General features: G+C 39.7%; 5 protein-coding genes and 1 long non-coding RNA gene across 26 annotated transcripts; 2 read left to right on the top strand and 4 right to left on the bottom strand.

Annotated features, from left to right (window-relative positions):
- Positions 1 to 68489: 68489 nt before the first annotated feature.
- On the top strand, positions 68490 to 85891 carry Prg4 (proteoglycan 4). 6 transcript variants are annotated; one of them, XM_039090463.2, is made up of 13 exons: positions 68490 to 68875; positions 69427 to 69529; positions 72945 to 73067; positions 74476 to 74595; positions 76882 to 77025; positions 77572 to 77691; positions 78850 to 81297; positions 81881 to 81958; positions 83051 to 83187; positions 83449 to 83605; positions 84149 to 84349; positions 84694 to 84819; positions 85504 to 85716. In XM_039090463.2, the coding sequence occupies exons 2-13, from the start codon at positions 69454 to 69456 to the stop codon at positions 85599 to 85601; spliced, it is 3828 nt and encodes a 1275-aa protein (XP_038946391.1). In that variant the 5' UTR covers positions 68490 to 68875; positions 69427 to 69453; the 3' UTR covers positions 85602 to 85716. The 6 variants fall into 6 exon arrangements, with proteins under 6 accessions (XP_038946391.1, XP_038946393.1, XP_038946392.1 ...); NM_001105962.4 differs by lacking the exon at positions 68490 to 68875 and adding an exon at positions 69029 to 69116 and having other exon boundaries at positions 85504 to 85891; XM_039090465.2 differs by lacking the exon at positions 72945 to 73067 and having other exon boundaries at positions 68491 to 68875.
- On the bottom strand, positions 85650 to 148835 carry Tpr (translocated promoter region, nuclear basket protein). 2 transcript variants are annotated; one of them, NM_001107185.1, is made up of 52 exons: positions 148677 to 148835; positions 148047 to 148343; positions 146631 to 146735; positions 143742 to 143815; positions 139690 to 139786; positions 138327 to 138430; positions 137996 to 138160; positions 135494 to 135586; positions 134624 to 134704; positions 134462 to 134549; positions 133141 to 133281; positions 132696 to 132787; positions 131760 to 131957; positions 129116 to 129223; positions 128064 to 128290; positions 127355 to 127518; positions 126609 to 126742; positions 126374 to 126522; positions 125455 to 125617; positions 124216 to 124350; positions 123686 to 123826; positions 121755 to 121920; positions 113623 to 113789; positions 112712 to 112864; positions 112211 to 112327; positions 111668 to 111871; positions 111375 to 111559; positions 110418 to 110565; positions 109409 to 109546; positions 109177 to 109308; positions 107685 to 107815; positions 106349 to 106556; positions 105233 to 105376; positions 104857 to 105055; positions 103435 to 103640; positions 103177 to 103238; positions 102181 to 102389; positions 100022 to 100294; positions 99029 to 99177; positions 98481 to 98564; positions 96795 to 96989; positions 95682 to 95813; positions 95351 to 95441; positions 93615 to 93799; positions 92385 to 92453; positions 92209 to 92303; positions 91238 to 91344; positions 89957 to 90052; positions 89682 to 89838; positions 88587 to 88705; positions 86339 to 86434; positions 85652 to 85846 (listed from the first exon to the last, which is right to left on the bottom strand). In NM_001107185.1, exons 1-52 carry the CDS (start codon positions 148696 to 148698, stop codon positions 85791 to 85793), a joined length of 7251 nt encoding a protein of 2416 aa, NP_001100655.2. In that variant the 5' UTR covers positions 148699 to 148835; the 3' UTR covers positions 85652 to 85790. The 2 variants fall into 2 exon arrangements, with proteins under 2 accessions (XP_017454298.1, NP_001100655.2); XM_017598809.3 differs by lacking the exon at positions 96795 to 96989 and having other exon boundaries at positions 85650 to 85846; positions 148677 to 148810.
- Positions 148836 to 148858: 23 nt separating this feature from the next.
- Odr4 (odr-4 GPCR localization factor homolog) lies at positions 148859 to 197681 on the top strand. Of its 9 annotated transcripts, XR_005492531.2 has the most exons (15): positions 148951 to 149083; positions 151052 to 151172; positions 153283 to 153417; positions 155441 to 155536; positions 157437 to 157543; positions 158759 to 158795; positions 159428 to 159568; positions 160236 to 160331; positions 161245 to 161310; positions 165841 to 165969; positions 166576 to 166666; positions 169016 to 169186; positions 194252 to 194310; positions 195152 to 195217; positions 196651 to 197681. XR_005492531.2 is itself a non-coding variant. In NM_001427702.1 (14 exons), the coding sequence occupies exons 2-14, from the start codon at positions 151074 to 151076 to the stop codon at positions 176561 to 176563; spliced, it is 1344 nt and encodes a 447-aa protein (NP_001414631.1). In that variant the 5' UTR covers positions 148938 to 148997; positions 151052 to 151073; the 3' UTR covers positions 176564 to 178541. The 9 variants fall into 9 exon arrangements, 8 of the variants coding, with proteins under 8 accessions (XP_063128391.1, XP_063128392.1, NP_001414631.1 ...); NM_001427702.1 differs by lacking the exons at positions 194252 to 194310; positions 195152 to 195217; positions 196651 to 197681 and adding exons at positions 175821 to 175928; positions 176496 to 178541 and having other exon boundaries at positions 148938 to 148997; XM_039091346.2 differs by lacking the exons at positions 194252 to 194310; positions 195152 to 195217; positions 196651 to 197681 and adding exons at positions 175821 to 175928; positions 176496 to 178541.
- Positions 180396 to 189737, bottom strand: LOC134481513 (uncharacterized). Of its 2 annotated transcripts, none has more exons than XM_063272691.1 (2): positions 187183 to 189737; positions 180396 to 186350 (listed from the first exon to the last, which is right to left on the bottom strand). In XM_063272691.1, exon 1 carries the CDS (start codon positions 189700 to 189702, stop codon positions 188719 to 188721), a length of 984 nt encoding a protein of 327 aa, XP_063128761.1. In that variant the 5' UTR covers positions 189703 to 189737; the 3' UTR covers positions 180396 to 186350; positions 187183 to 188718. The 2 variants fall into 2 exon arrangements, with proteins under 2 accessions (XP_063128761.1, XP_063128762.1); XM_063272692.1 differs by having other exon boundaries at positions 180396 to 181117.
- LOC134481514 (uncharacterized) lies at positions 180396 to 189864 on the bottom strand. The gene is made up of 2 exons (XR_010057063.1): positions 189731 to 189864; positions 180396 to 187285 (listed from the first exon to the last, which is right to left on the bottom strand). It is a non-coding gene; the product is annotated as an uncharacterized LOC134481514 (long non-coding RNA).
- Positions 197682 to 201388: 3707 nt separating the features above from the next.
- Pdc (phosducin) lies at positions 201389 to 275888 on the bottom strand. 6 transcript variants are annotated; one of them, XM_063272041.1, is made up of 7 exons: positions 275611 to 275888; positions 242692 to 242740; positions 238417 to 238508; positions 232883 to 233902; positions 207818 to 207902; positions 204415 to 204566; positions 201448 to 202366 (listed from the first exon to the last, which is right to left on the bottom strand). In XM_063272041.1, exons 5-7 carry the CDS (start codon positions 207876 to 207878, stop codon positions 201839 to 201841), a joined length of 741 nt encoding a protein of 246 aa, XP_063128111.1. In that variant the 5' UTR covers positions 207879 to 207902; positions 232883 to 233902; positions 238417 to 238508; positions 242692 to 242740; positions 275611 to 275888; the 3' UTR covers positions 201448 to 201838.
- Between the last annotated feature and the right edge of the window lie 12470 nt (positions 275889 to 288358).

Below are 288358 nucleotides of genomic sequence, written 5' to 3'. Positions count from 1 at the left end.
CAATGTCCAATTTTCTGAGGAATGCCAGACTGATTTCCAGAATGGTTGTACTAGTCTAAAATCCCACCAACAATGGAGGAGTGTTCCTCTTTCTCCACATCCTCGCCAGCATTTGCTGTCACCTGAGGTTCTGATCTTAGCCATTCTCACTGGTGTGAGGTGAAATCTCAGGGTTGTTTTGATTTGCATTTCCCTTATGACTAAAGATGTTGAACATTTCTTTAGGTGTTTCTCAGCCATTCGGCATTCCTCAGCTGTGAATTCTTTGTTTAGCTCTGAACCCCATTTTTAATAGGGTTATTTGTCTCCCTGCAGTCTAACTTCATGAGTTCTTTGTACATTTTGGATATAAGGCCTCTATCTGTTCTAGGGTTGGTAAACATCTTTTCCCAATCTGTTGGTTGCTGTTTTGTCCTAACAATAGCGTCCTTTGCCTTACAGAAGCTTTGTAGCTTTATGAGATCCCATTTGTTCATTCTTGATCTTAGAGCATAAGCCACTGGTGTTTTGTAAAGGAAATTTTCTCCAGTGCCCATGTGTTCGATATCCTTCCCCACTTTTTCTTCTATTAGTTTGAGTGTGTCTGGTTTGATGTGGAGGTCTTTGATCCACTTGGACTTAAGCTTTGTACAGGGTGATAAGCATGGATCGATCTGCGTTCTTCTACATGCTGACCTCCAATTGAACCAGCACCATTTACTGAAAAATGCTATCTTTTTTCCGTTGGATGGCTTTGGCTCCTTTGTCAAAAATCAAGTGACCATAGGTGTGTGGGTTCATTTCTGGGTTTTCAATTCCATTCCCCTGGTATATCTGCTCGTCTCTGTACCAATACCATACATTTTTTATCACTATTGCTCTGTAATACTGCTTGAATTCAGGGATGATGATTCCCCTGGAAGTCCTTTTATTGTTGAGGATAGTTTTAGTTATCCTGGGTTTTTTGTTATTCCAGATAAATTTGCAAATTGTTCTGTCTAACTCTATGAAGAATTGGATTGGAATTTTGATGGGGATTGCATTGAATCTGTAGATCGCTTTTGGTAAAATGGCCATTTTTACTATATTAATCCTGCCAATCCATGAGCATGGGAGATCTTTCCATCTTCTGAGGTCTTCTTCAATTTCTTTCTTCAGAGTCTTGAAGTTCTTATCATACAGATCTTTCACACGCTTGGTTAAAGTCACACCGAGGTATTTTATATTATTTGGGACTATTATGAAGGTTGTCATTTCCCTAATTTCTTTCTCAGCTTGTTTCTCTTCTGTGTAGAGGAAGGCTATTAATTTATTTAATTTTATACCCAGTTACTTTGCTGAAGATGTTTATCAACTTTAGTAGTTCTCTGGTGGAACTTTTGGGATCACTTAAATATACTATCATGTCATCTGCAAATAGTGATATTTTGACTTCTTCTTTTCTGATCTGTATCCCCTTGATCTCCTTTTGTTGTCTGATTGCTCTGGCTAGGACTTCGAGAACTATATTGAATAAGTAGGGAGAGAGTGGGCAGCCTTGGCTAGTCCCTGATTTTAGTGGGATTGCTTCAAGTTTCTCTCCATTTAGTTTAATGTTAGCTACTGGTTTGCTGTATATGGTTTTTACTATGTTTAGGTATGGACCTTGAATTCCTGTTCTTTCCAGGACTTTTATGATGAAGGGGTGTTGAATTTTGTGAAATGCCTTCTCAGCATCTAATAAAATGATCATGTGGTTTTTATCTTTTAGTTTGTTTATATAGTGGATTACATTGATGGTTTTCTGTATATTAAAACATCCCTGCATACCTGGGATGAAGCCTACTAGATCATGGTGGATGATTGTTTTGATGTGTTCTTGGATTCCGTTGCAAGAATTTTATTGAGTATTTTTTGTGTCGATATTCATAAGGGAAATTGGTCTGAAGTTCTCTTTCTTTGTTGGGTCTTTGTGTGGTTTAGGTATAAGAGTAATTGTGGCTTCATAGAAGGAATTCGGTAGTGCTGCATCCATTTCAATTTTGTGGAATAGTTTGGATAGTATTGGAATGGAGTCTTCTATGAAGGTCTGATAGAATTCTGCACTGAACCCATCTGGACATGGGCTCCTTTTGGTTGGGAGACTTTTAATGAATGTTTCTATTTGTTGTTTAAACAGTTCCTGATTTAACTACGGTACATGGTATCTGTCTAGGAAATTGTCCATTTCCTCCAGATTTTCAAGTTTTGTTGAACATAGGCTTTTGTAGTAAGATCTGATGATTTTTTTGAATTTCCTCTGATTCTGTAGTTATGTCTATCTTTTCATTTTTGATTTTGCTAATTTGGACATACTCTCTGTGTCCTCTGGTTTGTCTGGCTAAGGGTTTATCTATCTTGTTGATTTTCTCAAAGAACCAACTTTTGGTTCTGTTGATTCTTTGTATAGTCCTTTTTGTTTCTATTTGGTTGATTTCAGCTCTGAGTTTGATTATTTCCTGCCTTCTACTCCTCCTGGGTGTATTTGCTTCTTTTTGTTCTAGAGCTTTTAGGTGTGCTGTCAAGCTGCTGATATGTGCTCTCTCCTGTTTCTTTCTGCAGGCACTCAGCGCTATGAGTTTTCCTCTTAACACAGCTTTCATTGTATCCTGTAAGTTTGGGTATGTTGTACCTTCATTTTCACTAAATTCTAAGAAGTCTTTTATTTCTTTCTTTATTTCTTCCTTGACCAGGTTATCATTGAGTAGAGCATTGTTCAATTTCCACGTATATGTGGGCATTCTTCCCTTATTATTATTGAAGACCAGTTTTAGGCCGTGGTGGTCCGATAGCATGCATGGGATTATTTCTATCTTTCTGTACCTGTTGAGGTCCGTTTTTTGACCAATTATATGGTCAATTTTGGAGAAAGTACCATGAGGAGCTGAGAAGAAGGTATATCCTTTTGCTTTAGGATAGAATGTTCTATAAATATCTGTTAAGTCCATTTGGCTCATGACTTCTCTTAGTCTGTCTACGTCTCTGTTTAATTTCTGTTTCCATGATCTGTCCATTGATGAGAGTGGGGTGTTGAAATCTCCTACTATTATTGTGTGAGGTGCAATGTGTGTTTTGAGCTTTAGTAAGGTTTCTTTTACGTATGTAGGTGCCCTTGTATTTGGGGCATAGATATTTAGGATTGAGAGTTCATCTTGGTGGATTTTTCCTTTGATGAATATGAAGTGTCCTTCCTTATCTTTTTTGATGACTTTTAGTTGAAAATTGATTTTATTTGATATTAGAATGGCTACTCCAGCTTGCTTCTTCTGACCATTTGCTTGGCAAGTTGTTTTCCAGCCTTTCATTCTGAGGTAGTGTCTGTCTTTGTCTCTGAGGTGTGTTTCCTGTAGGCAGCAAAATGATGGGTCCTCATCACGTATCCAGTTTGTTATTCTGTGTCTTTTTATTGGGGAATTGAGTCCATTGATGTTGAGAGATATTAAGGAATAGTGATTGTTGCTTCTTGTTTTCTTCGTAGTTGGAGGTGAGATTACATTTGTGTGCTTGTCTTGTCATTGTTTTGTTGCAAAACAAATAGTTTCTTGCTTTTTCTAGGGTGTAGCTTGCCTCCTTGTGTTGGGCTTTACCATTTATTATCCTTTGTAGGGCTGAATTTGTAGAAAGATATTGTGTAAATTTGGTTTTGTCATTGAATATCTTGGTTTCTCCATCTATGTTAATTGAGAGTTTTGCTGGATATAGTAACCTGGGCTGGCATTTGTGTTCTCTTATGATCTGTATGACATCTGTTCAGGATCTTCTGGCTTTCATAGTCTCTGGTGAGAAGTCTGGTGAAATTCTGATAGGTCTGCCTTTATATGTTACTTGACATTTTTCCCTTAGTGTTTTTATTATTCTTTCTTTGTTTTGTGCATTTGTGGTTTTGACTATTATGTGACAGGAGGAGTTTCTTTTCTGGTCTAATCTATTTGGAGTTCTGTAGGCTTCTTGTATGTTTATGGGCATCTCTTTCTTTAGGTTAGGGAAGTTTTCTTCTATGACTTTGTTGAAGATATTTACTGGTCCTTTGAGTTGGGAGTCTTCACTCTCTTCTGTACCTATTATCCTTAGGTTTGATCTCATTTTGTCCTGGATTTCCTGTATGTTTTGGGCCAGTAGTTTTGTCTGTTTTACATTTTGTTTGACAGTTGTGTCGATGATTTCTATGGAATCTTCTGTACCTGAGATTCTCTCTTCTACCTCTTGTACTCTGATGGTGATGCATGTTGCCTCTTCCTTTGGTTTTCTATATCCAGGGTTGTCTCCCTTTGTGCTTTCTTTATTGTTTTTATTTCCATTTTCAATTCCTTCACCTGTTTGATTGTGTTTTCCTGTAATTCTTTCAGGGATTTTTTGTGTTTCCTCTCTAAGGGCTTCTACTTGTTTACTTGTGTTTTCCTGCATTTCTCTAAGGGAGTTCTTTATGTCTTTCTTAAAGTTCTCTATCATCATGATCAAATGTGATTTTAAATCTAGTTCTTGCTTTTCTGGTGTGTTTGGATATTCAGTGTTTGCTTTGGTTGGAGAATTGGGCTCTGATGATGCCATATAGTCTTGGTTTCTGTTTCTTGGGTTCCTGCACTTGCCTCTTGCCATCAGGTTGTCTCTGGTGTTACTTGTTTTGCTATTTCTGACAGTAGCTTGACCTTCCTATAGGCCTGTGTGTCAAGAGTGCTATAGACCTGTTTTCCTGTTTTGTTTCAGCCACTTATGGGAACAGAGTGTTCTGCTCTCAGATGTGTAGTTGTTCCTGTCCAGTGGCTTTCAGTTGGCCCTGTGGGCGGGAACCAGAAGGGCCTTCCCCTACTACTCCTAGTTCCCTGTGCACAGGGGTCCAAGATGGTGCTAGGTGTTTTCCTCTGTAGTCAGAAATGTGGGCAAAGTGTAGTCTCCTCTGGTTTCCCCTGCATGTCTGCCCCTCTGAATGTCTTACTCTCCCTCCTACAGGATTTGGGTGCAGGGAGCTGTTTGACTGGGTCCTTTCAGATCCGGGTGCAGTCTGGACCGCAGGGCTCCTGCAGCTTGATTACTACAATCTTCCCATGCCCAGAGGCACTATGCAGTTTCCTCTTGGGCCAAGGATGTGGGCAAAAGTGGGCAGAAGTGGCAGTCTTTCCTGCCCTGCAGTCTCAGGATTGCCCACACCTCTTGGGTGATCTGCTCTTTCTTCCACTGGGTTTGGGAGCAGGGAGCTGTGGGCCAGGATCAGCGAGGTCTGAGTGCCAGCTAGAAACTCGAAGTGTCTGGTCCCAGAGGAATTTTGCCTTTGTGTGTCTTGAGTCCACCAGGCAGGTCATTTGGAGCAGAAAAGTTGGTGTTACCTCTGGTCTCAGGCCTAATATCCCATTTCTTATGAGTGGAGTGCCAAGAAGCAGTACTGCTCATGAACATACAAGGCATTGTTCTGATTTAGCCAACAGGATCCTCTGTGCAGAAAGTATGTGTTTGCACGACACACAGATCAACCTTCCAGTCAAAACCATAATTAAAAAATAAAGAAACAACAAAAAAATGTTGCATGAACCATACTGAGATGTGACCAAAATTCATGCCTAAAGATCTAAAAAGTGTTGAAAATTGAGGGATATAGAGAATAATAAAAGTCTTAGACAAATAGGCACATGATCCCAGTAGGAATCCCATGAAAGGTACGTCTGGGGGCTGGGCACCAAGAAGACAAAATGCCAGTGTGCTGAGGTGTTTTATGGATTTATTTTTCCAGTAGGCACCTCAGTCTCCTTTGAGGATTGAAAACAAATTTCTTCATACAGAGTCTGGGCCTCAGCAGAGATTCAATGCTTATCTCGGCTGACAAGCCTCTATACCCACAGTAGTTGCCTTTGACATGCCCGACTCGACACAACCAAGCTTATCTGTGTTTAAATTACAGCTTGTATTCTTGACAGAGGGAAACTCATTCTCAGTAAGCGCCTCGTTGTGTATTTTTCTCACAACAAGATTCTTTCTTTATCTCGACCTCTGTCTTGTAAGAAAACTGAAGCTCAGAGGTGAACTGACTCCGTTAGAGCTGACTAATGGGAAGGGAAGAGCGAGTCTCCTCCAAAGTCCCTGCTGTTTGCAGGACTGCATTTCGATCTTGGCACCTGCACTGGACCGACTTCTGGCCTTGGCTTTCCTCAGGTGCTCACTTGGCCCTTGTATACCGGTTCTTGGTGTGTAGTCCACTGCAGATACCCTGAGGATGTTGGAATCCTCAGAACACTGTCTCCTCTCCCAGACAGAGCCTTTTACTGTATTTTATTTATCCCCGGGGGCACAATCCATTGCCAAGTTCCCTCACGGACACTCCCCTCCCTGTTCTCAGAACTGCCAGAAGGCCTCACAGAATCTTCTCTATGGGACTTTTGGAAAAATAAAAATCAGAAAGTACCGGGAGCCATGGCACAACCCCCAGCCCCTCCGCCCTGTGAAGCAGGGGAAAGCAGAGCGCTGTTCAAGTGGATTAAAGGAAAAGGAAAAATACATGGAGTAAAAGTCTGAGTTACACACACAACACAGCCGGCTTTGTGCAGGGACCTGCTCCAGTTTGCTTTTTAGGATACCTGCTTTAGTTGCTGCATGGAAACTGTGGAGAAAAAAAATACAAACTCAAGGAGGTCAGTGCAGGGATCCAGGCAAGAGCAGACACATGGCAAGTGCCTTCATAGGACAGTGACAGTGGGGATAAAGAAGTAGAAAATATACTCAAAGGGGGAAAACCCAAAGGCAGGATTATGACTAGTGAGTGTCTGTCCCAAGTCATCCCCTTACAGCCATCAGAAAGCACTTTTGTTTTTCCCCCACACAAACACAAATCCAGTTGGCAGGGAGAGAATGTATGTATGCTATGGCGATTGTGACACAAAGGACAGGAGAGCTTGCTGCCACCAAAGGATGGAAATTCTCACAGTAAGGAGACCACTGGGAGGCTAAGCCTTACGAGGTTCTTTAGTAAGGGTTATTTTATAGAAAGAACCAGGTGTGAGAAAGTGGGATGCAGGATGGCCTGGGTAGCTAGAGGGCTAGAAAATGTTTTACTCTAAGGCCAACTTATTCTCAGGAAGGATCGACACTGGACTAAATGACGCAAAATTTATGGACCTTGGAGAGAAAAGAGAGCATAGACCAAAATGTAGGTAACAAAAGTACTTCCATCTCACTGGTCAACAAAGGCCAAAGGGAGGTCAGAGACCAGTTCTGAGCTTCCCATGAGTAAACAAGGCAACTATTTCTGAAGGCTCCCAAAGGCATGGGAAGAAAGATAGTTTTTGAGGTAAGTGTGTACAGAGGGGTTAAGGCTTTCTTAACATTCGCTGTTTCAGAAAATGGAGTGAAATTCAACATTATCAATACATTTGACCATGTTTTATCTGGTCACATCTAAATAGCTAATGGATGAGAACAAGGGCAATCATCCCTACGGAAAGAGTAGGTACCAGTTACACGATACCAGGTGAAACTGCCAAAAACTGACAGTCATTCTCCTCACTGGCTCATGGAAATGTCTCTCCTGACAGCCTCTTTTTAAGTGTGCGTATTCTTGGAAAAGGAGCTGAACTAAAAACCTGTGGGTAGTCTTTCATGGGACCTGAGAACGGAAAGCAGCTAATATTTTTATAAGATTCCCTTTGAGTCTAAGCACATTAGTGCTATTCATTCATTTACTTTCTCATACAAACATATTTAATGGTTCCCCACCATGTGCCAAGTGCCCGCTACACTGCACGAATTTAGCCCTGGACTAAAAGCTATAACCTCTCAGATCCTTTAGCCTACCAGGAGAGTCATCGAAACAAGACGGGAAAACAAAGTTACATAATCACTTTCCAGAACGGAGGCTATAAAGAAAATGAAATCAGGTTCAAAAGACAGCAATTGGTGAATATCCCCTGTTATACAGGAGAGTTCAACAAGCCACCCCAAAAGAGGAAGCCATGCAAAGACAGAAGGAAGTCTGCTCCGGGCTAAGTAAAAGGCTCCCCGATACCAGTAGATGGAGCAGTTTGAAGAATTCAGAGATGAGCAGTGATCACGATAGAAAGATGGCAATCGAAAAAAGAATAGACCAGAGCACCAGCCAATGTTCTTTCCCCTTCCTTCTCCCTTTCTTCTTCCTTTCCCTTCCTTCGACCCTCCCTCTCTCACTCCCCTCCTCCCTCCATCCCTCCCTGCCCCCTTTTTCTTCCTTCCTTCCTTCCTTCCTTCCTTCCTTCCTTCCTTCCTTCCTTCCTTCTTGTGTCTTATTTCTTTTAATCATCACAATGACCCATTTCAGTCAGAGGTTAAAAAAAAAGGGTAAGATCTGGAAGGTTCAGTGACCCTTTTAGGGTCACACAGTTAAGAATGAAACTATAATGTAATTACAAGTCAGTGTAGAAGTAAAACTCATGTTAGAAGGAGCACAAAAGGTGCAGGTAGGGCAAGCAGCAGAGTGACTCTTTTAACTACATCTTTGCCTAAAGCCAGTTGCCCTGGGTCTCTAAACTCTTGGGTCATCAGTATGCATTATGATTTGACTGTAGCTTGGGCTCTGGTTTTCACACCCTAAGAAAACACAAGAAGACTCTGACTTCTAAATGCTCAATGCCTCTGTAGGAATCACCTTGGCCCTGCTGAGCTGTCTGCAGGCGAAGTCCTAACAGTAAGATGAATGCTACTCCCATTTTTTGCTTCAAGATCCATCTGTCTGGGTTTTCAAACTTCTAACATCAAAATCGTGATTCTCTGATCTGTTATGACTAAGATTGTGTGTCTATTAAAATGTTGGTGGGATTGCATGAGATTTAAGAATAGCAAAAGGCATATGGATTTCAAAAGGGAAATCATAAAGGCTAAAACCCTGAAGTTGGCTTACACTACCCAATCTCTACATTGAGCTCCCTTGTGAATTACTGATTACAACCCAATTAACCTCTTCCTAAGAGGAGTGACGTAAAATGTCACCATTGTCTCGATCTTGGTTCACGCTGTTCACTCCCCTCGCATGAGATCTCATTTTGCGCCCATGTCATTCTGTAACCTTGGGTAAGCTGGTTGAAATGTTGGCTCTGGTCTTCTAGGCTTCCTCGAGATAACAGTGAGTTATCTGCAGTGTAGGGAGTGGCACATATAGATAAAAGATGGTGCTGACATCTGGTGGTCGTTTGTGGTTAACACCCACAAAGCGCATTTCCTGGCATTTCTCCAGCAGCTATCAGGCTGGAGTGATATTCATGCTAATGAGGTATTTCATGCTCCACCAATCCCTAGAGGACAAGTATATAGCCATAGCCTGTTTTGTATATAAGGCTGGTGCCTTTGTTGCTCGGGGTCCCCGTATCAACAATGAGGTGTTCCTGTAATAAAGGCTGTTGAGAAGAATCCAACGGTGTTGTGTCTTCCTTGCTGGACGAGGTGGGCGTTGCATGCAGTATCAGTGAGCGAGTGGAATTCTGAAAAGATTGCCACCTGTGAGAGAAAACCGACATACGTTTGAAGAGCCATCAGATCGCAATGCGTGTCAAACCTTGGTACCTAAGGAGAGGATGACAACTATGTTAGGAAGGTCAGCATGGCCATGGTCATCCAGGCTCTCCCAGGATGAGGGCTGCCTTGGCATCCCTACTGTACCCAGAGAGGTCTGGGTACATGCAAATGTAGAGCAGGACAGAGAATAATGCTGACCTCTGCTAGAGCTCTGAATAGCACATTCTTGGGGCTCTTGCACTGAACCTCTCTAACTCTCATATCTTTAAAAGGCAGATAATGAAATATCCTCATAAAACTTCATGTTCATGAAATGCCAAGATTTTAATAGCATGCTAAAGATCATTTTAATATAATTATCTGTCTTAGTTACGGTTTTACAGCTGTGAACAGTCACCATGACCAAGGGAAGTCTTATAAGGACAATATTTAATTGGGGCTGGCTTACAGGTTCAGAGGTTCAGTCCGTTATCACCAGGGCAAGAGCATGGCAGCATCCAGGCAGGCACAGTGCAGGCAGAACTGAGGGGTCTACATCTTTATCTGAAGGCTGGTAGTGGAAGACTCGATTCCAGACAGCTAGGAGTAGGGTCTTAAAGCCCATGCCCACAGTGACACACCTACTCCAACAAGGCCACACCTCCAAATAGTACCACTCCCTGGACCAAGCGTATACAAACCACCACACTATCATTTTTAACATGAATAGTTTTATGAGAATTATCTTTTATACAGATAATGAGGTAATTCTCATAATGGCTGTGGTTATTAGATTAGCACGGTGTATTTTCTTTAGCAACAATTATTATAACTTCTTGACAAAACAAGGATTATAAATTCAGAGTATTATCATAGCTAGAGTACGTGATTCCCACTTGGAGTTTCTTCTAAAACAAATCACCTCAGTTTTCTGATGATAAGATCTAGGATAGGTAGAGATTTGGTAATAATGGTTTTGTGTTTATACCTTTAAATTCTTGGAACTATCTGACTGTAAATAGTCTTCCAGGATTTTTTTTCAATTTTCTATTTTTTTATTTTAGTTTTCTTTTATATTTTTACTATTTAAAATAGAAGTTAAGCTTAGTCAGTGTTCTGTATTCTCAAAGCATTAAATCAGCAGCCCAAATAATTTTACAACTCTTGAGGTCCCCATGGCATAACGTTCTACCATTTGAATTCAAATTAAATGTAATCAAGACTTAAATATATTGTGGGTCCAGAGTAATTTATCTCCAACTTATTACATTAATTAAATAAAGTGAGATATGCAAAGTATTTAGAGCCTGACATGGAATAGGCACTTAATTAACAATGGTTATTACTGAACTCAATTTAGGCAGAGAGTAACCAAGGAAAATGCAGCTGTGTCTTCGAAGTTATGTCTCTTGAAAGCGAGTTTAGCTTTGTAGCTAAACATAATTGAAGCTGCATTTAGGTTCTTTCTGGTGTGGCAGAAACTAAGACAGCAGGGGACCAAGTACCATATACGTATGCTAATCAAGGGTGCATATCTTCACAGCAGTCCAGCATTAACATATTTACATTGTTCTTTTGACACCTGCCCCATGATTTAGGATTTTTGAGAAGCAGCTTCATAAAAATGGAGGACTGTTCCACCACAATAAACTCTTATACGCACACAAAAAATAGCAAACCCAAGGTGGCTGCCCACTTCCTGGATCAACCTGTCTTTTGGTGTTTTCTTCTGCATTCGCTGTTGGAGTCTTTCTTCAGATGACCAAGAGTCTCTGGGACCTCCCAAGACCAGTAAAACCACAATCATATTTATTCTGTTAGCACTCATCATCCATTCACTGACACTGTTTCACTGGAAGATTTCCAGACAGTCTTTGCTCCCTCTCCTGTTGTTCTGAATCTTGCCTAAAGCCAACACAATTGCTGCCCCTCCATGCAGGCATCTTCTCTCTCTCCCTAAGGTTGCTAGGAAACTTTTGCTCACATTTTTCTCTGCTATTTCACAGTTTTACATCTTATATTGAAAGACCCACCCCATGAGTCTTAACTCAGAGTTGCAACAGGCTTGAACGAGCCCAGGCACGCCCAGATACCTAGGGCCGAGTCACTGTGAAAACTAACAGACCATAAAAGGAAAGGAATGCAGAACAGACCAGGAGTACCACTCACAGGCCACCTGGCAGGAAGAGATAAGCCCCCAGCCCCCGACATCCAGGACGCCCCAAACCTGCCAATGTGTGTAGCTATACCTTATTACCTCATCATGTGAAATAGCCAATCATATGTGAACATGTCTATGTGCCTCGTTTGAATCCACCAATCCCCGTAACTATGCATCTGCTTCTGTACGCCCGCTTCTGCTTCCCCAATCCCTATAAAAGCCCCATGCTGGAGCTGCTGGGCGCGCAAGTCCTCCGAAGAGACTGTGTGCCCGCAGGTACCTGTGTTTTCCAATAAACCCTCTTGCTGATTGCATCCGAGTGGACTCGGCTCGGTCATTGGGCGCTTGGGACTCCTCCTGAGGGAAAGGTCCTCTCTGGGGGTCTTTCAATATATTATACTAAATGCGAAGAGTAAACTATTTGAAAGAAGGTATCTTACCTAATTTTTTAATTCCATATCTGGCTGATTAGCACTTTGAAAGAATTTCACCAAATGCCTACTCATTTATTATGATCAAGAGGTCAACATAGCGGATGCCAATGGCAAGCAGGGCCAACAGGAGCAGGGTCAAAGTTCAGTAATAGCTTTGGAGGGAGAAAAAAAATAAAGAAGGTCCTCCTGCAACTTCAGTGAGCTTTCTTCTTCTTTCCCTTTCTCCTTCCTTCCTTCCTTCCTTCCTTCCTTCCTTCCTTCCTTCCTCCCTTCCTTCCTTTTCTCTTTCCCTTGAGAATTGATTAGGCCAATTGTGTCAATGTGTCAAGATGTTTTGTAGAGAAGCAATAACAGTATCTCCCATCTATTGAGCTTCTTTTATGATCCTGGCCATAGTTGTACATAGATATACATAGTTTTATTTAATCTTCATAGCAGCATTTCAAAAAGCCTTACTGAATCATTTACTGGGGAAGCCAAGGATCTGAAAAGTTAGTGAAGAGTTAGGTCATTGGCTACTGGTGATATCACTACCAGACAATGATCAGTCTGGTACTGAAACCTGAGTTTGCCTGAAGTTCCCAGGCACAGTCCTTTTCCTTTCTGTGTTACTCAATGCTTACGTTACAAGCCTACAGTTTCCCTCACCAGCCAATCACACAGTTCCTTATCACAGTAAACTCCAGGCTAAATATGGAAAAGAAACCACTGAATATGCTTCACAGCCCTCTGTGTATTTCTGTAATATGCTTTCCCAGTAAAGGTTGTCTACATTTCCCAATGTGTATTCTCTATCCATCTATCTATCTATCTATCTATCTATCTATCTATCTATCTATCTATCTATCCATCCATCTGTGTATCTATCTCTGGATTATTAAACAGAAACAAATGGCCTCAATACATTTTGACCTTTAAATTTTCTGAAAGTTATGAACTTCACTGTCTTCTGTGGTTTGCATATAGTTGGCCTATAAGAGTGAATCAATGGTTCTCTATGTGCCAGTGTTGACATTGTGGCACCTTTAAGATGGGGCTAGTGGAAGTTAGATAAGTTAAATTCCCACCTTTTCGAATGGATGAACTCTGTCTCCTAGGAGTAGATCAGGACTGGTATGAGTGGATTACATCTTATAAAAAGAATGCTCCTGGTCCATGCTGCCACCAGAGACCGTGTTGATGTGTGTGGTCCATGCTGCCACATGGAGCCAGTTGATGTCCATGCTCTGTGCTATAGCCAGAAACCATGTAAAGTCCATTATCCATGTTGCCACTGACTATAAATGTCAAGAAAACTTTGCTTTGCCGTGGCATCAATGACTGTAGAGTCACATTTGAGAACGAGAACTGGGCTCTGACAATGCCAAGTAGTCTTGGTTTCTGTTGTTTAGGTTCCTGTGCTTGCCTCTAGCCATTGGGTTGTCTCTGGCGTTTGCTTATCTTGCTGTTTCTGAGAGTGACTTGACCCTGCTGTAGGCCTCTGTGTCAGCATCCTGTAGAACTGTTTTCCTGTTTTCTCTCAGCCTCTTCTGAAGACAGGTGCTCTGATTTCAGGTGAGTAGGCACACCTGGAGACTGTCTTCCAGCTCTAGGCCTGGGCAGGAATCAAAGGGTCCTGCCCCTGATTGCTCCAAGGTCCTTGCACCCAGAGGGCACAGTTGCTACTAGGCAATTCCCTCTTGGGTCTGGACTGTGGGCAGAGGGTCGTCTCCTCTGACTTCTCAGGAGTGTCCACACTTCTGATGGTCCAGTTCTCTCCCCCACAAGATTTGGGTGCAGGGAGCTGTTTGACCGGTTCAGTTCTCCTGGGCTCAGACCAGAACTGACGGTACTGGCGACTGACTGTTCCTATATTCCTGTGTCCAGAGGCACTGTGCAGTTTCCCCTTGGACCAGGGATGTGGGCAGAGATGTGCAGAAGTAGCAGTCTGTCCTGTGGTCTCAGGATGTCTGCACTTCTGGGTGGTCAGCTCTCTTCCCCCACAGGATTTGAGTACAGGTAACTGTGGGATGATATCAGTTCACTTTGGGGCAGAACCAGAAACAGGAAGTGCCCTGACCCAGAGGACTTCTGCCTCTGTGTGTCCTGAATCCACCAGGCAGGTCAGTTGGTAGCAGAAAAGTGGGTCTTACCTCTGCTCTCAGGTGTGTAGGCACTTCTGGAAACTGTCTTCCTGCTCTAGGTGCAGGCAGGAGACATAGATGGTTTCTCTGTCACACACCCACAGTCTAGACAGAAATCCATTGGAAAAACCTCTTAAAAATGTGATAGGAATGCTGAAGGATATCTCTTCACAGTTGATGACTCCTGGCAGGGTTGCAGGGTGGGAAGGACTCAATTTTCTTGAAGGGGTTGACTGCTGGGAGTTTGACCAACGAGTGTATGGGCAACACAGACTGGACTTGGTGGGTTTTTTTTTTTCTTTTTCTTCTTTTGGTTTGGAGGAGGTCACAAGGGGGAAGGGTGGGCCTAGGAAGACTGGGAAGTGAATGTGACTGGGATGCATTATGTAAAATTTCCAAATAATCAATAAAAGTATTATGTTTAAAACAATGAGCCTGGCACCCCTGACTCTCTTCCTCACTTTCCCACATAAGTGCTCTATTCACCCACATGAGCCTTTTTGCCTCTTTGCTGACTTTTTGTGATGCGGCCAGCACACCAATCAGAAGTTTTACCCAGTGGAATCATGAGCCACAACCTCAGCATAAACCTCTGCTTACAAAGTACTTAGCCTCTGGCATGTTGTTATAGCAACACACAAACACATAAAGACACTGCAACTCAGAGTCCTAAGTAGAAACTTTGCTCCCAGCTAGAAATACTTCTGGAAACCACTGCTGGCTTTAGTCTGTAATCCCTTCTTATTTAACAAAACTGATGCTTGGGAGCCCAGATGAAATCAAAGTCATGGGGATCTGGGTGTGTTCAGGAAAAAAAAAACATATTTGAAGCAGAGCAGAGATGGTCTTATGGTTTATATCATTGGGTAGGGTCTAACCAAGGGTCAACAACACCTCTCTCTTGCTGGCCAGTGGCTTGGCATTCCAATTCCTGGATGTCTCAGGAAGTGAGACCCTGATAGCAGGGGGGTGGGGTGGAGGAGAATTGAAAAACAGAGCTTTACTATACTATACTAAAAACAAAAGAATACTGAAAAGGGTCAGAGTCCTACAAAGTCAAAAATATTCCTCAACATTCAGAATATATTACCTCAGGATAAATTTCTCATAAAACCAAGCTATATCGGGGAAGGAGAAGATGGGCTACAAAGAGAATAAAAAGCAAGGTGGCTGTACTCCTCTAAAGAGGGACATTGTTATCCTTGTTAGGCAATTGCTGCCTTGCTATTTTCTCATAGCTGAAGGAAATCCATAGGTGACCTACAAGCCTGTCATCTCTGTTCCACTGGAGAACAGAGATCAACCAGTGAATGAAAACATGTCTTGCTGGCACCCCAGCCCTTCTTGTTTAAAGCAAGCTCTTGCTGTGAAACCCAAGACCCTCTTGTCTCTACATCCAATGTTCAGAGATTGTGATGTGCACCACCACATCCAATTTGACTTAACAAATTAGAGCTTTTTAAACATTGTGTAAGAATTGTCTTTGGAACATGAGATAAAGAACCAAAGTATCTTGGGACAGAAAAAAGCCAGAAACTAAATTCTGAATCTGACATTAAGCTGTTGTATCTTGGGTTGGAAAACTCATGTTTTTGCTTTGGAGTTTCTGCAGGTATAGAGTAGTGAGCAAAATGTCTTCTTCCTTCCTTCCTTCCTCCAAGGATGGTAGTAAGAAGTATGGGGATAATGTAGGGGCTGGGGAGACAGCTCCGACGTAAATAAAACGCACCTGGGAGGTATTTCCAGAAGAATTTGATCATCAGGGCTCTGACCTAATAATAAATGAATTAACCTCTTCCTTGATTTGTACTTGATGGATTTAGTGAAAGGAAAGGATAGGTGAGAGAGGATGTTTAGTCAGATAGAGTGGGTGATTGGGGTGTGCCCTTGGCAGCTGCATCTTGCCCCATCCCCTCCTTCATACCTCTTTGCTTGTTGTCAAGCTGCCGTGATATGAGCAGCTCTTTTCTACCACATACCCCATACACACACTACCGTGATGTTCTCCAGCACATGGCGATTAGGGCTCATAAAACAACTAATGTTTTGCGTAGAAAAGGCAAATATCTATAAGTCATGTGGGGCAAAACTGAACATGCACATCTGTTCATGTTCATAGGAAGTGACACATATACACAGGAAGTGGAGTATCACAGTACCCACTGTTCTCCATAGCTTTGGTAGCATCCTATTGGTAGGATCAGGACTTCGATAAATGATGTCCTCCCCACTGACTTCAAATCCCATCCTATCCCTTCATGGCCTACTATGACTCAAGAGCATCTTGTGCCCTAGTATATCTGGGTTTCCTCACACCAACCTGGCTGGCCGTGTGCATCACTACAGTGCCAGTATACCAACACTTTATGGTTTGTCTTCGCACAGCCACACAAAACTGAGGGGGAATCTGAGGAGAAAGAAGGTAATATGAAATATGCAATAGATCAGAGGTCAATCTGGCATAGACTTGATTTCATGAATCTAATATTTTTAGAAAATTCCTGTTGTAGGTGAGTCCGTGCAAAGATTATGTCCTAATTCCTGGACCTGGAAATGTGTGCCTTTATATGGGAAGGGGACCTTCGTGAGTGGATTACGTAACAGATTTTGATAATCCAGAATTATCCCAGTGTATTCACTGAAATCATATGGTCCATACGAGGAAGAGAGAAGAATTAGAAATACTAGGATCTCCCAATGTTGATGACTTTGACGATAAACACATAGGTGTAAAACAACTAATACAAGAGACTTCTAGAAGCTGAAAAGGATGAGGGATTAATTCATCCACAAGGCCCTAAAGAGCTGTGTGGACTGACAGCACCTTTGGTTTTATCTCAGCAAAACCCACTTCCAACTTCAAAACTGTAAGAAAATCAAATTATGTTTCAAGCCACTAGACTTGTGGTGACTTCTTACACCCATGACTGGGAGGTATTACAGCCACTATATTTAATATTTGTAACTTGATTTTCTTTTTGGAGAAATGATGTCTATATGGAGTTGATGGATTTAGGAAGCAGAAATAGGAAGCACACACTTACTTAAATTTTAGGTAAATCATAAATATCCATTACTATTAATACATGCCAACTCATATTTGGGGCATCCTAAGAATGCATTAATCTTTTTTATTAATAACTCATTTAACTGAACAGCCTGTGTTTTATCTTGCAACCTGATGTCTATACATTGATTATTATCTGAGTAAAGTACACTTTCCTCTTGGATGAAGTCCGCAATTTTCAAGCTTTGAAATTTCTGCTTAGAAGCAGCATACAGATATTTAGGAAGTCAAACGTTACCTTAGTTGCCCCTCTAGTCACGTTGGGCTAGATGCTTTCTTTCTACATCTTCATAATGAAGTTCCCTTCATATCCATATGTAAAATTCTTGGTCCTTATTGTCTGATTCCTTAGCCCTGGCTTATTGTGTGAGAAGTACATGGGACAGGGCAACTATATGTGAAACACCCTGTACAAAGACTGGGAAGATACAGCATGTAAATACAGTGTGTTCTGTGTGTCTCTATTACACAGTATGCCTCCTCCTGCATCCCAGACAGGATCAAAATAATGTTCACCATTACCCCTTCCTACCTCTACCATAGTCACATCCTTTTCTTCTAACTTTCACCCATTGATCCACCCACCATCCATACAACATCTGTACATCCATACACATACGAACACACATACATACATATATACATACATACATACATACATACATACATACATACATACATAGTCTTCCCATCCATCTGCCTATTATCCAAAGTGTTCAGAGCCTCCCCTGTCTTGTCTCACTTCTGTCTTTTACCAAAAAGAGAACATATTGCTTTTCTCTGTTTGTATTCTACATATAACATAGAACCAAGTCCAGCTTAAACCTTCCTGCCCATATGGAAAAGAAAACTAGTTGTGAAAAGACACTGATGTTTTGGATTTGCTATTTTAAAAAAAGTTAAAACATCTTGTAAATAATATTTAACCTTCATCCTGATGGAGTGGGAAAAGACCTATTGTTATTGTTTCCTTTGCAAAGATCATGGAAGTCTTATCTGGGGTCTAGAATATTAGAGTGCTCTCTGATTATCAGCACACAGGAATCACTGCTGATAAATTCCCATGAAAGAATTGCTCTCTAAGTTGATGCTCCAATGCCAAATGTGCACCCTACGGTCTACAGGTTGACCAGCTGGACCAGCTGGAGTCTCATTACTCCTCCCCCCAGACACATGCACCACACTACATCCTTCCTGTATTAAGTCACATGCAGTCATGTGCATTAGTATAAGAAATTGATACACAATCATGGATGCTGGGCAGCCCAAGGTCTACAAAGACCACATCTCAGTTTGAATCTGCTGAAGAACCAGGAAAGCTCAATCAATGTTCCAGTTCTAAGGTCACTAATCAGGAAGTGGCAATATTCAATTCAAAGGCTGACGGGCAAGAGAATTCTCTTACTTGAAGAGTCCCCCATCTTGTCTCTTTTGGCCTTTGGCTGATTAAATGAGATCTATCTACATTCTGGACCACCTGCTTTGCTTAGAGCATTTGTTTAAATGTTAACCTCACCCAAAAAAAGCTTCAGAGAAACACTAAGATTAACATTTGACCAACTATCTAAACCCCCAGTGGCCCAGACAAGGTAACCTATAAAATGATCAGCCTATCATGTAACTGAATCCAAGCCAATATAAAAAATATAGTTGGAAAGGAAATGCACCACTTTCAAACTTAGAATCCCCCCTCACATTATCCTGCAGGTGCTTTACCTATCCAGGGAAAACTGGTGCCAATTAGATGTGATATTCAATATGTCTTCATTTTTTTTCTCTCTAAAGACAGTCTTTATTTTTTTTTTTGTAGGCAAGGTAGTAGAATATTTTATTATTTCATTTATAATTGACGTGATAGGGCTCAGGGTAGGATGGGCAGTATCATCCCTGGTCAGATGGTCTTGAATGGTCTAAGAACTCTGCTAGCAAGTTGTAAGGAGCAAGGCAGTGAGTATTCTGTTTCAGAGCCGTGGTGATCTGATAGCACGCATGGGATTATTTCTATCTTTCTGTACCTGTTGAGGCCCGTTTTTTGACCAACTATATGGTCAATTTTGGAGAAAGTACCATGAGGAGCTGAGAAGAAGGTATATCCTTTTGCTTTAGGATAGAATGTTCTATAAATATCTGTTAAGTCCATTTGGCTCATGACTTCTCTTAGTCTGTCTACATCTCTGTTTAATTTCTGTTTCCATGATCTATCCATTGATGAGAGTGGGGTGTTGAAATCTCCCACTATTATTGTGTGAGGTGCAATGTGTGTTTTGAGCTTTAGTAAGGTTTCTTTTACGTATGTAGGTGCCCTTGTATTTGGGGCATAGATATTTAGGATTGAGAGTTCATCTTGGTGGATTTTTCCTTTGATGAATATGAAGTGTCCTTCCTTATCTTTTTTGATGACTTTTAGTTGGAAATTGATTTTATTTGATATTAGAATGGCTACTCCAGCTTGCTTTTTCTGACCATTTGCTTGGAAAGTTGTTTTCCAGCCTTTCACTCTGAGGTAGTGTCTGTCTTTGTCTCTGAGGTGTGTTTCCTGTAGGCAGCAGAATGCAGGGTCCTCATTGCGTATCCAGTTTGTTAATCTATGTCTTTTTATTGGGGAGTTGAGGCCATTGATGTTGAGAGATATTAAGGAATAGTGATTATTGCTTCCTGTTATATTCATATTTGGATGTGAGGTTATGTTTGTGTGCTTTTCTTCTCTTTGTTTTGTTGCCAAGACGATTAGTTTCTTGCTTCTTCCAGAGTATAGCTTGCCTCCTTATGTTGGGCTTTACCATTTATTATCCTTTGTAGTGCTGGATTTGTAGAAAGATATTGTGTAAATTTGGTTTTGTAATGGAATATCTTGGTTTCTCCATCTATGTTAATTGAGAGTTTTGCAGGATACAGTAACCTGGGCTGGCACTTGTGTTCTCTTAGGGTCTGTATGACATCTGTCCAGGATCTTCTGGCCTTCATAGTTTCTGGCGAAAAGTCTGGTGTGATTCTGATAGGTCTGCCTTTATATGTTACTTGACCTTTTTCCCTTACTACTTTTAGTATTCTTTCTTTATTTTGTGCGTTTGGTGTTTTGACTATTATGTGACGGGAGGTGTTTCTTTTCTGGTCCAATCTATTTGGAGTTCTGTAGGCTTCTTGTATGCCTATGGGTATCTCTTTTTTTAGGTTAGGGAAGTTTTCTTCTATGATTTTGTTGAAGATATTTACTGGTCCTTTGAGCTGGGAGTCTTCACTCTCTTCTATACCTATTATCCTTAGGTTTGATCTTCTCATTGAGTCCTGGATTTCCTGTATGTTTTGGACCAGTAGCTTTTTCTGCTTTACATTATCTTTGACAGTTGAGCCAATGATTTTCATTTTTTAAATGCTAAATGCAGATGTTTATTCCACCTTTCTTCCAGAGGTTGCTCTTTGTTATTCCAGGCATTGTTCCAGCTATTCCAAAGTGGCTGTTAATCTGTCCTGTGCCATTCATTATGCATAGGCATAAAAACAAATTCCAGAAAGACCTTGTGAAATGATTCCTCAGGTCACCGTTGCATTCAAGAGCAACCAAGAACATGGTTGGCTGGTGTCAACGAAAGCAACACCCTTATCAATGAACTCCAGTAATCTGCACATGACCTTAGGAAGTTCCCACACAATACAGATAGGGAAAAAAATGGAAAAAGAAATTATTTCAATCATGTTGGTGTGTGTGTGTGTGTGTGTGTGTGTGTGTGTGTGTGTTTGCACACATACACAAGCTGATGTATATATGTGTATTTGGTTGTGTATACAGGTGCACTTGGTCATGGGTGCATGTGTGGATGGAGGCAGGAGGTCTATTTGGTTGTCAACCTCTACAGCTCTCCATACTATTTTTGAGAGACCCTCTCTCCCTGAACATTTTGGCTAGAATGGCTGGCCCGCAAGCCCTCAGCATACATCTGCTCCAGTCTACCCAGTCCTTGGGTTATAGATGCCACTGTATCCCATTTTTAATGTAGGTGCTGGGTATTCAAACCCAATCCTCAGGTTTTTATGTCACACACTAAACATTGAACCATCTCCCTGGGCCCCAGCCTACGACTTTTTTCTTCTCTTTCTTCTTTTTTTTTTAATTTTTAAGATTTATTTTTATTTATCTGTGTGTCTGTGTGCATGTACAGGAGCTCATGCAGACCAGAAGAGGGTATTGGATCCCTTAGAACAAGAGTTACCAGGCATTTGTGAGCTTCCTGACTATGAGTTCTGGCATCCAAACTCTAATACTCTGATGGAGCAGTAATTGTTCTTAACCACCAAGCCAACTCTTTTTTTTTTAAATTTAGAGAATACTTTATTAGTTTTTGTAATCAAACCCACGTAGATAAGACCTTACATATTTAATACAGTGTATTGCCCCTGTACAAATGGAAAAAACTTAAGTTCAACATTTCTAGACTAATATGGCTGTTAATTTCTGTACAGTGCCAACTCAACACAGTAAACGGGGATACTTTTTTCGAAAGTTGACAGCACAGCTAAAGTTTCAAAAAATTCAAATTATATATCTGTATATATATATTTATATTTATATAAAAAGACAAATAATAGCAGTGTGTTATGCATCAACAGCAGCAACAGCTTTTCCAGGTTCTGCAGTCATCTGAACAAAACTGTAGAGACATCCAGCACACTCCATTAAAAAAAAAAAAGTAAAAAAACAAAACCCGAGAAAACAGCACAGTTCTGTTACTCTTGTGGTACCTGGCACCATTTTTTTTTTAAATTAGCTTCTCAATCATCATCTGGAAAGAAAACATTCTGAGCAACATCATTAAAAACAGCTCTGATAAAGCACGGTCACTACTACGTATCATAAAGCAGGTACAAGCTATTTTACATCCACAGAGGTATGATACAGTACTGTCCTACATCTATAATACTAGAGGATACAATTTAAAAGGCATTATTTGAGACTTGATTCTACTTTTCCAGCAGAGGGCCCAAAGGATGGTGTGACACAGCTTTGTAAAGAAACATACTCTAGACAGGATTTCCTTTCACTAGTGGCACACTTCTAAGGATTCATTCTCTCCATGAATGTCAGCTAAAACCGTTATTAAAAAAATGAAATATCCCTAGAACAAAACCGTATAACCACCGGATTCACATGAAGATGACCTAGTGGAGACAAGCTGGACCTCACCTTACCAACAAGCTATCAAATCTGTTATGTTTAAACAGTGAAACCTCCAAGGAAGGAGATGCCAAGTAGTGCTTCAAAGCTTCGGACCACAATCAAACACAGCATCCTTTTCAACAGAAGCAGAAGCTCATCTGAATATGCTCATGGATGCTGACATCAACATTTAATCATCTCCTCACTCATCCAGGAAGAGGGGGAGATCAGTTACTACTGTACTTTATTGTGTTCAACCAAATCACCATGTTACAAAAATAGCAAGCTGCCATAATAAAAAATAAGGCTCCTCTATCCAGCACCAGATAGCATCATTTTACTTTCAAGCCTAGAAATTGCACACTTGTATATAAACCAATCGAAGATGAGGATTGAGAGTTCATCTTGGTGGATTTTTCCTTTGATGAATATGAAGTGTCCTTCCTTATCTTTTTTGATGACTTTTAATTGAAAATTGATTTTATTTGATATTAGAATGGCTACTCCAGCTTGCTTCTTCTGACCATTTGCTTGGAAAGTTGTTTTCCAGCCTTTCACTCTGAGGTAGTGTCTGTCTTTGTCTCTGAGGTGTGTTTCCTGTAGGCAGCAGAATGCAGGGTCCTCATTGCGTATCCAGTTTGTTAATCTATGTCTTTTTATTGGGGAGTTGAGGCCATTGATGTTGAGAGATATTAAGGAATAGTGATTATTGCTTCCTGTTATATTCATATTTGGATGTGAGGTTATGTTTGTGTGCTTTCATTCTCTTTGTTTTGTTGCCAAGACGATTAGTTTCTTGCTTCTTCTAGGGTATAGCTTGCCTCCTTATGTTGGGCTTTACCATTTATTATCCTTTGTAGTGCTGGATTTGTAGAAAGATATTATGTAAATTTGGTTTTGTCATGGAATATCTTGGTTTCTCCATCTATGTTAATTGAGAGTTTTGCAGGATACAGTAATCTGGGCTGGCATTTGTGTTCTCTTAGGGTCTGTATGACATCTGTCCAGGATCTTCTGGCCTTCATAGTTTCTGGCGAAAAGTCTGGTGTGATTCTGATAGGTCTGCCTTTATATGTTACTTGACCTTTTTCCCTTACTGCTTTTAATATTCTTTCTTTATTTTGTGCGTTTGGTGTTTTGACTATTATGTGACGGGAGGTGTTTCTTTTCTGGTCCAATCTATTTGGAGTTCTGTAGGCTTCTTGTATGCCTATGGGTATCTCTTTTTTTAGGTTAGGGAAGTTTTCTTCTATGATTTTGTTGAAGATATTTACTGGTCCTTTGAGCTGGGAGTCTTCACTCTCTTCTATACCTATTATCCTTAGGTTTGATCTTCTCATTGAGTCCTGGATTTCCTGTATGTTTTGGACCAGTAGCTTTTTCCGCTTTACATTATCTTTGACAGTTGAGTCAATGATTTCTATGGAATCTTCTGCTCCCGAGATTCTCTCTTCCATCTCTTGTATTCTGTTGGTGAAGCTTGTATCTACAGCTCCTTGTCTTTTCTTTTGATTTTCTATGTCCAGGGTTGTTTCCATGTGTTCTTTCTTGATTGCTTCTATTTCCATTTTTAATTCCTTCAACTGTTTGATTGTGTTTTCCTGGAACTCTTTCAGGGATTTTTGCGATTCCTCTCTGTAGGCTTCTACTTGTTCTCTAAGGGAGTTCTTTATGTCTTTCTTGAAGTCCTCCAGCATCAAAATCAAATATGATTTTGAAACTAGATCTTGCTTTTCTGGTGTGTTTGGATATTCCGTGTTTGCTTTGGTGGGAGAATTGGGCTCCGATGATGCCATGTAGTCTTGGTTTCTGTTGCTTGGGTTCCTGCGCTTGCCTCTCGCCATCAGATTATCTCTAGTGTTACTTTGTTCTGCTATTTCTGACTGTGGCTAGACTGTCCTATAAGCCTGTGTGTCGGGAGTGCTGTAGACCTGTTTTCCTGTTTTCTTTCAGCCAGTTATGGGGACAGAGTGTTCTGCTTTCGGGCGTGTAGTTTTTCCTCTCTACAGGTCTTCAGCTGTTCCTGTGGGCCTGTGTCTTGAGTTCACCAGGCAGGTTTCTTGCAGGGGAAAAGTTGGTCCTACCTGTGGTTCCAAGGCTCAAGTTTGCTCGTGGGGTACTGCCCAAGTCCTCTCCGCGGCGGCAGCAACTGGGAAGATCTGCGCCGCTCTTTCCGGGAGCCTCCGTGCACCAGGGTTCCAGATGACGTTTGGTGTTTTCCTCTGGCGTCTGGATGTGCACAGAGTGCAGTCTCTTCTGGTTTCCCAGGCGTGTCTGCCTCTCTGAAGGTTTAGCTCTCCCTCCCACGGGATTTGGGTGCAGAGAACTGTTTATCCAGTCTGTTTCCTTCAGGTTCCGGCGGTGTCTCAGGCGCAGGGATCCTGCCGCTCTTGGGCCCTCCCCTACGGGAACCCAGAGGCTTTATACAGTTGCCTCTTGGGCCAGGGATGTGGGCAGGGGTGGGCAGTGTTGGTGGTCTCCTCCGCTCTGCAGCCTCAGGAGTGCCCACCTGATCAGGTGGTGAGGTCTCTCTCCCACGGGGTTTGGGAGCAGAGAGCTGCTGCGGGCCGGGATCCGCGGGTGTGAGACTTCCGGTAAACACAGGAAGTGCCCGGTCCTAGAGGAATTTTGCCTCTGTGTGTCCTGAGTTCTCCAGGCAGGTTTCTTGCAGGGGAAAAGTTGGTCCTACCTGCGGTTCCAAGGCTCAAGTTTGCTCGTGGGGTACTGCCTAAGTCCTCTCCACAGCGTCAGCAACCGGGAAGATCTGCGCCGCTCTTTCCGGGAGCCTCCGTGCACCAGGGTTCCAGATGATGTTTGGTGTTTTCCTCTGGCGTCTGGATGTGCACAGAGTGCAGTCTCTTCTGGTTTCCCAGGCGTGTCTGCCTCTCTGAAGGTTTAGCTCTCCCTCCCACGGGATTTGGGTGCAGAGAACTGTTTATCCGGTCTGTTTCCTTCAGGTTCCGGCGGTGTCTCAGGCGCAGGGGTCCTGCCGCCCCTGGGCCCTCCCCTACGGGAACCCAGAGGCCTTATACAGTTGCCTCTTGGGTCAGGGATGTGGGCAGGGGTGGGCAGTGTTGGTGGTCTCCTCCGCTCTGCAGCCTCAGGAGTGCCCACCTGATCAGGCGGTGAGGTCTCTCTCCCACGGGGTTTGGGAGCAGAGAGAACCAAGCCAACTCTTAGGTCCCTCCATGTTTTTCTTTTGTTGTGGGGGAAGGGGAACAAAGTACTAACTTTTTTATTTGCTTCCGTATCATCTTTTAATTCTCTAATCTTTTTTTCCTCATACTAACAAGTCCATAGCCTCCTGTATTCTCCTTTTAATCCTATTTATTCTTAAATCATATATAAATTCCTATTCTTTAGGTCCATGCCTTTTGTTCCTGAAACTACTGTAACTCTCTATCCTTGATGTCCCCAAGTTAACTCTGGCTAATTAATGCAGCAGTCATTGGGCCAGAGGGCACATGTGTCTCTTCGTGATTCCAAATTCAAGGCCAAGACTGGCAATGCACTATTTCTACAAAGGACCATGTAGGCTTTTATAGCCTTTGTGGTTTTATTGTCTAGATCCTTTCCCATGGCTCTACAGGCCAAGCAGAGAGCCTGTTTCTCGTCCTCCACAGTTTTATGACCATCTCCATTCCTGAAAAATGCATCTGTTTCATTTATTATTGCATGATTAGCTCTGAGTAATGGGGGAAAATATATACATTCCCTAGAAAAAAAACATTGAAAGTAAAGTAGTAAAGAAGTCAGATGAACTTCAGGGCAATCGCAACCATCAGCACTCGTGGGAATGATGGGAATCAACAGACAGAAGAAGGGGACTCCGCCACACTGAGCATAGCTTGAGCATAGAAGACATCAAAGCCCACCCCCACAGTGACACACTTCCTCCAAGAAGGCCACACTTCCTAATAGTACCACTCCCTGTGGGCCAAGCATTCAAAAACTTGAGTCTAGGGGGTCACACCTATTTACCCCACCACAGGAAGTATGCTCATTTAGTAAAGTCGCAGTCTAAGGTTTTCCTCCAAGATCAATAATTGTACTAGATCCAGATAGCAGCATAGCCGGATAGCGGCATAGGTTTCCAAAACCAGGCATGTGTTCCCTCTTGTTGAGTGGGCCTTAAGTCCAACTAGAGAGCTGTTAGCTACTTGCAACCCGTAGGGCTGTCTTGCCATGCAGGGCATATCTCAAACATATCATAGGTGGTTAGAGCTCTCAGTTGCCTCCCTCCTTTCAAGGCTTGTACAGTTCTTTTGATACTGGGAAAGCAAGTTCTCTGAGAAGAATTCATCTCAGGTTCTCTGAGCCCTGTGTCCAGAGTATGTAGATTCTTCAGCAATTAGGACTTGCCTCCCACTAGGGGTGGGTGACCACCTGCAACAGCAGTAGCTTAAAATTTTATAGTATTTGTCCTCTTCAGATCCTTTCCTGGGTTCCTATTTTCACACTTTGCCGCTAAACTCACCCCTAATGCTCATCAACAACTCTATTCTCTGTGTAGTCTGTGCATCAATTGAATGAATGAATGAATGAATGAATGAATGAATGAGTGAACGAACAAATGACTTCCTACCCCAAAGACATTCCATAACACCCTTCAAGTCACACCACATTCTTCTGGTTTCTGTAGAAAGCTTATTGCTTGGGGTGAGGGGACTTTAGAAGGAAAAAAATACACAAGATACAGATCATCTGTAATTTTAAAGCCATCTTCCCCTTCAGTAATAAAGTACAAGATGTTCTTCTGTGGTAAAAACCCTCTAGAGACTGGGGAAGAGATGGGAGAGGGAGCTTGTGTTTTCAGAAACAAATCATTAAAATTCATGTTGCTAAGTCAAGAAATCACAAATGACCGATGACTGTATTCTAAATGTTCGATACAATCCTGAAGTCATCTTCCTTATGATTCACGAGGCTTTTAAATTAAAATTGAAAGAGAAGAGATAGAAGGAAGAGAGAAAATGGGAGTTGAGCAAGCCATTGTGACTAAAGGAATAACCTTTTCCCACTCTTGCCTTCATGAGCGAGTGTCTGCCCATGTTCAGCACTGTCCTTTAAAAATACACATGTACAAATACATAAGTATGCAGTGTTTATAAGATATGTCAATTCTACTTATCTAAAATGTCACACCACCACCCAGCCTCTGAATTACTTAATATCATTAAAGTTTCAATCATCCAGTAAGAGCCAATGAACACACACTTTCCTCTAAAATGCCACTTCTATAATCCCAGGGGAATTTCAAGGCCCCCCAGGAATAAATTTTCTCTCCATTGCAAATATTTTGCCACATGTTATTGTTATGATTGGCAGAGTGAGCTTGTGGTGAGCATGATTTAATTAGGGCAATATTTAATCATCTGAGATGTGCTTCATGTTTTCAAGATCTAGCCATTTGAGAGTGCCCTCCCAACTTTAAAGCAAGAAGGCCATAATTCTCCAGTGACATGACTTCCATTCATGTGAGGAGGGACAATTTCAGTCTTCTCTAGTAGTATATTAGCACAAATCATTTCAAAACTCAGAACATTTATTTTGGAAAATAAAGAAAAATGCCTGTCTTTCTATGATAATATATTTGTGCATTTCCAGCTGACAAGATTGCATCATGGGTATATTTAGCTGTGATTTCTAATTCAGGACATTTGATTAAAACATGTCAAATTAAATTACTCATCATCATTTTCAACGTAATGTGAATTCCCTCTAGAAGTATTTTTATAATCATCTCCATTTGTTTCATTTTGTTCCCCTCAGAATTGTGTTCTTTGCTTTGCACATTCTCTTCGGTTTATAATTCTTCATAAATAAAGAAAGGTCATACCTCCTCATAATGTTTGTGTTGCATGCGGAATAATTAATATCCTCAAAATGGATGCTACCACAAGTATCCTATGCTGTGATTTAATAGAAATCCCAGTGCTTGTGCTGAGACCCACATGGCTGTAAATGCCTTGCATTTACTAACTGAATCCTCACAACAGCCTTGTAGGAGAAGGGACTACAGCGACCCTCACTTTCCAATGAGGAACTTGAGGCGTGGAAAAAGCAATTCACTTTTTCACACATAACACAGTGAGGCATCACTCACAGCGTCTTCCTCTAGATCACAAGTGTAGCTGCTGTTGTCACGATGATGATTTCCAATGCACTGAAGAAGTTACCCGTCATTTTCTTGTGGATCAGGAATCCTAATACCTCCCACTGACCCAAGTATCTACAACTTATACACACTACACATCCTTCACAGAAAGGCATTTATGTTTGTATAAGGGACTGGACTATTTTGTAATCCTGAATTCTGGAAGGGTGAAAGACTATGAACGGGTTTTGTTTGTTTGTTTGTTTGTTTGTTTGTTGCTAACAGAACAGAATTTTTCCACTCGTTTTTCACAAACATCCCCACCCCCTCCTAGATCTGCCCCCGCGTTCTCTACCCATCCATCTCTATGTATTTTTTTCACCCAAAAATCTTTATGTTACCCATATATTCTTGGCTATGTGGTCTTCCACTGGGGTGGGGTATGGTCGACTTACCAGGGACAGCATTCTTTTTTAAAGATTTATTTGATTTTATGTGTATCTGTAACACACACACACACACACACACACACACACACACACACACTAGTGCCATGGAACGAGAGTTACAGACAGTTGTGAGTTTCCATGTAGGTACTGGGAATTGAACCCGGGTCCTCTAGAGGAGCAGTCAGTGCACTTAACCACTAAGCCTTTTCTCCAGTCGCACAATTCTTAAAGAAAACTCATTCTTCTCCTCTCCGCAGCTACAATTACCAATAGTTCCTTGGCGAGGGGTAGGACTTGATATCTGCCTCCCTTCTCCATGATGAGATTGGGTCTGGCTTGAGATTGGACAGGGTGTTGCATGCTGAGTTCATATAAGCAGTTTCCCTTCCATGTCTGAAGGACAACTCTTTCCTTGTATTCATCCACTGCCTCTGGCTCTGACAGTCTTTCTGACCTCTCTTCCATAATGATCCCTGAGCCTTGGGAGGAAGAGATAAGATACAGGCTTCCCACTAGGGAAAAGCATTCTGGAGTCTCTTATTCTCTGGACCTTGGCCAGTGTGGATCTCTGTACTAATTAGCATCTACTGCAAACAGGAGCTCCTCTGAGGAGAACTGAGAGATTCCTTAATCTATATTATAAACTAATAAGTTATTTGGAGTCAGTTTAACACCATTTCTATTTAGAAGGATAAAAGTAACAGGTTCTCCTCTAGTGACTTAACAGCAGCAAAAAATATTCTTTCAGTTTACAGTAGGCTTCCTTAGCTCTGTGTCCTATAAGTTTGTCATAGGACTCATTAACTCTCTGTGTTCCACTGCAAAGTATTCACTCAGGTACTGTCAGCTGAGCTCTCTGGAGAGGTATGCAGTGTGAGCATGTCAGCCAGCTCAGGAATCACTGAGAAGCAAACATATTTCACCCAGCAGTTGAAGGAATTATTTGCTTGGAAGAAAATCATAACTCACAAGATGCAGTACAGGGCTTGCTCTCCCAAACTGGGTAATGGAGACACATACCATTAATCCCAGAATTCAGGAGGCAGAGGCAAGCAGGTATCCAAGTTCCAGGCTAGCCTGGTCTGTTACAGAACATGGCTACACAGAGAAACTCTGTCTCACAATAAAATAGTTAATTAGTTAATTGATTAATAAATATGAATAATAGCAAGAAAGGTTGTTCCAGTGTTTTGGACATTATTCAGTCCTCTCACAAACTGCCAACTTTGGAAAGACTTTCAAAAGTGACATAAATCAAACCAGACCTTATAGATGAAGCAGCTAAAGACTCATAGAGGTGTAGGGGCAAAGCTTAGTTGTACCCAATGGGTTTGAGAAGGACCAAGTTGAGAGAATCTAGAACGTGGTTCTCTGGACAAGGGAACCCTCCAAACCTCCCCACCCTGCGTCTTCACAGAGCTCAGACTTGGTCCAGTCTGTTCCACCTCTCAGAGTTGGGACTTCCTAGCTTCTTGCTGTTTATCTTTGTCTAAGATTTCGTTGTTCTGTCAGCTACAGCTCTGGTCCATCTGAGGAGAAGACTGAAGTGGGCTTCAGGCAGTGCTGTTTGCTTGCTTGCTTTTGGATTTTTTTTTTTTTTTTGGTCTTCTTACATTGTTACAGAAAACCCAGGTACTTCCAACAAGAGAGTAGAGTCGAATGGTTGAGCATCGTCTGATTTCATCCTTGGTATGCTGCCCTGCACCCACCACACCCATGAACATTATCCTCTGGCATCCTGATGATTTCCAGGCAAATTATGTCTGTCGTTTTAGCTCTAAAGATCTCAGTATTTCTAAAAACTTAAAAGAAAAGCGGATGACACTTATTTAAAAAATAAAATCCATCATGAATTGGTATTTACATGTGCACACACTCATGAACGTATACATAAAACACACAGAAACATAAAGTACTTAAGATCTTAAGTAACTCCAATCCCAGGAGATCAGACACCCTCTTTGGGCTTCTGTGAGAACTAAGCATGAAGGTGGTACATATACACACATGTAGACAAAACATTCACACAGTAAGCTAATAAAATAGGCAAAATACTCACATACATAAGACAATGAAGTAAGCAAATCTTAAAAATGTAACCATTTTACCATACAAGTCAAACAGTGAGCTTCTTGGTATTTTGCCCTAAGTAGCTGAAAATAAAAAGTGCCCCAGAAAAGGCTGGATGTGGCTGTTTATTTCTGTTTTATTCCTAACTATGAAAACTCAAAAGCAACCAAAAGGAAGATGCATTTTAAAAAAATCTTGTATTTCCTTCTCAATTTTCCTGTGGCTTGAATACTCCTCAAAGTAGTCTATTAAGATGTTTATATATTTCTTTCTAATGAGAGACAGGAAAGGAGTGGATCCAGATGGGGGAGGGGTGGGAAGAGACTGGAAGGCATAGAGGGAGGGGAAATTGTATTCAAACTACACTTTGTTAGAAAAGAATCTACGTTTAATAATTGGGGGATTTTTATGTATAAGATTATACATGTATTTAAAATGATATTTCTAATATCTTATTAACTTAATAAATACATGGCTAATACCTACTCTGTCTAGACACTAGGACGTGTTTATACACAGAACTGGGCTGGCTTGATCTCTGCTCTCTCAGAGCTTACATTCAAGGATAGCAGACAGAAAATAAACAAGAAAAAAAAATCCCCAAGAGTTTGGATTTGGACAGTGACAGGAAGCAAAGATTCAGCCTGGTCTGGCGGCTGAGAGTATGATGTCATTTATTGAAGAAGAAGAACACATTTCGATTGAGGTGGATAAATTGAGAAGTTATTGTTTTAAGTCAGAAATGTGAAACACACACAGGGCAAGTTCTTCTGGTTCATGGCTGAAACAGACAGTAAAGGAAGATTAGTTCCCCATTTCTCTCCAAGCATTGAAAAAGGGAGAATCTTCATGGGGGAAAAAAAAAGAGCTCAATTGGTTATGTATTATTTACCACTCCCCAAAAAAGGACTGAATATTGAAGGATTCTGAAATTCCATGCTCTCTTTCAGCCTCACCTTTGAGTTTCTTCCCATGCCTAGGATGGTAAGAAGCCATGGTGGCTTCTGAGAAGCTCTTGTAGATCTCTTGGCCAAGTTCTTTTCCCTGTTTCCATATATTCTAATAAGATTCTCTTTGGAGACTTTTAATTTAACAGATAAGCAAATCATCTCCAAACATTTGGATATCACCCTCATACTGCCAGTTTCTCGAGATTGATCTGATATTATTAAATGACAGTTTATTCTGGCTTATCATCACTAAATTAGCCTGCTGTATTTATACACATGCATGCCTGGGAAAATGACGTGTGTGCCTTTCATTCAAACTGTCAACCGTACTTGTGAGGCTTGATCATAATTTGGTCGCTGTCGTCTGTTGATTTCTTGCACAAGAATGCCTTCCCCGTCTGGTTTATTGCTATTTTTCTTCCTATTGACGCTCATATTTCACAGGACATTTCAGGAGCTCCTGTACCTAATAACCCTCACTGATGTCACCATTCCCACTTTAGGTACATCAGCATCTTCCATTTTCTGGTCAAGCCCGCACCATTCACACTCCTCCATCCCTCACTCTTCCTCTAGAATATGCACAGTTGCTTCTGCGCATGTTAGAGCTGAATGTGGCTCTTTCCTATATCCAGTAATTATTTAATAAAATATGCCTTCGACATTTTAACGAATGTCCAACTGTGCTTACTTTTGACAGTGGGGCCAATAGAAAAACGTGCAGGAGGATGCAAAGCCCATGAGAGAAAGATGTGGTGACAGAAGCAGGGGGTGGAGTGATGCAGGAACCAGGCAAGGAATGTAGACCATCTCCAGAAACAAGAAGAGGAAGGAAAGAATTCCCCTGAGGCCTCTAAGATGGATACAGTCAGCTGATACCTTAAGCTGGGCGGACCTACTGCAGATACCCAACCATCAAACTGTGTGCTCTAAGTGTCGCATTAGCCATTTCATTTTAGAACATCTTGTGACAACAATAGTAGGGCCCCCAAAACACCATCTGTGCTATACGAGTAGAGTACTTTCAGTAATTTATGTAACCATCCAAGACGGTGTTAAATTGGTCATCCATGTGGTTTGGGGTGACTGTGAAAGATCACTGACTTGTAGTGAGTACATCCATGACTCAGAGTCAAATGCCTTTTAAGTAAACATGTAATACTAAATGTCAGAGTCCTTACATAAGGCAAAGAAGAATTTTTCATAAATATATAAAAGTGTTAAGAAGCATAAGCATTTTCCTTACTTCTGTTTTGCAAGGCTGATGCAAATTTACTGACATAGACTCACTCCAGAGGTTTAAGGGACTTTTTTGAATATAATGACATTCACAAGGACACTACCACAAATGTCAGTCTTGTAATTCCCCCCACCAGCTTCTTAGGAAAATCCCAAAAGGCTGCCCTTGTCTGCTCCTTGTGTGCTCACCTATAGGGAGGAGAGAACAAAGGACTCCTCTCAGGAAGAGGAGAGAGCAGGGCTAGCAATCTCCAGTGACATGGTCTTTCTGCTGGAACCCACATGTGATTTCTTTTTCTTTCCTTTCTCTCATCAATTAGTACATATAATTTTATGTACTTTTATGATGTCCAGTGTGGTGCACATGTGTATTAAGTATAAAAAGAGAAATTGGCACTTCTTGTGCCTAATTACTTCTTTGAGGATTTAAACCCCCTTCCTCTACTCCTTCATATAATGGAGATCAATGGCTTATCGTGTGCTATAGTTAGTTGCTCTGTTGTGCTAGAGAATGCTAGAACTCAGTCCTCCTACTGAGGAGCATTCTGTTACTTCTTACCTGGCCTTCCACCCACGATCTACTCCATCGCAGCTTCTAGTAGTTACTGTTCACTGTCTTCTACATTGCAATCAACATTTTTCCTTCTGTGCATGAAAGGAGTCCTGTGGGCTTGGTGTGCCTGCGTCTACCTTATTTTTCTTAGTATGCTGTCATACGGTTTTATTCTTTCTGCTGCCGGTACTACTAAAGATTTTGTTCTTTCACAGATAAATAATACTCCATTATGTGTATATGCCAGCCTTTTTCATCCATTCATTTCCTGGAGGGTATCAAGGATAGTCTATGTCTTGGCTATTGAACATAACACAGGAAGAAACACAGTCTTGGGTGTGATTTTCTTCCATAAAGTTTAAACCGACAACAGACACACATTTCAAACTTTCTAACATACAAGTCTATCCACTGCTTCTTTCCTGTTTCTCAATTGCTTCTTAAGTAAACACCCATGCTTAACATCCTTAGCTAATATTATCCAGAGCGTGCCGTCCATCCTCATGCTCAGTCAGTAAGTTGGGCTGCGGGCATTCCAATTAATGGCGTGTCTATCCAACACTCGAAAAGGGTGTTTTCTGTCTAAAGAAACATTGTGCTTAGTTCTAACCTTCTGTGCTTTGTCTTTATCAAGAAACAATAACTGGAAAAAATCACATATTTTCAGGATACCTCCTGATATTGGTCTAGATTCAGAAGTACCCAGTTGGATGAACTTGTGGCGAGAGGAATGATAATTACATTTTTCTGGGAAGTCCTGTTTTGTCATCATGAAATCACTCTATAAAATGCTTTCAGATTGGAAAGATTCCAGCTTTGCTACATCAGTGCTATGGTTCCAAATGACATTTTCCTTCAAACTCTCAACCTTGCTTAGCTTACTCTAAATTTCAATTAAATTCAATGTCCAAATGGTAAAGAAAAGTATTTTCCATCCGAATTTTGGAAGGGTCTGCTGTTGCCCATTTGAGGATTTTGTAATAGGAAAATGACATTGATTCTGTGAACAGCCCTTCTTTTCACAGATGTGCATGGTGGCACGCATGGTTTAGGAAACGGAAACCAATTATGGCCTCACTTCCATTTGTAATGAAGTAATGTCTCCAGAATTACCACTAACACTCTACCTTCCTTGATGACAAGGCTTGGGAAAACAAAGACTAAACGAGTAACTTGGTACTTCAGCTTGGGGTGGTTTATGACTGGCCTTTCTTTCCATGAGGACCCGGATGTCTGATTAATTAAGAAGTGAAGAAGCATATTCTAAATTAAAGAAGACTGACATGGGAGAAACCAGAGCTGGCCAATTGAGTTGTGAAGCCCTGAGTTGGGAGACTATCTGTAAAAGAAATCTGAAGGAGTCTGCTAGAGTTGACGGCTTTGACTTTCCTTCAAGGATCCAGGAGGTGAGACATTGGATGACAACTTGCCCTTATGGATGACAAGCTTGAGGCATACTTAAGTGACTAATGTCATGTGACAACTCTAAAGGTAATAAAATATAGCTAGTTTAAAAAAAATAATGTATGATTTACAACAATGAACTATGTATTTCAGAACAGCTAGTAAAGAGGACTTAATGTTTTCAACACAAAAAAATTACAAGTGGTTTTGTTTGTTTGTTTGTTTCTGAGACAAGATTGCTTTCACTGTATCCCATGGTTTTTAGAATGTTGTTTTCTTTCTTGTTTGTTTGAGACTGTTTTTTTTTTTTCTGGTTGGCCCTTGCCTCGACCTGCAGAGGTGTGGGGAGGTTTAGCAGAGATCTGGGAGGGACAAAAGAATGGGGGACAGGAGGCGCAAAGAAGGAGAGCAAGTCTATTGCCTCAGATCAAGCTCTCAAATTTTATTTCCAGGCAGTGGCTTATAAAAGGCCACAAGGGCCCAAGACCAGTTTCATGACCATCACCACCCTCCCATTGTTCTTTCGGTTCCTGTAACCACTAAACCTCAAATTGCAGGTGTGCTGATAAGAATAGATAACTTGCTAGGTTTCTTAGAGGGTGTAAGTGGGCTTGATATTCCTGAAACCTTCCAGAGACACAGGGAGTGTAAGTGGGTTTGGCTCCCCGCAGGCCCTGGCTGTCTCAGAACTCCATACGTAGAACAGACTGACCTAGAACTCATAGAGATCCACCTGTTTCTGTCTCTCAAGTGCTAAGAATTAAAGGCATACACTACCTTTCCTGGCTCAAAATTCCAAGGGTTGAATATGTCAATTACCTTGTCCTGGTTATGTCATATTGTAGATAAGTATATACGTAAGTACATATGTAGGTACATAATTCCATACCACACTACATACAGTATACATCAATTTAAATTTTTTAAATATTCAAAAAAGTTTATGATACAGATCTGTCCTTTTAGGAATACCAGACCAGGAGTTTCTCTGAAGATAACTGAACTCAAAAACCTCCATAAATTGTAGAAAAATAGAATACCTTGGCCTATTATGATTCAGATGGTGTTTCTATAAAGTGTGGAAAGTCAATTCATGGTCACCAGAATATGAGGAAAATAATGGTTTTCTCCTGTGATTCTTTGTCTCATTAACCCCATAGTTGAGCGAATCTGGCATGGTAACCAGCTGCATCGAGGGGCAGGGGTGCTTTACAGGTAGAAAATATTCCACCAGCCACAAATCTTACAAAAGACTCATGCTTAGAACATACAAAGAATTCTCAAAGCCCTCAAGATAGCCCAGCCAATAAAAGTGCTTATCACCGAGCCCGATAGCATGTGTTTGATTCTGGAAAAACACCTAGAACTTGTCCTCTGGGTTCCATCGTGACATGTGGGTGCCCTCACACAAACACACAATAGATAAACATATAATAAAAAATTTAAAAAAAATCCAGGAAGTGGTGGCACGCCAGCAGCCAACGAGAGGCAGAGGCAGGGGGAATCTCTGAGTTCAAAACCAATCTGGTCTGCAGAGCAAGTTCCAGAACAGCCAGTTCCAGACAGAGGAAAAAAAATTATTAATGATATAATTAAAATAATTCTCAAAATGCAGCGGCAAACATCAATCCATTAGAAAATAACCAAAAGACAAGAAGATACATTTTCTTGAAGAGGATAAGATGCTGAGCAAAAGCTTACTCCCCAACGTGCACTGAAGTCACACTGTGGGTGTCGTTTGTCTTGTTATTGTTTTAAAGGGTGGAATTGCTAAGCAGCCAGCATGGAGGAGGCAGGGGCTCAAATCCACTTTTCTGATCAGTAGATGGGCTCATCGGGAGCATTTATAGAAACGGAGAGGGAATGGAAGCTGCTTGCTGACATAAAGAGGGAGTTTGATGGGTTTCCCCCACATGTCTGATACTCGTTCTCTCTCGTCCTTCTTTTCAGGGACTTACTTTTTTTCTGTACAGAAATTTGAGCTTGTGACTCCAAAAGGTCATCAGTCATACACGCTGGCTGCTACTGAGCATTCTTTTTATTGAAAATCTGACTTCAAATGATTAGCAAATTCTGCAGGAAATTCTGAGAAATGCCGAAGTCCTTAGTTATATCTTAGCTAGCTTTAGATACATAAAACACAAGCAAACACATGGAAAGATTTTCAACATTATTGGGTATTAGAGAAACACAAAGCCTAGCCATGGTGTGCTATTTCTATATGCCTACCATAAGAGGTAAAAAAATAGTGACAAGCTCAAGTGCTGGTGAAGACACAGAAAAACTGGATTGCTTAGAGAATGTTTGCAAAAAATTAAATCATACAATCGACCTGGAAGATAATTTGACAAATTCTTGAAAAAAGAAACAACTTAATGTAATTTATTATATGAACCAATAAAAATACATTCAGGCATTTGCTCCTGGAAAATGGAAACATCAGAAAACAATCACAATATTGTAATGGGGTGTTTGTTTAAATTGGGGGAAAGGGAAATAAACCAGAAATATTTCAATAATTAATTGAAGAAATAGCAGTACAATCACAGCAAGACAACGTCCCTAGCCTAAAAAGCAAGCAAACAGACAAACATAAATCTTTGAACTTACTGAAAACATCTATGAGTCTTCAGGAAAGCATACTATTGACTCAGTCACATGCTACATAATTTTATTTTTTGCGACCTTTTTGCGACAATAAAATTACAAAAAAAATGAAAGACACATGCTATCTGTTCTATCTCATATGGAGATCCTAACTCCAAATGTCTTGTTCTGTGTGTTTAATTGCAGGAGAAGTGGAAGCCATAAAGGAGCTTTGTGCGTGAGGTGATGAGGGGCAGGGGAGACATGTTAATGGGAAGAGAAAGAATAGATTATCAGTAAAACCAACGTAAAATGGTGGAATACTGGGAATGGAAAGGGTCAATAAAGGAAGGGTGCAGCAGTATGAAGGAACTCTGGGGTGAAAGGGATAAAGAAAGTGTATAAAATTCCACATGGAAGTCTGCAGTGGCACTATTAAAAATACAGCTGTACAGATAGCAGAATACATGTAATATGACGGAGAGGGAACATACAGAGGGTTGAAGAATCAAGGAAGGATGTGGTAGGGGAATTGAGAAAAGGAGGTGATAAAGATGGGTTAACCAAAACTAACGAAGTCTGAAAAAGTCTTATCCACACTGACCAGTTAGTAAGCTAATTTCAAAATATGACTTTTAAAAAATGAAGGGACTCAAACAGAATTGCCCTTCTTTATGGAGAAACAGTGTCGACCAAGACTATGAAGATCATAGAAAATATTGGTTAGGAAGGCCACAGAACAACATTGTCTATTGTCATCACCCTTTGTCACTCACCCTAACTACATGGTGAAACCCTGTTGCTGAAGATACCACAGGCTTTGGCTGCAGAGCATACAAAAGTAAGACTCAAATCTGAAAATTTCGTCTTTAGCCTTCATGGCATAGCAGGTACCATGCAGCTTCTGGTGCCAAAAAGACTTAGTGATCTTAACTAGCTCGGGAATCTGCATGCTACCTTACTGACCTTACAGACAATATCTGCCTACCAGTGAAAAGCATCATGGCTGCTAATGGGGTAACTAACTGCTTCCTGAGTGGATTTGAGGCCTGCTACACAGAAGTGTACTGTGTACCCCGTACTGGAATGCTGGTCAAAAGCCCATGACTAGAGAAGCCATAGACCCCAAAGTAGAACCTATTGTTGCTATTTTGTTCAGTAGTCATGTTTTCAAACTCCCTTATAAGTGTTTGCATTTATACCCATAGACCAGACCTGAGCTGCTCTCAAGCTTGGTCAAAGTAACTACTTTTTGAGGTGGACAGATATCAGTGCAGAAATGGATAGTTGATCAAATGCTTAGAAGACAATAGGAGACTGAATGCTCTGCGGTAGATGGAGTATCTTTATCAAAATGGCCATTCTGGTCTATTATCTCTGCACATTGGCCAGTTGGGAGGTCTGGTGTTAACTGTCATCTTCAGCAGGAAAAAGTTCTCTAACGAGGGCTGAAAGATACCCTGGTCTAAAGTACGGCAAGACGTCCTTAGGAGTCATCCTATTGTGATATCCATTTAGCAAACTAATAGTAGTAGCTTCTCCCCTGGAGCCTTGAGCAATCTGGCCAGAGGTTCTTAGCCCCTTTCATAGTGACAGGTATGGGTCCATCTCAGAGAGCCGTTCTTTGATCAAATAAGAGTGTGGGTGGTTACTCCCATAACAGTTGTACACTCTGGCCTTGTTGGGCATATCTTGTCGGGACAATAACTACTGTAGGTCAAAGGGTGTCGCAGCTGAGCCAGGTGGGTGATTCCATTTATCTTTCACTACCTTCATAGCACCTTCCAACACTATGAAAGCTAGCCAATAGGGATTAAGCTTCCACATGAGTAACAGCTTGATTTCTTCATGTTTCCCTCATGACTTTGCTTTCTTCATGATTTCTTCAAGCATGCTGTGTCTTTAGCAATAGGGTCTTACTGTCAAATGCTAGAGGGCTCTGAGATCCCACTGGCCAACAATTTAAAAAGCAGTAACCCATTCCTGGTACCAGGGTTTTTATTTGCTAGAATATGATGTCCAGTTGTGATATTGTCTCTTATTATAGGGTAACTCCACTTAAACTCTTCAACATACATACATACATATATATATACATATATATATTTTGCATATGTGTCTATATTTTTTAAAGAAGTTTCTATAGTAATATATTTTCCACATGACTGTTCAAAAGGTTCTTAGTGTTAGTTATTCCTCCCCATGATATTATCTTAAATTGTCCTTTAAGTCTATAATTTCAAAAGTTGCTCACTGTCATTTGACAATCATTAAATGTGAAGGAGTTTCGCTTAGTCATACTCCAGGGATTTGGCATAACCCTCTGGGACAGCTAGTTGAAATTTAAGTGAATTGCCACTAGATGACACCATTGATTGCACAACCAGCCATAAGAACATTCCCCCTAAGACATGGGACTTATTTAGGCCTCTATTGTTTAAAAGTGGGGGGGGGGGACGAATTTTAGAAATATAATCTATGAAACTTATAGCCAGACAAAAATTTTACTTTGATGATCTTAGAAACATGTGCAACTGCTATAAGCCTTATTTTAATTATATCTTTAAAGTTACAGATTTAAAAAGAAAATTTGCCCTCTATCTCTATTCCTGTCCCCCATTTTTTAGACAAAAAAGTAATTTTAAAGAATTCTCTAGAATTGCTGGAGTTTCTTTACACTATGCTAAAATGTATAGGATGAGAGAAACATCATTAAAGAATTCTGACAATTGACATTGAATATTAAACTAACCTTGTTACAAACCAACTCAAAACTAAAAGTAACTGATTGACTTGCTTGCATTGGTCATGGTTTCTTATATATGTTTTTTCATGGTTTTTACATCTTAAAATCTTGATGGATTGAGAGACAGCTCCTCCCAGGGTTAGTCAACTCATAGGAATAGTAAAATTATCTCGATAGAATCAGGTACCAGGAGCATAGAGAAGACCTATTCATAGCCCAGCGCCAGCAGGAGTCAATGACACCTGCCCAATCCTGAGCTTACTCTGCCTCATCTTACATTTCCCGGGAAAACCTAAAGAAAACAGGAGCCTAGACAGCCTCCCTCAGCCCAGTAACATCCTTCTGCAAACCAAATTTACATCAATAAAGAACATTTGCTATTGTTTGTGAATGAAAGGTTCCCTACAGGCTCTTTGGAAGCTGGATGTACATGTGGCTGGGATGTTTCACGGGTTGGTAGAAGCTTGAGGAAGTGGAGCCTCTCCTGAAGGAAGTCCGGTTTGCTTCTGGCTCCCAGCTGCTCTGAGGTGCAATTCTCTGCTCCACTACTCCTATTCCGCCATGATGCTTTGCCTTAGACCTAAGCAATGGAACCAGATAACTTGTGAACTGATATCTCTGAGGCAATGATGCAGAAGGAATCCTTCCTCCTTTAACTCGTGTCTCTCCAGTGTTTGTCAAGTTGATGAAAAGCCTGATTGACGCGCAGTGAACGTTGGTAAAAGGTTGTTTTGGTTTTGTTTGAGGAGTCTGACCTGACATTTAGAGATTGAGTATTGGGAGGATAAAGGAACGGGTTTACACAGAAGTGTGAGGAAAGGTGACTGTGGTTAAGGAAAGCTAAGGGTGCTCTTCAAATTCAGATATTTTGTGGCTCTTAACAGGACAAGTACTAAAAAAAAAAAAAAAGGAAACATCAGTAGCATTTGCTAAAAGCTGTGACTTTACTTGGCCCAACAGAATAAGAGCTTTGCATTTCTGCCTTAAAATTGCATCTGTCTCCCTTATTACCTTAAACTTCAGGCCACATTCCTCACCATAATGAATGGTATGTTAATCATTTAAGGACTATAAAACTGGGAATAGATTGTTGATGATCCTAAATGTTACATTTTATAATGCAGAATAACGCGATCACAAGGGTGGGAAGTGGGAGTAGGGATACTTTGGCGGGCCCATGCTAAGGTGTCCCCGTCCATCACAGCCATGCTGAGGTATCCTCCTCAATCAGGCCATGCAACAAGCCTTGTATAAAGGGAGTTTGTAGGAGAAAGGGATGAGAACCTGGAAAGGGGTGAAGACAGAGAAAGGGGACAGAAAGAAAGAGAGAAGAAGACAAGAAGAAAGAGAGGAAGAGAGGCCGACTAGGAACACATGGGGACAAAGAAAGAGAGAGTAAAGAAGGGGGAGAGAGTCTATGGTAACCAGTAGTCTTCATATATGCCGGCTGCACCTGGCCACAGGTGGTGATGTAAGCTATGTAAGCTATCAGTAAGTTGCTGTTGCTAGGTTCCTGGCAGGAGTCTAGTGGAATTGTCTGTAAGCCAATACTAAATGTTCTAATCTTCCTCCTCCCACTTCAGGCTAAAGACATTAATGAAAGAGTGTACTGGCTAGTTTTGTGTGTCAGCTTGGCACAAGCTGGAGTTATCACAGAAAAGGAGACTCAGTTGTGGAAATGCCCTCACGAGTCCCAGGTGTAAGGCGTTTTCTCAACTAGTGGTCAAGGTGGGAGGGCCCAACCCATTGTGGGTGGTGCCGTCCCTGGGCTGGTAGTCTTGGGTTCTATAAGAGAGCAAGCTGAGCAAGCCAGGGGAAGCAAGCCAGTAAGTAACATCCCTCCATGGCCTCTGCATCAGCTCCTGCTTCCTGACCTGCTTGAGTTCCAGTCCTGACTTCCTTTGGTGATGAACAGCAATGTGGAAGTGTAAGCTGAATAAACCCTTTCCTCCCCAACTTGCTTCTTGGTCATGATGTTTATGCAGGAATAGAAACCCTAACTAAGACAAAGAGTAGGATGTTTTTTAAGACTTACAGAAACATTATAAGCACCAGCTTTGAGTCTGTCCTGTTACAGATCAGTGCCGACACCTAGAAGTCCCAGTCACTTGTCATTTCCCTAAGTGAGAGGGAGGACACAGTCATTGTCTGACTCACTCCATTTGCTCTCCCATCCTCCAACTCTGGATCATTTCTCCTCCCCAGCATTTCTCAGATTCTAGGAGTCTGAGCTCTGAATACAGTCATCTCTTGATTGGAACAAAGCTGCCTGTGGATTAACTTCGAGCAATCACCTCACAAGGGGAACCAAATTTCCCTGTCAATCAATGGTTTCCATGGCACCAGCAGAACTCTGTAGAACAAGACAAGATATTGACTAACACACCCTCAGACTGGCCAATACTGTTTCATTCCACATATTCTTGCTTCCTTACTTTAGTGCCGCCATGCTACAGGCCTGTGATTAGGGCTACTACATACACCTCAGAGGCAACTTTTTTTTTTCTCCATCTTTATTAACTTGAGTATTTCTTATTTACATTTCGATTGTTATTCCCCTTCCCGGTTTCCAGGCCAACATCTCCCTAACCCCTCCCCTTCTATATGGGTGTTCCCCTCCACATTCTCCCCCCATTACCACCCTCCCCCCAACAATCACGTTCACTGGGGATTCAGTCTTGACAGGACCCAGGGCTTCCCCTTCCACTGGTGATCTTACTAGGATATTCAATGCTACCTATGAGGTCTGAGTCCAGGGTCAGTCCATGTATAGTCTTTGGGTAGTGGCTTAGTCCCTGGAAGCTCTGGTTGGTTGGCATTGTTGTACATATGGGGTCTCGAACCCCTTCAAGCTCTTCCAGTCCTTTCTAAGATTCCTTCAACGGGGTTCCCATTCTCAGTTCAGTGGATTGCTGCTGGCATCTGCCTACTTATTTGCTGTATTCTGGCTGTGTCTCTCAGAAGAGATCTATATCCGGTTCCTGTCGGCCTGCACTTCTTTGCTTCATCCATCTTGTCTAATTGGGTGGCTGTATATGTATGGGCCACATGTGGGGCAGGCTCTGAATGGGTGTTCCTTCAGTCTCTGTTCTAAACTTCAGAGGCAACTTTTTAAAGGCAGTCACTAGTTCCACCCCAGCTGTGTGTGGCCAGAGTGCATATTCGATCCTTTTTGATTCATTGCATCTTTTTTCTGATTAGACTAGCAAACTGACAGGCAGCAAATCTTACATGTTGAGAACCCCCACCCCAAGTCAGACTTCTCATCTATGACCCTCTAAAACATTATGGTGGTGATTTGGTCCTCTGACTTGAAAGAGTTGTCTGTTCTGGTCAAGAGAAGCAGTTGGAGGCTTCAACCAGTTTGAGCTAGAGAAAGCTGTCTCCAAATTTCTAAGAAAAACAGCTGATCACTGAGCAGATCAAGTCCTGGAGGTGTTTATTGTAAAACAAGCAAGGGCCCATTACTTCACTGTTTAGTTAAGTAACTTCTAAGAGCAGAGGCGAAGGAAGCTAACTAAAAGCAAGTGAAGCTCGGCATTTCCACTTGCTTTCCTCCGAGTTTCCGTAGAAAGAATAGTCTCTTTGATTTTTACACTTTAAGGGGAGTGGCCCAGATCTCTTAGAAGAGAAAATTATTAATTGTATTATAGAGACTTAGTTACATGAACATATACATAATTTAACTTTTTAAAAATCAATCTGTCTTAGGTTCATTTTATTTATAGCCCAGATGCCTCCCCCATTCACCCAAACCCCCAAGAAGCAAAACAAACATCATTATTAAAGACCTGGAAGGACAGAGGGAAGTAATTTTTCCCCAACTTTATCAACAAGCTTGCCTCTAGTATCTTTCCAATCACCTAAATCTATATAAGCAAACCATGACTGCATAAGGCCAATGGCTTACTGATGACTTCTCAACAGATTTTTCTTAAATTTAAGCCAATTGGGTCAGCTTTTAAAATCACATACATCTAAAGGTCAGAAAATACCCAAACAGAGTAATTAATTATAGTGGAACTTATAAATTTAAAGGAGAATTATAACCTTTATTAAAATTTTATATTGCTTTCACTCTGCCAAAAGAAATCCAAGACATTTAGATTTTGGCTTGTTCTTATAAAAGGCAGAAAGTCTCTTACTGTAAAATAAATACATATTAGTGCTGATGTTTTCCTTTCCATGAAGGTAGCATTATAATAAACAGATTTCCTAGTATCAATGCAAAAACATGGGACTTCTGTTTAACTATTTCTCCCTGGTCAATAGCTCCACTGTATGTTGAAGAAGTTATATTTTCACTGGATGATTTTTGTCATCATCTTTATTCAAATCCTGTGTTCACTGAAAAGTAAGTTAGCTAAAGACTATGGTGCCAAGCTGGGCAGTGGTGACTCACACCTTTTATCCCAGCACTCAGGAGGCAGAGGCGGGTGGATCTCAGTTTGAGGCCAACCTGGGCTACAGAGCAAGTTTCAGCATAGTCAAGGTTACACAGAGAAACCCTGTCTTGAAAAGTAAGCACAAAATAAACAAAAAACCAAAAATTCAAGTAATCCCATGAGTGTCTTTCAAAACAAAGCCACAATTCCACAGCTCAAAAAGCCCTTGAAAAAGGACAGCTTCTAAGCTTCTATAATCTATAAAGTCTGCCCTGGAAAGTGTTTCTGTAACAGCAGAGGCTCAAAAAACCAGATCCTCTATAAAAGTTGTTAAAATACCGGCCAAAACTGTAAAAGTAGTCTTTTCCAGAACTCTGTAAGTTAACTAGAAGGACATTTATGAAAAATGAATCCGAACAAGAGTAATAAAGGCAGATAACTCAATTTCAAAAATGTATAAAACATTGTCCTATTAATGTCTCCTTTCAAGAAGATCACAGAAAAGGAGAGGAAAAATGTCAACAAATCATCCTATTCAGGGAAAGAAAAATTGATACCACAACAAAACCGCACCCAGGTCAGTTTAGTAAGATGAACGCCTACCAACAAGTTGTACCAATGGTGGGAGACCACAGTAGCATACACACTGACACACTGCTGGCACACATGTCAAAAAGGCATAAAGATGCAGCCTTTAGGAAAACATGTTCCAATATCTGAAAACATAAAATAGTACAGGGTGCAACTCTGAGGCAGAGCGCTTGTCCGCCACATTCGAGGCCCTGGGTTCAACTGTTTACACAAAAATTTGTCTTTGATGGTTGGAAAGATGGCTCAGAATAACAAAAGCAAAATCAGCACACTTGATGATAAAAGACCACGAAACCATCGTCCACATCATACTGAATGGAAGAAGTGAGAGCTTTTTATCCAAAATCACAAATAACACCAAGAGATCTACTCTTGTTGCTCTTATCCAATACATCAGTTGACATTTTAATTGAAGTAATAAAGCAAAGGAAAAAAATGAAAGGGATATAAATAGGAAAGGATAGAGTTCGACAACTCCTATTTGCGAATGATATGATCCTATAACTAGAAGATTCTAGGGAACCTACCAAAAGATCCTTAAACCTGGTAAACAAATCCATCAAAGTAGAAGGAAACCAAACCAACACACAAAGGTTAATGATGAACTCTACAAGAAAGAGATTGGGAAAGCAATCTCATGCACAATAGCTCAAAGAGAATAAATGCCTAGGAATAAACCCAGCCCAGAAGGAGAAAGTCCTCTACTGTGAAAACCACTGAACACGGAAGACAGAAGCTGAAGGTCAGGGGAGTGGATAGTCTTACAACAGTCACATGACTGGAAGTGATCCTTCAGTGAAATGCCATCGAAATACCCTTGGCATTTATCATAGAAGTGTAAAACGTCATGAAACCGAACCAGAAAAGAGCTTCATAGCCAAAGCAATCCAAACAGAGTGAGCACCATTGTCCCAAAACCTTATTTCAGATTAAACTAGAGAGTCATGGTAACAGAATAGCATGGGATTGGCAAAAAACCAGATATAGACCAATAGAATACAATAAAGGTCCCAGAAATAAACTCACACAATTACAACCATGTGATTCCTGTCAAGGGTTGCAAGGAAAACAGTTTCTTCAACAAATGCATAGAATTGAGTATTGTTCTTAGGCAAAATAATACAGACTCCGAAAAGCAGAATTGTGTTTCTCTCATGTATGAAATTTTGAAGGGGGGAAAGGGGTTTAGAAGTGAGAAAAGGATGTGACAAAAGATTCCTCACTAACAACACCCATGTATTGGTTCGCCTTGTATTGTGTAGTTGGACTGCATTTGTTGGGACTCCTTAGACAGAAACACACTAAGAAACTTCTGGTGGTGTGCTGCAATTTCTTGCCACTTCTGCAGACTCCGGCTGATTGGAATCACAGGCTAGGGCAAGACCCATGCTGAGGGAAGACCTGTGCTGAAGCGAGGCACATGGTGGACACATGATGATCAGAGGGTATAACTAGGACTCCACAGAGTGACGAAGACAGAGCTTGACTTGCTGGTACAGCCAGCTGTGCAATGCTTGTGGGTCTCAAGTCTTCACTGATCTTCACTTCCCTAAGAGAGGCACAGATGAGAACTTCCCCTGGCGTTCTTGCTGGTCCCTCCTGCTGACTCAAGCCGAGGCTGAGGCCTGGCTGTCTCTACGAAGCCAACTCTAGCAAACTGGACTGCTGATTTCCAGATGAGAGTTGCTCAAAGAACCTTTCTAAACACGTCCACTTCCTCCATATCCTTTCTTCTCCATTACCTCTGGTGTGTAGTGGGTTATAAGGGAGGTTAAAGTGTTTAAGAGCCATTAATAAAACTAAGGTTTGAAAAATTAAAGTTACATAAAAGTGCCAGAGGAGACGCTCTCAGTGAGTGTAATTATATGCTAATATATAATAAAATAAAAAGTACACAGGCATCATGGTGCATGCCTTTAATCTCAGCACTCGGGAGCAGAAGGCAGGTAGATTTATGTGAGTTCAAGGGTAGCCTGGCGTATACAGGACAGTCAGATGTACATAGTGAGACCTTGTCTCCAATAAATAAATAAATAAGCTAAAAAATATAAAGTAAAAATATCAGATGTCCAAGCCCACAGCACATGCAGGAAGAAAACTAAGGCAAAAATCATCAGTGGGACACAATTTGAAGCAATAAAATACTGTAAGTTCACATTTCTCTGTAGTTGGAGATGGGCATCCCATGTCCTTCACATGATTTCTAGAATAAACAACCGCGAGACTAGTCGCTCTTAGTCTATACGTTTGAAAGTGCTAATCGGGGTTAAACAGCAGGGGCAACAATGGACTCAATCATGAAACTTAGAGTGGGACAGCAGTTTGGGCTAAGCCTTCAGGTGACCTGGATGCATGCTAATGTTCGGAAGTGCTTCTGTACCATTCTGCTTTTAGAAAGTCATGCTATCCATGAAGCGGATAGAAAATGCCCGCGTGGCTGCTGTAGAGGGTGACAAGGACGAAGGAATTCAGAGCATCAGCGGGCATCATAACACACCCAAGGCTGCTCATTGCATTCCAGGACATGCAACACCCTTGCTGTGCAGAGGCCCAGTCTGGTTTTTCTTTAAGCAGAGCATTTAACCTTCTAAGGATCATCTGTGATCTCCTTTCGCTTTATAGGATCCTATTGGCCTTGATGTAGGGCACATCTCCCTGCACTACCTTTTGCTATGGTAAAATGCTCTGGTCTTTGGAAAAGCCCAGCTAGCTTGGCAGTCTTTCCCTGTGGAAGGGCTTGATACTAGGCTGTTTGTCATAACGGAAAACCGGAAATGTGAGTGCAACCAGAAAGCAGTTGTACAGGCTGAGAAGTTGGCACAGACATGGGTCATTAGCAGTATTCTAAAAGGGCTGAGGGAAACCAAGAGTGGAAACTTCTATTTCTCTAGTGCCATACTTTCTTTATTACTTATCATTCAACATTTCCACTCCAAATGCATGCACAAAATTAAGAAATCCATTTAGGAGCAAGATTCTGATAATTACAGGGAACTTGCAAAGAAAGAAATAAAGGAAGAAAGAGAGAAAGAAAGAAAGAAAGAAAGAGAGAGAGAGAGAGAGAGAGAGAGAGAGAGAGAAAGAAACTTGCTCCTTCAGCCCCAAACTTGAAACTCATCAGAAGCTGATCCTGAAATGAGCAAACCAATTCCATTACTGCACCATAATCATCTTCTATAAACAATTCTCCTTTCTGTCCTCAGCAAAAGTGTAGGTCATAAGTTATACCCTTTGACCACCGACATCATTTCTATGACGTTGTCTACCTTTTGGGGGTTTGTACCACATTCTGCTTTCAATTTATATTATGGTTTTAATTTTTTTAGAACAATCTGGAAAGAAAAGCTGACTCCTATTCTCTACTTCATTCATGTATTCAGATAGCCATGGTCCATTCATTGCTAGGCTGCTATTGGCCTTTACGTAGGGCACATCTATCTGTGTTACTTTACTAGGATATGGGAAAGTGTTCTGGTATCTGAAGAAGCTAGATGACTTGGCAACCTTTCCCTGTGGAAGAGCTTGCTTTTTTCCCACCACGTTTGGCATATTTCACAGTATAGCAAATTTTTTTTGAGCTTCTGATATGCTGACCCTCTGGCTATCACTTTGAATGTACAAAATTAAGATACTGATTTTAGCCTCAAGTCAATGGCAATGAGCTTAAAGAGTAATTGATTTTAACATGTCTAATGAACTGTGTCCATAATAAGTAGATACGTGGATAATAGATGGACTACCTCTAGCTGTCCCCTGCCCTCCATCTGCTCATGGCTGCATGTTTATGCATGTCAACACACTCAAGCATGCAAAACATAAATTAGTTGATTATAATTAAGCATGTATCTATATTTTATTGTGCAAGTTAATTTTGAAGAAATGTTTTAGATGACTAAAACAACAACACTAAAAAAACCCAAAAGTCATAAAAAATGTAATACTCAGGCTAGAGCAGACTAGGAGAGGGGTGGTGGTTTCAGTATTATTTTGTTGACTGTGGTAGACATACTCCTTCAGCTACTTGGCAAATTCCTGAGCACTAAGACTTGACAGGTTGTAAGGAGGAAGGTTATAAGGATTGAGCTCAGTTGTCAGGAATCTCTGAGTATAGAGTGTGTGTGTGTGTGTGTGTGTGTGTGTGTGTGTGTGTGTGTGTGTATGTGTGTGTGTGTATTGTGTGAGTGTGTGTGTGAGTGTGTGTGTATGTGTGTGTGAGTGTGTGTGTGTTAGTATGTATATTAGTGGGTGTGTTAGTATGTGACTTTTTTAGTGTATATTTTAGTGTAAATGTTAGTGTGTTAGTATTCCTGTTTTTTAGTGTGTGTATTAATGTGTGTTAGTGTGTGAGAGTATATGTGTATGTGTGTGTGTGTGTGTGAGAGAGAGAGAAAGAGAGAGAGAGAGAGAGAGAGAGAGAGAGAATGTGTGACTGTGTGTGCTTTTAGTGGGGTATTAGTGTGTGTGTATGTGTTAGTGTGTCTGTGTGTGTTAGTGTGTGTTAGTGTGTCAGTGTGTGTGTGTGTGTGTGTGTGTGTTAGTGTGTAGTGTGCTGTGACAGGAACTGGAGCTGGACTTGAGGAGTAAAGTGTAGTAACTGGAAGGTGTTGGCATGGGGCCCTGGCAGCGCATGGGTGAACCAACTCAGCAGATGGCTTCCAGGTGGGCCCGACATCTAAGCAGAGGCTGCAAAGGTCACATTACTTGAATCCTTTCAAAGCACCATTTCCTTCATCAATCAGCTGCCTCATGGAACCTTTACTCAACTAACAAGTCATGAGCAAACAGGAAAAATCCAGCTGTGAGAAGGGAACAACTACAAAGAGAGGTGCCACTGAGAAAGGGTGTGGAGAACTGGAGAAATCAGAGATTCTCAGCACAGAGGGTATGAAAAGGAGAGAGGACACACAAGAGATGAGCCAGAACGTAGAGGGCCTGGTATTCTCCACAAGGCATTTGAAAGGCCTTTGGAGGACAAAGGGGGCATGCGGGACTCTTTATAGAGAGCCTTTTGTTTTAGAATTTTAAGGAGTTGACAGTTTTATCTTAGGACTCTGTATGGGAACTATTTCTTTCTCAGCACACAACAGTGACCATCCTGTAGGAGGTAGTAGGGGAAACCATCTGCTGCTGAAGCAACCTGAGGAGATCCCTTCCCTTCCCCCACTCTTCCTAATCCTCAGTTTTCTGGCACAGAAGAATTTCTGGACAAGCTGACTGAAGCAAAAAAATAGTGAGGTTATTAAGAGAAAGGCAAATTCATTTTTAGATGTGAATGTTTACAGAGTGTGAGTAGTTAGGGAGAGAAATGTCCCTAGGTAGCTGTCATTAGTGCAAACTCCCAAGGAAATAGTTTATTTTGAGCACAGATTTAGGGTACCCCAAATGCCACATCTCAATGTATTAACAGATCAGTGTTTCATAGAAATGGAGCAAAGTTGTAAAGCGACACCATGTCAAACGTGTTGGTCAGTTCACCACATAGCTAGATTGCCACACACTGGGAAATCTCTGCTGCAGGCCTCAGATCTTTCTGAAGACATTCTTAGCCATTAGGTTATGGACACTAAGGATCTGTTTACGCATTATAAATAGACTTGCCTACTAGTCACAAGCATGGTAGATAACACACAGTAAGTGGTTAATTTAAGAACTAAGATAGGCCAAGATAATTTGACTCTTAACGTGTAATGTACCAGCCACAATCACTTCATCAATAATCCAGGCCTTGTAGAATGTTTAACACAGGAATTTGTCTTGTCTGGGCTCTTCAGTTCACACATGATATAGTCATAATTTTGTGGCATTTTAAGTCACATTGTACAAAATGTGTGATTTTTAACAAGTTTAGTTAAAAGTTGATAAAGTTTAAAAGATGAGTAGAAAAAAATTCACAAACTGGTTCATTTCTCTTGAGTAGTTTTCTCTTGTAAATTAAATTGTTAGGTAACTTCATGAGGGGGAGAAGGGGTGCCATAAATGGCACATTATTTCCCTCATCTCTGTTTGGAATGCCTTCAGAGAGCCCAGCACTGTCTTTATAGACAATTTCAACTTCCTGCAGTTATGTCAAAGCTATGGACCAGTGGTTTCAACTTTCCTAACGCTGCAATCTTTTAGCACAGTTCCTCATGTTGTGGTGACCCCCCAACCATAACATTATTTCCTTGTTACTTTATAACTGTACTTTTGCTACTGTTATAAGTCATAATGGGAATATCTGCTATGCAAGCCACAGGTTGAGAACCAGTGCTGTAGATTCTTAGTTGGGGGAAAGGGCTTATTTCCCTTACAATGCCCCTTAATTTTCCCTATCTTCCTATCTCCTCCCCTGTCCCAAGTTGCTGAACCATGAGAGAAGCTGACACCTTTTCACATATTCAAGGTGGAGACCAACTGCCTGAAAGACTCTTCCCATAGAACACTAGTGCAAAGAATCTGTCCAATCACTTCTTTCCTCTGTGTTAGAAAGTGGCTTCTGACGCTGAGCCCACAGACATGATAAGCACAGATTTGACTTGATTGATATGACTTGATTGCACCACTCCTCAATAGAAAGGGATTATTGGTCCTAGGAAACAGCGATGTCCATGGCATGCCAACAGTGCGATCTCTCATAGGATCACTGAGATTTCCCAAATGTGGAAGTCTTCGATCAGTTTTGGATGGTGAGGCTGGAGACAGCACTACCCAAACTGATTCAAGAAAAAAGATTTTTCCATTCTTCCTCTATTTTTCCAGTTGCCACAAGCACTTCATAAAATTACTCATCGGAGACGGGAATCCTTTTCAATTTTATCTCAAGGGTGTACTCCACTTCACCAGAAAAGAAACCGTTCACATTCAACTGTTTCGGGATTTTTGGTGGTGGTGGTAGTGTTTTTGTTTTGTTTTGTTTTGTTTTTCTTTTTCTTTTCTGTACTGATCAGACTATGGTAATTGCTCTCAGAAGTAATTGTTGTAGATTTCTGCAATATAATTCAAGTTCGTGTGTATTCATGACATGGCTAACACAGGGACTAATTCTGCATCCTTGTCCTTGTGTTGTCAGTGTTATAGACATAATCCAGTGCACGTGAGGCTAGTGGGGTACCTAGCAGGCCCATTCCAAGGTATCCCCTGAGAACCACACCATGGCATAGGAGAGGTTTGTTTGGGAGAGGGAAGGGAACGAGAACCTGGAGAAGGGGTAGAGGCAGACAGATGGGAGCAGAGCCATGGGGCTAGAGAAGGGAGACAGAGGAGGACAGAAAGGAGAATAGAAAGAGAGGCTGGCAGAGAGAGAGAAAGAGACAGAGAGAGAGAGAGAGAGAGAGAGAGAGATCCTTTTTATATGCCACCATGTGCCAACCACACCTAGTGGGAAATGGCATGGCATCAGGTGATAGTCCACCATTTACATTATGGATTCTTCTCTCCCTCTTAGTGCACATACGTAGCCAAACAGTCCTTTAAGCCTATGTGGGGAAACAAATAAACAAACAAGCAAAAACACTCACTTTATCTATACTACTTTATTTTTGTATTATTTTGCAAATATGGCAAAATCTTAGACATTGCAGAATACTCATAATTAAGTGACTTATGTGTCTGGGTTTGCCTATAAGCATCATACTACCGTGACTTTACTTTGTGACGTAAATTGATAGTTCAGTCGTCAGGAGTCTACTTTTGCATTAAATTCTTTGTCTTCTGTTGAATAGAAGAGAGAGGGATCTCTTGTCTCCAGAGCTTAGAGCCAAGATGAGAAGGCTGGCTTACCAAGTGCCCTCAGGGATGCTGTGATAAAGGTCGCTCACTCAGCTCAGCTTACAAATTTCCATAGTTCGGGGAATGGAGATGACTTCATATTAGCTGAACATTTGCTGTGCAAAAGTGCAATTAAAGGAAGCAACAGAACAGCAATCAGGTTACACAAGATAAAGAAACTGTCCTGTCCTGAGCTATGATCGGATGTGATTAGCTGCTCCTGCTGGAGAGAAATAAAAATTCTACTTGATAGATTTAAATGGGTTTAAGCCCCTTTGCGCATTGGTCTTTGAAGAAACCCAATAAACTACATCCTTTGGTCCCTCGAAGCATCTGATGATGCTACGTTCTTTTCTCTTGTTACCAAGATCCACTAATAAGAAATGTGTGCTCTTTTATTTTTTTTGTAGCAAATCTTCATTTTGACAGAAGAATTGTTCAATTGATCCTTTCAAGTAACTTTCTTTGCAGCAAGCTTGAAATAAAATTTGACTCCATAGAATACTGTAACTGGGAAAACTATCTGCCAGGAAAACTGTCTAGAGAGTCTTTCAAAAGGAGTTGGGTTTTGTCGATACTCAGATTGGACAGTGGGAGGCAGTACGTAACCTCGTGAGCCACAGTGCTCAGTTTGCTCTTGGTGGGAATGGCAGACCAGCTGTGGAAAGGACAGTTCTGAGAACAGGTCAGAACCTCTTCAGGTTGTTGCCTGAGGGGACAGACCGTGGGTTTTAAGAGGAGAAAGCAGTAGATCTAAAAACAAACAAAAAACCAAAACACACAAAACTCACAATTAGGAAACCCAGAAGGAGTGGATCTTAAAAATAAATAAATAAATAAATAAATAAATAAATAAATAAATAAATAAATAAATAAATCACATAAAAAAATCCAGAATGTAAGTCAGAGTGTGGTAGGGAATGGTCCTTCCTCAGCTCTGTGCTGTTAACACACAGTCAAGGACGAATTGGTACAGTATCTCTCTGCTTCATGGAAGAAGGCCAACTTAACAACGCGACTTCACTTTTAAAAACAGTGTAATTTCCCTCTGTATTGCCATTTCAGAATTTCCCAGGGACCACACGAGGAATTGTTAAAAATAAACTGGCTCTACCTGCTTGCCGAAAGACTGGCACAGTATTCCTTAACATGAATTATACGACTTATATTTTTGAACATACTTATATTTATCTATTTGAAAAACCGTAGAGGTACTCATTAGCTTTACACGTGGTTAATCACTAACCTATAACTCTGAGCACTACCTAGCTTTGACTCACAAAAATCAGTGGAAGGCGGGGAGCTATCGCCAGAAATGATATAAAGTTTAAAATAATAAAAGAAAATTAAATTAAAAACTATTCCACCTTCCATAACTACCTCTTATTTTCCCCAAACACAGACTCTTCCTTTCTCAAGCTTCAGGCTAGCCCTTCCCAGGTGTCCAAGCCGAATTTCCTGGTCGGCTTTGTCCCATCCGTACTCCAAGATCACTACTGTAGTTCTTGGGCTCCCGAAGGAGCTCGGTTGTATCTTCCTCCAGCCAGTCACCATGGGAGACATTTGCTTTCCTAGATGCAAGCCTCAGAGTGGGGATTCAGCTCCTCCTCCTGTATCCTCACTCCGTGATCATCACTGTTTACTATGTTGGGCAATTTCTATGGAGACTCTTTAAAGTTCACAAGTCTACAGTTGACTTCTAGGCAAACTACCCATGTATATTGCAGTTTCTCTTAGGACGGCCCTCTCATGATGTCCATATTTCCCTGATCTTTGGTTTCCACAGGATTTGATCAATAACTCCATCTATACTGGTTGGTCAACACATTGGGCCGTCCCAGCAAGCTGAGCGGCAGCTGGAAATCATTAGCGGCCACAACCTCTAAAAAGAAATCTGAGGAGTGAAGGGCTGCCAGTGGCTGGAAGCCTAGACTAGCAATTAGGTCACCCGTTGAGTCTTTGATTCATTAGTTTGCTTCCTGTAAGAGATTTTTAAAGGCAAGAATGGAGCCCGACTTCCCTTGATCCAGTAAAGTGAGATCAGGATGCCCAGGTGAAATTCTAGAAGGACAGGGAGAAGGCGGGGAGGAATGGCCAGAAGATATAAAGTGACCCATTACCCTAAAGTTGTAGCTTGTTGATGAACTTCCCGTCATCCCTTCAGTGAGTCACTCTGTCCACTAGACATGATCCCATGCATGACAGCGCATCATTTATCAGAATCGCTGACAGAAAACAAGGAACTGGACACCATTCATGAACACACAGTGTTTTGCTTTAAAGCAGTTTTCATATCTCAACGTATTTTCACCTGTTGGGTTTGCCTATAGATTAGGCTTAAACAGTGTTTCCTTAATGGCGAGATGAGATATAAGCAAATGTTCAAATTGCTCTCTTAGGTTCTTAGCTATCTTAACCCAGGCTCTACAATTGCCTTATGGGATAGAACAAGGGTTGACCCAGCTAAGCCTCTGCCCCAGGTGTGGTCCTGCTGTCCTCCATGTCAGACTTTCTGGAACACTTGCATTACTTCTATTTTCTAAGACATTGAGCCACTGAATGCTTTCAGCCTGACCCTTCCTCTGAAAGCGGAGTATCATCTTCTCCAGTTTGTACATGGTCAATGTAATCTCATTATTCAGTATTTGTAGAGGGTCTCTTGCCCTTGTTTTGTCCCATTGCTAACCATAACCACAAATAAAATGTGTGCCTAAGAATTCACCCTTGAATGTTCATCGCCACCATAGTAAATCTATTGATAACAAAAAGCTTTTGAGAATGTTGAGACTTTTTAAAACCTTTACGATGAATAAGACAGGAAACATTCTCCTGCCTACCCCACAGCTAACAGCTCCCATCCATCAGTGCTACCTATATAAATTTTTCTAAATCTCTTCTTTAGCTTTACTGTGGTTTCATTCCGGATCTTCCCCAACCACTCACAACAAAACCTGCCATCCTCTTCCAGGATCATCTCCTACCTCTCTTTTTTAAAAAGAATTTTTGTGATTATGTATCTATGCATTTATTTGTGCCCTGGGCAGGGGACACCGTTGTCGAGGTTAAAGGACAACTTGCTACAGCTGGTTCTCTCCTTCCTCCCAGTGCATCCCCTCACCTAACTCGGGTTAGGGTTTGTAGCAGACCTTCACTCACTAAACCCTCTCACTGGCCTACACTTTCTTTATTATACAGTCAGTCTCTCCCTGTTGACCAGTTGTTACTTTCCCCAGGGCTCATCAAACTCTTGCTTTAACGGAATCAGTCTTGCTCTGAAAGGCAGCAGAGGGATATAAACTGAGTGGATACTCAGGAAAATAGTTTTCCAGGTCCTTACATTATATTATGAGCATTTTTTAAAATTCTTCTGCTAGTCCAATTTTCTAGGTGCAAAACCAGCCACAAATGGTTCACTTGTTTTTCCAGATGATTCAAACCAAGTTTGGTGAATGTGTGTCTGTATACGTTGTTCTACCTGTCTCCTGAGGGAAGTCCTATGTGCTTTCTACCCAGCTATGACAGAGGGTTGGTTTCGAGGCTGCACGTTTATTCCAGGGCTTATCTTCCTTGGCCTTTCATTTATTTTCTCCTTAAATAGAGAGAAAAGTAGCAGGAAAGAAATTAATTTCTAGCTACCTGCCTAAACTTTGACCTTTGCCTTCATCCGCTCACTCGAATCTCTAACAATACTGTGTAAGAGAAGACAAGGGCAAGCACAGCAGAGGGTCATCGCTGTGACAAGACTGGGAGGCTGAGCCTCCAAAGTCACAGCCATCAGTCTCCTGCCACTAACAGCTGTGTGTGTGTGTGTGTGTGTGTGTGTGTGTGTGTGTTTGTGTGTGTTTGTACATATGTGTGAATGAGTGTGTATGTGTGTGTATGAATGTGTGTGTGTGTGTGTGTGTGTGTGTGTGTGTGTGTGTGTGTGTGTGTGTGTGTTGAGATGGAAATCGTGGCTCAGGTCTGGGCAAACCACACCAGTCCAACAAGGTCTCATGTGGAAGAGGTTTATTGGAATAGCAGAGAGGGGGTTGGGCGGTTAAGAGAGGGAGGAGAGAGGGGGGGAAGGGAAGGAAAGGGAAAGGAAGGGAAGGAAAGGGAAGAGAAGAGAAGAGAAGAGAAGAGAAGAGAAGAGAAGTAGAAGTAGAAGAGTAGAGAAGTAGAAGTAGAAGAGTAGAGAAGTAGAGTAGAAGCCGCCATGAGCACATGGAGAGAAGGGGAAGGGGAATGGGGAGAGAAAGAAAAAAGGGAGAAGAGGGTAAGAACAAGAGAGCAAGAGCTAGAGAGAGTAGGGGGCAAGCAGCCTCTTTTCAGTGTAGAGCATACCCTGCCTATTGCCAGGTAACTGTGGGGTGGAGCTTAGACAGAATTCTAACATTGTGTGTGTGTGTGTCTGTGTGTGTGTGTGTGTGTGTGTGTGTGTGTGTGTGTGTGTGTGTGTGTGTTTCTATTGTTGGGGAAAAAACAAACAAGTTTGGTGATGCTTGTCACCCTAAGGGCAGTCCTTTACTTTCACAAATTCAACCTGATTTCTTATCAAATGATGATCATCTGTCAAGACCTTTGTTACTGGCCTCTGGTGGCCTTGCATTCTAAACACAAAAAACATTTTGATAGTATTTATTAAGAATTATAAAAACCTTACTTCCAATAATTTAAAGGTAATTTTCAGTTCTAATTATGTGAAAAATGAGTTCATGACAGCATTAATTACTAGCCAAAAAGTTTAAATGGCCTTTGGGAGATAAGGCAACGACAAAGCACTCCACCTACAAAATTCAGGGATTTTAATCAAAAAAAGAAAAAAAGAAAGAAATCAAAGCCAACAACAATGAATCATAAAGGCAGAATAGGACAAAAATTATTTTACATTTTTCAATAAGTTACTGTTGGTTTTAATTTATTCATTTTATTTATAAAGGCACCTTTATCTTTATGTATTTTTAAAACAGCTCACAGTTCATTTGCTAATAAAGTCATTTAGGATAAATATGCATGATGTATAGAGTCATGGAGTTTATAGAAGTTAGGCTAAAGAGAAGCCATTTCTTTTCCATAGAATTACATACTAGCAACTCAGAAAGTATATAGTGCTTTTTACAAAAAGGTTTTGAGGAGCAGTTAATTATAAGATGTGTGTTATAAAATTTTGGAGATACTTAGAGCTGACATTTCTGCATAAAATGTCAGGGGGGTTTATTTGTTTTATTTTTTTATGACTCCAGCTTCTAGCCTTAAAACATATAAAGATATAAAAGTTCTCTATGTCTTTTCTACATAAAACCCCTATGTTTTCTTTAATAAGGAAAAAAAAGTAAGTACACATTTTATTTTGAAATAGCCCAAAATTCTCACAGCAGAGAATTCAATGAAATGAAATTATAATTTTGATGATGATGGTGATGATGGTGATGATAGTTCCTCTATTATTAGGAGGAAGGTTTTATTGTCTGTAAGAGAAAGCAACCAGAGGCATCTGGAAGAGTTCAGAACAGAAAAGAAACACAGACTGGTCATGGTCAGGGCTATTGTCAAGAGAAGCAAGAGAGCACAGTGGGGCCACAGTAGAACAGAAAAGTAGAAATGGTGAGATGGCAAGAGGAAGAGAATAGTAAAGAGGGAGAGGGAGAGGGAAAGGAAAAGGAAGGGGTAAGGTCTGGGGGAGGAGGGAGAGGGAGAAAAAAGAGACGGAGTGGTGAACAAATCCTGTTGAGTATAAGGATGATGAGTAGCTGGGAGGGGAATTTAGCATGGACTTTGAAGTGTTTAACAAGTGATACTAGGAAGCCTGGAGATCAGCATGAGTTTTGATATACTGATAAGTGCCTCCTGTCCATTCTCTGCTAGAGCCAGGGAGATTGCCAGATCTCCCTCAGGGTAGCCAGGCCCAGTATGCACCCTGCTGGACTGGAGGGAGGGAAGCTTAGCTCCTCCTGTGATGGGAGCAGTGCAAGGTTGGATGAGTGCAAGGGTGAAAAAGCACATGTGGGAACAGCTTGGGAGAACTGGTCCAGTTCACTGGGGCGGGGGTGGAGGAGTGGGTGCTATGCCCCCTGGCAAGGTGGCCAGGGTCTCTAGGACAAGGTTTGTGTGGCTGTGTACCATTGGCTGGGGCGAGGGTGTTGGAAGATTCTTCATCTGTATACTGAGGAGCTGTAGGGTTTGGGAGAAAAAGGCCTTGTAGGATCAAACAAGGAGTGACCTGATGACCAACCGGGTAATAAACTCTTACTAGGGTTGATGGTGGGAGAGAGCCGACTTTATGGCTCCAGGTTGGGAGGGGGGAGGTAGGCAAACATTTGCCATTCTCATGATTGAGGTATCAGGGTTGAAGATCTCTTGACCCTTCCTCTGTAACCCCGGGTCATTCTGTCCCACAGGAAATGACTCCTTTTGGCAGAAGGAAACCAGTTTCACAAGTTCCGGAGGAATGCTGGATTTTAATCTATCCTCTACCCATCAGAAATCCTTTTATAGTTCAGCTTGCGCTAATTTCTGGGTACATGAGACCTAATAGTCTCATGCAGCTCAGGATGGCCTTTATTCTATGTAGCAAAGATAACCTTGAACTTGAACTGCTCCCACCTGCCAAGAGCTGTTAGTACAAGTATGCTCTCCCACACTTGTTTTATGTGATGGACGGATCCAAGGCTTTATGACTTGTGGCAAGCAATCCATCAAATATAGTCCCGGCCCAACTATATCATTACTGTTATTTTTGAGGCCAGATCTCGTTCTATAATATAGGCTGCCTTGGAACTCACTATCTTGTCCAGTCTGGCCTCAAACTCAAGGCCAGTTTCTTGCCTCAGTCTCCCAAGTACTGAGATTACAGATGGATGCCACCACAGCTGGCTCTACGTCATGGTGTTTCAACTACATGTGGACTTATGAGATAATTAACAAGACAGTTATGGGAACTGAAACCAGTTAACCAATTCAAGAGTGAGAAACGAAAAATGCAAGTCCGGTTTAAGGATAACAAGTAGGTTTAAGGATGAAATTTGGAAGAAAATGTTTGAGTATGGTTTGAGTCATGGTAGTGTCAGGTCCAGAGGAAACTCCAGTTCCTCAGACTCCATAAAGCTGTAGTCCTGTGAGCTCAGCCTGGACTAGAGGAGGATTTCTGGCAGTTAGATAAAAAGCCAGAATTGCTCAGAAACTTATGAAACTGGCTCCCATCTACCAAAATGAGGCATGTCTTTACCTATGACTGAAGGAGCCTATGACTACCTGTGCAGTCTATCAGCATATCAAAGCCCATGATGGCCTCCAGGCTCCCTCAGTATCACAAGTATTATCTGTTGCACAGTTCAAGGGTTTCTCTGTGCAAGCCTGGATGTCCCGGAATCGGTTGGCCAGCCAGCCTGGTCTTGAACCCAGAGCCTGCCCAGTGCTGGAATCACAACCTCCTGGTTCAGGAGAGTGAGATTTTAGATGGACGCTCCTCTTTACGTAGTTTTACAGTTGTTTTTGTTCTACTGGATCATGACAACACAGGGGAAAAGGAGGCGGATATAGCCTCTTTTTAAAGCAAAAAAAATAAACAGAAAGAAAAAAAGTAAATTGCCCCCAAACTTTATTAGGTCTATGTAGTGATTCAGTGTTATCAACTGAAAAACAGCAGTAAGAGAAACATCTTTCGAGATGAATGTGCATTAAAATCTTGTTCCTAGCATCTTCACAGAGAAAGCTATTGAAAGTTTCGGGCATGGGTCTTTACTTGTCAAAAGAGGATAACGGAATTGTTTGAATTTATGCTTACTTTGCATCAGTTAGGGTACCTAGCTGGCCCTCTATTCGTGTTGATTTGAGTGGAAATGTTGTTCAAAACTTAGAACAGGACCCCTTTCTCCTGCTTCAGCACTGGGAATTAAACCACGCCTCAATTGATAAATACCCCACCACCAAGAGAACTGTATCTTGCTCTCTCTTCTATTCACTTTGTCCTATTTATTTTTGGTCATGAGCCTAGCCTTTCATGGCTAAGCCATCTCTCCATCCCTTACTATATATACATAATTTGTTTTATGTGTGAGGTCTGCATGTATACCTGTGCACCACATGGGTGCCTGATATCCACAGTGACCAGACGTAGGATCCCCTGGAACTGGAGCTACAGAGAGCTGTGAAACATCATGTGGCTACTGGGAACCCAACCCAGGTCGTCCGAGAGCAGTCAGTGCTCCTAACCACTGCGCAATCTCTCCAGCCCGATCCCTACCTTTTACCTTTCAGACAGGCTCTCAATATAGATTTCAGTTGTGATCTTCCTGCCTCAGACTTCTGAGGCTGGGGCTTCAGGCCTGTGACACAAAGGGCCAGCTGGAATACACTTCTTGAGTGTGTGTTTGTGACCTTGAATTCTCCCCTAGCAAGAACATAGCTTGTCAGATGCTTCTTCGAACTTGAGAAAAGAGAATCTGCCCACTACCAGCAGGTGCCCTTTCTGGAAGGGATCCCCTCACACAAAATGCAGAATGCAAACGAGCAAACAAATAGCCCATGTGTTTTCCCCATTCCTTCAACCTTGAGAACTAAAATGTCACACACAAAGAACCAATTGGTTCACCAATACCAAGGGGTCAGTCCAAGGGAGAGGCGAGGGAAATTCGAGCATTGGCAGTAACGTTTGCTTATGAACTCATTTGGCTCACATTTATTGAGTGGGATACAAACATCCCACTGAGTCCAGTATCCCAAGAAATCCCAAAAAAGGTTAAAGGGAGGGATTGCTGGATATACTTTTTTAAAGTCTTCATAGAGGAGCTTCACTCTGAATGCCCTGCCTTCCAGAGGAATTACCCATCAGTGCAGGGAAAGTGATGTTAAGGTGATCATTATGCAATGCCTAAAATCAGCCAGAATCTTGCTGTCCTCAGTCGCTTTGAAGAGCCTGGTGTTTCAGTCTCAGGATGACTCACCGAGTGCCTCTTGAGAGTCTCTCCTCCTGTCCCACCTAGCTGTGGGCCTTCAACCCTGCCCAGCTTTGCTCCCACCCTCTGAGTTTCCCAGCTCTCGAGTGTGTGTCACTCTGAGTTACAGCACCTCACTCACTTCCATGGCTCTGTGGGAATGACTCATGTCGTGGGCTACTGAGAAATCGGTTTGTGATGTTTTTGTCTGAGCTGTTACACATTTTAGTATGTCTCCTCGATGTGTCTAGAATCCAAGAGATGTGGACTTGAACAGAGCTGGAAGGATATAGAATAGAAAGCAGAGCCAAGACAGTGTAAGGTCTATTAGAAGCTTTGAAAACAAATGTAGAAAATGGACAAAAGATAATCATTCTCCCCGGGCTGGAGAGCTTTAGCAGTAAAGCTCTCACTGCCCTTCCAGTGGACTAGAGTTGGATTGCAACACCATATCAAGCAGCATACAATCTCTGGAAACTCCAGCAGCAGGCCACCCAGTGCCCTCCTCTGGCTTCCTCACACTATACTGGGAAAGATGGAGATTGAGAGATGAGGTACCGTTGTAAAGATCCATAATATAGTTGTGCAGGAGAACAAAGAAGATGGGGCCACATGTTGTAGCATAACGGCAGTAACTTGGTTAAAGTCATAAGCTTTAGGGACACAGGTCTCAGCTAAAATACCATTTCATAGCTTGGCTTCATGAGCTTGAACAAGATATTTAACCTTTCTATACCGCAGCTGAAAATGCAAACTAGATTTAATGGTAGTGATATTGCCTTAAGACCACAAGGCTGCTTAGCGAGATCACAAGCATATGCCGTGGAGCAGTGCAGGTCACTAGGGAGAGCCTCTATGACTGTAAGGCCATTTGTTTCTCATCTCCCAAAGCTGTGTTCCATGAAAAAAGCCAGATTATCATGGAATAAAGAGTGAGAAGAATGAAGGAAAAAGCTATAATTGTCCCTCTTCTTGTGGTGTTTGGCTACTGCGCTTGATCCTAACCTAGGAGCCTTCAGACTTCTACTTACATGTCTGTCGTCTGCAAGGAATTCCTCCGGTGGAGTTCGTACTTGAGTGTCCACAGCCGCTGTGTAAAAGTTCTAGAACAATGCTCACAACCCCAAACATGTTTTATGAAGGATTTCATCAGAGTCAGGGTAATTCTGTCTCATCTTTCACGTGTCTCTACAAAGCCAAACAGTAACGGGAATTATTGCTACCCCTTTACAAAAGATCAGGAAGCTAAGGTCTAGACAAGTCAAAGAATTGTAGGGAACTGAATTTTGTAACTGAGATTCAGACAATGGTTTTTACCTGTGCCAAAGCCCAAAGTCAGCTGTTGATCAAGTGGCCTTGTCCAGCCACAGTATTTGAACTGTTTGTTTATTTCTGACCTGTCTAGGAGATCTTAGAAACCGGAGGTTTTCTCTTGCATGCAAATGTCTCCAGAGACTACTCCTGGGGTCGGTATGTGTAATCACTACTTGATATTTGTTCATCAAAACTGAATAAGTGAAGCCCGATGCTTTTCATCCCAGTGCCCAGAGGCAGCAAGATCACTGCAAGCTAAAACCCAGTCTGAGTTACCTGGTTGATCTAGGTCAGTGTGGGCTACAGAGTGAGATTTCTTCTCACAAAAATAAGACACAAGGGGGCTGGAGAGATGGCTCTGTGGTTATGAGCCCTTGCTGCTTTTATAGAGGATCCAGGTTTACTTTCTAGCACACACGTGAGCTCACAGCCTTCTATAACTCCAGTTCCTGGGGATCTGATGCCCTCTGACCCCCCTGTACCAGGCCTGCTCATGGCGCACAGACATACATGTGAGCAAAGCACCCATACTCATAAAAAGAAAGAAATCGTTTTTGAAACGTGAAAAGAAAAGAGAAAATGATTGAATCAACTAACTCAACGCATAAACTATTTATTCCTAGAAGTTCAATCATTTTTATTCATGCACATGTGTTCATTCATCAGTACGGAAGGCCTCAGCATGGGTCTCGTCCTTATGTTCTGGGCCCTTACTCAGCTCAATCATGAGTTTTGCACCGCTTTTTACGGACTCTTAGCATCTTCTGCAAGCTCAGTCTTGACCTCTGCAGTAAACAGTTTTTAATCTCCATTCTCTGTGTCGGCACATTATCACCAGCCAGTCTTTAACAGCGTTGTGTTGAATACAATTCTAATTTTCGTAAACACTGGGATTTATTATTTCTACATTATAATGTTGTTTTAGAATAGTTTAGAACTTTCATTAAATTTATTCAAATAAAATGGACTTTGCAGAAAAGTAGATAATGGACAACTGAGTGTTTTTTGTTTTTTGTTTTTTTTGGCATGGCCACAGCTGTTCTCTAGTGTCCACCACCCAATGTATAAGAAAGGAGAAAAGGAGGAAACTGGGCAAGTATTTCTTGTTAGGAAACAGACGGAAATTGTGCAAATCATTCCTACTGGTATTTCATCAAGAACACCAACTATGAGGTCACATCTCCTGGAACGGGAAGCTGGGTTGTAGTCCCTAGGCACAGCTAGAAAAGATGAACAGAATTGAGACGACAACCCCAGAACAAATGTAGTAACACCTTTACTGAGCTAATGGTTAGACTTCTGGTCAAATATCCAGGAAAATACACATATGAGTACGTACATGTGCACACACACACATACATACACACATACACGCACCACCACATACACACACCATACTACACACACACACACACACAGACACACAAAAAACATATAACACCATACCAAACATAAACACACACCCTACTACATACACACACAGACACTATGCTACACAAACACCATACTACACACACATAAACACACAAACAAATAACACCACACTACACACACACACATGCATACACCATACTATGCACACATATATACACAAACACATAACACCACAGTACACACACAAACCCACCCCCCCCACACTACTATACACATACACCACACATGCCGCCACACACACACCATACCACACACACGTACATACACACAAATCACACTACACACATGCACACACACATACACACACATACATCCTATTATACACATACACCACACATGCCACCCCCCCACACCACACATACATACATACATACACACAAATAACAACAACAAGAACACACACACACACCATACCACACATACATACATACACACAAATAACAACAACAAGAACACACACACACACACACACACACACACACACACACGCTCCTTCCTAGTGTGTGACGATGCCTTAACAGAAGAGACAGAAGCAGCCCCCAAGTGTAGATGCTATTCTATCTGAGAGGGAAGGAGTTATTTCGCCTCAAGAAGACACTGATGTAGCACACACACAAAATGTGGCAGTGAAGACAAGCTGGCATCTGTAGTTTTCCCCTGGCATGCTGCGGTTTTTCCTGGGCTACTGCTGGAAGAAAGCACATCAAAGAGGTGGAAAAGTGGAGGAAAGCCACGAGGCACAGACAGGCTGGCTACAGACAAGGTGACAGCTAACAGTTCGAATGAAGACATAACAGACTGAATAGAAGGGGCAGCGTGTTCTGAGATAATCTAACCCTCAGAACCCCCTCTGACTGTCCTCAGAGGGTGTCACTGAATTCCCTCCTGTGACTGTAGAAACTGATGCTCAGAAGGGAACCCATGCGGAAAGCAGCCCTTGGAGGAGGGATATGATCCCGTGTCATATATGTTCTGTCCGTTGCTTTTACTTCCCACTTCCCAGCCCTCCACATCAAAACCAATTCTGAGATAACTGTGTTCCAACGAGATGAGATTGAAATAAACTTTAGAAAAATGCTTTTAGCGAGGGATGACATGTCAAAGGGAAATCTTAAAATGCAGTAGGACAATTGCCGTGTAACAAAGACAGCTATCAAAGCTCACAGAACGTAAAAGCAGAGTCCATAGATGAAATGTTTCCCCACTCTGAGGGAAACTTAACTTAGATAGTCTCGTTATCCAAGAAAATTAGCTGAATCGAAGGCAAATGGAGTGAGAGAAATCTAATCTTGGCATTTAATCATTTCTCATTCTTTCTGACACATCTGGAAAATTAAGGTATCAATAACAATACATTAACGGATATGTTTAAAGTAATAGCTTACACTGGTTATGCATATGTATGTGTATGTGTTTTCTTTGTCAGTTCCAGCAGCTCAGAATTTGAACTTAGAAACAAGGACATGGTATCCAGTTATTTTTTTTTTTTTTTGGTTCTTTTTTTTAGGAGCTGGGGACCGAACCCAGGGCCTTGCGCTTCCTAGGTAAGCGCTCTACCACTGAGCTAAATCCCCAGCCCCTGTATCCAGTTAATTTTAAAACATCATTTGCTGGTGACAGATAGCGTAATGGGTAAGAACATTTGCCGTATAAACACAAAGATGCAAGCTGAAATGGCCAATGTCCACGTGAACAGCTGGGCTTCATCGTCTCTAAGCCTGTCACCCGGATTCTACAGGTACCAGAAGCAGAAGAGTCTCCGGGGCTTGCTGACCTCTAGTTAAGCTCAGGTTTAATGAGAGACCTGTCTCAGGGGAATAAAAGACACTGAGCAAAACACATGATGTCTTCCTCTAGCCTTCATGTGAGCGCACAGGCAGGAAGCCCCCCATGTGATTACTCACCAATGTTGAATTCATATGAAGAAGGGAGATTATGAAACAGATAGTTTAAAAGGCCTATACTGAAGCACAATCTAGATCTTACTCTTGTTTCCTTACCAAATACTCTGGTATTTGGTAAGTCTAAGAACCAAGATAGGTTAATTTCATCCAACAAGGTCTTTTATGTACATGATATGAATTTATTAATGATTTAAAGTAGCAAAAACCTTCCTTAACCCCAGCTCCAAAGGAAAAATTTACTGTAAATATACAACAGGAAGTTGAGCCTATAGAACAAGATGTATTCATGTTCTGGAACTCTTTCCCTGTAGCTACTTCAATCATTCACGTCATTTTTGTCTGGAGAACTTTCTTTAGAACATGAGCAGAAATCTACACATCACAGATCTCTATGGGCAGAAGGACCTATCTATAATCTCTGTATCCTAACTCCAAGTCTCCAAGAGAAAGAAACACTGATCCAATGAGGTTCGAATTCCTCCTCTCAGTCTTATCAGCTGCGACTGATTTGCCCAGACCGTCTGTACGGCAGAAGCTAAAGGGAATTAACTGTGGATTCTGAGGTGTTGCCAGAGGGATGAGCAGACAGCCTCTCTCTGTATATATTCATCTGAGAAGTACACATAAGTAAATAAGAAGGATTAAAATATAATACAGTGGTTACCTACTGAAGTGATGCGTTTACTCAAGCACGGGATATTATAGAAAGAGGAGGGGACTCAGATGCAAAGTCATGGGTTCGGATCTTGGTTCTGAGGACAGTCACATTCTTTGTTAGTCATTTTTCTTCTTATTTATAAGATATAGATGATGATATGTCTACTTAAAGGCATTGTGTGATCACTAAATGCAACATCTACTAAATATATTGTAGATGGCAAAATGAAGGCTAGAACAGTTTGCCTCACCAAACATGTCTTGTACACACACACACAATCTTGGTGAAGCACTAGGCCGTATGTTGGCAGTAGACTTCAGATAGATTCTTCAGGAAGTCAATGTCTGCTGGTGTTCAGAGACAAATGGACAGATAATAGCAATATAGTACATTACAGTTGTTGACTGTTATCCTAAATCAGACTTGGATTGACATGAGCAAGTGTTTGGAAGGTCCCAAGACCTAGAAGAGAACAATGTGAACAAGAACATTTCATACAAAAATGGATTAAAACTTCCAGCTGAGCTGAAAGGTTGCTGGTTTACACTTCCTCAGGCAGGGAAACTACACTAGGAACTTAAAAGACCTTTTTTAAACACTGCTGGTTTTAAATAAAAGGACCATGGAAAATGCAGTTTTAATTTTATGTTTTGTTTTTGTTTTTGACACAGAGTCCGACTGTGATGTTCAGTCTGGTCTCCAGTGCCTAGGCTTGTGAGTCTCTTGCCTCAGCCTCCAGAGAGAGTGGATGGGACTACAGGCTGGTGTCCATGTGAAAGCTTTTCAACAGTGTTTTGATGCAAGCTTTTCCATGGTAATGAAGTCTGAACCCCAGTGTGTGGACACCTTACCTTTGGTGAATGGGGAGCACCTTTTTTCTATGTTCTACAGAAATGAGAATTCAAAGAAGGAAGGGAGAGGAGGGGGAGGAGGAGGAAGGGGAGGAGGAAGAGGAGGAGGAAGAAGAGGAGGAAAAGGGGGAGGAAGCAGCAGCTGCATGATCTTACATTATTGCTATAAGTTCTTGATCTTTCTCATCCCATGCTATCATTTAGAGATGGATCTGAAGCACCTTACTGGATTTAACTGCCAAGAAGGAAGACACAGGGCGAGCTTCAGGAGCTTCGAGTTGCTGCTTTGCACGCTACTCAAAGGCTTCCAGAATGGTTTACCATCTCAGAACAATTTGTTCACTTCACTTAGAAATTAGAAATGTGTTTTGGCCAATAAATCTAACTTTATTTTGTAGTAGTCATTTTTCTTAATGGAAGTGTTTTCCAGATGTTGCCTAAGTCTAGTCGTCTGGGCCCCCAGCCAACAAATGAGGAAAGCTTGATTTCATAGGTTGTCACTGTTGATTTTGCCTAACCTTTGGACTAATTGGTTCATCCCAACCCATTTGCACTGCTATATAAGACTTCCAGCACGCTGGGCAAACTCATCTCTCCTTTGACAGGTAAGTGAGTTAATCTGCTTTTTGTAGAGTTAAGCGTGGCTTCATTAAGTGTGCTTGACAAAGAACAGTAGTTAGAAAGTTTTGAAAAGAATCATACTTACATGAGATGCCTGTTGGAAGCCTATTAATTTATACTGAGCTAAGTTGGAAAGTTGGAAAGACAACTCCACCGCTATCACTAAACTCGATTTTATTGAAGCTGCACATTTTTCTCTCCAGGACATGATTTAAGCCTCGCCCTGTGAGTACAGACTACTCTACATGTTCTAAAATAAGCCGGTTTTCTGCTATTATTCCGCGGTATTATAGTGGTTGGTAATTTAATTGAGGTGGCTTGTTTTTTGTTTTTTGTTTTATTTTTTTTTAATTATAGTAAACAGAGCAACGGCTTTCTCAGGAATTCAAGCTGAATGCCCATAGCTTTTGTTCTAAGAACGGAGTGGCTGGTTACTGAATTACATTTTGATCGTTTCTGACTGCTGTGCACAACAGACGCATTATTTAGTGGTGAGATTAAAGGGCAGGTTTCTGGTGCTTTTATTTTATCTCAGGCAAGGGCGTTGCATCCAAGAACAACCATGGGGTGGAAAATACTTCCCATCTGCTTGTCGATGCTGCTTCCTGTTTTCCTGATTCAACAAGTTTCATCTCAAGGTAACTTCAGCATCAAAAACGCCTCTATTCAATCATTGCTGTTAAGCACCCAGTTGGCTTAGGGCAGCAAAAACAATATATTCCTAAGCATATGCATTTCAATTTGCAGCCTCTAAACTTGAAATGCCTGCAGTGCATTTGTGTGTTTTGGAATACTCATCTTTCCCTTTGTGTTGTGAGAGCTTTGAAGGAGTTCCGAGTTTTGAGGAAAAAAAAAATGTCCCTCCTCTGTTCCCTTAGATTTTTGCCTGAATTAAAAAATAAAATACAGACATTTACATAATAAAATTATGCTGGAGATACACGACACCATCAAAAGAAATGAAAAAAATTAATATTTAAATAACAGGTTTTGGTGGTATGTTGACAAATTTTTTAAAATAGAAAATGTTTTATGAGCGTTTTAAGTTAGCATACAAAGTGATTTCATTATGATAGTATCTTTGTATGTATTTTGCCTGTAAAATATGGATTGGCTCACAAGTTAGCATGTCATGTCTGTGGAGGGAGGGGCAGACAGACATATGTTCTCTGTATCATTCTATATTTAGGCATGAGCTACTGAAGCAATCACAAGAGATAAGATTTAACAAGCCACAAGCATTCCTTTGATAGGATAAGGAAATATTTATATGTTGACCCAGGAAGTTTATAAAGAAAAGGTTCACATTTTATAAGCCTATATATATTACTACCATATCTTTAATATTACTAGGCATGTTGACAAATTTAACCGTTTCATCAAATAAATCATTTTAAAGCATTATAAAGTAATAAATCATTACTTTAGCATCCTGTTGACATAGATAGCATCTTATAACGCACATTTATTTCAAATGGAATTTTATTAGCCTGAAGTGCTCTCTCTTCCTTGCAGGGAATACTCACCCTATTCTGGGCTTTAAATATCTGAATGCCATTCTCATATTGCAAAGTGCAGTCCCTCCGAGCCAGTCCTGGGTAAACTGCTATTTAGAGAGCCTGCTGTACACTCAGCCAGCCGTGGTGGAGAGCGCGGACGGTGTGAGGCTTAAGTTACTTAGCATAGCATTGTGTGTCTTTAGTTCACTGTGATGTCTTCCTTTTGGCAAACTCACATGAGAGAAGGAAGATGAATATCCTTAATTATTACAGTGATGTTTTATTTTTAAAATAGATATTTATTTCTGGTAAAATGTCTAAAGTTCTCATAGAATCAGAGCACAGCAGATGACAGCTTGCTTGATCATGGTTTCAGGAGCACGCAGATAAAACAAGGTGGAGAACCACAGAACCCAAACATAAAGGCCAAGTTAGGAATGATGGCCACAGTCCCCTGTCTCAGACCCTTCTTGTGTGGTATAAGATTCTCGACATGGCTGTTTCCTAAGAAATGCTTTCTTTGTGAAACAATGCTTATTTGTTGAAGGTTAATGAAAGTTAATATGACAATCCGTGGGGCTGGGAGATGATGGTTTGGGGGTAAACTGTCCAACACACAAGCAGGAGGACTGGAGTTCAGATCCCCAGCACCCAGTGAAAAGCTAGGTGCAGCAGTACTGTCTGCAGCCCGAGCTCTGGAAGCCACAACAGGCGATCCTGGAGCTTACTGATCAAGCAGACTAACTCCAATGGCAGGCTCCAGAATCAGTGAGACATCCTCGCCCAGGAAAAGGTGGAGCACGAACACAGAGGAAAGCAGACACAGTCCTCTGGCCTCCACATATGCATGTACACATGCATGTAACACACACACACACATACACACACACATGCACACACAGACACACACACATGCATGCACACAGACAGACAGACACACACATGCATGCACACAGACACACACACATGCATGCACACATGCACACATGCACACACACACACACACACACACACACACACACACATGCTTGCTCCCTTGCTCATCTAGTGGTTTAAGAAATAGCAATAAACTTAAGGCTATAACAGACCCACCTATGGAAAATAAGTGGATTGTTCTAGACATTTGCTAAGTGTAAAGGCATAATCTTTTGATGTTGTTTTGTCTGCTTCTCCTGCTCTCTCAACCTCATTCTTTCCCCTTTATATATAATATATGTATTTATATACATACACTATATATGCATTTTTGTATGTATTGTGCACATATGTATGTAAGCAGTCATCCTGAAAGTTATCCTGCTCTCTATTGTGTGTGTATGTATTAAGACTTAAACCTTCCTGCATTCTCTTGAGACTTTTTCAGTGCATTTCAACATCTACCTGTGGACTGGAACATTCCAGAGGTGGAATCCTTTGCTACAGTCCTGTTGTTATCTTTTGGGGAGGGCATTTTGCAGTGTTATCTGCCAAGTGGTGTTTAGAAATATTTCAGGGTAATTATTCCATCCCACCATTATTGTTTGCTTGTCCCAAAACACTAAGTTCATGACCTTTATATCCACACCCAGATTCTATTTCAAGAGGTCTTTCTCAGTCTTCCCGAAAGACAACGCTTAGGTCTGTGCTGGGCACTGGTTCTGGGCTGGCCCAGTTAGCCTGCTATAACTTCATGATTGAGAGTGAGAGGAATTAGTGAAGGATCCTGCTTCAAATTCAGATATGTGAGTTCGAGGTCAAAATGGGCTATTTGTTTAGGATAATTATATAATTGATTATCCTGTGAGGCACTTATGAGAGTAAATGGGATGCACAAATAATGGATACATATTAGTCGATATCTACTAATTGATAATAGTCGATATGTATATCTATATGCATATACATATATCTATATGCATAATCACACAAATATACACATTCAGTAACTTATTGTGTCATTGGAGAACTTATTAAAATTTATCTTATCTTTTTTTTTCCCAAGACAGGGTTTCTCTGTGTAGCTCTGACTATTCTGGAATTTGATCTATAGATCAGATTGGCCCCAAAGTCACAGAGATCCGTAACCTCTGCCTGCCGAGTGCTAGCATTAAAGGCATGTGATAGCATTAAAGGCATGTGCTACCATGGCTGGCCTGTGCCATTGTTTTTACCTTAGCTAGGGCTAGCCATACATTTTAGAAACATTTTCGTAAGTCTTGGAGAGAACATATGACTCAGTACCTGGCATACTGTGGTACAAAATATGGCCACTAGTGATCACGAGAGCGATCTCCACAGCTATAACTGCCGCTCTTCCCTCAGAGTTACCACTCTGCACGCAAGCACTACTTAGCTTGACTTTCAAAGGTGTCTCCCAGCTCAGTGGAGACTAAAACGGCATCACTAAGGCCACATAAAGGCTCGCCCAAACACCAGCTATGTCCGCCACTGTGCACTGTCCCCAGCACTGCCCAGTGGGTAAAGCTCCCCTTCTCTGGTGGCTTTGTCCTCCTTACTAGGTGTCTCCTGTTCTCAATGGTTTGGTTGTCTTTACCCTAGTATTGTATGGTTTTAGATATATCAAGTTGTGCAGGGAGATGTGGGGAAGGGTATTCTAGAGACGCCACCTGCAACTGTGATTATAACTGCCAACACTACATGGAGTGCTGTCCTGATTTCAAGAGAGTCTGCACTACAGGTATGTTCCAAGAGCTGGGCGTGGTCTGTCGAGCCCGCTGTCCTGAGCCTGCTTTTGTACCTCTTTGCAGCTCTGTTCTTCCTCCCTCCGGCCTCCTCTGTTTAAGTGCCTTTCCTTTCCTTGCATAAATGTTGAAGTTCACTGTACATACCTACGGATGGTTTCAAGGCTTCTGATTACTGGGGTAGTGAATGGAAGCCTGGGCATTTGTCATTTGCACATATGTGTTGACTGCATTGGAAATGTCTGAAGTAAAGATGTAGTACTGTGACTAGGTAGGTATCAAGTAAAAAGGAAGGTGTACTTCTCCATTGAATGTTGAGTTTTGGTTGCTTAGAGATGAGCCTTTCAAAAGGTTTCATCAAAAGGATCAATAAGCATAGAACTTTGACGTACGCTATTTAAACTTTTGGTAGTAAATGTGTTTCTAAATTACCTAAAGAGAATATTTTAAAGATCAAGAGAATACCAGGCCTAAATGATTAATTTCAAAGCCCCAAAGTTCTATATTATGAGTGGTATTACTATTGAACAAAATCTAAGCCATTTCTTGTAATAGATTCAGACAAGTATACTATTCAATGTATAAAAGCTATAACTAAAATCTGCAAAAGTTCTATTTGCATTATAATTTGCATATGGAGATGGTAACCCTAGTGTGGTACAGTGTATATGTTGGGGGGTTCAGGCAGGCTTTGGGAACCATCACGCTCCTCACCAAGGTTCTTTCTGTAACAAGCAGGCCTCGCATCACCACAGTTCACACCATGGGATTAACTGCAATCTTTCAATCTTTTTCTATGCCAAAGTTATCGTTTTTTAAGAGTCTCTGCATTGTTAAGTGATTTTTGACCTGAGTACTGGTCTGCTCAACTAGTTTCTTGGGATATGTTGTTTTAAGATATGAAGATTCAATTAGCACAAATTTATTACAAAGAAATGGATCAGAGGTGTAGATAAAGGTATAGATAAATGGTATAGATAAAATGGGGAGAATAAAGGACCTCGGGGCGGTTTGCCATACAACTATCTTCTAGTTTCCTATAGTGTCTACACATGTATGAGACTCAGGCAGCCCCGGGCTCAAACTTCTTCCCTGACTTAGGCTGTCTCTATTTGGACATCATCCTTTATAAGTTTTTTTTTTTTTTCGGAGCTGGGGACCGAACCCAGGGCCTTGCGCTTGCTAGGCAAGTGCTCTACCACTGAGCTAAATCCCCAACCCCGGACATCATCCTTTAAAGTTAGTCTTTCGCAGTTGATGATGTGTGTGCTCCAAATTCCAAATAGGAGACTTAGAAGTGCCCCAGCCTTGGGACTCTGTCATCTGTCAGATGAGAAGTGCTACAAGATCTGTAAGCATTGCTTTGTGACTAAGAATCCACGATATCTGTTTTGCCCCGGGCAGAGCTCTCCTGCAAAGGACGCTGCTTCGAGTCCTTCGCACGAGGGAGGGAGTGTGACTGTGACTCCCAGTGTAAACAGTATGGCAAATGCTGTGCAGACTACAACAGCTTCTGCGAAGAAGGTAAGAACCAGGACACGGAGGCGGCGCTGCTCAGTGTAGCCAGTCCAGTCCATGCCTTGGCTCCACAGACGGCTAACACACACCTGAGTTCTTGATTTTACTAATGGACAAGCAGCTTTGTAATACTTTTGTTTCACAAAGACCAATTAAAGAAAACATCTTCCGACAGGAGCCTCACAAAGGCTCTAGAAGCACCAAGACCTCTGGTTCACTAGCATGGGGCACATGGGCTGGGTGTACATCCTTTTATCTCCAAGGTGACCCCTTTACAGTAGAAAGCTTGTCCCCACATAATGGGACTGACTTCCCCAAATCAGCTGTCCTTAGAGCTCTGTGCTTTGAGCTTTAATGTATGAGTATATATTTAAAGGCTTCTAGCATCTTCCTATAAACTAGTCACAAGCTTTGCAGGTGATGCTGCTAAAAAGTTGGCACCTGAGTTAATTAGTCATATGCTCCTTCCTGTCCCTCCTGTCCCTTCAGCAGTCTCTACACAAAGCTGGTGAATGACCAAGTCAATCAAAGGGACAGGGGCCATCTTATTTAAACCATCGCTGGCCATTAAACCTTGAAAAAAATACTCTCACAGTATAACTCCCCTCTCCCTGCTTTTTTTTTTTTTAAATAAAGGGATAGAATGCCTTCTTCTCCAGTGTTTGTTCTTAACCATTCTTTGTCAAAATATGAGTATCCGTGGAGGCAAAACTGAGGTAGTAAGATTGCTTGCATAATTTGACCATTTTTTTTTTTTAAGTTAGGTTGTGCCTCCTAGATTTTTTTTATTTTTAGAACAGTGGAAACTTAATCAGCGGAGTTGAGGGCGGTTTCCTAGCTGCTCAATATTTTAGCAGGAAGTAATCTAAAAATACTAGAGACAACACCCTTATTTCAAAACTCCAGAGTGCAGCGCTCCTGCAGCTTTCAGAAGGCACCATGATGGGGATTTATATTTCCTCACTCCCTTGACAATTATTTTGGCCATGAGACAAGTCAAAAGCAAACCAAACCAAACAACACCCTACCTCCCAAATATCCGAAGAAGTTATTCTGGCAGAGGATGGGTCGGGAAGAAGATTGGGTGACGCCGCACAGAGAGACCGTCACCCTAAATACTCCCGGTACCCTGTGCTTCTGAAGTATAACCGAGCTGAGGTAGGACTTGGGGGAACCGAGGCCGTGTAAGTCAGCTTCATTCAGACTTCATGAAGATAGTCAGGGTCCCGAGTGGAAATGAAAGAATTCTCCAGAGCTTCAGAACTTCATTTAAACTAGCTAAGTTACTGCTAAGTTGTTTCAGGGCTGCTGCAGGTTCTCGTTATTGGGATCTATCTAAAAATCACAACGCTTCGAGAACTGGCAGGAGTCAGAGCAATCCAATCGCTTCCCAGCGTGGGTACAGAGAGAAGCCTAAAAGGTTATCTGTTTTGGCCACAGTCATGAACTAGTACCCGGCAGAGCTGTTACTCAACTTGGCGTTTTGTGAAGGGGGAGGAGAAAGAGGGCGAGGTACAGTGTCCAGTTCCTGGAAACAGGAAGGCTTCTGAAGGGAAGGCGGGGCATCAGGGTGTATCTATGTACCGACCGTCCGTATCCGTTCCTCTTTCCCATCTCCACTGCTGTTTTCTTCTCTTTCAAGTCCCTCTCCTTTTTTCTGATTCCAAGGGCTGCCCCAGGCTTCCTCTTAGAAGCTGAGGAGTTGGGGAGGGGGAAAGGAGGGAGAAATAAAAGGCAAAGAAGACTGAGGTCAAACCACTAGTATGTGTTAACTTGGGTAACACATCTGTGGAAAAGCATAATGTCTGGGAGTGTGAAATCTTCAAAACATGCCCACATACCTTTTATAATAACCAAGGCAAACTGCAGCATTGTTTTTGTAATTGTGGCACAGTGGCAAGATAGATGAAGCTCACAGAATTACAGCTTGTTTCCGGTGGGCATTCCTCTTTAGAAATGTTGGATACCCATCTCACTTAAAGCCGGGAAAATGTTCAATAGTTTGGCCTCTATTCCAAGGTCAAAGAGGTAGACACCCAGAAGCCTACAACTAGCATTTAGAGTGTTGACCTTGTAGGACTCTTTTCTATCGTAATTTTCCAGTTTGAGAATCACTAGTTTAGAGCAATGTGTCCCCAGAATTATTGGATACTTGCGTTGGGCTACAGCTGCTCTATATGAACATTTATCAGTATGGCCTCTTGATTGAAGCCACATGAATCCATCCTTTTCAGTTAGCACTGCTGATGACTCTAAACTGGATGCTAATCAGTCTGTCTTGCTTGGCCTCAGTGCATAATCCCACATCACCACCTCCAAAGACTGCACCCCCGCCTCCAGGAGCGTCTCGCACCATCAAATCAACCACCAAACGTTCACCCAAATCACCAAAAAAGAAGACTAAGAAAGTTGTAGAGTCTGAGGAAATAACAGAAGGTAGGAAGATGACAGCCATCACTACAGGAGATTTCATAACTGAAATAACCTGTAGGTGGACTATTCGTAAGAATATCCTCAAAGAGTCATCTTTTGAGTCATGAAGCCCTCCTCATATTTTTTTGTTTACTTGCTTTAAGTTAAAAAATCTAAGCCAAAATAGAATCCCTTGGGATATTTATAGCCCTTATTTATCAAACCCAGCATGGAACTTCTTCTCAGAAGAGGCAAATCTCATTGAAAAAATGAAAACTTAGTTTTTTTTTTCCCTCTGTTTTTCACAGAATTAGATTGTGTAAACTTTAGCAGGTGTTGCAAAGTCAGGAGAAAGTTCTGCTGTTAGCATGTGATGAATTAAGATGCCTTGCTCTTAGCTGACAGCTTTACAAAGCAAGGAGTTGCGTTACCCATAAAGTGACAGCATGCTCCAATGCTCGAAGACCAGCTTTCAGCATTCCTTGTTGTATGTGGACCAGCAGTTCTTTTTTTGCTTTGTTTTGCTCTAAATCACAGTTGGTGTGATCAAACTTTTTATTTGATTTATAGAACATTCTGTTTCTGAAAATCAAGAGTCCTCCTCCTCCTCCTCTTCCTCCTCTTCAACTATTCGGAAAATCAAGTCTTCCAAAAATTCAGCTAATAGAGAATTACAGAAGAACCCAAAAGGTTTGAGCATTGATAAAGATCAAAGACTCTATCAATGCCATGTTAACAAGAATTTTTCAAAAAGTAATGTGTGTTCACGGAACAACTTGAGATTTCAATATTTGGGGAGTCTGTAACTATGGAAACACTCAGGTTAAAAAGTGCCCAAAAGACCTTACAGAGAATCAGTCAGTGGTAAGCAGCCAAGTAACTCTTCGCAGCAAGGGAGTCGAGGATGCTGTAACTGTAGAAACACAGGGCAGTACTGGCGAGCTTATGATAGTCCTGCTGCCATTCCTGTCTATCTGATCACTGTCTCCTTCTCTTCCCTCTCTGCCCACAGCTTTTGCTTTTCCTTCTATGATTTTATTTAACATAAACTTATACAGTGCCTTCCCAACATTAATCTTTGACAGTCTCTTAAGCCTCCAGACAAAGGAAAGATTATCATTCCTGTTACTTTGCTCTTTATTATTTTCCTATTTTAAAATCATATCTGTTGCACTTCTCTCTGCAAGTTAAAGAATACGCTATTTTTTTTCCTGAAAAGAGATTCTGTATGATCTGTTATTTGTATTTCCTGAAATTCTAAAACATATTATTGCTCTAGTAAGTACTAGAATTTTGAGGAACATTTCCCTTGAGATAGTAGTTTCTCTGAAATATTCTTCAGTCTACTAGCCAAACAGTCAAACTTCAAGTCACTGCAAGAATCCTGCTTTTGATGGAATTGCAATACAAATTTGCTAAACAGAATTTCTATCAGTGAAAGGCACTTTGAGTTTACCTTAAAGGGTAGTTTTTAGGGGATTTTAAATAGAATCTACTGCCTTGACATTCTGATTGCCTATGTCCTGAGAACTATTGAGTTTAACCACGTGGTTGAAAAGGAGCAACTCATAGCCCTATAGATTGCAACTAGGTTCAGCAGAAACTAGTCAGTTGCAAAGACTCGAAGCAAGTCCTCAGTAGAAGCCTTTGTAGGAGTTAGTGTAAGGAAGCTGTCAGAGGTCGGAGTTATGTTTCTAGGAAAGGGGGACAACACTGATTATAGAACGGGGGTGGGTGGCATGTGTGGACCAAGTGAGAGGAAAAGATAGACAGACATTCATGTCACTGACCACATTGATGACTTCAAGCTGACACTTCAAAATAACAAGATTTTATTTTTTTCTCTAGTAAAAGATAACAAGAAAAACACCCCGAAAAAGAAACCTAATCCAGAACCACCAGTCGTGGATGAAGCTGGAAGTGGTCTGGACAATGGTGAGCCCAAGCTTACCCCACCTCCTGACCCTCCTACTCCACACAACAAAGTCACCGCATCTCCCAAGACTACAGCGGCAAAACCAGTAACTCCTAAACCCAGTCTTGCACCTAATTCTGAGACTTCCAAAGAGGCATCTTCAACTTCCAATAAAGAGACAACAGTTGAAACAAAGGAGACCACTGAAACAAATAAACAGTCTTCCGCCAGTAAAAAAGAGAAGACTACTTCAGCTAAAGAGACACGGAGTGCAGAGAACACATCTGCTAAAGACGTTGAACCCACATCTACAACTCCCAAGAACTCAGCTCCCACTACCACCAAGAAGCCTGTAACTACAACCAAGGAACCTGTTCCTACCACTACCAAGGGGCCTGAACCCACCTCCAAGGAGCCAGCTCCCACCACCCCTAAGGAGCCTGAACTCACCATTCCCAAAGAACCAGCTCCCACCACCAAGAAGCCAGCTCCCACCACCCCCAAGGAGCCAGCTCCCACCACCCCCAAGGAGCCTGAACCCACCACCCCTAAGGAGTCAGCTCCCACCACCCCTAAGGAGCCAGCTCCCACCACCCCTAAGGAGCCAGCTCCTACCACCCCCAAGGAGCCAGCTCCCACCACCCCTAAGGAGCCAGCTCCCACCACCCCCAAGGAGCCAGCTCCCACCACCAAGAAGCCTGAACCCACCACACCTAAGGAGCCAGCTCCCACCACCCCCAAGGAGCCAGCTCCCACCACCCCCAAGGAGCCAGCTCCCAATACCCCTAAGGAGCCAGCTCCCACCACCCCCAAGGAGCCAGCTCCCACCACCCCTAAGGAGCCTGAATCCACCACCCCCAAGGAACCAGCTCCCACCACCCCCAAGGAGCCAGCTCCCACCACCCCCAAGGAGCCAGCTCCCACCACCCCTAAGGAGCCTGCTCCCACTACCCCTAAGGAGCCAGCTCCCACCACCCCCAAGGAGCCTGCTCCTACTACCCCTAAGGAGCCAGCTCCCACCACCCCTAAGGAGCCAGCTCCCACCACCCCCAAGGAGCCAGTTCCCACCACCCCCAAGGAGCCAGCTTCCACTACCCCCAAGGAGCCAGCTCCCACTACCCCCAAGGAGCCAGCTCCCACTACCCCCAAGGAGCCAGCTCCCACCACCCCCAAGGAGCCTGCTCCCACTACCCCTAAGGAGCCAGCTCCCACCACCCCCAAGGAGCCAGCTCTTACTACCCCTAAGGAGCCAGCTCCCACCCCCAAAGAGCCTGAACCCACCACCCCTAAGGAGCCAGCTCCCACCACCCCTAAGGAGCCAGCTCCCACCACCCCTAAGGAGCCAGCTCCCACCACCAAGAAGCCTGAACTCACCATCCCCAAGGAGCCAGTTCCTACCACCCCCAAAGAACCAGCTCCTACCACTCCCAAAGAGCCTGCACCCACCACCACCAAGAAGCCTGAACTCAGCACCCCTAAGGAGCCCACATCTACTAACCCCAAGGAACCTGAACCCACCCTCCCCAAGGAGCCTGAACTCACCCTCCCCGAGGAGCCTGAACCCAGCAACCCCGAGACATCCGATGAATTAATAGCTGAGCTTGCTGAGGCACCCACACCAAAGGCTCTTGAAAATAATCCCAAGGAACCCACTGTACCAACTGAGACTCCTGAGGTAAGCAAGCCTGAAATGACAACTGCTAAAGAGAAGACAACAGAAAAAGACACAACCCAAACTACAACAACAGTAACCCCTAAGACAACAACAGAGACAACAATCATACCGGAAGAGACTACTGAACCAAGAGCAAGTACCACCACTCGAATAACGTCTACAGCTCAAGATACCACATCACCCCAAATGACTACTCTGAAAGCTACAACTCTTGCAGCCAAAGTAACTGCTCCAACAGAAGAGATTCAGAGCAAACCAGAAGAAACAACTTTAACAACTCCTGCATTGGAAGGTTCTGATGCTTCTAAGACAACCCTAAAACCTCAGAAACCAACCAAAGCGCCCAAGAAGCCCGCCTCTACCAAAAAGCCAACCAAAGCGCCCAAGAAGCCCACCTCTACCAAAAAGCCAAAGACACCAAAAGGGAGAAAACCAAAAACCACACCATCTCCTCTTAAGACTTCAACAATGTCTGAACAGAATACCACTCCTCTAGAAGTCATGCTGCCAACCACCACCGTCCCTAAACAAACTCCAAACTCTGAAACAGCTGAAGTGAATCCAGCTCATGAAGATGCAGATGGAGGTGAAGGAGAAAAACCTCTGATTCCCAGGCCCCCTGTGCTATCCCCCACTGCTGTTCCAGGAACCGATCTCTTGGTTGAGAGACTCAATCCAGGCATTAACATCCATCCCATGTTTTCAGGTGAGAGTCAGTTACGTTCCTGTTCTAGTATCTCTACTGAGATTCATTATCGCTAACTCGTGAACTTACTAAGCTTGATTATAGCTTCCTTACAGGTATGTAGATTAAGAGTAATCGTAGAATACTGACTATCTAGGAGACTGAGTAGTAATTAGCATCAGAAATTTACTGTTGGCTAACTCCAGACATGCCTGTTGGGAGCAGAAATGGGGTAGAGAATGTCAAGGTAATTTAGGTAGGACTTTATCCTTTAGAGAGTAAAATGCAAAGAGAATTTCCTTTTCTCAGTGACTGAAGACATCAGTGTCTAATACCTTATATACATGAAGATCATATAACCTGGCTTCTTCCAGTTCACTATAATTTCTATGTAACATTCCTGAGTGGTATTATGTTAGGTAAGCGAAACTATTTAACTAAGGACTCATTTCCTTTTCTCCTTACTAGATCTTAAAAGGGTAGCCAGGAAACTGAATTCTACAAGGATCTGAAAAGAACAAATTGCTTTTCTCCTTCTGTTCTATATTAAGTCTTTCGTTGATTTCTTCCTCCTGTTTTATATCCATTTTTTGGTTGATTTTAGATGAGACCAATATATGCAATGGTAAGCCAGTGGATGGACTGACCACTCTGCGCAACGGGACGTTAGTTGCATTTCGAGGTGAGTTATGACTATATAAACCTGCTTCTCCTTGCCTTGTGTTGGCATTTCCTGAGAACAAAGTCAGAAGGTACTAACTGAACTGTGTGATCCTACAGTGAATGAGAGCTTGATTTGTTATCTCTTAAGGTTTCCTTGTGCATGTGTGTATGGCCTGTGTGTGAGTGTGTGCATGTGTGTTGATAGGATTTCAAAGTTTCAATTTCAAGTTAAATTTGATTTCAAAGTTCAATTTCAAGTATTAGAGATTTGCATTCCCTGACCAATTTTCTTAGAAAATTATCCCTCCACTGTGAGGTAAGAAAAGTTGCTGTACTTTTTTTGATTCAGAGTTCCAGAGTATTAAGTAAATTTCCCAGGGACTTAGTTATTTTAGTCTTCTTAGAACATATATTCAAAATGAACAACAAAAAATTATACACAGTAAAGGTTCAATAGATTGTACTAGTCATTAAGTTATAACTACAATTTTATGTAGCAAAAACACTGAAACCCAGAGAGCTCTAAGTCACAAAGGCAAAAAGATCTTTTTAGGAAAGGTGGGAAATGAACTGACTCAAGGGGACAGCGGAGTGACTGTCAAGTCTGGTGGCCTGTATTGACCTTTGATACCTACACCACAGCAGGAGAAACTGACTCCCACTGAGACCTACACTTAGGGAGGAGAGAACCAACTCCCACAAGCTGTCCCATGACCCTGCAAACCCAGATACGAATAAATAAAAAAAAATCAAATTAAAATCAAGGTGGGTGTGGTAGCACTCCCTTAATCCCACCACCCAGGAGGTGGAGGTAGGTGGATCCGAGTTCAAGGCTGGCCTGGTATACGGATGGTCTCAAAACCTCAAAAGTTCAATTAAAAAAATTAAAACTAGAAACTAAACTATCTCAAAATATCTCTTGCTATCTTCTGAATCTAAGAAATATCTTAGGAATACACAATTTTCTCTTTTTCACCTGGCTCCACATCCAGGCATTTCTTTACACATTGACTCCATTTTTTTTTATAACCCTTACGTTTGTTTTCCTTCTCTGTGGGGACATAGATACTAGTATTCAGACTGCAGACTGACAAGCCTCTTTAATTTCTAGGTCATTATTTCTGGATGCTGAACCCATTCAGACCACCATCTCCACCACGCAGAATCACTGAAGTCTGGGGTATTCCCTCTCCCATTGACACGGTTTTTACTAGATGTAACTGTGAAGGAAAAACTTTCTTCTTTAAGGTAACACAAATACTGTTTAGGAAAAAAAAAACAAACAAAAAATCAAAAACCCACGCACTTGCACTCATCATAGCATCATCTAAACCTTCAACTCAGAAATGACAGCTTGTTCTCCTGAAAAATGACAGTTTGATACTATTTATGATCTGCTTATTCAAATTCAACCAACTTATTTTGTTCTCCCTACATTTAAATATGAGAATGAATTCCAGAAACATGCTTACAAAAACTTTAACATCATTTTCTCCTTTAAACAACCAGGATTCTCAGTACTGGCGCTTTACCAACGATGTAATGGATGCTGGGTATCCTAAACTAATTGTCAAAGGCTTTGGAGGACTAACAGGGAAGATAGTGGCTGCTCTTTCAATAGCCAAGTACAAGGACAGACCTGAATCTGTGTACTTCTTCAAGAGAGGTATGTATTACACGATTGTCAATGTGACACTATTTTTTAAGTCTTTTAAAAAAGCTATTTATTTATGAGTACACTGTAGCTGTCTTCACCCACACCAGAAGAGGGCATCAGATCCCACTACAGATGGTTGTGAGCCACCATGTGGTTGCTGGGAATTGAACCACTGAGCCATCTCTCCAGCCCCACTCCGCACTGCCCCTTTTTAATTGCTAGGTTTACTATCAAAAAGGTATTCTTAATGGCAAGAATTGAATAGCTTTAATGACTAAATATCGCACACCATATGAAATATTTAGATCTCCTGCAATGTGAACCATAAAACATCTGGACTTTCAGATCACGAACATAAAGAATGCAGTTTGTTGGGTTTATTTGTTTCAACACATATTTCAGGTCTTAGTTATTACTATATTTCAAGGACAGCATTAACAATAGTCATTATTAAACATATATTTGTGAACAACCAAAGATAAACAATTGAAGGCAATTGTGGTGCATTCCTTTCCAGGGGGATTAACGTGGGCCTTTTCTCCTGTGTAACAGGTGGCAACATCCAGCAGTACACTTACAAACAGGAGCCCGTGAGGAAGTGCACAGGGAGGCAGCCTGCCATCAACTACTCAGTGTATGGGCAGGCAGCACAGGTCAGGAGGCGCCGCTTTGAGCGTGCTGTTGGACCTTTCCAGACACACACCTTCAGGATCCATTACTCGGTGCCCATCAAAGCCTCTTATCAAGACAAAGGTAATTTTCCCCATGTCAAGAATGCGATCACGAAGATTAATAATTTCTTACGAAGTCACCCTTATTAAATGTAAATATCGGCCATAAAAGTACTAACACTTTACTCTTATTGAGGTAAAACAAATCCACTGGCCTTACTGAGTAATAAACAAGATCAATTCTTTGTTGGTAAAGAAAGCAGATTATTCAAGCCTGCTAATTATAGCAGACAACAAGCACAATACACAAACCTGTATCCCTCAGGACAGCCCTAAAAGTGAGGTGTGAGTTCTTGGCAGAGAACAAACTCAAAACCTAGGTTTGTGTAGCTCTAAGGTTGTAAACTCAAACCTTTCTGCCCGCAGGCTTCCTCCACAATGAAGTCAAAGTGAGCACACTGTGGAGAGGGTTCCCAAATGTCGTTACTTCCGCGATAACACTGCCCAACATTAGAAAACCTGACGGCTATGATTACTACGCCTTTTCCAAAGGTAAGTTAATTAATTGGACAGTTTTGTGAACTTCAAGTTGATCATACCTGAGGGAGCACAGATGTAATTTAAGTGCAAACAGCAGTTGTAAAATAATGACTGCAAGTAAGAAACCCAACTTCAGTGCTTACTCACTGAAGGGAGAGACCGCTGCACTGACTTTATTTAACTGGAGGGAGTGCAGACCAGTTCTACTGCATCGTTAGGACATCAGAGGAAACTGTATGGAGAGACAGTATTTGCTGCTATCCCAGGTGACTCTAAAGATGGCAAGTATTATTACAGTCTACAAGGTGTTCGTGACGTTCACAGAACCCAGTTTTATTAAGTAAAGTTTACTGCCCAGGATACTTAACTTTGGAAAGACCAGTTATCTAAATTATTCTGCCCATGATTCATTCTATAATAGGAATTCCTAAAAATATTTTAAAAATGGTTAAAGCCAAAATGAATCATCTTTTAAATTAACTATTTTTTAAAAAATACTTATTTCAAAAAGTTGAACCTAATATTACCTGAAGGATGCTGAAAGATTATTCACTCCATCACTCAAATCAATTTTTGTCAGAAAATTAATGAAATCCATTTTTGATATTGAAATACTGACTTTGAATACAGTACTCAATATAAACTTCAATGTTTTACTTTCTTTTTAATGACAAGGACGTTTTCTTTTCTGTTTAGATCAATACTATAACATCGATGTGCCTACTAGAACAGCAAGAGCAATCACCACGCGCTCAGGGCAGACCCTCTCCAGAGTCTGGTACAACTGTCCTTAACCTGACTGGCAAAGAAGAATGAAATGAAATGAAGAAAACAGTGATACCTTTTGACATTGAAATACATTTTATTAATAAAGAATGTTGAAATGAGCATACCTATTTAAATACAAAACACTTCTCAACTTGACAATTATATTAAAACAGATTCGCCAATCTTATTCACAAGTGTCACAGTTCATAGATCCCTTAATTAATATTCCCTCTATTTATTCCTCCTCTTCCTCCCATTGCATGGCTTATACCTGTAGAAGGAAATAATAAAATTCATGTTCAGAAGAAATATCTAAGATATGGCTATAAAAAGATATTCTCCATGTTGACTGATAATTATTGTAAATGCGATACTACATTTACGATGTTAATACAATCTAATGAGTTATTTTGGAGAATGTGAAAATACTAAAATCTTCTATTTCTTTACTATCTAGAACAGTCACAAAACTTTTATTGCAGGGGAAAATATACCTAACACCGTAAGAATACAGGGAGAGTTACTATGCATACACAGCATGCGAACACTTGATTTTCCAGGTTTTTTTTTTAATCTAAGGAAATAAATACCAATTTAAAGAACACATTCATTTTCTAACTATGAAAAACTGTCTAAAAGAAGCTTTCTAGTTAAGTATCACACGATCAACACGTAATTATAAATCAACACTTAGATTTACCTTAGAAACTTGATATATATGTTATTATCCACGTATCAAGTGAACAGTATGTCAGAAACTTACCTCTTTGTCGGTTAAACTGACGACCACGAACACCCTGTCTCAAGGTTGTCTGAAGTCTTACTCGTCTGAAAGGCTTTGGCTGACTACTACTGGTATCTAAAGAAAGCATCAAGACATATGGAAAGCAAGTTAAAAAACCAGGAAGGCGGCTCCAATTCCACACAGACAAATACAGATCTAACCCTAACCCCTAACCTTGCCATTTGTTTTCAACATTCAAGTTTGCTTCTAAGAGTGAAGGAAGCTAAGCACTGCACAAGCTCATACACAAAAACATCTCAGAAATTTATTTGGAGAGAAAAATCGAGTTTATTTAAGGCAACTACTCAGGTATACATGGTGTATACCTGAGTATACTACACATGGTGTCAGAGACAAGGGAATACATATGGCAATGAAGAATCAGGTCCCTGAGAAGACAGAATATTGTAACACATCTGATTTGTAGCTTATAGCAAACCCTGCCACCAGTTCAAATTTAAGTAAACTTGCCATAGCCACATAATCTATATCTTGTTCAAGTCACTGTCCTTACTCGGTATGGCAAAAATTTCCAAATTTGGTTATAAATTTTAGTGTCTTATGCATCATGGCCAAACCAACTGCAGTGTCAAGTCATTCGTGTGAAGATTTCAGTTGGTTTCTATCTCCATGAAACAAAGTAATTATGAAGATCTAGGAGACTGTTCTTTGTCCTCCTCTCATACACTCCTGAATCTCACTCCTCAGTCTGCTCCAGTCACATGACCTCCTTGCTGACTTTGAATGTCTTAAGCACATCCTATCGGCTTATGGGACTTTATATAGACCACATAGCTTTAATCCTTTTCCAAATGTCATTTTCTCAGACATGCTTTCTATGAAATTCCCTGCTACATTAGACATTCAAATTTGCTGAATGAATACCCAGTAACCCACAATGAAATTAACGTAAAGACATTCTATTTCCTAGGAACAACCAGCCACATTTCTCACTGAAGGGATAGTTTGGTAACTAGTATTAATTCTAGTACAGAGGACAGACAATTCTCAGAGAATATCAACAGGACTAATAATTATCATACTCTAACTTCTGGTCCTTTGTACATAAGTTATAATTTATATATATTATTTGTAATTCTGACTTAAGGTTCATATGGAATGTGGCTATGCAATGACGCTGGCTATTGAAACATGGGGGTGGAGCTGAACCTAGAGATGCTGACCACTTGACTGACATGCAAAGTAAGACTGAAAAGCAAGTAAGAGGAACAGGAAGACATTTTGGGATGCAAAGCTATGTGACTATGAACTATAACAAAGGAAGTCTATTACAACACTGAATGCTCTACAGGAATTTCAGAATAACCATCATAAAGGAAAATGATAACGATCAGAATGGATGAGGGACCATTTCCTCAGAACCGCAGGTGACTGCCTGCACATTCTGAGATAAAGGCCTCGGGTAAAATTTTACTGAGCAGAGTTTCTAGAGCCAAACTGGCATGCTTGCCTGAAGCTTATGAGACACATGACCTTTAAGAGTTATTTAACCTTTCAATGTTTTAGTCTCAAACTTAAAATATGGGAATGGATTCCTACTAAACTGTGCTTTTGTGAGAATCAAATAATATAAGCAAAAGGCTTGAGAACAGCCTCTAACATTCAGTACTCAACAGATGCTGTTATTAGAAAAAAAAAAGCCTATAGAAGTAACTTTTATTATAGGAAAGGCATAAATTAAACAAGCTAGAAGATGAGTCTTTATATCAGTAAATTTCCAACATGGTTTTGAAAGAAATGAAGTCCCATCTTTCTGGATCAAATCTGCTCTGGTTCAAATGGAAGGAAACATGTGGGGAAATATCCTTAGACTCCTTCCTAATACAACCATCCCCATCATTCAAGTAGCATCTTTATAAAGGTGAACGGTTCACATGATCTGAGAAGAAACCAGACTATAAGCAGCACATTTAAGAGAACCAAGTATTTCTCAGGATCTGCACTGACACCACTGACCTAGACAAAATACAAGTCAATTCTTCTTTTGGTATGAACTGAACCCACCTTCTGCATGGTCCTGATTATCAGTGCCAGAGCACTTGTGCAATAATGATGTAAACACAAACCAAGTTCTTTTTCATGATAAAACATCCCCTTTAAGTAATGGGTTTTAAAATCGAGGAGCATGGATTGGAGGCTCAGTCTCCAGTAAGCATCTGCACAGGCAGAGGCAAGAAAGCACAAGGTGCATGGAAACAGTGCTTACCTACGGAGGAGCTGGAAGGGGGGTCTTGGCTGGTTGAGGGGAGGTCTGATTCATCAGATGCCTGGACAGGCTCCTCTTCCTGCTGGCTGTCAATTTCTAGGCCTGCCTCTGAACTAATACTAAAAAATAAAGATTGATTAGAAAATGTAAAACGGATTCTAGAAATTATTTAAATGTTCCTAAGTTCATTTTGATTTATTTTATAACTACTTTCAGAGTTCTAGTGTAACTAAGAATTAGACTCTGTTACAGGTTGTCAAGTGTGTTTATTTTTTTAGTCATAAGATCGGGTTAAGCAGGGGATGGGATGAGTTGTCCCCCCTTCTTACTAGGATACTCTCCAACATTACTTTTTATTTTACCACTGTTTCAACATTCCTTCTTTTTCCATTTGACGAGCATGTTTATAATCTTAACACTCACAGGAATATATATGCCTTTGAGAAACTCCCAAACATAACTAGTAATAGCAGATTGGTAAGTCACCCTGAGTACTAACCCAGACCTAACAAGCTATGGGCATGAGAGTTCCTAGCTCAGTGGCTGTTTTTCTCATCTTTCTCCTTTTAAGAAGCAAGGGAGAGCAAATAGTAAAAAATCTGAATCTAGCCTAACCCTTTTCTTTTTTTTTAATCCTCTGCAAACATTAGTGCAGCTATTGGTAACAACTTACCTGAGACACCCCAGGTTGCAAGATGGGGACATGTAAATAGAATGGGGCTGAAGTTAAGGTTCTTAATATCCACTGAGCTGGTTACCAGTAGAACAGTCTAAGCAAATTATTGCTAACATACTCTGACCTTATATTTCTATGATGGGAAGTAACATGTTTTAGGAATAGTGTGTGGGTTAGAAGGACAAATGTAAAGTGAATGTTTTTTAAAACTGCCTCTCTCATAGTAATCCCAAATTCTGAAGCTGATTAGTTTGGAATGCAAGGCAGTTTTCCTGTTTTCTAAATATGTGCTTTGGCTTTTCCATGGGGTAGGCAGGATAGCACTGAAAACAGATTTTGATGTATTTGCTTGCTAAAACAAACAATTTTGACAACAGAATGAACCCACAGCAAACAAAAACTATACAGTAAAATCATACCCTTCAGACTCCGTCTCTACAAATACTTCATCTCCGTCATCACCGGCTGGGGTTTCATTTGTCGTGGATAAGGTGCCTGTAGATGTTGTCACCATTGGAACAGACTGAGAGGCATGTTCTGAAGCATCAGAGGTGGTACTCTCAGTAAACACGGTCACTTAAAAAGAAGAACAAATGACTTTACCCTTGTGGTTCATTAATTCTGAGCCAGAACAGGTTTCAAGGTGTTCTATGTCACCAATGAAACAAAATGACCTCATCGGTCTGGCACCCACCTGGGGCTGCTACTTGGAGAGGCGTAGTGGGAACACTGCGGCCACCAGACTCTTCTTCATGAGCCAGGAAGAGGGGTGTTTCATACATTCCCAAACCTAGAGAAAAATTTAAGTCCCAGTGAATGATGAAAGAACATAAAGATGCCAAAGAAAAGAACTAGAATAAAGTGCACACTTCTTGTGAAGCTCATAATGTAGTTCTTCCATCAAGTAAAAAATCAAGTTGCTCAATACTTATTCAACACATCTTTTAAATTCTTTAACACTATTAAAGAATCCCTAAAGTAACTGCTAATTTTATGGAATATCCAAATATGAACAAGCACCATGTCAAAATCTATTCCTTACTTAACTGCCAAGGTTATTAACCCTTTTTGCTAGTGAAACTTAATTAAACTTCTCCTATGGTTACAAAGCAAGAAGCAGTGGCTTATTAGCCTTCTCTAACCACTTGCAAAAATGCTAGTTTCCCAGACATATAGCAAATTCCACCTGTGAACTAAATGGTACTCCATTCCACAAATAGCATAACTCACACACAAGTATCATCTACCACTACTACTTACATTTATATCTCAAACTTTATTTTTAAAATGAAAATTGCTAGGGAAAGTCTAATTGGTCATATATTTAACTAGGTATGTCACGGCTCTCCTAAATTTGAAGGGAGCTAGCACTTTTTAGCAGTATTTCTTAGTTCAACATACATTATGTGGAGATTTGAATGAGAATGGCCCCCATAGGCTCCTATGTTTGAGTGTGTGGTGCGCAGTTAGTTGAACTGTCCAGGAAAGGTTAGGAGGTATAGCCTGGTAGGACATAAGGACCTTGTGAGGAGGGGTGTGACCGGGGCTGGGCTTTGATGTTTCAAAAGCACACGCCAAGCCTAGTGTCCCCGACTCCCTTGTAGAATAGGATGTAAAGTTCTCAACTGCTTCTCCAGTGCCAGGGCTGCCTGTGTGCCACCATACCCCATGCCACAATAATGGACTAATTATCTAAAACTGTAAGCAAGCCAATTATATGCTTTAACAAAAATTAGTTGCCTTTGTCACAGTGTTTCACTACTGCAGTAAAACAGTAACTAAGACAATATAAGAACCAGTCTATAGGCTAAAGGAACTAGAATCTTGCTGAAGAGATATTTATTAGAAAAGGCAATGCTATGTCAGTAGCTTTATAAATTACCACAAGGGTTATATTGATAGTAGCTGAAGAAAATCAGAGCATACCAACTTCTACCCAGTACACACTTAAGCCTCTGGCTTTTGGCTATTTTACCTCCTTGAGAAGCAAGTTGGCCAAGATCAGAGTGACTGGAACTTGTCTGTGGCATGTCTTCAGGTGGCCCAAACCGGAATCTAGGAACACCGGCAACCTGTGGAGAACTAAATGGACAAAACTTAATTTGATGAATTAAGAATTTAATGCTATCTGTTTAAACCATAAGAAAAAGAGGTTGTTTAAAAATAAAGAAACATCAATAAACAGGGGAGGAAAACAATGAAAATAATGCGTCAATAAAGGGTTTCTTGCAAAGATATTGTCAACAAATTTAGTAATATGAATAACTTATAACTTAACTTTTAGCTTCCCTGAATTATGCTGATTTTTCAACTTGTTTGAAACAGACATGTGCAAAAGGAAGCATAACAACAAAAGGAAGTTCTTCTTTTTTTGTAAATTTCAGTTTTCACTTTTTAGTGATATAAAATAAGTCCCTCTAGCCTATTCTAAGTTCCAAATCTAGCTCTAAGATTTAGGAAGTTTAAGTGTGCTCGCTTATTAGTTGTTGGAATAATTATTTCATTTGGCTTAATGGAGATCATCAGTTACACTGTCACGCTCCTAGCCTGTTGTTACATCTGGTTACTCAGACCCTGAGCTTCTACAATAAACCACATATCTCGATCACTTCAATAACCAACATCACCCAGCACCAATACAGCATTTACTTACATGTGTCAGGTAGTGTCTAAACATGTAAGTACAAACTGTAAAATGAGGTCACTCAGCAAGAAGCCTGCTCTTGTGAGGAAACATACTGACTGCAGAAACCACCTTCTTAAGCGCTATAATACTGTCTTGTTAGAAGCAGGTATATTTTATTCACCCTCTAGTCTTCCTCAACACTACTTTTTCATGATCCTCCTATACATGTACAGATTAGTGGACAAGTACGACGAGACTCTACAAATAACAATTTCTGAGGTAAAGAGAAAGTCACCAAACATTCTCATTCATCAACTTACTGAATAGCTTCAGCAAACCCATCAGTGCGATGTGGCACCACAAGGGTTGGGGTACTCGGAACTGTTCTGTCTTCGTCATCGAAAAAGTGTTGTTGCTGAAACACAGACAGAACTCGGTACGTAACAGGCCTAACCACATACACCTGAATTACATTACAGGAAGGGTAGATACTAACCATGCCACCTATTCCTGGGGTTAACTGAAGACCACGCCCTACAGACTGCCTCCGGGTCATCTGAATTCTCTGTGTGGGAAAAAGAATTACATTTGCTTTAAAGAATTAGGCAATAAAACAAACACCAAAGATACAGTTTATTAATTTCGTGATAAAATAACTAATTTTAGAAGATTTGTAATGAACAGGACACTTCTAAATGGCTAATATTTATCTATTAGAAATATCAGTGAGAAAATTTAAATTATATTAATGAAGATATGTATAAACTAAAGGCATGATAATACTTAATTCAAACATGTACATACATTTAGATCCTATATCCTTGACTGAAAATAATAACAAGTGAGTTTATCACTGGATTCTTTCTTCACAGCTAAAACAATCTTGAACTGTCAAACTGAATGCTTTATGACACCTATACACGGTTCCTTAGACTATTTTCAAATATTAAGTAATTTCCACTACTTTTATTTTAGCTTGATCTACATATAATGGTTCTCAATACACTCACCATGCCAGGAGTAAGAACCAAGCTACATTAATGAACCTACTCCATGCTGAATACAAAGGGTCATTAATTAAGTAGAAATACTTGATTATAAATGTTGAAAAAAGGTTAGATTAATAAATATAAAAAGAGTTGGGGATTTAGCTCAGTGGTAGAGTCCTTGCCTAGCAAGCACAAGGCCCTGGGTTCGGTCCCCAGCTCCGAAAAAAAAAGAAAAAAAAAAGAAAAAAAAATAAATATAAAAAGAAAACCTAGGGGCTGGGGACTTAGCTCAGTGGTAGAGCGCTTGCCTAGGAAGCGCAAGGCCCTGGGTTCGGTCCCCAGCTCCGAAAAAAAGAACCAAAAAAAAAAAGAAATGTAAAAAAGAAAACCTATGTACCTTAAGAAATGTTCAAAACACATGTCACTAACCTAGCAAAATGCATTTTACATTAAATAAAATTTAAGAAATTTAAGTATATTATAACAGCAAGCAGCATTTTATTTGCTGACTATAACCACTGTAATGAATACACAATTTTTAGAAAGCTGTGTTCTCAAATGCCAACTCATTTATATTTAGCAACTGGAGATTAGTTTCAATTAAAATATCTTACAATATGCCAAAACATTAAAATTTCTTCTAAAATTCGGAAAGAAGAAAGGAAGGAAGAAAAGACCATGTAATAGAAAAGAGGTTTCACAAGGTGCTCTTTTCAGAAGCTGGGTTCTTTTAATACCTGAACTGGTGGCCCCAACTCCTGAGGCGGGGCATGGATGGTCAGGCGTGGGGGAAGAGGATGTGGTGGGCGCCTTGGTGACTGTGGCGCTTGGGGGGTCTGTCTCTCAGAAGCTGACGTGGGCTGCTGTTCTCTGGCAACCTCCTGAGAGAAAGAAGACTCTGCTGCACTTGTATTTCCTTCACCTATGGAAGAAAGACTTCAGTTTGGAAACCAAACCCAGACTATGAAATCTCATGGCCTCCACATCCGATTTGTTTTTCTTGTGATGTGACACAGGGTCTCAGAGTCCAGGCTGTTTTCAAACTAGCTATGTAGTAGGCTGGCCTTGAACTCCACCTCCTCCTACCTGCCAAGTACTGGGACTATAGACTTGTACCTCTGTCCCACTCACAAACAACAGGCAAATAAGTACTCTTCCTTCAAGACTCAAACTACAGATTTAAGTACTTTGCCCAGCATATGATCAATATTTACTACATTTTAGCCTATGCTATCTTTCCCTAATGTTTAAGTGTGCTTATGTGTGTCTGTGTGCCTATGGAAGCTGGAAGAGAATGGATCCCCTGGAACATGTGTTACAGGTGGCTATATACTACCTAATAGAGGAACCAAACTCAGGTCTATTGAAGAGCAATATGTGTTCCTAAACACTGAACTATCTCCCTAGTCCAATATTATCCTTAATCAGTGTACAAACTACTTAACTCTTTCTAGAGAAACAGAATGTCAATCAATCAAAGTGACTTAAGGAAAAGCCTCACTAATAATATTTTTATATTTTGGCTCTCCCAAACTTCAAATTGCAATTGCTACTTAGGTGCTTAGATCTTCTGTTGTCTTCTACTATGAAATGTAGGATACCAGAGAAAGGTTTATAAATCTGATCTAGAATCAGAACCTTGTCCTGACATTTGGTATGGAAAACACTTTACTTTTCTACAATTTAAATTAACTTAAATTTAGTTTAAGAATTCGGGACAAATAAAACTAGTCACAGGAGTAGTACCTTAACAGAAAGAAATTATTTTTATTTCATGTGTTTGAGTTTTCTTGCCTGCATGCATGTCTGTGTACTACTATATGCATGCCTGGTGTCCACAGACTGTAAGAGGGTGCCAGGTCACCTACAAGTGAAGTTACTGTGGGCCTCCACTTGCCTGCTGGGATCTAATCTGGTGCCTTTTCAAGAGCAGCCAAGTGTTCTTAAATACTGAACTATCCCTCTAGCCCCGTAAATAACTTGAAAATGGACCAACTCTAATCTAGTTTTACTTAGACTACTAGACTTAATTTTGACTACAAAAATACCCACTTCCCTCCAAAAGAAGTCTTACAGAACATTTTTATGTGTTATATTTGGGGGAAATGGCTAAGAATATCTTTTCCTAAAAAACTTTTAGTGACAGTAGCTAAAGACACATCTGCACACAAACTTTAAACCATGGTTTGGTTGTACTGACCTCTTCCAGCTGTAAGCTGCTACCCATCCCTACTTTAATTATCCCAAATGGCTTTGTGCTACCTTAGAGAGTACGAGATATTGACTTTTACAATAGTTCAATGAGGTAGACATACAGTATAATGGCATCTGATAGGCCACGTCAGGAAGGCAGAAAACTGTTGATAAGACCCTACCCTGTTACCAATTTACTAGAGTTGTACTACATCAGAAGTAGAGCTCTAGTTTAAAAAACATTATCAGGCTACTCTAACTGAGAGACTGATGCTCTTACCACTGTTCTGAGAATCAGCAGCTCTCTGATTACTTTCAGCTCCACCCATACTTTCTTCTGTCTCTGTGCCTGGATCAGTTCCATCACCACCCTAAGAACAAAATGTAATGACTGAAGCAAATCAAATGACTAGGTGAAACAAAAAGACACACCAAATGATTAAAAGCAAACAAACCAGAGGAAAACCAAACCAAGCAAGCCAAACAAACAAAACTCCAACGATATGAAGACTTTTATTATCCTGGTAACACAAGCTTTTCTCTATGACAGGAAGACAGTGAGCGCTGTAGGCGCAGTTGGTAAGGAGGCAGCCCCAACTCTAAGCAGTTACCTCGGCGTCATCAGCTTCGTATCCATCATTACCATCTGCACTGCCAGTTCCCTCATTGCTGTCTTCACCCTCATCTCCCATCCCCGTGTCATCTTCCTCATCGTCGTCCTCATCCTCATCTTCCTCATAATCCTGCAAGAAGATGTCCTTTAAGTGACTTATTACTGATTAGCATACAGGAGTGTTTCAAGAGTTTTGACAGCTTAAGTTCCGCAGCAAAGAAAAAAAAAACCTGTAACATTTGAAAGAATAAAACAGTGATTGACTCTGAACTGTTTCCATGAAATTGTGTAAAGGTAATCGTCTACCAAACATCAAGTATTTAACTTTATTTCTATCCAAACCTGAGATTAAAGAATAAAATCAAACCATACTAGTTTTAAAAATGTATTTTGACAAAAGAATCTGAAGGAATATAGAAATGAATCCAAAAGTTAAAAAAAAAATCAAATTCTCCCTAAAATTAGGTGATGACCTAATTACTTTGGAAATGGTACAGGCTGCCAAAAGGAGAAACTAACAAATAAAACAACTACTAACTCCTGTTTCTTCTCTTATTTCCACAAACAAGAGTATGGATCATCAGATTCATATAGCTATTTTTATTGAGACTAAAGAGGAAATCTGAAAACAAATCTTAACCGGCATAGCAATCATTTACAAACAAACATGCAGGGCAGGCCATACATTTCTATAATCCCAGCATTCAAGAGACTGAAGCAGAATTTTTGGGACCTCCTAGCAAGCTTGGGCTATAACAAGATCCTACCTCCAGTAAAATAGTGCTACCAAAACAAGATAAACAAAATGTTTAAAAATGATTGTCCACCATTGGCCTTTTACTTCTAATACACAACTCTACACTCCTGAACTAATTTGCATAAAAGAAGAACTTGATAATCTACTAAAACTGACTGGGAATGGAATTCATTACTTGTTATATCAGAAGTACTAAAGACTTAAAGCACTGTGGTTGAAACCAGCACACAGGTAAAGTAAGAAGTTCCAGAGCTCAAGGCCAACAAGTATAGTGCAAGGGCTTTGAGCTCTAGCTCTGGAAGGGAAGCAGAAGGAAGGCTGATAAGTACTTGATCTTTTCAATACTAAACGCACTTCATGTTCTCCATCATTTTCTTCATCATCATCTTCATCATCACTGTCAATTACAATTACATCATCTCCTTTGCCTTGACCATCCTGAGAGGAAGTTGTCTGCTGATCTGATTGAAGTGGCCCAAGATCAATTTGTAGAGATTGTGATGTTTCTTCACTGTCTTCCATTGGTGTATAATCTCCCTGGGTGACTCCCTTTAAAAGTTAAAAAGGTCCTTTACCCAATCTAGAAATAGTCTGGATATGTAATGAATAGAGTAAAATATTTTTATTGTCTTAAAATCAAAAACAAATAAAAAAACTAACCTTACCCCATTACACTGATTATGTCTCAAAACGCTGCAATACACACATAAGCAGACTGTCCTCAACCTGAAAACTGGAACCTGGAACTTTCTGAGCACTCACTTAACACTTGAAAGAAGTGGAGGTGGAGTGGGAGCGGGTTATGGAGCAGGAATATATGGCAATAAATCAATAAGTAAGTAAGTAAGTAAGTAGTAAAAAAAGAGTATCTCACAGGGTCACACCTATGGGAAATAAAACTACAGGCAAGTGATCACAGCTGAGAGGTAGAGACTAGTCTACTCCAGGGATGGACCCACAACTGGATGTCCACTATACATAAAATCTTGACGCCATACACACATAAAAAATGAAAACAGGACCCAGTGGGTTTTATTTATGTATTTGTGCATGCATACATGCATATATATACATATAACACACAATAGTAATAACAGGGAAGAAATTATCAATTTGATAGGGTAGGGAGCATATGAAAAGAGTTGGAGGGAGGGGACTTGTGACGGGCTGAAGAAAGGGAAGGGTGATATAATTATGTTTTAATTAAAAATATAAGAGAATTAAAAATAAAAGGTAATTTATAGATGATTAAACCTTTGGTAAAGACTGGCATAAATCAAAGCTCTGCACTCTACAGATCAGGTCCTTTCTCAGACCATCCCCCAAAAGGAGCATATCAAGAACTGGGAGGCCGGAGGACAGCTCAGTATGTAAGCCAAGGCACCCAAAGTGCTCAGGGCATGAAGTACTCAAGCCCTAATTCCTTAGAACTTCAGCCTAAATCGACATTAACAAGTGACAGTGACTCAAATGGCACTCTTTGCTGCTCTCCAGACAAATACTTATGCAGACAAAGTCTGCATAAAATGTTGATATTGAATACGGGATACTCAACACTCAACATATGCTAGAAACTAAAACAATTGTTTCGCTCAATTACTTTACAAATTTGCTTGCTATCAAAATAAATTTGTATTAACAAAAATTTCTGACACAGATTTAAAAATGTACCATTTGGCCTAAGTACTCAGTAAATCTATTTTTTCAAATGAGTAAGAAACATCTATGAGTTAAGAAATTTATGAACGACAACAACAATCAATACAAAACAAAACATATACAATAATAAAGAATAAAATCAAAGAAATTTAAGAATTTAAATTTAAAGCACAGTGTCAAACATGGTATATGCATGCAATTCCAACACTTCAAGGGTTGTGGCAGGACTGTCTGAATTTAAGGGTAGCCTAGGTTACATGGTAAGAACTTGCCTCAAAAAGCAAAACAAAACAAACTTAAAACAAATAATGTTTCGATAGGTCCAAGTCAACTCTACTTATTAGAATCACTTTATTTTTAATAGTCTATGTTCTTACTCACTTCTCCAATGGAATCTTGAGAATCCTGATTATAGGTCTGAGTTTCTGCCTCTCCATCAGTACTTTCTTCCGCCATAACTTCTTCCTAAATCATAGTAGGTTATTTTTTATTGAATCAGTAAACTACACAAATGATCACCATTCTGCCAGTGTTTCTCTAAAATGATTAAGTCTACAATTCTATGAAGCTATGCCAAAATGTTTATATAAAGACAGAGGAAAATGGCATACCTCTTCTACGAGCATTAATGAATATGTACACACAGCATTTAGTATCACTACTGTTGTTATACAACCTAACACAGCGCATGGCAAGTAACGCCAACGTGTGAACTGTCATTGACCAAACGTCCTTACAAAACACAATTCAATTCACTTCTGCTTTTATTAAATGGGAAGCAATTCATGAAAAGATACGCAAAGACTCTAAAACAATAAGTGCAAACTATAGTTCAGGAATTTTTAAGATAATCTCCCAAAATTTAATTTGACATTGAGTGTGACTGACAGCTAGCCTTTGCAATGGTGACACACAGGAGTGTGACAGACCTCAGTTCCTACAGGTGTGACCGTCTTCAGCTTCTTTGGGAGAGGCATTTCCACTGTGTCATCAGAGACTTGGTCTCCTGCTTCTATTGTGCTGTCCTCCTCTTCCTCCCGAGCGCGCTTTGGCAAGGAGGAGCTTGGGGTAGCTGAAACTTTCAGAGCATACAATTTAAACCTCAAAAGTCAGATCATGGTAACTGCATTTAGACAAAGATAATATTAGAACCAAGTCTTAAAACTAGAACTTTGTATGACACACCTGCCTCATTATAAGTGTACTGATAAACTGTTATTTATAAAGTGTATATAGGACTTTCTATCAAATCCAAAACTCCTTAAAAGAAAAATCATACTGTATATGCTAAATAATATCAACAGCTTCAGATTTCAGGATTTACATCAAGTTACGTAATAGGTTGGCTATTTTCCCTTTTAAAGACAGCCCAAAATATCTGGGGAAGGAGGGGCTTTTACTAAATGATAAAAAGTGACTGAAACTGAACTAATAGTAAATATGAATGTTGTTTTCTAATAATCTAAATTATAATAGATATACTTTTTAAGCTATATCAAATGCACATTTGAAACTATTCTTGTATCTATTGATTAAATATGATTAAAACTATAAAAGTATTGGCTTTCTTCACAGTAACACTGGATAGAAAGCAAATTGTTATAGGCAATAGTCAAGATATGTTGCATCTAAGAAATTTGAAGTACACAGTTCTACTGCAGCTTCATTTTAAAAAGTCTTACCAGTCTAGAAGATGGCTTAGCCATCTTAAACAGCCAGTTAAGAGTACTGGTTGCTCTTCAAAAGGACCCAGGCTCAATCTCCAATATCCACATGGGAGCACACAACTGTTACTCCAGTTCCAGGGGATATGATGCCCTCCTTTGACCATTGTGGACACCAGGCACACTCATGGCACCCAAATATACAGACAGAGCATCCATAGATATAAAACAAAAGGTAATATGAAAATGAAATCTTACCAGTGCCAAATACTGCTGTGGAGGTAGATGGTCGTTCCACTGGTGAACTCTGTACCACCTCAACTATGTTTGGGGACAACTCTTGATTTGCAGGTTCAATCTGAGGGTGACTCTGCTGAGTGGGCTGTACAAAAGCTGTAGCCTGTGTTTGCTGCTGTACAGTCAGGAGGGGTTGAGAAATGGAGGGCTGGACGTTAGGACTAGTAGAACGGACAGATCCACTTGTGCTTCCGAACACTGGAACGTGCTCCACAGGCCCTTCTGACTGCATAGCTGGAAATGATGACAGAATTTACTATGTATGCCGTCTGAGCTACCAAAACCAAGTTATTTTACCCTATTCTTTGACATACATTGTATTAACTGGTTTTTCTATATCTCTTACCATTTAATACACAAAAATAATGTGGGCAAAAGTTATATATTCCGTATTGTACTGCTTATGTGTCTAATACAATAAAATGTAATATTTGGTGGGTAAGGACATATTTGAAAGTTGTAGCATTTATTGGTCCAATAAAATTATAACCAGATGTAATTATCATTAAAAAGCTGAAAATGGTGAGAAATCTTCCTTACATATCATTTATTTTAAACTGGTATCATAATGACACCATGAAATCAGGAAATGGGTACAGAGCTGATTGGTACAGTGCTTGCAAAACATGTGTAAGGCCTGGGGTTTGATCCTAACACCACACAAAAAACAAACAAAACAGAATTTCTCAGTCCTAAAAAACAAGAGTTTAGTTTGGTAATCTATCTAATGAAGGATATATATTTATTTTTGGAGTGTTTATATTATAAATTGTGTACTGGCTGCGTTTGTGTGTCAACTTGACACAAGCTGGAGTTGTCACAGAGACAGAAACCTCCCTTGAGGACATGCCTCCATGAGACCCAGCTGTAAGGCATTTTCTCAATTAGTGATCAAGGTGGGAGGACCCAGTCCATTGTGGGTGGTGCCATCCTGGGTTCTGTAAGAAAGTAAGCTGAGCAAGCCAGGGGAAGCAAGCCAGTAAATAACATCCCTCCATGGCCTCTGCATCAGCTCCTGCTTCCTGACCTGCTTGAGTTCCAGTCCTGACTTCCTTTGGTGATGGACAGCAATGTGGAAGTGTAAGCTGAATAAACCCTTTCCTCCCCAACTTGCTTCTTGGTCATGATGTTTGCGCAGGAATAGAAACCCTGACTCAGACACATTGTTTGGAGATATGATCTTACTATAGAACTTTGGTTGGCCTTGAACTAGATCCAAACCTGCCCACGTCTGCTTCTGATTGATGAGATAAAAGGTGTATGACACCAACAGCCAGCTATGCTATACATTTACTCAATTCTAACACGTCAAAGCAGTTTAAGATCTTGCAAACCTTTTATTGAACATCTCCTTTAGAGTTAAGGAAAGAGACTGAACAATTAAGAAAATGCAACTCTGTGATTCCCAATCTAGTAGATTAAAAAGACACATGTAAAATCAGTGCAGTGGTCGAACTACCACAATTACAATGGGAGCAGAGTAGGGAAAGCACCAGTGCAGGGAGTTTCAGTGAAGGAATGATACTTGGTTTGAAAGAGCAGTTTTATACTATGGCTTTTCAACATGGATTTCACAGCAAGTCTGTTGGTCATTAGAAAGGAGCATGTGCTTCCAGAAAGCAAAGCAATGGGTCTTAGGAATATATACCCCTTTTCATTAGCTTAAAGAAAAGGAGAGCAGAAGGGAAGGACAGAAGTATTTACAACATGTATCTTGCAGTCATGATGGCACATGCCTATGAGGCAGAAAGATCATGAGGTGAAGACCAGCCTGGATTTAAAATAAACAAATAAGCAGGGCTGGGAATACAGGACCGCTTACCCGAGCTTGATGACTACTGGGATAAAAAAATCAAGCACTAGTGCCTGGGAAGCATATACTTCAAAATATTAACTACTTTTGTCATGATATCAACTTAAACTTTCTATCTACAATTATTCTTACAGCTACTCTTTTTTTTTTTTTTTTGGTTCTTTTTTTCGGAGCTGGGGACCGAACCCAGGGCCTTGCGCTTCCTAGGTAAGCGCTCTACCACTGAGCTAAATCCCCGGCCCCTCTTACAGCTACTCTTATCCTCTCTATGAGCAGTCAGTCCAGTCAGATGTGTTATTTCACTCACCTTCCTGTGACTCCACCTGTGTAGTAGGCATTACGGTTGCTGTTGGGGTAGTGGTTGGGTTTGTGACAGTTGCAGGTGTAACCATTGGGCGGATACTTGCCCTGGGTGTCGACTTATTCCCAGCCATAGCTGCAGCTGTCACTTTACTTGGAGTAGAAACAACAGGAGTTGGCTTGATATTGGCTGTTGGTGGGTCTGATGTACTGGCACTTAATTGGAAAAAAAAAAAAAATCCAATAACCCAGTGAGCATTACACTGATGAGCCCTTGTAAAATCTATGTATCCCATGAAAAGCCAAGACATGCCCTTTTTAGGGTGACTGTTCAGTATGTATTACCCACAGTCCAAACCTTACTCTTTTTCTGAACTCTATTCTGGATATATCTGTAGATTTAAACAGGCAGTTTTAGAGACAATGAATATAGCTTTCTATTTTTTAGCCATGGAATCCTAAACCCTTTGCTAAAAAAAGGTTTTGAATTTAAGCACTAGAAAGTGTAAGGTGTGCCCCAGAGTGGTATAATCTGCCAATATAGAAAAAGCACTAAATGCTGAGTTACTGTTTCAACGCACACCTTAAGTTTTAAAGTGTTTCCTGACTTACGTGTATGGATGTTTGTCTGCATGAATGTCTAGGCATCACGGGTGTGCCTGGTGCCCAGAGGGACCAGAGCGGGTTGGATCCTCTGGAACTGGGCCTTCTGGATGGTTGTGAGATGATATGTAGGTGCTGGGAATGACATGCAGCCAGTGCTCTGACCTGGAGAGCTGTCATCTCTCCAACCCCAGCCTAGACTTTCATAGCTGTCATGAACATGGCGAGGAGTGAGGAGGAGCTTATCTTATAGACCAATCACAAACTAAGTCACAAGGTGTTTCTGGTCACTAAAGCTTTAGACATAGGAATGAAAGCATACTGAAAACTAGATTTAAAAACTACATTACACAAGTTTTTTGGAACTTTAAAGGCAGACTATAAAAGAACTAAAACTCACATTCCTCTTTCACCAGAAGCTGGAGTGGTTTTCAGTGTGATTTGTCTCTGCTGTTCTGGAGCCTATAAAGAGGAAATGCATTAACTTCTGTGTTTACCATACCGAAAAGTCCACTGAACAAAAATGTCCAACTATTTATTATCAACTCTCTGTATACTTGAAATTTTAGTCCAAATTCGAACAGACTCCTAAGTAACCAGGCATTTTCAAATGAAACATGTGCATGTGGTTTGTCACATAAGCACACCAGCTAGTCACCTTATTAGTGGGTTCCTGAGGTTCATCTCTCTGCTCAAGGTGTCTCTCTTGATGCTCTCTGAGCTCTCTCTCTAAGCGACTGATGCGACCTTCATACTGGGACTTCAGAGCAGTCATTCGGACATCGAGTTCATCTTTCTGCTGATCTAAAGCTCCATTCCTTTGTTTAAGCTCTTCATTTTCTTTAGTTAACTGATCTTTCACACCTAAAACAAGCATAACTACAATCACATATCAGAAACAGTATGCACTTAAATGAAATACAGTTAGGATAAGATTTTGCCCTATGCTGTATGTTTTGATACACTCACTACCTATATCTCAATTAGCAAATCTCTAAACATATCTATGTTTATTACTTACTCCAGCATAAGACATATATAAATTATCCTAAAAAATTCAAATTAATATGAATTAACTTTAACAGGAGCTTGTTTATATATGAATATTATTCATCACTAGGAATTAGAAAACATTCACATCATATAATTTATATAGTAAATATTAAAAAAAATAGACGAGTGAAGCCAGGAGTAGCGCTGCATACCTTTATCCCAATACTCAGGCGTCTTAGGCAGGCAGGTCTCTGTGAGTTGGAGGCCAGCCTGGTCCTCAAAGCAATTTCCAGGACAATCAAGGCTGTTACACAGAGAGACAATTGGTCTCAAAGCAATCCCCACCAAAAAAAAAAAAAAAAAAAGTATTTTTTTTTGAAGTGCTGTGAAATAATGTGAGAAAGTGTGAAAAATAAACAGACAGTAACAGCAGAGCGAGCTGCTGCTTAACTGGGAAGCTCATGACTGTGACATACTCCTCTCCTGGAGTACGCCACCAAAAGTAAAGAAAAATCCTCAGACTGCTACGAAAACGTGCTGTGCTATTTGCAGAGCAGGTAGACAGCAATCTGGACATAAAAGAATGTCACAGGTAGAACCGTTCCGTATGTCCAAAACAGGGGAACAGTACTCCAAGCTAATTACCAGTGTTCTTTATAAGCAAAGCAAACACATCATCATTTGAGATTTCATTTTCTGAGGTTACAGATTTGATTCCCAACACCTATATATGATTAAAGGTGTGCAGCGCTGCACCTGGCTTCACTCGTCTATTTTTTTATATATACTATATAAATTATGTGATGTGAATGTTTTATAATTCCTAGTGATGAATAATATTCATATATAAACAAGCTCCTGCTAAAGTTAATTCATATTAATTTAAAATTTTTAATATATATTTATGCAGGCAAGAAATTATACATATAAACTGAAACACCAAAAACTTCTCTGTCCTAAATAAACATAACAAGTCCAAACACATACATTTAGAATACTGCCTTCTCTTTCACGTTTAATTTTAAGTGTGTATTGCCTAACCAGGTTTCACTGTACAGTTTAAGTTGTGGAATAAACACAAAATTACCAGATAGGTGTGCAATTTTTGATCTGGCCACTGTAATGGCCTTCCATGTTTTCTCATCCTTTTCATTCATTTGCTGTCGGAGCTGCTCCTCCTTTGTGGTTTTATCCTGGAGTTCCTGGCGGAGGCGGGACAGCTCAGACTGAAGCTGCGCTGTCTGCTCCTGGAGGCTTCTTGCTTCTGTCTCTTTTTCAGATAAGGTCTTTAAGGAAAAGAAGTATCATGTAACTCAACCAAACCAGTTCAAGTAAGTATTTTATAAAGTATTGGAACACTTGTGTAAGCTCTACAGGAAACGGAGTGTCAGTGTTTAAACCTACTACCTGAGGCGTACAGGGAGAGTTAGAACATTCACCTTCCACAGCCCTCAGAATCATACCTTCTGCAGATTCTCTACTTGACCCTCAAGTGACTTTGTCTTTGTTTCAGATTGGCTGAGGTTATCTTTGAGCTCTTGCATTTCCTGGACAGAGATGTGCTGTTCCTGATGGTCTCCTGAAGACTGAGTGGAAGTCTCCATGGCCTACGATGGTGTAGTAACAACAAATTTTTATTTACTGCTGTAAGTAGAGACAATCCTACATGTAAGAGCACTCAAAAGTGAATTTCCACAAAACAGTCTCAGTGTTGAGAATGAGGAAATGAGTTATGGTTAGCCACACAAACAGACATCAGAGATGGCACTTTGTAAATGCACTGACACAGAACACACCCCTCAGGATTCAGACGGAAATGAGTGACAGGATAGCATTCGTAAATGACAAGAAAAACACACTAAAGTGCTAACAAATACAAAAGGATTAAACAGTGTTGATAGTTATCATACACAACTTATTTAAAATGATATAAAAACTATTAGTTGTAAAAACATATCACTTTGTTCATATCCTTAACTTTAATTAACAATGAGCCACCATGACGGTGAATTCTGGACTGTCAGCTGGATATGGTAACAACACCTGAGTGAGACACTGTATGCCCACCTAGGGTCAATCTGTGAGGGCTTCTCAGAAAGAATTAATAACCGAGGGAACACCATGAGCTAAATAAGAAAGGAAAAAGGAGGAAAGCCACATGGGCTGGAACTCCCCCTTCTCTACTTCATGCAGGAGCATGTTCCCACGTTCCTGCCACACTCTCAAAAGTCATGCCTTCCCAGCAGTGATGGACTGAATCCCCTAAATACAATGATACTGGGTCACAAGAGCAAGAGAACGTAATACAGTTCCGACCTCAGCTTTGCAAAGAAACAGTAGTAGAAATATGAAAAGGCCAGGCATGGTAGGCTCTTTAATCCCAGCACTTGGGAGGCAACAGCAGGCTGTTTCAGGCCAGTCTTCCCTACACAGAAAAACACTCTACGCCCACCCCTCCCGCCCCCCAAAAGTTAGTAGTAACTTGAAACCAAAAAATATCTCACTGTACTTTTATGAGTTTAGACTAAAAGCCATTAATAGTCAAAATTAGGGGTGAGGACCACATTTCCTCAGCGTACCTTCTGCTGTGCTTTAAGTTCTTCAAACTGAGTCTTGTACCTGCGTCCGATCTTCTTGACTTGAGTGATTGTTTTCACTTTTTCCTGTATATCAATTATTTTGGCATCTAAATCTTTCTGAATGCTTTCCTTTTCAGTTCTTACTTTACTTAAATCTTCCTTTAGACTCTGGATTAAATTCTGGTTGTTAGTCAAGGATGCATTTGATCTTTGAAAAAAAATGAGAAGAGGTTTCTTAAAAGAACAAAATACACAATGTTTTGCAAATTTTCAGCTTAAAAGTTTACATTGTACTGCATTAATACTAGCTTTCTAATTAAAAATACTTTCACCTCAAAGAAATGTACTTTATGATTTTGGCCTTTTATTGGACTTTATTACACAGGTCTAATACCTGTTCTGAAGTTAAGAAACACTGTAGTACTAAGTATTCAAGTAACAATGTTACAAAGTCCTCAAGTGATGTCACTAGACCTGTGTGACCAAGGGTTCTCTGTAGGTCAGATATTATCCAAGTTTCTCATAAGGGGCAGAGGAACTTTGTCAGCTGGGGCTTAAAGCCTAGACGGTTTCCGTCACATGTCCTTCCTGATGCATATCTGTTGATGCTTAATGCAGTTTGCCCTCCTGTGCATGATGTCATGAACTGAACTTTCATAGTAAGACAAAACCTAAAAGAAGAGCAGTAGCTAATTTCAAGTATGAACTCAAGTTTTTTGAATTTTAGTTTATTTTTTAAAAGAAATAGAATATCTCTTACTGAGCATGCCAAAATATTGTTTAGAATAAAGAAAAAATATATGACAGAGATTTTTTAAGCTATAAAGTGTTCTGTAAGACACAGGATAAGCATAATTAAAAACCAATAAAAAGCTTTATAGATTTACATAAAAGGGCTATTAACAGAAAGACAAAAACAGAAATTGTACGTTATTGACTATTAACTGTTAGAAAAGAAATGAGCTTTAGAGTTACAACATGTAGCTTTTAAATACTTGAGAAAAAAACTGATACATGGACACAAAGAATTAAATGTTTTGTTTCCTGACTCAAAGGGAAAAGACGCAAAGAGCCACAGACAAGGACTTTACCACTTCCTATTAAACAGGAACACATCAGGATCATAGAAAGAGCAGAAATAGACTTAGATTTTCCTTTAAGCCTTTATGGTACACACCTACAATCTCAGCACTTGGGAGGGGAACACTCAGTTCCAGCCCACCCTGGGTTATACACAGAATCAACTCAGGACAGTCTGGGCTACATGGTGAGCACTCTTGTCTCATGGAAAAAAACGTGCGCATTGCATATATTTTAAATCTTTTATTCCTAATACCTTGCAATTTCAGCCTTAAGTCTTCCAACTTCTTCATTTAGCTGCTGAATTCTCTTAGTGTGAATTTCCTTTTCAGAAAGCAACTTTCGATATTCTTCTGTATCTGGATCTTTCTGCTGATTTATTAGATGCTAGAATAATAGAAGTGCATACTCTGTCAGGTTCTATAAACACAAAGCGCTATAATAAAGTGGTCAAAACTCTATAGTTTTTTCAAATTAACTGTCTTGCATACAGAGTAGGAAGTATCAAAACAGTATGTTTGAAGCTTTAAATAGGATAGCAAAAGCCAGCCAAGATAGATGAGCTAGAAAACATCAAATTTTATTGTTTATCATTTTTTTCAGAGCTGTGAATGAACTTCAATGAATCTTAAGTTCCTCTTTTTTCTTTTAACATTTAGTATGTTATTGTGAGTGTGTGTGTATGTGTGTGGGGGGGTACATGCCATGAAACACATGTGGAAGTCAGAAGTCAATTTGTGAACATTAGTTCTCACTGTCTGTTTTGTTCGTTCTGAAGACTAAGTTCAGTTCTGGACTAGCTATAACGGATTTAATTTCACTGAAGTAACATTTATTAAGAAAAATAATGTTTTATAGTCTAAACACGTGAGATCATTCTAAATGAAACTTATTCCATTAATCATGAAAGTCAGGCCAAAATAACAAAGTGCTTGTAGGTCTGCTTAGCTTAACTTCCTTTGAGGACTTTTCTCTGTGTCTACAAAGAACAAAATGAAGAATAAAAGTGCTCTGAAATTCTAAAATGTTTCTTTATTCTACAGCATTTCTAGGTATCAGAGAAACTGAGTTTAATTTTTGTCACCCAAACACTGCTTTAATAACCATATTCTGCAAATGAGGAAAACTAATCTAGTGAAGTTAAGAAACTCACATGCAAGTCATATGCTAGGTAACACGCTAGTATCATCAAGGCAGACTTCTCACTAAATGCTCTATGCTATATGGTCTCATCTGCAAAGGCCCGGTGAACATGTTTTCTGAACGTGCTGCAATAAGATATACATGTATTTTCACACATAAATGTATTTTAGAACTAAAACTAATACTTAGCTACTTAGAATGATATGAATTTGGGGTTGGAGAGATGGCTTAGCAGTTAAGGGCACTGACTGTTCTTCCAGAGGTCCTAAGTTCAATTCCCAGCAACCACATGGTGGCTCACAACCATCTGTAATGAGATCTGATGCCCTCTTCTAGTGTATCTTTAGACAGCTACAGTGTACTCATATAAATAAAATAAATAAATCTTAAAAAAAAAAAGAATGACAAGAACTTTAAACAATATAGAAAATTTAAGTAATTTTTAAAAAATGGGCTCTAACATGCCATATACTTGTGTGTGTGTAATGTATTGTGTCTTCTAATGGTAAATGCAATTTTCACTGGTTTCCCAACTATTTTTACATCTCTAACTCTTACATTACTGATAATAATTTCTGTGTTAGTAAATGGCTAACTGTCCTTACCTGGTTCCGCGCTTTCCAACGTTTGACATCCTCTTCTAGTAGCTTCTTTTCTGCCTGGAGCATGCCACTTTTCTCACTCAGCTCAGCATTGGCTTCTTGTAAGGGTAAAATGTCCAATTCCAGTTTCCTCACCTGAAAAGAGCCCCAAGTATTTTTTATAATGAATGGTAAGTTCATCTGTGTCTTTACAAATAACAAGAGCTTCCACTCTCAGCTGCTAAGGCACACACACCTTGGCTTGCATTTGTTGTAGGTTCTGTTCGAGCCTTTCCTTTTCCTCCCTTAGCATCTTATTGGTCTCCATAACTACATTCATTGTTTCGGTTTTCTTCATCAGTTCTTCATGTTGAGCCATTGTTTTTGCAGTTACCTGAAACAGTCACAAACACATAGAGTAACAACCAGCATTTAGACATGCCTTTGTCCTAAAAGTTCTAATCTACCCAATAAAAAAGTAAAGAGAATTTAAATCTCAAGTTTATCTGAGACTCTGAAAGCTTGCGGGTTGTTTTTCTGAGACATTCGTTAAGGTCATACGAGTTTAAATAAATGTAAGAGTCTTTAAGATAAAGGACTACGAATGCTGCCAACAGAGAAGGAACAGCACGGAACACAGGCATGTGTCTGTATTCTTCCTTGTTCTGTGGTATGAGCTCTAAAGGACTGTTATTTTGATTCTTGGCTCGTCCCCATTTCCACACCTCCTGCTCAGAAGTCTCTTAGCGCTTGGTTCGGTGAGTGAACTCATGAACCCAGCAGGGAGTTGTGAGCCACCGGGGCTATGAACTACAATGGTGAGCTCACTACAGAAATCTCACAAAGGACCTCATTTCCTTTCTCTACTTGTTACTTTTCACTTGTTTTCTTTTTGCTCATTTGATGAAAAAAATATTCTTTAGTAGTTTCAAGCTATTCTAGAAAGACTCTAGAATTTTATTTTAGAATGGCTCTCAAAGTATTTATACATAGCAGCTGCAAAAGATTAGAAAGTTGGAATTTTATCTGTTGTACACTACTGTCTAGATGATTCGTGTGCACACTCTCAATCCTCTCATCTACACGGTACAGATAGGGAGACTAAGATCAGGGAAGTTGAGCAAGGTACAGCATACAGAGCCTCTACTCACCACAATCAGGCACACTGGGTAGATGTAAATTTACAAGTTTAGGAGTGCTCACATTAATGTAGCATGGTGGAAACACGTGAGCTTTCCTTCTTTAAGCATGGTATAAATACATACCTGCACCTTTTCCCTTTCTGCGTTCAGGCTATCCTGCAGTTCCTGCAACTCCCGTTCCAGAAGTTCAACTCTTTGTCGATATCGCAGACTTTCAACCTGAGCCACCTCAAACCTAGTTTCAGCAATTTCTTTTTCTCGTCGAATAAATCTACAAAAAGACATGTTAAAATTTTAGAAAACTAAAAGTGTTTTAAAACTTGGGGGACTATCAAGATGACAAAATGCATCCATCACTTTAGTATCACTTCCATATTTCAATGGCACATTGGCTTAGATAGTAGCATTAGAAACATAATTCTGGGCCTGCAAAACAGCTAAGGAGGGGCTGGGGATTTAGCTCAGTGGTAGAGCGCTTACCTAGGAAGCGCAAGGCCCTGGGTTCGGTCCCCAGCTCCGAAAAAAAGAACCAAAAAAACAAAAAAACAAAAAAAAAAAAAACCAGCTAAGGAAGTAAAGGCACCTGTGCACAACACGCGCACACTCAAACACTCAATAATATATAAATGAACAATTAAAGGTAAACTATCTTTAGGTTGTGTGCAATGACACACCCATAATCATTCCTAACACCTGGGAGGGAGAAGCAGCTGGGATTAGTGAGAAAAAGAATATATCTTTAAAGTGATTTATGAGACATCCAGTTTTCCTTTCCTCTCTTGAAATGGGATCTTGTTATGTAGCCCAGGCTGTCCTGGAATGGCCAGTTCCCACCTGGACCTTCTGGGTGCCAGGATTACAGATGTGTCCTGTATCACCACACATAGCTGGTCTTTAGTTTCTCAGAAAAAAAATCAGCTCTAGTTCTATCAGATTCAACCTTAAAACCACTGATTTACTGTATTTAAGTATCAACAATGAGCACTAGGTTCCTTGGCCAATTGAGACCAAATGAGTTGTATAGTGCTGTGTTTGTGCCTTTCTTATTGTTGATTCTACATAAGAATGTAGTTGACTTACCTAAGAATTTCTAAAATTTGTTCTTGAGATTTTCCTTCTTCATTGAGAGATATATTTAATGGTGATTGCACAACCTCCTTCATAGAGGTGACCACCTTGTCACTTAACTTTTCGATCTGATCATGAAGTAGTCTGTTTTGTTTCTCTAGATCTTCACAGCGAGACACACTCTTGGAAACTTCATCCTATAAGCCAAGGATCCGCTATAATAGTTTCCCAAATGTACAGGAAAAAACAAACACAAAAACTCTTTTCATTTCTCCAAAACATTCTACTGCAGCCTACAACATTACCTTCAACACTCTCTCTCTTTCTTCCCAAGAAGCTTTACATTCCAACAACTGTGATTCTGCTTTCTGAGTTGTTTCTTCCAAATGCTGACGGACTGATGCCATTTTTGAAACCTGTTCCTTGGCAGCTTGCAGAGCTTCGACATCAGCAGCATGTAGCATCAATTCTCGCTCATACTTATTCTGAGCTTCCACCGCTATTTTAGCCTACAATTAACAATTCCCCATTGACAAAGATTAAAATCCATAAATAATACTTTTACACACACACACGCACACACACACACACACACACACACACAATTTCTGGGTATGTACATGTGGTGTACACTCATGTGTGAAGGCCAAAAAACTTTAGGTGTCCTACTTTAGAGCCCTCCACCTTATTTCTTTCCAGACAGGGTCTTTCACTGCACCTTTCTGGGTGTAACCCTAGCAACCTTAGCAATCTTCCACTTTCCACAGCACTGGGGTTTACATGTCTGGGAGCTGGAATCCAAGCAAGCTTAAAACTCACTGCATAGAAACTGTGAGAAGAGTACTTACTTGTTCCTGACAGTCACGCCTGGCTTGCTGTTCATTACTTAAAGCTGTGCTTGCTCTCTGAAGAGCTTCTTGTACTTCACTCTGAACACTAGACAGTGTTTTCTTCAATTCAGTTAACTAAACAAGAGTAAGCCACAGTTAATTACAAACTGGGAAAATACTTAAGACAGACATTAAACAATCCACTTAACTGAACTGAATACAGCTTCAGTCTGATGTAATCTACAGTTTCTACTCATCTACATCCTCTGCCTACTATTTGCAAAATCCCAGGCAGAGCTTCTAAAATGTAGCACTAATAAGCAGTTTTGTCAAGTGGTCTATATTTTTCAAAAGGAAATTTAAACAGGTGCATAGAATTAAGTGAAACATAAGATTAAAATTCATGGGTATGCATTCAAGCACATTTCTGATGAGATAAATCAAAGTATAACTTATGCACTAATGAAGGGAACTCAAATTCTTAAGACAGTAAGCTACTACGCATCCTAGTGAACTCACTTGCTGTTCCATGCTTTCGATGGCTTTCCTCTTGTCATCCTGAAGTTCTTGCTTCTCCTTCTCTACTTCCATCAGCTTTTTCTCCAACTGTGTCTGAAACTCTGCTGACTCTTTCAAACGCACTTCAATGTTCTTATGTACCTCCTCAGTCACCTTCATCACAAGCAGCCAGAAACAAAAGTACAAATGATAGGCAATGCTTTTTCCAATGTAAACTAAACTGGAACCAAACTAAAGTTGCTACTTGTTTCCCTAAACAAGATTCCCTAAAATGCTGGTCAGCCAAGCAGATATAACCACATAAATGTAGAAGCCTAATAGCTTCTCTTTTAACCTGGGTTTTTCATATTGAAAATGGAGTCTTTTATTTCCCCTTCCATCCTCAGGGCCATGTGCCCAAATCTACTTAGTCTATCACTAAAAGGTGTGTTCCTCACATATTGATATGGATTGATGCCAATCACAACAGGATTTTAAAAAAATGGTGGCCTCCTTGTTGTACTATCTACTACTCTTTGAAGAGAATTTCCTAACTATGACACATTAAGAACCAACGGTTCCATGTAAGCACACAGAAATAATCTGACATACTTACCTGAAGACTCTCTCTTGACTCAGGCTTGACTGCCTTCTACTATCTTTGATGACCCACATGCCTCTATTCAAATATACCCAATTGTCAACTGTTATGTGCAGCCGTGCGCATGCCGCAGATAACTCAAACTCATCCTCCCAATGTCTGATCTCTACCTATTCTGTGCTTCCTAAATTGTGTGGCTTTTGTTTTGATTTATTTATTAGACTCAAGAACTTCCCAAAAGTAAGAGCAATGGTGTCAGCCCAATCCGTACATAGCACAGGCTTTATATATGAGTAAGTTCTTAATGAAGAACAGTGTGAATTGTACATACCTGTTTCTCCTTGTTCAGGGAGTCTTCTAAGCTGGTCACCATGGCTCTATACTGCTCTACGTTACTAGCACTTGTCTTGAGTCTCTCCTTCAAGTCATTGACCTGTTCTTCAGCCTGCCTTAGCTGACTTTTAAGATCATCAACATCATCTCTGTCACCAGGCTGACCTGCAAAAAATAAAATGCTCTAGTAAAATACATACTTTCAATTAATGCTTTAAATAATAATAAAGATGACTCCTATTAAGAGTACATGAAATAAGGGTTAAAGCTAAAATTATCTATAAAGTATATTTTAATCCATAATCCAAGTTGAATACCAGAATAAAAACTAAGCCAGGCATGGTGGCACATGCCCTTACTTCCAGCACTTGGGGGGCAGTGGGAGACAGACTGCTGACTCAGGTTGGCATTGTCTACATATAAGTCCTAGGCTGGCCAGAGCCATGGAAGCTAGGGTCTGAGAAAGGAAGGTAGGAAAGAACGAAAAAGGAGAGAAAGAAGAAAGGAATAAAAGAATGAGAGAAAGAAGGAAGGAAAATCTAAAACTCTTCTGTTGTCTCAATGCTTCCAAAAATTGAACTGTTTGAAATCTCATCACGAAACGCCATCTGGAACCCTGGTGCACGGAGGCTCCCAGAAAGAGCGGCGCAGATCTTCCTGGTTGCTGCCGCCGCGGAGAGGACTTAGGCAGTACCCACGAGCAAACTTGAGCCTTGGAACCACAGGGGAGGGCCCAGGAGCGGCAGGACCCCTACGCCTGAGACACCACCGGAACCTGAAGGAAACAGACCCGATAAACAGTTCTCTGCACCCAAATCCCGTGGGAGGGAGAGCTAAACCTTCAGAGAGGCAGACACGCCTGGGAAACCAGAAGAGACTGCACTCTGCGCACATCCAGACGCCAGAGGAAAACACCAAATGCCATCTGGAACCCTGGTGCACGGAGGCTCCCGGAAAGAGCGGCGCAGATCTTCCCGGTTGCTGCCGCCACGGAGAGGACTTAGGCAGTACCCCACGAGCAAACTTGAGCCTTGGAACCACAGGTAGGACCAACTTTTCCCCTGCAAGAAACCTGCCTGGTGAACTCCAGACACAGGCCCACAGGAACAGCTGAAGACGTGTAGATAGGAAAAACTACATGCCCGAAAGCAGAACACTCTGTCCCCATAACTGGCTGAAAGAAAACAGGAAAACAGGTCTACAGCACTTCTGACACACAGGCTTATAGGACAGTCTAGCCACTGTCAGAAATAGCAGAACAAAGTAACACTAGAGATAATCTGATGGCGAGAGGCAAGCGCAGGAACCCAAGCAACAGAAACCAAGACTACATGGCATCATCAGAGCCCAATTCTCCCACAAAAATAAACATGGAATATCCAAACACACCAGAAAAGCAAGATCTAGTTTCAAAATCATATTTGATCATGATGCTGGAGGACTTCAAGAAAGACATAAAGAACTCCCTTAGAGAACAAGTAGAAGCCTACAGAGAGGAATCGCAAAAATGCCTGAAAGAATTCCAGGAAAACATAAATAAACAAGTAGAAACCCATAGAGAGGAGACACAAAAATCCCTGAAAGAATTCCAGGAAAACACAATCAAACAGTTGAAGGAATTAAAAATGGAAATAGAAGCAATCAAGAAAGAACACATGGAAACAACCCTGGATATAGAAAACCAAAAGAAGAGACAAGGAGCTGTAGATACGAGCTTCACCAACAGAATACAAGAGATGGAAGAGAGAATCTCGGGAGCAGAAGATTCCATAGAAATCATTGACTCAACTGTCAAAGATAATGTAAAGCAGAAAAAGCTACTGGTCCAAAACATACAGGAAATCCAGGACTCAATGAGAAGATCAAACCTAAGGATAATAGGTATAGAAGAGAGTGAAGACTCCCAGCTCAAAGGACCAGTAAATATCTTCAACAAAATCATAGAAGAAAACTTCTCTAACCTAAAAAAAGAGATACCCATAGGCATACAAGAAGCCTACAGAACTCCAAATAGATTGGACCAGAAAAGAAACACCTCCCGTCACATAATAGTCAAAACACCAAACGCACAAAATAAAGAAAGAATATTAAAAGCAGTAAGGGAAAAAGGTCAAGTAACATATAAAGGCAGACCTATCAGAATCACACCAGACTTTTCGCCAGAAATTATGAAGGCCAGAAGATCCTGGACAGATGTCATACAGACCCTAAGAGAACACAAATGCCAGTCCAGGTTACTGTATCCTGCAAAACTCTCAATTAACATAGATGGAGAAACCAAGATATTCCATGACAAAACCAAATTGACACAATATCTTTCTACAAATCCAGCACTACAAAGGATAATAAAGGGTAAAGCCCAACATAAGTAGGCAAGCTATACCCTAGAAGAAGCAAGAAACTAATCGCCTTGGCAACAAAACAAAGAGAAGAAAAGCACACAAACATAACCTCACATCCAAATATGAATATAACAGGAAGCAATAATCACTATTCCTTAATATCTCTCAACATCAATGGCCTCAACTCCCTAATAAAAAGACATAGATTAACAAACTGGATATGCAACGAGGACCCTGCATTCTGCTGCCTACAGGAAACACACCTCAGAGACAAAGACAGACACTACCTCAGAGTGAAAGGCTGGAAAACAACTTTCCAAGCAAATGGTCAGAAGAAGCAAGCTGGAGTAGCCATTCTAATATCAAATAAAATCAATTTTCAACTAAAAGTCATCAAAAAAGATAAGGAAGGACACTTCATATTCATCAAAGGAAAAATCCACCAAGATGAACTCTCAATCCTAAATATCTATGCCCCAAATACAAGGGCACCTACATACGTAAAAGAAACCTTACTGAAGCTCAAAATACACATTGCACCTCACACAATAATAGTGGGAGATTTCAACACCCCACTCTCATCAATGGACAGATCAGGGAAACAGAAATTAAACAGAGACTTAGACAGACTAAGAGAAGTCATGAGCCAAATGGACTTAACAGATATTTATAGAACATTCTATCCTAAAGCAAAAGGATATACCTTCTTCTCAGCTCCTCATGGTACTTTCTCCAAAATTGACCATATAATTGGTCAAAAAACGGGCCTCAACAGGTACAGAAAGATAGAAATAATCCCATGCGTGCTATCAGACCACCACGGCCTAAAACTGGTCTTCAATAACAATAAGGGAAGAATGCCCACATATACGTGGAAATTGAACAATGCTCTACTCAATGATAACCTAGTCAAGGAAGAAATAAAGAAAGAAATTAAAAACTTTTTAGAATTTAATGAAAATGAAGGTACAACATACCCAAACTTATGGGACACAATGAAAGCTGTGCTAAGAGGAAAACTCATAGAGCTGTGTGCCTGCAGAAAGAAACAGGAAAGAGCATATGTCAGCAGCTTGACAGCACACCTAAAAGCTCTAGAACAAAAAGAAGCAAATACACCCAGGAGGAGTAGAAGGCAGGAAATAATCAAACTCAGAGCTGAAATCAACCAAGTAGAAACAAAAAGGACCATAGAAAGAATCAACAGAAGCAAAAGTTGGTTCTTTGAGAAAATCAACAAGATAGACAAACCCTTAGCCAGACTAATGAGAGGACACAGAGAGTGTGTCCAAATTAACAAAATCAGAAATGAAAAGGGAGACATAACTACAGATTCAGAGGAAATTAAAAAAATCATCAGATCTTACTATAAAAGCCTATATTCAACAAAACTTGAAAATCTACAGGAAATGGACAATTTCCTAGACAAATACCAGGTACCGAAGTTAAATCAGGAACAGATAAACCAGTTAAACAACCCCATAACTCCTAAGGAAATAGAAGCAGTCATTAAAGGTCTCCCAACCAAAAAGAGCCCAGGTCCAGACGGGTTTAGTGCAGAATTCTATCAGACCTTCATAGAAGACCTCATACCAATATTATCCAAAATATTCCACAAAATTGAAGCACATGGAGCACTACCGAATTCCTTCTATGAAGCCACAATTACTCTTATACCTAAACCACACAAAGACCCAACAAAGAAAGAGAACTTCAGACCAATTTCCCTTATGAATATCGACGCAAAAATACTCAATAAAATTCTGGCAAACCGAATCCAAGAGCACATCAAAACAATCATCCACCATGATCAAGTAGGCTTCATCCCAGGCATGCAGGGATGGTTTAATATACGGAAAAGCATCAACGTGATCCATTATATAAACAAACTGAAAGAACAAAACCACATGATCATTTCATTAGATGCCGAGAAAGCATTTGACAAAATTCAACACCCCTTCATGATAAAAGTCCTGGAAAGAATAGGAATTCAAGGCCCATATCTAAACATAGTAAAAGCCATATACAGCAAACCAGTTGCTAACATTAAACTAAATGGAGAGAAACTTGAAGCAATCCCACTAAAATCAGGGACTAGACAAGGCTGCCCACTCTCTCCCTACTTATTCAATATAGTTCTTGAAGTTCTAGACAGAGCAATCAGACAACAAAAGGAGGTCAAGGGGATACAGATCGGAAAAGAAGAAGTCAAAATATCACTATTTGCAGATGATATGATAGTTTATTTAAGTGATCCCAAAAGTTCCACCAGAGAACTACTAAAGCTGATAAACAACTTCAGCAAAGTGGCTGGGTATAAAATTAACTCAAATAAATCAGTTGCCTTCCTCTATACAAAAGAGAAACAAGCCGAGAGAGAAATTAGGGAAACGACACCCTTCATAATAGACCCAAATAATATAAAGTACCTCGGTGTGATTTTAACCAAGCAAGTAAAAGATCTGTACAATAAGAACTTCAAGACACTGAGGAAAGAAATTGAAGAAGACCTCAGAAGATGGAAAGATCTCCCATGCTCATGGATTGGCAGGATTAATATAGTAAAAATGGCCATTTTACCAAAAGCGATCTACAGATTCAATGCAATCCCCATCAAAATACCAATCCAATTCTTCAAAGAGTTAGACAGAACAATTTGCAAATTCATCTGGAATAACAAAAAACCCAGGATAGCTAAAACTATCCTCAACAATAAAAGGACTTCAGGGGGAATCACTATCCCTGAACTCAAGCAGTATTACAGAGCAATAGTGATAAAAACTGCATGGTATTGGTACAGAGACAGACAGATAGACCAATGGAATAGAATTGAAGACCCAGAAATGAACCCACATACCTATGGGCACTTGATTTTTGACAAAGGAGCCAAAACCATCCAATGGAAAAAGGATAGCATTTTCAGCAAATGGTGCTGGTTCAACTGGAGGTCAACATGTAGAAGAATGCAGATTGATCCATGCTTATCACCCTGTACAAAGCTTAAGTCCAAGTGGATCAAGGACCTCTACATCAAACCTGACACACTCAAACTAATAGAAGAAAAACTAGGGCAGCATCTCGAACACATGGGCACTGGAAAAAATTTCCTGAACAAAACACCAATGGCTTATGCTCTAAGATCAAGAATCGACAAATGGGATCTCATAAAACTGCAAAGCTTCTGTAAGGCAAAGGACACTGTGGTTAGGACAAATCGGCAACCAACAGATTGGGAAAAGATCTTTACCAATCCTACAACAGATAGAGGCCTTATATCCAAAATATACAAAGAACTCAAGAAGTTAGACCGCAGGGAGACAAATAACCCTATTAAAAATGGGGTTCAGAGCTAAAGAAAGAATTCACAGCTGAAGAATGCCGAATGGCTGAGAAACACCTAAAGAAATGTTCAACATCTTTAGTCATAAGGGAAATGCAAATCAAAACAGCCCTAAGATTTCACCTCACACCAGTGAGAATGGCTAAGATCAAAAACTCAGGTGACAGCAGATGCTGGCGAGGATGCGGAGAAAGAGGAACACTCCTCCATTGTTGGTGGGATTGTAGGCTGGTACAACCATTCTGGAAATCAGTCTGGCATTCCTCAGAAAATTGGACATTGCAGTACCTGAGGACCCAGGTATACCTCTCTTGGGCATATACCCATAGATGCTCCAACATACAACAAAGACACATGCTCCACTTTGTTCATAGTGCCTTATTTATAATAGCCAGAAGCTGGAAAGAACCCAGATGCCCTTCAACAGAGGAATGGATACAGAAAATGTGGTACATCTACACAATGGAATATTACTCAGCTATCAAAAACAACGGCCTTATGAAATTCGTAGGCAAATGGTTGGAACTGGAAAATATCATCCTGAGTGAGCTAACCCAATCACAGAAAGACATACATGGTATGCACTCACTGATAAGTGGCTATTAGCCCAAATGCTTGAATTACCCTAGATGCCTAGAACAAATGAAACTCAAGACGGATGATCAAAATGTGAATACTTCACTCCTTCTCTAAAAGGGGAACAAGAATACCCTTGGCAGAGAAGAGAGAGGCAAAGATTAAAACAGAGACTGAAGGAACTCCCATTCAGAGCCTGCCCCACATGTGGCCCATACATATACAGCCACCCAATTAGACAAGATGGATGAAGCAAAGAAGTGCAGACCGACAGGAACCGGATGTAGATCGCTCCTGAGAGACACAGCCAGAATACAGCAAATACAGAGGCGAATGCCAGCAGCAAACCACTGAACTGAGAATAGGACCCCCGTTGAAGGAATCAGAGAAAGAACTGGAAGAGCTTGAAGGGGCTCGAGACCCCATATGTACAACAATGCCAAGCAACCAGAGCTTCCAGGGACTAAGCCACTACCTAAAGACTATACATGGACTGACCCTGGACTCTGACCCCATATGTAGCAATGAATATCCTAGTAAGAGCACCAGTGGAAGGGGAAGCCCTGGGTCCTGCTAAGACTGAACCCCCAGTGAACTAGACTGTTGGGGGGAGGGCGGCAATGGGGAGAGGGTTGGGAGGGAAAAAAAAAAAAAAGAAATCTCATCACGAAAATTAAGACTATTTGAAAGAATATTGAACCAAATCCACAAACTACAATTTATCTCACTTTGTTTTTGCTAAAACTAATGGAAAATGAGCAAACTGAAAGTGGAAATACTTTAATAAAATATCAATAAGAGATTATTAGTAAAACATCTATTAAACATATATCAGGCATCTTCACTTAATATATAAATATTATACACATATAACCTTGCTTTCCTATTATTAGTAAATCTATGTAGAAAGATAATATGGAAACAAAGGTTTTAAATTTGAAATGGCACATCTGTATAAAACACCCTAATCAAATGAAGTATTTAATCCAAGAATAGTAGTCAACATAAATTGAAAACCAGAATCAAAACTAAACAGACATAGTGACACATGTCTTTAATTCCAGCACTCGGGGTCAGTGGTAGGTAGATCACTGATTCACGATTAGCATGGTCTACATATAAGTCCTAGGCTGGACCTTATCACAGATTTAGTAAAACCCTGTGGTGGTTTAAATGAGACTGATCACTCACAGGCTCCAATATTTGTATGCTTGGTTCCCAGTTGGCAGACTGTCTGGAGGAATTAGGGGGTGTGATCTTCTTGGAGTAGGTGTGCCACTGGGGGTAGGTTTTGAAGTTTCAAAAGCCAGTGCCAGGCCCAGGGTCCCTCTCTCTACCCAGGATCAAACTAGGATGTAGCTCTCAGCTACTGTTCTAACACTGTGTCTGCCTATATGCCACCACGCTCCCTGTCATGATAATGGACTAATAGTCTGGACCTGAAGGTAGGCCTCCAATCATTTTCCTTTGTAAGAGTTGGTCATGGTGTCTCTTCACAGCAATAACAACTCTAAGACAAGTTCAATAAACAATCTTAAGTATCGATAAATGGTTTTAGTGTTGTGGAGAACATGTCCTACATATGTGATGCTCTGGGTTTGATCCACAGAAAAATATATCACTTTATACCCAGAGATAGCTTCAAAGATCAGAAAACTCAGAACACAGCTTAGCCTGGTGGCAAACAATTGTTTGAATTCCCGAGTCTTCCAAATTTATTATGAGCCCCAACTGACCATTCCTATTTGGAAGGTAAAATGGTTTCTCCAGCCTTCATTAGCATGCATGAAGAGGGGATTTATTTTCAAGACAGAGTGTAAACTCAAAGATTTATCTGTTTTACTTAATGCTACATCAAGCTACTCTCTTTACCTTTACCGGTTCTCTGTGTGGACTGAGAAGCAAGCTGGGCTTCCATATTATTAAGGTGCTGTTTCAGTGTAGCAATATCCTTCTGAGCATTTTTTAACAGCTCTTTTGTGTTAAGATGAAGATTTATTTCTGTATCTAGCTGTCTCTTGGTATCTAGTAGTTGAACCTGTAAGAAACAAATGCATTAACACTATAAAGACGATCTATTGGTTCTTATGTAACTAGACATTCAAAGTGATATCCTAAGGATCCTAGAACCCTTGCTACAGTAGAATAGAACACCTGAAATTCTTAACGAGACAAAGCACATTACAATCATGGCTTCTGCTGTAAGAAAGAGAAGTATACCCTAGCTTACTGAAATAAGGTAATGGAATATGTCACAAGAAAATGAAGAGATTTCAGCAGATTCCCTGAATTGAGAACACAGACCTAGAAAGTTCCAAAGCATCTCTAGTTCATGCTAGAGTGAAAGAACACTGAAAGCATGGTGTGGACAAACATGGCATCTCTTCAATGTCCAGTACATCAGTGCTAAGCATGTTTGTAAAATTGTCACATATCACCAAAGGCTCAGCATGAAGAGTACCTAATACTGAAAGTTAAGAGTAGCCAAAAAAAATTCCCTGCACCACAGAACCAGTGCTTTACAAAAGTCTTCCATTAGTGTGGAGTCAAACCAAGCACCATTCTGTGCCTGCTTAAATGTATCATCAAAAGCAACACAAACTATTTTTAGCTTTATTACCTTCCAGAGGAAACTAGGGAAAACTCAAAAGACTACAAAACATCCATTATCTAAATCCATGGTCAGAAACTCCTGGGCCTACTGCTATTTGTTGTCCAACTAAATTAGATAGTTAGGATCCTACTCATGTTTAACATCACTCATTTTGGCTGCAGGATGGAGAAGTTAACCTTGAACTGAACAGAAAACCGTTTCCCTGGATGATAGTTTCCACAATATACCAGATGGTACTATGTGGGCTGCTGGGAAAGAAAAGACATCAATGGGCTTACCCAGTGCTAGACCCTCCGTGGTGTAATACTGATTTTGGCAAGAAGTGTCTACCAGTGCAACAATGGCAAGACGGTTATGGGGCAACAAACTGCTTTCTGACTTAACAAGGTCTGCTCTACAGTAGGTATTTCAGGCCTGGTACCGTAAAACCCAGTCAAAAGCCCAGGACTGGGAAGTTCATAGACCCCCCAACTTACTGTTGCTGTTTAGCTAAATGGTCATGCTATCAGACGGCACTCTAAATTACCCGCTGTACACACTGCTTTGTGCTGTTCTTGACTTTGGCCAGGGAAGCTTCTTTCTTGCAGTGTGCAGTGGTTAGTGCACACCTGTAAGTGTTGAGTCATGAACAGGCCACCTGTATCTACTCCCTACTGTCAGAGGCTCTAGGATTTCTTGGAAGTGGAGGCAGAAAGAACAGAAGAGCAGGTGGATGGGAGGGAAGCTGTGAAATGCAGAGTCTGGTCACGCCATGGCTATTGCACACGTTGACTTGAAGGAGCTGAGATTACCTATTAGACAATACCTGTCCGAGATCAAGCCAGTTAAACTCTAACAGAGATGAGGAAGAAGTTACTGGCAGCTGCTAGCTGCTAAAGGAGGGAGGATTGTTCTCCTTTGGGGATGTGGCTGCAGGTAGGTTGCTGTAATGGGCTTATGGGGATCACGAATTGGACTCAGGAGTTATTAATAAAATTAATAAAAGAAAATGAAAACAGAAAATTGGGAGGCGGGTGAGGGAGGAGCAATAGTAGACGTTGGAAGACAGCTGTGAATAGATATGACTATATGTATTATATAAATGCACAGAGCTTTCAAAGAATAAAAACATTAAAAATTGTCAGGCATATTTAAGATTCTGTAAAGTACAGTAACTACAAATTACACACACCCAGAAGCAGATACTCACATCTAGATTCCTCGTAAGTGTATGTCTTTGTTCCACCTCGTTTTCCAACTTCTTCTTCAGGTGAGAGATCTCATGCTCCAATTTTTCTATTTGGCTACTCAGCCTTTGTTTGGTTTCAGTCTCAGATCGCTCTAGTATGCCCTAATGTAAGAAGTAAAGGATGGTTAACAATAAAGAAATTAGGAGACTACAATCCATGATGAAGTTAGAACTGAGAAGACTGTAGATATACAAGGGAAGTGTGGCCACTTTTCATATTAAGTTTATTTCATATTAAATATTTGTTTAGTGGTATGGGAGCGGGGGCAAAAACATTAGAGTAGTTATATAGTACATAATTCTAAGACTCTAACATGTTAATTACTTTGTTTCAATTAATTCTCTTTTTGAGTTTCCTTTAAAGTATTTTTTAGCACATCACCAATTTAAAATCATCACTATAATGGATGAAAAAAGTAACATAACATTTTTAGTTAGGAAAATTAAGAAGATACAAAAGGTACTAACACGTCATGCATTTATCTGTTTACCTGGATGGTTTGCAGATTAGTCAGCAACAAGTTCTGTCCCCTCTGTTCAGCTAACAAAGACTCTCTTTGCTGAGACAGACGGACTTCAGACAATTTAAGCATTTCTTTTTCCTTCTTCAAATTTTCTGCTCTTACCTTAAAATGAATGTAAGAGGAAAAAAAAATGTTGGGAAATAATGTGTCAAAAGTAATACACTTACAAAATTAAAATGTTTTCTTTACTATGTATTTCTTAATATGATTTAGACTACAACTCCTGATCAAGTAAGTAAATATAGTTTCCGGTTTCATGAACTGGGATATAAAGTTAAAATGATTGGGCTTAACACTAATACTTTCGCTCTAGCAAACTGTTATTTAAAAATAATATAATGCAAGCTGGAGAAACAGCTCAGTGGTTAAAAGCATTTGGTTCTTCCAGATGTCCCAGCACCCACAGCAGGCAGCTCCTGACTGTCCAGCTCAAGGAGATCTAATGCCTTTGAACTCCTCAAGCATCTGAACTTAACATGGAGATACACATCTACACAGTAAAAAAAAGGCAAAACCCAGAGTAAAATCTAAAACACCAGAACAAATAAGTGTGTAACTATGTCGTAGTCAAATTAATACACTATCAATGATGTTAAGTTTTATAGGCCAAAATAGTTTCTAAGGGCTTCTTTAATAACCCATCTAGTCAGAATTTCTTTCTTCCTAAAAGACTGCACTCTGTCTCAGGAGAGATGCAAGAGTGAGTTGAAATGCAGTATTTTCACAGTATTCAGGTCTAGTCCTGAGTCATATTAATTATCAATAATAACACTTAAAACCAACAGTTTGGAAAAATGTTCCTATTTCCCATCAAGAAGTAGAGCAAGAAAAATGCAGTAACAAATAAACAAAAAGTGTCTTCAAGTCCTAACCTGTTTCTCATGACTGTCAAAAAGAGGCAAATGACTTTCTAGCCTCTAAACCCTTTTCTCATAAAAGAGAGGACAAATAGTACCTAGCTTGCAAGTAAAAGCCAAAAACGATGGGCGTTAGCTTTATCATAATCTTGTTTGATACTTACTTGGGAGCATTCTTTTTTTGTGAATGCTTAACTAAGGTTTTATTTGAAGTCTTGCCTAGAGATATGTAAGCTATTTGGAAAATACGTATGGTGGTCCATACAACGCTTTACTATGCTATTTCAACCAATAAAATTAAAGAAATAATTAGCAATATCATATGTCAGCAAGGGGGTGTTGGTCTCACTTCTGCAACAGCTAGCTTCTCATTGGCTCCTCTCAAGTCTTGTGTCATCGTGTTGATGATCTGTTCCTGCTTCTGCGTAGTTGCAGTGAGTTTCTGATTTCTCTCTTGTAGAGATGTTATTTCTCGGCGATATCCTTCTACATTATCTTGAAGCATTTCGTAACTGGTAATAAAGATGACCAGTTCTTAGGTCTTTGAAGACTTTCATAGAAACTTAATTTCACATGATTAAAATTAGAAAGTGGCTTGTATAATAATATGCAACCTTCTATACTCCCCTTATTTACCAGTTAAAATTGAAATTATAAATAAGGAAATATTTCACATTGAATAACTTACTAAAAATTCATACTAAAATATTGTCAATATACTGTAAATACCTAAGATAACAATCACATGAAGCGAAGGTTCCAGAAATGACAGCCATGGTAGCATACACTCACAATACTAGTACTGGGAGGCTGAGGCAGAACTGTCATAGGTTTGAGGCTAGACCAGTCTACTGATTACCAGGCCACCCAAGGGTATGTAGTGAGAGATACAAACCCCCAATATCAGCTCTGGGAGGCTGAGGCAGGACTGCCACCAGTTTGAGCCTTACCCTAGTATACTGATTGAGTACCAAGCTACCCAGATCTATATAGTGGGATCCTGTCTCAAAAAATTCACACTTCCCACGTCTTTAGAAAGCATCAGAAACAATGTCTCTCAACCTGAGGAAAGGAAACCAGTAGCACTGTCTTAAGTTCCCTCCTGACCAGGAGAATCGCAGTCAATGTTACAGAATGAAGCATTAGTTTCCCATGTTTACACATTACATAGAAAAGGAACACCATTGTAAACTAATTCTGGGGCCTGACTGGTTAGAATGCTGGGAGTGTAACATTTAATGGCATTAATTCCCAACAAAAGAATTTACCGTTTAGAAGCGAAATCTAGCTGAGTAGAAATTTTGGTGTTTTGTGAGCGCAGGTCTGTGACTTGCTCTTGAAGTTTCTCTAGCTGCTCATTCTGCAGTTTCTCACTGTCCATTTTTTCTTTTTTATAGTTCTCAAAGATTTCCTGCAACTAAACGTTGGAGATCATTAGACACTTCCTTCACCAAAAACCCAACTTGGAACTAACCCATGACTTTAACCAGGTATAGTCTTTACCTGCTTAAGGGCAGCCTTTGCTTCTATGGTCTCTGTAGACTCAATGATGGGTTCCGGAGCAGGAGTAGAAACAGTCTGTGATGTACTTGAACGTTTTGGAGTTGACACAAGAGAAATATCATCTAAACTTGAAGCTTCAGAAAAATAAAAAAGACTGATAAGGTTTTTTGCTTGCTTTCATAAATCAGTCTTAAGGATTATTTTCAAAAGCATTATTACTATATTAAGAAGTGGAAAGTAAAGTATTACTAGACCTCTCAGGGAATGGATATATTAAAAACTATTAAAGATTGATGGCTCAGTGGGAAAAGCTGCCCAATAAACTTGAGTCTGATCCTTGGACCCATATGCTGTCAGGAGAAAACCACCAACTCCCACTAATTATCTTGACCTCACACACACAGTAGCCTTCATGAATGCACATACACAAGCATGCAAAGAGATAAAATGTAAAAAAAAAAAGAAAAAAAAGAAAAATTGTTCCTCACTTTTTATTTGATATAATTTATTACAAATTAAAATAGTAAAACAAGAAAAACAAACCCTGTAATTCACTAAGTATAAAGTATGTTTTAATAATATTGTTTTTTTAAGTAGTGTCAAAATGACACCTAAAAATTAATGTTATAACATTACACACAATACCTGAAGTCAACTTCTATATTAGAATAGCAATTGTTTTTGTCACAAAACTGATTTTCCAGTTCACTTCCAAAATATTGTCCTGTAATTACATAAAAATCTACCTTGTAATGGAATGGCCATTCCCGTTGTTTGTGACAACAAAATTCGGTACATGTCACGCTGACGAACTATGGAATCAACAAGCTGCATCTGATGCTGTCGTGACTCACGGAGCTGTTCCAGTTCAGTGAGAGAGTTCTCCAGTTTATTCTGAAGTTCAGCAATTCTGCAGAAAACAAAGTCTTTGTAGGTCCATGCTCAGAGCGAGTGCTTTCGATTCTAAATCCTCCAAACACGGTCTACCTTCATGCTTACTATTTTCACATTCTTTACCTTTTACTCTGTTGCTGTTGTAAGAATTCCTTCTTAAACTTCCCACCACAGAAGACTTAAGTACTTGAACTCATCGATAGCATCTGAAAACCTTTCTCAGCATTAGGTCTACTGAAACTTCAACCTTCCTGCTCTTAGCGCCGTCCTTCCTTCCCTAACATAGCATCTTTATAAAACCTCAGTACTCTACCTGAGTCATGCTCAGACATCTTTTCCATGACGACTTCTTTCTTGAAACTGGAATGAAGTCTGCCAAGTTTACCTATTTTAGTACTCGTCACATTAAACTTAAGTTTACCTCCTTATTAAAAACAATCCCATAGTACTTTTGCTCAGTATCGCTTTTTCTAAGTCTCAACACCTCAAGTATCCAGCACCTCTAAGGCCTCACTAAGCTGAATAACTATTGTTTAACACACCTACACAGTTGCTGCTTACTTAGAGGAAGTTGTCTCTTGTTCTTCTCGTTCCCTGGTTTCCCCAAGTTCTCGAAGAGCAAACAGCAGACGCTGATTCTGCTGCTGAAGCTCTTCAATGTTCCTGTAAGATACTAGATGCTGCGATATTACTTCAGATGAACTACTTATGTCAGCAGAGCTGACCTCCTCATCCCGAATTACATGGTTACCCCTTGCTTCTTCAAGTTCCATCAAGAGCACTCTTATCTAGAAACAAAAATTTAATGTTATAAAATAGTATTAATAGCTTTGGTTACAGGAATATCTGGAAGAAACCAAAATTTTAAATGACAGCATCACTTATCAAAAAAAAAAAATAGTATCTTAAAAAACAAAGCATCATAATCTATCACTTTTGATGTTAAAAAAATCTAAGAACATTTTTTTAATAAAATAGTTATTTTTAATATAAAGAAAACTTACATAAAGTAGAAAAGTATAGTTTCAGATTCATGGCTGCTACTTTAACACGAAACTACAAGTAACTTATTTAGTGCTTGTTTTATATGGTAGGGGACAGGAGGAGCAGACATGGTGGTATGCACCAGAAATCCCAGCACTCAGGAAGATGAGGAAGGAGGATTAGAATTCAGGGTTGAAGTATGAACAAGTCCCCTTTTCAAGAAACAGTAGTAATGAGAACACACAGTATAGTTGAATTTTAGCAAAAATGCACGTATACGTTCAGATATGCACTTATTGAGACATGAATGGCATGAAATATATACGCCAACCTGCTAACACTGGTTACTCTGAGTCACAGCAAGCTAGGAAGAAGGGGGATAGAAAACAACAACAAAACGTTCTGTTTCAGTTGTCTGTGTACTCATCACAAATGTCCCCAGTAATGTGAAAATCAATCAAACATCCTGAGAAGACAATGAGACTATAAGTGCTAGAGCATTCCTACTAATGGACTAGAAAATGTGTACACCTTTCCTAAAAGGCACTTCCTTAGACATTAAAATTCAGACTCAAGCATTTGGCACTCAGCATTATAAAGAACCTGGAAATCACACAATATATTCTAACCTGTTGTGAAAGATCTTTTATTTGTATTTCCATCCTCTGATTATCCCTTTCAAGTACTGATGAATGTTTGTTGGCTTTATCAGTGTCCTCCTGCAATCGCTGAATCTCCTTTAAAATATAAATGCAAGGGAAAGCTCAGTGTCACCAAGGATATATATAACAATAGAACTTTATAAAATGACAATTAAGCATCTTCTGCCCTTAACAAGTTGTCTAGTACAACTTTGCAAATAAGTATTCAAATTCACATTTCATTACCAAATGACCCCAGAATCAACAGCAGTAATCATGGTTAGACTAAACACTTCTGATGTCAAAATGAAATATGCTGGGGAAGACACACAAGACTTGAGGAAAAGTATGCAGTAATTTGCAAAGAAGCAGCAACCAAAACAGTAGGAAGGCTCTGCAGTTTCCTACTGCAGCATCAGTAGTTGGAGGGGAAGTTTTGAGAGCCTTCCATTCACACAAGGTCAGATGGATTAAAGGGAAATCTGTGCTCAAGTTCCAATTTATGCATATTTAGGTTCAGTTATTTTCACATAATTTTAAATGTATCCTGGTAGTTCATACACCTTTAAGAAGCTATGCATAAGTGCAAGAGGAAAAATGTGAAATAGAAATACAGAAATAGTCAAAAAAGACAGTACTCATAAACCTACTAAGTACAAAACAAGGTGAATTAAGATGCAAAGTATATGCACTTGGGTTGCAATGAGAACCCTACAAATAAGAGCTGAAGATTTACATTAGAAAACACATGATTCATATTATGGATAGAAAATGCCAGTTATTAAAAAATACAGAAATGACCGTTAAGCCTGTCTGTATGATAGTGAGGAATGAACTGTTTTGTAAGGCAAAAGCTGCTATTCCAATTGATAAGTCTATCTGTCATTTAACTACCCACATGCACTTCGCATATCAAGAAGATCAATGAGCAAATACTCAGCTATCAAAAACAGTGATTTCATGAAATCCACAGGCAAATGGATGGAACTAGAAAATATCATCCTGAGTAAGGTAACCAAATCACAGAAAAACACACATGGTATGCACTCACTGATAAATGGATATTAGTTCAAAACTTGAATAACCCCAAATACTATCCATAGACCACATGAAGCTCAAGAAGGACGACCAGAGTGCAGATGCTTCAGTCCTCTTAAAAGGGGGAACAAAAATATTCATAGGAGGGGATATGGAGATAAAGTTTGGAGCAGAGACAGAAGGAATGGCTATTCAGAGCCTTCTCCACCTGGGTATACAGCCCATATATATACACCCACCAAAACTAGATAGTATCTATGAAGCCAAGAAGTACATGCTGACAGGAGCCTGGTATAGCTGCCTCCTGAGAGGCTCAGCCAGAGCATGACAAATACAGAGGCGAATGCTAGCAGCAAACCATTGAACTGAGAACAGGGTCCTAGTTGGAGGAATTAGAGAAAGGATTGAAGGGGCTGAATGGGGCTTGCAACCCCATAAGAACAATGCCAACCAACTAGAGCTCCTAGGAACTAAACCATTACCCAAAGACTACACATGGACAGACCCTGGGCTCCAACTGCATAGGTAGCAGAGGATGGCCTTGTTGGGTACCAATGGGAGGAGAAGCCCTTGGTCCTGCCAAGTCCCCACCCCAGTCCCCAGTGTAGGGGAATGTTAGGGCAGGGAGATGGGAAAGGGGACTGGTTGGGGAGTGGGGGGAACACCCTTATAAAAGAAGGGGAAGGGAGATGGGATGGGGGCTTATGGATGGGAAACGGGGAAAGGGAATAACATTTGAAATGTAAATAACCCCCCCGCCCCAAAATACCAATGCAATATCCTATTAACAGAGAAACTTAAAGATCTAATTGGTCCCAAGAGACCTCTCTGAAAATAGAAATACAAGGTTAATTTGTCAGACTTCCAACAGTCCCTTAGGGCAAAATGAGTAGTTACTTTGATGCAAAACACTTTATTAGCTACTTCTGAATGTCAGTGGCTTCTAAATTATAACCGAAGATTTAATTTGAATTAAGGATACAATTTACTCATATTCTCCAAGAAAAAAACAAATCAATTAAGTATAGAAGATATAAATTTATCTACATTTCCTCAATAAAGTTCTCTTAAATCTTCAACAGTTCTTTGTAAAAAGCTACACTGTAAAGGTAAAGTAGAGAGCATAAACTCTTTTCTATCATTAAGTAAAATATACCCTCCAGTAGCAAAAGTGTATTTACGAACTTGCAACTTTTAACATGGCAAAGGAGCTGTTATAAAATAATACATAGTAAGGCAGGCTAAAGTTTGAACTGATATAAATATCTGTGACCTAATATCAAACTATGATTATTTCTAGTCAGGCTTATCAAAACCCTCTGAAAAAAAAAATGGTTATGCTAAATTAGCCAATGTTCTAATGCATCATTAGAACATTTGAAGAGTAGTCCAAGGTGGTCTCTGTCTCTATTGCCTCAACATATATAAAAGCCTCTCATAATTTTTCTGAGTCAAAGTAAAAATTTGTCATGGTGGGGGTGTAGTGTAAAGCCTTAAGCTTTTCTAGTGCAAAGACTGTTATGAAAAAAGTACCCAGTACACAATGCTTCATTAGTAGCTGTGCCTAAAGCTGGAGTTCAGAAATGGAACCAACCTTCATGGCTTGCTCAAGCTTTGCAGACAGACTGGCCACAGCTTTCTGCGCACGCTCATACTCTTCACGCTGGCGTTTCAAAATCGGTGCTTTGGCTTCCACTTCTTTTACTATCTCATCCAGATACTTATTAATCCTTTTATTTTCTAGTTTTTCCAACAGCAACTGATCCTGAGTTTCCACATAAGCATTATATAGCTGGAAACAGAAAAGGTGGTCATTTCACTAAGTGGAAGTGTAACACCAGGAGTATGTAGCCTATGGGGGCTCATAATGAACATCCCTTACCTCTTACATAAAAGGAAGTATTTGTTATTTGCCACATATAACTACAAACCAAATGGTTACAAAGTTCACTTCTTGTTTAGACTTAATTTTAATTATGTGTATGTGTTCGTGTGTTGGGGGGGCATGACTACGTTATATGAGGTAATGAGGAGGCCAGAAGGTGACAGATGCCCTGGAGCTGGGGAAGGCTGTTGTGAACTGCTGGATGTAGGTACTGGGAGCTGCACTGAGGACCTCCAAAGAATAGTAGGTACTTTTAACCACTGAAGCACCCCTTTGGCTCGGCACCCCCTCCTTCATTTTTAAAACGTGTGTGTGTGTGTGTGTGTGTGTGTGTGTGTGTGTGTGTGTGTGTGTGTATGAAAAGATGCCTCTCTGAGTGCAGGTGCATGCCCCTGTGTATATGTGGAGGTCAGATGACAACTTGTGTGAGCTGCTTCTCTCAGCCCAGGTTGTGAGGACAGAAATAAGTGTGTGAGAACGACAGTTTACTCATGGAAGTAACTCACTGGCCGAAGAAAACCTCTTTAAAAATCACCTGCTAATTATCAGGGAATTGGATAAACTGGGGAGGGGGCAGGTAAGTTTCAGAGACCCCTGAGCACTTCTGTAATAATGAAGCATGATCTGCCATCATGATCTACTCACCTCAGTTAGTTTCATGCCGGGCTTTACAATTTTAGCGACGGCTGCTGCGGTAGGAGACATGGCTGCAAGCTCTTCTTCAGATAATATAGCTCCTGTGCAAACACAGTATTTTTTTCCTTTTTGCAAAATTGTAAAACTGAAAACCACTAATGAATTTTTAAAGTAAAGGAATAGTAACATTAAATGTATTTTTTACTTACTATATTTCAAATGTTACACAAATATGGTAACCACACAACAATTACAAATAACTGTTCTAGGAATTAACATTGTGATCAAATGGCATTTCTATCTGATGATGCTGTAAAGACATAGTGTTCTATTTTTCAAATAATTAACCTTTCTATATTGCAGCATACAACAGAAATGCTGTCAGTTTAATTGAAACTACCATACAGATATGTTCTAGCAGCTCTGGGAACCAAAAAGTGTCTCTTAGCCACACCTTTACGTTTTGTAGCGGAAAGCAGGTCATTTGCATTCTCTAATTCCTTTTCCAATTTTCCTATTTTCTCAAGCATTTCTTTTTCCATTTGGTCTTTAGATTCTTCCACTTGTAGAAGATGATCTTGTATTGTTTTGTTGGCTAAACATTTTAAAAAACAGAATATTGAAAACCATCATTAAAACACTGCAGTTTATTAACTAAAACACAGTAAGAATCTTTCCTTCTGGAGACAACATTAAATTCTCGAGGCTACCCTTGCTGATTCTTATCCACTCAAAGCCTGGCTCTACTTGTTGGCCTTGAAATGTTTCAGTCTGATGAGTCTAGTCGAGTTTCTTTTTAATATTTCTCACCAACAAAACAAGAGAGTATGAACAGCAGAGAAGGGCCATGATGTACATATTTGGAATCAATTTTGGCCTTTAGTTTAAGACAGAAACAATGAATAGAAAAGATGAACATTAAGATAAAGATCACAGACACGGTTGGCCTCCATTTCCCTGCATTCCATCTCTTGGATGCAGCTGTGGCTTGACAATAATCAGAAAAAAAAGTTGTATCTGTACTGAAAATGCATTTTCTCACCGGGCTGAAAACAATAAAGCAGGCACTAACTCGCACTGCAACCAGTCCTGTGGGTAACCTCAAGCTGAGGTGAGAAAGACAGGCTGGGGTGGGCAGGCCATAAGCAAGTCCATTCCACTTTAAATAAGAGAACTGAGGATCTTTAAGTATTCTTGATGGGTCCTGGTACCAATTCTTGAGATGCAAGTTTATCTACATATGCTTAAAATGATATTTTCCTTAAGCCCTCTTCAGTTTTTGGCACAATTTAACTGCAAAACTGCAGTTTTTGCTAGTTTGAAATTTCAACAAGGAATCTTTGCTGAATCGAGCCTACAACCTACCTGAAGCCTAAAGCTTGTGAAGCTCCAGGCCTGTGACTTGGAATATCTGAGGTTTGTCATTTGATGAAGGTCAGTATCTAAGATTACATATGGATTTCTATTTAACACAACCTATCTACTATGGGATGACTGACTGAACACACGCACGCACAGTCAGACAGTCTAAAAGAGTGGCCAAAATGTCTACGATGAAGAAGGAAATCAAAGTACCACATTAGCATCTACGTTTTCAATATATTACTTGATTAAAAATATAATTCCAATCTTCTTAGCCTAGACTTTCTTCTACGTGAAATTTTGTCCCAGTTAAAGCCAATCCTTATTTTAGATTAAATCAGCTACACAAATTTAAGAAATGTACAACAACAACAACAACAACACAAACCACCTTCTCACACTCCCAGTCTCACCTTCTCCAGCTTCTTTGAGCAGTTTGTGCAGCTCATCCACTGCCCGAGTTAGTTCATTACTCTTCGCCTCTGAGTCGTCAGCAGCGCTCTGAAAGGTAGTCATAGTCACCAACAGTCAAGAATCCAACACCAGGGTACTAATGGGCATGCTGGAGGGTTTACCTTGTATAGGTTAGAGAGCTTTATGTGAGCATTTAACTCATTGTGGAATTTCTCTTCCATACTGGCCTGCTGTTCTTTGGCCTAAAAACAAAGCAAAGTCCCAATTTTATATGCAGATACTAGCAAGTACAGCTCAAAGATTTAAGGTGTTTATGAACTATCAACACGGAAAGTTCCATTTGTAGAGACTACAAATGAAACTGATTTCTGACAGTACATTACTCTGAGAATCAAATAGTACTTTCCAAGCAAAATAAAATTAAAATGAACTTGCACTGGTTCTGTACCTAGTACTTAGTCTAAAACATGTAACTGCTATTTATGACTCTATCAGCCTAGAAAATATCTGGAGCCATTCTGGTTATGTTATGGGTGTTGGAGAAAGATGAGAATGTTCTCATGTGGTCTTCAACAGGTATGGTAGTACAGGCTTATAATCCTATCATTAACTAACTGAGAAGGATTATGAATGTGAAGCCAGTTTGAGGGCTATAGAAGTCTATTCTAGAAAACAAAGTAAGATATTATCTAAAAATAACAAACCCTACAAATATCTGACAATATTTTGTCAAATAACACAAATATACATGCTTTCATAATTTTGTAAATAAAACTTATTTTAGGGATTGGCACATAGCTTCACTGGTAGAATCCTGACTAGTGTGCTGACCAGTATAAAAACCAGTGTGATAGGAGTACACCTCTAATCCCAGAACTCTGTAGGTGGAAATAGGTTTAAGAGTTCAAGGCTATCCTTGGCTACACTGCAAGCCTTAAGGCCAGCCCAGGGAGATCAGACTAAACCAAACCACCACCACCACCACAACAAAATCAAAACAACAAAAATATTTTTAAGTGGTCACCATATACCTCTTTCAATTTTGTCAACAAATCCTCTACATGTTTCTGAAGATGCTCATTTGATGTTTTCAAGCCATTCATCTGTTCTTCCAGTCTCAAAACCTATAAACAAATGGGGAAAGTCATGACAACTGAGATGTGATTTGATATGAAGTTTATACTGTCAAAAGTAAAATATATCCCCCCCCAAAAAAAATTTACGATACATAGGTATGACTAATAAAATGTAGTTATTATTAATAAAAGACCATATTCCTCTGTCATCAGCATGCAATGTGGTGAAATCCCTTTAGCATACATCCAGCTTCCACGATGGTCCTGCTGTCCACTGTGTCTACCAAGTATGCAGTTTAAAAGTCCAGTGCAAGCTGAAGTCTGCCTACAACAATGTCTGAAAGAACGAGAGGAGCCAGAAAATGCCCTTGACTGCATCACTGTGCCCATTACCACCGGAGGACAGTGCTCTAGCTCCATACGGGCAACACCACCGACAGTGCTTGCTCCTCAGCAGCGGGAGGGAGACCACCTCTAGTTCAGAGCCGACATACTTTTGATGAAAGCCACTGAAAAGATTGTCGTAAGAGTCTAAGGTTCAGATAACATTAAGATCAGATACTGTATTTGGTGAAAGAAGGCAAACAGAATCCATCACCTCATGATGGCAGCCAGTCCTTACACAGTGTCTGACCTGGACACAGTCTTGAAAATCATCTCAGAGAAGACTCCTGAACCTTGTTGGAGGCCCACACCAAGTTCCTTACCACCTACACTGCGGAAAAATCGCAGGGTTTCTCTTTAGAGAGTTGTTCCAGACGTCTGGAGTGTTTGTCCACTATATAACCTCAAAGTAAACCTCGCAATCTTCCCCAGAAGAAGTAACATTTTGGGCCCCGGAAATGATGCAACAAGAATTCTCTGCCATAAAACCTTTGTTCTTCCTCTTTTCCATAGGCCCTATCTCTGTCCATGCATGACAAGATTTTATAATTGACACTGTCTTCAGCCAGCGTAGGTGAACACTGTATATGCTATGTCAAATACAAATCCTTGTATGGTCTTAGAGATAACTTTGGTTTACCACATGACAGATATTCCAAATGATTATCCACTCGTGTTCAAATTACATTCTTGGACCTTTGGACAGGTTTCTATTCAGGCTTTTAGATTCACTCATAAATTCCTTGTTTAAATTTCAAACTAGCAAAAACTGTAGACAACAGTTCAGTTAAAATATGTCCAAAATTGAAGAAAACTCAAGTGAAAGATAATTTTAAACATGAACAGATAAACTTTTAACTATAACTCTGTCATTAGCGTAAAAGCATACAATCACTTAATATTAGAGTACAGGGCTGATACTAAATAGGCTTCCATATCAATCATCCTGTAGTGAATAAGGATTCCACAGAGATTTACCTGGTTTGGGCCCTTAGGATGTATTTTTATCGAAGAAGGAATTACCAATAATCAATCCTATCCAGGCAACTCGATGATGAGAAAATAAAGTTACTGTTGTTGATAAATTTTAATGGTACTAGTGTTGTTGCAGTCACAAATCTGACATTGTTATAGTTTTCCAGCAGGTGCACATGCTTTTAAATGGCTCCACTGTAGAACACTTCCCTTGCCACAATTATAAATTAAGTTACAATCAGAACTGTGCTGAACATTAACTGTTGTAACTAACTCTACTCCTAGTCAACATCCTTTTAGGTAAGATGCATCCTGTGGACTCTGATCTACACAGCGAGAAGAGTGTTTAACTGTAGCTCCTGACAGATACCCCAGGGTAAACATAGGTGGTACTGTAAAAACTACAAGGCCTAGTGTAAGAAATCAACAAATGGGTTAAAACATGGACACTCTTCTTACAGGTCAACCTTACATGATGCTCATTTCTTTATTTGACTTTAAATCGCCTTGTCATGAAACATATTTTAGTCTTTTGGAATTACCACAGTAACCCATGTATTACATTCTCTTAATGTTTGCAAGCAACCATTCACTACACCAAATATCTTACTTCCATAAGACTAACAAGAAGAAAACAGACCATTCAGCTGAACTTATATCACCATGGTAACAAATAGAGGAGCAAAGGCTCTGGGTTTACTGTCACCCCAAATTGACAAGACTGACCAAAAAAGGAAATTAAATAAACAGGAGTTCTTTAGCCTGATGCTGTCTTTGTACTTTAAATTTCCATTGTCATACAATGTAAATTAACAATGTACTGTAAGTCGGAATAGAGAAAATCAACTGATGGAACAATGTGTTTGAACATAATTCAACAAAAAGGGGCTACTTCTTAAGCGTATCTTTGGAAAGAAAGGTTTGTCATTAGAGTGGGTGGTATAAAATGTCATTATGAAATCCTCTAAACATTCCCCTAGGTTAAAGTTGAGCTTTGCTGTCACAGGTAACACAAGTTTTGTAACTGAGGAGTGTGACCGTCACTTACTGATGTACGAAGGTCAGCTCTAACATAAGCGAGGTAATTTCACTACTCACCTCTTCCTTTTTGTTTTCAAGAGTACACTTAAGTTCCAGAATTTCATTTCCCTTTTCTCTTCCTAGAGCCAATAGCTCATCAGTTTTGGTTTTCAACTCTGTGTTTAGCCATGAATTTTGATTGTGTAGCAATTCCTTTTCTTGTTCTAAGCGTTTTTCTCGGTACTAAAAAGAAAAATTTAAAGCAATATTTAACTATTTTAAATAAATGTAGCTCAGGGACACATAATCTTTATTTCAGAGCAGAAATTAGCTTATTCATTAGGATAACAGAAAATACAGTAACAAATAGATCCTAGGCATGAATTTATTGGGCATCAGTATTACTTGCCTTCACAGTGACATCAGAAGCTTGAAGTTCATCCAGCTTTAACTGAAGTTCACCCTTCGTTGTATTGCTTTCTTTAAGTTTTTCGTTTAGACGTTTAACATCCTCTAGAAAGGAGGAGAGTGAGCATTTGAAAATAGTGATTAGTTAACACTTGTAGAAACAAAGTAATAAAATATATTAGAAATACAAACCTTTAACACAAAGTAAGTGCTTTTCAACTCCTCATTTTAGCTTGTTTCTGTCATAATTACAAACTAAATTTCTATTTAAAACCTTTTTATTTTATTATAACCATTTAAGTTAAAAGGTAACAAGAAATATAAAAATTGCCTATTAAAAAGTACACATTCTTCAATAACCATGTTTTTATGAAACTAATTCATTTAATCCTAATTACCACCAACTAGTTAATCAACACAATCGGCAAACACTCGAAAGTCACTCTGTTCTAAAAATCAAGTGTCAAGCTGAGTATTACTACACAACATAAACATGTGAACGTTTTTCCTAACAGAAATTGAATTAAAAAAAAAAGCCCAAAGGCAAGTATCAGTAACTTTAAAAAACTCATTTTTGACAAATATATCAAACATCGTACGGTGATACATTTTATTTTCCTATCTCCTAAATTCAGTATTTTTTCTGTTTAAAAAAATTCTTAGACCATTTTATGCCCGTCTCATGAACTCTAGTAAGTAGTTTTTGTCCAGTGCTCCCCCCATCTCCTTCCTTTTTCTGCTACTAGCCTTCTTCATAGCAAGTCTAGGTCTATACTCTGACCTCTGCCAACCTTCTCATGGCTTTGTTTCATGGTCCACCGAGTTTAATTATAGTTGCTCCCACTCATGAACTCACTGTAACACGAACATGTGCTACCTGGGCCACACTTGCAACATGGGCTACACTGGGCCTGCCAATCTCATCATGGAAGGGTGTGGGCCCATGAGGCTCACCCCTCCCTGAAGTACTGGCAGTTAATGGTTGCTGAAGGAGACTGTGTTTTTTTTTTTTGTTTGTTTTTGTTTTTAAATTTTCAGTGTACAGTCAGGTAAGTTGTCCATTCTCTAGTTTGCTTTATTCTTTAATTTATTTATTTATTTTCAAGACAGGGTTTCTCTATGTAGTCCAAGCTGCCCTAACTCAGATATGTTGTCACTGAATCCTGAGTGCTTTGACTGAACAGCAGGTGACATGACTCCTGGCCAGCATCTTGATAATGGCTAGACATTATGTACATGGGAAGAACAACAGTATTTTTAAACTGAACGTCCACACTGAAGAGACAGAAATATAACATCAGAAGTAACTCCTAGCACCAACAATAATAAAGAATGCAATTGAAAGCACGAATATTTTTTCATACCTGTTAAATATTCAACTTCCTGAGATAACCTCTCATTGGTTCTGATTAAATCTCTTTTTTCAGCTTCTAACTCTTCCTTTGCTCTTGTAAACTGGCTCTGTCATATCAAGAAACAGCAAGTTCAAGAACAGAAGTTAAACAACCAGTACAGGTACTTGAATCATCAACTCAACTAACATTAGCAGTTACTTAAAATGCTTTCTTTCCATATAACTTAGGTATCAACGAATTAAAAAATACTCTAACACCTCTATTTCTGAGTTTTAAATTCATTTTCCTAGGCTTATGAATGCATGTCACTCATTACACCAAAGTGTCCTAATTATTTATATACCCTTTATGTTTACATATGTAATAAATAATTTGCATGTCTTCAAAAATCAATTGTGGGAACTATTATGCATTTGTACTTGGGTTCAAATTACTTCTTGAGAGGTAGGTTCCTTACGAGGCTTTTAGTTATAAGCAACAGCTCCAATCACTTAACAACAACTGAGCACTTAGATCGGGCAGGGTCGAACATGCCAACACATGGATGTGAAACATAATTACCTTACTATTGCTTTACCCGCCTTTTCCTGTTACTACAAACATTCGTTACTTATGCAACATACTTCCTTGGCATGTAACATATTTTTATGTAGAGAATGTTAAACTTCAAATGCCAAGTTTTACATTTTCTGTTATAAGCTGAGAAACATTTATGTTCCTACTAATCATTTATACATCTTTCCTTTGCTTCCATCTCTAACATTTTATAAAGATTTATTTACTTAGAAAGAGACTCTAACTTGAAAAGATTAAGACCACTCTCAAAACAAGGGCCAGAACCGTGGCTCAGGGAACAAAGGCCCCGCTGCTAATTCTTGATTGGTCTCTATCCATTGAGGTAATGCTTCAACTGAACCTAGAGCTCATCAAGACAGAGTCCATGTTGTTTCTATCATCTAGTTCAGGGATCACTTAGTCCTTCCTGCCCTGAAATTACAAAACGGCAGCTATCCCCAGCAAGCACTTGTGGGGCTTCTCAAGCCTGATGCATGTGACTTAAGTGCTGAGCCATCTCCAGAGCCCCACTCTAAATCCTTAAAATGTGTTCACACTTAGAAACCTTTTAAATGAAACTTTATATATAAAGTGTATAACACATACAGATAAAACCATACCAAATGATCATTACAGTTAAGTGAATGAATCTCATTTGTTTTATCAGAGTAGCTAAAAAAATCTATTTCACCAAGACATAACATACTACAATTTTATTAGCTAGAACCCTCACATACATTCAATTATAAGACTTTTTCATTCTACTTATTCATTCTTTCAACCTACATTCTCTTCACCTTGCCAATCAGCTTTATCTCCGTCTCCGTGTAGCTGACTAATTTCTTTGAGGACTCTAGATAAGCCACGTCATTTTTCTGTGTATGGCTTATTCACATGTTTTCTATATTTGCCCATTTTGTGGGCACATAACATATTTTTTAAAAGACCAAATCTTATACTGTGTGTACACATAGATTTTCTTTATCCATTTGTCTGTGACTAACTACATGTTGTTTCCAAACTTTTGGCTTCTTTAACCACGCAGCAATGAAAATGGACGAGTAAGCCTCCCTTTACAATGTAGATTCCTCTGACTAGTGTACCCAGAAGGACTGCTGGGCTACAGGGTAGTTCTATTTAGTTTGTGAACCTCCAGACTGTTTTTCACATTGGTTGTATCAAGCTCCACATACATCAGCAACATACAATCAACAGTAAAGAGAACTGTCCCCTGCCATCCTATCTTTGATAGTGACCATGAGTTACTACCAAACTGTGTGCTCATGTGTTTTTTTACTTCTTTTATAATTCACAAATAAGACCTCTTTTATATACCTGATCATTTCTGTCTTCTTTGAAAATAAGTCAAGTCTTTCGTCCATTTTCAAAGAAAATTACTTGTTTCTACTACTACTTCTTTATAACACTTGGATATTAGGCCTCATCTGATAAGTGGTTTATAGCTATTCCCCTGCCTCCTCTTCCCGGTAGCTACTGCTCTGCTTTCCTTTGTAGCACACAAGGTCTTCCGTTTGCTATGGTCATAATTATTTTTGTTCTTATGGCTTAAACACTTGGTGTGATTCTCAGAGACATTGTCAAATTCAAGGGTTGACAGTTTTGCCCCTGTTGTCTTCCACGTTTATAGTTCCAAGAAAATAAATAAATATACAAACAAACAAATGAATAGATTAAAAAATAAAGCCAAACCGACCACCACCAAACCAATTTTCTGTTGATGGTACTCTATATTCATTCTGTTGTATTTTGTGTTTCTAAGCAACACTATTTATTCAATAGAACAATAATTTCCATATTTTGTTCTCTAGAGTCCTTGTAAAACATTGACAGGGATCATATATTTACTAATTCTCAGCCCTAACTCTGTTGGTCCATGTTCCACTTTTATGTCAACCTAAGACCAAATTATTGGGATAATATGCTGTGTATTATAAACCTGAAATCAAGAAGTCTCATACATTCAACTTTGTTATTTCTCAACACTGCTTTGCCTACTCAGGGTTATTGTTTGGTTCTATGTAAACTTTAGAATTATTCCTTCCTCTTCATTAAAGAATGCTACTGGAATCTGGCTCGAGCCTGAAATACCAGACCCCAGGAGGCTCTGACAGGATTATGGATAGAGTGCCAGGCCAGCTCTGAGCAGGAGTCACTGTTCCTCCACACTGTGAGGGTCTTTCTTCATCTGTGTCTTCCTCACTTTATTTCAGCAACCTCTTACAGTTATTACAAGTCTCCACCTTCTTTAAACTTGCTTCTAAATACACCTAAAAATGTTTTCACAAATGGAATTTTTACTTATTTTCAATAGAAATCTGCTGTTTCAAAGGCCATCTAAGGACCTTAGTTTGGGTTCTAGTCTGTGGCATTATTGCTAAGTGATAGTAACCTCATAAGGTTTTGAGGTCACTCAGGGTGTGCCTTTGAAAGAAAAAGTGGGACACCAGACCCCCTGCTACCTGTTCTTTGCATCCTATTCTGAGGTGAAGTTTCCTTCACCAAGTTCTCTCTACCACGGTGTGTGGCTTGTCATTGGTCCAAAACGATACAGCAAACTGATCTTGGACAGAAATCTATAAACTGTCAATGAAAATAAACCTCTATGTTAATACAGTTAAATAAGTCTGTTCTGTGTGGTGTTTTATTACAGTGTCTAACAGAAACCTGGCCTACAAGGCAGTTAAACACATAATTGTCTAACTCTTACCAGTTTTGTTTTGTTAAATTTTATCTATTTATTTTATCTAAATTTTATCCAGTTTCTTCTGGATTATAGACTTCACTCTTGCTGTTTCATCAAACTTAGATGTGTATCAGGACCATGCATTAAAGCCTATATTAATTTGGAAACCTTCCTCACCCAAGAACATGCCATTACTCTTCTATTTAACTAAGTATTCTGAAAACTAACGTTTTCTTAATACTGAGGCAAACAAAACAAAACCCAAACAACAAACTAAAAATTTTAAAGGGCTTAAAGCACTATATATTTCTTGCAATTTAATTTACCAAAATATTTTGGGTATATTATGATTCTATACAGAATCTGAAAGCATGCTTTTCTTACACAGTTTTGAAAACCAAATCTGAGTCTCAAATCAAATGTAATTTTAAAAGTATAGTTCAATATGGTTAAAGAAAGACTGGGTGTCACTCCTCTATTAAAAGAGCATAGTAGCAATCCTTATTATCTCATTTAATCTGTTACTCTTCTCATGGCTCTAGAGAAATAGTCACAATGTAAAGTGATCCAACTCCCAAGTGTATCAAAATACCATGAAAGCTGGGCTATAGTTGCTATTCAATAGATAATACATAAAAAACCAACTGAGAGAAACTGAATGTATGCACATATTTCTAAATATTTGTTGACAGCTTCTAGTAGAATGTTTCATCTTCCATTGGCTGGTATCAAATACATAAAAGCAGAACAGAAAACAAGCATCAGAATTTCAATCAGCTTTATTTACTGGACATATTTTTACCTGAATGCCTAGATTGCGGTCTTGAGCAGTTTCAAGTTCTTTGTTTTTCTCAGTTAATACTTTTACTTGGTTATCTAGACAAAAGAGATGTAATGAACACAGATACGTTAACTTAAAATTTTTATTTTTACCCATCTAGCCCCATCACACATTTTTAAAATGATGAATTAGAGTCCATAATGATCTATGATCATATTTCAAATTTGCAAATACATTCTGATCTTACTACATTTTATACTAAAAGTTTTAGGTATGCTATAATCACATGTAAATATTTTATTCCCAATTTGAAGTAAAATTAGGAATGTCAATTTTTAAATTCCATTTTCTAGGAAAATTTGTATAAAATAGAGGAAGCAGGTCAGAACTAATAAACATAATGTAATTTGAACTACATAAAATGCATTTATTATATACTATAATAAACACCTGTAGTTCCATTTCTTTAATCATTAAGAATCATGCCTTTCACATAGAAAAAATGCTTGTGCTTTGTGTTATACTCACGATACATTTATCTTCCCGTATACAACTCTAATCATTATAATAATAGTTATATAAAAAATACACGTTTGAAAATTTCTTTCATGAAAGCACCCAAATAAAGCCAGGCATAGTAGTTCACACTTATAATTCCAGCACTTGGAAAACAGGGTAGCTATAAGGATAGCTACAGCCTAGTCTATAAAGTTGAGTTTGGCCTCCTCAAGTCAACCTAGTAAGATCTTGCTTTAAAGAGGAAACAAGCAAACCCTACATTATGTACAGGCAATTTTAAAAGATTTATTTTTATTTATGTGCACACACGCGTGCCTGTGTCAAATAGATGCCATGTGTGCATGAGCAGCCAAGGGAATCATACAGTTTAAATGCCGGGGAGCTAGAATTTTAGAAGGGTGTGGGCTTGTCAGTTATGTGATCTAAGAGCTGGGAACCGAACTTGGGTCCTTTAGAGCAGCAAGTGCTCTTAATCACTTGAGCCAACTCCCTAGTTCCTATGCACAGGTAATTTAACAAGATTTTAAAAACTGTACCATTATAAAAGGGAAAAACCTGTTACTCTAGATTTTCTATTTTGTTTTATTTACTATTTTCTGAAATCGTGTACACAAACACACACACTTCAAATACAATTGTCCACCCTAAGAAAGAACCTATTTCTGTCTACATTCATCCCTACCTTCACTTAGACCTCATAAAAGAAGTAATCAGAGCCATTCTAATACTCTTCAGCACCATTTTTGGGCAAGCCTTATTATGCTGTGATGAAGAAAAGTAATGTACAGGCTGCGAACCACAGATGTGTGTGTGTGTGGATGTGTAATATACAGATCTTTTTAAATGTTAGTGCATCAAAAGTAGTTGAAGGGATTATAAACCAAACAGCTAGAGAAAAGTTGAAGTTTATTTAATTCCTTGATTATGAGTTTCTTGTGTTCTTTTGATGAAATCAAATCAAATAAAAATTAAGCTATGTTTAAAAGCCTTTCTTTCCCTTAAGTTTTCTTCTGTCATAAGCAAAGTAGAGAAGGTAGCATCCTCCTATGAAAGTCACAGACTTTACCTAAACTCTCAGGAGTCAGGCTACATAGGAGAAATATGCTGGAGTCAGGCTTTATAGGAGAAATATGCTGGACTCACAGTTATAAAAAATTTTAACAAGATATAATGAAATTAGTAGGTTTTAAATTTAATATGAAAACAAATCACTATTTAAATCTTTAAGTACACATTTTAGCTATCGAGATCACTATCAAAAGTATCTTTGATGTGTAAAGCTATGTGAACACATGTGTTTCTAACAACTTTTATCCTTTTTAAAAAAGCCTAGCCATCTACATATGGCACGGGTGGCAAGAACCCGTTTATTATCAGTCAGAATTAGAAGCCAGGTCTTCAGACTTCGACAGCCCATGTCCTTACCACGCCTTACTGAGTGAAGACCAAACGATAGGGACAGAAACTACCTCCCCTCCTATGCTGTAAGTAGATGCTTACAGAGAGAGAACGAAGTGTGACTCTGAGGGAGAGAGAGGGCATTAGAAGGCACAGGGCTAGTGAGGGAAAGCTTAGGTTCTCTCAGGGAGAGCCGTGTGTTGTTCTAAGTTCCTGTGAAGAAGTGGTGAGCAGGAAGTGTGGGCCCGAGGTCTGTTGATACCATCAAATTAAGACTAAAACCACTATGTTTCCGTGGTTTGGGTTGAGGAAGGTGTTTGGAGGTCCCAAGGACATTTAGGATGAGGAAATTATACAATTTAAGAGATGTGACAACGGTTAGTGTTTTTATTAACAAAAATCTCAATTGTTCCATTTTACCAATGAAGACTTGGGAGTCAGATGCTGGGGTGAAAGTCTGTAAGTTCACAGAAGCGGAGAAAGTCCCAGAACAAATGCCCCTCTCTTACCATATCTCAAAAAAACCTGCTTCAAACCAAATGTTCCTCCCTTCTACTTCCTGCATGACTCTCTCTGTCCTGACTCCCTCTTACTCTCTGTTTTTTTTCTTAATAATCCTATGTTTACTTCCAGTCAACTGGTTGCTTGCTCTTCCTCTTGACCAATGGTTGACTTTATTTACTCCTGTTTACAATATTCAAGCAGAAAGCTTCTTACACTAAAAGTGTGTGCCATGGATGAGCCACACCACAAGTAAAAACAGGTTTTCCAGTAAACAACACAACCTTGGAGTCCACACCGTGATCAGTCTGCCTCTGGACCTGAGGCAGGGGAGCTAAGTGTTTCTTACCTTGTTTGTATCCCTGTGTAGGGCCTGTTTCTAGGAGGGGCGGGCTCCCTGCCTATGTGATTTTCACAACAGTGTAACTGGGCATCCAAGAACAGCTAACTGGGTATCCATTAACAGTTATAAAGATAGAATTAAATACTTACTTAGCTTCTCAAGCTCCAGCCTCAAGTTCTGACACTCCCGGGTTTCATTAACAAGCCTCTCCTGACTCTGGGATAGTCTCTTCTCTATCTCAAAGTATTGTTGCTCTACAAAAGACAAGTCCAACTTGAGAATAACAGCACACACACCTGCCCTTGAAAGCAATATTAATACCACTGTTTATTTCTTCTAATACTGACTGCAAAACTGAAGATACAATATTGGAAAATCTAATCTCAATAAACAGATTAAACACCAAAAAGGACTTTCCCATTATTCTCAACTGGCATATAACAAAAGACAACATTGCCTAAAAGGGGATTCATAAACTAATTTCATTTAGGCAAGCAGCAATGTTGTATCTTGGGATTTTCTCCAGACTTCAGGAGATAAACATTTAAATATAAGTTATTTAACAAATAAAAAAATATTTAGTCAAAATGCATTGTTTTAAAAGGTTAAATGTAAAAATATTTTAAATGATACCTTCTTAAATTTCTGTAAAAATAAACCTGCAGACTTCCCACAAAAAGTAACTGCATTTGCTACTTCATCCAGTACAGAGACATATAAATCATTAAGTATTGACTGTATGTAAGTTAATAAACAGAATACAGTATATTATACAAAATTCTAAGAGTCACAAAATAACTGGATATTTTTACTTTGCTTGATAACTACACATTATTGAAGAAAAGAATTAAATCAGGTGGAAATTTCTAATCAACCTACCAAAATACAGACCCCATTCTCTCAACTAATGATAAACCAAAACATGTAACAAAAATTCTGTTACTTAAATTACTATTTTCTTTCTTCCAAGGATATTCAAGCTACCAAGTGCATAACTTTCATATACAAAAGCAACTACAAGAACTTACAAGCATATCTTTTTATTATATATTTTCTATCAAGTCTCAACGCTCTGAGAGAAACATATCAATTCATCTTTAAGACCATCTACAAGGTGCTATACACGCTAAGAACAAGGCATCAAAGAGTCGAAATGGGTAAAGACTTATAAATCCAGGTAAGTAAAAACTAGGGAGAATTACTGTCATTTAAAGTACAACAAAACGGAATTAGATTAGGGTTGCATAGTCCTAAAAACCTGGTGCAAACTGGCTTACATTGTCCAGTTTCTGTCCGTGGGCCCACGTTACGAGTTCCCACATAAGACGGCGCTAAGTAAAAGGAAAACGAGATGATCGAAGGTGGATTTAGATTTGGGAGGATCCCTCCCCTCTCCCCCATTTAAAAAAAAAAAAGTCACTCAGCGAGGAGAAAAGCGAAGGCCTACACTGCTTATGGAGCCTGAGAAGATGCTACCTGTACACCTCACAGGGGAGAGTGCAAGCGTGCAAAGTGGAAGGTCGAGCCACAGCTCCAAAGGAGAGCACGGAGAGCTTCTTACTTACCACTCTCCACCTTAAATTTCTCGTGCCGCCCCTTCAGGCAGTCGATTTCGGACTGCTGTTCAGCCAGGAACTTCTCAAGTTTGTTCTGGGTCGACTTAGGCAGCTTGTTCAGCTCCGGGCGCTCCAGCACTTGCTGCAACACCGCCGCCATGTCGGCCGGGGTCGTGGCAGCAGCGGCTGAAGGAGAAGCGAAGGAGCAAGGAGATGCGCGGAGCCCAGACGCCTGAGCCGCCCCGTCCGCCGCCTCGCTCGCAGTCTCCCGCGCGCCTGCCCGCCGGAGACTCCCGCGACGGGACCCTGGGAAATATAGTCCCGCGTTAAACGCAGCAAGGGCCGCGCCACCGCGCCCTCTATGCGCACGCAGCCGCCGGAAGCTATGCACGCTGGGAATGCGAGTTCACAGTAGCCTCTGCCCCAGTTTGTCTTTTTTTTTTTGGGGTTCACCAGTTTCAAGACCCAAAGGCTCTTGGGAAATGTAGTGTATTTCTCACCCGCTGCCCGCCTCCATTCCACTTCCTCCTTTCTCCCCGCCCCCGGCTCCCCTCCTATGGCTGTGAGAAGTGTCCGCGCGGTGGCGCTAATTAGTACTCAGCAACCCTCGTCCATCCCCGAGGAGCAAGACGACCTTACCGTCAAAACCCCGGGAAGTCATGGGTACTCCTCTGGCCACTTCTAGAAACCGAGCCACTAGAGGGCACGGATCACGGCAGGGCGTCCCGAAAGGCTCTGGGCTACCGCCACGATCCCAAGGGTGCCCCGAAAGGGGCGGGGTGCAGGCCTCACTCTCTTTGGTAGAAGAGCTGCGGAGATGGGTGCGGGACGGCTCGCGTCATCAGTCTGCGCCCGTTGGTGCTGAGACCCTGGTTTGGAGTAGGAAGTGTGTCTACTGTCGCTTTCTGATGAGATCATTGGCCGTGGCAGTGGGACCTGAGTGGCACCTGGCCTTTGAAGGTAGCTACTTGTACCCTAACTCGAGTTCTTTTGCTGACAGAAGGTTCGAGGGACTTATTTGCCACATGTGCACATTCTGAGAACAAGTGAGTCGGCCAAGGAATGTGTGTGCACTACTCGGGCACCAACAGCTTCCTTTTCAGGGGGAGAAAAGAAAGGTTATAGGGAACATATGGACAGTCACTCTGCGCACACTGAAGCCCTGTTCTGAGGAGATTAGCCTATGTCAAATCTCGTACCTACATGCTTTTGTGGCTGTGAAATACTGAATGATTTAGTGCGAATTAAAGTAGTCTGGTTAATATTTTAAACAGAAAGAAATCAAGATTTTTGTTATTTATGTAGTAAGATGACATTGCAGACAAATGTCTGATGACGTTTTTAATTGGAAAACATTTTTTGACAGTTTTATTGGGACACTTTGTCATTTTGCCACAGTAACAGAACTATGTTTCCAGATCACGACTCACGAAGTATCAGTTCGTACTTTGTTTCATGGCTGGTTACTTTTCTGGAAGAACTTGTTGATTCTTGATTGAAAATAAGGATAGGGGTTGGGGATTTAGCTCAGTGGTAGAGCGCTTGCCTAGCAAACGCAAGGCCCTGGGTTCGGCCCCCAGCTCCGAAAAAAAGAAAAAAGAAAAAAAAGAAAAAAGAAAATAAGGATAGCACATTCCTGTGACCTCAGCTGCCAGGATTAAGATGTGGGAGGTAGTAGTCAGGCTCTGTCTTAATGAAAGGGGTGGGAGGGATTAAGTTAGTAGGGATATTATATTAGTTTCCATTCACAAGCTGAAGAGAACAGGAGCTGCTCTTTGCAACGATTTAATTGAAGGACTGAGTATTTGTTGCCAGCCTGAGCAAAACAGATGGAGAGAACGTAAATCCCACCTTTCTCACAGTAGTATAGTCATTTGGAGGAGTTATTTGGCATTTCCTTTTGAATTCTTTATGTATAAAACGGAGGTGACAATAATAGTGTTTACCTTGCGGGGATTAGTATTTATCAGTGCGTGTGAAGTACTTAGAATGCCCCATGTAGAACAGAAGCTATATAGATAACTGTCATTGCATGACTGCTTACCTAAGTGGCTGTTATTATGAGTTGTCTCATGGCAGCAATCACACTACTCACATTCGTGCCTTCCCACCTTGCACAATTTGTAGCAAATAGTGATTTTACAGTAGATACTGGGTCAGCAAGTTTGAGTCTTTCTCATTTTAATGATCTCATCAGAAATTCAGCTTCCATATTTTAGAAATGAGAATATTGAAGTTCACCAATAAATTGTCCTAGAGAATGCAGATAAGGAGTAGGTCTAAGATAGGAAATGAAATGTATTGATTAACGGTTTCATTATTTCCTTATCTCCAGAGTGAGAAATAACTTTGCTTTCTCGTGGCTAATTGGTAATTATGACATTCGTTATTGTTGTTTTGTTTTCTTTCTGTGTCTTTTGAGGCAGGGTTACACTATTTAGAATCAGATTGTCTCGGAACTCACTATATAGCTTTGGCTAGCTTCCAACTCAAGGCATCAAGTCTGCTTCAGTCTCTGGGGTGCTGGAATTCCTTGCTTACACCACCATATCTGTCTGGGACTCTTGTTCCTTCATTCCTTTCTTTTCTAAAAGGATTTTTAGATTTATTATTTGGTGTGTATATCTGTGTGAGTGTGCTACATGTGTACAGACTTGAGAAGTGGGAGCCAGATTTCCCAGAACTGCAACTAAAGGCATGTGTGCACCACCGGACTTGGATGCTGGGAACTGCACTCAAGGTCTGTGGAAAAGCAGCAAGCACTCCTAACCGTTAAGCCCCCAGGGAGTTGTTTCTTACAGCACTGTACTAAGAATTCCGAAGCTGCATTTCAGTTGTACAAAAAAGAATGCCCTATTTAGTAAATGATCACTGCAAGACATAGGACAGTCTTGGAATTGGGCCACTGTTTTTCTTTTTTTGTTCTAGCCTGTCCACCAATGCTAAAGCATCAAAAATCGCTCCCCCCACACAAAAAAAAAAAAAAGAATGCTAAGTAATTTCTTGTAATTTAGGCTGTTGAATCGGCTGTCAATAATGGGAAGAACCTACATTGTAGAAGAGACTGTTGGCCAGTATCTTTCAAGCATCAACCTCCAGGGAAAACCTTTTGTCTCTGGTCTTTTGATAGGACAGGTATGTATATGTCTGCTACTCTGCAGATTGATAAAAATAAAATTACTCATTAGTTTAAGTTAAATATACCATTTACCATTCAAAGTTGTTATGTGGAAGAAACATAATCTTAAGAAGTTAACCTAAAGTGGATCTTTGAGTTAACATTGGAAAGAGTAGGAAACCTGGCCGAAGCTTGAATAAATGTGATCATTCTTTTTCCTTTGGTACTTTGAAAAGGTCACAATTTAAGTCTTCGCTGACCAGATGACTCATATTTTGCTTTCTTTGTGTTTTGGACTGGATACACAGCTCAGCTGGTACTTGCCCAACATACATAAATAACGCCCTAAGTTTCATCCCTGTGTTACTGGTGGTTGTTGGAGTGGTCAAAGTCATTTTCAGCTCTTTCCAAGTTCTTGGCCTCTTAGTAAATAATTGAAAATAAGGACTCACGTCTGCAAATGGGGCAAGATAACTTTGTAAGGAGCCAAGCAGATGTGCTGCAGGCCACATGAGGGAGGTAAGTGACCAAATTATGTTTGTGGCTTAGTTTTATGGGGTTTAAGAGATGGGCATTCTGACCTCTCAGAATGTAGGTTGAGTGGTTGTTCATTTTGGTTGCTAGGTTAGATAAAGTCTGATATTCATTTTTTCCCAATGTACATGCCCTTCCCCCTAATCCACCTGATTAATTCTGTTTAATGCATAGGTATAAGTTTTTTTTTTCCTGAAATGCTCACTTGATGGACAGTATCTCTAACTGCACATGCACTTAAAACCGTCTTAAGCTCAATGGACATTTCTGTTCTTACCAGAAATGTTGGGGATACACTTCAATAGAAACCGACTAATGCGATTCTTACCAAGGACAAGGGAATCTATATTGTTCCATAGAGATGGAAGAAATAAGTAGCTTGATACAAATAGGTGTCCCGTCCTGCAGGACAGTCAACTAGGGTCCAGAGGGTAGCTGGAAGAGAATGGGGGACAAGAGACACGAAGGACGCCAAGACAAGAGTCTGATCAAGGCGACAAGTTTAATGCTTGCAGGCTCTGGTTATATACAGTAGCAAGGCAGGGGGAGGAGGATGTCTTCAGGAGGCCGGGAGACCTTCATGTACTAGCCAGTAGACTTCCATGGGTCTGTAGGAAATTGGCTTTCAGCAACAGATCACAAGCCCTGATTCCGTAGGGGTCTGTAGGAAGCGGCTCTTTTGCAAAGGTTATGAGCCCTAGGTCAGTATGAAGTTAGCTCCCAACAAAAGGTCAGGAGTCTCCACTCAGCAAACCTGTTGGACCACCAGATTTGGGTCAGCGCTTCTGACAAGCCTTGTTACTGAGCACTACTGACCACCAGATTGGTGTCGGCACTTAACTAGGACATTGGGTTTTTCCACTGAGCGTGTCCTTTAGGTGAACTTTCATATGTTCTATTTCTGTCCTAATTAACTCAATGTTAGGGTTGCAGGCAAGTCTGCTCCCCACAGATAGGTGCCTGAGAGTGTGAGGCCTAGGAGAGAACCTGTACATGGTTCCTGCAGGTTAAGGGGCTAGGCTACAAAGTGATTATGAAAGGGGACAGGTTTGCAATGGCCCAATGGCCCTATTTCAATAGGGTCCCAGGCTAAGCTATCTTCCATGCTTGCCTGCCTCACTCAGCACCTCTTAAACCAGGCATTTTGGGCCATAGCTCACACTGACTTTGAACTTAAAAGCTGTGAACCACCCTAACTAGCTTCATACTGTCTTTATTTTTTCATTTTTGGCATTCTTTCTCTTTCAGCCTGGGCTATGTAAAACCCAGTTCAAAAATCAAAGACTGCTACTGGGGCCTCTGCATGCTAGGTGATCATTGTACCCACTGAGCTGCACCCCTATTCTAGAGTCATTTCTAAAGACCACTCTGTTATTTATATTGAGGATATCCAAGTAAACGGTTGCTATTACATACATTAAAGGTGAACAGCATACATACGAGAGACAATGTTGCAAGGCTATTCACTAAAATCACTAATAGGATGAGTATTAACAATTTAAATTGCTGTAAATACTATTTAGTTTTTGCATGACATATGTAATTCTTTCATCAGATATAACTGTAATGAGCTTTTACAATTTATTTTTAAAGTGTTCATCACAAAAGGATTATGTGATTCTTGCCACTAGAACACCACCCAAAGAGGAACAAAATGACAACCTCAAACATCCGAAATCTAAGTTGGATAATTTGGATGAAGAATGGGCCACAGAACATGCTAACCAGGTAATATTATCTCATTATAAACAAAAGAAAAAATGTTTCCTGGGTCACAAGACTAGAATGTTAAGAATTTTTTTTTCCTTAAATGCATGCCAGCGGTTGTACTTAAAACAGTTTTACAGAAGGCTCTGAACATGAATGGTTCTTAGTAGGACTTTGTTAATTGAAGACGTCAGAGAATACATTCAGTACGTCGAGAGCAGTACTATGTGAGTAAGTAACATAATACTAGGAAAAGAGCAAGCAGTTGGGGCAGTTTGGTAGTTGAAACAGAGAGCATGTAGGACAATGTAATTAAATACAAGGCTGATTTATGGGTGACTTTGGAATGTAATCCTAAGAAGTACACTTGGTAGACAAAAGCCCAGGGGCAGGGCAGGGTCATGGTTTTTAGGGCTGTAGCCTTCAAAAAGTACATGTATGTGGCCACCAGTAAATCTGTCAAGCTCCATTGTATGACCCCACAGCTGTGAGTATATGGGCAGTACAAAAGGATTCACTGGGTTATTTAAAAGAAAAAATCTATCTATATATATATATATATATATACATATATAGATTTTTTCATATATATATATATATATATATATATATATATATATATATATATGAAAGAAGAGATTGTCTTAGGGTATTATTGCTGTGATGAAACACTATGACCAAGGCAACTCTTATAAAGGAAAGCCTTTAATTGGGGTTGGCTTACATTTCAGAAGTTTATCCCATTATCATCACGGTGGAAATCATGGTAGGTGTGGTGCTGAAGAAGAAGCTGAAAGTTCTACCTCTGGATCTTCAAGAGTTTGTGTGTCACACTGGGCAGAGCTTGAGCAAGAGACCTCAAAGCCTACCCCCTCGGTGACACACTTCCTCCAAGAAAGCCATACCTACTTCAACAAGACCACACTTCCTAATAGTGCCACTCCCCATGCATAAGCCAACGATTCAAACACATGAGTCTATGGGGGCCGTGCTTTAACCACTGAGGCCCCCCACCTTCCTTATGATATCTGATATATTCTGTATAATTTATATGCAAATACATGAAGAGTGACTATACATGAATATATAATACTACATGTAATTGATATTTTTGTCTCTAGAAAGTTAACTTTGTATTGATTTTTTTTACAGCTATATTGTTCCCCATGATAAATATGAGAATTTTGTTATACCTGTCAATCTGATTAAATAGAATTTATGAGCTGACGTAGTGCTGATATAGTAGATATTATCTAATTTTCTAAGGTTTAACTTTGTGATCGTTCGCTTATACCACAAGTCTATGAAAGCTAGTGAAAGTACTCATTACTGAATGTGACTGGCAGAGAAAAATGTGGAGTTTTAAAACTAGCTACAATTATGTGAAAGGAAAAAATAGAGGACAGATTAGTATATGCATATCAAAGATTGTATGACTCTGCAGGGCAGTCCTGTGGAAGTTCATTGATCAAAGTACCAGGGAAGACATCTCCTTCACGTTGACTTTAGTTACCTCACGGAACTCAGATGTGAGAGTGTAAAAGAAGTCAATTTAGGCTGAGGAACGGCCTAGAATTAGGAAGCCTAAGGCCTAAGTGGAGAGGAGGGATTACTTTTGAAGGATGCTTGAATGTTTCAGGGAAAGTAGATTAGCAGTGTCTCTGAACATCACACTGGCCAGATTCTGGGAAGATTAAAATCTCAGTCTAAAATATTTATTTTGCAGAGAGTTGGAAGCCCATTGAAAAAATCTCAGAAGCTAACTTTGCAGATCTTGGGAGAAAGGAGTCTCTATATTGATGCACCTAAGCAAGTTATCAAATTGTTTCATTTGTAAAGTGATTTAAGCTGTAGAGTTGAGGGTGCTCAGGGAAGGGTTATGCATATAGTATACTCCAGTTTTTCAACCACCTCTGCATGAATTCTGTATGTATAATTGGTCCTGCATAGGTATTTGCTGATTTAAAGTTTACTGTATCAAATAGAAAAGACTGGCATGTTTATGATAGCTAATACTGTCTTAATACTGTCTTTTAATCTTCAGGTGTCCAGAATGCTCCCTGGAGGACTTGTGGTTCTTGGAGTATTTATTATCACAACTTTAGAACTAGCAGATGATTTTCAAAATGCCATGCGCAGAGTGAGTACAGTGTAGCAAAAGCACTTAATGACATCAAAGTTCCATATTTTACTTAATTATATGCATATGTATTGACCTTAAGCCTATGTATATAGGTGTTCCATAATTCTTTATGCTAGAATTATGCTTAAATAGCTTGTTTTGTCCACTTGCTTGTAGATCTTGTGTGTAATCTAAATATTTTTTAGTCAAAGCTATACATTTTTAAATAATTTTTAAGGTTTATATATATTATACATGTACATATGGCGAGGGGAAGGTCATGCACCCACCATGGTGATCTTGTGGAGGTCCGAGGATGACAACTTTTCAGATTCAATGCTCTCCCATCTTTTCATGGATCTCAGGGATTGAACTCAGGGTGTCTGGCTTCCATGGCAAATGCCTGCTGAGCCATCCTACTGGCCCTTCAAACAGTCTTTCAAAGATGATATCATAACATTATATAATGAGTCAGAATGGTTTTACCGTTTTTCTTGTGCAATAACTTTTTTTTGTAGACCTTCCACTGACTAGGAAGTAATTGCAGTAATATGAAGTTGTGCTAGTCACATCTTTTTAAGTTCTGTTATTAATATATAAATAACAATCACACACTTCATTCTTACTCCTGGGCAGGGTACATATCCTGAATCGCTTATATTATTTTGTTTTGCCACTATATAAGAAAATCAGGTAGTGTAATCCAGGAGTTAAAAATCCCAAGCTGTTTTCTCTTAAACTTAAACTTAAAGCAGTCTTCAGAAAGCGCTCACCTCTTTATATACTCAAGAGCCACACATGCTTTCCTTGTGAGCAAGAGGGACCTTATACCATTCTGAGGCACAAAACTGGCTGAGGGTAAATTTGAAAACCATGCAACTACAACCGCAGGTGCTGTGGAAGCCTCCACCTTCGTAACCTCCACTTCAGATATCTCACTCTTGTCTTTAGCAGTTTTTGCCTTGGAAGAAAAGCATGTATTTTCTCCCTGACATGTTTTCAGACTTTTGTACTCTTCCATTTTAAGTAAATTTGCCTTTTCTGATATTCATCATTTTTGACGGTTTGGAATACGTTTTGAATATGCTGCTTAGTTTTCTCCCTCAACCTAGAATCACCGAACCAGTGTTTAGATCAGATTCTCCCATGGGCATGGCTGTGGGAGGCCATCTTGATTGTTAATTGATGTGCAGTCTCAGCCCATTGTGAGTGGCACATTCCCAAGGAGGTTTCCTGTGTGCTGTCTTCACTCTCTTCAGACAGATGGTTTTGTCTGCAATTAAGCTAGACTCTCTCAATTAAAAATACAAGTAGAAAAGAAATGATGTATCTCTCAAGATACTGCAAGAAGTAACTTTATAAAATGTATTGCTTATTTTCCACGATTTTGGTCATTACGTAATACTTTGCTTTATGGAGCAATTTCTTTGACATCAGTGGGTCTCTTGAGTGGTTGTTTTCAGACTATAGACAATAAGATGACAAATTAGACCCCTCCACACAGTATTGTAAGACTGCCACATTCATGACCTTCTAGCCTCCAGTTAGTTAGTATTTCTGACACAAATTAGGTAACTATTCTGATTTTTTTTTCTAATTTTTACTACTTTCATGGTTTGTAAAATTTAAATAAGAAATGCTAACTGGGCATGTTGTTAAACTGTCACTTATTCCATTTATAACAAAAATCAAGTTTGTATTCTGTATTTCATATAAACAGTAGTTGCTCAAAATTAATTTATCATGTCCAGTTAACTACTAATTATAGGAAATTATGTTTTTTACTTAAAACTCAATTTTGTGTGAATCGTTTTATGAAGTCACAAATGGTTAATATATCAAATAGTCCATGAACTTATTGTCTTTTTCCACATTTTTCATTTTACAATGAATTCATGTGTATTTTTCTGTCTTTCAGCTAATATTTTCTATGGAAAAATCTATGAGTAGAAAAAGACTATGGAATGTCACAGAGGACGAGGTCTCAGAACGAGTGACACTTCACATTTGCTCTTCTACAAAAAAGTATCTTTTATTTAGGTGTTTATGGTTAGTGTGTAGTTCTGACTGGCAGTACTAGTGCTGTCGATGAGCCCACAGCACCCACAGTGTACCCTGTAATGAACCAGCTTTCCCCTCCTCCCCACAGAATCATGTGGTATGCAAAGCACACACTGACAGTTCTTCCCTTAAGTTTATGGTAGTCATTCTTGTGAAGAAAAGACTCAGTTTGTCTTTAAAGAACACATCGTTGCCAGTCATTGGTGGCCCCTGTCCTTAGTCAGTGCCTGAGAGGTAGAGGCAGGCAGACCTCTAAGTTTGAGGCTGGGAGTGAGTTCCAGGACAGCCATGGCTACATGGTGATACCCTACTTCCAACAACAAGAAACTCACATTGCTATGATCAGGTCTGCCAATAATGATGTTAATAGTAACAATGGCTATTAATTTTATGCTGAGTTAGGAAAAGTCTGCTAAAGGATTCTGAATCCCTTGTCAGCTCCCTGTCCGTGTATATTTTGCACCATAGGTTCTTGTCAGAGACAAACTTAAGCAACTAAGGTTTTTGATGTTTTAATATAATCTTCACCTTCATTTCTTAAAGATAAAATGCACCACTCGAAGCATCCAGAACTGAGCTGGGTCGTGTAGAAATTCTTATGCCTTTGTATGTCAAGTGGCTTCCTTAGACTCTGTCCTCTGTAGCTCCCCAGGACAGACAGTCACTAAATAAAAGACACAACCTTAGGATCCTCTACATTAGGACTGGGAAAAGACAAAATTCAAAAAGAAACTTTTACTGCATAAGATGTGTGTTTAATATATGTGACACTTGCCTGGAAGGTATCACAACCCAGTAAATCAGTAAATGTTCTTTATGCATTTAAGTACAAATGTTCTTGGGCTTGCTCCTGTCCAGATAGCACTCCTGTATGCTGTGGAGAGCATGTCGGAGCAAGACCCCAAAGGTGCTTTCTTTCCATTTATTCTGACAGTAATATTTATAAACAGAAGGGAATTTGTGTTTTGTTTCCTTTTCTAAGCACCATGAGTACTATAGTCAGCAATTAATATCCATACACTTATTTACATAAATGTATAGTTACAGATCTATATATGCCTTTAGTATATGAAGTACTGTAATTTGTAGGCACTTGGATGTAGGTACCCTTTTTAGTTTTTGGATTATATTTATTACCAAGAATTCTTGTGTAGTCATTTGTGACCTTAATTAGTAAAGAATATCTTGTCGAACTTACGATGTCCACGATCCAAAGGTAAGAAAAAACACTCTTAAAAGATTCTTTTTCTGTTTTAAAAGTAAAGATTCATCTTTGTATTTAGTTTTAATAATTTCCAGTGCCATCATTTCTTTTCAGTGTGTATGAACTCTTGCAGTTTTTTCTTTTGTTTTGTTAATCCCCTGGTTTGTATTTGAGAAGCTGGTGGTAAAGGTGACTGAGGAGTTTGTGTAGCAGCAGTGTGCAGTCAGCCAGCTCCCAGTGTGGTACAGAGAGCAGACCAGCATGTGCCTAGGAGCAGTGTGAAAATAACTGAGCACGGAGAGCACAGCCATCTGAGGGCTACTTGGGGAGCACTTGCTGTTAACCAGTGTGTTACAGTGGGCTGTTGAGGCCACTGGGAAGCTCGTACCTAGAGCACCAGTTAGATCCTGCACAGCTCTCTGATCCTTTTTCTACCACATGAAGGTTGCCAAGATTGTTGAGCAAAAAATTACTAAAATTAATGCACGATCACTTTTTTACTTGTTTCCCTTAAATCCGGAAATTTGGTCAACAGTTCAGGATTTTAGCTTGTTTGAGTTACCAATTTTATATATTATTTTCTTAATGCATGTGTTTTACCTAAGCCATATCATGTTTTGTTTTCCACCTCTTTCCTGATAAAGAGTTCAGCAAGACCTGCAGATTGGAAGTATCAGAGTAGAGTGTCTGCCTCATGGCTGTCTCTAGACTGTACTATTCACGTTAACATTCACATCCCACTGTCGGCTACTTCTGTCACTTACACTCTGGAAAAAAACACAAAGGTATCAATGTAAAATATGTTTTCTTCAGTGGTGGCTGAGTGGGCGCTCTGCTGTTAATAAGGTTCTGACATTTAGAATCCTCAAAACTTGTAATCTATTTTAAATGATTGTTATATGGATAAAGAACTTGTTACTCTGGCTGGATTTGGAAAATTTTGAACATAAATAATATCATAATACTAGTATACTTAGCATAGCAGGAACTTAATAAATATTTATGAATTAGCATATGTGGAGTTTGATTGTGTCCATAGATCTAATGATGACCTTCTGTTGACCCTGATTTGTTTTGCCTTTCTGTTTTCATTCCTTTGTTTTTCTTCATTGCTCTTTCGTTTGTATTTAATTTTTCTTCTTTAATATTGCTTTATACTACTCAAGGCTCATATTTTTACTTTTTAAAAGATCAAAGGCACTATTGGATTTTATTTCTATGCTCATACATGACTTTGGAATTTGTGGCATACATTTTAGGAAAATATCAGAAAAGTTATTTAATATGGATAAGGTGCTAAAAGATTAGGACTGTGCTTTAATTTATGATACTGGATTTAGACATTGTGTTATTGACACTTGGACATTTTCAAGATTTCAGTGTTGTAGGTGGAGAAGTAAGAGACTTGTTTAGGATAACTTGATATCTAAAAGATTTTGTGTTGTTTTTAAGAGTGGACTTACACGGTGGGCCAAGCAAATAGAAAATGGTGTTTATCTGATTAATGGACAAGTTAAAGGCAACGATTGTGACCTATTAGAAGGACAGGTGAGTTAAGAAAAAAGTTGTCTTACTTATGAATTTTTTTAAGGAAAAATAGATTTATCTTTAGTCCTTGTTTTCATTAAAATCAGTCTCCCTTACTCATTTCTAGGTTCTCTTGTTTTTTAATGTATTTATTTTCCTGCAAGTCTCTCTGTAGCCCTGGCCTCAAACTCACAAAGATCTGCTTGCCTCTGCCTCCTAAGTTCTGGGATTACAGGTGAGCGCTGCCTTCCTGAGCTCTACTGTCTTTTACAGAAAAGGACAAGTGTTTTTCTCAGAAATTGGTAGGAAAATGCTATTTCTGGTGTACTTAAGATACTGAATCCTGGAATTAGAAATTCCTGCACATCTGCACCTAAAGTCTATCTAATCTCTAAATTCTAAAAGCTTATTCACAACTAAATAGCTGGTGTTCTACCCTCTGTAGTTCTGTGTGGAAGGCTCTGCAAGGGTCTCTCAAATACCTTTGACCTAAACGAAGATAGTCTTCCCTGTAAAGCAGGGGTCTGCAACCTGGAAAAGACAAATGGCCAGGCCTCTGGTTTTAGAAGACAGGCTACTGTAGTGCAGCCGTTCATCTCTGCTGTCCCATTAATGAACCTTAGATAAAAGTACAGAGGGATGATCTTGACAGTTCCAATAAATCTTGATTTACAGAGAAGGCTGGGAATGGGAGTTTGACCTGCAGAAAATACTTTACTAATCTCAAATCTAGAAAAGTTGAAGTAGGGAATAATTTCAAGACAATAATTGATTGATATAGATTATATAATGCAATGTGTCTGAAAAAACAGCAATGTAAAATTATTAAGACATATTTTCTTTGTGCTATTTAGAAAATGCAGAATGGTTCCTAAATTGTTCTTTGGCTTTTGTACACAACCGTAACAGTCTGGCTTTCACTTGTATTTTTTAGAAAAAAAATAGAGGAAATACGCAAGCAGCTGCTCATTCCTTTGATGTCCGAGTGCTAACACAGTTGGTAAATATTTTTAAATCCACTTATTTAAAATAAATTATTTCATCAAACATAATGAAATAGTAGGAATATAATTATATGAATTTAAAAATCTAGAAAGATGTGAAACTATGTAAAACATTCAATTATAACAAAGTTACTCCCAAGATGCATTGCTTGGACTAAACTATTTTGAGCCTTTTGGTATCAAGGCTGTTATTAAAGCAGGTAGGTAACAATTTTAAGAGCATGTACAGAATCACATGAATGTGTCTGTATGTATTTACATTTTTGAGTTCTTGATTTGATAATTAAAGTTAAAATCCTTAGAAACTTAAAAGATAATGTATGTTGATGTACTGAGAGTTGTCATATATTTAATTTAAAGTGTATCTTTATCTTATACTCTAATTTGATAAAAAAAAAAAAAAAAACCCTCTCCAAAGTGGGCTAGAACAATGGCTCAGTGTTTCAGACCATTTGTTATTTGTTATTTTTGCGGAGAGCGTGGGTCTGATTCCCAACCCCCCCTCATGGTGGCTCATAATTGTCCATAACTTCAGGGAATCCAGTGCCCCGTGACCTCTGTGTGTACTAGGCACACACATGGTCCATAGACATACATGTAGACAAGGAAACTATACTCAAGAAATAAAGTAAATCTGAAAATGCTCCAAAGTTATTAATTACAAATTTCATTTTTTTTCTGCATGACGTTTTAAAATTGTATACCTATTTGGAAATTTAAAGTTGGATATATTGAAGAAACTGAATTAAATAAAATTCACTTAAATTAAAACTAATTTTTTAAAGGTTTATTTATGTATTTTATGTATGAGTACACTGTCACTGTCTTCAGACACACCAGAAGAGGGCATTAGATCCCTCAGATGGTTGTGAGCTACCATGTGGTTGCTGGCAATTGAACTTAGGACCTCTGGAAGAGCAGTCAGTGTTCTTTATGGCTGAGCCATCTCTCCAGCCCTATTAGTTATTTTTTAAATGCTGTTCATTTTAATACTGCCTCAAGCTATCCTGGAGAACAGACCATGATTATAGGAAGTATAAGAAACTTCATTTCAGTGTTACTCTAAACTTTGAAATCCAGAAATACTGCCAGAACTTTCAGCTTTTATAATTAAATTGAGAAAATGGAGACAGTTGGATTCGTGATGTGTCTCTGTGTCTAGCTGTATAATATTGTCAAGTGGGCATTGGATCTCCACATAGTTTCTAGTGTATTCTTCATAGTACTTAACAGGACACTTTTGTCTTGTATTCTACCTGACTTTAGGTTTTAGAGCTGCCCTTCTTCTCAAGACATGCTAGTCTTTACAAAATGGCCCTTTACTGGGTTGACTAACTTCTTGATACTGCCTAGTTAAAATGTCTAAGTCAGGGGACTTTATATTAGTGCACTGTTTTCTTTCCTATTTTCTAACCTGGTCTAGATGTCTGCTATGGTGTCTTTAATTCTTCAACTATGTTTCTTACCCAGGCCATCTGTGTCCTGCGGCCTTTAGTCAGAATCCCGCCTGTACATCAACATCTAGCTGGTTCACTAACAAAATAACAGCATGAGGTTAGGAGGCTGAAGGCACTGGAGGATTTGGAAAGAGTCATGATAGATGTATTGCTTAATGTATGGAATATTCAAAGAATAAAAAATAATTATTAAAAAAAAACTTAACTCCCAAATGCTAGTACTTTCATTGAGTTTCGTTTGGTCAGCAAAGCCTGAGGGATCATTTTTTTCCTAAACTGTTAATGTTAGTACCAAAACCTCTTTTTCTTATGAATGCATTAGATTCTTCTTTTATTAATTAATTTATTAATTCACTTTACATCCTGATCACAGTCCTCCCTTTCCTGATTTCCCTCACCTGGGATATCAACCACCCTGGTTTATCAACTCACTGCAAGATTAGGTGCATCCTCTCTCACTGAGGCCAGGTAGTGAGGCCTGGTTATGGGATTGGGATTCACAGGCAGGCAACAGAGTTAGGGTCAGCTTCTGCGCGAGTTGTTGGGAGACCTGCATTACGACCAAGCTACATATCTATTACATATGTGTGTGTTTGCGGGAACTAAGACCTGTCTGTGCTTGTTCTTTGGTTGATGATTGAGTCTCTGGGAGTCCAAGGGCCCAGGTTGGTTGACTGTGTTGATCTTGTGGAGTCCTAGCCCCTTTGGGTCACTCAGTCCTTCCCCCATTAGATTCTTTTTTTTTTTTTTTTTTTTTTCGGAGCTGGGGACCGAACCCAGGGCCTTGCGCTTCCTAGGTAAGCGCTCTACCACTGAGCTAAATCCCCAGCCCCAGCCCCCATTAGATTCTTAAAGGCTGTTTGTAAGACAGTTTGTGACATTTGTAGAACTCAGCAAAGTATTTACCAAAAAGGCACCAGATCAGTCCTTATAGCCTTTAAAACTCTTTCCTTTGTGTGTATGAAGTATTTTTCATAGGATAGTCTATTTTAGAAAGTGCCTAATACATGTGTAGTGTAACTATTAAAATATGATAAAACACATCTTCCATTTTATATTACACATGTAAAGTGTATTTTCCCAGAATGGAGTGAATTCACCTACAGCAAGGGTCTGTGAGCCGTGTGAGGAGAGCCCATGGTTCGCTCCTTCATTAGCTTCTCAGTGTGCTCCGTGACCAGGGGAAGCGCACACAGACACTGGCTCAGCATCCTCGTCCTGCCACTTCATTTGCTGACATTTTCAAAATCTTATCGTCACTTTGTGTGTGAGGTTTTGCCTGCATGAATGTATGTGTACCACGTGTGTGCCAAATACCTGGAGAGACCGTAAGAGGGCGCTGGATTCCTTGAATTGAAAGTACAGACGTTATGAGTTGTGTAGGTGCTTGGAACTGAGCTTGGGTCCTCTCCAAGAACAGCAAGTTCTATTAACCCTGAGTGACCTCTCTAGCTCCAAGAGATCTTGTTTGTTTTCTTAATAAGAACTTCATAATGATTAAATATGAATTAAATACCTTTAAAGGCTGCAAAGATAGCTCAGCTATTAAATCACTTGTTGCTCTTGTACATGCTACCAGAGGAGAAAAATAATCATGTTTCACTCTGCCATAAATCACAGGAGCTACAATAATAACTTGCCTGTGAGATATGCCTACTTGTTCAGCCACTTCTTTTCTTAATTGGATATATAAGGCCTCCTTCAAGAGATAGAACCATACCTGACACTGTTGGTGAGGTCAGGAACCTGAAACTAGATAGGTCGAGGGCCCTCAGGGACAACCTGCCATTGTTATTCTGCTAAATCAGCATAGCAGTAGTCATTTTACAAGCCTAGTAACATATTTCCACACCCTCATCAGAGGAGCTTCTCAAGTAGATGGTAACCAGCTACAGTCGTGCAGTGTTAAGAGAGCCAGCCTTTGGAGCACTGGGCCGTAGTAAATGAGGTTCTTTACCACACCCTTCTCAAGGCTCTGATCTCTGCAGAGGAGGATATGGAAAGACTACGAGAGCAGAGGTGGTAGATGACTCCGGGAAGCAGCATTTCCCAGGCAGCAGGGCGGATCTGAACTCAGAGACTGGGACTAACACTTGGATTTGTTTTAATCTTTTTTCCCCTTTCCCTTCTGATGCTAGGCCTTGAGAAGCACTTTCATTGTTACCATGCTGCCTTTGTTTGAGCACTTCAGACAATCAGACTGAAAGTGTCTGAGGTAGGGCTGCAGTGATGGCACTCACTAGATGTTCTTGCTGAGGACTCAGCTGGTTCCTGCCATTCACATGACAGCTAACAGTCATGCATTTATAACTGTGACACCATCTTCTGCCTCCTCAGTCCTGCAGAAGCATGCACACGGGCGTATGTTCCAGGCAAAACATTTGTTTGCGTATAGTAATAATAATAATAATAATAATAATAATAATAATAATAGTAATAATAATCTGGAAACCAAAAGGCACTGAATAGAGCTTAGACTGAAGACAGTAGGACTTGTGATGTGGAAACAGCCATGTCATCCCTCTGAAACCATTAATAGCATTTTCTGCTGGCAGTTCCAGCTGGTGCTAGGTTCTTACCTGAGGGAAGTGTAGGTTGCCTTTAGCATATAAAAGTTACATATTAAGAGCACAGAAATGTGTGGCTGTTTGTTGTTTAGAATTTTACCATATTTGTGGTATTCTAATTTGTATACTGTTGTGGTTTCCTGTGTTCCAACCCTGTGTCTCCTACTGCAGCATGGCTTCTTTATGCAACTTTTTATCTTTATAACATTTAGCTGAGGAACCTACAAGTAGTGGATTTTTAGGAGATATACTAAGTATTAGTATTTTAAATAGTCATGTTCATGAGAAACCATTGCGGTTTCTATCTATATTAAGAATGCCTAGAAAATAATACGCAACTTATAAAAAGACCTATAAAGAACTTTTAATAACTTATAGAGAATATTTTCAAGAACTTAGGCAAAAAGGTTTTTTTGGTATAAAATGATTTCATGATAGTTAAATGTTTCATATAATTAATAATGTTAAAACTGTTAGAACTAAAATGGGTTTTATCTTTCAGCTCCTGAATTCAGACCACAGATCCACAGCCACAGTCCAGATCTGCAGCGGGTCTGTCAACCTTCGGGGAAATGTGAGGTGCAGAGCTTATATCCATAGCAACAGACCCAAGGTTAAAGATGCTGTGCAGGTACAGAAGAGCGCCTTAGAGATCGGGAGCAATTTATCCAGTATTAAAAAGTCCTAGGCGTTTACTTTCTTTCTATCTTAATTTTATGGTTATTAATTTGACTTTAATTAATAACGGTTCAATCTGTTTTTAGATTTTTATGTGTAGACTATGTGGATTTAGTAAGTGTTCCACCCTTGTAATATATCAGTAATTTTAAAATATTTCTTCTAAGGGAAGCTCAGATTCTTAACAAGAGAAGTATTCAAAGGAAGAATTGTTAGGTACTGTTTCAGAGTGCAGAAATGCAAAGATGACCAACTTTTACCTCATAGTACATTTCTTAATTGGAATATTGGGAAGACTTGTTTAGATGAAAAATTTAATTCTTTATTTGGTTGTAATTTACTATTTAAATATAAGCTATATAAATTTATCATTAAGTTACAAATGTGTTAAAAATAATGGTAATGGGTATGCTAAGTAGATAATAATAAGAAATAGAAAGATATGTCATTTATTGAGTGGACATTCTTAGCCTGAAAGCAAACTATGGGTTTTATTCTAATGAAATAATTCAAATTTGAAGCATTTTATTTCTTCCTGTGTTTTTGCATTCCCCCATAGGCAGTGAAGAGAGATATTTTGAACACAGTTGCTGATCGCTGTGAAATACTATTTGAGGACCTGCTTTTGAATGAAACTCCAGAAAAAAAAAGTATGACTATAAATAAGTTTTTTTTGTGTTTGTTTGAACAGTTTCTTACAGTAAGATGTCACGATCTAACATGTATGTCATACTCTATAACATGTTTTATAACAGTAAGTTGTCTTTTACGTTTGTGCTGAATAAAATCTTTTCCATTGCTCCCTCTTCCACCATTTTCTAAACATTTTCTATTAGCAAAGGGTCAATATTTGTCAGTTCCAAGGGAGAGTCTTTTCATGTTCTGGAACCCATTTTTTTTTCATTTTTAAAATTAGTTATTTGAGAAGTTTTTTTTTCAATTTTTCTTGCATTTTCTTCAATAATTTATTTATTTATTCAGTGTATGAGTGCTCTGACTTCCTGTACATCTGTGTGCCCTAAGAGGGCAGCAGGTCACATTGCAGATGGTTGTGAGCCACCTGTGAGGGTTCTTACAGTGTGTTTGCTTATACTCCCTCCCTCCATCACCCCTTCCCACATCCTCCTCCCCCACTCACATCTGTGCGTTTTAAAACACAGCCCATGTAGCTGCACTGAGTGTGTGGTTTTGGACATGCTGCCTTCCACTGGAGCATGCTTGACTGTATGGCTTGAGTTGAGCAGATCGCATGCCTGCTGTCACAGGTGTTGTGTGTTCATCTGTGCAGTGGCTCCGCGTGTCTGGGAACACTGTTATGGTCATCCATCACGTCTGACTCTTACAGTCTCAGTGCCCCTCTTCATAACCCCGGGGCCTTGGGAAGGCCCCATTTAGCGCTGAGCATTCTCTCATTCTCTGCACCATGGCCAGTTGTGGGTCTCTACACCAATTGCCATTTACTGGAAAGAGACTTCCCTGGTTAAGAGATTCACTCATCCAAGAGTATAACAATAAGTCATTAGCAGTGAGTCAGTTTAATATGATGCCCATTTTCTAGCATAATAGTATCTGACCTAGGGCCTATGACCTAGCCAGCCATGTGTTCTCACCCTAGCACGGCACTTGATGTGGCCCTTAGTCCAGTGGGAAACTCTCATGGCATTCATGTCTGTTTCACTGGTAGACATGTCGTACCAGGCCGTTGTTACCGTGGCCAGCAGGCTTCCCTGCACGGTGCACAGCACCTTTTAGTTCAAATTAACATAAGTTTATACGCACTATATAGTAATATTAAGTATGCTTTTTGAAACTACACCCTTGTGCCTCCATCCCTACTATTCTGTTGGTGAGTGAGTTTCTTATTCTAAGTAGTTTCCCCTTTCTGTTTTAATGAGTCATTAAATGTATTGCAACCAATTCTTTGGCATTCAGTTTTATAACAGTCTTTCTTCAGTCAAATCTACAATCCAAATTTTAAGTGTTCTTAAAATTTTGTACATCAATTATCCAAACATATTAAAGCCGTCTTTGAATTTTTAACTTAAGATTCAACTATGTTTGGTTGAATAATGTCCTTTATCCTTTTGCATGCTGTCCTACAAACTGCAGTTATAGAATGCTAACACTAGGGGGCGGTATGGTCAAAGAGTAAAATTCTTCAGTTGTACACAAATGGGATCATACAGGGACACTGGAAGAATCATCTAGTTTATGTCTCTGTGCTCCCCATGTACTTAGGGAGTCCTCAGCATCTTCTGTTTGTAGTTATACAAAGGAACCCCAGTCTCTTGAAGAGGAAGTGTAGATTGGTAACAGAATGACCCCAGTTTTCTACTTGACCTTTATATTGATAGCTTTTTAATCATATGTGATGCAGACAACGTAGTTATTCTTTACAAAGACGTCTACTGTTGTGTTAATTTGTTAGATGTGCATCTTGAGATTAATAGCAGTTATATTTATGTAGTAAGTTTTTTAGACATTTGGAGACGTATAATCTAATTCGCAAGTATCCAAAGAAAGGTGAAACCTGGCGGTTAGGGAGATGGCTCACTGGATACAGGTGCTTGCACCCAAGCACGAGTACCAGACAAAGCCAAGGTGGCATAGACGTCTATTCCCAGTGTAAGGGAGGCAGAGGCAGGGAAGACCCTTGTTTTGATTTCACACATGCATAAATGAAGAAAAAGTTAGCAATAAAATCCACAGTACTTATAAGATTAAAACAAAAGGGTGGCTATTTATCGGGGAGTTATAAAATTGATGGGGAATTCCATCATAGGACAGAGTGGGTCCTAAAAGGGCATGTGATTAGCAGTGTCTCCTCATTAAAGGCAAGGAGAGTGTATATTCACAGGCTTACTGCTTAGAGCCCTTTGAAGAAGCCAGGGCAATCGATGGAGGAAAGAAATCAATAAAAGCAGTTTTGTCATTTAGAAGTAAGACATTACTGTCATTTCAAACATTTTTTTTAAATAAATACTATATTTTCTTTTCAGATTATGAACTTCCTCAGCGAGTTTTTGTCCCCCTTCCTGGATCTACTGTAATGTTGTGTGACTATAAATTTGGTGATGAATCAGCTGAAGAAATCAGAGACCACTTTTCAGATATGTTAGATCATGAGATTCAAATAGAAGACGTGGAAATTGCAGAGGAAGTAAACACAGGTAATTAAAGTGTGCGTGAACCACACCTAAACTCACTATGCCTTCCTGTTTTTTAAAGCTAATTCTGTTTAATACTTTGAAATATTCACTGAGGTATGTATAAACACACACACACATGACAAATCTTTACACATAAAAAAACCAACCAACCAGTCAACCAACCAAACACTCCCTCCCCCCCAAAAAAACAAAAAACAGTGTTTTCTTTGAAAACTTTGCCCAAACTTAAAACACATCAAATATTTTTTTTTTTTTTTTTTTGGTTCTTTTTTTCGGAGCTGGGGACCGAACCCAGGGCCTTGCGCTTCCTAGGTAAGTGCTCTACCGCTGAGCTAAATCCCCAACCCCAATTTTTTGAGTCTAGCAAGTCAATCTCCATGACACAAATTCAGCCTTAAATATATAAAACTATTTAGCTTCCAAATATTTATTTCAGTGTGAGAAAAGTTTTTCTGAAACTTTTATAAAATTCTCCCTGCGTAATTCGTCATTTTATTTGTGTCCTCATTTTATAAGGAGGACACGAGAGTCAGGTGGGCAGTTCCAGAAGTCAGATGAAGGCGATTTGGACAGAGCGTAGACCTTCGATATATCTGGTTGTGTAGCCCAGCCAATGCCTCAAGCTGTTGTTTGCACATTTGATCTTAACCTTTGGAAGGTTTCATTTGATTTGCTTTTTTATCTGTAGTAAGTCCAAGATATAAAAATGCATATATAAAGAAATGTGCAATTTTATTTCTAAATGTTATATAATAAGATTAATTATTTGCAAATATTAATAGGTACTGAGTAAAAACAGCTTATTTTAGAAATTTGTGGTTTGGTAGAAAAATTTTGGATTACTTTCAAATATGAATGCTTATTAAATTTGAATATAGCCATTTTAAAAGTTCCTTTTCTGATTTCTTACTCAATTCTGTTAATTCCTAGTCCCCATCAGGGAACAGTACAGTGTTACTATTGTTAGTCATAGGTAAAAATCTAATATGCAGGATTTCATATATGACCGCCCCCACAGGTTGAGAACTGCTGGGTACTAAAGGGCTCTTAGAAATGTTGATGTGATCTTTAGAGTTTATGTGATTCATCTTTTTTCTTTTAGTATAGAAATCTGTACCCCAAGATGAATATACACTATTCTTCCTGATTCCGAGTAGCAGTCATCCTTCCTGTCACCTATCCTTCATTCAAGAATATGAACCAATAAAATGCTTGCCCTGCTTCCTAACGGTTCATGCTTTAAAGTTGAAGCTAACCGTTCTAAATATTTTAGAGCCAAAGAGCCCCACAGACTTTATTCTCTATGTTAAAGTTTCCAAACAACATTTTTTTTGCCTTCCCTTCTTTTGCCTTCCTCTGGCTTGGGAATTTCTAATCTGTGATACCAAAACTCTTAGGGTCTGAATTGGCTTCAGAAGGCCTACAAGCCTCTTGAAAATATTTATGTATTTGCTAGGAAATGTCTTGTATCTTTCAATGGGTTAGTGATTTAAAGAAATAAAAGAAAAACTACTTTTTAAAGTGTACTCTGATTTGCCATTCTTAAAATAGTTCACCAAATTAACTTTGCATTCATGTACTTTTAATAGTGAAATGTCTAAATCAGTGTGAACATAATAAGGAGACTGTACTTAACACATACTAATTGGTATAGGTCAGTCACTCAACATGATGTCATCTTGGTGCAGTAAAGAGAAGGCAAACGCTGAGACACTGGTGGAACCGGACATACCTTTTGGAGATGAACTGGGAGCCTCATTCATTTTATGCAAATGCAACTGAGTTGTCATTAGCTCAGGACTTCCTGTTCTATAGTAAGATTTTAAAAATGTTTAGACAGATTCTCCATTATGTAGCCCTGATTGGCCATGAACTTCCTATGTAGACAAGCCTGGCTTCAAGAATCAACCTGCCTAGGTGTGTACCATCGCATGTGGTCTAACTTATCTTTACATGTAGGAGCACACTCTAAAATAGTTATGAAAGTATACCATCATGCAATGTATTCATAAGACAAGTCATTTATTACCATTACCAAATACTATGTATTAGACCATACCAAGAACTAATTGGCAGAATGGGTAGAATTATATTCCCATCCTCACCAATATGCTGATGCTTTAACTTCAAGTGCTTTAGTCTATGACTGTTTTTGAAGATACTTTTGTAGCAGTAAAAATAAAATAGCGGCGAACCGGTCCCTGCAAATATCCTGGTAGTCACACTCTCTCACTATTTCTGGCTCTGGCAGGCCTTTGGAACTAGTGCTGCCCTCACTCACAGCTCTCTTGGCAGGGTTCCACCATGCTAGGCATACACATCCCAATTCTGTGGTGACCCGGTGCATCCGGCCACCACACATTCTCTTGAACTCAATTAGGTCACCACATGAAAGAACATTTCACACAATAACCTCTGATACAATCGATAAGATATAATTTGCTCATCTAGACAACATAAAATTCTGTACACACCCATCCCTTAAGAATAGTCATAACAACCTGTCATATGTGCAAAGAGGAATCTTAATATCTGCCGTCATGTTCTGTCGTCTGCCTCCTTGCTCTGGCCTCCTCTGCCTCTCTAAAACTTTTCTCCTGCCCATCCTTCCTTCTCACCCAATGTCAGGCCCTGTTCTATCCTGTCCCTACCTTCACTTGCATAGTGACATCAACCTACTCTTATCTAGGTGGGCGGTTTATATCCTTATCAATTGGTTGTGTTGTGGATTGAGAATTTAGCATATAAATCTGATTGTTGGGTTACAGTTTGTTGAGTCTTGATTTTACCGGGTAGTTGGGAGTTTGTACTTTACCAGAGGGTGGTTGCTGAGAGTGTGGGCAGAGCCCGTGGCAGGGAGCCTCAATAGGCCAGCTGCTGCTGGACTCCTTTTACTGGGTAACTAGAACCAGAGAGTTCATAGCTAGCAGAGAGCCTCCAGGAGAGATACTAATCTGAGATGAATTAGTGCTAGTTGTTGGAACTGGAATGAATAATCGCCAAGGTACTCGAGGGAACCAGTTCCACAGCTTTTTATTTTACTGAAATGTATTTAAGAGATGATTTTGTTAAATGATATCATTAGCATAGGCTCTAATCACACTGTGCTAGCATTCTTATAACAAGAGGAAATTTACATGTATAAAGGGGCACAAGGAAAGATTACATAGCAAGGAAAGGCCATTGAGGACAAAGGGAAGTAGTAGATATTTGTAAGCCAAGGAGGGTGTACTTGGAAGAAACCAAAAATGTTACTACCGAGATCTTCAGCTTGCAGAACTGTGAGGAAAAAAAGATTTCTGTTGTCTAAACAAACAAGTTAAAATACAATAATATTCTATAATCTGATTTTAAAGATAGACTGATGTCAGAGAATACAGTACAGTACTAACTACAGGAACAAAGGGGACAGATAGGTAGTTTGGCAGTTAGATATGGATACCTATATGTATAATATGTTATATAGAAACCACACTGATAGGAAGCCATAACTTTGTAGATTGTACATATTTTTCTGTTTCTGGGATTGAGTCATGCACTAACAATATTACCTTTCACATTAGTAAGTGTAACCCTTTTAGACTCTACCCAGGTTTTGAAACATGAATCAATTATAACCAAGCTAATAAAATTCATTATTATGTATTGATTTCCTGTAATATATTGAACATTAGGACTCTAAAGGTACCATATAGTGATACTTCTCAAGAGTCTTGCAACACAGTAGAATGTACAGAAAAATAGATTGTTGTGAGCCAGGTAATTAGGTCTATAATAGAAAAGTGGACAGAGTGCCAGATATGCAATAGGGGCACCATCTCAGGGATGCTTCTTGACTTCAAGTTGATATTGAAGGAAGAATTAAGTAAAAATGACCAGGCATTTTAGAAGCTGAACACTGGTTTGAGATGTAGCCAAGAATAAAAATTATCTAGAATTATGTTAGCTTTGCTTCACTCAGAATTTGTTAAATTGGAAGGGATATTTTAATAATTATATATAGTTTTAATAGTGACTGTAGTCTTTATTATTAGGTGGTAAGGTATAAAACCACAAGTTTGATGAATATATTAAGGGTCTTTAGCTAAACTTCCTATTTGTTTGGGGTTATATGCATTTGTCTATTCATTTATTCAGTTTACCCAGACACATTGGGCGTATAGTTTTATTTTTTCTTTTAGATGCACAATGAAAGCTTTGTGATGTGATATGAGTCTAGGCTTGCCGCTAATAGCTGTATGACCTGTGTAAAACCTTTCTAAGCTCCAACTCCTTTGGGGTATTTCTAAAAAGAAATACATAATAAATGCTTCAGTACTTTATCACATAATTAGTTTCTTCTCCATGAACTTCTTTAACATTAACACAAATATCAGTGGTAAAGTATGAACATAGAATTTAGTAATGTACTCAGATTTACATAAATATACCAGGGTTTCTATGTACAATAAATCCCAGAAAATTATTGAGATTCAGAAATTTAGGGCAAGTAAACTTTCTAAATATTTGGTATTATTTCTAAAGTTTTGAAATTATTTTCTTGACTATTACTATTATTTTTGTTCTATAATGTAGTTGTCAAATAGTTGCTATGTTTAAAAATACATATTTTACCATGTAAATATCTTCAAATCACATACCTTTAAAGGATAAAGGGATAAAATGCAATTTGTCTGTCAGACTGACTCACTAATGGTGAAGGATAAGCATGGCTTTAAAATTGGATGCTTTAGTCATCTAGACACTAATTTAGTAATTCCACTGTCCCTCGTCCACAATCCCAGGTGAGAGTAAACTGAGGACACACCTTTAAAGGATGCTTTGTCAGCTTTGCCTTGCTGTCAGAGCCAGTTACTCTTTGTCCCTAAATATTCATATTTACTCCTTTATTGTTTTCCATGCTCTGGTGGAGTCCATGACTTTGTGCATGGTAGGCAAGCTTCCTACTACTAGGCTGGTTACCCATGCCTTAGTCTTCTGAGACATGTCTTGTTATGTGATTCAGGCAGGCCTTGCACTCCTTTTTCCTGATTCCATGCATATTCATATGCTTGAGAACCATTAGTGATTTAAAGGAAAAATTAATAATACTGATTCATTATTGTGGTGCTGGGAATGAAACTTGGCTTTGTGCATGAAGAAAGGCACGCGCCCATTCAGTTATATCTCAAGCTACTGTCCTTCCCTTTTAAGTCATGATCTGCTTCTGTATCCCAGGTTTTCTTCAAATATGCTATCTTTCCGCCTCAGACTCCTGAGTACTGAAACTGCAGGTGTGTGACACCACTATGGCCAATTAATTGTGTATATCTATGAATAAATTCTGACTATAGTTCTGCAGGGATAGGGAACTCATCTGTTTAAAGAATTCAAGTTCTGCATGACTGGTGAAATGGCACTTGCTGTCAATACTGATGACTTCAGTCATAGATACCTTTTTCAATAGTTTAATGTGTCATCTTTAATGCCGCTTTACTAGTGATTCTAATGTTCTCTCTCTCTCTCTCTCTCTCTCTCTCTCTCTCTCTCCACACACACACACACACACACACACACACACACACACACACACACACACACACATACACACACACGCAACTATATTCTTCGTTGTTAAGGGATCAATCTGAAATACTTATTTTCAAACATAGTTCTCTAGAATTCTGAAACAGTTACTGCATTGCCACTTTTGGGATATCAAGCAAGTCTCCAGGGCTCTCTATTAAAGATAAGTAAATTCACATAGGCAGATGTATATAAATTATTGTCAGCATAATGAAGTAAAAACTTACATTCAGGGGTTGGGCATTTAGCTCAGTGGTAGAGCGCTTGCCTAGGAAGCGCAAGGCCCTGGGTTCGGTCCCCAGCTCCGGAAAAAAAAAAACAAACAAAAAACAGAAAAACAAAAAAACAAAAAAAAAAAAAAAACTTACATTCAGGCTGTAGGGGTAGGTCAGGAAAAGTCTGATGACCAGAGTTCATCTCAGGTACCCTTGGATAAGGGAGAGAACAAACTCCTAAAAGTTGTCCTCAGACCTCACATGCCTGCCAACCATACGCATAGCATTCATATACTCACATCCATTCAACAATAAAGCTACATCACGTGTTCTGAGGACTATGTCACTTTGATATATAGTCCATGAAATTTAGTTCACCTATAAGGAGTAATGAACAAATCCATGTTATATAAAAGACGATCAGAAATCAGGAAAGACGACTAAGTGGATAGGAGCACTTGACTGCCCTCGTACAGGACCCAGGTTCAGTTCCCAGCACCCCTGTGGCAGTTCACAACCGTCGTTATGTCCAGTCAAAGAGGATTTGATACCCTCTTCCGATCTCTGCAGGCACAAGCCTTGTAGCACAGACATCCATGCAGACAGACAGACAGACAGACAGACAGACACACACACACACACACACACACACACACACACACACACACACACAGATACACATGCTGACACAGGCACATGGAGACACATAAAATAAACAAGTTTTAAAATAAAAATAAAGAGATCCTTTAAAATAGGAAAGGGGAAGGAAAATGCTGTTGGTTGTGTATATTCTTTATTGTTATATTAAAATGGCAGTTTTGAGTTTATAAAGAGCTTGTCCTGATATCTTGCAGCTTGTATGCCTTCCTGTGTGAATAGTGAGGCTTCACTGACCAACACAAATGATGAACAGCCAGAGCAACCAAACAAAACCATAGGAGTGAAAATTCAGCAAAACATAGGTATTTGCTTCCTTAATGACTTTGAAAGTGAACTGATTGTCAGTTTTCTTTTTATCTTAAAATTAATTTCAATTAACCAAAATGTTAGATTAGGACAGTATTTACTGAGTATGATTGAAGTTAAGGTTAGCCACACAATAAATGTGCATTATGGTGATTGAGAAGCCTACCCACTGAGCTGTGTTTCCACGTAATCTGAGTATGAAACAGCTGGCATACTGGGTGTGTGTATGTCCCTGTGTACCTATATGTATGCATGTATCCGTACATACATACATATATTTACAGAAGCTTTTAAAAATACTTCTTCTGTTTTAGTGTGCATTTGTGTACGAGAGATATTTTGCCCACTCTTTATGACTTAGCTTTTCAACTCACTATCATGTTTCTAAGACATCACTGGATTTTAGTCCGTACATACCTGTGTATTTGGTAGTGTGTACATACATTGTTCATCTCTGTGTGTAGTCGTATAGGCATGTTCCCTGTCTCAGAACCTAAGGGTCGGTCACGCCTTCCTTTCTTTTGCTCATCCCACTTGCATTGTTTTGTTCGTCTCCCTTTTAGGTGTGATCGCAGCACTAGCAGTTGCAGCATTTGCTGCAGGCATCTCCTTCCATTACTTCAGTGACTAGGGGAAGGCCCAAAGAGCTCCCTGACCATCCAGAAATCACTGGTCCACAGCTACGAAAGCTAAGATGTAAATGCCCACCCCACAGAAGCCGGCACCGAGCTCTGCCTCGATCAGGTCGTCTGTTAGATGATGTGTTTCTGACGACGCACATGAATCACCAGCTGCCCTGTTAGCCCTGCTTTTACTATCTGGTCAGGCTCCCAAAAGTAAACTGCGCATCTAAGTGGAGTTGCATGTAACAAACCACTGTTCTGTATTTTCAGAAGGGTCAAATGTGAGCTATTTTAAGAGCTCAGTGCTATTGAACTAGATCACACATTGATCAGAATAGTGAAGCTTCAGGCAGTCAGTAGCAACCATAGCAGACGTATCATCAGTAGTTTTCTGGTAAGTTCATCTAGAGGACTTTTCTAATATGTACCCAGTTGCAGTATGTTATAGACATTGATTAAATTGGAGGCCATGAATACTATTCTAAGCATACACATGGACCATGGTTTTCTTTTTTCTTTCTTTTTCTTTTTTCTTTTTTCTTTTTTTAATAATTTTATTTTTCTTGAATATTTTATGTATTTACATTTCAAATATTATCCCCCTTCCTCCTTTTCCATACCCTCTCCCCCTACCCCCTGCTTTTATGAGGATGCTCCCATTCCCATCTACCCACTCCAACCTCAACACCTGGCATTACCCTACAATGGGGAAACAAGCTTTCACAGGACCTAGGGCTTTTCCGCCCATTGATGCTCGACAATGCCATTCTCTGCTATGTATGTGGCTGGAGTCATGGGTCCCTCCATGTGTCTCTTTGGTTGGTAGTTTAGTCCCTAGGAGCTCGGGCGGGGGGGGGGGGGTTTGGTTGGTTGGTATTGTTGTTCTTCCTATGGTGTTGCAAACCCCTTCAGCTCCTTCAGCCTTTTCTCTAGCTCCTCCATTGGGGTTCCCTTGTTCAGTCCAATGGTTAGCTGCAAGCATCTGGCAGAGGCCAGTAGCAGCACTGAGGTGTACTGTTTGCCTCCAACCAGAAACAAAGAGGAATGTAAACCTGAGATGCTATCCTAATTAGGGCAGTTACTATTCAGCACCTCTCCCTTGTAGTTCTATGTAGCTCCTGGCAGAATAAACTAGAAATATTTCTAACTTAGACCCAAGACTCCCATCAATTATGACCAAGCAATATTTTTTCCTGATTTTATATCATGAGGTACAAATGCAGTGAAATGGGGAGAGATAAACTATAGGAAAAAAATTAAAGTCATTTCCTGAGGTTTACATCAACAGTGTAGAGAATAACGGTAGAGCCATAGTGTGGATGAAAGCCAAGTAGTGTTCCTCGGAATAACGAGGACGCTCTTTAAAGGAAGAGAGGAAACTGCAGATTATTTAGTGGGAGTAGACTCAGCTGAAGAGATCAGAGAAATGGAAGGTGGAGCAGCAGGAAGGCTGTAGGGAGGGAGGAGTGACACAGTCTAGGAGCACCCTGAGGGAGAATGGAAGAGAGGCAGCCCTTGGCAACGGGTTTCTGACACTCATTAGCAAAACAGACTTAGTGAACAAACAAACAAGCAAATCCACAAGTAAACCACAAGTCTGAAACAAGGTTCCTAAAAAAGCCAAAGTGGCTATAAAGATGGTCAGGTAAGCCGTCAGTCACATGCACAGTGCACCGCCAGTAGCAACAGTGTATCCAGGAAGTGGTAAAACACCTTCATTGTTGTGAGGGGAACTGTGGGAACTGGAAACTGGTGCAAGGTGAAACTCAAACAAACCCTCATTAAAGAAACTGAAGAAGGATGGTCTTTGATAAGAAAAATTACTCAAGAAGCAAGATTTGGAATTGAAGTGTTCATGAACAGACAAAATCAATATTGTAAATTTAAAGTGTTATTTGTATAAAGCAATCATAATGAAGTATTTAAAGAAATTGTAGAAATTGTAAACACATTTAACACTGAATAAATATTGTTATGCAACATTAATGCGGAATTTTAAGATAACGATGTAACTGGGAAAATCTGCTTTGGGAGATAGGAGGGTGGTGAGGATTCAGGAGCCAAGCCAAGGTAAGGTTTGAATGTGATTGTTTCACATGAATTACTTTCAGGGCTACCTTCTCAAAGAATACTCAGGTGGTGAAACATCCCAGCGACACAATACAAATAAAGGGGGACATTAGAGGGCCACTGAAAGGTGGAGTAATACTGACTGCACACCTCACAGCTACGAGGCTCTGGGCCTTGCCTCAGCATAGAACAAAGACTAGTGCGGCCTAGCTCAGGAAAAGAAAATGAACGGACAGAGTGCATCAAACAGACTGAATTCCGCAAAGCTAAACTTTAGTTGAATTGCAGAAGTTAAGTAGACCTGCTCAGTAGAGTTGAATAGTAAAAAAATTAAGATTATTTTTTTTGTCAACACTAGCTTCAGCCTTTCCCCTCTTTTAAAAACAATACCACTATTAAATATCTCACTCAAACTTTCAAAGTACATGTGATAAGGGAAGATTGTGTGAGACTCCTATAACTTTTCAAAATCAGGACTAGCCAGAGAAAAGAAAACTACAGGCTAATAACACTTCCTAACACATGTGAAAGTCAGATTCACTGCTTGGTTAGCTCAGCATTATATTAAAAGATGTATGCATTAATTACCAAGAGCATGAGCTCACTAACTTTGTTCATGATCCTTAGAAAAGTGATAAAAATAGATACAAAAAACAAAAACCCCAAGGCATTTAAAAAACACGTGGTTAGACATATGGAAATATTTACCTGCATAATAGATTGATTAAGGCTATAACCAATACTGTTTTACCTTCACTTGGTTGAAAGCTAAGCCATGGATATGTTAATAAAAATGGTGTGATAAAACTCACCTCACACTGTAGATGCTCAGAAAGCCATCTGGCCTTGTAGCATTAAATAACCGTATTCTCTACATGTACACACTTAGGTAAATTCTTGCATGGATACTATAAGAGAACGTAGTAATGATTATGGCTCTCACCCAAATATTTATTAATTAAAAATAAGCACGTTTTAGGGGGTGTAATTTTATTTAGCAGGGAGAAGGATGTACATGGGAACACGGGTAGAATTTAATTCAGGCTTCATGGTTCCAACCTGTAATTTCAGCTTCAGTGGTTGGAGCAGGAAGGAAGATTTCAAGTTCAATGACAGTATGCACTACATAGTGAGACTTTGTCTTAAATAAATAAATAATAAAACTTTTATTTAGAAATGATTAGGTAAATGCCAACTCCACACACAGTATGGTACTGTTTGTAAAGGTGAGCAAGTTTAAGCTGCATTACAGACTTTTGTGATGATTTTTTTTTTTTGTTATTTTTTTGTGGGTCCAAGTCTAGGTTTCGCTGAGATGGTTTTCCCAGCTGTGCTCAGGCTTCTCTCTCTCTCTCTCTCTCTTTCCCTCTCTCTCTCTCTTCTCCTTCCCTCCCTTTCCTTCTCTCCCCTCTTTCTGTTTTGCTCCAATCTAGACAGCTTTTTCTTGCTATTCTAAAAACTCTGGTTGAAACAGCTCTTTCTGCTAGGTAAAAATCTGAAAGCTGTCTGGAAAGCTCATGTGTTTTCTGACCAAAGTCAGAAAAACAGCTATAAAAAATTATTGGATTGTCTGACCAAGTCAGAAATACTATTCAGAAAAAATTCTGGAAGAGCTGTTTTCGCCCTCCAGTGATCTCCTGAGAGCTCAGGCTCTCCCTAGAAATATCTCATCTCATGCAGGCCAAAGCCCAGCTTCTTACTTACATATGTATTCCATGTTCCCTTTTAGATTATCCTAAGAATCAGCATACAGTGACCAAAGAGCCTTAATTCTTAGGGGACAGCAAGCATGTTTATTTTTGTTTTTTAACATTGCAAAAGAATTCAGAGGTCTTCCTTGCCTCTGTTAAACACAGATGATAAACCAGCTGGATGGGACCCTGTCCTGAAATTACCACTTCTATCACTCTTGGGCCCTAACTTGCTGCATCCCAGGCTGACCTGGAACTCAGGAATCTGTCTGCCTTCGAATCGTTCTGATCAGCTGTGTTCATGGAGCTTCCTCTGTCCCTTTAGATTTGCAAAGCCCCTCCCTTTTTTTTTTTTTTAACTTAGTGAAATTCTTCTTATGGTACAAAAATAAAGGACGATGGTGGAAGAATGACGCAATGTGTCATAAATCCATTGAAAATGGCACTGCAATGCTTTGCTTTCTATGCAGTAATACACAACTTTTGTTTCCTATTGCTAACACAGCATCTCCACTTACATCAGTAATGGTTTTTCTTACAGTTCTCGGGATGGACTAAAGTCACTTTCGTTCTTTATGTGATGGTTGCTGGAACGTCTGTTATATTAGGGCCAGATAAGGCTTTAAACATAGTTCTTCCACCTGGTTGACAGTTGATGGTAGCTCTCAGCTGGGAACCCAACTGTCGCGTCTCAGTTCCGTGTAAGGCTTGCATCTGGCTTGGAGTTCTTCCTTCCTAATGGCTGAGTTTCTTCATATGTTATGATGCTTGGGTTCAAAGAAGTAACACAGCATGAACATTCTAACAAGAGAGCATTAGAGACAGACTTCTCTTAAAACCCTGGCTTGGAAATTCATGAATATGATATTTACTATCCGTATTGGCCAATTTAATTTCCAGGATAAACCTAAATCAAAACACAAGGGGAAGAAAGTCTTTATTTAGAAGGGGAATATGATGTATACACTGATCACAGCTTGCCTTCCTCTGGTGTGCTACTCCTGTGGACCCATAAAATGTCTCTTCCTTTTACATGAGCCCTAAGGTGTTGTAGCCATCAGTAATTCACTATGTTCTTACCAATACATGGGGATTAACCCAAGCTCCGTGACAAGCTCATAAGCTTGTTGATTCTTACTTTAGGGGTTTGTCTAAACATAGATTAGCCACTGTACAACAAATACCCAGGAAATTGTTCTTGATTTCTGATTTTAGCCCGATGAGCAAATGTATTGGAAAGAATTCACACTGTAGTAAAGGTATATTAATGTTAATAGGTTTTGATCTATTTGTCATTAAGGACAAACAATAAAAGTGACTGCTTTGTTTCTGCTTCATCATTTTGAAAGCACATTTGCATTCATTGTCTCATTGATTTATATAAAATATTTGTGCTGTAAGTGAGAGAGAGGCTTGTTGACAGGACCCTAACTTGACGAAGGATTGTTCATGTTTAGGAAGGATAAACATTTGAGTAATGTATGGGCTAGTTTTCATGTCAACTTGACAAAAGCTAGGTTCACCTATGTCAACTTGAACCTCCATTGAAAACTCCATGAGACTGACCTGTAGGCAAGCTTATGGGCCATTTTCTTGACCACTGTCAGTAGTGCCATCTATGGGCAGGTGGCACTGGGCTGTATAAGAAAGCATCCTGAGCGAGCCAGTAAGCAGCATATTCCTGTATGGCCTCAGCATCAGTCTCTGTCTTCAGGTTTCAGCTTGGAGAGTTTTGGTCCCAACTCGCCTTGATTACAGACTATAAGCTATCAGATGAAGTAAACCATTTCCCCTCCAAATTGCTTTTCATCTCGTGTTTTAAATCACAGCAGTAGAAACCCTAAGACAGGTAATGCATGTTTTGTCTCAGTGATCAAAAATAGATTACTCCTGGTTTTCATCTTTGTAAAAATGTTTTTAAATGATTTAAATACTTAGCATCATCAGAAGAAGCTGGATGTTTATATTGTGCTATGGAAATTCGGAAATTATTATTCTCATAGAGCCTTATTTAAAAATTCTAAATTAAGATGACATTTTGGAAAAGATCCTTCGCTTAGTTCAGTTCGTTAAGATATTTTGTTTATGGGATTGGGAAAAGAACTTAATAATTAAGATGAAGATACTTTAATCAGGTCTAGGATTCTATTTTAGTCAAATCCAGTCTGGTTGTGGGTATACCAGATGTCTAACCCCATGATAAGCTTATAGAATATCAATTAACTGAGATGCTAGGTTGCTTTTGTCTGAATAAAAATCACATGGATTTTTAACATTTTAATGTACTTTCAAGTTAGTACTGTTGAAAAGGCATGCTGTTGCTCAATAGCCAATAATAATAAATAACTACAACTAGCTAAGAACTAGAAAAATGTATGGTTTATATATCAAGGAGAAGACACTGATGAAAGGGAGTGACTGAGAATTTAGAATCAAGAAAACATGCATTTACGCTTCCTCAGGAAGGGAGGAAGGGTGACCTAAAAACGAATAAATACTGGCTTTAAGAGAAGGAATGCTGTTTTTGACACAGTAGTTCAGAAGCAGAAGAAAGTTGATGCTGATGTTTATGGGCTGTTAGGCTTGGTGATGATAAGTTGAAGGTAATATCATCTGGTACCTTCAGATGTTGACCAGGTTGCCAAAGGCATCTGAGAATGAAAAAAAGGGCATTTGCAAAACTTGTTGCAAAGAATGGGTCACCAAGATGACTGACTAAGCAGTGGGATTGCAAGATGAGGTTATTTATTATAAATGAATGAAATTGTGTCCTTTCCCTCAAGAGTCTGTCTTCTCGGCTTCAAATGTAGAAATCAAGAATGGTATTTAAAATGGTAGTTGATATACTGTAAATCCACTGTAGCAAAATCAGTGACAATGACTACATAGCAGTATTTGGGAGCCTGGTTTAATAAATAATTTAAAAACGAACATGTGTTTAGAGTTTGGGGGTAAAATGATGAGTGTTAATGCCAGCGAGGCTGAAGAAGGAGTGAAAAGGTGTAAGGGTCTAACCTCTGGCACAAATGACAGCAGAAGCACGAGCCCGCTAGTCCCATTGCATCTCAGTAACAGAGCGGTGTGGACAGGACATGGGTCCAAGTACCTCCAGCATGAACCCACTCCTAAAAGCTTCTCCACTCCAATAGCACCACCAGCCTGGGACCAAGTGTTCAAACTCGAGCATGTAGAGACCTTTCACATTCAAACTATAACATCTTACCTATAGCCCCCATGAGTTCATTGCCATCTCGTTGGGAAATGTATTCATCCCAACTTCTGAAGTCCCTTTAATGAGCAAGACTGACACTATTTAGATGCCCAAAGTCTCTTCTGAGAACCAAAGCAAACTGAGAACCCTTATGTGTGAGTCCCTATGAAATCAAAGGACAGACTACATTCTTCCAACATAAAATGGCCAAAGTAAACATTCCTGTTCTAAACAAGAGAATAGGAGTAGAGCAAAAAGATCGGACCGAGGCAGGATGGAAAGGCAGAAGAAATACCAAATCATCTAGCTCCACTTTTTACTATAGATGACATCATATAATCTCCAAAGGGCTTAGGTAGCCCCTGCTTCCTCACCCCCAGCTCTGCCCACTCCATAACACATGATTCTTGTTGAACTGGCTCTGTTCCATGTATGCAGATTTCTTTGGTGGATGCCATGCGTCTGGTCTCTCAAACATCCTGGAACCCTCTTGCCATCTTAGACTTTACCTTCACTCTCAGGGACTCCTGCAGTCTCTTTTGCCTTGTCACTGTGTAGCTTGACCTCATAAGATTTCTGGAACCATGGGGCCACACTAATGTAGCATTTTTCATGCTTATGGAGCCAGAACCATGCAGACAACACTGTCAAATTCTACTGCCAGCTCGAGATATACTGTGGCTGACTTGGACCACAGCTGTAGCAGCTCTTGGGTGCTGACCCTGGGGAAACACTTGCTAGGCAGTTGTTTTCTAAGAGTAAGAGCCCTTTGGTGTTCTGAGTTCAGGCTCTTTTCTTTCAAGTAAGTTGGCAATTTCACAAGTTGGAGCCTTTGTTGGGTGGACTCCTGCCCTCCAGGCACCTTTCCTATGCCTCTACAGAGCAGGAGGTTTCTGTTAAAAAAAAAATCACAGTTTCTTTTCGGCACATCCCTTGACTGCAACTTTAAATTTGCACCAGTCCCTAAACCACTACCAAAAGACTATACATGGACTGACCCAGGGCTCCAACTTCATCGGTAGCAGAGAATAGCCTTGTTGGGGCACCAGTGGAGGGGAAGTCCTTGGTCCTGCCAAGGTTGGACCCCCAGTGCAGGGGAATGTTGGAGGGGGGCGGTTAAGGGAGATGGATGGGGGGAATACCCATATGGTGGAGGGGGAGGGAATGGGGACTTATGGACAGGAAACTGGGAAAGGGAATAACATTCAAAATGTAAGTAAAGAAATATATCTAATAAAAAAATTTGTCAGTCTCTTTCTTAGAAAAACTGCATCTTCTGTTATTCTACAATAGTTTTTAACTCTTCTTCACCCAGGTAAGATTGGCAATCAATAACCATGCTTCATCCTGGATGCTGTCCTGTCTTGAAATGCCTTTCACTGAAGACATCAGTCCATTAAGTTTGGCCTCCCTTCAGTCTCAGGACACAGGCAGAACATAGCTAGATTCTTTGCTAGAATGTAGCTCTAACCTGGTACCTGAGAGAGTGCTTGTTCCTCTCTGAAACCTAATGAACCAGGCCTCCACAGTCCACATTTATTTCAGTCTGTGGAATTCCAAAACCTCTTCTGTCGCGCGCCCAATGTCCCGCCAGCAAGAACGACGTGCGGCAACAGGATTCTTCTGCGAGCAAGCCTTTACTGTGTTACAGCTCTTCTTAGTGTTACAGCTCTTCTCAGTGTTACAGCTCTTCTCAGTGTTACAGCTCTTCTCAGTGTTACAGCTCTTCTTAGTGTTACAGCTCTTCTCAGTGTTACAGCTCTTCTTAGTGTTACAGCTCTTCTCAGTGTTACAGCTCTTCTTAGTGTTACAGCTCTTCTGAACAGGGACTCCGAGCAGCAAAATCGCTCGGCTTATATAGACAACAGTATGCTAATTATCTCTCAGGGATTGGTGGGGCTTGGATCACCCCACTACTTGTCCTCCAGGGATTGGCGGAGAATGAATCACCTCATTAGCATATTAACGGTCAACTGACACCTGGTGCATAAACCGCACATGTGCAGTACCGCTGTTCACCACTAGAGGGAGCCCTAGCAAGGGGACAAGCCTGCACATGCGCAGTAAGTCGTTTATATCCAGACAAGGCTGGATGTCGGCGCCATCTTTGTTTCGCCGCGCCGCTCTCTACATCTCCCCCTTTTTTGTTTAATAAAATGACTGGTCTAGATCTGGGTGTCACGTCAATCTTGTCATTGCTCCTGTCTTAGGTCGTTCTCATCCAAACTCGGCCTTACCCGTCATAGAGTTACCCTATCGCCACCGGGCCCCGTGTCTTAGGTTGGTCTGAGTTCGAGGAAAGTTGCCCGTCCCTGGATACAATGACTCCACATGACTGTGACAAAAATGATCTAGGGCGAACTCTTGATCTTTCAAAGAGGCCAGCCATATGTTGGGAGAAGCACCCTTTTTTTTTTTTTTTGGTTCTTTTTTTCGGAGCTGGGGACCGAACCCAGGGCCTTGCGCTTCCTAGGTAAGCGCTCTACCACTGAGCTAAATCCCCAGCCCCCAGAAGCACCCTTTTTAATGGTGGTCATAGCCTGGTAAACAACCACTTTGTGTCTGGCATGTTCTCTTTTTAAACGGCCAATAAGCCAGAGACCTACTCCGCATCCCAGGAGGACAATAGCTCCCCGGGACAAACATGCCCGCCCACTCCTTAACAAGGGAGAAAGCATTGGTAATCCATGAGGTAAAGTCTTCAACTGTGATGGGGTCCAGCCTAGTGCTGTTGAGGACAGCAATCTGCATCAGCAATTGTCTTGATAGTTGCTCTGCTTTCATGGACCAGTTTCCTTTCAGATAATTCGAGATTTCTTTGTTCTGTTGAAAATTCTGAGAAAAGTTAGCTCGCAAAAGAATAATGCATAAACCTCGAAGGGAAGAAACACAAGACACATCATATGATACAGTGCTTCAATTTGTTCTTGAACTAAATCTATCCTTTGATTGGCTAATAGAAGGCCAGATGCCAAATGGGTATTAAATCCTTCTTGTATCTCTAGCGCCACTGCAGTTCTTTCTACAATCTGATCGACAGTCTCAGCCATCTGTATTTGATTGGTCATAGCGATTGCAGCTGTGGTAGCTGCGGCAGCAGGCAGCACAATGGCTGAAATTATGGCTGCCATAATTCCAAAATCTCTTTTGGCTCTCAGCAAATTAAGAATAGGAAAGCTATCTGGGTTTGCCTCCACTGGGATTGGCACAAAGGAGCGAATCTTAACCATCACTGCGGTGTCATTAGTGCCATCCCAGCATTCAGCTAAATAGCAGACTACATCAGAGATATTACAATTTAAAGCACCACTGCTTACATTAGTGCTTATCAGAAAAAAGGTGATCTAGCACATACTGAAGTACTAGTGGCAGTATTATTTACCAAGAGGTTATTATATTGAATATTGATCAACCTGGTATCACCTTTTTCTGATAGCTGAAACATTATACAGCACGAAGTTCTCTCCCATCAACCTAGCAAAGGGGGTCAGGGATATATATGACCCTTGCTCATTGGACAGCACCCATAGAAACCAAGGCCAGAGATTATGTTTGTCAGTCTTATTCTCAAAACAGTAGAATTGCTATGAACTGGCATGGGTACTGGCCAGGATCTGGCAATAGCCCACAGGGTGAGCGAATTAACCTGTATTACCATTCCCAGTAGTAATAGTAGGGTTCGTAGTCTCATCTTCAGGAAGAGCAGAAGGCAATCTTCGAGTCAAACGCTCAGGTACCCAAATTGGATTTTCTTGATTCTGCGGAAAAACACAAATCGCTCCCCTAGATCTCGAAATCATGGGATCTGGGCCACGCCATTCATCAGTTAAGACATCCTTCCACTTTACTTCTACATTAGTTATAGGTATAGTAGCAGCATGGCGATCCGCGGCAGAGCGATCATGCACATCCAAAATTAAGAAATTTAGAGTAAAAAGAGCTAAAGAAAGTTGTTCTTTTGGTGTTTGGCCGCTGGCAATTCTCTCTTTTTGTTTTTTTATAAGCTCTTTTAAGATACGATGTACCCTTTCCACAATTCCTTGACCTTGGGGATTGTATGGCAATCCTGTAGTATGTTTGACTGCATTGTCTGGCAAAATGCCTGAAAGGACTTTGCAGTGTAGGCAGGCCCGTTGTCTGTCTTGAGACTATCAGACTTTCCCCAGGCTGCCCATGCCTCTAAGCAATGACTAATGGCATTACGAGCTTTTTCACCAGTCATCAGAGTAGCGTGTATAATACCAGAACAGGTATCAACAGAAACATGAGCATATTTTAAATTTCCAAATTGAGATATGTGTGTGACATCCATCTGCCAAAGTTTTAGCCGGATCAGACCACGAGGGTTAATCCCAACATGAGGAGGGTGGTGAAATTGAACACAATTTTGGCAACATAACACCACATCACAAGATGCAGCTCTAGAGATTTTTAAATTTTTGTTGAAGAGTGAAAGCAGGTACATGAAACTTTTGATGAAATCCTCTAGTGAGATCAACCAGAGTGGCATGAAAAATAAACTCTCTATGAGTACTAGCATCCACCAGGGTGTTATTACTGGTCATGGGACCAGGCAAATTAGTATGGGCTCGAATATGTTGTATAAAAATTTTATTTTTTCTGGCCCAAATCAAATTTTGTAATTCTAAAAGAATTTGACATACAGTACTAGTTGACCGAATTGGCCCTGCAATTTCAAGTGAGCGCACCGCATTAACTACATAAGCAGAGTCATTAAAAAAATCATGAAATCTTTTGAAAACTTACAATACAATTTTACGTTCTGTAATTTGGGGGGTGCCTGGTCTATATTGAATTAATACTGGTTCTTGAGAATCAACCATATAGGCACCTACACCTATATGGAGCCATCTGTATAAATATTTAACGCTCCAGACAAAGGCTCTGAGGCAGTGACCTTTGGAAAAATCACTGGATGTTCAGTAAAAAATTGTAGCAAAGGCATCCCAATTTAGACCTGTTTCACTAGATTGGCTCATGCCACATGTTATCTAGAATGACTCCATCCAAATTTTCCAGTTTTATGTCAACTTTCTGTTACCAATGTTACATTTTTTTAACCATATCCAATAACTTAAAAGCCAATAGTCCATAACCAAGGCATGTAGAGAATATTTATACATTTAAAACCAATCAGAAAACAAAATTGAAGTGGTTACACATATCTTAGCTACAGGTGCAAGGCTCCAAGGGCCGATTGAAACTGCTTTTTTAAGAGAAGCACCTTGTCACTTGCTAAATCTCCTTGAGACCAGGAATCCAAGTAGGCACACTCAAGTTTATCTTTTTGTTTGATTCTCCTGAATAAATTTTCAGGCGGTCTACCTCTATCAAATCTGATCAGTATGACTCTGTGAGGTTTCCACAGCCTAATCACATACCTAGCAATAGCCTCAACTTGAGCCACAACAAAAGCTGCACTGACCCCATTTTTTATCTCTGCCTTCTCTCTGTTCCTTTTATCTCCTTTTCTTTTCTTTTTTTCTTTCGAGACCTTTTCTCCCTCTGACATACTTTCTTGTTGTTCTGCAAGGACCCTCTGACCTGTCCTAACAGCTTCCTCACATCGTTTATCCTCTAAGCAGGCAGGGACCATTTGCCAAAGAGGTTTTGGTCCGGGCTTAAGCTTGCTGTCTGTGGCTTCTCTATCCCACACAAAGAAAAAAAGAAACAAAATTACCAGCCTTGCCCACAAAGGATCCATAACTTTAGGTTTCTTCACAGTGGCTCTCCACCTAGGCCCATATCTTTCTTCCTCATATATGGCTGCCTCTTCCTCTAATTCCTCTTCCTCCCACTCTGACAACTCTTGCTCAGAGTCACTACCAGTCAGTTCTAAGGCTTCTGATTCTTTTAATGGATACAAAGTATCCTCTCCGGATGACTTGTACTTCATCCTCCGGGGTATACCTATTTTTTCCTCCAGCGGCATTTCTTCCGCCTTTTGTATCTCTTTCACTTTTGTTTTAGTAACCTTTTTCTTTTTGCGCGCTCCTAATTTCTCACTCTGCTCCGTTTCTGACATGCTCTCTTGAATGTTCTGTCCTGCCTTGACTATGTCCTCACATTTTAACACAACTAGTAAGAAGACAACAGTCACTATAAAAACGAGCAACAATCCCTCCACGGCAAGACTAAATCCAAAAAGGGGCATGCCTCTCGGAGCTTGCCTTTTAATTTACCTTCTCGCAGTTCTGAATCCTCTTCAGCATACTGAAGGGTCCCCTCGGCACCGGCGATGTTGGTTTCCGGGTCTCGGCACCACTTGTCGCGCGCCCAATGTCCCACCAGCAAGAACGACGTGCGGCAACAGGATTCTTCTGCGAGCAAGCCTTTACTGTGTTACAGCTCTTCTTAGTGTTACAGCTCTTCTCAGTGTTACAGCTCTTCTTAGTGTTACAGCTCTTCTGAACAGGGACTCCGAGCAGCAAAATCGCTCGGCTTATATAGACAACAGTATGCTAATTATCTCTCAGGGATTGGTGGGGCTTGGATCACCCCACTACTTGTCCTCCAGGGATTGGCGGAGAATGAATCACCTCATTAGCATATTAACGGTCAACTGACACCTGGTGCATAAACCGCACATGTGCAGTACCGCTGTTCACCACTAGAGGGAGCCCTAGCAAGGGGACAAGCCTGCACATGCGCAGTAAGTCGTTTATATCCAGACAAGGCTGGATGTCGGCGCCATCTTTGTTTCGCCGCGCCGCTCTCTACACTCTTCCAGAATAGCCCACTGAGCTCTGTGCACTGGTTAATTTCTCTTGTCTAGGTGACACAACCTAGAGTCATGTGGGAAATTGATTAATTGCAAAATCACTTCCTTCAGATTGGACTGAATTATCTTCATTGTTTATTGATGTGAGCAGCCCAAACCCACAGTGGCACCATGCCCAGGCAGGTGGCTGCGAGTTTCATAAGAAAGCTTGAAGGGACTTCAGCCAGCTCACAAACATGGCTTTGGCAGGCCTTGCCCTTCTCTTTGACCCCCTATGCTTTGTTAAAGAAAGCATTAGATTATATTTTAAAGCTAGCTCCCAAGATTCATTCCCTTATTTGGTCACTTCTTCCTCCTGAAGCTGACTACCAAGGTCCAGCTTATCAAATACTGAGATTCAGGAATCAAAGGCCCCCTTTAGCTCACCTGATTAGTATGCCCAATTGAAATTAAACACCTCATCTTAACACAGACTTTCCCATTTTTCCCTTTATAAATTGTCATTTGCCTATGGGCCAGGCCTATCTTCTCCTATCCCAGGAGTGGTATAGCTGGGTTCTCAGGTCCAATCTCGGGTCTATGTCCAATTTTCTGAGTAGCCACCAGACTGATTTCCAGAGTGGTTGTACCAGCTTGCAATCCCACCAACAGCGGAGGCATGTTCCTATTTCTCCACATCCTCGCCAGCATCTGCTGTCACCTGAGTTTTTTATCTTAGCCATTCTGACTGGTGGGAGGTGGTATCTCAGGGTAGTTTTGATTTGTATTTCCCTGATGACTAAGGATATTGAACATTTCTTTAGGTGCTTCTTGGCCATTCAGTATTCCTCAGTTGAGAATTCTTTGTTCAGCTCTGTGCCCCATTTTTAATAGGGTTATTTGATTCTCTGGAGTCTAACTTCTTGAGTTCTTTGTATAAATTGGATATTAGCCCTCTATTGGATGTAGAACTGGTAAAGATTTTTTCCCAATCTGTTTGTTGCCCTTTTATCCTAATGACAGTGTCCTTTGCCTTACAGAAGCTTTGCAATTTTATGAAGGCCCATTTGTCTATCGATGATCTTAGAGCATAAGCCATTGGTGTTCTGTTCAGGAAATTTTCACCTGTGCCTATGTGTTCAAGGCTCTTCCATAGTATCTCTGTTAAGAACAACAATACTAACCAACCAGAGCTCCCAGGGACTAAACCACTACCCAAAGAGTACACATGGACAGACCCATGGCTCCAGCTGCATATGTAGCAGAGGATGGCCTTGTTGGGCACCAATGGGTGGAGAACCTCTTGGTCCTGCCAATGCTGGACCCCCCCAGTGTAAGGGAATGTCAGGGTTGGGAGGTGGGAAGGAGGATGGATAGAGAGGGGAAACACCCTTTTAGAAGAAGGGGAGAGGGATGGGATGGGGGTTTGTGTCCGGGAAACCAGGAAAGAGAATAACATTTGAAATGTAAATAAAAAATATCCAATAAAAAAAAATCCTCCCTCAAAAGGTAGAGCCTTGATGTGGCCATGACTGAATGACTTATGCATAACAAAGAGAATAAAAAAAATAAATATGGAGCAAAAATAAAAAAAAAACACTAAAATAAATAAATAGATAAATAAACAAACAAAAAAACCCCAAAAACTAAAGAACTAATTGGGGAACACAACCTTCAGTGCTCTTTCCCCCGATCAAAGCATCAGAGCCGTCCCTTATACCTCTGTGCTAAGAACTTGTTCTTGAGGTGTCTTGAACCTGGAGTTTCCCTACAAATCTGGCTAAGTTAGAGAGAGCCAGAGGGAGCAAGCCAGTCAGTGAATCCTTTGGTTTACGCTTCAGTTCCTTCTTGAGCTCCTGCTATGACTTCCCACAAAGATGGGTTGTGGTAATCTAGAAGTGTAAGCCAGATAAACCCTTTCCTTCCAAGTTGCTTTTCAACGTGGCATTTATCACCACAGCAAGCAAACTGGGACACTCCACTTACAACATTTAAGGACTTTTCTAACCCAAGATCCAAACTCTTTCATTGTTGCTCTTGGTAAACAGTTGCAAAGGCCTAAGTGCTGTGTGTTTTTTTACTACACATAACAACAGCTCCACGTCCCAGCACTAACTTATGTGTTATTTACTTTCCCTGTTGCTATGATTAAAATACCCCACAACAAACAATTCAAGGAAGGAAGGGCTTGTAGTTTGAGGGAAGGCATGGTGGAAAGACCATGCATCGTGAAAGGTCAGGTTGCATCAAAACAGTCAAAAATTAAAGGTCAGGCAATTACTACTGCATAAATTCTATAACATTTCATTGGGTACATGCATGTATGAAATTGTATCCAAGGTTTCATGTATCATGTTATCATTTATAACAGTCATTATCATTAGTCATCCTCTATCCTCTCTATACTTAAGAATATGTCTTTCTCTTTAAGGTTGTTTATCTTAGCTTAGTGATAATTACCTTTTAAATTTGCTATTGGCTTTATATACATTTTGTTTTATGTCCCACTTTTCTGTATCATTAAGCTTTGAGTTAATTTCTTTTGTATAGAAGCACCTGGGATCTTTATAAAGTCTGATTAGTCATTACTAACCAGAGCTTCAAAGTAGTGAACTAAATCTTAAATCATGTATGTTTTTGTACTGTTAATCTGATTAGAATTATTTCTACTTAAGGCTTTTACTTAGAAGTGATAATAGTAGTAAAACAACTTGTTTCAAACAGACAAAAATGCACTTCCCTTCTTTCAAGAAGAACAAAATAGAGTTTAAAAGTTCTCCTGGTCTTGTACTGCCACCATTCAAGCTAACAACTTTATAAAGCCTCTGTCTCTTGAAATACTTGAAGAAAGAAATTAAAGAAAGACTTATTGATAAAAATGATATCTGTAGTGTGTATATCTGTGTGAATGTAAGCACGTCCAGGTGCTTACATTACGTAAGAGACGCCCAGGTGCAAGTGACTGTGGGGTCCATGTAGTTAGAACTATAGGTATGGGTTACAGGAACCAGGACACAGACACGGGCGCTCAGAACTGAACTCAGATCCTATGCAAGAACAGTTGACTCTTAACTACTGAACTGTGTCTCTCCAGTCCCTTTTAAGGGAAGCTAGAGAAACAGTATTTGAGGATGTGTATCCAAAGAACTGAGATCCTGCCCTGTAGATGAAAGCTGAGTCTCTAATAACCAAACTATCTCTGATGCTAGGATTTGCAATTATAATATTTAAATAAGATTGTTTTAATTTTTATTCTTATTGTATGTATATAAGTTTTGGACAGTATGCATGTATGTATACTGTGTTTGTGCTAGCAGAGACCAGAAAAAGGTACCATTTTAATGGAATTAGGATTATGATGGTTGTGACCTATCAAGTGGGTACTAGGAACCAAACTCCAAGGCCTTTGCAAGAGCATTGAGTACTCTTCGCTGCTGAACCATCTCTCTAAGACTTGGAACAGATGATTAGTAAAAGTGAAATATAATGCAGAGTCACAGCCTTTTTCTTTGGGAACTTACACAGTTTATTCCGTAAGTCTCTGGAATTCAAGTAACTCAGCAGGTTTAATTTCACGTGTGATAATCGTTAGCTACTAGGAATGAGCCCAGTTCGTTACAGCAGAAGCCCCACAGGAGTGCTAATTATGTGTTGTCAACACTGAATAAATAAGGGAGTTGTCATTCTCAAAATAACTTGCTTAAAATTAAGCTTCTATGTCTTCAAGAATTGAGACTGAAGAATAGGTACTGTGAAAAATAATACGGCCAGAATAAACATACCTGACTTTATGAAAAACGTACTTTCGGAGCATTTTCTCACATAGTATGGCAAAACAAACAAACCAAAAACCCAAAGCCTGAAAGATAAAGAGACTTTAACAGCTTGCTCAGCCATGAGTCTCAAGTATTCATAGATTTTCTTCCCCTAATACTATTGTTAGAATAATGAAAATATGTAATTGAAGGCTTAGATTGGATTTTCTTCTGTTTTTCTCTTTCAGAACTATACCCACTAGATTAGTTATTAGCTTTCTGGATTGAAGCTTTCTCCAGATTTCAGGTAACTTTGTTTTCTTCTGTTCACCCAGTCCTCCTCTTCTTTCTCGTTTTCTCAGAACCGAGACATAGAGCCTAACTGCATTAAGACAGATCGTAGAGAAATCTGAATTTGGTTGGTAACCTATTGTTTGTGTTGGTAACTTTCCGGGAAATAGTATTACCTAATGGAAATAGTGTTGGAGCTAACATTGATAGGCCCAAGGTTAGGATTAAGCTTTGTATCTTATTAACTATATGAGTTTGAGAAAGCCAGCTAACATCTTACTCTTCCATGCCTTCATTCTTGAACAGGATATGTTATAAACAACACTCTACCTCATATATTCTTATAAGTCTTTATATACCATGATGATTGTGAAGTTCTGTAGAGTATTTTTGCTTACTGATACTTGGACATATATTGAATTTTACTTTTCGGATTATAGTGGTGCAGAAGTTACATATATTCACTAGAATCGATTCCTTGAACTTTTGGATTTGACTTTTCCAATCTTGGCTAGCACTATGCAGCATCGTACTCCCTTAGCATATTAGGTGAACTTCCATTCAGCCACTTATTGTCAGGGCTGAACGAAAACATTCGATGTTACATTATGTTCCCAAGCTGCAGTTTTTATTAGGTTAGATGTACTAAGTGCATTTCATTAGGATAGCTGATGATTTGTGTGAGTATGTTGTCCATAGGCGAGGATATTGGAACCCTTGGTCTCTGATTGGCGGTACTGTTTGGGTAGATTTAGGAGGTGTGACCTTGATGGAGCTTTGAAGTATGCCACTGCAGAAAGGTGATATTTCAAAGCCTCCTCCATTTCCCATTTAATCTCTCCGCTTCTTGCTTGTAGATCAAGATGTAAACACTCAGCATCTAGCCCCGGCTGCCATTCTTCTGTTCTGATCCCTCTGGAACTGTAAGCTCAAATAAACTCTATATTCTATAGGTTGGCTTGGTCTCAGTGTTTTATCACTGCAATAGAAAATGAACTAATGCAGGATATGGGTTTTGATGTGTTTGTGGAGAATTATTACATGGTATGTTCAGGAGCATCTTTCTGTGATAACATATAACAAAATTGACTTCGCTATCTGGGCCTCCAAAGCTACTAGCATTCCACAGGATGGATGGCATTGCCTTTATACGACTTCCTTAGAAATCATGAATTTACATATTAGTCAGCTATTATGTTTCAGGAATTTAATATCTTACTTTTCACAAAATGTTTTATCTTCATAAAAGGACAATCAATTTCTTGGGACAAATGTATTTATTCTTAAGTTCAGAGTTTTCTTCTTTAAAGAATCAAGAGTTATTGAAAGAGTGATCTTGAAAACTAAAACGATTAACTACATTTGTCTATTCAACTGTTTTATATACGTTAAAATTTGACTATGTCAAGCTTTCCTTAAGTTTAGTGCTATAAAAATAACAAAATTTGGGGTTATTTGTTGTTGTTTGAAACATAGAAACACTATATCTCTATCTCTATATCTATCTATCTATCTATCTATCTATCTATCTATCTATCTATCTATCTATCTTAGGATAGTCTTGACCTCGTGCTCCCCTTCCTTCAGCTCTACAACCCTGTTAAAGTCATTATTTGAGTACCTCTTACCTCTGCTACCCAAGTTCTGGGCTTATAGACACAAACCACAATATGCCTTTGTTATAAAACTTGCATGTCTTTATGGAAATATTATTCTACTTTAACTGTATTTGTATTTTCTTATTTATTTACTTAGCACACACGTGATGTGTATGTAATGGCATGTGAATGCATGTAGATCTACTTTTGGTACTTGGTACTTTGGCATTTAGTCCTCTCCTACACTGTTGAGATCAGGTCTCTCCTGCCAATTCTGTAATTCTGTTGCATACTTGAAGCTAGCTGGCCCAAAGGAGACCACTTCTTCCCTTCTACTAAGTCTCCTCCCTACCTCTTGTCTCATCATAGGCATTCTGGGATTATATAGGTGCACCACTGTATCTGGATTTTTAATGTGTATTCTGAGGACCACAATCAGATCATTAGGTATCTTCCATGGCAAGATAATAAAAACTCAGAGCTATCTTGATGTTTCCCCCAGCCCCAATGTGCCTCTAATACTTGGGTCAAGTTTCAAGGATTTAGTTAAAGATGACAGTCATAAAAATTACCTTGAGAAATGTTGCTGTTGAGTTTTCATTTAAAAAGCTACTAGTTTCATTAATGGAAGGTACACTGTACATAGCTACTTCACTTTTAGAATTTATAGGTCATCAAGAAAACATTTATATTCCACTATGTTTCAGAATATAATTTAAAGCACCTCACAAACCCAATTCTTTTCTTTTGTTTCACAGATATCCTGAGAAAACCTTCAGCAGTATGATCCAACAGCCTTGGGATTTTCTCTGCCACCAAATCTTTTTGTGAGACAGTCTGGTATCCACTTGATGGTTGGTAGTGTAGTTAGGGAATGATTGCAGTGGTTCTAGTGACAAATTATGGTGTGTTAAATCTCCAGCAATTTAGAAAACAGGAGGTAGAAGTATGCTTTCTATGTCATGGTAAGTGATCATCAAATGGGCATGACTTTTGCCTTCTAGAGAGCACTGGACAATGTCTAAAGAAAGTTTTTTGTTGTTAGAGGAGGGATGTTACTAGCATCTGTTTGACAAAGGTCAGGGATGCTGCTAACTGTTTTTTAGTATGCAGGACAAATCTTCACAGAAACGCCAATAATAGTGAATTTCAGAAATCTTGACATAGGCACAGCCATCAGGATCAATAATGGCATCCAAAGAGACAATGAAGGGTTATCAAGGAGGAAAAGTCACAAGATAAGACTGGGAAGGTATAATTCGTGAAAGAAAGAATTTCAGTTTGAGAATAGTCAGTCATCAGCATTCAGTGTGCCCCAAAGCTGTAGAATCTAATGTGTACAGTGGTTGGGCCATTTTGTCGTAGTTCCGTATCTGCCTTTCAGTACTCTGGAATTTTTTAAAGGACTTCTCTCTTTTGATCTAAATATTGTATGTAAGGCGTTCAGTAAGTTTGAAGGACCCTAAGTGCTTTTGCTAGTCTTACACTCACCTAACTTGGGTAAGGTTAGGCCAAGTTCCATTCTCCACCCACAGGAACATTCCTGTAGAAAATTCTCAGAATGTACTGACTGATGCTTGCTAGCTAATAGATTTAAAGGTCAATATGCTTAGCCAACAAGTTTGTAACCTTGTTGAGGTAACCTGTGTCCCTAAAAAGTATAAAAACTGCTTGTAATAGCCATTCAGGGTTGCCTTCTAGTCACTCACCATGAGGGGCTGATTGAGGGTCGACCCCCCTACCTCACCCCCAACTTGCTGGTAAATAAACCTCTTGCATTTGCATCGAACTCTGTTCTCATGTCTCACTTGGGAGGTCTCCCAGTAGTTAAAACTCACGTACAGTCTTACAAGTCCATTTCTAGAAGGATGTGAGTGCTGTGTTTGCTATAGATGTATCCAACATCTTTATGAATTAGCCTCATATATATATATATATATGAATTGTGCATATATATGCACAATTTATGCCTTTAAATCTATGTAGTATATGGATCCTTTTACTTGGTGTTTATCTATTAATAATGACAAGGAATGTTTAAGTAGTATTTGTATGTTAGGCACTCTTATAGTAACTTTGTGAAGAAGTGAAGTCATCTGTGTTTGACAGGTTTTTAAAAGGTGCAGAAAGATTAATTAGCAAGTACAAATTCACAGATGAATGGATGGATTCAGATCAAGAACTTTGCTCCTGGTGCCCATTACAGTCACCAGCTTCACAATAGAGACATGGAGATACAAAGGTATAAGCAATTATCCTCTGTTTCTTACACAAAGGCTTGTTTTCTTTACCTTGTTCCTTGCTCTCTAGAACTCTGCATGGATATTGCATATTATCAGTAATGTCTTCTGAACGAATGAATAAATTAGCTTTTCAGTTTACAATTCAAATCTACTATTCATTACAAAATTTTCTAGTATTAGATAACAAACAAGTTATCCTTCAGGTCTATTACAACTATTACTTGAATAATTATGTGGCATGATATAACATTTTAAACTTTTTAACTTAAAACTCTTACTTTGGTAAATCAAAAAGACCTCTGAGGTAGATCTGGGAGAAGTTAAGGGTGGAGTTGGGGTGAATGTGATCAAATACATTGTTGAAATTCTCAAAGAATTAATAAATATATTTTTAAATGATCTCTTCTATGGAATTAGTCAACAGATTAAGTGTTTACATGAAGGCGTTTGTAAAGCAGCCTTTTTGCAACAGCAGACTTCAGGCATTCTAGTCAAATCCTGTCTTTTGTGTGACTCCCCCGATGAGTATTCTGTGATCAAAGCTTGCCCTGGCATCCATTAGTCACCTAGTGCTTATGTCGAGAATGGTTGCTGTCATCACTCACTTTCTAAGTTGGTACCACCTAGTTACTTTTGTTTTGACAATGATGGGTTAAATACATTCCTGGGCTTAGTGTGGCTTAAGCTTGCAAGCTGTTTATTCAAAATTAAAACATGGTGGTTTGTTTCCTACAGAGAGGAGCTTTCTTTGGATAGGAATATTTCAAAGCAGTAATTTTGATCTATTGTATCTATTTACCATCAGTCTGTCTGTCTGCTTGCCCGTCTGTCCATCTGTCCATCCATCCATCCATCCATCCATCCATCCATCCATCCATCCATCCATCTATCTATCTATTTATCCACCTTTCTATTTATGCTTACAATTGATGAATGTTTTCCTTCCATGGTTAGCCTTTCTTGCCTCCCTCTGGCCTGCTACCCTGCTTCATTCTGCCATTGAGAATGAATGACTAGATAGCTAATTGCTGGATAAAATGAATAACGGAATCACTAAAAACGGATCCTGCATCTTGTTCTTACACTACTGTTGTATTTTGGGGGTATCTGACCGTCCTTCACCATCTCGCCACCACCCTTTGAAGGTCTCCTTCCAGTCCATGGAATTAATGCCAATCTATAACTAGTCTATTGAGATTTTAGATTTATAAACGTCTCATTTGAGGATCCATGGCTTTTTTTTCAATTTTTTTGATTTTGCTCTTCCTTTTGTTTTGTAGCCAACAGTGTCATTGAACCCCTAACCCTCTCGTCTTGTGTTAGCCTCCTGAGTGCAGGACATGGTACCACATCTGACTTACTTTGCTATATTTGTAAGACCAGTACTTTCTTAGTAGAGAATTCTGTAAGAGATGAATACCTTTTCAGCCTCTACTTGATACAAAATATGTTGACCTGTTTTTAAAGCTTCTTGCTTATATGTAAACATCATACATGGCCCTTCTTGTTCTTCCTCCACTTGATATCCCTATTGTTTAGAAACCTAGAAGCAAGCCATATGGTGTTGAAAATGCTTTCCCCAATGTATAATGAGGAACTAATATTCAGGATTTTAGATTCATGAACAAAAATATTCCTTTACAGACAAAACTATGTTGGAGGCCAGTCAGCATAAACTGGTCATTGCAAGTAATTCCTACGCATCTGTTCATCGTGAATACATACGCCAGTGGCAGACTTTCTGCCTTCTTTTCCTTTCCTATTCTTCGTTTCCTTTTTTCTTTTCTTTCTCTACTTGATATAAAAGATTCTAGAGTCTAAAGAAAGACAGAGGTGGAGACGTCAATCTAAGAGTTAACTGAAGGAGATGACCTAGACTGCGTATTTAGAGAAGTCAAGGAAGGGCTTTGAAGGAAGTGACAGTTGGAGAGGAGGGGTGTGTCAGTATGTTGCCAGAAGCCAGGGGAAGTAACTCACAGAGAGTAGTTTATGTGTTTATGGGAATTTGAATAAAATATGGACTAAAAGTTGCCCCGTAAACTTGATAAGAGATTTCAATTGTACTAAAATTACTTGTCAGAGTCCCACCAGTAAGATATGAGAGAGAGAGAGAGAGAGAGAGAGAGAGAGAGAGAGAGAGAGAGAGAGAGAGAGAGAAACAAGCATTGTAGGACGTCTTCTCCTTTAAGAGTTGTAACATTCAAGGAAACCAGAGATATGGGTAATAGGTTAAAATTTTAAACTGTAGATGGACATACTTTAAATAGTGGGTACTATGTCAATATTTCAAAGCTAATATTACTGATGCACAGAGAAAAGGGGCAGAGAGTGCAGAGGAGAGAGGCATAACTACAGAAGAGAACTTGTGGTGCCCGTGGGAATGAGCGCGTACTGCACAGCCGGATCCACTTGCTGGAGACACCTGGGTAGGCGCTCCATCCATGACACAGTAGACCAGGTTTACGTGAGGTTGTGATGGTAGAAAGATGAAGTACTCAGCAGATAACGTCCGAGAAATGATTGGAGTCCTGGATGAGTGAAACAGTTTAAGGGACAAGGAAAGCTGTAAGCTAGTTGCTAAAATGGCTAGAGACCAAAGCTTCAAATACTTGCGTGTTTAACCCATGGGCTGCCAGGCATTAACGTGCTCCAAACACCTCACAAGGACTCTGTGTCTGGATGCGTTCAAAGCACCGTTTCTTCCGTTGTTCACCATGTTGCTTTAGCCCTCGCTCACCATTATCTTTTTATTCTGAGTTAGACACCGTTCATCTCTCTCTTTCCAGGTAACTTATGCTAATTTCTGGCTTCTTATACTTTACTGCTGTATTTTATTTTGCACTTCCGCGTCTGTGTGAGGGAAGTCAATTTTCCAAAAACTTTTTTGTTTTGTTTTTATTTTGTTTTTGCTTTTTGAGACGGGGTTTCTCTGTGTAGCTCTGGCTCTCCCTAGAACTCACTTGCTACATCAGACTGGCCTCGAACTTACAGAGATCCACTCACCTCTGCTTCCAGAGCATTGGGTTTTAAAAAGAAGGTGCGCTCCACCACTACCGGCATTTTTTGTTTGTTTGTTTGTTTGTTTGTCTGTGTTTTGGACAAGCTCCCAAATACTTTCAAGAAAACTAAAAGCTAAAATCCTACTCTTTTTTCCTCTTCATCTTGTTATATTGTTTTAAAAATGAAAACAATACTTTTCAGATGCAAATTGGTAGTTATTGGACACTAATAAATGAAACCATTTTAATTTTTTAAAGCTTTATGAAGTTTTTAAGTCCTTGACTCACGGCAGACTTTAGACAGACTATTTGTTTCTTCATAGGACTTTATTCTTATCATACAAACCAATTTATAAGTAGCATTCAGCCTCAAAAGCCCAAAAATAAATGCCAAGGGGAAAAGGAGGAGTAAAAAGCTAACACGGAACTGGAAAGGGATTTTTACAATGACCTAATGTTGACATCACCCACCTCCTCTGTTCAGTAGTTATTTGCTCAGAACCACAATATTTTTTGCAGTAAAATATTATCTCAATTTGAATAATTAGTACTAAAAATGCTATTTACATAATTTTAGTGTCCCCTCCCCAATTTGAGTTGGCCTGACTGTATTTAGTGTTTGCTAAAGGAATATAGATACTACCAAAAAAACCATCGATGTTCACTGTGCAAAGGATAGTCACGAGATACTGCACCGTGCGTGCTTACTCGATATCTTCATCTTCCGTGTTGGTCTGCCCTAGGTCATGTATCTCTCTTTCTGGTAGTAAGCCATATTCATTTAGGAAAGACTCCACATCCGCAGCGAAAAAATCTTCGGCAAATTGTTCAGCGACACTAATAAAATTGCTTATGAGCTCCCCACCTTTGTATACGAGCAATGTCGGGAGTACGTCTGAGGAAAAGCGGTCCCCAGCTCCAGTATTCGAAGCTCTTATTTTACAGAACTTGACCATTGGGTATTCTGCTGCAAGGCATTCTAAACTGCTGTTGAGTGCGTCACAGCCCCTGACACCATCCTCGTAAATGTTAACCACGATGGTGGTGACCTTCTGCTCCTTTTCGATGGTTTCCAGGAATTGCTCCCCTGTTTCCAGCTCATACACAAACCCATACCTAGGCCCAAAGCTCAGCTTCTGATGCATATCCTGCATGCACTGTCTGCGGTATTTGCGAAGGCAACCTTCATCTTCTTTGTCCTGATGAATTAGTTCATATTCTTGAATGCTCATCTGAGAACGCATGAAAGAAATAACAGAGATAATTCGGTGAGGAAAAGTTTCATCTTTAGGTACATCAAACGCAATCTCAAGTCTAGAAGCTTTTACTTGTTGACCTCTCTGCTTAGACCACGCCTTACCTGCTTCTAACACAACCTTTTCGTTTAAGCACTGGCTCAAAGGCCACTTCCAGGACCCATACCCTACACTTCATTCTGTTTTTATTTTCATCGAAATAAGTACCGTGGGAGCTTGTGTTAAATATTTGATTAACTAATTAATTAATTAATGTTCAGTGTCAGCATTTTTTTTTTCTGAGTATGGGCACTACCCAGATTTGCTGACTCAGAACCTGTAAGGGTGAGGCTGAATTGTCTGTGTTTTAACAAGTCCTCTGGGTTATTCTTTACCACTGGGCTACATTTTATTGTGGTTAGAACACCAAATTACCTTAATACCCTTTCATAATATGGACTCCATTATTAATATATTCGATAGACAATTAATCACCTCTTACTCTCAACCAAGATAAAAATAGACATAAAGGAGTGATGCAGTCTAGTGTCATGCGGCTTGCTCAAAGGTGTGGAGCAGCCCAGAAACTTGGAAGCTGGCATCCTGGAACTCTTGACTGACTGTTTTATGTTACTTGTTTCTGCATCTTAATTTCCCAATTCTTTTTCCCTGCCAATATACCCTCTCACCCTCTTTTCTTCCTTTGTTCCTTTGTGTCTCATCTCTCTTTCTTTTGATATGGTCTTGCTCTGTAGCCCACGCTAGACTAGACCTCAAAGGTCCTCCTACCTCAACCTCCCAAGTACCACCATGTGCCATCATTCCAAGGTCTCTTTCCTATACAATAATTTCTCTACGTTAATATCATTTAAATTTCACTCTTTCAGTCCTAATATTATTAAATGTTCTGTGTAATTCTTAAGTTGCCATTGTAGTTTTGCTAGCTCAAGCAACCAAGCCGCATGAATAGTGGTTTGGAGACACATCTGAGCATTCCTGTCAGAAGTTGTTCTGTTTATACATGGAGGCATGGATACTTAGGCATACAGACACATTTCTGAAGTTTAACCAGTACAAAATCTTCAAAGCTAACAACTCGGGTTTAATACTATTTTTGTTTTTAAATGCTTTTAAAATTTATTTTTCCCTTCATAATCTCCTTAAAACAAATGAAGTCATTCTTAGGATTCCTCAGTTTGGAAAATGTAATTGTCTCATCCACACTACATGAGTACTCAGAGAAAGAACCAACTTCCGTCTCATACCCTTAAACTGATCTTTATCACTACCATGGTCTGAAGCCATGGGCCAGGGTACATTTCCGTTCATAGTCTCTTAACTCAGAACACTCCCAATATAAACTGATTTGGTGGTGAATAATCACTAGAGTGATTCCCTACACATGAAAATCTCTTAATTGCTTCCTTTATTATCACCATTAATCTTGTCATATAAATATCTCTATGCTATTTATGGAGATTTAAAAATGAACTAAATTTTTAAAGGAAATAAAAATACTGATATTCTACCAATTTAATATTTGATAATCTCCATCAACATGTTTTAGAGATGATCTTTGATTCTATCTCTTTATGACACAGACACACACATTGATAACTAAAACTCTCGCAAAGTTGTTTTTTCTTCTGCCTATCTCCTTCCCTCTTTTCCCAGGCAATCCTATTCTATTAATCTGTTAACATCCTCAACCCAGTGAACGTCTCTCCTTCTCTGTACATGGATTCGCCTATAATCATGCAGGAGCAAAGCACACAACAGTGTCGTTTGTTGCCCTAAAGAATGGAATAGTTCATATAATTTAAAGTTCTATATTTTGTTTTCTCACTTTTCTACACTTCCTGTACAACAGTTCATATATTCATAATCCATTTTTTGATGCCTATGTGTTTCTTAGTACAGAATACCTCAGTCATTGTATTCACTTTATACTACAAGGAAAGCATTTCATAATGCTTTAATGTGATTCTCTTGAGTCACTTAGACTAGAAAAGACAAAATTTATAATTAGTCTTCCCTCCTCTTACCTTTCTGCTCATTCTTTCTTTCGAGTCTTTGTCATCTCTGCTCTGAGGAGAGGACATTTGTCTGAGGATCTCCTTCTTGCTGGGTGGAATTGAATCACCATCTTCACTTTCTAATTTAAACTTTCTCCAGTCATTTATTACTCCTTTGGGTCCTGAAATAAAATTTTAAACATTTTTTTTCTCTAAATTCTCAAAAATACTGCTTACATAGGCCGGAGAGATGGCTCAGAGGAATTGGCTGTTCTTTCAGAAGTCCTCAGTTCAATTCCCAGAAACCTCATGGAGCCTCACAACCACCTATAATGAGATCTGGTGCCCTCTTCTGGCATGCAGGCATACATGAGGGTAGAATTTATGTATATAAACATATATATATATATTCATATATGTTATACTTTATTAATGTTATATGCTATATATATAATATTATGTTATATTAATAGAGCTACCCATTCTAAAGCTTAGTCTTGTCTCTCATTAATATAGTATTCTACATTTGTGTATTCTTTCTCATACTGTATATCATATTGTATATGAATTTATGTTTATATATTATATATATGAATCTTTAAAAATACTGTTTACACAATTGAAATTTGTGTAAGTGTTGACATGAGAAAACTTGTCATCCTCTGCACCAGAAACAAAAACAGTTGTTTAGGCTTAAAATATTATTTTCCAGACTTCATAAAAAATGATTTCCAAGATTAGCTTTATTAGATGGCCAAGACTGTGGTACAGAATCATTTTGAAACATCTGTAAAAGTAAAAATAAAAATGATGTGCTTTGAACCATTCACAAAGGTTTAGAGGTAAAAATATTTAAAAATTGGAATATAAAAAAGCAACCAGAACTTTAGAAAACCAGCACTCACTACCTAAGAAAGATGCTTTTGTAGTAGATGATCATGGGCTCTATGTTGTTAAAGGAGGCTGGAGTTACTGGAGGAGCAACACCAGCAATGGCACCGAACCCAACCTGTGGGAAACAGCATCTGAGTTCAGCTGATGAAACTAAAGTGGCAGCTGTTATTACACAACCAGTCAGTCCCTGCTGAGAGCCCAGGACTCACTCAGAAATACAAAAGGAAAAATTCAAGTAGAGGCCCAGGGATATCACGCAATTGTTGCGTGCTTTCCTTATATGTATGAGGTTCTGCCATACCACATGGAAAAAAAATCAGTGAAATCACATATTTGGAGTTGCAACATTTGGTTCTTGAGCAATAATGCTTTGACAAAAGTCTTAAATTCTTGGAACCATGCAATATTAATAGAGCTACCCATACTAAAGCCCAGTCTTGTCTCTCATTAATATGATATTGTACATTTGGGTGTATTCTTTCTCTCTCACATGTATGTCATATTGTATATTACTTTATAATAAGGATTGTATAAATAAAATAAATAAAATAAATAAAATAAATAAAATAAATAAAAATAAAATAAATTTAAACAAAGTCTTTACAGCTGATTTTATTATTTCAGGCAACATTTATTTTTATTTTTATTTTTATTTTTGTACTGTCCTTGGGAAGAGCAGCAAGTGCTCTTAACCACTGAGCCACCTCTCCACCCCAAGAGTCATCATCCCTTCCTCTTCCTTTTCTTTTCAATATGGAGCACAGTAAATTATTATGAATGTCCATACAATCTAGTTAGTTATTACTGATAGGTCGTATTGTTTCCTCATTTTTTTCTATCACATATGATGTTGAATGAGGCAGCTTATAATCAATTTTTATCCTATCTGTCAAGTGAAAAGCAAAATGCCTCATTGAAGGATGTGCCTCTTCCTGGGGGGTGATGGTACCAACTGCCTTTGCAGAGGTCAAACCACTTTGCACTCCTCCCATTGCTTCATTCAGAGGATGTGTTAAGCTTACAGGTTTCTACTGTGGAAGAAAAATGCATCTCTCAAAGTTATGTCTGTGTCTCTTTTTAGGTTATTTTTCTCTGCAAATCTTTGGGTCACTCTGATGGTTAATATTGACCATCAATTTGCTATGATCTATAATCATTTAAGAGATAGGCCACTAAGCATGTCTGTAAGGGTTTTAGTTGAGTTAATTGAGGTGGGAAGACAAATCTTAACTATGGGCGTCACCATTCCATGGTCTGAGGTCCTGGAGGAAGGTGATAAAGCATTACCATTCCTTTGGCTCTGCCTCTTGTGTGTGGATACAATGGACCAGTTGCCTCAAGTGCCTGGTCTTGACGACCCCGCCATAATGGATTGTACCTAGAACTGTGAGCAAACATGAACCCTACCTCCCTTAAGTTGTTTATATCTGGATATTTTATCACAGTAACACAAAAGCATACCAAGTATCTAGTACATCCACTATTGTATTTGGTTGCTGTTTGGTTTCTTATTATTTGTAGAAACTCTCAATTTGTTGCCTATTGGATTGTACATGATTCTCCTAAGCATGTTAAGTTTTTCCCTTGATATTTTCTTCTGATAACTTTTTCCAGACAATGGGTGTTTCCTTTGTTTCTTTCCCTTTCCTTTTCTGTGCATCTGCTTCTTCTCTTCCTCCATTTACTTCCTTCGCTCTGTCCCTCCTCCTGTAACCCCTGCTTCCTTCCAGCCACCCAACCTATCTTTTCTCTTACAATTTCTTTGATTGTTTCATACTTAGAAAGATGCTTTTACCATAGCTGTTATTAAATAGATTCCCATATACTTATTCTAGTACTGGTGTGGATTCATTCAAACCCGTGACTGAATTCAAAGGTTCCAATCCATGCCTGCAGATATGGGACGGAAGAGTGACATAGATTCTGCCAAGTCAAAAGGCTTCTCAATGTAAAACTTAAGTCATCGTACCTAACACCTTAGCTCTTGATATATATATATATATATATATATATATATATATATATATATATATCCAAATACAATTCAACAAGTTAAGAATAGCTCCTTAATTAAATGATGTTTTAGATATATATTCTGGGTTCAGATTGATTCAAGCATTGTTTATTAGACTCTTGCTTTTTTCACATTCAAAATGCTAAAATTAAGTATTACTTTTGATCACTAATATATATTAATGTAGAGTGTACTAAGGATGGCTCTAGTGGGCACAGACAGGAGGATTGGCAGAATAGAACGGACCTTATTAAATTGTAGATAGAGGAGTCTTATGATACCACGGTAGCAGGAAATTATCAACAATTGTTTTTTTTTTTAAAAACTCTTTGATACTGAATTAACAGATAACTGATCTTGAGCCATTTCATTTTAAGCTAATTTATTTAGTCAAATGTTTTAAAATGATTCTTCCTGATTAGATGAAGATATTACTTAAACTCAGTAATTTTCTCTGTAAGAACAGGACATATTTCTAGATTTAATATTACTTCAATAGTTATGTTTTCTCTGTACTTCAGTTACCTGTGTGTGTGGCCTGTCCTTCAAAATCTTCCTCTAAGCTTTGGCTTGCGGCTTCTTCCATTTTATGGGTTGTGTTCGGTGTAGTCTGTATGATGAAAAAAGAATCAGTAAGGCTGATAAGTCATGGAATACACATGCAAGCACATACACATCCTTAATACTTGTGCATGTATTTATAATCCCCTGATGTCACCCTTGAGGATTAAGGGTTTTCACTATGGGACAGAGTGCTTTAAATGTTTCTGTCTGCAGTATAAGAGGACATTGACCTAGCAAGTACTACTAAAAATATTTGTATCATTTGTGGTTTGTATTTTGAAGGTTTATGTTTTCATTTTGGGTTTAGGCACTTTGATGAACACTATTGATTAATAAATTCCTTAATTTTATTACTTCTTGTCAAAAGATTTCATAAGGCTCTACACCAAAATCTCATACAATGAAATATTCGAATTGGTCGCATGTTTGCTGTCTTAGTGTTCTGTTGCTGTGAATAGACACAATGGCCAAGGCAACACTTATGAAACGAAAGCATTTAATTGGGGGGGTTGCTTACAGTTCCAGATGTTTAGCCCATTATCATCATGGCTGAAACGTGCAGACAGGTACTGGAACAATAGCCGAGAGCTACATCATGATCCATTGGCAGAACGATAAAGAACCTTGGCCTGCCATGGGCTTTTGAAACCTCAAGGCCCACTCCTAGTGACACACTTCTTCCAACAAAGCCACACCCACTTCAACAAGACCACACCTCCTAATTATTCTAATCTTCCTCAAATAGTGACACGCCCCTTTGATGCCTAGGCATTCAAATATATGAGCATTGGGGAGCATTCTTATTCAAAGCACCACACTTACTATAGGACATGCATTTTCCAAGTACCTCATGTGACAAATTTATTTAATGCTCTCCTAGCTCAATGTTGTAGGACATAAGTAATTCTGTTTTAACAATGTGGAAGCTTGAGGAATTTGATTATTTGTCAAGCATGGTTAGTACAGGATTTTAGCCTAGACTATTTGACTTTGGGGCCTACTGTTATCCATCACACTATTAAAGTAACCAATATAGATTCTTTCCCCCCATAATTTGAAGAGTACAGTGTACTTAAAGGGGGAAAAAGATATCCTAAGAAACATTGCTAATCAATACTTAACATCTTTCAATGCTAAAGAGTGAGTTTTGATGAAATGATTGCCCACCAAACAAAGGAAAGTAGATAGTTAATGTATGTATGTATGGTTTCTCATTTGAACAAGGAAGGCTTTTAAATAAGCTATTACAATTCTGGGATATTTATGTAGTTATGAGTATAATTAAGACTGGCGAATTTGTAATAATATACAGAGAAGTAGTTGGTGTTCAAACTCCATGAGGTTGTGCAATTTCTGTACATTTGCAATTAGAAATATTAGATTTATTTAGCTATTTAAAAAGTGAATTTCAATATTTTCATTAATTAAACAGAACTTCAGAAAAAGAAAAAATAAAAGGGAAATAAGTAAATACTGTTGGTTTAAGAAAAATATAATGACTAAAATTAATTAAAACCATTTTTATTTCTAAAGGATAATGAACTGGTTTTGCCTCAAAGTAAAAGCAAAGAATAAAGAACTTGAAACATAGTTTCTTATATCAATAGCCCCTTAATTTCTAGAAAAAGTGGCAATTAACCTTTACTTCTACAAGAGTAGATTATTAATTTGGCTAGCTACAATTCTAAATACACATGTATAAATATAAGAATATTTAAAATAATTGTACTTCAAATGGTGAAGAGACAGAACTATAGCTCCCTTCTTGTTTTATTTTCTAATAGCTTGTCAATCTAGTAGAGAAGATTATTCATTTTAAGTTAATTGATTGGATTGGTGTATACATAGACTAGACTGTTGGACAGTTCTCTGGGGTCTGGATTCTGTTAAAAACAAAAATATTTTAGTAAGTTGTCATCAACGCTAACATGTAAGTCAACTGGACTGCCTTTCTTTGAGCTAGAATATAAAAATTAACAAATTTTTCTATGTTTTACTGCCAGAAAAGTGTAAACAAATTAGAAGAAAAATATTGAAACATGGAAATGTTTGTTTCTAGTGTTCACGGCCTCTGTAGAAGACAGCATGAAGAGAATATTACTCATTATTGATGGGTTTATCTATATTCATAGTAATTTCCCCTCTAACTGCCTCCTCTAGGACTTGCTAGTTATCCCAAATAATCTATCACATTTTATTTACATTGCCACCATATAAGCAGTTACATTGATATTCAAAAATAATGTATCCTGGCATACAGAAAATAAATATTTTCTAAACAAGACATGAACAATTACAATACCAGTTACCGTATCAATTGTAAAATGGGGGAATATCATAAGGCCCCACCCCTAGATGAAGAGCTACAGGCAATTAATGACGGCTAAGACAGGAAAAAATTAGTCTTTTACAGGGACAAGTCCCCTGATACATATCACTAAATTGATTTAGTAGGTTCTAGGTATCTATCTCTTTGTGACCTGTCTGTCTATCTGTCTGTCTGTCTGTCTGTCTGTCTGTCTGTCTGTCATCTATATCTATCTATCTATCTATCTATCTATCTATCTATCTATCTATCTATCTATCTATCTATTTATCTATTACAATTAAATAATAAGAGCCCATGAAGCTGAGAGGAAATGAGGAAACATAGGAACCAAAAAGGGGAGAGTACAGGGTTAAAATGATGTAAATGCAATAATTATGCATGAAATTCTAAAAAAAAAAACAAAAATGTATTTAAAAGAAAATAAACGTCTTATTTTCCTGTTGTATAAAATAAAATGTATTTTAAGTATTTTTAATTAAAAAAATCAGCTTTTGAGCCAAGCGGTGATAGTGGATGCCTTTAGTCCTAGCATTCAAGAGGCAGAGGCAAAGGGATCTATGGGTTCTCAGTCAGCCTGATCTACAGAGTGAGTTCTAAGACAGCTAGGGCTATACAGAGATGCCATATTTGAAAAAAAAAACCAGACCAAACCAAAACAACAACAACAAAATCAACATTTGGCATGAAATGATGTTATGAGTAATGGTTGATTTCTAAGTAACTGATATTATTACAAGCTTTTGGATGGCAATGAGAATGTTTTTATGTGGCTGGAAATTGATGTTAAAATGGAGCAAGAAGACAGAAAACACATGTTGACTTCATCAACATTTGCTGTCTGAATTACTGTGGTTTTCATCTTAGGGGACAGAAGGGTTATTGCATTTTTCATCTTACCAAGATGTAAAAGTCAGTGACCCGGCTTCTCTTTAATGTTGGGCTGTTAGAAAGTGTTTCTTCGCTTACTGCTTCCTTGTTTGTTGGTTTTGAGTTAGGATCTTAGGCATCCCAGGTTAGCCTGGAACTTAGCCTGTATCCGAGAATTATCTTGAACATTTGATCTTCCTGTCTTTAACTCCCCTTGAGTGCTGTGATTTCAAGCTGGGCTAGTACACTTGGCATATAAATTGAGACCAGGGCTTCTTGTATACTAGGCAAGCCCTCTTCTGACTGAACTATAACTCCTATTACACTTATTTAATTAATAAAAAATTTATTAACTAACTGTGATAGAACCAAAGAACTACTTCCATTGGTCCACCTTTTTGTATATGTGCAAGTTTGTAGGGTGTGTGTGTGTGTGTGTGTGTGTGTGTGTGTGTGTGTGCGCGCACATCAAAGGGTGTGCACTTGCTTGTGAGGGTACCTTTGTGGAGGCGCAAGTTGACATGAGACTGTTTTTCTTTTATTTCAGTTGCTTAAGTATCCTTATGCTTGGCCTTTCTCTGCCCAATCTCCCTCACACTGCTGACATTAGATGTCTACCACCACTGCTAGCTTTTTGATTAAGTGTGCTCCAGGGATTCGAACTCATGTCATCAGACTTGTGCAGCAAGCAAGCATGGATTCATCTCTCCAATCTGTGAGGAGCTGTTATTTAGTAAGGTGGCTGAAACTAGCAAGTGTGAGGTGGATAAAATCCATAATTTCCTGTTTGCTCTTTACTGGTGCAAGAAAGCTGGATTTCATACCATGCCCTGTGTTCCATGGGAGTCACAGTGCATCCAATCATCCTTGTCGCTCCTCCTGCTCTCCCTTTTCTTCCATTTTTTTTGTCATATGTCTCCTACGTGTCTACTTTGGTGTTCCAAGGTGACTGTGAGCTAATCTGATCAACTAAGCCAGGCTAATGTTCTCACCAATATTAATGTGTTCATTGAGATATTTAACCCCTGCCACAAATATCTTCCCCAGTGTCATACTGGGCTCCTGTAAGAAAGCATTTTGTATTTCTCAATAAAACAAGCAACTGGTTGATTTCATGTGAAATAGGCCTGACAACACCATGTCAGGTCGTGTGAGAACTACTAGGAACTCTTCTTTCAAATCAGAAAGACAGAGGTAATTATTCCCCAAAGCCATATTCTCCTCTGTTTGCCAGTCCAGCGCACTGTTCTGACCTTAGACTTGGAGGAGACAGCGGTAGTGGAAAGTGTGCTCTTAGGCCAGTAGCATCACACAGGAGAGTTTATGCCTCATCGCTGTGAATCTCTAAAATCACCCTCTAATCTATTTGCATGTATCTTTTCCTCAAAAGAAGAATGTGATTTCCTGTGGACCACGTATCTAAATGCTTTGAATGGGAGTGTACGTAGTGTGTTAGCACTTGAACACAGATTGAAGTCTAGCTCTGCTAACCCTTAGCTATACGACCTTGGGCAAATCACTAAAACTATTTGCTTTAGTGTTTCATTCCTAAAACTGAGAGTAATAACTGTATCTATTTCAGAAAGTGTATGGTGAATAAATGCAAGGAATTATGTAAAGTGTATAGTATTTATTATTGGTCACTTAAAACGTTTTAAATAAAAACCAGTTTGTTAATTAGTGAATAAAAAATGAAGCCTAAATAAAAATAATAATTTATATAGTCAACTAAATCTAAATTTTAAGAGTCAATACATATATGTTCTGCTTATATATAATTGTCTTTCCTAGCAAAGATCATGTATGCATACGTATGTACATGCACACATCATACATCTTTCCCCTCTGCTATTTTGTACATTCCTATTCCATTGCTGACTGGGGGCTTTGTAACAGTACTTTGATTTTTATTTCATAAGAATATTTGCTGCAAGGCATTTGAGAACATACAAAATGAAACATCAAAATCTTGAATTGGGGAATATAGCAGAGTAAAATGAACATGGAATGGAGAAGAGGAAATAGGAATGTTGATTTAGGTGGGATGTGACACGATTATTCTCTCATGAGAATTTATGGTTTTGCTAATTGTCAAGTGATTGGTTTCCCTTTCTGGGTTAATGCCACAGTGCCTCATACAGCTGGCACTCATACTCCTCCCTGCATTTCAGCTCACGAATGAACTAGGCCTTTACTCAGAGCAAAGACACCCAGTATTTCTGTTGCTACCATTAGTTATCCTAGTCGTTAATTTGGCGATGCGTGAGCCTTTACAGTTCACAGTTACCATAATGAGAGTTTTCTTTAAAGACAAATGACTACAAGCACGACTGGAATATAAGGCAGTTTAAAACAGCAACAATCAATACGAACACTGAGCCTAGCGAGTGGTGGAAACTCCACAATTGCTACTGTACTCTTCTTTGCATGTAAAGCACACCCTTAGCTCATACACTACCGCTCTCCCGCAGACCCTAGACAGTTCCTGACACCTGATGGAAGGCGTGTGATGGAAACTTAGACATCGGATGCTGTGAGGATGTTCCTAGCTTCTTCCCCACTCTGTACATAGTGTCGCCTTTTGAATGCATGAGCCTGGGCAGGAGGAAGGAGTGGGATGACTTTTGGATGCCAGGAACACATGGGCAATAGCAGATTTATATCTGTCAACCTGTTGTATTAGCAAAACTTTTACTAAATATGAGCTTTCAGAGTTAAGATGGGATTCAATATGAGCTTCGCTCTCATGGTCTTTAGACATTCTCTTATTCTGGAGAGGATAGAAGTATCACAGCCATCCAAGAAGTCTACGGCAGCTGTCTTTCCTGGTTATACATTTTTAGTAAACCCATTTAGCTTCAGGATATATTGCTTAACTCTATTATGAATATTACAGTCCTCCAGACACTTTGATAATAATGTAGCATAAAATCTACTTGCTAAGCAAAATATTTGGTCAGAAATGGACAATTCTCAATTTGATGAATTAGATGATCTGTGGAGTAAATTATACAATAATGTGATTTCATGTATCATGTATAATGGATATATTTGCATATATTCTCTTAAAATGAATGCTAGTTAAAAGCTGTTTGTAGTTAATAAAATAACTTCATTTTTAAAGCAACGGGGAAAACACACTAAACTCATTTTCATTACCCAAACAGCAAAATTGGGGCAAGGTAGAAAGAAAATGAAATTAATCAAAAGAAAATTTTCACATAACTTAGCAAATCCCATCAAGTTCTCAATATTTGTTTAAAGAAACATCACTTCAATCTCTTCAAGGTTTTAGAAATTTGAAGTAGATATTTTTATCTCTATTTTAATGTTTAAAAAAGAAACAACAGCCTGAAATATGTTGGGTTATCAAAAAGCCTTAAAGCACACTTTTGACTGTGTTACTCAGTGGTCTGCAATGCCTTAGTATTAAGTGAAAAGGCTTTAGTATTGAGTGACATGCTGCTTTCTGTGTGCTGAGAGCCAAATTCTCAAACACAAAGTGAAAGGCATGGCCATTTCTTCCCTTCAGTTCTTCTCGCATTCAAAGGAAAACTGAAGAATTTAAAGTTTCAGAATTAATTCCTCATTTGAGGATTTATATCAAGTACGCAGGACATCAGACTCACACTTTGTCTGAACTTTGATTAACAGAGGTTGATAATGCAAATGGCTTTAAGAGGGAAATAAATACAGTATGTAATTGTCTTTAGAGCATACTTGATGTTAGTTGGAAATATTTGAAAATAACACAATAACCTATGAACACCGAAGTCATTTCCCCCAAGACAAATTTCTTTTAAAAATGTATTATCAAAAACATTACTTGTAGACTCACAGTTTGGGGTCTCTGTTCCTGGAGTCCTAGATTATGTCCAGTGGGTGAGAATCTCTGTCCACTGAACTCCTTTGAACTTGGACAGTTTTAAGCTCAGATTTAAGATCCCTGGATACTGATGACCCTTGCAGAAATAGCTCTGAGCTCGTAATAGGATTGCCGTAAGAGAATTAACAAAGCACACTGCAATAATAGCAGGGCAAAACCAACCAGGACGCCCAGAGCTGGCAGCCCCGTGCTTAGTACAGTCTTTATCCACCTCTTTCTCTGTCATTTGAGAGAATGCCTTTCTTCACTTCTGGCATCTATTTTTAGAAATTTCTTGCCATTTTCTAAAAGACAAAGAAGCCATTTTCCTGATTATTAAAGTTCCCTTAGCATGTAATATGTATTCTCGATATCATCTGCCACAGTACATTTCTTTCCTCTTGAATTTGCCAGCCAGCTAATTTCTTTTCCTTTTGTTCTTTGAAATGTTCTCTTCACCGAAATCTTTTACTTCTTGCAGCAAAATCCACAAAAGCTTGATTGGTCTTCAGTAACACTAATGTAGCCATCTGATTGTGTCTTCTTTGCAACTTATCAGTCTTTCTGAGTTCTTTCTTTCTTCCACTGTTTTGAGCATTCCAGTATTCTTTCATGTAGCATTTTTTAAAAAAACTGAACATTTAGTAAATGGCAATTTATTAACTACTTGCCTTTCACAGGAGAATACTTATGAGACGGTCACATTGCCTTTAAAAATTAGATGGTTGATTTCAGAGTTGTCAGTTTATAGTTTACAGTTCTCAACAGGTATCCTGCATATCAGATATTTACATTACAAATAATTCATAGCCCACACTGTAGCACAATTACAGCTATGAAATAGTAATGAAATAATTTTATGGCCAGGGCACACTGCAATATGAGGAACTATATTAAAGGGTCACATCATTAGGAAGGTCGAAGACCACTGCTTTATAGGGTGCACTTGAATGTGTAGGAGACAGCAGTCATTTTTCCTTTCTAAAATATTATGATAAATATGCATCCATTATTTGTCCAATAGGCACATTCAGAGTAGATAACTGTTAAGCACGCTATTGGTAGGCAATAGAAAAAAAAATGGACCAATGCCATTATCTCTAGAGGTCTAATGGTGAAAAGGGCAGTAAAAAGATAATCATGACCCCCGAAGAATGACTTCAGGACCAAGACCAGAGTTAAGACAAACTTTTCTGCTCCAAGTGACCTGCCTGTTGGACTCAGGACACACAAAGGCAAAATTCCTCTGGGACCGGACACTTCTGGTTTCTAGCTGGAGCCCAAACCTCACTGATTCTGGTCCACAGCTCCCTGCTCCCAAACCCTCTGGGAAAGAGAGCTCATCGCCGAGACAGGTGGGCACTCCTGAGACTACAGGGCAGGAGAGACCACCAGTACTGCCACCCTGGCCCACATCCCTGGCCAAGAGGAAACTGTATAGGGCCTCTGGGAACTGAAAGATAGGGGCACTCAAGCTGCAGGTCCCCTGCAGTCCAGACTGTGCCCAGATGTGAAGGGACCCAGTCAAACAGCTCCCTGCACCCAAATCCCGTGGGAGGGAAAGCTAAACCTTCAGCGGGGTAGACACGCCTGGGAAGCCAAAGAAGACTACACTCTGCCCACATTTCTGACTCTAGAGGAAAACGCCTAGGGCCATCTGGGCCTCCTCTGCACAGGGACCCAAGAGAAGGCTGGGCAGGCCCTTCTGGTTGCTGCCCTCACAGAGAGCTGAAAGGCAGTCCCAGAGGAGCGACTTCAGGCCCAAGACCAGAAATAAGACCAAATTTTCTGCTCCAAGTGACCTGCCTGGTTGACTCAGGACACACGCCCACAGGAACAGCTGAAGACCAGTAGACAGGAACAACTACACACCTGAAAGCAGAACACTCTGCTCCCATAACTGGATGAAAGAAAACAGGAGAACAGGTCTATAGCACCTCTGACACACAGGCTTATAGGACAGTCTAACTACTGTCAGAAATAGCAGAACAAGGTAACACCAGAGACAACCTGATGGTGAGAGGCAAGTGCAGGAACCCAAGCAACAGAAACCAAGACTACATGGCATCATCAGAGCCCAATTCTCCTGCCAAAGCAAACACTGAATATCCAAATACACCAGAAAAGCAAGATCTAGATTTTAAATCACATTTGATCATGATGATGGAGGACTTTAAGAAAGACATAAAGAACTCCCTTAGAGAAATTCGGGAAAACATAAATAAACAAATAGAAGCCTATAGAGAGAAATCACAAAAATCCCTGAAAAATTACAGGAAAACATAATCAAACAGGTGAAGGAATTAAAAATGGAAATAGAAGCAATAAAGAAAGCACAAAGGGAAACAACCCTGGATATAGAAAACCAAAGGAAGAGACAAGGAGCCATAGATACAAGCATCACAAGAGATACAAGAGATAGAAGAGAGAATCTCAGGAGCAGAAGATTCCATAGAAATCATCGACACAATGGTCAAAGATAATGTAAAACAGAAAAAGCTACTGACCCAAATCATACAGGAAATCCAGGACACAATGAGAAGATTAAACCTAAGGATAATAGGTATAGAAGAGAGTGAAGACTCTCAACTCAAAGGACCAGTAAATATCTTCAACAACATCATAGAAGAAAACTTCCCTAACCTAAAGAAAGAAATGCCCATAAACATACAAGAAGCCTACAGACCTCCAAATAGATTGGACCAGAAAAAGAAGCTCCTCCCATCATATAATAGTCAAAACACCAAATGCACAAAACAAAGAAAGAATATTAAAAGCAGTAAGGGAAAAAGATCAAGTAACATATAAAGGCAGACCTATCAGAATTATACCAGATTTCTCAGCAGAGACTATGAAAGCCAGAAGATCCTGGACAGATGTCATACAAACCCTAAGAGAACACAAATGCCAGGCCAGGTTACTGTATCCAGCAAAACTCTCAATTAACATAGATGGAGAAACCAAGATATTCCATGACAAAACCAAATTTACACAATATCTTTCTACAAATCCAGCCCTACAAAGGATAATAAATGGTAAAGCCCAACACAAGGAGGCAAGCTACACCCTAGAAAAAGCAAGAAACTAATCGTTTTGCAACAAAACAGAGAGAAGAAAAGCACACAAACATAATCTCACATCCAAATATGAATATAACAGGAAGCAACAGTCTCTATTCCTTAGTATTTTTCAACATCAATGGACTCAATTCCCCAATAAAAAACACAGAATAACAAACTGGATATGTAATGAGGACCCAGCATTTTGCTGCCTAGAGTAAACACACCTCAGAGACAAAGACAGACATTACCTCAGAGTTAAAGGCTGGAAAATAACTTTCCAAGCAAATGGTCTGAAGAAGCAAGCTGGAGTAGCCATTCTAATATCTAATAAAAATGATTTTCAACCAAAACTCATCAAAAAAGATAAGGAAGGACACTTCATATTCATCAAAGGAAAAATCCACCAAGATGAACTCTCAATCCTAAATATCTATGCTTCAAATACAAGGGCACCTACATACATTAAAGAAACCTTATTAAAGCTCAAAGCACACATTGCACCACACACAATAATAGTAGGAGATTTCAACACCACCATCTCATCAATGGACAGATCATGGAAACAGAAATTAAACAGAAACATGAACAGACTAAGAGAAGTCATGAACCAAATGGACTTACCAGATATTTATAGAACAGTCTATCCTAAAACAAAAGGATATACCTGCTTCTCACCACCTCATTGTACTTTCTCCAAAACTGACCATATAATCAGTCATAAAACAGGCTTCAACAGATACAGAAAGATAGAAATAATCCCATGTGTCCTATTAGACCACCACAGGCTAAAGCTGGTCTTCAATAACAATAAGGAAAGAACGCCCACATATACATGGAAGTTGAACAATGCTCTACTTAATGATAACCTGGTCAAGAAAGAAATTAAAGACTTCTAAGAATTTAATGACAATGAAGGTACAACATACTCAAACTTATGGGCACAATGAGAGCTGTGCTAAGAGGAAAACTCATAGCTTTGAGTGCCTGCAGAAAGAAACAGGAGAGAGCATATATCAGCAGCTTGACAGCACACCTAAAAGCTCTAGAACAAAGAGAAGCAAATACACCCAGGAGGAGTAGAAGACAGGAAAAAATCAAACTCAGAGCTGAAATCAACCAAGTTGACACAAAAAGGAATATAAAAAGTATCAACAGAACCAAAAGCTGGTTCTTTGGGAAAATCAACAAGATATATAAAACCTTAGCCAGACTAATGAGAGGACACAGAGAGTATGTCCAAATTAACAACATCAGAAATGAAAAGGTAGACATAACATCAGAATAAGAGGAAATTCAAAAAATCATCAGATCCTTCTACAAAAGCCTATATTCAACCAAACTTGAAAATCTGGAGGAAATGGACAATTTCCTAGATAGATAAGAAGTACCAAAGTTAAACCAGGAACAGATAAACCAGTTAAACAACCCCATAACTCCTAAGGAAATAGAAGCAGTCATTAAAGGTCTCCCAACCAAAAAGAGCCCAGGTCCAGACGGGTTTAGTGCAGAATTCTATCAGACCTTCATAGAAGACCTCATACCAATATTATCCAAACTATTCCACAAAATTGAAATGGTTGGAGCACTACTGAATCCCTTCTAGGAAGCCACAATTACTCTTATACCTAAACCACACAAAGACCCAACAAAAAAAGAGAACTTCAGACCAATTTCCCTTATGAATATCGATGCAAAAATACTCAATACAATTCTTGCAAATTGAATCCAAGAGCACATCAAAACAATCATCCATGATGATTAAGTAGGCTTCATCCCAGGGATGCAGGGATGGTTTAATATACGGAAAACCATCAACATAACCCACTATATAAAGAAACTGAAAGATAAAACCACATGATCATTTCATTAGATGCTGAGAAAGCATTTGACAAAATTCAACACCCCTTCATGATAAAAGTCCTGGAAAGAACAGGAATTCAAGGCCCATACCTAAACAGAGTAAAAGCCATATACAGCAAACCAGTAGCTAATATTAAACTAAACGGAGAGAAACTTGAAGCAATCCCACTAAAATCAGGGACTAGACAAGGCTGCCCACTCTCTCCCTACTTATTCAATACAGTTCTCGAAGTCCTAGCCATAGCAATCAGACAACAAAAGGAGATCAAAGGGATACAGATTGGAAAGTTAGAAGTCAAAATATCACTATTTGTAGATTTTGTAGATGATATGATAGTATATTTAAGAGATCCCAAAAGTTCCACCAGAGAACTACTAAACCCGATAAACACCTTCAGCAAAGTGGCTGGGTATAAAATTAACTCAAATAAATCAGTAGCCTTCCTCTACACAAAAGAGAAACAAGCCGAGAAAGAAATTAGGGAAACGACACCCTTCATAATAGTCCCAAATAATATAAAATACCTCGGTGTGACTTTAACCAAGCAAGTAAAAGATCTGTACAATAAGAACTTCAAGACTCTGAAGAAAGAAATTGAAGAAGGCCTCAGAAGATGGAAAGATCTCTCACGCTCATGGATTGGCAGGATTAATATAGTAAAAATGGCCATTTTAACAAAAGCGATCTACAGATTCAATGCAATCCCCATCAAAATACCAATCCAATTCTTCAAAGAGTTAGACAGAACAATTTGCAAATTCATCTGGAATAACAAAAAACCCAGGATAGCTAAAACTATCCTCAACAATAAAAGGATTTCAGGGGGAATCACTATTCCTGAACTCAAGCAGTATTACAGAGCAATAGTCATAAAATCTATGGTATTGGTATAGAGACAGGCAGATAGACCAGTGGAATAGAATTGAAGACCCAGAAATGAACCCACACACCTATGGTCACTTGATTTTTGACAAAGGAGCCAAAACCATCCAATGGAAAAAAAGCATTTTTCAGCAAATGGTGCTGGTTCAACTGGAGGTCAGCATGTAGAATATTGCAGATCGATCCATGCTTATCACCCTGTACAAAGCTTAAGTCCAAGTAGATCAAGGACTTCCATATCAAACCAGACACACTCAAACTAACAGAAGAAAAGGTGGGGAAGGATCTCGAACACATGGGCACTTGAGAAAATTTTCTGAACAAAACACCAATGGCTTATGCTTTAAGATCAAGAATCGACAAATGGGATGTCACAAAACTACAAAGCTTCTGTAAGGCAAAGGACACTGATGTTAGGACAAAACGGCAACCAAGAGATTGGGAAAAGATCTTTACCAATCCTACAACTGATAGAGGGCTCATATCCAAAATATACAAAGAACTCACGAAGTTAGACTGCAGGGAGACAAATAACCCTATTAAAAATGGGGTTCAGAGCTAAACAAAGAATTCACAGCTGAGGAATGCCGAATGGCCGAGAAGCACCTAAAGAAATGTTCAACATCTTTAGTCATAAGGGAAATCCAAATCAAAACAAACCTGAGATTCCACCTCACACCAGTGAAAATGGCTAAGATCAAAAACTCAGGTGACAGGAAATGCTGGTGAGGATGTGGAGAAAGAGGAACACTCCTCCATTGTTGGTGGGAGTGCAGACTGGTACAACCATTCTGGAAAACAGTCTGGAGGTTCCTCAGAAAATTGCACATTGAACTACCTGAGGACCCAGTTATACCTCTCTTGGGCATATACCCAAAAGATGCTCCCACAAATAACAAAGACACATGCTCCACCATGTTCATAGCAGCCTTATTTATAATAGCCAGAAGCTGGAAAGAACCCAGATGCCCTTCAACAGAGGAATGGATACAGAAAATGTGGTACATCTACACAATGAAATATTACTCAGCTATCAAAAACAATGAGTTTATGAAATTCATAGGCAAACGGATGGAACTGGAAAATATCATCCTGAGTGAGGTAACCCAATCACAGAAAAGCACACATGGTATGCACTCATTGATAATTGGCTATTGGCCCAAATGCTCGAATTACCCTAGATGCCTAGAACACATGAAACTCAAGATGGATGACCAAAATGCGAATGCCTCACTTTTTCTTTAAAAGGGGAACAAGAATACCCTTGAGAGGGAATAGGGAGGCAAAGTTTAGAACAGAGGCTGAAGGAACACCCATTCAGAGCCTGCCCCACATGTGGCCCATACATATACAGCCATCCAATTAGACAAGATGGATGAAGCAAAGAAGTGCAGGCTGACAAGAACTGGATGTAGATCTCTCCTGAGAGACACAGCCAGAATACAGAAAATACATAGGCAAATACATCAAACCACTGAACTGAGAACCGGACCCCCCGTTGAAGGATTCAGAGAAAGGACTGAAAGAACTTGAAGGGGCTTCAGACCCCATATGAACAACAATGCCAAGCAACCAGAGCTTCCAGGGACTAAGCCACTACCCAAAGACTATACATGGACTGACCCTGGGCTCCAACCTCATAGGTAGCAATGAATAGCCTAGTAAGAGCACCAGTGGAAGGGGAAGCCCTTGGTCCTGCCAAGACTGAACCCCCAGTGAACGTGATTGTTTGGGGGAGGGTGGTAATCGGAGGAGGATGGGTAGGGGAACACCCATATAGAAGGGGATGGGGAGGGGTTGGGGGATGTTTGCCTGGAAACTGGGAAAGGTAGTAACAAGTGAAATGTAAATAAGAAAAACCCAATTTAATAAAGATGGAGAAAAAAAAAGACAATCATGCAAAATTGTGTGTATGTAATAGTGACTCCATGGGACAAAGTTGTGTTTCATCTGATTATAACCTCTCTTTGATTTTTGAAATTATAATTATATCATTCTCTCATTCTTTTCCTACCTCCAAACCCTCCTTGTTCCATGCTGGCACGTTTAAATTTTTATTTTTTATAATTTTAAGTTTTAGAATGTTGCCTGGTATGTGTGTGTGTGTGTGTGTGTGTGTGTGTGTGTGTGTGTGTGTGTGTTTTCCTTGTGGATATGACACACATATACTATATTACATATATAGTATATTACATATATATTTTATATATATATATATTTCAGATCCCCTGGAACTATAATTATAGACAGTTGTGAGCCCATATGTAGTTACTGGGACTTGAACTCAGGACCCCTTGAAGAGCAGCTAGTGCTCTCAACCACTGCACCATCTCTCCAGATCCTAGGCTAGAAGTTTTAGCTCCCTTGATCTTGATCAGTTCCCTTTCAGGGAGTCCCTGTGGCTGTGAGTTCCAGTGTGCAATTTGATGTGAAGGACAATTCACAGCACTTTCCCCCACCCCATTGCCCTCTCTGCCATCGTGTTCCCTGAGCCTTGTGGGAAGGGGAGTTCATACAGACCTCATGTATGGCACACAACTCTTAAGGAAACCTTTTCTGGTTAAGGAAAGTATCTTTGGGTTTATTTGCTTCCCAGATACTAGAGTTTACTTGGTATTTTCCCCTTTCCATTCCCTTTCATTGTAGGTGGTTTTATTTATTTTTTAAATTACCAACATTCCCATTCTTGTTGTTTTAAAAACAACTTTTAGGAATTTAGAGAACATTTATGAAGGTGTTCAATTTGCCATCGTTTCTTAATATCTTTAGTTCTCATAGCCAGATATCTCAAATAACTTTGCTAAAATAGATATTGAAATTTCTCTAAGCTTAAACTAAAAATGGTTAATTAGCATAGAATAAAATTTATAATATTAATGGCAATTAATTTGGAAACATCTAACTGTTATAAGTATATAGTATGTAATTCTGCATTATGCTGCCCAAAAGCTTTAAATAGAAACTTTTCCTATGTAAAGATTGCTTGTAGACTATTAAACACATTCTAATGGTTTTGTTTTGTCTTTCTAAGTTAATTGGGCATTTATTCACTCTGTTTTTAATGGCAAGAAGCAAAATTCACATTTCAGAATTTAGCTTGTATACTTCTTGGGTGCTACTTGAAGAGGTCACTATTTTCATTTTATTAACAATTTATTGAACAAGTGATATACCCCCCGCCCCCCCCCCGTGTGTGTGTGTGTGTGTGTGTGTGTGTGTGTGTGTGTGTGTGTGTGTGCACAAACACACATATGCAACTCTGGGATTAAAACCATACTAAATGTCCTCTTCTTAGCTAAAAAATCTCGAGTGTAAAATAGATGCAAGATCACCATAATATAAGTGTTTCTGATAGTAAATATAAAGAGAGTAAACACTTCAAGTAGATTAAAATGCTATATTTAATCCTTTAGTATTTGAAAGTGTATGTTTAATTTTCTGTCAAATGTAACTTGGAACTCACTTGTTCCATATACTTGATATGCTTATGATAAAATGTTTAATAATTTCTTGTCACTGTTACTCTTTTCAACACACACACACACACACACACACACACACACACACACACACACACACACCCCTATAATTTGCTTTTCTTTAGGCTTATTTATTTTTATTTAGTGTGCATGAGTGTTTGGTTGCATGTATTCAAGTACACCGTGTGCATGTCTGGTGCCTCTGAAGGGCAGACAACAACGTCTGCCTCCTGGAATTGGAATGAATGATGATTATGATCTATCATGTGGGTGTTGGGAACCGAACTCTTTTCTTCAGCAAGAGCAGCAATGGCTCATAACTACTGAGATATCCTTAGTCTTTCCCTTGGGCCTTGTTTACTGGAGAGACTTGTGAAACAGTTATAAGAAACTCTTTTTTATTTTGATGTGCTTGGTTCAGCGGCTCTCATAATGGACTAAGCAAATACTTTTAGACAATGAAAACCCATTAAAAAAGAATCCAGCTCAAATAGGTTGTCACAATGCAAGAGGTGGCATGGGGATTCCAGAGTAAAGTTATGTTTGGGGTTTATATTCTTATTGAGACTGTGTCTTAGAGAGAGAGAGAGCGAGAGAGAGAGAAGAGAAGAGGAGGAAGTGGAGTAGGAGAAGGGAGAGGAAGAAAAGAAGGAGAAGGAGAAGGAGAAGAGGAAGAGAAGGAGGAGAAGGAGGAGGGAGAGGAGGAAGAGGAAGAGGAAGAAGACAACATTATTTTGCAGTTTACTTTCTGTGGAATGAGCATCCAATCCCATGGTCCTCCCTTTCTTCTATAAGGGTGTTCCCCCTCCCCAATCACCCCCCAACATGCCTCTCTGTCCTGACATTTCCCTACACTGGGGGATCCAGCCTTGGCAGGACCAAGGGCTTCTCTTCCCATTGGCGCCCAACAAGGCCATCCTCTGCTACATATGCAGCTGGAGCCATGGGTCTGTCCATGTGTACTCTTTGGATGGTGGTTTAGTCCCTGGGAGCTCTGGTTGGTTGGCATTGTTGTTCTTATGGGGTTGCAAACCCCTTCAGCTCCTTTGATCCTTTCTCTAACTCCTCCAATGCGGACCCAGATCTCAGTTCAATGGTTTGCTGCTGGCATTCAACTCTGTATTTGTCATGCTCTGACTGAGCCTCTCAGGAGACAGTTATATCTCTAGGGTTTTAGGGTTACATGTCCTATGTTAGGACTTTGATATACTCAGAGTTGATGTTACTGCGGTCTAAGAGACTTGAAATGTAAATAAACAAAATAACCCAAAAAAGAATAATAAATATTTTTTAAAAAAGGACCCAGTTTTACTATCCTCCATGTAGGTAATCAGTTTCCCTTCAATATTTGTTAAAGAGGCTGTCTTTTCTTGTAGTGTAGTTTTTCTTTATAATCATCGTCAAAAAGCATGAGACTGTGTTTGTCGGTTAACATCTTTGCTCTCCTTTCTAGTCAATTCTTTCGCATAATTTCTTGTGTTAATAACATGCCTTTCTTTATTTCCGTGGCTCTGTAGTATAATGTGAAATCAGGTGTATTCATTTCGGCATCATTCCCCTAGCTGGGACAGGCTACGAGAAGAGAGGAGGCAGTGATGGCTGACAAGAAGTTCATCAGCTGCTGAATCTCATTCATAAGGAGCCATCCCTGGGGGAGGGGTCTAATTTCTGTGACAAATGTGCTATGGGGGCCTTTACTTTTCTGTGAGCAAATCTGCAGTCATTCTGATGGGCCTGCCTTTATACATAGCATGGCGCTCTTCTCTTCCTACTTTCAAAATCTTTTTGTTGCTGTCCTCTCTCTTTAATGGTTTAGTTAGGATATAATGAAAGAAGATTGCTTTCTGACCTTGTCTCTTTGGTGTTTTAAAAGCCTTTTGTACCCGTGTGAACATCTCTTCCTAGATTTGGGCAATTTTCTGCTATGATATTCTAAAAAATATTTCCTTGACCTTTAAGCATAAAATCCTCCTTCGGTGACAACGATGTGCAGGTTTTGCCACTCCACAGTGTGCTGTGGGTGGTCAGTGTTCTGTTTGTCCCATCTTATTAACTTATCTCTGAATAATTTTTCCTCTACCATGTTATGAAGCCTTTATATTCTGCCCTCCTCCTCAGACCATTCTACTGGTAAGGGTTTTATCTGGCAAATTGAAATGTTCATTTCTCACAGACCACATGAAGCTCAAGAAGAAGGAAGACCAAAGTGTGGATGCTTCAGTCCTTCTTAGAAGGGAGAACAAAATACTCACAGGAGGAAATACGGAGACAAAATGTGGAGCAGAGACGGAAGGAAAGGCCATCCAGAGACTGCCCCACCTGGGGATCCATCCCATAGAGAGTTGCCAAACCCAGACACTATTGTAGATGCCAAGAAGTGCATGCTGACAGGAGCCTGATATAGCTGTGGCCTGAGAGGCTCTGCTAGAGCCTGACAAATACAGAGGTAGATGCTCCCAGCCAGCCATTGGACTGAGAATCGGGTCCCCTATGGAGGAGTTAAAGGACTGTTGAAGCTGAAGGGGTTCGCAACTCAATAGGAAGAACAACAAAATCAACCAACAAGACCACCCCCTTCAGAGCTCCCAGGGACTAAACCACCATCCAAAGAGGACACATGGAGGGATCCCTGGCTCCAGTTGCATATATAGCAGAGGATGACCTTGTCAGGCATCTATGGGAGAAGAGGCCCTTGGTCCTGTGAAGGCTCGATGCCTCAGTGTAGGGGAATGCCAGGGCAGGGAGTCGGGAGGGAGTGGGTGGGTGGGGGAACACCTTCATAGAAGCAGGGGGAGGGGGAATGGGATAGGGGATTTCCAGAGGGGAAACATGGAAAGGGGATAACATATGAAATGTAAATAAAGAAAATATCCAATAAAAGGAAAAAAATTGTCCATTTCTGGTATTTCAGTTTAGTTTTACTTTCAGTATTTTAAAGTCTTGGTTGAACACCGGCTTCATATCCTTTATTGTCTTTATTTCATTTAGCTGTTTGTTTATGTCCTCTTGGAGGCCATTCAAGATTTTACTTGTGAGCTCTTTGATTTCCTTGAACATACTTTTAATCATTATTTTGAATTCTTTGGAGTCTCCTTTAATTTACTCTCATTAGAGGACATTACTGTGAGATTGGCCAGTGGGTTTTCATGTCTCTGGAGTTTTCACATTAAGACTCCGGCATCTGGTATTAGGTTGTTAATTTGACCCCCCTTCCCCCCATGATCAGCCTTATTCTCTCAGAGAAAGTGTTTGCAGTGTTGGAGAGGGACTTGTAATATAGCTTAAGTGTCATTTTCTCTGCTACGCTGTTGTTTGGTGTGCCAGACTGTCTCCCACACTCTTCTGAAGGTAGAATAATGTCTACGAAAATAATAGCTATCAGTGGGGTAGGCCAGTGAATGTACAGTAACAGTCAAATAACAATCAAAACCATCACCCCTTTAATGCCAATCAGTTTAGGAAACAAACTAACACTAAGAGTGTAGTGTGTGGTAACATAGTAGTTGCTGTGAGTATGAGAGGAAAGAGGGAACAAAGCAAAGGTCAGGAGTTAGTACTGAGTTGATAGTGAAAACTAGAGGTGAGGAGACAATAAAGATAAGGGGCAAGGACATAGCTTTTGTTAGAAATAAAATAAAAAGAGAGGTAAAGAAATCTAATCATTCAGATAACCCAAAGAACTCCCAGGTCTCAGAAGGCTGAGGAACAGGGACCACATAAGTCAGGTAAGGCTGCGTTGTCTGGAAAAACTTATTAATTATCACTGAAAAGGAAAATGAGAATAGAAAAAAAGGGAAAGGAAAAGGGGTGGGGCAGGGGAAGACTGTAACAAAGCTGGCCTCCTAAATTGACACTGGGTCTTAAATAAAAGAGACACAGTAAAACAGAGAGAAGTGAACTTCTAGAGACTGGTAACTGTCCTGCCTACTTACTGGTTGCAGCTTTGATTCTCTTGGTACCCTTTCCCAGGTTTCTCCAGACCCTTCAGACTCATAAGGTCAGGGCACTGCTGCTGGTATAGGGCCACAGATGTTGGTCATACCCGTAGGTGGTTGCATATGCTATTCTTGCATATCGGTGCACCTTTGTAAGGTCAAGATTGGGTCACACGTGCTGGTCTTGTCAATGGACCAATCCATTCACAGTGTACAACACCCACCTGGTCACATCTCTGAGTGTTACTTCAGAGATCTGGTTGTGATTCTGTGTGATACTTTCTGATGTCTAGCTTACTGCTTGTATCCTAAGTTCCTTTGAAGGCTATGACTGCTCAAGTTTCTACTTTACTGAATACTTCATGGTTCTGATGCAGACTTCCTCACAGTCTAGATGTATTCTGCTGACCAGTTTTCAGTGTGTAAGTTCTCTAATACTTGCTCTGAGTTTCCCAGCACTGTGGTTTACCAAGGAACTGAGCTGTTAAACCAAGTTATCATGGGGTTCTGTAAAATAGCATCACATCACTGTTACAGTCATTTTATGATACGGTCTCATTGCTGCTCTGGTTACAGAAGGAGTGCTTTCCCAGCAGCATCTTTTATCTCTGCTGACACTACACAGTGATTTTATCTCTCTTTTCTATTGTTGTTGTTGTTGTTGTTTTGTGGCTCTGTTATGCTTCCTCTCCCCTCCAACTTCCTCTTCCTCTTCTTTTCTCCCATCACTCCTTCTGTAACAAAGAACTCCTCAGAACAACCAATCCTTTAAGGATGAATTCTAATTTTTCTATTCTTTTTTTCCCAAGTTTCCTGTTTTGCTGTGTGTTTAAAACTAGAGATTTTTTTTCCAGTGGTCACTCACCTGCTATGATAGCTATTATCCACCTTTTCTTATTGAACCAGTTTGTTCCCTATAAAGTCTAGATGATACCTGCATGTCCTTGGCCATCTCGGGTCTTTTCTCTTGGTATTTCTTGACTGACAAAATGGTGGTTTTAATTAAACTGAGGGATTGATTCTAATAACAAGGACAGTGATAATAACAAGGACAGTGATATACACAGCTTCTTGTAGATGTTTGATTAATAGAAACTTTTGTTTCTGAGGTCATTAAAATACACCTAGGTATAAGCAAACATTATTGTGTCTCTTTCTGACCAAAGGACTATTCCATTTTCCCCACATACAGTTTCATAGACTGGGATGTCATTTTGCAGCATTCTAATTAAAGTTAATCTAAACATTTCATCCAATATTTTAGAGCGGGATGTGTGAGAAGAGCTTATAGAATGCTTTATGTGGGACCCTAGCTCCTTAGAATAAATAGACATTTTGGTCTCATCTGTCCAAAGAACCAGAAGCGTTGTGCTAAAGAAGGCATGGAAGCATGTAAGACGACATCTTCAGTGGGTGTCCCTGGAGTGTGAAGACACTAGTCACTGAGAAATGACATTGGTGATGTTTGAATTGCAATGTAATGAAACTAACTCCAAGACTTAGGAATAGTTGGAAGTTATAATAACAGCTTGTTTCAACTTCAAAATAGTAAATTTGACATCAAGTCTATCAGTGTCTATCACCAGATGTCGGGTCCCTCAAACTACCATCATATTAGATTGAATATCTGCGTTTTTATGTTTCTGATTTTTTTTAAGTGGGAGAGAAAAGGGGTTTCCAAGCGAGTTATGGTAAGGTCTAAATGCTTCCCCTGGTTGCGTACATTCTTCGTTCAGTGAGCAGGCCCAACATAAATATTTATACTGTAAATTCCCTTACTGGGGGGATGAGGTTTTCAATGACCCTTTGTTTATAGGGATTTATTTTTCTACAGTGGGAACTCAGACTTTAAATGAGGCAGCAATGGCAAATTAGAAAAAGAGAACCACAAAAGTGAAGGGCAAGGAAATGTGTAGTTAGTTGTGAGACCAGACAGTGTGGCTCATCTGAATTCTCAAAAAGTATCTCATTCGATGCGTTGCCCTTGTGAACTTTTCATAAAGCAAGAGAAAAACATTCTCAGAACATCACCATGCAGTCATACGATATGAAGCTAGTCTACCCCCAATGATGTCATTGCTGGTTTCAGACCATTATAGGAAAAGTCTATGCGGATAGATAAATGAAGCCTGTGCTTTCTGGGTTTTATGGTATTGTGAGGCAGACTACATCAATTTTAATTTGTTTATGTCTGCTGTTTCGTTAAAGTAAGTTGGATTGCCTAGACAATGAGTGTTTTGCTTGAATGAGATTTTTAAGCTAGCATTTATAATGAATCACACATACAAAAATTCCTTTTGTAAAAGAAAAATGCAAAGCAACAGTCTATTACAGATTCAGTGAGGCCAGGTCAAGCGTTTATGAGGTGGGGCTCAGAGTTTGACAGATGAATACTTAGCTCTGTATGTCAGCTGGAATTGTCTGGTTAGTGCCAAGTTAGCCTCTTCACCTGACAGATTTCTTATTTTAATCATCCTCCTTCTCCTCCTCCTCTGGGCATGGTGGTACACGCCTTTAATCCTAGCACTCAGGAGGCAGAGGCAGTGAGTTTCAGGCTATCCTGGTCTACAGAGTAAACCATGTCTTGAAAAACACCAAAAGCACATTTTTAAAAATCTACATGTTTCATGAGGATGTGGCAAAGTATATAAATGCTGCTGCATCCTCCAGTGTCTAGCACATACTTGCTCAATGAATAGTAGCGACTGTGGTTATTGTTGCTGGATCAACTCCCTGGTCCGGGTTCTACAGCATCTATTCCTCTACTCCAAGAAAAGCATAAGAGAGGGGGCTTAAGGGAGGTTTTACTATCAGTTTTAACAACAAAACAAAACAGGGAAATACCTTACTCATGTCATTAATAGAAGCCATTACTCAAATAAGTTTTCTCAATTAAGTGCTAATCTGCTTATATTTTCTATGTGTAATCAATATGCAGACAAATGCTCTATATGTTTTTGAAAATTGCTTACCTGGCTATCTATTTATTTGTCTGTCTGCCCACCTATTTTTTCTGAAACAGGGTTTCTCTGTGTAGCCCTGGCTTTCCCGGAGCTCACTCCATAGACCAGGCTTGTCTCAAACTCAGAAATTCTACCTGCCTCTACCTCCCAAATGCTGGGATTCTTGATATTTATCTTTAAAAGAACTATTATGAGATACCAACTCATCACAAATTAAAAAGCTACCTCTACTTGCCCCGAGATTTTATGAATGGAGGCAAGTCTGATTACTGCTTCTGTACTATTTACAATGTTAAGATACAAGTGTACTTAAGCTCTGACTCTACCTCATGGATTGTGGTAAGCGTTTCAGGTATTTCATTTCACTGAATCTTCAAAATAGTTCCAGAAGGTACAGGAGGTATGAGGTACGAGAGGCTTTAAACATGCATTCTAACCATCTACCCTTTTAGGCACCGGGATTAAAAGCCTCCTATGTGTCATTGTCTTTGTCCCCATGGCAGTCTTTTAGCAGGTAGTTTTTGCTTGCTCCTGTGTGTGTATAGATGGCTTAACATCAACATAAAAGGCTAGATAGTGACTTGATAGAAGACAGAAGATAGGAATTATAAAAGACCTTGGCTCTAATATGGCTCCAGACGAACAGTGTCTTCAAGGTAAGAGGCTTACCTTCTTAGGACATTTGTTATTCACTGGAGTAGCCAACCTTATTCACATCATAGATTTGTTTGGGGCAATTGATTCAATATATTGTAAAGTATTCACAATTGAGCCGAGTACGTAATAAACACTCCTTAAATGATAGCTTTTATTTTGGTAAACATGAGCTACAGATGGGTAACACACACACACACACACACACACACACACACACACACACACACACACAGACTTTTAAAAAGATGGAAGGACATAGTGGCCTAGTTTCTTCTCTGCCTTGCTAATAAATTTCATTGTTTAGAAAACTGTCATAAGAGAGTGGAAACTGCATTTAAAAAAGTGAGTTGGTGAGAACAGCTACAACACTGTATTTAGTGGAAGGGCTCCTCAGCAAAAGCAAAGGGAATGAATGAATGAATGAATGAATCCTAGAGACAGGCCAAGGGCATCACTTAAGGGCTGTTGTGGGTATGAGGAGGGGAAGGGAAGTGAAGGAGATGAACATTTCTGGCAGGTAGTCAGGAAGGCAGGAATATTATTCAATGGGCTCAAACCTCTGTGAGGGAGGTTGGGATACATTGTTTCTGCATATAGCATGTATGAAGTATAAACTGTCAATCGATGTCCCAAATACAGATGGAAAAGTAGGCCAGAGTTTAAATGAATAATCTACTATTAGATGGAAAAGCAAGTTGTTGCAGTTACAAAAGTAATTTTCTTTAGACGCATTTGGAAACACCATACAGTTTTCTCCTTACTACGGTTTCTAATATCTAGGTCACAAAACAGGTCCATTTCCTGTATAGTCTATAAAGTATGTTAAGGTGCAATGCATTTATTAACAGCAGTCTCATATTTTCTGTCTTTTCATCCTTCTCTAAAAGCTAAATAAAAAAATAAAAATAAAAATAAAGAAAGAACAGAGCGAGGGAGTCTGAGAGACTTTGGAAGTGCTTTGCCAGCACCTGTTTTTATCAGTGCACACAAATCCCTCTTTGCTTGATTGGCAGCTTGGTAATCCTCTTCTAAGAATTAACTGGGCAGCTTTATCTATAAATAGTGTTCATTTGCAGGTGTGAGGGACAAAGGTGCAGCCACAGGAAGAAGAGATTGCCTTGCCTACCTGTCTTTTTAATCCAAGGTTAGTCCCCGAAGTATCCTGTGAGGCTCACATTCTTGTCACACTCCTAACATCTTGAAGACGATGATGAAAATAACTTTCCTAAAGGAATAATGAAGTTGTCTTGGGACTTATCTTAGTAATACTATTTTAATGTTTCATTAGGTGACAGTTGAGTCATAGTTAATAAAAACCACAGTTGGAACGCAAACTTTCAACTTTGGAAAATTTGTGCTTATTATGTCTAATTTTATTGCTTGAAATTTTCGTACGTGTGTCTAATTGTTTCAATCAAATCCACCCCCACTCTCGCCCCTCCAATTCCTCTCATTTTCCCCATGTCACTTTTCCCTCACCATTTCCTGTATTCTTTTTTAAAGCCACTGCATCTGCCTGGTGCTCATAGAATGTACATAGTTCTATTTACTGCAGCATGAAAAACTTATTAGGGATCATATCCCTGAAGCAAACTGATGCCTGCCCCACCTCCAGGACATCACTGTCCAATAGCTCTTCAGCTAGGGTTGGGACTTCATAAGGCCTGTCCCATCCAAGCTGGGTATTTGGTTGGCTTGTTCTTATTCAGGTCTGTGTTTATAGCTCATGTACACAGCAGTTTTGTCGCGTGTGATAAACATCATTTTGCTGCAGTCTTCCCTGATTTCTTTCTCTTAAGGATCTTCCTACTTCTGAGATGATCCCTGATCCTCTATCAGAGTGTGAGTGATAGAGATGAGTCCTGTCAGACAGAAAGCTCTTGCTATTTTTTTTTTTTCAATATAGCGAAAGTGCAATTCAAATGTGATTGGCACCTGGGAGGGAAATCAGTATAATAGACCTGGTTGCTAGTGCTATAGTTGTGGAATGTTTGATTTCCCTTTAAAAATATTTTATGTAGCTACATGATGATGTGAAGTTTAGTCCTGTCGTATTAAGGTGCTCCAATAGCTCCACGATTCAGGAGGCTGAGGCAGGAAGGTGTTGAATTCAAGGTTAGTGTGGGTTACATAGCAAGACTCCAATCTGTAACAAAAACAAAGAAACAAATGAAAGTAGACCTTTGGCTTTCATTGTAAACAGCAAGTATTCTGGCTTTCTTTGCAAAACAAAGATAATTTGAAGTTCTAGAATGTCAACGTTTATGAGATTAGAAAACTGTGGCGACTGAAAATCGGAGCTGAGACAGGAAACTGAGAAAATGATACTATTGCGCTCAACCAGAGCTTGTGATGACTAGTGCCATGATACCTTGCCTTTGTAAAAGACAATAGTATGAATATTATTTTTTAAAATCAGAAGAAGCTTGATGCTTTCTGTACAGTATGGTGTCTTTTAAGTGAGGAGAGAGGTGGGGACTGAAAAAGAACTCAGTTCAGGATGTTTCCTGCCTTTATGGGAAGGAACAGGCCAGGAGTTGGTCCGTATCTAACACTGTCTCTCCATGTCTGTTACTTCTCTTACTAACCCTTTCAGTATTTTCTGGGGTTAGAAATCCAAGAATTTAAGCAAGAGGCATCTAAAATGGGACCTCAGAATGTTTGCTTTTATGTTAAAGAGCTCTGTAACCACAGGAATAGTTGCTTCACCGGGCGATGCGTATGGTCCTCTACTGGTGTTTCCAATTATGATGTAACCTAAAACACATGTAACCTAAAACCCAGAGTAGCAGAGAACTCAATTCATTCTCAGACATACAGGGACAAAAGAGATTCATTGCTTGGTTAACTTTCAAATGCTCAGTTTGGTGAGTAAGAGAGTTAGATTTTAAGAATTGAGACAGGCCGCTTTTCCTAATCTGCAGTGCATAACTTTCCTGTTTCTTTACTGCATTCTGAATGCTTCAAGATAAAACCCAGTGAGATCTTGAAAAACAGAATATGCCCCTTTCCTCACTTTGGCCAGGAAGGGATGGACCATCTGTTAAACAATTAACAACTTTACCTTTCAAAACCACTTGGTATTTCTACATGCGGAAAATTTTCTTTGTGTGTTTGTTTTGCTTTGTTTTGATTTGAATGAAAAATTTGTGGTTAAGTAATCAATTTTTCAGGTTCCCCGGAAACAAATGAGGTAATTCTGACCTTTGTTCTATTTAATCTGATTTTTCTCTCTTTATTAGGTAATTTTTAGATTTTTGACTTTGGCTGGCAGGACCCATGTTACATCAAATTCTCGAGAGTCCAAGTGTGTACTTGGCTTCTCCCCATTTCTCCTTTTAGCATATGGTTTCTCTGGCCAGTCTGACTTTCCTTTTTCTCACCAGAATAGCTCAGATGGACTGTTCTCAAAAGCTCTGTAGCCTTGAGCCGTTTCCCTGTTCTCCTGGCCAGAAGACACTACCTGTGGCCAGACTGTACCCTTCACGCCTTATTTACTGCTTCTTGATGACACCAAATATTCTTATAAACTAGTTGATGCTGAAGAATTCATTATTTATGGAGTCTTATCTTTCCAGATAATGTTTTATTTTGATATTTCAAAAGTACACTACCAGAGGCATCATGTTGTAATTATGAAAAAAAAAATGTGTTAATGGCAGGAATTGTAGACTCTTGGCCAAGTCAAGCCACCATATGCATGAAGTTTGCAAGATAACTTCAAGGCACAAAATGGCCTTTGGATGACCTCAGAGTATACAACTTAGATATCTACTTATATCATTCAGGGTGGACTTTTGATACTCTATTTTATTTCTTTATTTCTTTTTCTCTTATTTCCCCCTTTTTATTTTCCTTTTAAAAAATTTATTTATTTTGTATTTTTGAGACATCTCCCTTGTGTACCCCTGGGATGTCCTGAAATTCCTTTGTAGACCAGGCTGACCTCATTTTACTCACAGAGATCCATCTGCCTCTGCCTCGTGTGCTGACATTGCATGCCTGTGCCATCACTTCTAGCTCTGTTTCCATTTTCTAACTCCAAAGACAATAAAACTCTCATGAAGATTTATGGCCAAGAAGTACTTTAGTGACCTTATTTCCTTTGTAAGGGTTATAAATCTGTCTTGGTTTCACTGTATGGCATGTTTTATCTAAGCAACAAAGGCTGGTTCTACATTCATAATTATGAATATAGAGCTGTATGCTTACCATTACAAATTACTTACTTTCAAGACTTTTATTAAGAATATTTAACATTAAAGTGAATTCATATTCACTTTAGAATTTAATACTTATCTTTAACATTAAAAATCAGCAGGTATATATTTAATAAAATGGTTTCTAGCCAAATTCCTAATATTGTTTCCGTCTGAAACCTCTGAGTTAGGCCTCCATAATCAGCATGGCTTTTACGAACACTGTCTTCCAAATTTCTCCCAGGACATACCATTAATCTTCGAATACAAACACTCAAACACTTTCGCTTTTAGTTCAAAGTTTTAAAGTCTTCCAGCTTCCTCCAGAAACATAGGCAAGTGATTCACAGTACCCCACTCCTGGTACCATCTTCTGTATTAGTTACTTTTTTATTGCTATGTTAATACATGTAACCAAAGCAGCTTAAAGAAGGAGGGTTTATTTGGTATTATGGTTTCAGAGGAATAAGAGTCCATAATGGCAAATAATCATGGCACCAAGCAGCAACATGGTGGCAGAAATAGCTGAGAGCTCACATCTTGAACCTTAAGCAAGAAGCTGAGAGTGCAATTGAAATGGCATGAGACTTTGACACCTCAAAGCTTGCCTCCACTGTCATACATCTTCTAGCAAGGCCATTACCTATTAAACATACTCAAACAGTGCTACTAATTGGTGACCATGTATTCAAACATATGAGCTTAAAGCAGGACATTCTCATCCAAACCACCATATACATAAATCATATAGCTTGGATGGTGATATGTGGGAGGAACCTAAGGAGGTTGAGGACATTGAATGTTCAGAATTTAATGGGCTCATTACACATGAAGAAGTGGTCTCTCCACTCTTAGCAGAGGATTCATCCTCACCTTTCACATCTGCAATTCTCTCTCCCCTTGCCTGGGGGAATTAATCCCACTTGTCTGTCTATAGGGCAGGCAATGATTTTTTCCATAAAGGAAATGCTGATGTCTCTCGAGGACCGCCTATCACTGCTTCTAGAACTACAGTTAGACTCAGGGGCGAGCAGACTCATAAATGACAGATAGAACATGTGGTCCGGAAGAGATTCAATATACCCACAAACAACCTAATGAGTTTTAAAATTCATTCAAACAGACATCTGGAGAATGTGTAAATTTGGTGGAGAAACATCAAATTGGATCAAACTGAGCTTACTGATATAAGGCCATTTAGCAGAGATTCGATGTTTAATATTGAAGACTTCACGGTTAAAAAAAAAAAGATATCAAGAGTAGGCTGATTAAGTAAATTATATATATCTATGTGTTCACTTCACTAGTTCTGTTCCTTTAGAAGATCCTGATTAATACACATTCGACAGAGATTTTCTCATGTCATTAAATTATAAGCTCTTTTAATACCCATAATTGTATAGTTTTATATTAACTGAATAGTTTCCTATTTGGTATATTTCCTCAGTGAAATCAAGGACACGAGAAAAAAAATACATTGATATTTGAGGACACAATATAATCTCATTTGAAATTGTGTGTATCTGTGTATTTTCACCAGTCCTAGAACTAGCTTGAATGTAGTTGGTGAACGGTTGGAGAGGGTAGCCATCCTTAACAACTCAAGTAGACTTGGTGCTTTTACTACGATGCCATTGTTCCTGCTGTTCACAGTATCTATCACATGAGGGCAGTGTAACCACACAAAGACCTGATATCTGCCTTGCTCTTAAGTCAAAGAGCTGATTCCAAAGGAAATTACACAAAATACTGCTCATAATTGAAACCCAAGATGCAAATATTACAACAAATACACCAATATTTTTCCAGTTGAATAACTTATTAAAAGGATATGCTACTTTCATTAGAAAAAGAGTTTACAATTAGGAATTAGGGGTATTGATTGGATAGACAAAATACCCATGGTGGTGGTGAAAGGCACTTGCTGTCAAGACCGATAACCTGAGTTCGATCCCTAGAACTCATTTTATAGACAGAGAGAACTGATTCTCAGAAAGTGTCCTCTGATCTCCACCAGATACTGTGGTGTGTGTGTGTGTGTGTGTGTGTGTGTGTGTGTGTGTGTGTGTTGAATAAACAGGCATTTTTAAAATTAAAGGTTAAGGAAATAACAAAATAGTTGCAGCATTAGAGAGGGGATTTTGCTGTAGCTGTTGATGGGTGGGAACTATATGCCTTTTGACCAGTAGTGTTAGATGACTTATATTGGCTCAAGATGACATTTTGGGTCAGTTACTTAGCATTACTAAGTCTTGCCTGTAAGATAGGAGTAAGCATACTATGCTTTCATAAGATTGGTAAGGATTAAATCAGATGATGTAGGTGGATGAGTTTTCTTCATATTAGTCATTAATTTGCATTTATTCATTAAATGCTGAGTCCTTTTCCCCTTTTGTTCATCTTGAGAGGGAGCTCAGGTAGCCTCTCATGGCCTTAAGCCTCCCATGTGGCTGAAGCTGACCTTGAATGTTTAATCTTCCTGTCTCCACCTTCCAAAGTCTGAGAGCTTTCAGATATGGATGTAGTATCCAAGTTTGATGAACAGAAGAGAATCTGAAAGAGACATACTGTACTTTAGTTAATTTGATGATCACGGTTCCAGATTTAATACGTTTGAGGGAACTGTTTAAGAGGAGGAGAACATAGCATGAAGATTAGGATCTTGTGGTTTCTACTAGATCCACTCTGTGGTTGAATGGTTGCATTCGGACTTTTTGGAAGGAGGGTGATGACTTTGTCTTAGGAACTAATCTGTTTTCTATGAGAACAGCATCTTATTGAATAAGACCATGAAAGGTGTTTAAGACAATGGAGAGATGCAATTTAGACACAGGAAACTTCCTCAACTTGTTCAGCCTTTCTTTGCATACAGCAATGTCTCCAAGCATCTTTTTTTGATGGACCCGAAAGTGACATGTTTAACCAAGGAAAATGAATTGTGCTGAATTTCCAGTCCTTATATAGTGATCACTTAGCAAAAACCTAGGAAACTTAAAGCAGGGCTCAGACTTTCCAGGAGTAGGTCTTTAACCAGGCAATGGAAATACATAATTACAAAATTACATAATTGATATAGTAATGTAATAGAACCCAGGAAGGAAGAGTGAAAGTCAAGCTAGAATAATAAGGAAGGATTGGGTGGATATATGTTTTGAATGCGGTCTTAAAGGTTGCCTAGGAATTGGAGAGGAACAGGAGGGAGAAAAACTTAGGTAGGTGTTATCAGGATGAATATAAATTTCCTGTGCTGAAGTCCTAATTATAGACACAGACAGATGAAAGACCGTGTGAAGACAGAGGCATCAGAAAACATCTACAGGCCAATGAAGGAGATCAGAAAACAGTCCAGTTGAGCCAACACAGCGTCGTGAGCGAATACATTTCTACTGCTTAAGTTGTAGGATTTGTGGGGCTCTGCTCTGACAGCTTATTAACAGGAGGGGAAGTTTTGAGCATAGTTGTGGTCCAGCAATACTCACATCCTCAGTAGAGGGCTAGGAAGACAATGGTTTGGAGCTGGTGACATGGATCAGCTGTTAAGAGTACTGTTGCTCTTGTAGAAGATCCAGGTTAGGTTTCCAGCATGATACGATAGTGAGGAACTCACACCCTCTTCTGACTTCCCTGAGGACATGGTATACATACATATATGCAGGCAAATACTAATGTAATTCCATAAAATAAGGATTTTGTCAGACACCGTAAACAAAAGTTGGGTCAGAGTAAGGCATAGTTCAATTGGCAGAGTGCTGGTTTAACATGTAAGAGACCATTGGTTCCAACCCCAGCACCACATAGACCAGGTAAGTGTGGCATATAGTTGTAATTCTAGACCTCAAGAGATGGAGGCAGGAGGATGAGAAGTTCAAAGTCTCAAAGAGGAACAGGAGAGAGAGGGAAAATGGGGAATGGGGAGGGGAGGGGTACGGGGAGGAACAGGGGTAGGGTAGTGAGAGGGGCAGGGGGATGGGAAGAGGGAGAGGGAGGGGAGAGAGAGACAGAGAGAGAGAGACAGAGAGAGAGACAGAGAGAGACAGAGAGAGACAGAGAGACAGAGAGAGAGAGAGAGAGAGAGAGACAGAGAGAGAGAGAGAGAGAAATCTGGCCACATAGAAATGAAAGGAGTGGGGTCAGATACTAGTTGTTTAGAGTAAGAAGAGATCATGTTTGCCACCATAGAAGGGAATTCCAGAGTGCACTCAAGGGGTTTCAACGCAATAGCAAAGCCAGTGATATCACATGCGTCTGAAACTAGCGGTTGTCAACAAAGCAGGTAAAAAAACAGACTGCATCCAAGGTTAAGGATGTCATGTTGGTACTAGAACTAAAATAACATACAAAGTCTGTAGGAGAGTGGTTAAGGAGGCAGAGAATCAAACAGTATGTGGAGAAGATTTTAGGAACATAATTCTACAATGATGTCTGCTGTATAATTTACATTGGGTACACTCTTTCAGTTTAACAGTGGGTCCTCTAGAATGTACCAGAGACATGGGAGGTGAGAGATTCTCAGGACTCAAAGGGAAGAACCTTAGATGAAATGCCCTACAGTGGAGAGAGAAAACTTGTAGAGCCCACTTCCAGCAGAAAGACAGGGCATCAAGTGAGAGATGGGGTTACCATGCCACGGTCATAAACTCTGACTCATAATTGTTCCTGTCTGAAAGAACTGCAGACACAAAAATGGAGAAGAGCCTGAGGAAAAGGAGGTTCAGTAACAGGCCCAAAGTGAGATCCAGCTCAAGGGGAGACTCCAAGGCCTGAAGCTATTACTAAGACTATGTGCTCACAAATAGGGGCCTATCATGACTGCCCTCAGAAAGGCCCAACAAGCAGCTGAAAGAGTCAGATGCAGATATTTACACCCAACCAATGGACAGAAGCTGCTGACCCTGTGATTGAATTAGGGAAAAGCTGGAAGGAGCTGAGGAGGAGGGTAAGCATGTAGGAGGACCAACAGTATCAACTAACCTGGGCCCTCAAGATCTCTCAGACCCTGGGCCACCAACCAGGTAGCATACACCAGCTGATATGAGGCCCCCAACACATATACAGCAGAGGACTGCAGGGTTTGGCCTCAGTCAGAGAAGATGCACCTAACCCTCAAGAGACTGGAGGCCCCAGGAAGTGGGGAGGTCTGGTGGTTGGTTAGTGGGAAGGTAGGGACTTCCTCATGGAGATGGGGGGAGGAAGTATGGGATGTCTAACAGGCAGAAGGTGGACTGGGATGGGGATAAAATCTGGACTGTAGAAAAAGATTAAATTATAAAAAAGGAAAAAATGAAAGATTTATTTACTGTTTCTCATGGTTCTGGTCCAGGGTCTGGTAAGGGCTTTCTTGCTGACAGTGCCATTACATAGCACAGCACATCACTTGGTGAGAGACAGGAAATCGTGTGTGTGTGTGTGTGTGTGTGTGTGTGAGTGTGTGTTTTGTGTGTGTGTGCCACTAGTGTTCGATCATGGGAACTCTACCACATGACCTTATCTAATTCTAGTCACCTTCCAGAAGCCTTACTTATCATCGCTGTAGTGGGATAAAGTTTCCACCTTCTTATGATGGGGATTATATTTTAACATGAATTTCCAGGTAGACGTTTTGGAGTAGACAACTGTCTTTGAGCCAAGGCACATAGGATTACTTATTCTGAGCCTTAATACACTCCATGCAATTCATGACCTTGATGGACTCCTCCATCTGCATTTGGAGAATTTTGCACTTGATAAATATATTAAGAGATTGTCTAGAGCCAGAGAAATAAAGGTCAATTAATATAGAAATGATAAATGATGTCTTTAAGGACCCCTTCGCTCAGGACAACTACTTGAATGAGAATTTTGGGAGTAAACTCTTAACACTGGGCTTTCCTTGGCTTTCATTTGTTCTTTTCATAGCTGTCATTGCTTTGATGACCGGCTTGCAAGTTTATGAAAACATAGATCAAAGTTTTCAACTTTATTTACCGGTAGAGCATTAGCTGATATCGGAGGCCAAAATATCTAGCCTTTGAAGTTGTATTTATTCTTACTAAAGTGATTCAGTGATTGACATTGGCAATATAACTTATTAGAAATATTATCCAAACATTTTTTTGCTGGAAAAACAGTAAAATACTTTTCACTAGTTTGTTAATATGAGTCAGCATCAAATCAAATCTAAATTATATGTAGGAAGTCTAGTCAGTGACGCTAATACTGTACATTGATTTAGGAAAAACTTGCCAAAGGTAATAAATTGAAATGGACCTACAAAGATGCTGAGGGTCCTCAGAAAGCTGAGAAACTATGTTTGGCACATGCTTTGATGCTACTGCTCTTTTGGACCAGGCAGTTCCTTGTTGTGGGGACTGCCCTGGTTATCTGAGACATTTTTTTCAACATTTCTGAACTGAATCTACCAGGCGTCTATAGGAATCCTGTTGTCACCTTAGGTACAACAACCAAAATATCTCTAAATATTATTGTCATCCACGTAAGACATGCCAACAGCCCCTGGTCGAGTACCACTGATTTAGCACTTAAAAGGTATTACGATGTAATTAGAGAAATTGTCTTAGTTTTAGTATCTTCCCAGGCAAGCCAGGTCAGAGTTTTGCAATCTGGGCATAAAGGAAGTTGCGGAGTTCTCTCAAGGAGATGGCTTGATTCATTCGCCAAGTGATGCTGACTAGTCCTGGAGAAATAAGCATGGCTAGTGCTTTGACTACCGTAGGACAGATATCTTGAAACCCCATACCTGATTTCCTGAGGGCTCCGTGGTGACTGTACATTTTTTCTGAGATTCCCTGAATAAGACAGACACAATAATTTCCAGATGAGTCACTAAAATTATAGTTTAGGAAATCTGAAGCATATTAAAAATACAGTTTAAAGTCGACTCATGTTTTACTTTTCCACTTCAAATACCGAGTGAATTTATCCTTTTTCCACTTGCACTGATTTCTGTAAACTTGCTTGACTTAGTTTTAGTCATCTGCTTGACTGAGCAGCAGGGGGTATGACTGTCTAGGATCAACTGGGCAGCTTCCAGTAGTTTTAAAAGTTATGCTTAAAGAATGTAAGATGATAGAAACCTGAACCACTGAAAACATTCACCTTATGAAAACTAAAAACAAAAGAAAAAAGTATTTATTGTTATATCAGATCCAGGGTCAGGATCTTAATTTCCTAAAGAAAACAACTTTTTATAGCTTAATATATTTGGGTTATAACATGGATGTAGAATGAACTTAGCCAACTTGAGTTAGAATAAGTCTAATCCTTATGAATTTGCCTAACAAATATATTTCTTAAGGATCACTAGGTGATGTGGCAGAAGCTTTATTTTTTTTTTTTATTATCTTGAGTATTTCTTATATACATTTCAAGTGTTATTCCCTTTCCCGGTTTCCGGACAGACATCACCCTCCCCCCTCCCCTTCCTTGTGGGTGTTCCCCTCCCAAACCTCCCCCCATTGCCACCCTCCCCGCATAGTCTAGTTCACTGGGGGTTCAGTCTTAGCAGGACCCAGGGCTTCCCCTTCCACTGGTGCTCTTACTAGGATATTCATTGCTACCTATGAGGTCAGAGTCCAGGGTCAGTCCATGTATAGTCTTTAGGTAGTGGCTTAGTCCCTGGAAGCTCTGGTTGCTTGGCATTGTTGTACTTTTGGGGTCTCGAGCACCTTCAAGCTCTTCCAGTTCTTTCTCTGATTCCTTCAACGGGGGACCTATTCTCAGTTCAGTGGTTTGCTGCTGGCATTCGCCTCTGTATTTGCTGTATTCTGGCTGTGTCTCTCAGGAGCGATCTACATCCGGCTCCTGTCGGTCTGCACTTCTTTGCTTCATCCATCTTGTCTAATTGGGTGGCTGTATATGTATGGGCCACCTGTGGGGCAGGCTCTGAATGGGTGTTCCTTCAGTCTCTGTTTTAATCTTTGCCTCTCCCTTCCCTGCCAAGGGTATTCTTTTTCCTCATTTAAAGAAGGAGTGAAGCATTCACATTTTGATCATCCGTCTTGAGTTTCGTTTGTTCTAGGGATCTAGGGTAATTCAAGCATTTGGGCTAATAGCCACTTATCAATGAGTGCATACCATGTATGTCTTTCTGTGAGTGGGTTAGCTCACTCAGGATGATATTTTCCAGTTCCAACCATTTGCCTACGAATTTCATAAACTCGTTGTTTTTGATAGCTGAGTAATATTCCATTGTGTAGATGTACCACATTTTCTGTATCCATTCCTCTGTTGAAGGGCATCTGGGTTCTTTCCAGTTTCTGGCTATTATAAATAAGGCTGCGATGAACATAGTGGAGCACGTGTCTCTTTTATATGTTGAGGCATCTTTTGCGTATATGCCCAAGAGAGGTATGGCTGGATCCTCAGGCAGTTCAATGTCCAATTTTCTGAGGAACCTCCAGACTGATTTCCAGAATGGTTTTACCAGTCTGCAATCCCACCAACAATGGAGGAGTGTTCCTCTTTCTCCACATCCTCGCCAGCATCTGCTGTCACCTGAGTTTTTGATCTTAGCCATTCTCACTGGTGTGAGGTGAAATCTCAGGGTTGTTTTGATTTGCATTTCCCTTATGACTAAAGATGTTGAACATTTCTTTAGGTGCTTCTCGGCCATTCGGCATTCCTCAGCTGTGAATTCTTTGTTCAGCTCTGAACCCCATTTTTTAATAGGGTTATTTGTTTCCCTGCGGTCTAACTTCTTGAGTTCTTTGTATATTTTGGATATAAGGCCTCTATCTGTTATAGGATTGGTAAAGATCTTTTCCCAATCTGTTGGTTGTCGTTTTGTCCTAACCACAGTGTCCTTTGCCTTACAGAAGCTTTGCAGTTTTATGAGATCCCATTTGTCGATTCTTGATCTTAGAGCATAAGCCATTGGTGTTTTGTTCAGGAAATTTTTTCCAGTGCCCATGTGTTCCAGATGCTTCCCTAGTTTTTCTTCTATTAGTTTGAGTGTGTCTGGTTTGATGTGGAGGTCCTTGATCCACTTGGACTTAAGCTTTGTACAGGGTGATAAGCATGGATCGATCTGCATTCTTCTACATGTTGCCCTCCAGTTGAACCAGCACCATTTGCTGAAAATGCTATCTTTTTTCCATTGGATGGTTTTGGCTCCTTTGTCAAAAATCAAGTGACCATAGGTGTGTGGGTTCATTTCTGGGTCTTCAATTCTATTCCATTGGTCTATCTGTCTGTCTCTGTACCAATACCATGCAGTTTTTATCACTATTGCTCTGTAATACTGCTTGAGTTCAGGGATAGTGATTCCCCCTGAAGTCCTCTTATTGTTGAGGATAGCTTTAGCTATCCTGGGTTTTTTGTTATTCCAGATGAATTTGCAAATTGTTCTGTCTAACTCTTTGAAGAATTGGATTGGTATTTTGATGGGGATTGCATTGAATCTGTAGATTGCTTTTGGTAAAATGGCCATTTTTACTATATTAATCCTGGCAGAAGCTTTATTAACGAGAAGCAACCAGTCAGAGTCCCTATACTCCACACTACCAGTCAGATAAAGTGAGGATCACGCGTGAACTGTTTGAGTGCTATTACAGATACTGCGAAGGAGAGGAGGGAATCAGTTAAGTGAAGCAGAGAACAGACAGGGTGAATTCTATTGTACTCCTATTGACAGCATGCTTCTCGCCATACCATAGCCAACACAGAGGGCTACTAGTTAACAGTCTAAGTTTGTATTTAGTCTCAATTCACATTCGAATGTTGGGAAGGTCATTGTTTTCATTTGCATTTACTTTGTAAAGTTGTGCATATCTGCCCTTTGCTCTTCAGTAATTTTTAAATTCAGGGCATTCAGCCCCTGTCTTCCCTTCTCTGTAACTACTCCAGATTTATAAGACAGATGAATCCATTTGCTCTGGCCAACACTAATGAGAAGAACCTACATCCTAAATTAAAGGCCCTTGTTTCATATCCAGTGCGGTCTACCTGCCTCCACCTTTTAACCCTGCCACCCAGCATTTCCTTACCCGCTCTGCTTTGGTTCTTATGTGATTCTGGATATCTCTTCTCAGCCTTTCTTTACAAGCTACTTTTGATCACTGTCCCATCATTAGTGGGGTTTTTGAGGGACATGTCTTTTCTGGTTTTGTCTCCTTGCTCATTTTACCTGCCTCATGCATTTCATGGCTTCAACTACTGCCTCTGTGTTTGTGGCCCTCAAATTCTTCTACCTTGCAATTGTTTCTTGATTTACGTTTCTCTAAATTTTATATTTTTCTATTTTGGGGGGAAATTAATTTATTTTGATATTACTTATTTATTAGACATCTGGTGCCTTTGGAGTCCAGAAGAGGGTATCAGATCCTGTAGGACTGGAGTTACAGACAGTAGTGAGCTAACATTTGCATGTCGGGAATTCAACCTGGGTCCTGTGGAAGAACAACTAATGTTACCAGCCAAGCCACTCTTCAGCGCTTTCCTTATTTCTGTTCTTATGTATCCTATGGATAAATAGATAATTCTTGGGGATTTGCATCACACTTAATAGACGGATATTAAAAACCATTCTTACTATATACTGAAATTAAGCTGGGGGCTGGTGAGAAGGCTCAACGGTCAAGAGGACAGGCTTCTAGAAGCCCGGAGTTTAATTCTCAGCAACCCCATGGAGGCTCACAACCATCTACAATGGGATCTGATGTGGTTTTTAAGTGTACAGACATAAGGGCAGACAGAACATTCACATACACAAAATACATGAACAGATATTTTTTTTAAAAATTAAATAAGGCACCTTAATGAACAAAAATGAGACCGAGCTGCTGAACACTGGTCTATGGAGAAAACTGACTGCTTTCTTTGTGCCTTTGCATCATTATAAACTATCTATCAGGGGAGCATCAATATTCTTGCTAACATTTTCTGTGTCCTAAACTTGTTTATCTTTCTGTGTGCTTAGTGGTTGGCACAGAAGAAATTCTCAATAAATCCTCAGCAAATACAGGTGTTTCCGATAAAGAACATTCAGATCACGGCACGCAACTATCTTATTGGTTTGAAATGCTTGCACAACACTCTGTTTATCCAGGAGCTCTGAACAAGAGCTCCTTTTCTTTCCTTCTTTCAGCCTTTAAAAAGCAGAGTATCATGACATAGCCCGTACACAGGACCTCCTGTCTTAGACTCCAAGGTGTTGGGAGGCTGTGTGCACCCTGACTCTTGACATCTTCATGCTTTTAGAAGGATGTGAATAGCTGGTGCTTCTCCAAGGAAGAGTGAGAATGGCAGCTGAGGTCAGATTAGGTTTGTTTAACCCCATCTGCAAATCTCCACGCAGAAGTATTGCTATATACATTGGGAGGACTTTCTCGCTAACATTCTTCTCTCTCTCTCTCTCTCTCTCTCTCTCTCTCTCTCTCTATATATATATATATATATATATATATATATATATGTATATATATATATGTATATATATACATATATATATTCATTCACAGAATGTATGTTTTAAAAATGATTTATGTAGAGATGTATATATTTGCTTGTCTGTATATTGAACCACATGTTTACAAGAACCCAAAGAGTCCAGAAGAGGGCATTGGAACTCCTGGAACTAGAGTTACGGTGGTTGTAGGGCATTTGATTGTGAGTCTTCCAACATGGGAACCAAATCTGGGTCCTCTGCTAAAACAGCAAATGCTCCTCACAGCTGAGCTATCTCTTTAGCCCTGGAACTATGCTTCTATGTCCTCTTTTACTCAATGTTCTATCATTACTATTTCTACTTCACTGTTTTCTAATGATTTCTGGCAACTTCTTCACATTCTGTTATGTAGTTTAGGACCCCATCTTAAGTTTTTAAAATGTGTTATTAATTTTCATGTATACTTTTATATTGTATAGACTTTTTCTGAGACTTTCACGTGTAGTAACAGAGATACAACATTTATATGTTCACATACATGTTGTCTTAGTTACTTTGCTATTGCTATGATAAAACACCGTGACCGAGAGCAAATTGAGGGGAGAAAGGTCTATTTTACCTTATAACCTATAGTCCTTTGTGAGGAGAAGTCAGGGTGGGCACTCAAGGGGAGAGCCGTGCAGAGGCTGTGGTAGAGTGCTGCTTAATGGCTTCCTCTTCACGGCTTGCTCAGCCTGTTTTCCTTTGGCACCCAGGATCACCAGCCTAGAGGTGGCACCTCTCACCTTGAGCTGAGCCCTCTGACATCAATCATCAATCATCAATCAATCATTGTGTTGCTTACTGACTTTCCCATCAGCCAATCCAATTGGGGCATTCCTCAACTGAGGTTCCTTCTTCTAAAATGACTCCAGCTTTTGTCAAGTTGACATCCAACTCGCCAGGACATATATTAAAAGATAACACACATGGAAAACTTCCTATCTTTACATACAGATCTATATTGCTAAATGCACTACAGCTCTTATTTTATTAAGTCCCCATGATAAATCTAAAACATAGATATTTATTTTCACTTACAAAGGAGGACTTGAGGCTTAAAAAGGTTATGCAACTTGTTCGAGGAGATACAGTTGTCAGAGTAACATTACAAACAAGAACTGTCTGCCTCGGGTTATATATCTTGTCCTCAGTGACTGGTTCTACCACTTTGTAAACTGTTACTCTACAAGTGCTGTGGTTATCAGGGCTGTGGAATCAATTTCTTCTTCTTCTTCTTCTTCTTCTTCTTCTTCTTCTTCTTCTTCTTCTTCTTCTTCTTCTTCTTCTTCTTCTTCTTCTTCTTCTTCTTCTTCTTCTCCTCCTCCTCCTCCTCCTCCTCCTCCTCCTCCTCCTCCTCCTTCTCCTTCTCCCCCCTCCCCCCTCCCCCTCCCCCCCTCTCTTTCTCTCTCTCTCTCTCTCTGCCCTGGATCCAGCCTAGGGCACTCCACTAACTACCCCAGCTGAATCAAGTTTTATAACTAAAGAAACACTAACTATTTAGGGTAAGTCCTAACACTACTCATAGAACTCACACTTTCAGAATGTTCTGTTTCTGTGCCTTCTTTAGAAGGGGATTCGTGTAGAGCACTTACCTAGGAAGCGCAAGGCCCTGGGTTCGGTCCCCAAAAAAGAACCAAAAAAAAAAAAAAAGAAGGGGATTCGTTATAATTTTTTCAAGGTGGTGTCTATGTTACTTAGGCTCCTTTCAAACTGTAAACCCAAGTGATTCTTCTGCCTCAGCCTTCCTTGTAATTGGAGCTACATAGAGGCATGCTCCATTATACGCAGCCTGGTAAAAAGGGATTCTCCTAGGATATTTTCTCTTTTTTTTTTTATTGGATTTTCTTTCTCTCTCTCTCTCTCTCTCTCTCTTTCTCTCTCTTTCTTTCTTTCTTTCTTTCTTTCTTTCTTTCTTTCTTTCTTTCTTTCTTTCTTTCTTTCTTTCTTCCAGAGCAGAGGACTGAACCCAGGGCCTTGCATTTTCTAGGCAAGTACTCTACAACTGAGCTAAATCCCCAACCCCTTATTTGGATAATTTTTTATTTACATTTCAAATATTATTCCCTTTCCTGGTTTCCCATCTATAAACCCCCTATCCCATCCTCCCTCCCCCTTCTTCTATGAGGGTGCTCCCCAGCACATCCACCCACCCCTCCCTGCCTCCCCACCTTGACATTCCTCTACACTGGGTGGTCAAGTCTTGGCAGGACCAAAGGCTTCTCCTCCCATTGGTGCCTAAAAAGGTCATCCTCTGCTACATATGCAGCTGGAGTCCTGGGTCTGTCCGTGTGTACTCTTTGGATGGTGGTTTAGTCCCTGGGAGTTCTGGTTGATTGGTATTATTCTTATGGGGTTGCAAACCCTTTCAGTTCCTTCAATCCTTTCTCTAGCTCTTCCAATGGGGACCCCGCCCGTTGTTCTCTGTTCAATGGTTGTCTTTGAGCATCTGCCTCTGTATTTGCCATGCTCTGGCTGAGCCTCTCAGGAGACAGCTATATTAGGCTCCTGTCAGCATGCACTTCTTGGCATCAGCAATATTGTCTGGGTTTAGTGGCTGTATGTGTATAGGCTGGATCCCCAGGTGGTGCAGTCTCTGGATGGTCTTTCCTTCAGTCTCTACTCCAAACTTTGCCTCCATATCCCCTCCTATGAATATTTTGTTCCCCCTTCTAAGAAGGACTGAAGCATCTGCACTTTGGTCATCCTTCTTCTTGAGGTTCATGTGGTCTGTGGATTGTATCATTGGGTAATCCAAGTTTTTGGGCTAATATCCACTTATCAGTGAGTGCATACCATGTGTGTTTTTTGTGATTGGGTTATGAATACTTTCTACAAATAAATTTTTTTGTTCAGATTTTGTTTGGCCTTACAAACTCAAACTTTCCTTTTAAATTTATTGAAGCATGCCAACCAATTAAAATCGAGAGTTTATAAATTTTAAGGGGACCAAATGTAACATTTTGGCCAAATGTGCTTTTATAAATAGAAGTGACCCTTTCAAATATACCTCATGAAAGATTTTCTGGTCATCTAAGATTAACTGAAATTGTTTGTTATTGTTATTTTGAGGCAGGATCTTGCTATGCAGCCAAGGATGACCTTAAGCTCATTTTGTATCCCATATTTGTCTTGAACTTATGATCCTCCTGCTTCAACCTCCTGAATCCTGGGATTACAATGATAGACCATCACAATGGGTTTAAATATAACATTTCCCGTACATTTAGTTGCTCTTTTATTGAAATTATTTTAAGAATGAATGTACTATGTGTACATGCATATGCATATGTATGTACTTTTAGATACATACATGTTTATGTGGGTATGTGCACATGTGTGTGTAAGTATGTGTGCACATATGTGTAAATGTGTATAGAATTCAGAGGTCAGTGTTGGCTGTCTTCTCAAATTGCTCCCTCCCTCATATTTTGAGACAGTGTGTCTCACTAAACCTGGAGCTCATTCTATTGTACTGGCTGACCAATCCACCTGTCTCAGCACTGAGGGCCATAAATCCCCACCAAAGCACCTGGCCTTTCTGAGGATCCTGGGGATTAAAATTCAGATCCTCCTGTTTGTGCACCAGAAACGTTACAGACTTTACAACTTCCAACCCTGTGAGGGCGTGTGTGTGTGTGTGTGTGTGTGTGTGTGTGTGTGTGTGTGTGTGTATGTATATGATATATATGTATATGGTGTATATGTATATGTGTGTGTATATATATATTGCAGAGAGAGTATTTTGTTTTTATTTAAATAAGATTATTTTTAGAAGGTAAAATAAATTAATCAATACAGGGAAGACACAAGACGTCTGCTTGTATGTAGTTTGCTATGGAGGCCAGATCCTCTGGAGCTGGAGTTACAGGCAGTTGTGAGCCCCGTGATATGGGCACATGAGGGGTTGGGGTGGGACTCTGGTTTTCTGGAAGAACATCAAGTACTCTTAAACTCTAACCAGTCTCTTCAGTACCCAAAGTAACTTAATTGATCAATCTTTTCAGTTTTCTTCCTCCAAAGAAAGAAAACTTTCTTTCCTTTTGGGTACTTTGAAAGAAAATTGTAATGGGAAAAAAAAAGAGAGCTGAAATGTTCATATCTTCCTTTCATTTGCGTCAGCGGGAACCCTGGGACAGTGGATGCACCAGTTATGGTTTGGTAATGCTACTGGATAGTTCAAAGCGCAATGGAGATAGTTGAATGATGCTGTTGGATGTCTTAATCCATGCCTCGTGGCTTTGTTACAAATCCGATCTGAATACCATGTTCTTTTCTAACATCAGATAAGGACAAAGGCAACTAAGATATTTGGAGACTTGCATCTTAATCATGCACTGCTGGTAACTGAGGCTTCGCTTCCTTGATGTCCCTGAGACATGGACGTCTCGGAAAGGTTACTGCTCTTTACTGTAATGCTCATGAACATAGAAAACTGTGTCTGGTAAGGAAAAGATCATGAAGTGTTTTACACACCAGAATGCAAAGGTGGGGAGAGGACGGCCTAAGAGTGTTTGAGATGCCTGGGAGCTGAACTCACCCCTCAAGGAACAGATGACTATGTGATGGCAGTCATAACCCCACATAGTGCTTCTGCTCTGCCTTTAAGCAAGCATGCCTTCGAGGATCAGAGTAGCGGTTCACAAATTGCTGTGTGTGTTTCAGTCACTTGCGAAGTGTATTGGATATATAGGTTCTTGTAAGTGTTCTTCTTTTTCAGGTCTGAGGTGGAACCCAGACATCTGTTTAGCGTTTTCCAGAAACAGTAGTATAGATTCCACCAAAGCCACATTTTGTGAAAATTCATGCAAGTGACCAAGGACTGATAGAGATCCTGGAAGGCCACAGTGATGTTCCCCTGTTGGGAAAAAGCGGAATTTGAATTTCATTTTGGTGCTTTCAAGAAGATGTCTAAAGTACCGTGCTCATGGGTCCTACCTCCTTATGAACCTTCTTTGTCACTTCTGAAGACTACATGAGTGAAGGACGTTTCTTGTACAGAAAAGACATTGTGCCATCATGAGATCAAAGTCAGAAGAGACTTAGAAAGTGAACACACCTTTCTAAATTGTTGGGTTGATTTTTTTTTCAACATGTCCGTAATGGCGATGCATTGAGGCCTTTGGTTATCTAGTTTGTTTTGACTTCTGACCTAATCATTACAGAGCACACCCATGTACTAAGAATTTTGTATATCACATCATCTAGTTTTTACTACAGTATATGCATGTTTTCTAGATTTTTAGACTTAATCTTAGCTAAAACACCAGAGCTGGTATGTCACAGATTTCTTTTATTAATCATTTTATTTGTTTACATTGCAGATGATATCACCCTTCCTGGTTTCCCCTCTACAAACCCCTCATTCCATTCCCCCTCTCCCCACTTCCCTTTGCCTCTATGAGGATGCTTCTCCACCCACTCTCACCTCACCACTCTAGCATGCCCCAACACTGATGCATCAAGCCTCAACAGGACCAAGGGCCTCCCCTCCCATTTGGTGCTAGATAAGGCCATCCTCTGCTATATATGTATCTGGAGCCGTGAATCCCTCCATGTATACTCTGGTCGGTGGTTTGGTCTCTGGGATCTCTGAGTGGTTTGGTTAGTTAATATTTTTCTTTCTATGGGATTGCAATCCCCTTCAGATTCTTCAGTTCTTCCCCTAGTGTCCTCAGGCTCAGTCTGATAGTTGGCTCTAAGTATCTGCATCTGTGTTAGTCAGTTGATGGCAGAGCCTCTCAGGGGACGGATATATCAGGTCCTCTCAGCAAGCACTTCTTGGCATCAGCAGGAATGCTGTGGTTTGATGTCTGCAGATTGGGTGGATCCCTAGGTGGGGCAGTCTCGGGATGACCTTATCTTCAGTCTCTCTTCCATTTTTTGTCCCTGTTTTTCCTTTGCACATGAGCGATTCCGGGTTAAATTTTTTGAGATGGGTGGATGGCCCCATCCCTTAATTGGAGGATATGCCTGTTTTACTGGTCTCTACAGGTTCTATCTCCCCTTTGTTGTATACTTCAGCTAAAGTTATCCCTGTTGGGTCCTGGGAGCCTCTAGCTTCTCTGGTGTCTGGGATTTTGTAGACTCCAGAGAACCAAATAACCCTGTTAAAAATAAGGTACAGAGCTGAAACAAAGAATTTCCAACTGAGGAATCTTGAGTGGCTGAGAAGCACCTAAAGAAATGTTCAACATTCTTAGTCATCAGGGAAATGCAAATCAAAAGGACCCTGAGATTCTACCTCACATCACTCAGAATGGCTAAGATAAAAAACACAAGTGACAGGTAAAACCACTTTGAAAATCAATCTGGTGGTTCCTCAGAAAATTGGAAATAGTACTACCTGAAGACTCAGCTATACTACTACTGGGCATATAACCAAAAGATGCTCCAACATATAACAAGGACACATGTTCTACTATGTTCATAGAAGTCTTATTTATAATAGCCAGAAGCTGGAAAGAACCAAGATGCCCTTCAACAGAGGAGTGGGTACAAAAATTGTGGTACATTTACATCACAAAGTACTACTCAGCTTTTAAAAACAATGACTTAATGAAATTTTCAGGCAAATGGATGGGACTAGAAAATATCATCCTGGCAAAGATTAAAACAGACACAGAAGGAACACCCATTCAGAGCCTGCCCCACATGTGGCCCATACATATACAGCCACCCAATTAGACAAGATGGATGAAGCAAAGAAGTGCAGGCCGACAGGAGCCGGATGTAGATCTCTCCTGAGAGACACAGCCAGAATACAGCAAATACAGAGGCGAATGCCAGCAGCAAACCACTGAACTGAGAATAGGTCCCCTATTGAAGGAATCAGAGAAAGAACTGGAAGAGCTTGAAGGGGCTCGAGACCCCAAAAGTACAACAATGCCAAGCAACCAGAGCTTCCAGGGACTAAGCCACTACCTAAAGACTATACATGGACTGACCCTGGACTCTGACCTCATAGGTAGCAATGAATATCCTAGTAAGAGCACCAGTGGAAGGGGAAGCCCTGGGTCCTGCTAAGACTGAACCCCCAGTGAACTAGACTGTTGGGGGGAGGGGGGCAATGGGGGAAGGATGGGGAGGGGAACACCCATAAAGAAGGGGAGGGGGAGGGGGATGTTTGCCTGGAAACCGGGAAAGGGAATAACACTCGAAATGTATATAAGAAATACTCAAGTTAATAAAAAAAAAAAGAAAAGAAAAGAAAATATCATCCTGAGTAAGATAACCCAGACACAGAAGAACACAGATGGTATGTACTCACAAGTGGATATTAGCCAAAAAACTTGGAATACCCACTGTACAACCCACAAACCATATGGAGCTTAAGAACAAAGACCAAAGTATGGATGCTTCAATCCTACATAGAAGGTGGAACAAAATAATTACAGGATTTAGAGGGAGGGAGGAACCTGGGAGGGAGAGAGGAGTAGGAGGGAAAAGAGGGGGCAGGATCAGGCATTGGAAGGGACAAGAGAGACAAACAGAGGGTCAGGAAATTGAATAGTGGCACAGATATTTTTTAAAAGGTAACATTTAACATGCAGGAGAGTAAGTGAAATACTACTAGAAAGTCAAGAGGAAGATTCCAAGTGTTCTTCCAGAATGAAGTTTGTCCTGATGCTGTGTGTTCAAGTAACATTCAAGTGAGCTCTGAATGAATGCATCTCGTTCACAATCTAGACTTCATAGCCACAGGTACCAAGAAAAATCAAAATCCTTGTCTGTCTGCGTATTCTTCCAATCTTTCTTCATCAAATTAGAGTGAATGTAAATAAATGTCCTTTAACAATATTTGCTCTGTCTTAAAACAGCTAGATATTTAAAAACGTGGAAATTAACATTGCCTAAAATGTCTTCTTATGTCTCTGAACAAAATTCCTTCAGAAGACTTATCCCGCTCACAGCGTTTGACCACTCTTTCCGTTTTGTTCAATAAAATGTTAGATTTTGTACCCCTCTCATCACCTCTGAGTTATTTTACCTGTGCACTTCTTTATGTATAGAGTCCTAAGAATGCATAACAAGCCTTTAATTTCATTTTTTTTTATTTATTTGGGGCAAATTTTTTTCATCTTTATTAACTTGAGTACTTCTTATTTACATTTTGATTGTTATTCCCCTTCCCGGTTTCCAGGCCAACATCCCCCTAACCCCTCCCCCTCCCCTTCTCTCTGGGTGTTCCCCTCCCCATATTCCCCCCATTACCGTCCTCCTCTCAACAATCACGTTCACTGGGGGTTCAGTCTTGGCAGGACCAAGGGCTTCCACTGGTGCTCTTATTATGCTATTCATTGCTACGTATGTAGTTGGAGTCCAGGGTCAGTCCAAGTATAGTCTTTGGGTAGTGGCTTAGTCCCTGGAAGCTCTGGTTGCTTGGCATTGTTGTTCATATGGGGTCTCAAGCCCCTTCAAGCTCTTCCAGTCCTTTCTCTGATTCCTTCAACGGGGGTCCCGTTCTCAGTTCAGTGGTTTAATGATGGCATTCACCTATGTATTTGCTGTATTCTGGGTGTGTTTCTCAGGAGAGATCTACATCTGGTTCCTGTCAGCCTGCACTTCTTTGCTTCATCCATCTTATCTAGTTTGGTAGCTGTATATGTATGGGCCACATGTGGGGCAGGCTCTGAATGGGTGTTCCTTCTGCCTCTGTTCTAAACTTTGTCGGGGCCAAAATTTTGATTGTTGTTTCATTGGTTGATTTTTTTTTAATATGTATATGTGAGAGACTGTATTTCTATGTAGGCTGGGCTATACTCAAATTTGTAATCCTTCTGCCTCAGTTCCTCAAAGGCTAAAATTACAGGCAAGCATTACTATGACTGGCTTTATGGAAAACTGTTGAGGGAGTGGCAGGCTATTTTTGCTTCTACACCTCTATTGTCAAATGTCCAGCATTACATTGCCATTTGAGTCAAAGAAGCAAGTGCCATGAAGTCACTGGGGAAAAGACAGACAGAATGACTCATCGTTTTCTGAAACTCGAAAGTAGTAGAAGGAGTAAAATCAATGACAGCCTCATTATAGCAAATAGGACTGCGTTCAGGAGACAGTGTTGGCTGGGTGATTTATGATCTGTAGTCATGGTGCGCACAGGAAGGAAGAGCTGTGAGAGCTAATTGGGATGCCTGCATGCTGTGCTATACCGGCTCTGAGAAAACTCATTTTTGTCCTTCCTGAACCTAAGACGAGGGGTTCTATTTTCCCCCAGTATTTACAGAACTTGTAGGGGTCCACAAGCTTTCTTTGATGGCTACTTCCGATGTTGCTTTTGGGTGTGTGTTCATATTCTTGGCACAGGTATTTTTAAAGCAGTCTGAAAACCCATGATTTAAGTGTGTTGGAATGTCTAGCTCTGGTGGAACTGTATGAACCCGGGCTTTGTAGCCTTGCTACCAAAATTGGAATTTCCACTTCCCTGAAAGCATTTTGAATTACTTAATGCTTTACTCTCATACAAATCTTTTTTTCTCATAGTAAGATATAATTGGTAAGTACCAACAAGTACTTTAGTGAAATAAAAGTAATTTGACTAAGTAAAAGTTTACATCTTTTAAATTTATTAGCCCTCTGACAAGTCAATTTCTGTAGCCTACTCTCTGTTTGGGCGAATTGAAAGGGACCCGTGTGGCTTTAAGGGAATAATGGCCTTAGCATCACACTCCACAGGTAACCTTTTAGAATATTGCTGTGTTAGCAAGGTTGAGAATATTTTCCCAGATTTTAGGCACCCTCTTTTTTCCCACTCTTGGACTTTGGAGAGATACTTGCACAACTAAAAAGATGTTTGTACAGTAACAACCCTAGCTGATAAGTGCTTTGGGGAAATCCAATGTCATTTTAAAGAATTTTTGAGATTCAGCCCTTAAACCAATGGTTTTCAACCTGTGGATCATCACCCCGGGGAGCCGTTGAACAAACCTTTCGCAGGGCTGCCAAAGACCATCTGTATACCAGATATTTAAGTTAGGATACGTAACATTGACAAAATTACAGTTATGACATAGTGATGAAAATAATTTTATGGTCGGGGGTCACCACAACATGTGGAACTGTATTAAAGGGTCATACGCAGCATTAGGAGGGTTGAGGACTTAGACCCCAAGGTCTCCTTAGACTTTGGAGAATTAATTATTTTTTTCTCTAATTGGTTAGGTAAAATGTGCACCTCCCTATTTAAAGGGAATATATACAGCTGAGGAAACCTGAAAGCTTCTTGACAAAGCTGTCATACCAACTCCAGGAACCAAGAGGAAAACAGCATCCCAGCTTTCAGAAAGACAAGTCACTAAGGGACAGCTTGCAAAAGCCACTAGCTGATTGGAAGGGGGCAGGACAGCCAAGTGAGAGGTTTGCCTACTCCTATACTTCTGGAAAGGAAACTAGGGAGGGATCAGCTGTTGGGAAAGAGGAAGGAGGAAGGAGGAAGGAGGAAGGAGGGAAATGGGTTTGGCTCACCTGAGTCAATTTCCCATCTGTAAGGGAGAAAGCTAGTTCTGCAAATGGAAGAGCTTGACACATACCTAGACCTGTGATGATGAGGTGATGGGGCATAAGCCTTTTCTTTGGAACCTTATTTATAGAACAACGGGGAAAAATGACTACATATACACGTGATTAGGTTAGCACCCAGACAGCTAGTAATACAGGGGTGAGACATAAGTCTTCCTGTAATCTTGTGCACATCATGACTGGAAAATATTACAAAACACACACATGCTCAAAAACACACATACACACCACATACATACTACACACACATATGCATACACACATGCATATGTATACACACACTCCATACATACACAGCATACACATACACACAACACACACATTCCCCGCAGATATACAACAATAATCCCCTACTACACACATTGAAATTCTACCTCTTATATCTATGTGTACAGAGCACAACATATACATATATATGTTACATATATGCTTTAGTCTCCCTTCATTGCTTTCCTATCTGAGCCCTAGAGAATCTTGTTCTCATTTAACGAGACTATTTCTCTTGCTTCACCAAGAATTCTTTTGGATCAGTGTGAGTGCGTGTGTGTACGTCTGTATGTGTGTGTGTGTGTGTGTATGTGTGTGTATGTGTGTGTATGTGTGTGTATATGTGTGTGTGCGTGTGTGTGTATGTGTGTGTATATGTGTGTGTGCGTGTGTGTGTATGTGTGTGTATCTGTGTGTATATGTGTATGTGTGTGTATCTGTGTGTATATGTGTATGTGTGTGTATCTATGTGTATATGTGTGTGTGTGTATCTGTGTGTGTATGTGTGTGTATGTGTGTATATGTATATGTGTGTGTATCTGTGTGTATATGTGTGTGTGTATCTGTGTGTGTATGTGTGTGTGTATGTGTGTGTATGTGTGTGTGATGCACAGTGCCCTCTACGTTTACACAGTTTTTACTGTCTACTGTATCGATTCAAAATTCTGATACTGTATTCTGAGTTATTTGTATTTAACGTTTTCAATACTGCTTTCTCTCACAATTAATAGCTATTTTCCCTTGGCTTTAGAATGGTAATATAATTTACAGGGTAATTTGCTTATTTTTTAACTCTAAACCTTATTTTTTGTTTGTTTGTTTGTTTGTTTGTTTGAAACAGAGTCTCACTGTATAGCCCAGGGTATTAATGGAACATTAATTTAATACATTATTAAATATTTTAGGTACTTTCTTTTTTGCTTAAATATATACAAATTATATATAATATTATTATTAAATATTTTAGATATTTTCCTTTTCACTTATATATATTATGTATATATTATACATATCATGTATAAAATATGCTTATTATGTATATATAAGCAAAATAGTGAGAATACTTAATAATGGACTAAATTAACGCTCTATTAATTTAATTTTAAAAGTGACATTAATTTCAAAAGTAAATATATATCTATTTTCTTCACATGTAGGCTTGGCTTTGGGAGGTTCATCTACAGTTGAAGAGTAATTAAGTACAGATCGAAGAACAGGAGATTTATTTTATTTGAGACCTGCAAGGCTCCTCACAGCACAAGTATCATCAACATACACATGCTAGAGTAAGTTACAACTGGCATTTCATGAGACTCTTGTTCATGAACACTTAGATGTCTCACAATATATGTCATGCTACATCTAGCCATTGTTCTTGAGTTTAGTATGGCGTTTGAAAAAGTCCTTAAAGCTATCAGAAGAAATCCTGACACCCAGTGGATCACCAAACCAGCCCACAGGCACAGGGAGATGCGTGGGCTGAACATCTGCTGGCCGCAAGAGCCGTGGCCTTGGAAAAGGCCACACGTTCCACCACACTATTGGTGGATCTCGCCGTGCAGCCTGGAGACGGGGCAATACTCTTCAGCTCCATCGCCACTGCTAATACACATAATATTTGTAAAATTCATATCCAGTGAACAATTTAGGACAGTTAAAAAAAAAGAAAAAGTCCTTGAAGAGTTCTTTTCTTTCTTTTATGCATTTGAACATCAGCAGTGAACATTCTGGATATCAGTGTCCTATGGGACTGGTCCAGTATGGTCTAGGAGTGGACCATTGTAAGCTTAAGAGGATCAGTTTATGTTTGGCCAGATGTAGATTCATTGATAAGAGCAGAAGTTGGTAGGATCATTACCATTTTCTTTGGAGTCCTTGCTTTGGCCAAGAACCACTGGGCAGTGAGTCTTTCTAAAACTTAGGGCCTCTGGCACCTCACTCTTGCTACTTTGTCACCTGAAGAAGCCCAATCTCAGGGACCTGTTCCCAACTGGCTTTAATAGACATAGGAAGTGCTTTACTGAAGTCAAACAATGGACTATTTTCCTGAGTCCATGTGTCTGAACTCAGTGTTTAAATGTGCCGTGGGTATTTGGGTGATATTTACTTTAAGTTGGTGGAGGTTGACCAAGGAGATGGGCCCATAATATTGGTGGATCCCATCCAACCAGTTAATGGCCTAAATAGAATAAAATTCTGATCTTAAGCTGTCTTTGCATTTAAACTATAGGGGTTTTTATTCCTCTCTAATCTTCAGGGTGGTGATCTTGACCTTAAACTACAACACTGGCTTTTTTCCTGGTTTTTGAGCTCAACTGTCCACCCTGAAGATTTGGGACTTTCTAACCTCCATTACCAATATTAGTTTGAGGCAAAAATGCTGGCCCACTCTCTGTAATCCCAGTGTGCAGAAGGCAGAGTTATAGGATTGTAAGTTTGAGTCCAGCCTGGGCTTTAAAGTAAGACTCCATTTTACAAACTACACAGGCACAGAAATCCTTTTCTCTGTGCACATATCCTATTGGTTCTGTTTTTCTGGAGAACCATGACTAATACACAGGGCATGAGTATTTATGTTTATTTAGTGCAGGATGTGTGTCAGGCATTCTATACATATTAACTCAGAATCTGCAGACAAGTTAGAAGCAACAGAACTCCAAAGAGGTTAAAGAAGATGCTCTTAACTAATTGGTTATTTTTCTGTTTTTCTGACTCCCTGTCCTTGGCTTATAAGGAAAGTAACTGAAAACATGAATCTTTTTTTTTCTTTTTGGTTGTTTCTACTTTCTTCAAACTCTTCTTAAAGTTGATGTCTTTTAATTACACCATCAAAATGCTCTCTAGGCCAGAGTATAGCTCTGTGGTAGAACATTTATCTAGTGTGTGTAAGGTCAGGCTTCATTCCTCAGCATTGAAAACAATTCTATTAAAATAACAGCAACAACAACAATGATGACGAAAACAAAACAAAACAACAACAACAACAACAATAATTTTATGTATTCACCTTATATCTTGTTCACTGCCCCTCCTGGTCACCCCCTCTCACAATCCTTCTCCCATTCCCCCAACTCCTTCTCCTTTAAGCAGGTAGGGGGATGCCCAGGATACCCCCCCCCTGACATATCCAATCTTTGTGAGGCTAAGCTCATCCTTTCCTACTGAGGCCAGGTGATGCAGGCCATCTAGAAGAGCATACACCACATACATTCAATGCTTTTGGGATAGCTCCCATTCCAGTTGTTTGGGACCCACATGAAGACCAAGCTGCACATTGGCTACATATGTGTGGGGGGCAGGGTGTAGGTCCAGCCCATGTATGCTACTTGGTTGGTGGTTCAATCTCTGAGAGCCCCAAGGAACCAGATTAGTTGCTACTATTGATTTTCCTGTGGAGTTCCTATCCCTTAGAGACTGCAATCCTTCCTGCTATTCTTTTATAAGAACCCCCAAGCTTTATCTACTGTCCGCATCTGTCTGTGTCAGTTGCTGGGTAGAGCCTCTCAGGGGGCAACTATGCTAGACTCCTGTCTGCAAGCATAGCAGAGTATTATTAATACTGTCAGGGACTGGTGCTTGCCCATGGAATAGGTCTCAAGTTGGGCTGGTTATTAGTTCCCTCACTCTATCTTCCATCCCCTGTCCCTGCAGTTCTTGTAGATAGGTTAAATTTGGGGTTGAAAGTTTTGTGGGTGAGCTGGTATCCCTATTGCTTCATTGGAATTCCTTCCTGGTTCCAATAGGTGGCCTCTTCAGGTTCCAATATCCATAATGCTGTGAGTCGCAGCTAAGGACACCCTCATGGATTCTTGGGTGCCTCCTTTATCCTTTGCCTCTTCCTGGAGATGACCAGTACCTCCCACACTTGTCAGTTTCAGATTTTCATTCATTCTCAAGGCCATCTGGCCATTCTTCCTGTTGATTTCCATACTTAATCCCAAACCCTCCTATTCCCTTCCCCATCCTCTCTCCCACCCCAGTTCCCTCCCTCCATCTTCCTCCTTTGACTATTTTACTTCCCTTTCTAATTGAGATTCAAGCATCCTCATTTGTGTCTTTCTTCTTGTTTCACTTCTTTGGGACTGTGGAGTGTAACATGGGTACCTGTATTTTATTGGTTTATGTTCACTTATAAGTAAGTACATACCATGCATGACTTTTGAGACTGAGTTACCTCATTCAGGATGATATTCTCAAGTTTCACCCATTTGCCTGCAAAATTTATGACGTCTTTGTTTTTTTATAGCTGAATAGTATTCTACTGTGTAGATCACTACATTCTTCAGTTGAGGGACATCAAGGTTGTTTTCAGTGTCTGGCTATCATGAATAAAGCTGCTATGAACATAGTTGAGCAAATATTTTTGTGGGGTGATTGAATATCTTCTGAGAATATGCCAAGGAGTGGTATAGCTGGGTCTTGAGATAGAAGTATTCCAAGTTTTCTGAGAAATCATCAAATTGGTTTCCAAAGTGGATGTACAAGTTTGTACTCCCATCAGCAATGGAGGAGTGTTACATGTCCTTGCCAGCATGTGTTACCAATTCTCAACTTCATATGGAAAATAAAATAGCAGCCTTATTTATAATAGTCAGAACCTGGAAAGGACCCAGATGCCATTCAACAGAGGAATGGATACAGAAAAGATGGTTCATCTACACAATGGAGTACTACTTAGCTATCAAAAACAATGACTTCATGAAATTCATAGCAAATGGATGGAATTAGAAAATATCATCCTGGGTGGAGTAACCCAATCACAAAAAACATACATGATATGCACTCACTGATAAGTGGATATTAGTCCAAAACTCGAATTACTCAAGATTCTATCCACAGACCACATGAAGCTCAAGAAGAAGGATGACTGATGTGCAGATGCTTCAGTCCTTCTTAAAAGAGGTAACAAAAATATTCATAGGAGGGGATATGGAGACAAAGTTTGCAGCAGAGACAGAAGGAATGGCCATTCAGAGCCTGCCCTATCTGGGAATACAGCCCATATATATATACAGCCACCAAAACTAGATAGTATCTATGAAGCCAAGAAGTACATGATGACAGGAGCCTGATATAGCTGCCTCCTGAGAGGCTCAGCCAGAGCATGACAAATACAGAGGCGAATGCTAGCAGGGAATCATTGAACTGAGAACAGGGGCCTAATTGGAGGAATTAGAGAAAGGAGTGAAGGAGCTGAAGGGGCTTGCAACCCCATAAGAACAACAATACCAACCAACCAGAGCTCCCAGGGACTAAAGCACTATCCAAAGACTAGACATGAACAGACCCATGGCTCCAGCTGCATATGTAGCAAAGGACGGCCTTGTTGGGCACCAATGGAAGGAGAAGCCCTTGGACCTGCCAAGGCTGGACCCTCCCCTCCACCCAGTGCAGGGGAATGTCATGGATGGGGGTGAAAATTGGGGGTGGTTGGGGAGTGGGAACACCCTTATAGAAGAAGGAGAGGGGGATGGGATAAGGGGACTTATGGATGGGAAACTGGGAAAGGGAATAACATTTGAAATGTAAATAAAAATCCAATAAAAGAAAAAAGAAAAAAAACCCAGGATAGCCAAAACAATCCTGAACAATGATAGAACTTTGGGAGGATCACCAACCCTGATTTCAAACTGAACAACAGAGCAGTAGTGATAAAAACAGCATGGTACAGAACAGACACATTAATCAATGGAATTGAATCAAAGACTCAAAAATAAACCCAGCAACTTATGGACACTTGATTTTTGACAAAGAAGCCAAAAAACATACAATGGAAAAAAGAAAGCATCATCAACAGAAAGTAAATGGATCTACTAACTCTGTTGCACCAGGCTGTTTAGCAGCCAAGGAAGACTACTGCAAAATTTAAATTGGTTTTTAAATCAGAAAATGTTTTAGTTTCATAGTTCTATATTTATAATGTTTATTGGCATGATATTGTTATTTTCATGTATATTTTAGGATTTACATTTGTGAATGAATAAGGCACAGTAAGTGGAAGAACACAGATCTACTAAGGAAGAAGGGTTTGTAGAGCTCACCAAGAAGCTTTGCTTTGTAGCAGGTGGAGACTACTTCAGAAAGCCACAGTAGTCCAAAATGCAGAAAACCTCTGGCAGTTGAGCACCCATCTACCACATGACCCACGGTTTAGGGAACACTTTAGAAGACAAGGCAGAAAATATAAATGTCATTAGACTTTAAAAAAACCCTTGGTGGCCATACTTAGGTCTAGTTATTATTTTTAAATTCTTATTTATTTGTCATTTAGTGTATATGGGTGTGTTGCCTTCATGTATGTCTGTGCATCATTTGTGTGTTTGGTGTTCATGGAGGCCAGAAGAGAACATAATGTCCCTGGCGCTGAGTTACAGAAGGCTGTGAGCCATAGGACTCAAACCTGCATCCTCTGGAAGGGCAGATGGCCCTTGACCACTGAGCATCTCTCCAGCTCTTACGTCAGATTGTTTAAGCTCCTGTTGCCCTTTTTGTGATATCAGACATTTTTGTACCTCAAAATTTACCATCCTAAATATTTAAAAACAGGCAGTTCTGTGGTCTTAAATCCTTTTTCATGTTGTATGACTATCACCATGATCTGAAGTGCTTTTTATCTAATAAAACTGAAACCATTAAAAAAAAAAAAAAAAAAAGAAGACAAGGCAGAGAGGACCAGAATTTCTGCTTCATGATAGTGTCTTCTATGAAGAGCAGGGAAGCTGCACCTATGAGATTTCAACAATACTCTTATCTAAATAATACCTAAAACACGGTATCACCAATTGACAGACCAAGGTGAATGGGGGGAATTCTCACAAAGCTTTACTTTCAGAAGAGCTACAGGAAATTAATGGGTGCTGAGAAAGGGGCAGTCTTGTTCAGAGGGAACCCTCTCTGATAGGATGTCAATCCTAAATGTTAGCCCCCAAAACAAATGAGCAATATCAAATACATTTCTACAGATTGTGTTTATAAACATTATAGATGTGTGTGTGTAACAATTATAAAATTATAATTAAAAAATCAGAGGGCATAAATTTGAGGAGTGGGAGGAACATGGGAGAAATTAAAAGGAGGAAAGGTAGAGAAAGAATGCTATAAATACAGTACTAATGTATTAAATTCACAAAGAATAATAATTTTAAAAACTGAGATAGGAGAATGGAAAACTACTTAAGAACATTAGCAGAAGGGAGGGGTGGGTGGTCAGTGTCAAGGGGTCATCCATGTTTGCTAATTGCTGCTAGTAAGAATTGGACTCATATCTCCATACTGGGAGATAGAGATGCTGTTTTTCTTGATTATTAAATTTCAAACCTATGACTCCTAGGTCAAAAAAAAAATCCTTGGGTAGAAAAAGATTTGTATCTCAAAGGCACAGAGAAATAATTTAGAATTGTAATTAGTTTTTTGTTCTGTTTTGTTTTTAATGAAAATTAAAAGGCATGATGATCTATGGAAAGGAGGTCAGAGGCCTGTCTATAGTTTGCCAAACTGAGAGGAACAGAATGTTAAGGCTGTCTCCATCAGAAGTTCATGTAACAATAATTTAAATGCTACCAGAAACATGTGAGAATGGAAGGGAAAATTACAGGCTAATTCGACTCATAAATATGGAGATGATTTTATACAAAACATTTAGTAAGAAAGTATAAGCAATAAATGGAAAAGATTCCACACCATGACCAAATGCAATATTAGGAACTACGTTCTTTTAGTTTATAGCAGTTACAGATAAACAGAAAAATATAGGACCCTTCCAATGTATGCATGTAAAGAGCATTTGTTAGAATTTAGCAGCCAGTCAGAATTAAAATCAAATTTAACAACATAGATGAGAACTGCTCTAACTTAATAAAGGGGCTCAATAAAAGCACGCAAGTTAGCTTAACATTGGCATTTATTCTTTTCAGAACGTGGATATGCTGATGATCTTCATATCGCAATGAAGACACGTGACACTTCAAAATGATTGCATAGGAGCTTACAAATGATTCTGAGGTGAAATAAATCTATTTGGAATAATACATTAGGAAAAAGCAACCGGAAAACCACGATGAAAGGAATCCCACAGAACATGTCTGACTTTCATGCTTTTCCCTCCAAAGAAACTTGGTTGGAACAGATTTAAGAAACGATTCATTAACACAGTCTTCAGGTTCGAAAACATGCACAGAGCTTTCGACTACAGACACTGGTGTTCAGGATTGAGGGAAAGATTATTGTTTTGTCTAATGACAAGTTTCAGGAAATTTTGTATCAATAGACTGTTTTAGTTATCAATCACTTTTCACCCAGTGAAACTCTGGAGATGTCCGCACATGGTAGTGTTCCTCTTGCTAAACCCTCTCTTTAGTGAGACATCATGTGACCGATAGCATCACTTACCCTTAATCACAGGCGCAGAAGACTGTACAAATTTATGTGCATGGATGCTCTGTCCCAAACCATAAAACCAAAGATAAGGACATTGTGGCCACAACTCCAGTGGGATGAGATCATGCTAGATGTAAACTGTTAAGTCACATTCTGCTCCTGAAAACCCTGCAAACAGTGTTAGGTCTTCTGCCATGGAGAAAATGAGTAAAGATTCTCATTTCTGGCGTCTAGGACAAGTCCCTCTGTCAGCGAAAAGTGAACAGCTATTTGGCAGTGAACACCATCGCTCTGAATAGAAGTAAATAACCACCATCAATAAGACTTTAAAAGCTTCTATTCTGGGGGGTCTGGCAAAAATCTGATTCTAAAATTGGATTTAGATATTTACATACAATTTTTGATGTTTGCATAATGCTAAGAAAACTGTCTAAACTGCCAAATTAAAATACTAGAAATGTAAGTACCCAATTCACGTAGCTTGTCACTGGAACTCCCACGTGCTAGCAGTTTTGTATAGGCAGTTAAAGAAATAGGGCTATGCCAACCATCTCATGCTATAAGATAAAATAATACACTAGTATGGTATAGTACTCCACTATCACCATAGCAATATTTCCAACGCTTTTTTTCTGACTAGACTAAGTCAAGCATAAGACTTATGATTACTCGATTACCTCTTTCATGAAACACTCTATTGGATATTGTACTTTATCCATTTATAAATGAGTTCCTAATCAAGTGTGTCTTTCTGGGTCTAGGTTACCTCACTCAAGATGATATTTTCTAGTTCTGTCCATTTGCCTGCGGATTTCATGATGTCTTTGCTTGGTAATCCTCCATTGTGTAAACGTACCACATATGCTTGATCCATTCTTTGTTTGAGGCACATAGAAGTTATTTCTAGTTTCTGGCTATTAGAAATAAAGCTTCTATGGACACAGTTGAGCAAGTGCCCTTGTGGTATGGTGGTGCATCTTATGCCCAGAAGTAGTATAGCTGGGTCTTGAGTTTTAACTATTTTCTGAGAAACCCTCCAAATTGATTTCCAAAGTGGTTGTACGCAAGTATTTGCCAATTTCCCTACTCTTCTATTTCTTCCATGTATTCCATTTGGGAAAACATGCTCTCTGGCCAAACTCCTCCATTCCATCTTCCTCTTTTGCAAACCATTGGTGAGCATGCTCCCCTTCACTTTTCCTCTAAAAGTTCCGCTGATGCTCTGCATTACCATGAAGGTAACATACGCCTTTCCTCTGTTGTTACTCAAGAGAAGTCAGCTTCAGAATAATCATTACTTCTTGGACGACAGCTCCTTACTACAGATTTTATGGTTCTTGGCTTTTAGTATTTCAGTATGATTTATCTGAGCGAGATGAACAATCTGTCTCCTGGGATGTATTTAATCTCTGGACCTCACATTATCTCTTCTCAGTCTGTGATAGTCCCAGTCTGTATCTGCTCCAATATTGAGCTAGCCACTCCTTTGCTTTCCTTTTTGATGGCTCTTTATAACATGTCTCAACCATGACACAGTGTAGGTTGTCCCAATGCCTCCTTCACATCTGTCATGTGGGCATATTCCACACATTGTCTCTCTGTGTGCTGGGATGGATAATTTGTTTTATCTCTGTTAGTTTACCAGATGTCTTCTTTTACTACATCTATCAGTTCCTTCTGTTCCCATTAACCCTAACATTTCTTTTACCAAATTTTCTTTCATAGAAGGTCTGCTTGATTTTTCCTCACATCTGTGCTCCACTTTTCCAGAGTTTCTGTTTCACACACACTTATGAGTTTTTTTCCTTAAACAAGGGGTGTAGAGTTTGAAGGCCCATGCTTGATTGATTGTTGTAATGTCTGTTTTGTTTTGTTCATGCAACTCTTTAAGCTGTGTCTCTTTGTGGAAAACTCTATTTACTTTTATTTTATGTTATTACAAGCTTTATAGTAAACATTTGTTGCATGAGGAAGCACAGTACCATTTCTTGGTGCTTCCATGGGTTTTCTTGTCTTTGTTACTTAGCTCATTTTTACTTCATGCTTCTTCTAGCTCCTGCAGATTCCGTTCTATGCTTTCCTCATCTCTCTGGTTTGAAACTTTCTTCTAAAAAATTTGGGGAATTCCCAAACATTTTAGAAGGCATTCAATATTAAAAATACTAGTTTTACTAGAGATAACTCAATGGTGTGAGTGCTTTCTCTGAAAGCTCAAAGGACTAAAGACTTGAGTTCAAATCCCACAGCACCCATGTAAAAAGATGGACAATGTCTGCACATCTCTGTGACTCCAGCATTGGGGGAAGGGGGTAATGATCTGAGAGCTCACTGTCCATAAAGTCTGTTCAAAACAAAGACCTTCCCATTCAATGAGAGACTCTGCCTCAGTATAATAAAATGGAATAATAGAAGACACCTGAGGTCTCTTTCTGGACTCTGCATATGCACCCATGTACGTGCACCACACACGAATACATCAATATACTTGCACACACACTAAACATATCATACAAATCATAACATACAGACACAGATAATTTTATTTTATTTGTGTGACACTTATTCTCCCTACCCCCATTTATTTTTTCTTTCTAGTAAAATGTTATCTGAATAACAGAGCAAAACAGTACCAGAAATTCTACAATACTTTATCTATAATACTCAATACATTTATATTGTTTTGGTCTGGTTCTTAGTCACATTCTTTCTTTATCCCAAATGTCAGAATTATTGTTTTCATATCATTGTATCAAGATTGCTTGATTTACACATACCTGCCAGTTTTATTTGTTCATCATTCCTCTCGTATCTCAGATTGTTTGGGCGCTAATTCTGTCTGTTCTATAGTATGGATTCCTTGGTAATGAAACATCTCAGTTTAGTTTGTCAAAAATCTTCACTTTGCACATTAATTTCCTTTCAACCATTTCCTAACTCATCCTGCAGTGGTTACTGTCATTGTTGTTCTTGTTTTCTGTTGTGTGTAACTCATGTTTCCAGAGTTGGTCTGTGTCTCTAATTTTAGCACACTTGGAATATACCACAATTCCTAAATCTGTGCACTCTTATGCTTTTTGAGTTTCAAAAAATTGCACTGTTTGGTCTGGGGAGATGGTTTGGCAAGTAAAGTGCTTGGTATACAAGCATGAGGATCTGAGTTTGGATCCCTGGCCTACAAGTACAGCAGCACTTCTCTGTAATCCTTGTTCTGGGAAAGCAACATGACAGAGACAGATGGACTTGTTGGCTAGCCAGGCTATCCAAAACAGTGAGTACTAGCTTCAGTGAGAGACCTTGTCTAAATGAATACAGTGGAGAGAGACAGAAGAAGATACCCATCAATCACTGACCTCCATAGATGCATGCATCTGCATACACGTGGACATATTTTTGTACAAATTATTACAATCATATTTAAACTTTTATATCCTCTTATTCTAGAACTCTGGGTAATTCTGTTCATTTGTTAGTCTTTTGTTCTAAACTTTTTCATAATTTTTTTAGATCTTTGGCTCTTTCTTATATAGTCTATACAATTCTTAACAATCTCAAGATATGTAGCCATCAATTTTCTCTTTAGTTGTGTTCACTACTTAACTGACTAATGAGTTTTTATTTCAAGTTATATTTTCATTTACAGATGTTTCACCCCACTTTAGCTGAAAGTTAAGAAGCACTTTGAGATTTCAGAACTAGCCTCAACCTCAATATCCTCAGGGTTTTGACAATGTTTGCCTCAGGTCTACCAAACTCCTCTAGTTTGTCTACTGCTCCTAGCTCTCAATTTAACACAGTCCACTCAGAAAAAGAAGTAAAAAACACTATAATTTCTAAACCTTTGAAAGACTACCAGTGCTTCATAGATTACTCTATGTGCTTAAAATCCATTAGTGAAAGATTGCACAAAAATTTATTCTACAAGCATACTATAAGTTGTCCAATTAAAGTAAATGTTTAAGCTCAATTCTTACAAACAGAAGGATCTACACTGTTATCAATATCCCCTGTCAGGGACATTAAGCTCAACTTACTTTATGGAGTTTTTTTCATTCCTAAGGAAAATCAGTTAAGATGTTAGGACTCTAGCAAAGTTTAAGGCACTATGCTCTTTAAACACAACATCTTTGGTCAACACTATATAAAGTAGCAGTTTATATTCCCATACTACCTCTCTTTTTCTGCTAATTTTTCCAAGGACATTTCTCTCATATTTTTGGTTGTGAGCCTAGCCTTTAATGGCTGAGCCATCTCTCCAGCCCTCCAAGGACATTTCTCAATTCTCTACCTGTTACCATAATTTTACTCCTTCCCACTACTTGATTGACTCTAAAGTGGAAGAAATGGTCACTCTAAAATAAGAGCTGATTGTGTAAATGTACATTTCATATCTGAATAAACAAATAAGCAAATTAGACCAAGTCCTTATATTATTAACAAACTATCCAAGAACTTAATTTGAAAGTTTTTCACTCAAATAGACCCATGGTAACTTATTCAACTCATCATGTGCCAAATTTAATATGCTCATTCATTCGACAAATGGTTACTAAGTTCCTATTATTTCCTAGGCACTATAATAGGCACTAGGGATACAATAGCAATCAAAGAAAGCAGTTCGTGTTCCCAGGCAGCTTACAGTTTAGCCAGAGATACAAACTACTGAAGCAATAGTAATTACTACCCAGCCATCTGTGAAAACAATGGGGAAGCGCTGGGTTCAGTGGAAGCACGCAAAATACAGAAAGATTACCCTGCAAATGTGAAGGGGCAGTGAGCTGTGTGAGAGCAACGAGGTAAAAACACAAGAAAGGAAAAAAATCACCTTAGTGAAACACAGAGTTTCTGAGGGGTTGAACGGAAGAGAATGACGTACTGTGCCTTAGCTACTTCTTCCTTGCTTTAAAGAGACACCACAGTCAAGGCAATTTATACAAGGACTCATTTAGCTAGGGGCTTGCTTAGATTTCAGAGAGTGAGTTGTGGTCATTATGTCAGAGAACATGGCGGCAGGCAGGCAGGCATGGCACTGGAGCAGTACTGAGAGCTTAAGTGTTGCAAGAAGATTATTTTCTTGCTCTTTCTAGGGTGTAGTTTTCCTCCTTGTGTTGGAGTTTCCCATCTATTATCCTTTGCAGGGCTGGATTTGTGGATAGATATCATGGAATATCTTGGTTTCTCCATTTATGGTAATTGAAAGTTTTGCTGGGTGTAGTAGCCTAGGCTGGCATTTGTGTTCTCTTAGGGTCTGTATGACATCTGCCCAGGATCTTCTAGCTTTCATAGTCTCTGGTGAGAAGTCTGGTATAATTCTGATAGGTCTGACTTTCTATGTTACTTGACCTTTTTCCCTTACTGCTTTTAATATTCTTTTTTTGTTTTGTGCATTTGGTGTTTTGACTATTATGTGATGGGAGGATTTCCTTTCTGGTCCAATCTGTCTGGAGTTCTGTAGGCTTCTTGTATATTCATGGGCATCTCTAGGTTAGGGAAGTTTTCTTCTATAATTTTGTTTAGGATATTTACTGGCCCTTTAAATTGGGAATCTTCATTCTCTTCTATACTTATTATTCTTAGGTTTGGTCTTCTCATTGTGTTCTGGATTCCCTGAATATTTTGGGTTAGGAGCTTTTTGCTTTTTGCATTTTCTTTGGCTATTGTATCAATGTTTTCTATGGTATAGTCTATGTCTTTTTACTGGGGAATTGAGCCCATTGATATTAAGAGATATCAAGGCATAGTGATTGTTTCCTGTTGTTTTTGTTGTTAGAGGTGGAATTATGTTTGTGTGGCTATCTTTTTTGGGGATTGTTGCAAGAAGATTACTTTCCTGTTTCAAGTGTTGAGATAGATACTATGAGGGAGAACAAGAGATCTCAAAGCCCATCCCCAGTGACACACCTCCTCCAACAAGGCCACATCTCCTAATCCTCCTCCACCAACTAGGGACCAAGCATTCAAATATATGATGCTATGGGACTAATCTCATTCAAACCACTTCTGTCCACTTTTGGGAAAGATTATAAAAGATGAGTTTTGAAAATTACTGGGGCTATAGAACTGATAGCATGTTGAAGTGTTGTGCTTAAAATCAATGGAGGGTCATTGGAAGATCATATGTGGATGTAACTCTGCTAGAATGTAAGGACCGGAATGTAAAATGCTGGAGGGTGGCTATCTGGGAAACAAAGTGGGATATGTTCTGCTAAGTTGAACAAAATATGATGGTGCCTCTTACAAAATTGCAGAGGGTGGGTGTGGAAGCAAACAGACTTATTCGCTACCATCCAGAAAACATGTGTCGATTGTATGGAAGTGAGAGAGTAACAGAGGATAGTTCAAGAGTAGACTGTGTGATTTTTGCCTAGTAAACTGTCCCCAGAGGAAAACAGATCTTGGATAGTGGCTGACAAATTTGGATCTTACTAATGCATGAAGCTGGCTTTCAGCCTAGTAGCCATTTATAATTTGTATAGAAGAGAAGCCTTCCTTCCATTGTTGTTTACCAACTCAATGACGAGAGATCCTTCCTTATTTGTTCTTGGTTGTCACTAGTTCCCAGTTGAGGAAAACGCTCTCGCAATCCAGGTATTTGGCAGGAAAAGCAGATCCAGTAGTCAGTCTGACTCCATCAAAATGAGGCAAGGACAAGGAAGAACTTGAGACATGTTGTTGCCAGGAGTTTGGAAATGTAAAACTAGCTGTAGTTTAGGGTTACTGCTCCTATGCTGGGATAGACAATGTCTGTCAGGAGCTGATTCTCATGACAGATTAGGAATCTAGAAAAAGGTCCATCCAGCAAAACCTTCAATTGCCTCAAAGTATAAGAAGCCAAAAATGTTTATAGTCAATGGTTATAAGTGTGGGTTTTAGGTCTATTGTGTGAACGTTGGCCAGTGACAAAGGTTCAAATTTGAACTTCTCGATTGATCACCTCCCGCTGGAGCTCATTACTTTATCATGATATGGCCTTGTTACTTTATCTGTGCAAAAGATAACTTACGTATCTAATTGGGTTCTTATAAGGATTATATAGATTAATACATAATGACTAGAAAAGACTAGCTATTATTACCTTAGCTCAGCTCTTCATAGGCTGAGAGCTGTGATTGGGAGATGAGCAAGGAAAGAGTGGGGTAAAACAAGACTTTAATAATGAAATAAAGGTCTTAACTAAAACCTTGCTGATGTGTTAAGGCTCAAGAACCACAGAGCAGAAGTGTGTTGTGCTGGCCACTATGCCATGGTGGTACCTCCTGAAGCTTTCTGGGCCTGGATGATTGTGACTCACCTTGCATGCTAGGCAAGCCTACACAGACCCAGGCAGTGGGCCTCATCAAAGGAACTCAAGTCCCCCAAATACAGGTCAAGGTAATCCCTCAATAAGGTCCCTTTGATGTTTGCAATTAACTTTCACTCTTTGTCATGGTATTTAGACTTTGGCCTCTCACTGATTTTAAAAGGAAGTGTGACATTTTTGAGACGGGAATCAGATAATTGGGGGGCAATCTGAGCGACATTTTCGATTGTGTTCCAACTGCGGTATGTGAGGTACATGCCACTTTCTTAGTAGATTATTGGCAGTCGGACAGGCTGAGTCATTGCTTAAATGTATTCAAGTAGAATTATTGAGCAGAACAACAGGGTGTGTGTGTGTGGGGATCTAGCAGGAAACAAACCATGTGGGTCATTTTGAGGTGTGACTTCTTAGGATGTTTGTTTAGATTTATTTGAATAATACAAGGGCATTAAATATGGGGCAAGGGGGACTTTTCTGTATCTTGAAGGAAATTTTTATCATGTATATTTTGTCACTTTGTTTTCCATTTTTAGGAAAGATTATGTTCCCTTTTATGTTAGAATATTTTTTTCAAGATATGACTAAATTAAATTTTTTTTAAAGCTAGAGTAACTGGTTTTGGCGGTGCATGCCTTTAACCCAGCACTTGAGAGGCACAGACAGGCAGATTCTGAGTTGAAGGCCAGCCTGTTCTACCTACCAAATTGGAGGTTAGCCAGAGCTATATAGTGAGATCCTGTCTCAAAAAAATAAATAAACTAAATAATTAAACCTAAAAAGGAAAATGTTCCTCAATGTCATATTTAAATCAGATGGAACCAATTCTGGGTAGAATTTAAATCGTTGGTTTTATTCTAAGACCTGACAATCTGAGTTAGATTTGTACATTTTTATTCTTCAGTTTTCCAAGTGCTTTCTGCAACTCACTTTCCAGAGCGTATGCAGGAAAGCATTTTTAATATATATATTTCCAATGTATTGTTTTCCTGTTTAAGCTCCCTTCATGTACCATTGACTTAAGGCTTATAAGGCCTACTTATAAGGTCTTTAGTATCATGGTATTGCTGAATACACACATGGTCTGTATTCCAGGGGAAACAGTCTTAATTCAACTCTCAGTTCCCGTCTTTTGATCTCTACTGAAGGGAGAGGACTGAAAGTTGGAGTGGTCACGAATAGCAGAAGAACGAATCTCAATTATATCTTTTCAATGAAGCAGCAGCGGCGGCAGCAACAGCAGCAGCAGCAGCAGCAGCAGCAACAACAACAACAACAACAACAACAACAACAACAACAACAACAAAATAATGGTTTTGGAACATGTCTGAACAGCTAAACACAGAAGAGCTGGGGGACTGGAGCCCGGAGCCCGGAGCCCGGAGTTTGGGGCCTGGGTTATTATATTTATAAGATCCATGTCTTGTACTCTGTGTCCTACTTATCTGACTATTCATCTGCGTTCTTTGCAATAACCTTTGTATTAAAACTCTAAAAGAATTTTGTGAGCTGATCAAGCAAATTAATTGAGCCTAAGGCAGAGGTTTTGTGACCCACAGTCGTCAGAAAGTAAAGTCACAACCAGGGACCTGCCGCTGGCATCGAAAGTGACGTACTTAGCAGAGTAAAGGATCTTCCATATATGGTACCTGATCATCTCTCTAGATAATGCCAGAATCTAAATGAGTTTGGAGCACTGAAGTGGTGTGTACTGGTGTCGGGGGAAAACACACAAGTCACACCCAGTCACAGACTGTCTCCTTGAGGCATCTACTCACTGCTCCAGCTTCGGCTCCTCCTCTGATTCCTCTGTCGCTGCAGGCACACAGGATTGCCATTCTGAGTACCACCTTCTTCTTGAATTGTATGACAGACCCAAAGACAGATAAAGGCAGAGCAAACTGAAGTGCATCAGGCTGAGTGTGACTGTGAAAGGGATGGGATCCGTGTTCAGATGGTGAACACACGGAGAGCAGTGCTTTCTCCTCAGGTTACTGAGCACTTTCATTATCCATTTGTGACATCATTTGTGACATCATTTGTGATACTCTCTTGTTATGGTAAATGGCGTAGTTGAGTTAGAGTCATCCTTTTTCATGGCCTCGGACCATAACAACAATATGGCCGTCTTGACAACCCTAGCACCTTTTTGAACCTTGAAACAACTAATAGTTACTTGTATTGTCTTTAGCACCCATTCACATTAGCATCCGTGTACTTCACTGTTTCCTGTCTTCCCTATTTAATTTTCCCACTTCTCTTCTTTCTTCTATCTAGTACACTAATAGGCCTCAACAGTGCAACCAGTATATATTTTACATTTTTCTATCTCCCAGTTTAATCCTCCCCACACACACTTCATTCTGCTTCTAATTGTACTCTCCAGGTGGTTGCAAGGTAAGCGTTGGAAATGAAGTGGACACAGGTTCTGTTCTTAAAAATGTAGGTCACAGCTGGGCAGTGGTGGCATTTTAAAGGTTTTGGTCAGAGTGGGGCAGTCAGTCGTGGTACACACCTTTAATCCCAGGACTTGAAAGACAGAGGCAGGTGAATCTCTGTACGTTTGAGGCCAGCCAGATCTACAGGATGAGTTTCAGGACAGCCAGAGCTACACAGAGAAACCTCTGTCTCAAAAAACCAACCAACCAATCAATAAACAAACAAATAAATGAGGAAAGAAAGAAAGAGAAAAAAAACAGAGAAAAAAAAAGAAAAATATGTAGGTCAGGGAAAGCTGACTGGTGGTGGTACACTTCTGGAATCCCAGAACTTGGGAGGAGGGTGGGGCAAGAGTTCAAGGCCAGTCTGGGATATAGGACACTGAAGCAGCAGGTGGGAGGGTACATCAGAATCCATAGAGTCAGCCAATGTTTCCATTTCATTCCTGTTTCTATCTTTATGCTACCCTCCATTACGTAAGTCATATGTGATTATATTTGCTTCCTACCAGGGCTTTTTGGTTGGTGTGTGTGCGTGTGTGTGTGTGTGCGTGTGTGTGTGTGTGTGTGTGTGTGTGTGTGTGTGTGTGATTTGCCAGAAGTAAAATTACGTTTCAGATGAGCTGTTTTTAAGATGACTTTGAGACAGACTCCCTGAATTTAGGTATTCTACTATACACTATTTTATATACTATTTTATATAAACAAATGCTATACTTTGGAGATGGCTTGTTCTCCAGATGTTTATGTGTGGAAGACTTGGTATCCAGTATGTTGGTATTAGAGTAACAGAACCCTAAGGGTAAGGCATCATCTGAGGTAGCTGGTCATGAAGGCTCTGCCTTCACTAATGGATTAATGCTGTCCCCCATAAGTGAATCAAGTCTCATGTGACTAATTCATTCATGAGAGAACGAGTTGTTACAGCCAAGCACAGTATCACCCCTGAACTTTTCTTCTGTATATGCTACTCACTACTTTAAAGCACGCTGACACTGTAACACTATTTCACTGTGAGGCTCTCACCAGAGCCCAGCAGATATTGGCATTGTCTATTGGTACACAAGGTACTGATTGCCTTACCCCACAGAAATAGCATTGTTTCTTGTAAGATCCACAACTTTGATCAAGAAACTATTCTCTTTTTTTGGCTAGAGGGAAATAATTTATACAATATAAGCATACTAAGGATGTTACAAGAGCCTTATGTGTGGTTATTAATATAGTCTTAAAAGGTAGAGAAGAGTAGCTCCACATGACTTAGGATATGGAATCACATTAGATGAATGAGAAATTGTCTTCCTGTGTAGCCCTGTCTGTCCTGGAACTCAATGTTTAGATAAGAGTGGGCATGAATGCACAGAGATCTTCTCCTGTTCTGAGTGCTGAGATTAAAGGTGTCTGTCGCCAATACCAGATTATATCTTAATATTTTGACTCTGCTGTATATATAAGTAAGAAAATAAACAAATTGTATCTATTTCTGTAGTATTATGGTTTGTAATGCATATTTGTTCTTTATCCTTACCCCTTGGCATACGATGCCTATAACTCTTGGAGTCTCTGGTAAGTGCCTTTTATATGAATAAGGTGATTGCTGATAATATCTCGGTGGATAAGACCTGGCTACCATTGAATCAACTCTGGGATTAGAAAGTTGGAAGCCTTGACCCAGCTCTCTCGTCTCTGGGAAGAGGAAAGACTGAAAGTTGAGCTGATCACCAGTGGCCATTGAATCAGCAGGTAAAGCCTCCATAATGAGGATGACGTAAACTTCCTGAAAGACTGGGCTTGGAGAGCTCCTGAAACACCAAGCACCTGGAGGTGCCCAGAAGATGGCACACTCCTACCCCCACAGCTTGTCACATGCAGGTCTTCCAACTAGTTCTTACTTTATATACTTCTGTATTGAGTATGAACATTTAACCAAAAGAGTCAGGTGAGATGACTCAGCAGGTAAGACTTGCTGGCAAGCCTGATAATCTGAGTTCAACAAGGCAGGAGGAGAGAAGCGACTCCTGGAAACTGTCTTCTTGCCTCCATTTTTACTTTGGCACACACAAACACGCCCCTCCTGTCACACACACAAAACAGATCAACAAATAAATATAAGAAGAAAAACTGGTTCTCTGGGGTCTGTTCTAATAGCTCAGAAGTTGTGAGATCATTTTATTGGTATCTGGAGAAAACAACCTTAACGGTGTGATGACGGTCTGAAGAGAGATCGATGCTCTGATGTGGCTGAGTCTTTTATTTTCCCCTGTAGAATAACAGAGCTGAAGTAAATTAATAGGCTATCCACCTGGTGCCAGAGAATTAACTAGGGCGACACCTCCCCAACCCCTGACACACACATCTGGTTATAGAAGTAGTCAGTGCTAAGAATATTGTGGCTCTTTGTTCCTCTCACACAGACCACCAAGGCAATTCTGAAGATTATTGACTTATTCAGAGCCAAAAAAAGAAAGAAAGAAAAGGAAAAAAAAAAACCAGTGTGGTCATCTATTTTGGATGTGAGATTACAACCACAATTTAATTTTAAAGTGAAAGTCTGTTTATACATATTATAACTCAGAGATTTTACCCATAGCTAGGTCTAGTAGTTGCCACAAAATTACATTCTTTCCTGCAGTCTCCAAGGAAAGTCTGTTGTCATTGTAAATCACATTATTAATATTAATTACTGCCTCATGTAATGGTGTGGACCACACTTATTTCCTCATGCTCGAAATCAAGCTTTTAATTAAGGTCTTATGAACACTTTAACAAACATGTGAAAATGAATGTTTAAAAACTACATCTAGGGCCTGGTAAGATGTCTCAGCGGTTGAGCACTGTGCACTCTTCCAGAGAATCAGAGTTCAAGGCACAACACCCACATGGCAGCTCATGACAGTCTGTGACTCCAATCCCAGTGGGTTTCCTCCTCTTTTCTGCTTTTGTAGGCACCAGACACACATGTGGTACAAAGGTATACGTGATGGTAAGACACGCATGAATATAGTATAAAATTAATTTAGAAAACATGCACATTGATTCAAAGACGAGCACTGTATTACCTTTAGCCTAAAAAATAAAAAAGACACAAATGAATGCTTAGGAGTCAGAAGTACAGGAGTCCTGAGTTTGAAGCCAGCCTGGCCAGCCTGGGCTACATTTGAGAACTTTTATACATCCCTCTCACTGCCACCACCAAAGTTTATACATTGTATTTTTCTCATTTAGGAAGGTCATGTATTCAGTTTGTGGTTTGGCATAAATACAAATATGGTTTGGACACAGACAGGCTCTCCTTACATTAGCTACGGTGAGGGGCAGGCATTTTTCACTGCTTTTTTTTTTTTTGAATTCTTCTTAGTTACAGAAAATGTAACCATCCAAACAAGTCTTGTGGCCTCGCCCTCTCTGTTCCAAACTTCCGTTTCCATCATCCTGTCTGCTAGAAAAGCATTTCAGGCAGAAGTGCTTGCCCCAAGGCCAAGGAAATTGTGTGGGCACAAGTAGCTGCATGTTCACTGAATGAGAGTAACTGAAGAAGTTTATAATTAGTAACTGAAAGATCTGACTCTAAGGGGGCATACATCATCTGGGTATAAGGTGCGGATGTGTTTGAAATGGGTAGGTATAAAAAGAAGCAGGGGCCAAGTTTTCCCATTACAGGCCCCTAGATACTATTCCAACTAAAGGATTCAGGCTCTCTGCCTTTTGATCTTTCCTTTTGCAGTGATGAAAATGGTATACCAGTACTGGATAGGGAGTTAGTGGAAAGGGATAGGATACTGAGGAGAGCAGGTTTGATGTGTGAGATCATATCCTCTACCCAAGGAGGGTGGAGCTCAGCACTCCTTCATTACATACCAAGCCTATAGCTTCACACGAAACGGATATAATGTACCTTTCGTGGAATCCTCACTGTGCTGACTACTCTTACATCAACTTGATACAATCTAGAGTTATCTGAAGAGAGGGGAAACACAGTTGAGGAAATGACTCCATAAGATTCAGCTGTCCGGCATTTTCTTTAGTGATTGATGTGGGAGTCCCAGCCCATGTGGTGGTGTTAACTCTGGGCTGGTGGACATAGATTCTGTAAAGTCATAAAAGCAAGCCAGTAAGGCAGCACCTTTCCATGGCCTCTGCATGAGTTCCTGCCTTCAGGATCCTGCCCTGTAATTCCTGTCCTGACTTCCTTTGATAATGAACAGTGATGTGGAAGTGTAAGTTAATTGGAAGGCCTTCTATGGATATCCTTGGCATATCAAGTTGCTGTAGGACTAGGCATATCTTTTATTGAGGCTAGACAAGAAAGCCTGATTAGGGGAAAGGGATCCAAAGGCAAGCAACAGAGTCAAGAGACAGTCCCTACTCCAGTTGTTAGGGGAGCTACATGAAGACCAAGCTGCACATCTCTTACATATGTGTAGGGGGGCCAGGTTTGTCCCAGGTATGCTCTTTGGTTGGTGGTTCAGTCTTTGTGAGCCTCCATAGACCCAGGTTAATTGATTCTGTAGCTTTTCTTGTGTTGTTGACCTCTCTGGCTCCTTCAATCTTTCCTCCCCCTCTTCCAGAAGATTCCTTGAGCTTTACCTAATGCTTGGCTATGGGTCTCTGTATCTGTTTCCATAAGCTTCCAAGGGTGAAGCCTCTCAGAGGAGAGGCTAGGCTGCTGTCTCCAAGTATAGCAGAATATAATTAATAGTGGTTGGCTCTCACCCATGGCATGGGTTTCAAGTTGGGCCAGTCATTGGCTGCCTATTCCCTCAGTTTCTGCTCCATCTTTCTCCTGTCAGTCTTGTAGGCAGGACAAATTGTGGTTTGAAAGCTCTGGGGGTAGGTTGGTGTCCCCATCCCTTCATTGGAAGTCTTGCCTGGTTATAGGAGGTGGCCATTTCGGGTTCCACATTACCTGTGGCTGGGAGTCTTAGCTGAGGTCACCCTTATAGATTCTTGTGAGTTTATCTTGTCCTAGATTTCTAGCTCATCCCTAGACAATGCCCCCACAGCAATTATTTCAGTTCTCTCTCCCTCCATCCTCCCCACACTTGATTGCCTCTGTTTCCCTCTCTACCCATTATTCATTCTCCTACCCAGTTCCCACCCTCTATCTACCTATAGTGTTCAATTTACTTCCCCTTCTCAGTGAGATTCAAGCATCTTCCCTTGGGCTCTCCTTGTTATTTAACTTCTTTAGGTGTGTGGATTGTAGCGGGGCATCCTGTACTTTGGGGCAAGCAAATATCTATTTAAAAGTGAATAAATACCATATGTATTTTTCTGGGTCTGGGTTACCTCACTCAGGATGATATTTTCTAGTTCCATCTACTTGCCTGCCAATTTCATAATATCCTTTATTTTAGTAGCTGTGTAGTAATCCATTGTATAAATGCACCACAGCACCACATTTTCTTTATCTATTTTTTGGTTAAGAGACATCTAGGATGTTTTTAGTTCCTAACTATTACAAATAATGCTGCTGTGAATATAGTTGAGCAAGTGTCCTTGTGGGATGCTGCAACATCTTTTAGATCTATGCCCAGGAGTGGTGTAGCTGGGTCTTGAGGTACAAGTGTTCTCAATATTCTAAGAAACTTCCAACTTTACTTCCAAAGTGGTTGTACAAGTCTCCACTCTCACCAGCAATGGGGGAGTGTTCCCTTTGCTTCCCCCTTATAACAGGGAGACAGCATGCACTGTCACTTGAGTTTTTGATCTTAGCCACTCTGACTGATGTAAGATCGAATCTTAGAGTAGTTTTGATTTCAATTTCACTGTTTGCTAAAGATGTTGGACACTTCTTTAAGCGTTTCTTGGCCATTAAAGGTCCCTCTGTTGAGAATTCTCTGTTTAGCTCCATACTTTATTTTAGATTGGGTTATTTCTTTTGTTGGTGTCTAACTTCTTGAGTTCTTTATATGTTTTGGAAATGAACCCTCTGTCAGATGTAGGGTTAGTGAAGATCCTTTGCCATTCTCTAGTGTTTTGTTTTGTCCTGTTGATAATGTCCTTCACCTCACTGGAGTTCTGTTCAGGAAGTTGTCTCCTGTGCCCATGTGTTCAAAACTCTTCCCTACTATGTCTTCTATTAGACTTAGTGAATCTTGTTTTATGTCGAGGTTTGATTTGCTTAAACTTGAGCTTTGTGCAGGGTGATAAATATAGATCTATTTGCACTCTTCTATATGCAGACATCCAGTTAACTCAGCAACATTTGTTGAATATGTCATTTTTTCCATTTATGGTTTTAGCTTTTTTTTTTTTTTTGCAAAAAATCAAGTATCCATAGGTGTGTGGGTTTATTTCTAGACCTTTAACTTGGTTCCATTTGACCAACCTGTCTGTTTTTATGCCAGTACTATGTGGGTTTGGTTACTACTGCTCTGTAGTACAGCTTGAAATCAGGAATGGTGATATACCTTCAGAAGTTCTTTTATTTTGAAGACTTGTTTTAGCTACCCTGGGTTTTTTTTTTTCACAAGTTGAGTATTGTTCTTTCAAGGTCTGTAAAGAACTGTGCTGGAATTGTGGTGGTGATTGCATTAAATCTGTAGATTACTTTTTGATAAGATGGCCACTTTCACTATGTTAATCCAACTAGTCCATGAGCATGGAAAATCTTTCCATCTTCTGATGTCTTCTTCAGTGTCTTTCTTCAGAGACTTGAAGTTTTTGTCATACAAGTCTTTCATTTGCTTGGTTAGTGTTATACTAAGGTATTTTATATTATTTGTGGCTATTGTGAAGGCTATTGTTCTCTAGTTTTGTTTTCTCAGCCAGTTTATTGTTTGTATAAAGGAGGACCACCACTTTTTTTTGAGTTAACTTCTTTCCATCTTTATTAAATTGGATATTTCTTATTTACATTTCAAATGTTATTCCCTTTCCAAGTTTCCAGGCCAAATCCCTCTAAACCCTCCCCCTCCCCTTCTATATGGGTGTTCCCCTGCCCATACTCCCCCCATTACTGCCCTCGTGCCAACAATCCCATTCACGGGGGGTCCTGCCTTGGCAGGGCCAGGGGCTTCCCCTTCCACTGGTGCCCCATACTAGGCTATTTATAGCTACCTACGAATTTGGAGCCCAGGGTCAGTCCATGTATAGCCTTTGGGTAGTGGCATTGTCCCTGGAAGCTCTGGTTGGTTGGCATTGTTGTTCATATGGGGGTCTCAAGCCCCTACAGCTCTTTCAGTCCTTTCTCTGATTCCATCAACGGGGGTCCCGATCTCAGCTCAGTGGTTTGCTGCTGGCATTCGCCTATGTATTTGCTGTATTCTGGGTGTGTCTCTCAGGAGAGATCTACATCCAGTTCCTGTCAGCCTGCATCACTTTGCCTCATCCATCTTATCTAGTTTGGTGGTTGTATATGTATGGGCCACATGTGGGGCAGGCTCTGAATGGGCGTTCATTCAGCCTCTGTTCTAAACTTTGCCTCCCTATCCTAGGGGTATTCTTGTTTCCCTTTTAAAAATGGAGTGAAGCATCCACACTTTGGTCATCCTTCTTGAGTTTCATGTGTTCTGTGCATCTTGGGTAATTCGAGCATTTGGGCTAATATTCACTTACAATGAGTGCATACCATGTGTGTTTTTCTGTGATTGGGTTACCTCACTCAGGATGATATATTCCAGTTCCATCCATTTGCCTACGAATTTCATAAAGTCATTGTTTTTGATAGCTGAGTAATATTCCATTGTGTAGATGTACCACATTTTCTGTATCCATTCCTCTGTTGAAGGGCATCTGGGTTCTTTCCAGCTTCTGGAAATAAGGCTGCTATGAACATAGTGGAGCACGTGTCTTTGTTGTATGTTGGAGCATCTTTTGGATATATGCCCAAGAGAGGTATAGCTGGGTCCTCAGGTAGTGCAATATCCAGTTTTCTGAGGAACCTCCAGACTGATTTCCAGAATGGTTGTACCAGTCTGCAATCCCACCAACAATGGAGGAGTGTACCTCTTTCTCCACATATTTGCCAGCATCTGCTGTTGCCGGAGCTTTTGATTTTAGCCATTCTGACTGGTGTGAGGTGGAGTCTCAGGGTTGGTTTGATTTGCCTTTCGCTGATGACTAAGGATGTTGAACATTCCTTTAGGTTCTTTTTGGCCATTTGATAATCCTCAGCTGAGAATGTTTTTTTTAGCTCTGGACCCCATTTGTTAATAGGGTGATTTGGCTCTCTGGAGTCTAACTTCTTGAGCTCTTTGTATTTGGATATTAGCCTTCTATCAGTTGTAGGATTGGTAAACATCTTTTCCCAATCTGTTGGTTGCCATTTTGTCTTAATGAGAGTGTCCTTTGCCTTAAAGCTTTGTAGCTTTATGAGACCCCATTTGTCGATTCTTGATCTTAGAGCATAAGTCATTGGTGTTTTGTTCAGGAAATTTTCTCCAGTGCCCATGTGTTCGAGATTCTTCCCCACTTTTTCTTCTGTTAGTTTGGGTGTATCTGGTTTGATGTGGAGGTCCTTGATCCACTTGAACTTAAGGGTGATAAGAATGGATCAGTCTGTAATATTCTACATGCTGACCTCCAGTTGAACCAGCACCATTTGCTGAAAATGCTATCTTTTTTTCCATTTGATGTTTTGGCTCCTTTTTCAAAAATCAAGTGACCATAAGTGTGTGGGTTCATTTCTGGGTCTTCAATTCTATTCAACTGGTTTATTTGCCTGTCTCTGTACCAATGCCATAGAGTTTTTATCACTATTGCTCTGTAATACTGCTTGAGTTCAGGGATAGTGATTCCCCTGGAAGTCGTTTTATTGTTGAGGATAGTTTTAATTATCCTGAATTTTTTGTTATTCCAGATGAATTTGCAAATTGTTTTGTCTAATTACCTGAAGAATTGGATTGGAATTTTGATGGGGATTGCATTGAATCTGTAGATCACTTTGGTAAAATGGACATTTTTACTGTATTAATCCTGCCAATCCATGAGGATGGGAGATCTTTCCATCTTCTGAAATCTTCAATTTCTTTAGTCAGAGACTTGAAGTTCTTATCATACAGATCTTTCAGTTGCTTGGTTAAAGTCACACCAAGTATTTTATATTATTTCGGACTATTATGAAGGTGTCGTTTCCCTAATTTCTTTCTCAGCTGGTTTCTCTTTTGTGCAGAGGAAGGATACTGATTTGAGTTAATTTTATACCCAGCCACTTTGCTGAAGGTGTTTATCAGGTTTAGTAATTCTCTGGTGGAGCTTTTGGGATCACTTAAATATACTATCATATCATCTGCAAATAGTGATAATTTGACTTCTTTTCCAATCTGTATCTCTTTGATTCTTTTGTTGTCTGATTGCTCTAGCTAGGACTTCAAGAACTCTATTCGAATAAATAGGGAGAGAGTGGGCAGCCTTGTCTATTCCCTGATTTTAGTAGGATTGCTTCAAGTTTCTCTCCATTTAGTTTAATATAAGCTACTGGTTTGCTGTATATGGCTTTTACTCTGTTTAGGTATGGGCCTTGAATTCCTGTTCTTTCCAGGACTTTTATCATGAAGGGGTGTTGAATTTTGTCAAATGCTTTCTCAGCATCTAATGAAATAATCATGTGATTTTTATCTTTCAGTTTGTTTATATGGTGGATTACGTTGATGGTTTTCCGTATATTAAACCATCCCTGTATGCCTGGGATGAAGCCTACTTGATCATGATGGATGATTGTTTTGATGTGCTCTTGGATTTGGTTTGCCAGAATTTTATTGAGTATTTTTGCGTCGATATTCATAAGGACAATTGGTCTGAACTTCTCTTTCTTTGTTGGGGTCTTTGTGTGGTTTAGGTATAAGAGTAATTGTGGCTTCAGAAGAAATTTGGTAGCGCTCTGTCTGTTTCAATTCTGTGGAATAGTTTGGATAGTATTGGTATGAGTTCTTCTATGAAGGTCTGTTAGAATTCTGCACTGAACCCATTTGGACCTGGGTTCTTTTTGGTTGGGAGACTTTTAATGACTGCTTCTATTTCTTTAGGAGTTATGGACTTGTTTAAATGGTTTATCTGTTTCTGATTTAGCTTTGGTACCTGGTGTCTGTCTAGGAAATTGTCCATTTCCTTCAGATTTTCAAGTTTTGTTGAATATAGGCTTTCGTAGTAAGATCTGATGATTTTTTGAATTTCCTCTGATTCTGTTGTTATGCCTCCCTTTTCATTTCTTATTTTGTTAATTTGGATACACTCTCTGTGTCCTCTGGTTAGTCTGGCTAAGGGTTTGTCTATCTTTTTGATTTTCTCAAAGAACCAACTTTTGGTTCTGTTGATTCTTTCTATGGTCCTTTTTGCTTCTACTTGGTTGATTTTAGCTCTGAGTTTGATTTTTTCCTGCCTTCTACTCCTCTGGGATGTATTTGCTTCTTTTTGTTCTAGAGCTTTTAGGTGTGCTGTCAAGCTGCTGATATAAGCTCTCTCCTGTTTCTTTCTGCAGGCACTCAGAGCTATGAGTTTTCCTCTTAGCACAGCTTTCATTGTGTCCCATAAGTTTGGGTATGTTGTACCTTCATTTTCATTAAACTCTAAGAATTCTTTAATTTCTTTCTTTATTTCTTCCTTGACCAGGTTATCATTGAGTAGAGCATTATTCAACTTCCCTGTATATGTGGGCATTCTTTCCTTATTGTTATTGAAGACCAGCTTTAGCTCTTGGTGGTCTGATAGGAGGAATGGAATTATTTCTATCTTTCTGTATCTGTTGAGGCCTGTTTTATAACCAATTATATGGTCAATTTTGGAGAAAGTACCATGAGGTGGTGAGAAGAAGGTATATCCTTTTGTTTTAGGATAGAATGTTCTATAAATATCTGTTAAGTACATTTAGTTCATGACTTTTCTTAGTCTATGTGTTTGTTTAATTTCTGTTTCCATGATCTGTCCATTGATGAGAGTGGGGTGTTGAAATCTCCTACTATTATTGTGTGAGGTGCAATGTGTGCTTTGAGCTTTAGTAAGGTTTCCTTCATGTATGCAGGTGCCCTTATATGTGGAGCATAGATATTTAGGATTGAGAGTTCACCTTGGTGAATTTTTCCTTTGATGAATATGAAGTGTCCTTCCTTACATTTTTTGATTACTTTTGGTTGAAAATAGATTTTATTTGATATTAGAATGGCTAATAAAATTTGCTTGGAAAGTTTTTTCCAACCTTTTACTCTGAGGTAGTGTCTTTCTTTGTCTGTGATGTGTGTTTTCTGTAAGCAGCAAAATGCTGGGTCCTCATTACATGTCCAGTTTGTTATTCTGTGTCTTTTTATTGGGGAATTGAGTCCATTGATGTTGAGAGATATTAAGGAATAGTGATTGTTGCTTCCTGTTATCTTCATATTTGGAGGTGAGATTATGTTTGTGTGCTTTTCTTCTCTTTGTTTTGTTGCAAAACGATTAGTGTCTTGCTTTTTCTAGGGTGTAGCTTGCCTCCTTTACCATTTATTATCCTTTGTAGGGCTGGATTTGTAGAAAGATATTGTGTAAGTTTGGTTTTGTCATGGCATATCTTGGTTTCTCCATCTATGTTAATTGAGAGTTTTGCTGGATACAGTAACCTGGCCTGGCATTTGTGTTCTCTTAGGGTCTGTATGATATCTGCCCAGGATCTTCTGGCTTTCATAGTCTCTGGTGAGAAGTCTGGTATAATTCTGATAGGTCTGCCTTTATATGTTACTTGATCTTTTTCCCTTACTGCTTTTAATATTCTTCCTTTGTTTTGTGCATTTGGTGTTTTGACTATTATGTGGCAGGTGGAATTTCTTTTCTGGTCCAATCTATTTGGAGTTCTGTAGGCTTCTTGTATGTTTATGGGCATGTCTTTCTTTAGGTTAGGGAAGTTTTCTTCTATGATTTTGTTGAAGATAATTACTGGTCCTTTGAACTGGGAGTCTTCACTCTCTTCTATATGTATTATTCTTAGGTTTAATCTTCTCATTGTGTCCTGGATTTCCTGTATGTTTTGGGCCAGTAGCTTTTTCCGTTTTACATTATCTTTGTGTCGATGATTTCTATGGAATCTTCTGCTCCTGAGATTCTCTCTTCCATCTCTTGTATTCTGTTGGTGATGCTTGTATCTACGGCTCCTTGTTTCTTCCTTTGGTTTTCTATATCC

This window comes from Rattus norvegicus, chromosome 13 (genome assembly GCF_036323735.1).
Source record: "Rattus norvegicus strain BN/NHsdMcwi chromosome 13, GRCr8, whole genome shotgun sequence".
In the NCBI taxonomy this organism is placed as follows: domain Eukaryota; kingdom Metazoa; phylum Chordata; class Mammalia; order Rodentia; family Muridae; genus Rattus; species Rattus norvegicus.
Note: the sequence above shows the minus strand (reverse complement) of the source record. Positions and strands in the feature narration are given on the sequence as shown.

What these genes read in the sequence shown, in the direction of transcription:
- Odr4 (NM_001427702.1), top strand. Translation starts at nt 151,074, where the DNA reads ATGGGAAGAACCTACATTGTAGAAGAGACTGTTGGCCAGTATCTTTCA. An exon ending in ATTTGCTCTTCTACAAAAAA is followed by an intron (nt 157,544 to 158,758) that starts GTATCTTTTATT and finishes TAATTAGTAAAG; the next exon opens with AATATCTTGTCGAACTTACG. An exon ending in GTGACCTATTAGAAGGACAG is followed by an intron (nt 160,332 to 161,244) that starts GTGAGTTAAGAA and finishes TGTATTTTTTAG; the next exon opens with AAAAAAAATAGAGGAAATAC.
- Pdc (XM_039090380.2), bottom strand. Translation starts at nt 275,670, where the DNA reads ATGGCAATCCTGTGTGCCTGCAGCGACAGAGGAATCAGAGGAGGAGCC. An exon ending in GAGGAGCCGAAGCTGGAGCA is followed by an intron (nt 207,903 to 275,610) that starts GTGAGTAGATGC and finishes TTCATCATACAG; the next exon opens with ACTACACCGAACACAACCCA. An exon ending in AAGAAAGAATGAGCAGAAAG is followed by an intron (nt 202,367 to 204,414) that starts GTAAGAGGAGGG and finishes ATGCGTTCTCAG; the next exon opens with ATGAGCATTCAAGAATATGA.
- LOC134481513 (XM_063272691.1), bottom strand. Translation starts at nt 189,702, where the DNA reads ATGCCCCTTTTTGGATTTAGTCTTGCCGTGGAGGGATTGTTGCTCGTT.
- Tpr (NM_001107185.1), bottom strand. Translation starts at nt 148,698, where the DNA reads ATGACTTCCCGGGGTTTTGACG. An exon ending in CAAGAGACAACTTCCTCTAA is followed by an intron (nt 127,519 to 128,063) that starts GTAAGCAGCAAC and finishes TGTTTTCTGCAG; the next exon opens with AATTGCTGAACTTCAGAATA. An exon ending in CAAAGGCTGCCCTTAAGCAG is followed by an intron (nt 126,523 to 126,608) that starts GTAAAGACTATA and finishes TCCAACGTTTAG; the next exon opens with TTGCAGGAAATCTTTGAGAA.
- Prg4 (NM_001105962.4), top strand. Translation starts at nt 69,454, where the DNA reads ATGGGGTGGAAAATACTTCCCATCTGCTTGTCGATGCTGCTTCCTGTT. An exon ending in CAACAGCTTCTGCGAAGAAG is followed by an intron (nt 74,596 to 76,881) that starts GTAAGAACCAGG and finishes GCTTGGCCTCAG; the next exon opens with TGCATAATCCCACATCACCA. An exon ending in AGCCTCTTATCAAGACAAAG is followed by an intron (nt 84,350 to 84,693) that starts GTAATTTTCCCC and finishes TTCTGCCCGCAG; the next exon opens with GCTTCCTCCACAATGAAGTC.